Source organism: Callithrix jacchus, chromosome 2 (genome assembly GCF_049354715.1).
Source record: "Callithrix jacchus isolate 240 chromosome 2, calJac240_pri, whole genome shotgun sequence".
Taxonomy (NCBI): domain Eukaryota; kingdom Metazoa; phylum Chordata; class Mammalia; order Primates; family Cebidae; genus Callithrix; species Callithrix jacchus.
In genome coordinates, this window is record NC_133503.1 from 194,816,056 (window position 1) to 195,104,413 (window position 288,358).

At 46.6% G+C, this 288,358-nt stretch overlaps 3 protein-coding genes, 2 long non-coding RNA genes and 2 pseudogenes across 5 annotated transcripts; 4 read left to right on the forward strand and 3 right to left on the reverse strand.

The window, feature by feature from the left end:
- Positions 1–16,882: 16,882 nt before the first annotated feature.
- Positions 16,883–17,918, forward strand: LOC100407635 (very-long-chain 3-oxoacyl-CoA reductase pseudogene; annotated as a pseudogene).
- Positions 17,919–52,659: 34,741 nt separating this feature from the next.
- Positions 52,660–53,966, reverse strand: LOC144581661 (uncharacterized). Its single transcript, XM_078365995.1, has 3 exons — positions 53,899–53,966; positions 53,669–53,824; positions 52,660–53,479 (listed from the first exon to the last, which is right to left on the reverse strand). Exons 1-3 carry the CDS (start codon positions 53,964–53,966, stop codon positions 53,188–53,190), a joined length of 516 nt encoding a protein of 171 aa, XP_078222121.1. The 3' UTR covers positions 52,660–53,187.
- DAP (death associated protein) lies at positions 53,812–134,958 on the forward strand. Its single transcript, XM_002745116.7, has 4 exons — positions 53,812–54,019; positions 67,742–67,838; positions 131,484–131,526; positions 132,734–134,958. Exons 1-4 carry the CDS (start codon positions 53,965–53,967, stop codon positions 132,845–132,847), a joined length of 309 nt encoding a protein of 102 aa, XP_002745162.1. The 5' UTR covers positions 53,812–53,964; the 3' UTR covers positions 132,848–134,958.
- On the forward strand, positions 83,034–86,266 carry LOC144581484 (uncharacterized). The gene is made up of 2 exons (XR_013532360.1): positions 83,034–83,307; positions 84,358–86,266. It is a non-coding gene; the product is annotated as an uncharacterized LOC144581484 (long non-coding RNA).
- A 23,468-nt stretch (positions 134,959–158,426) lies between the features above and the next one.
- Positions 158,427–253,070, reverse strand: ANKRD33B (ankyrin repeat domain 33B). Its single transcript, XM_035291771.3, has 4 exons — positions 252,579–253,070; positions 197,659–197,788; positions 176,221–176,361; positions 158,427–166,897 (listed from the first exon to the last, which is right to left on the reverse strand). Exons 1-4 carry the CDS (start codon positions 252,930–252,932, stop codon positions 166,053–166,055), a joined length of 1,470 nt encoding a protein of 489 aa, XP_035147662.1. The 5' UTR covers positions 252,933–253,070; the 3' UTR covers positions 158,427–166,052.
- On the reverse strand, positions 215,914–228,264 carry LOC128931404 (uncharacterized). The gene is made up of 2 exons (XR_008479758.2): positions 225,607–228,264; positions 215,914–220,848 (listed from the first exon to the last, which is right to left on the reverse strand). It is a non-coding gene; the product is annotated as an uncharacterized LOC128931404 (long non-coding RNA).
- Positions 253,071–277,626: 24,556 nt separating the features above from the next.
- On the forward strand, positions 277,627–278,092 carry LOC100412213 (protein S100-A10 pseudogene; annotated as a pseudogene).
- Positions 278,093–288,358: the final 10,266 nt, after the last annotated feature.

Sequence of the window (288,358 nt, forward strand, 5' to 3'; positions counted from 1 at the left end):
CAGCAATAAGTGCCCACACGAGAAAAGTGGAGAGATCCAAAATTGACACCCTATCATCAAAATTGAAAGAGCTAGAGGAGCAAGATCAAAAAAACTCAAAACCTAGCAGAAGACAAGAAATAACTAAGATCAGAGCAGAACTGAAGGAGATAGAGACACGAAAAACCCTTCAAAAAATCAATAAATCCAAGAGCTGGTTTTTCAAAAAGATCAACAAAATAGACAGACCACTAACCAGATTAATAAAAAAGAAAAGAGAGAATAACCAAATAGCTGCAATCAAAAACGATCAAGGGGAAATCACCACAGATTCCACAGAAATTCAAACCATCATCAGAGAATATTACTAACAACTCTATGCATATAAATTCTATGCATATAAACTAGTAAACCTGGAAGAAATGGATAAATTCCTGGACACTTGTGTCCTCCCAAGCCTAAACAAGGAAGAAGTCGAAACTATGAATAGAACAATAACAAAATCTGAAGTTGAGGCAGCAGTTAAGAGCCTACCACACAAAAAAAGCCCAGGTCCAGATGGGTTCACAGCCAAATTCTACCAGACACACAAAGAGAAACTGTTACCATTCCTTCTGAAACTATTCCAAATAATCCAAAAAGAGGGAATCCTTCCCAAATCATTTTATGAAACCCGCATCATCCTGATACCAAAACCTGGCAGAGACTCAACAAGAAAAGAAAACTTCAGGCCAATATCCATGATGAACATAGATGCAAAAATCTTCAATAAAATACTGGCAAGCCAATTGCAACAGCACATCAAAAAGCTTATCCACCATGATCAAGTAGGATTCATCCCGGGGATGCAAGGCTGGTTCAACATACGCAAGTCTATAAACATAATTCACCATATAAACAGAACCAAAAACAAAAACCACATGATTATCTCAATTGATGCAGAGAAGGCCTTTGACACAATTCAACAGCCCTTTATGCTAAAAACCCTCAATAAACTCGGTATTGATGGAATGTATCTCAAAATAATAAAAGCTATTTACAACAAACCAACAGCCAATATTATATTGAATGGGCAAAAACTGGAAGCATTCCCTTTGAAAAGCTATTTATTTACAACAAACCAACAGCCAATATCATACTAAATGGGCAAAAACTGGAAGCATTCCCTTTGAAATCTGGCACTAGACAAGGATGTGCCAGATTTCAAAGGGAATGCTTCCAGTCACTAGACAAGGATGTCTAGTGCCAGATTTCAAAGGGAATGCACTCACCACTCCTATTCAGTATAGTACTGGAAGTTCTAGCCAGAGCAATCAGGCAAGAAAAAGAAATAAAGGGTATTTAAATAGGAAAGGAGGAAGCCAAATTGTCTCTATTTGCAGATGACATGATAGTGTATCTAGAAGACCCCGTCGTCTCAGCCCAAAAACTCCTGAAACTGATAAGCATCTTCAGCAAAGTCTCAGGATACAAAATCAATGTGCAAAAATCACAAGCATTCCTATACACCAATAACAGACTTAAAGAGAGCCAAATCAAGAACAAACTGCCATTCACAATTGCTACAAAAAGAATAAAATACCTAGGAATACAACTAACAAGGAACATAAAGGACCTCTTCAAGGAGAACTACAAACCACTGCTCAATGAAATAAGAGAGGACACAAACAGATGGAGAAATATTCCATGTTCATGGTTAGGAAGAATCAATATCGTGAAAATGGCCATACTGCCCAAAGTAATTTATAGATTCAACGCTATCCCCATCAAGCTACCAATGACCTTCTTCACAGAACTGGAAAAAAACATGTTAAACTTTATATGGAACCAAAAGAGAGCCCACATAGCCAAGTCAATTCTAAGTAAAAAGAACACAGCGGGAGGCATCACACTACCAGACTTCAACCTATACTACAAGGCTACAGTAATCAAAACAGCATGGTACTCATACCAACACAGAGATATAGACCAATGGAACAGAAAAGAAGCATTGGAGGCAACACAACATATCTACAACCATACAATCTTGGATAAACCTGACAAAAACAAGCAATGGGGAAAGGATTCCCTGTTAAATAAATGGCATTGGGAAAACTGGCTAGTCATGTGCAGAAAGCAGAAACTGGACCCCTTCCTGACACCTCACACTAAAATTAACTCCAGATGGATTAAAGACTTAAACATAAGACCTAACACCATAAAAATCCTAGAAGGAAATCTAGGCAAAACTATTCAGGACATAGGAGTAGGCAAGGACTTCATGAACAAAACACCAAAAGCATTGGCAACAAAAGCCAAAATAGACAAATGGGACCTAATCAAACTCCACAGCTTCTGCACCACAAAAGAAACAGTCATTAGAGTGAATCAGCAACCAACAGAATGGGAAAAAATTTTTGCAGTTTCCCCATCTGACAAAGGGCTGATATCCAGAATTTACAAAGAACTAAAACAGATTTACAAGAAAAAAACAAACAAGCCCATTCAAAAGTGGGCAAAGGATATGAACAGACACTTTACAAAAGAAGACATATATGAGGCCAACAAACATATGAAAAAATGTTCATCATTACTGGTCATCAGAGAAATGCAAATCAAAATCACATTGAGATACCATCTCACGCCAGTTAGAATGGCGATCGTTCAAAAATCTGGAGACAACAGATGCTGGAGAGGACGTGGAGAAATAGAAACACTTTTACACTACTGGTGGGAGTGTAATTTAGTTCAAGCATTGTGGAAGACAGTGTGGCGATTCCTCAAGGACCTAGAAGTAGAAATTCCATTTGACGCAGCAATCCGATTACTGGGTATATATCCAAAGGACTATAAATTGTTCTACTATAAGGACACATGCACACGAATGTTCATTGCAGCACTGTTTACAATAGCAAAGACCTGGAACCAACCCAAATGCCCATTGATGATAGAATGGACTGGCAAAATGTGGCGCATATACACCATGGAATATTATGCAGCCATCAAAAATGATGAGTTCGTGTCCTTTGTAGGGACATAGATGAACCTGGAGAACATCATTCTCAGCAAACTGACACAAGAACAGAAAATGAAATACTGCATGTTCTCACTTATAGGCAGGTGATGAACAATGAGAACACGTGGACACAGGGAGGGGAGCACTACACTCTGGGGTCTATTGGGGAGAATAGGGGAGGGACAGTGGAGGGGGGGAGTTGGGGAGAGATAGCATGGGTAGAAATGCCAGATGTGGGTGAAGGGGAGGAAGGCAGCAAATCACACTGCCATGTGTGTACCCATGCAACTATCTTGCATGTTCTTCACATGTACCCCAAAACTTAAAATGCAATAAAAAATAAAAAATAATTTTAAAAATTTAAAAAAAAAAGAAAGAGGTCCTTAGGGAGTGGCTGATGGGTTTGCTCTGCAATTCTTTCTTAGGCTTCCAAATTCATCACCCTTCCCACTCTGATGCCCCTTTAGGTACCCTCTATGAAGAGCTTAGGCAGTAAGATAACCCACAGTTTTCATTTCACCTTTGGGGACATTGGTAACATGTTACAATTAAAAAAAAAAAAAAAAAAAAAAAAAAAAAAACAGGACTGCAAATCAGGGGACCTGGTCCTAGACCCACCTCTGCAATTGACCACCTTGATGATCCTTAGCAAGGTACTAACCTCACTGTCCTAATGTTCTATAAAAGGTACTAACCTGAGACAGGGGCACACTGTCCTCACTTGTGAAATGATGGGATTGAACTAGCTGACATTTAAGGTTGCTTTTTGCTTGACCTTCAATAAATCAAACCTGATGAAGAGAAAATAGTTACGTCCCTAGGTTTAACCAAGATCTCTGGAATCTCTAGCTTTTCTTTTCCCCTCTTTTTGTCTTGACAGTTTCTTTATTTTTATAAAACAGGGTAGAATCTGATTCCATCATGTGTACTTTAGTGGAAAGCCTTTTATAGCAACCTGCTCTGTCACACTGCATTTATACGGCAACCCTTGAAGTCTACACTTATCCTGATGAATGGAGTTTCAGCCAGAGCTAAGAGTAGGCACGTGATGTATGGCAGGGGAGGCACAAGAACTACCTTTTAGCTCTTGCCAAGACTTATCCTGTGGGTACCCTGGCTGAGATCATTTCAGAAAGTCTGTGGGGCTAGGTCAAAAGAGGAAGTGTGGAGGGAAGGATTGCCTCCTCTCATTCCCTGACCTCTCTCTTGTCTACTAACCCCCTTCCTTCTGAAAGAGAGGCCGAAAGGAGAGGATGTGTGGGCAGAGTTCTGGGAACCAGGATGTGAGAAGAATCTTCTTGCCATTGGAGCCTGAGCCTGCAAAGTATATCATCCTTGATACCCACCCATCTAGGGGACTGTGCCTTTTTGAAACGCAGGAGCTAGGCTAGGGGAGAATGCATTATTAGAGGGCAAAATTAATTTTTGCAATGTAATTCTGACGTACAATACTGAAGGATGATTCTGGCTTCACATGGGTCACCAAGGCATCTTTGCAGAAGAAAGATGGTTCACAGACCAGGTGCACAGACCAGATCAAGGTAAATTCATCTGTAGGAAAAGCATGAAGTCAGAATCAGGTTGTGCTCATTTCTTGGCTTCCCACTTTGCTAGTGCCCTGGTTTCTTCAGTGTACACTTTGCCTGCTCTTTTGCATGATTTAATTCTGGTATCTCACTCACCCGCACTTCTAATCTGCAAACGCTCAGGGAATTTAACGCCATGCTGTAGGAGTTCCCTACTCTTGGAAGTCTGCTACTCAGGCAGGCTCCATGAGATTTTCCAGGTACTTCCCTGGACTGCCAAGTCCTCCATCTCACATACCCAAGTCCCCAGAACTCTGACCACACATCTTTCCTGTTAATCCTCTTACCTGAAGACTGAAGAGTTGGGTGCTCCACCACCAGCACAGTGACTGTGGGTTTTGACCAATAAGTAAACGAAAAGGAAATAATGAAACCCAAGGGAGTGAGAGAAGGGAAGATCCTAAACCTTTGGAATTCAGAGTGTTTATCTTCTCTGGTTTTTCCAAGACTATCATACTTATCCTCGTTTTATTTTATATCTTTCATTTTTCTTTGGCAAACAATGGCTGAAAGTTAACTGAAGAAAGTGTAGTGGTTCACTCCTGTAATCCCAACATTTTGGGAGAGAGAGGTGGGTGGATCACCTGAGGTCAGGAGTTTGAGACCAGCCTGGCCAACATGGTGAAACCCCATCTCTACAAAAAATACAAAAATCAGCTGGCTGTGGTCGCACGCACCTGTAATCCCAGTACTCAGGAGGCTGAGACAGGAGAATCATCTGAACCCAGGAGGCGGAGGTTGCAGTGAGCTGCGATTGTGCCACTGCACTCCAGTCTGGGCAACAGAGCGAGACTCCATCTCAAAAAACAATAATAATAATAAAAAGAAAAAGAAAGAAAATCTGCAAATCAAAAACACATAAATAAGTATCAAGAGCATGCAGCTGAGGCTCCATCTCTAGAATATGATGATTCCCTTGAAAACTGTTCCTAGCAGATGTTTTTTAGCTGCAGTGCTTGGCCGGAACTTGGCATTTAAAGCACCTCTCTTTGTGCATGAAATGTCCATCCACACGGGTCAGCAAGGCATCTTTGCAGAACAGAGGCACAAGTTCACAGACCAGATCAAGGTAAATTCATGTGTAGGAAAACTACAAAGTCAGAAAAAAGGAAACGAAGCTAAAATTTCAGGAAGAGGTTTCTTCACTAAGGAGGTAAGTCACCGAGTCTAGAAGTCCATTGTTCTGTATCATTTTGAGACGTGCAATGATGAATATGTCTAAGGATTCTTCAGGTTATGATCGGGAAAAGTGTTTGAATAAACAGCAAACAGGACTTCCTCTTGCTAGAGATAGAATATTCAGTGTATCCACTCTTATGTCAGGAGTGAAAGGAAAAAAAGAGAAAAGAGAGGTAGAAAAAGTAAATATCCAAGAAACACAGCCACATGCTGTGATGCTTTAAAGCAAAAATATTGACTCTGTGTAACAATCAACCGGAGGGGCAGCCACTTATGTTTGTGTATGCCATGGCTGCTGCGCTTTGAAAAGCAGGAGTGGGAAGGAAGTGTCACTTTAGATAACTGCAATTTAAGCAAAACAACAGCTTAATAAAGTGTCAGCAGCTCCCTCACAGCTTAAAAACAGATGGGCTTTGCTACCCAGGAAGAAGGAGGATTGTTAGACCTGCTGCAATTTGGAGAGACTGTCCTCACCCTTTACTGAATCATTAAAACTCTGAAAAGCATAAATAATGATCAGGTCCAGAAACTTCAGTGCTGTGTGTCCCATTTGGTCAACAGTACAAAACTACCGACAGTTTTAAATTATAATACAGATTTTTATAGATGGGCAAACTTTGAACAAAGGTTTAGCTGAAGTGCTTTTGCAATCTTTTCATGATAGAGTTCCATGAGGCGAACAAGGTGGCTAACATTTTAAGGTCAGACTATGAAATGTATATACATGTTTTAACCTATCTCTTTTAAATAGAGATATCTCAAGTATTTTTATCTTAATGTTGTGTACTTCTTTCCAATAAAATGTGATTGCTATGGCAACACAGCATTTATTTAAAAAGTAAGCTCTCATCATACCAATGCAGAAATAATGAGATAATAAACCAACATTGTGTCCATTGCAGCTAATTAACGAAGCTGCAGATCCTAACACACCAAAGCTGTGCTTCAAATGGAAAGAACAAATCCATCTCCCTTATCTCCACATTTTTACTCTGGAAGGTGCTGCCAGCAAAGCCCAATTCTTTATATGCTCACACCCATTTTGTCAAAGGAAGAGTAGGTCAGTAAAAATTAATTAAAAGAGTTACTTAAGCAGAAAAGAGAAATTTACCAAGCAATTTCCCACTGCTTGGAGGAAAACCTCATCTCAGGCCATAGTGTCTCCTGAACAAGTGGCTCTATTTTGTGATTTAACAGTAGGGTATTTCTTAGCTTACCCCATCTGCATCCATTTTCACAATGACTGAACAAATGCAATTAGCTTGCAGTGAGCCAAGTAATGGTTTTCTTAAAGGATTGGGAACACTTTCTTAGACTCTAATGTGTACAGATGTCTGCTGCAGCTTCTTCCTGCCAGGCTCTCAAAAGGAGCAGGCACATGACTTTTTCCAGAGTACCAAAGCAAAAGTCTTGCCACAAGAAAACAGTACCATGGGATTGAGGAGCCAGTTGAGAGTGTCGATGGGGAGAAGCTGGTTTCCCTGTTATTTTCAGCTTGGAAATTCTATCTGGTACAAAGAAACTAACACCCATGGCACACCTGCTGACCGGTGAGCATTGCGCTGGTGTGTTTGCACACACTATGGCAACACTCTAGGACTACACTTCCACCAGAACAGAGTCCTCACCTGTCTTGTTCACCACTGTATCCCAACGCCCATGAGAGGCACTCAAAAGGTGAGGGTTGATTTTTTGGGGGAAGGCTAACTGAAAACCCCTAGGAGTCATCCCCATCCTGGGTAGACTCCCAGGGATCTTCTCACTGTCAGTTGATCCCAGAAATCAGCTGACTTCTCAGGAATCGTCACACCTGGGAATGCTCCGAAAGCCCAAAAGCAATACCTCCAAGACTTTCAGATTGAAGGGAACTGGGAGACATTTTAATGGGTATATTTAATTCACTGACCAAAGCAGAGGCCATAAGTTGATAACACAGAAATGTATTCAAAGTGTTGAAATGAGACCATTAACCTAACCTAGACCAACAGCCCTCCATTCTAACTAATTAAATTGGCTAACACTATTCTCTAAAGTTACTAATAATCCAGTATTATTCATTTTTATTTCATCAGTATTTGCCTTCAGTGACAAATATTTGAGAATCTACTATGTGTGTGTAGGCAATGTACTAGAGATGGTGGAGATTCCAAGCTGAAACAGGCATCATCACAGTTAACCAATCAGCCAGCATTAAGATTTTTACTTTCCAGCCCACTGGTAACTATATTTCATCAGCTCTAAGACATGTCCTGTGAATTGTAAGATACATTCTGATTTCAGATGTGGTAGAAAGTGAATTATGCTACAGACATCCCTCAGAGATACTGTGGGTTCAGTTTCAGACCACGACAATACAGTGAAGATTGCAATAAACCAGGTTACATGAAAAGATTTCGTTTCCCAGCAAATATCAAAGTTATAATTACACTGCACCGTGGTCTATTACGTGTATAATAGTATTATGTCTTTTAAAAATGCACATACCTTAATTTAAAAATACTGTATTGCTAAAAGTCCTAATGATCATTTCAGCCTTCAGCAAATCAGAATTGTTTTGCTGGTACAGGGCTTTACTTCAATGTTGATGGCTGCTGACTGATCAAGGTGATGGCTTCTGAAGGTTCACGCGCTGGTGGCAATTTCTGAAAATAAGACAACAATCAAGTTTTCTGCATGAAAGTTTTCATGAAAGACTTTCCTGTAGCATGCAGTTTACCCGCAGTAGAACTTTCAAAATTGGAGTCGACTGTCTCAAATTCCTGCTTTATCAACTAAGTGTGTTTAGTAGTCCAAATGCTTTGTTGTCATTTCCACAGTACCAGAGGCCTCTCCACCAGGCATAGCATCCATCTCAAGAGAACACTTTCTTTGCTAATCCATACGAAGCAGCTCCACATCCATTCAGGTTTTATCAGGAGATTGCAGCAATTCAATCTCATCTTCAGGCTCCACTTCTAATTCTAGTTCTCTTGCTATTTCCACCATATCTGCCGTTTCTTCCTCCACTGCAGTCTTGAACCCCTCCAAGTCATCCCTGAGGGTTGGAATCAACTTCCTCCAAACTCCCATTAATGTTGATACTTGGACCACCTCCCATAAATCACGAATGCTCCTAATGGCATCCAGAAGGTGAAACCTTTCCAGGTTTTCAATTTACTTTGCCCAGATCCGTAAGTAGAATCACTATTCATATCACTTATAATTTTATGAAATGTATTTCTTAAAATAATAATACTCAAAAGGCAAAGTTACTTCTTGATCCATGGGCTGGAGAATGAATATTGTCTTCACAGGCATGAAAACAACATTAATCTTCTTCTTCATCTCCATCAGAGCTCTTGGGTAACCAGGTGCATTGTAAATCTGCAGTAACATTTTGAAAAGAATCTTTGTTTCTGAGAAGTAAGTCTCGAGAGTGGGCATAAAATATTCAGTAAACCATGCTGTAAACAGATGTGCTGTCATCCAAGCTTTGTTGTTCCATTCATGAAGCACAGGCAGAATAGGTTTAGCATAATTCTTAAGGGCCCTACAACATTCCAAATGGTAAATAAACATTGGCTTCAACCCAAAGTTACCAGCTGCATTAGCCCTAACAATAAAGTAGGCCTGTTCTTTGAAACTTTGAAACCAGGCATTGACTTCTCCAGCTGTAAAAGTCCAAGAGGGCATCTTCCTCCAACAGGAGGCTATTCCGTCTATGTTGAAAGCCCATTGTTTAATGCAACCACCTCACCAATTGTCTCAGCTAGATCTTCTGGATAACTTGCTGCAGCTGTTCAGCACTTCCTGTTTCATCGTGCATGTTTATGTTTTGGTTTCTTTCCTTAAGCCTCAGAAGCCAATCTCTGCCACCTTTCAACTTTTGTTCTGCGGCTTCCTCATCTATCTCAGCCTTCATCGAATTGAAGAGAGTTAGGGCCTTGCTCTGGGTTAGACTTTGGCCTAAGGGAACATTGCGGCTGCTTGGATTTTCCACCCAGACTGCTCAAACTTTCTCCGTATCAGCAACAAGGCTGTTTCATTTTCCTGACGTTCATGTGCTCACTGGAGCAGCACTTTAAATTTCCTCCAAGAACTCTTCCTTTGCATTCACAACTTGGCTATTTGGTGCAAGAGGCCCAGTTTTCAGCCTGTGGTGAGGAAGGAGACCCAGGCATCTGGGATCAACTCCCCTTCGACTTCCACACTGCATTTCAATAGAAGAAAAGTCTGGCCAACTGGTGCCTCCTGAATCACCTTCCTGTAAATAACAGGCTTGGTATTAAGGAAACTTTCCGGAAGACTCTGTTTTTACTTAAACAAGATCAAACCTCCATCTGGAGACCAGAACCTTTTCACGTGTGATTCCTAAAACTGTAAACCCCAAACCCTTTCACATGTGATTCCTAAAGCTGTAAAGCCAAAACCCTTTCACTGGTGATTTCTAAGGCTGTAAACCTAAGATTCTTTCATGTGTAATATCTAGAGTGTAAGCCCACATAAAGGCAAAACCTTCCCTTGTTAGACGAGCTGGGTTAAATCATCGCCTGCTTCCTGGCCATAATAAGCCTCTTCCTTCCCATTTGGTGTTCGAGAGCTCTGTTTCTTGTGGCCGCTCCTGCTACAGTCTGAGTTTCTGGCATGCCTTCCTCACTAAGTTTAATCGTTACTGGCTTTTGATGAAAGTGACAGACATGCAACTCTTCCTTCATTTGAACACTTATAGGCTGTTGTAGAGTTATTAATTGGCCTAATTTTAATATTTTTGTGTCTTAGGGAATAGAAAGGCTCAAGGAAAGGGAGAGAGATGGGAACAGCTGGTCAGTGGAGCAGTCAGAACACTTAAGACTTACTGATTAAGTTAACTCTTGTATGGGTATGGTTTATGGTGACCCAACACAATTACAATAGTGGCATCAAAAGTCAATGATGACAGATCACTGTAACAGGTACCATAGTAATGAAAAAGCTGGGAATACTAGAAGAATGACCAAAATGTGATACAGAGACAGAAAGAATAAGTGTGCCTGTACTGTTAACGCTCCCTGCATTCAGTTCTGCTCTGCTCTTACTTCCATCATCACTTCCCTGCTGCTGAGCCACACACAGAAAAGAAAGGAATCCGAAAGTGCATGATGGCTTAGAAGTGGGACTGTTTTCATCAGAAGAAAAGTGGTAATCTAAATTCCCATTAAACTTTTCATCCCAAGCCTCAGTATCCCTCTACTACCACAATATGCTGTCTCACCTTCATTTGTATATACACACATGCACAATTTTTAATTTAAATGGGAATTGACTAAAAACACATTTTTAATGACGAAGTGAAATGATATGAGGATTGAAAACTAAATGTTTATGCTTGTATGTGATTTTGCAGATGCATAAGTAAACCCATTTGCTACACATGAAAAAGAATGACGCTTTTCTCATAGTCAGTGCCAAACGATTGACAGGCCAAGCTCCGCATGCTTCAGGCGCATTGCATTCTAGGTAGACAGCCTCAGTTCTACTTCAAAATGGGTATCACTAACATGTATGATTTTGTAGCTCAGAGGAACTTGTCCAAACAACTTATTTTTTTTTAAAAGAAATTAAAAGTCATCTTTCTTTAACTCATTTCTCTCTTTTTTGGTACTTTGGGGATAGAAAAAAAGTTCACCATTGCTAAGTAGATTTTTCCGTACAAATAAATGAAGAATTTGCAATAACTTCTAATGCTGAATCTTGGAGAATTTTCAAAGTATAGAAATTTGATCAGTAAAAATGAGAAAAAAATTATAGTTCTCTGAAAGTCTTCCGTTTTTGTAAAGGTATCACAGAAAACTTACTCAAATAGGAATGGATACTCAAATAGGCATTATAGGTTTATATATGTGCCTCTTCCTGTGGTACTCAAATAGGAATAGTATCTATTCCTATTTGAGTATCTATATCCAGATAGGAAAGATACCCAAATAGACACATACATACACCCCAGAGCCATCAGCCTCCCAAGAGAGGCAGGGTGGATGCTGGGTTTCATAGCACCTGGCATGTAATCAGCTCTTAATAAACATATAAATTGAATTAATGAACGAATAAGTGACCTGCACAGCCATGTAAGAAGAAGCCACGGATAACAGTCATAAGCACAGGATAACAAGTCCAGGTTACAGAATGTTAATAGAAGCTATACAAAACCACTGCCTAGCCCTAATTATACACCAATGTTCCTACCCAAAAAAAAAAAAAAAAAAAAATGAATGCGTATGAAGACATAAAATCAAAGAGGCTCAAAAGGATGAATTAGCTGAGGACAAACTGGCTAAGATGAAAGTTGTGTATTTCTGGTAAGGGTGGTGGGCGGGTTTCTTGTAACATATAGAACCAGAGAGAGTTTGAATGTCCACACAGAAAAGGGAGGCAAACTTAAGCAGAATCCAAATGGGCTTTCTCATGTGGGAAATTTCAGAGCGAAGGCCAGGTATGACTCTGTTGGCCTTCCCTTGGGGATTCTGCAAGATGCAAACCAAGCTCATGTGGGGTACAGGGACTTAGAGATCCTCAGGGTGCACTCCTTGCAGCGTGTGCAGTCCACGGGCAGATTGTGCCAGAGGCGATCTCAAGTCCACGTGTCCTGAATCACATCCAGGGCTGCTGTCCTACAATGTGTTGTTTGCCTGGGTCTTCTGCAGGAAAACCAAGGGCACGACTGTGCGACTCAAATCCTGAAAATAATTGAAATAGTGGCTGAAGGCAAACAGAATAGTCTTCGGATCGAGACGTGCCATTTAGCCTTGTCACAACTGCTCATCAAAATGAGAGGAGCAGATTCAGATACTGAATATTCTTGCCCGCTGCAGCAGAAGCTGGCCCCCAGTGAGGGGTGGGAGGGAGGACAGGCGGCTGAGGAATCCTTGCTGTGACTAATGCAGTGCCACAGTGGCTGGGCTGCTGCAGAACTGCTGAGCTGGGTTTTACTCTGCCTCAGGTGTCACTGACAACATTGTCAATTAGGTAGAGATTGCTGAATCTTTATTCCTGGCAATGAAGCGAAAAATAGAAAGTGCACAGCTGGATTTTCTGATCACAGGTTGGGTTTGTGAGGCTTAGGGCTGGGGAGGGAGGGAGTCATCTTTTAATGTGCTAAATGAACAGTCAAGCTGGAAGTCAATATCTATAAAATTGTAAAGGGAATTCTATATTTTGTCTGCTGCCAGTTCTCAGAGCTGTTCTTTAAAAAGAAATAGCAATTTTCTTTTAGGGAATTATATGAAACAAGCAAGACCCCCCCCAAATGGAAAATCATCAGACTTAAATAATTTAAATACAAATTCTGTCTTCTCTTTACAACTAGTCTATATATTTCTTGGGAGAAGGGACCCTGTCCACCTTTTTATTCGCTGTGTGTATATGATGCACACAGCAGGGAATAAATGCATATTTTTGGAATGAATGAAGGAATACAGACCTAACACCACTCAACTGTCCATCAAGCGGGAATGTACAGGCCCAAAAAGGAAGCATAAAATCAATATATAAATTTATAAATGAATAAAAAGTTTGCAGCCAATGTATTAGAAAGGAAATGCCCCTACTAGATAGAGCAAGGACTTTAGAGCAAGAGGACCTGGGTTCAAATCCTGACTTCACCACCTCTATGTGATCATCAGGAAATTATTTCAATTCATAAGCCTGAATTACTAACTTTCCAGGGTTGTCATGGTTCTACAAAAGCCCGAGTCAGATCGTGTCACTCCTGTGCTCCAACACCTCCCTTCAATGGCTTCCAGTTCATGCGAAGTAAAAAGGAATGTCTTTGCAAGAACTTAGAAGGTTCCACAGGACCTGTCCACTCCCCACCCCCACTTACCTCTCTGACTTCATCTGTTGTGTCTCTCCCTCCTGAGGACTGTCAGCCACATTAGGGCAGAAGCCAGCACATTCCGCTCACCTTGACTTCACCTTCTCTCTTTCTCTTGATAAGCACCCTACTTCTGCTGAGTCACCCATTTACCAATAGACTTGGGTCAGGTGTGGCTTTCCAGTAGACCACCAGGGGTCCAGAAGGTACATCTGGAAATGTGAGGAAGTTACTTCTGCATAGCGTAGCCTTTCATCAACGCAAAAGAGAAGATGGGAGGGAACTAGGCTGATAAACTCCTGCCTTTTGTGAATATGCTGAGATGCAGTTTCTCCTTGCCATCCTTCCCTAGAACTCTGACAAGCCAAAGAAGATGCAACCTGCTGTACTTCTTGGCAGCTCTTGATGCTGCAGCCAACTCAATATACATCACATGGCTTCACAACTCTCTCTCTTTTTTTCTTTTTTTTTTAGATGGAGTCTTGCTCTGTTGTCCAGGCTGGAGTGCAGTAGTGCAATCTTGGCTCACTGCAATCTCCACCTCCCAGGTTCAAGTGATTCTCCTGCCTCAGCCTCCTAGCTTCACATCTGTTATCTCTCTCTTCTTCTTTCTATATTCTCCAAATCCAGCCTTGCACCTCCCAAATTCTTGCTTCAACCTCTGCCTCCTTGAAGAGTAGAGCGAGCATTATCATATCTTGTTGATTTATAATATTTCATTATTTTATGTCTTCTTCTTAGAATGTAAGTTCAATGAGGGTAGAGATTTCATCTATTTTATCCACAGCAGACTGAATAGTGCCTGGACCTCAATCAGCATTTATAGAATGAATAGATGAGTTTTTAGTACCGTATCCAGCATTGTATCTGGCACTTAGGAATTGCCAACTAAATGGAGATTTTCACCATTATTCTTATTATCTACAATCTTTAGGATAAGCTGTACTGTGTACTATGTGTATTACACAAAAATAACTTTTTATAGGAACAATATTAAAAACACATATAGTGTAATATTTTATAATAATAATATTTCAAGACATTTTCTGGATTTGACCTTCTTTTTTTGCTTAATACTAATAATACTCCAGTAACCTCACCAATGGGAAATGAACAAACACATATGACAAAAAATAGGGGAATAAAAGAAATAGGAGATACAGGCAAAAGAGCAAGGAGGAGCTAAAAGAAGAAGCTAAGAAGGTAGAAAGATGTAGGATTGGTGAGGGAAGAACATTCCTGGATGCTGTGGCAAGATATAAACAATGATAGAAAGAAGGCGGGGCTGTCAGAGAAAGGGGCGCGAGACAAAGACAATTCATTATATACTTTTGCAATGTTGTCTCCAACCTTATACCTTTGAGATTGCAGTTAGAATACTTAAAAAGCTATATTTTCTTTCCTTGCATATATTTTTTCCTAGCATGTTGCCAACAAGCTGGTGGCAACTGCTTTGACTTCATTCATTCCCATTCATTCCCATGGTTCATAAGAGATACTTTCTCAGAGAGTCATATTTCCAACATTCCCTTGGAGTTTTTAATATACAAAATTTTCACTTTATGATTACATATCTGAAAAATTCAAAAGAATCAAAGGAAAATATACTATAACACTGAGAGAATTTAGTAAGGGAGCAATTTTTAGAATTAACAAAGAAAAGGAGCAGGCATGGTGACTCACACCTGTAATCCCAACACTTTGGAAAGACAAAGCAGGTGGATCATGAGGTCAGGAGTTTGAGACCAGCCTGATCAACATAGCAAAACCCCATCTCTACTAAAAATACAAAAATTAGCTGGGCATGGTGGCATGTGCCTGTAATCCAAGCTACTCAGGGGACTAAGGCAGGAGAATAGCTTGAACCCGGGAGGCAGAGGTTGCAGTGAGCCAAGATCGCACCACTGCACTCCAGCCTGGGCAACAGAACAAGACTCCATCTCAGAAAAAAAAAAAAAAAAAAAGAATTAACAAAGAAAAATACTCATTATATATTGTAAACAAAAACCAATAAGAAGATAGACGAGAAGATCACATTTGTGGTAGCAAAAATGAGAAATACCTAAGTATAAATCTTACAAAGAACTGCCCAAAACCTACATGAAGAAAATCATAAAACATTTACGAGAGAGGCACAAAAGTGGTCTTAAACAAAATGAAAGACACTCCACGTCCTTAGATAGGAAGATCCAGCACTTTATATATATATATACACACACACACACAGACACACACACACACACATAAGCACTCACTAAGCTGATATATAAATTTAATGTAATACAAAGTTGGAAAATTCCCAGATTTCTGACCTTGACCAGACAGGCTAATTACATAGAATTTATTTGGATGAACATACAATTAGGTGAAGCACCTTAAGAAGGGAGGGAAATGGCAAGGAGGGTGGTGGAAAGACTTCTCAGATATTAAAACATCCTATGAAGCCACCATCATTTCAAAAGCTTTATATTGGTGCTTAAAATAGGTAGACATGATCCAGAATATAAAATCCAGAAACAAACTTATATGATTCAAAAAATTTAATGTACAATAAAGTCAACTCTTCAGCAGTAGGGAAAAGATGGACTCTTTCACAGGGGGTGTTAGGATAACTGGATCACCATACGGAAGAAAATAAAATGGAATCTTTACTCGTGCTGTATGCCAGGATAAATTTCAAATGGGATGTATCTAAATACATAAAAATAAACAAAATCAAACCATAGGTACTATAAGAAAATGTGGCTGAATTCCTCTTTATCCCAGGAATGAAGAAAACTTGCCTAATTATGACTTGAAATCTGAAGCAATAAGTATAACATTTGATTAAGAAAAAGCCTTTTTTAGTAAAACACACACACACACACAAGCAAAGCAAAAAAGGGAAATGATAAAATAAGGAAAACTACATATATCAGAAGTGAATACACAATATCAAAGTGATTCTAAATGAAAAAAAAAAGGCTCACAGCTTGACCAACATTAGTCTAGAATTATGAACAGATAGTTTATGAAAAAATTAAAGTGATGGACTCTTAGGCAAATTAAATGATGCTCAATCTCACTTATAATAAAGGAAATGTTAATTAATATTATACTAAGATACCACTGGATTTAAACACATCAAATATGATTGAATTTATAAGTTTATAATGATACATACAGGCAAAAATCCTTCCTTGATCGCTTCTGGACGTTGCCTGAGAACCAATTCATCGTTACAAAAATCAGTAAGTAAAAGGATGAATTGATCATTTGTTCTGCCCTTCCCAAATGCACTGTTCCTCAGTGTAGTTAAAGAGGTGGCACGAAGGTAGTGAGGCCTACTGGAAAGCCATGGAGAGCACTCTCCCTGTCGCCGGCTTCCTGTACTGGGTGGGCGCGGGCACCGTGGCCTATGTAGCCCTGTGCATCTCATACTCACTCTTCACGGCCTTCCGGGTCTGGGGAGTGGGGAATGAGGCGGGGGTCGGCCTGGGGCTCAGAGAATGGGCAGTTGTCACAGGTAGTACTGATGGAATTGGAAAATCATATGCAGAAGAGTTAGCAAAGCGTGGAATGAAGGTTGTCCTTATCAGCAGACCACAGGATAAACTTGACCAGGTTTCCAGTGAAATAAAAGAAAAATTCAAAGTGGAGACAAGAACCATTGCTGTTGACTTTGCGTCAGAAGACATTTATGATAAAATTGAAACAGGCTTGGCTGGTCTTGAAATTGGCGTCTTAGTGAACAACATGGGAATGGCATATGAGTATCCTGAACACTTTTTGGACATTCCTGACTTGGAAAATGTGATCAAGAAAATGATAAATATTAATATTCTTTCTGTTTGTAAGATGACACAATTGGTGCTGCCTGGCATGACAGAAAGATCTAAAGGGGCGATTCTGAACATCTCATTTGCCAATGGCTCGCACCCTGTCCCAATGAGGACCATCTGTTCTGCAACCAAGACTTTTGTAGATTTCTTGTCTCGGTGCCTCCACGAGGAGTATAGGAGCAAGGGCATCTTTGTGCAGAGTGCTCTGCCATACTTTGTAGCTACAAAACTGGCTAAGATCTGAAAGCCAACTTTGGATAAGCCCTCTTCGGAGACGTTTGTGAAGTCTGCAATTAAAACAGTAGGCCTGCAGTCCCGAACCAATGGATACCTGATCCATGCTCTTATGGGCTCGATCATCTCAGTCCTGCCTTCTTGGATTTATTTTAAATTAACCATAGATATGAACAAGTCTACAAGGGCTTGCTATCTGAAGAAAATCAAGAAGAACTAAGCATTGATAACTCCACTCTAACTTGGCCAGATGCTCCAGCGTGTGCATGTTCACTGCAAGGCACCCTACTGGTCTTGAAAATCTAAAGTTGTTGTTTGAGTAGTTATTAAAATGACTAAATGTTATCTTAAGAAGAAAACAGGAGTTACTTTTAGGGGTTCTGACATATATTCTGGATACTACCAGAGGTAATTTTGAAGTTTAATATAAATGCTCATATCAAATGAATGGAGAACTAATATTGTCAAGAACAGCTAATCGGAAAGAATCCTCTCATAGCAAACCACAGCATGATAGACTCAATCCCAAAACTCAGCAGCTTTATCTGCTGCAAAATGCCATTGATCATTATTTCTATATTTTCTCTGAAGCTAATTATAAAAAGTAATGCACACAATGGAACCTAAGACACAGTACGATAACAGTATTAAGAGGCTGGCCTTCGGGAGGTGATTAGATCTTGAGGGCTCTGCCCTCAGAAATGGGATTACAGCCCTTCTGAAAGGGCTCTGGGAAACTAGCCAGGCCTTTTGCCCTTCCATCTCTCCTGCCACATGAGGATACAGTATCAGTCTCCTCTGGCAACAAGGCTCTACCTTGGAAGCAGAAAACAGGCCCTCATCAAACATTAAAACTGCTGGTGCCTTGATCTTGGGCTTCCAGCCTCCAAAACTGTGAGAAATGATTGTTCTTAATCAATCCCCCAGTCTCAGGTGTTTTGTTAGAGCAGCCTGGAATGGGCTAATACAGTAAATAAAAAGAAAAATCCAAGCATTTTTTCTGCCTTTCCTAAATGAACTGTCCCTGAGGGTATTAAATAGGTGACTGGGGAAACATTTTCTTTATAGAAATAATTCAGCTAATGAATGAAGCGTAAAGAGTTAGGTGTCATCATCACTTGGCAATGCCTTACAAATTAATGCATTTAGTCAATCAGGGGTTGATTTGATTTCCGTGTGGATCTCAGGCCAACAATGGAGTTTCTATTTTTAAAAAGTGGTGAAACAAAACAAAAAAGAATATGAGACAGAGACCACAGGCGGTGTCTAGTCCATTCTCACACTGCTATAAGAACTGCCCGAGACTGGGCAATTTATAAAGAAAAAAAGTTTAATTGACTCACAGTTCTGCATGGCCCGGGAGGCCTTGGGAAACTTACAATCATGGTGGAAGGCAAAGGGGAAGCAAGGCACCTTCTCCCAAGGTGGCAGGAAGGAGAATGCCGAGTGAAGCAGGGAAGAACCTCTTACGAAACCATTAGCTCTCGTGAGAACTCACTATCACGGAACAGTATGGGGGAAACCACCTCATGAATCAATTACCTCCACCTGGCCTCTTCCTGAACACATGGGAATTGTGGCAATTACAATTCAAGATGAGATTTGAGGAGGACACAAAGCCTAACTATCTCAGGTGGCCTGAAAAGCCAGGACATCTACTATCTGGCTCTGTACCGAAGCATCCTCCTGCCACCTTCAGTGCTCATCCGCCAGGTCCAACCCCACAAAGAGACGTGAGGCATCTTAGTGACTTTCGGTGAAAGGAAGTGCAGGCCAGCATGGAGCTATCTTGTCAGTCACCCCATACCATCACCACGGCTGGTGTTCAAAGATGCAAAAGACTAGTGTCTTCACCTCAGGATGGACCCATAGTGTGGCAGGTGTGGCAGGATTCCTGCCGCAGAGCCGCCATGGGATCCAGCAGAGGCTGGTCTTCAACAGAGACCATGTCCCCACCTCAACCCTAGCCTTCCACTGTGTCCCTTCCTGATCCCTTCTCCTCCTGAGGGTTCTGCCTTCATAAACCCCTTGGGTAGTCTTCCCTGGCTCCAGTTCTGCTTCTGGGGAACGAAACTTAAGGCCCTTGGCGTCAGAGTGTGAGGGCTCAGTGGTGGGGAGACCTATTGGTGCCCATGGCTTCTTCACAGGCTGGAGGTATCTGCCAAATTCCACCAGCACAGCAGGTCCTGATTTCACCTGTCTCAGACTCTTCAGCTTGACTTCCCTCCTCCCAGAAGTCCCTTCACGGCTTTGACATCAGGGACACGGGGGCAGCCCCAGGAGTGAAGCAGAAGAACTGGCAACACTGTCAGGCAGGCTCCGGGTGACATGACTGCACCTACCTTCCCCACAGACCACCGGCAGCAACACGGATTCCAGAGGGGCTCCGACGCCTCTTATTCCCACTGGATTTCTATCCGACTGCACTTCTCCATCCATCTCAATGTGCACCATGTCTGGGGATGCCTGGGCTCATTATAGACCCTACTCAAGTCGTTGTCAGCAAACCTGTCTAATGTGGCAGAGGGGAGGAAAAAGAAAGGAAAAAAATGGAAAAAGTTATTACTGCTTTAATTATTACTACGTTTCCCCACTAGATTTCACATGGCTAACAGTTTTAGCTCTCATTTTTCTCTTGCAGAAATGGAAGAAAAAGCGTTTCTTTTTTTCCTGATTTTGTGAGTCTGGAGGGAAAGGCAACATTTTGTGTTGTCATTTGTACGTTTTGCTCCACATGGGTTCCTTGCCACACTGATGCCTGCAGAGCCGTCAGTGGTGGGAGAGAGCGCAAACCACTTTCCCTTTGATCATTCTGCAGCAGATCTGGGCGAAATGACGCTTGCAATGTCTTGATTTCTGCATGTTTGCAGAGCAAATCGTTTTTAAGGGTATATGTACACTGTTGGAGGTCTGCTCCCTGCTCAACACGGCTGCTCAAGTTCCACAAGGCACCTCAGATTCCCGAGGTAAAAGACCTCACAAAACCCCTCTGTCCAACCAGCTTTCCAAGATGAAGCTTCCGTCGAGTCGCCTCCAGGGATCAAATGTCTTTAAGAAGACATTTCAGAGTATTCAACCAGGTTTCTATCCTAAGTAGACGCAGAATGTATTTTCCAATAGAGCTTCAGTGTCGGGGAGCAGCGTTCTCTCCCCCACCCAGGGTTTCAACTTCCTGCAGGTCGTCCTAGGGTGGACACGATCTGGGACACGTTTCCTATTTCTTATTTTCTATGGATACAGTTTTCCTTTTTTGACCTGCTTTTTATCCTATTTTCCAATCTGGCCTGTCATGTTCATTCCACTCCTGTTGTGAAAAGGTGCTTCTTGTCTAGTCCTCCGAGATGACCCAGTGAAAGGCAAGCAAGTCAAATAGGAAGGCAACTGAGTGCACAGAACATGGGAGGGTCTGATCCCAGCACGAGGCTTTTACAAAGGGGTTATGTGGTTACTGAGGGAAGTGCTCTCTTTCTGGGTCCACAAGGGGGCGTAGTTTTAAGGGCAAGAACTTCTGCCGTGATGTTCCCCTCCCATCTCTCTCCATCTGGGAAATGTAATGGTTTATGCTTGAATTTCGCAGGCTCGGGAAGAAAGTAGAAGTCAATCATTCCAGCAGAAGTTCTAAGGAACTCTTTTCATTGGCCTGGGGTCTTAGAGAAGGTGGGGGTTCCTCCCAGGTTAAAAGTCCCCTTCTTCCACACCCCTTCAGACTCCATGTTTGGGTCCCCTTCCATCAACACTCCCTTGGTGGAAACTGTTTTTCTCTCTCCTGGATTTCCCCTCTGGGGTCCCCTTTCACACTCTCTCGAGGAAGTCTGTCTTCCCCTCCTAAACTCCATCCCTCTCTAGTCCTTTCCACTCAGTGTGGAAGCTGCTTTCCTCTCCTGGATTCCATCTTTCTGGATTCTCTCACTCAGTGTGAGAGTTAGCTGTTTCTTTCTCTCTCCTTCTCCTGTTTCTCTCTCTCTTTAAATAAATCACTTTCTACAGACACTTCTGAGTCCAGCATTTATTGCACACTGCACCATGGTCTCCTCTCTCATTCTTGAGAGAGCAGGAGACCAAGAACCTGGACAAGGAGAGGCAATAAACAAGTACAATTTCCTGGTAGCCAAGCCCATGTGTTTCACACTGAATTCTTCCCAAGTTGAGCCCTCTCTTCTATACTGACTGCATTGCTTTCGCTTTTCCTTCAACGTTTTCAACATCCCGGTGCTTATGTTTCGAAACACCAGTGCAGAATTCCAACTGTGGGCTCATCGGCTTTCTCCAGACTATTTTATTTGTGTTTGCCAGGATTCTTTTCTGAGATGAATCAGAATGCTTTTTCTACTGATAAAGAAGCAAGGCAGCCTCACTGCCCCACACCCTGGGCTGTCCGCCATTCTTCTTCGATCCAGTCTCCCCCAGTGAACTTGAAATAGTAGCAATCGTAACAATGCCTTCACTGCATTACATGGTTCTCAATAGTTTACAAAGCATTTTCACACATGCCATCTAATTTACTCCTTGCAACAATGGATGAGATAAGTAGAGCAGACGTAATTGTTTGTATTTTACAGAAGAAGAAGCACAGTTAAAGAGGAAGGCTGGTTTGGCCAAGGTCAGATGGCAGATAGCTGGCCCAGGTAGAAATCAAGTCCAGAGTTAACCAGAGTTTCTCCCCATCTAGTCCAATTCCACTCCGCACACACTTAACCAGCCTTCCCTTTGTGTTCGGTACTTTGGGGCTTCCCTGGGACAACTGTGAGGGTGAGGATTCATGTTCATGTCCCTGCTTAAAAGAAATAGAAGGAGCCAGGCGCAGTGGCTCATGCCTGTAATACCAGCACTTTGGGAGGCCAAAGTGGGCAGATCGCAAGATCAAGAGATCGAGCCCATCCTGGCCAACATGGTGAAACTCTACTAAAATACAAAAAATTAGCCAGGCATGGTGGCACGCACCTTTAGTCCCAGCTACTCGGGAGGCTGAGACAGGGGAATCACTTGAACCCTGGAAGTGGAGGTTGCAGTGAGCCGAGATCGCGCCACTGCTCTCCAGCCTGGTGACAGAGCAAGACTCCATCTCAAAAAAAAAAAAGAAAAAAAGAGATAGAAGGAAGTCAAACTGACATCAAACAGCAGTGGCTGGAATCAAGGAGCCTCTCGCCTTGCATTTGTTGTGTGAATTTAATGTGGTTCCAGGAATTTATATATTCTATGCTTTCTTCTATTTGGAAAAATCGCTTTGGGTTTGTTTGTTCTCGAACTGTGTGTCAGGAATGAAAAGCAGGATGCAGAGGATGTTCAGTGCCTATAAAGCTGAGCGACGCCTGTGATTAACATGGACAGCAGAGGCCAGCAGGGACTAGCAAAGACAGTCACGCAGAGAAGGGTGGAGGCTCACCATGGAGAAACCAGTACTTACATGGGGAGCTGAATAAAAAAACGAAAGATACTAGCTACATTTACCGAATGTTTATTGTGCTCCAGGTGTTTCAATTAGCTATCAATGAGCAACAGAATACCCGCAAATTTAGTGCCTTAAAACCAGCCGGCTTGGTGCGGTGGCCCACACCTGTTAGACCAGCACTTTGAGAGGCTGAGGTGGGTGGATCACCTGAGGTCAGGAGTTCAAGACCAGCCTGGCCAACATGGCGAAACCCCGTCTCTACTAAAAATAAAATAATTAGCCGAGTGTGGTGGCGAGCACCTGTAATTCCAGCTACTCGGGAGGCTAAAGCAGGAGAATTGCTTGAACCTGGGAGGCAGTGGTTGCAATGAGCCGAGATCGTGCCACTGCACTCTAGCCTGGACGACAGAGTGAGACTCTGGAAAAAAAAACCACAATACTACTACGTGTCAGCGTGTCATTTCTGAGTTCACTGAGGAGGCCCTGCTGACTTGGGCTAGGCTCAGCGTTCTCATCTTGGCTCACTCATGTGTCTGCTGTCCACTGGCAGGATGGCTGGGCACAGGCTGGTCTCAGATGCCAGTGGCTGGGACAGCGCGGCTGGACTGCACAGTGTGTCCCCCTGCAACAGGCTAGCCCACGGCAGTTTTCAGGGCAAAGCAGAGGCGCACAAGTGTGAGCAGAAGTTTGCGGTGACTCCGCAGGCCCAGGCTCACACCGGCCACAGGATCACATCTGCTGCACTCTTGGAGACAGTACAGGTCACAAGGCTGGCCCACACGCAGGGGAGGGAGGTCAATCCCACCTTCTGATGCCCACCGTGTTCAGACATAGTGCAAGCTCGCCACGCAGAGAGGACTTTCCACACTGTCATGGATAATCCCCACAACACCTAGAGCTAAGGAATAGTCTCTGATTTGTTATTTTTACTCAGCATACTTTTGAGAACTTTGATGGAGCGAACAGATTTCATTTTCATCTGAGATGTATTTTAAGAACACCTCTTGCCCAGAAGTTAAAAAAAAACTTCCTTCATAATTTGTGTTACACAAAAGGAACGTCATTAGCTCTAACCACGCCCCTCAGAGCTGCAGAGTATTTTAAGACTTCTAGTCAAAGCTAAAACAAACTGTCAGAAAGAATGTAATGTCTTACCATGGCACATGTATACCTGTGTAATAAACCTGCGTGTTCTGCACATGTAACCCAGAACTTTAAGTACAATAAAAAATAATATCTGAAATATATCCTTCTGAATATCTTTTTGTAAATGTCTAATCACAAATGGTCATTTTTTAATGGGGCACTAAAGGCCAGACTTGATCTAACACCAACAACAGTAAGCAAGTGGGAGAAACACAAACATCTCTCCACGAAGCCACTCGTGTGACAATCCTTGTTTACTACGAAGAGTGGTTTTCTGATGATTAAATAAGAACTTCTACATTCCACCATGCCCTGTGTGTGAGGAATGAAGAGCGGGACACAGAGGATGTTCAGTGCCTATGAAGCTGAGCACACAGAAGTGGAACTTCTATGTTCCACCACGCCCTGGAATGGTTCTAAGACACACTTCTGTGCTTGCTGCCACTCCTCCCAGTGGCTGTCCCCTGTCTAGGGGCTCCCATGCACTCTCCACCCCCAGCAGAGTCCAGTGTGCACCCTCAGGTGGACAGAGGAATACAAGATGGGTCTGAGCCGGGCTAGTTGAGCTGAATCTCCAGCTCTCTCAGTGTTCGATTCCCCTAGGGTAGAGCAAGGAGCTGTGTTAAGAGTTGGATGGATGGCTCCTCCAGCTTTTACCTGCTAAGTCTGCACAGGGAGCCATCTCCTAGGTGCAGCCAAGTCAGGGCATGGAGCGGAGCAAGAGTTAGAGGCCCCATAGCAGGAGCAGGCTCCATGCCAAGATCCTCAGCTTAGCCTGGGAAGGTTGGATTTCTGTGGTTACATTTAAGACACAAAACGTATTGAAGACAGATTCACATTAGCGATTACAGAAACTAGCAAATAAATGGAAACATTTCTTCTGGCCCTTGAGCTGCAGATTAGAGATTTAGCTGGGAACCCGGAATTTTGGCTTTCAGTTCTGCTTCTGCCACTTGCTGGCTGTAAAATCTGGGGCAAGTTACTGCACCTATTCAGAACTCAGTCTCCCCAAGAGTGAAATGGGAATATGAGGGGCCTGCCTCAGTGGGTTCTTGTTTAAAGAAGCTATTATGTTTAAAGACTATGGAACAATACCGGCAAACTGTGAGCACACGTCAGGCTGGTGCAGCACAGCATCAGGGCACAAAGAGAAGGCCAGGGCTCCTGCCCTCACCTCTAACTCTGAGTGGTGACTCAGGCTGCTGCCCCTAATGGCCTAAACAGTAGGTGCAGAGGCCTGACAAAACCCAAGAGCTATACAAAGTCTCAGGTCCTGGAGATCAGTCTAATTTTCACTGTCAAGCAGGGAGAGGCCCTTCAGAAGCTCCTAGGGAAGCCCCCAGGCTCTGACAGCCACAGCCAGTCCAAAAACTCTCTACCACTGCTGGGCAAACAGGTAGCAGTGGCTCTCCCTCCTTCCTCACTCCCACCAGCCTCCCAGTCCAGGCATCTTTTTCTCTTTAAAGATTCCCAAATGTGAATTTGAAAGGTAAGGAGGGAGAAGCAGACAAGAAAAGGGAAAGGATGTGGTAGGAGCTGCTTCTAATCCTCACAGCGTTCTAGAAAGAACCATTCCTCAGGCTCCCACTGTGTGCAAGGCTCTGCGCAGCTGATTGCCCAGGCTACAGAGGCTGCTTCAGACAACTGTTTGCAGGAGCTACAAGGCACGCATGCACACACATAGGCGTACACATGCACATATAGGTACACACATGCACACACGTAGGCATACACACGCACATATATAGGTACACACATGCACACACATAGGCATACACAAACACATATAGGTACACACATGCACACACGTAGGTGTACACATGCATATATATAGGTACACACATGCAGACACACGCACATGTATAGGTACACACATGCACACACGTAGGCATACACAAACACATATAGGTACACACATGCACACACGTAGGCGTACACATGCACATACATAGGTACACACATGCACACATGTAGGTGTGCACATGCACATGTATAGGTACACACCTGCACACACATAGGTGTACACATGCACACGTGCATGCACACAGTCACATGTGTGAATGCACACATAAACACAGGCACACACACACAGGCCTTCCACATACATAACTATACACATGTATACACACTCTCAGGCGGAGCTACTTCCAGCTGCATGATGGCAGAGGCAGTGACAGGAATGTCCAGCTTACTGATCTGCTGGTGAAGACCCAGATTAGTTTCCTGGGTGGTGACTTTCTGTCCAATACTTGTGCCCTGTCTTCTAGAATTTGAGGCATTGAGAATTGACAGCCATGAGCACTGGAGGTCTGTAAACATTTAGCAATCAGCCCTTTGGGGGTTGGGGGTACGTTTGCCAATTTCTGGGTGTAAACACTCCACTCATGGATGATTTCAGGCTACCAAAATGATGTCACTGAGAGCAGTGTTGGTAAGAGACGCCAGCAGTCAGCTCTTGTAAACAATACAGCTGGCTTAAGTACTAAGGAATCCCAGTTTGGGTAAAATGAAGGAATGGTTTTCCAGATCAAAAGACCACCGTGGAACCAAACACCAACAAGAGACAGAACTGACACATCATCTCATCTACTGGCCAAAATCTACTTATTCAATTGACAACAAGTGCTCCAGTCAACCAAAACAGTGGAGAAATCGTAGGAAGAAAACACTCCCTTTTGATTTATGACACAAAGCATAGTTAACAACTGTAGAATCTTTTTCTGTCCAGAAACTGCAAAATGATAAGTATTACTGTATAAGCTCTGCTGGACATCTACTCTGATGAGATTTTCAGTTGTCTTGTTTTGGTTTTGTTTATAATAACTTTGAAAGCTCTTTATCACACTGAATTTGGGGAAAAAGAGAATTTAGTAGAAATGCACCCAAAGTGAGGCCAGTGTGGAAGGATATGCCACCTCACATCTGTAGGACAGTTTGCAAGAGGGATTAATGGTCAACTGAATCCTCAGAAATGACTGACAGGAGTGGGCAGAAGCAAACTCCCCCTTCCTGAGAAATCGCTGAGTCCTTCTGCAAGCGACAGCCTTGTAGCAACCTGCAGAATCCTCATCAAACAACTTCTTTCATTCCTCTGCTTCCGCCCGGTTGTTTGAGGCTCAAATTTTTATTATGTTTTCTGGATGTAAACTTGAGATGGCTCCCAATGCAAACAGAGAAAGCTCCTGTTACAGTCCATTTAAAAAACTGCCCACTCGAATATGGGAAGAGAAAACACATTCTGTATTTATTCGAAAGCAATGGAGCCTCAAACAATAAGTTAAGATTACAATATTCCTGAGGGAGGCAAAATTTTCAGTTTCGATATAAACTATACAACTGGTTATCTCTATACCATTCAGAAACTATCACGGCCAAATGAGTGAAATATGCTCTGGACGACCAAGATCCTTTACAGAATAGCAATCAGAAAAAAAGGGGAAAAAAGATTAAAAAAAAAATAGAACATCTCCCCTTGACACTAACCCCCAAGCAGAAAGCTGTAAACCTATCAGAAGTGTAGATTTCACATCTGATCCTTCAGGAATGTATTAATGAAGCTATAAGATGATCAGAGCCTGAATTTATGAAGCATCAACTTCTTTCCAACTCTAGATAAACATTAAACTCCGGTTTATAAGAGGAAAGGAGTTGATGAGTCTGGGTGTGATCACTTTAAGTAAATGTAATATCCAAAGTCTCAAAAACAAACAACTTGAAAAACAAGCAAATAAATAGAAAAAGGGCAGCAAACAGCTGGTTACTTTACATGTCATCTGGTCGAGTTTCACACACCTCCACCTGCAAGCTCCCGAGGGAGGAAACCAGGATTCACAAAGGTAATCCTCTACTCACGTTCTCACAGCTGGTCAGTGGAAGAGACAGGATCAAAAACAAGGCTCTTCTGCCTTTGCCATGAAAATAGCATACAAGTCCAAAGAAGATAAGAAATTATTAGGGCAGGAAAAGAGGCACCCAGCACTTGCCTCCTCCACAAAGAAGGACCAAAACAGCAAATAGATAACCACACTTCGAATAGTGCATCTAAGATAATATACTGGAATTCAGCAGGGAAGTGGCAGGGACTCTTTGAGGCATGGAGCAGGGGAAAGCGAAGCAGCTGGCCTGCCTGAGATCAGCACAAAGCCAGAAGGAACTTTCCATTGTGGGGAAAACATAGGCAAGAGATTCCTAACAGTCCACATTCCCACCACAGACCCCTGTAATACTGGCCACCAGAGATCCCCTTGGCCTTCACAGGCCCTGAGCCTAATACAGGAAGCTGCCTGGAGTATGCATGGATGCATTGTCCTGGAGAGGAAATGCAGGGTCCTTCTCATCCCCCAAGACCCAGGCTGCTACAGCATGGCACCATTTTGAGAGCCCAGCCTCCACCAGCCTCCACTGCCCTGGAGCCCAATATCCCCTGCATCTCCACATCCATGGACGCCCCCTGAACTGCCCCCATGTCCACCCAGAGGTCTTTAGCATCACAACACCATCTGGACCCAGTGGTTTGGCTAGACCCTCCACACTCTAGCCCATGCAATGTCCTATGCCCACGCAGAGAACAGGCAGTGCAGCACACCAGGAAGGCTACCCTCAGAACAGAGGGAGCCCAAGTGCATGCTCAAGAAATTTACAAGAAAATAGATATCAAAAAAAAAAAAAAAAGAACAGAATAGAAATCCTAGAACTAAAGAATTCAGTGAACAAAACAAAAATTACAATGGAGGCTTTAACAATATGCTAGATCATACAGAAGAAAGAATTTTTGAACTTGAAATAACTCAGTCAGACAAAAAGAGAGAAAAAAGAGAATGAAGAAAGCCTACGTGACATGTGAGACACCATAAAACAAACAAATATTTGAATTTTCACAGTTCTAGAAAAATAAAAGAGATGGGAAAAGGCATAGAAAACTTATTTAATGAAATAATAGCTAAAAACTTCCCAAGTCTTTCAAGAAACATAGACACACAAATATGGGACACTCAAAAATTTCCAGATTGATTCAATCCAAAAAAGTCCTTTCCAAAGCACCTTGTAGTTGAACTATCATTAGAAAAACAGAGAATCCTAAAAACATTAAAAGAAAAATGTCAAGTCACATATGAGGGAATCCCCACCAAACCAACAGGAGATGTCTCAGAACAAACCTTACAGGCCAGAAATGAACAAGGTGATATAGTAAAAGTGATTAAAGGGAAAAAAAAAACCCAGCAACTGTCAGCCAAGAATGCTATTTCCAGCAAAGCTAGCCTTCAAAAATAAAGGAGAAATAAAGTTTTGCCAGAGAAGTAATAACTGGGGGAATTCATCCCCACTACTTGACCCTACAAGATAAAAGAGAGCCCATTTATATGGAAGAAACAGGACAATATCTACCATTATAAATACAAATGAAAGTGTAAAATTCACTGGTAGAGCAGACACACAAATGAGAAAGAGAAAGGAAACAAATGTTATTGCTACAGAAAACCACCAAATCATAGAGGTAAGCAATAAAAAAAAAAAAAACAGAGAAAAGGAACAAAGGATATACAAGGCAATCAGAAAACAATTAACAAAACGACGGAAGTCCTAACTTCTCAATAACAACCTTGAATCTAATGTGCCAGTTAAAAGATATAGACTGGCTAAACGGATTTTTTTTTAACTTTAAGTTCTGGGATACATGTGCAAAACGTGCAGGTTTGTTACATAGGTATACATGTGCCATGGTGGTTTGCTGCACCCATCAACCCATCATCTAGGTTTTAAGCCCCACATGCATTAGGCATTTGTCCTAATGCTCTCCCTCCCCTTGCCCCTCAATCCACAAAAGGCCCTGGTGTGTGATATTCCCCTCCCTATGCCCATGTGTTCTCACTGTTCAACTCCTACTTATGGGTGAGAACATGCAGTGTTTGGTTTTCTGTTCCCATGTTAGATCATACAGACAATGATGGTTTCCAGCTTCATCCAAGTCTCTGCAAAGGACATGAACTCAGTTCTTTATGGCTGCATAGTATTCCATGATCTATATGTGCCACATTTTCTTTTTCCAATCTATCATTGATGGCCATTTGGGTTGGTTCCAAGTCTTTGCTATTGTAAATAGTGCTGCAATAAACATGAGTGTGCATGTGTCTTTATAGTAGAATGATTTAATCCTTTGGGTATATACCCAGTAGTGGGATTGCTGGGTCAAATGGTATTTCTATTTCTGGATACTTGAGGAATCACCACACTGTGTTCCACAATGGTTGAACTAATTTACATTGGTGAAAGTGTTCCTATTTCTCCACAACCTCACCAGCAACTGTTGTTTCCTCACTTTTTAATAATTACCATTCTAACTGGTGTGAGATGATATCTCTTGTGGTTTTGATTTGCATTTCTCTAATGACGAGTGATGATGAACTTTTTTAAAAAATATGTTTCTTGGCCACATAAAGGTTTTCTTCTGAGAAGTGTCTGTTCATATCCTTCACCTTCTTTTTGATGGAGTTGCTTTTCTCTTATAAATTAGTTTAAGTTCCTTGTACATTCTGGATATTAGACCTTTGCCAGATGGGTGGGTTGCAAAATTTTCCTCCCATTCTATCGGTTGCCTGTTCACTCTGATGATAGTTTCTTTTGCTGTACAGAAGCTCTTTAGTTTGATTAAATCCCATTTGTCAATTTTGGCTTTTGCTGCATTGCTTTTGATGTTTCAGTCAGGAAGTCTTTGTTCATGCCTACATTCTGGATGGTATTGCCTAGGTTTTCTTCTAGGGTTTTTACAGTTTTGGGTTTTACATTTAAGTCTTTAATCCATCTTTTGTCAATTTTTGCATAAGGTATAAAGAAGGAGTCCAGTTTCTGCTTTCTGCCAGTTTTCCCAGCAACATTTATTAAATAGGAAATCCTTTCCCCATTGCTTGTTTTGTCAGGTTTGTTGAAGATCAGATGGTTGTAGACATGTGATGTTATTTCTGAGGTCTCTGTTCTGTTCCATTGGTCTATATATCTGTTTTGGTACCAGTATAGTGCTGTTTTGTTTACTGCAGCCTTGTAGTATAGTCTGAAGTCGGGTAGCGTGATGCCTTCAGCTTTGTTCTTTTTGCTTAGGATTGTCTTGGCTATGCAGGCTCTTTTTTGGTTCAATATGAAATTTTAAATTCTTTTTTCTAATTCTGCAATGAAAGTCTATGATAGCTTGATGGGAATGCTTTTGAATCTATAGATTACTTTGGGCAGTATGGCCATTTTCTTGATATTGATTCTTCCAATCCATTAGCATAGAATGTTTTTCCATCTGTTTGTATCTTCTCTTATTCCTTGAGTAGTAGTTTACAGTTCACCTTAAAGAGGCCCTTCACTTCTTCAAGGTGTAAGTTGTATTCCTAGGTATTTTATTCTCTTTGTAGCAATTGTGAATGGGAGTTCACTCATGATTTGGCTCTCTGCCTGTCTATTGTTGGTGTATAGAAAGGCTTGCGGTTTCTGCACATTGTTTTTGTATCCTGAGACTTTGCTGAAGTTGCTTATCAAGTTAAGGAGTTTTTGGCTGAGACAATGGGATTTTCTAAATATACAATCATGTCACCTGCAGAGACCATTTGACTTCCTCTCTTCCTATTTGAATACCCTTTTATTTCTTTCTCTTGCCTAATTGCCCTAGGCAGAACTTCCAATGCTATGTTAAATAGGAGGGGTGAGAGAGGGCATCCTTGTCTTGTGCCAGTTTTCAAAGGGAATTCTTCCAGCTTTTGCCCATTCAGTATGACACTGGCTATGGGTTTGTCATAAATAGCTCTTACTCTTTTGGTATATGTTCCATTAATACCTACAATGTTGAGAGTTTTTAGCATAAAGGGATGTTGAATTTTATCAAAGGCCTTTTCTACATCTATTGAGATAATCATGTGGTTTTTGTCATTGGTTCTGTTTATGTGATGGATTATGTTTGTTGATTTGCTTATGTTGAACCAACATAAGCAACCAACCACAAGCCTTTCTATACTTGTATCCCAGGGATGAAGTTCAACTTGGTGGTGGTGGATAAGCTTTTTGATGTGCTGCTGGATTTGGTTTGATAGTATTTTATTGAGGATTTTCACATCGATGTTCATCAAGGACATTGGCCTGAAATTTTCTTTTTCTGTTTTGCTTCTGCAAGGTTTTCATAACAGGATGATGCTGGCCTTGTAAAATGAGTTAGGGAAAGTCCCTCTTTTTCTACTGTTTGGAATAGTTTCAGAAGGAATGGTGCCAGCTCCTCTTTGTTCCTCTGGTAGAATTCAGCTGTGAATCCATCTGGTCCTAGGCTTTTTCTGGTTAGCAGGCTATTAATTACTGCCTCAATTCCAGAACTTGTTATTGGTCTATTCAGGGATTTGACTTCTTCCTGGTTTAGTCTTGGGAGGGTGTATGTGTCCAGGAATTTATTTCTTTCTTCTAGATTTTCTAGTTTATTTGTGTAAAGGTGTTTACAGTAATCTCTCATGGTAGTTTGTATTTTTGTGGGATCAGTGTTAATATCCCCTTTATTATTTTTTATTGTGTCTACTTGATTCTTTTTTCTTTTCTTCAGTGTGGAAATATCAAAAAACCAAGAATAGAACTACCATATAATCTAGCAATGCTACTACTGGGTATTTATTCTAAAGGAAAAAAATTGCTTTGGCCTAGGAGGTTGAGGTGACAGTGAGTCATCTTCATGCCACTGCACTCCAGCCTGTGTGACAGTGGAGATCAGGTCTTAAACACACACATACACACAAGAGGAAATTCGTATATCAAAGGGATAACTGCATCCCCATGTTTACTGCAGCACTATTTTCAATAGCAAAGATATGGAATCAACCTAAGTGACCATCAACAGACAAATCGATAAAGAAAATTTGTATCCATGGAATACTATGCAGCCATAAAAAAGGATGAGTTGATATCCTTCTCAGGAACGTGGATGAAACTGGAAACCATCATTCTCAGCAAACTAACACAAGAACAGAAAACCAAACACTGCATGTTCTCACTCATAAGTGGGAGTCGAACAATGAGAACACATGGACATAGAGAGGGGAACATCACACACCAGGGCCTCTTGGGGGGTGGGGTTAAGAGTGGAATAGCATTAGGAGAAATACTTAATGTAGATGATGAGGTGATAGACGTAACAAACCACCATGGCACACGTATAACTATGTAACTAACCTGTGCATTCTGCACATGTACCCCAGAACCTAAAGTATAACTAAAAAAGGAAAAGAAAATGTGTATATCTACACAATGGAATATTATCCAGCCATTTAAAAAAAATAAAATATTGTAATTCATGGTCAATGGATGAGCTTGGAGAGCATAATGTTAAATGAAATGTCGGGCACAGGAAGGTATGCACCACACGTTCTCACTGATATGTGGGAGTTAATAAAAAGTGTAGGTTCATGCAAGTGGAGAGTAGAATTGTGAGTATCAGGGGTTGGGTACGGTAATGAGGAGTGGGAGATAAGGAGGGTCTGGTTAATGGGTACAAAATTCCAGCTAGAGAAAGTTCTAGGGTTCTATATTGCTGTAGGGTGACTACGGTTAACAAAAATTTATTGTATCTTTTCGAATAGGTAGAAGAAAGGAATTTGAAAGTTCATGATACAAATAAATGATAAATGTTTGAGATGATGGATATGCTAATTACCCTGATTTGATCCTTACACACTGTGTACACGTATTGAAATATTTTTCTGTATCCTATAAATGTGTACAATTATTATGTATAAAATTGAAAAAGAATCAAACCCAAGCTTTCCTGGTTCAAGATTATTTATCTTTTCAGCATGTCAGGAGGGTGCCCTATTATCAAAAGCATTATTTATATAACAACTCTTTAAAAAAAATAACTTCTCCCTCATCAATTTAAAAGATATAAGCATTTCATTTTATACACTTTCTAGGAATTTGTACCTTAAAAGCACTGGGGTGAAGTTTATTTTCTGGGTGACAGGGGAAATGGATAGAACAGAGGTAGAGAAAGACATAACCTTGTGTTCGCCAGGAAGCTGAGACATGAGGATCCTGAGGTCTTCATATTGAGTCCTTCTTCTAAAATTTTGGAGCTGTGCAATCTTCAGCAAGTTAGTAAACCTCTCTGAATCTCAGCTGTCCTCCTTTGTAAACTGGAGTTAATAATAGATATTCACCGCGTGTAATACACATCACTGTTCAAAGTGCTTGATTAGATAAATTAGGTCTTGCTTGGCACATAGAGAAGCAAGCACACTGTGATTTTCAGCCATTATCTCTGTATTCATCAATCGTAAGATGTATTTTTTTCACATTTTAACATTTCTTCAGTGCATCTGACTGCCTATGGCATCTGTGTCAAATTTTAATGTGTCATTGTGTCAAATTTTAATGATGCATCTTACAATCAGTGAAGTCTTGATTTGATGGATTGTGGTCTTGTAATTATCAGTACTATTATTACCAAAGAGATCTGGCCATAAAATAATAATGAGACTGCTTCCACAAGCTGTAGACAATAAGCACCTTATTATTCTATAATAGCATGGCACAAATTTCCTGCTGGAAGACTCTCCTGGGGGCCTCCACGATATGGCTAAGATGGATGAATATTGCTGTCTGGTAGTAATGGACTTTCTGTAGATCTGTCTTATGTTAAGCAAGCTCAAGATGTAAAAATCCAGATTTCTGTTTTAAAAATTAATTAGAAGGTGATACTTTAAAATAGAAGAGCTTCACAAAAGTACCCATTTGGAGCAGTATTTCTCAATATTTCTTTCCTCATTCCCTCCCTCCCCAATAACAACGTTTTCTAGACATTTGTGCCCTAATCACTCCCCCAATGAAATTTTAATATTGAAGACATACTGTACACCTATTTGTGTTTTGTTTGTATATTTTTCTTGATACATGAAATGACATATAAAAGATGTATATAAGAGTACCATTTGTTGCACACACCCTCTCCTTCAAATTTTCACCCCGTTGAGTTCAATATCTCCTCTTTGAAGCTGCATACATTAGAAACAAGATCTTAAAGGACATTTAAAATAGTATATGACTTTGGAAATTTTTATTTGCACTCAATTTTCCTAGGACACATCAACTACAGATAGGAAGGCATACAAGTATCAGATAAAATGTCACCGTGGGGTGTCCACTCCATGTTGATTACAAGCTTATGTCTGTCTGGTTGTTTTTTAGACCATGCTACCATGGTCTAAAAAGAAGGAACATTTATAATTTCTATAATGGGAGAAAACTAGTCTCAAAGTTAAGTTGACTTTTAAAAATGCGCCTAAGTGTTATTCGATCACAGCATTTCATTTATTAACATTATTTCTACAATGGCTCCCCAATATTTGTTCTTTTCTCACATTGTTATTTCTTTAATACTAGAAATCAACATCCTGATCAACAGTTTCCACAAATATTCTCTACAGTTGAAACCCAAAGGAAGGATTCTCCATATCCCACATCTTAAGGACCACGGCCAGAAGAAAGTTCTCTGGCCCTCAACCTGCCTCCAGGCCCTGGGCCTTAGAGGAAGGACTCTCAAAGCAGCACAAAAAGCTGCTTCCTGTTTCCCACTTGCCACTTCCTGCTTCTGGCTTCCCACTTCCTGCTTTCTGCTTCTGGCTTTGGCTGAGCATCCGAAGGAGCAAGAATGATGGGTTCCTAGGCTGCATGCCTCTGCCTCAGAGTGGATGGGGGAAAACCCAGCAGGGGCTCGGTCCAGAAGATGAGCAGAGGTACTCAGGGTGCCAAGCTCACAGCAGCATCCCCACCCTACCCCACTGCTCAGGAGATAGGCAGTTTAGTTTGATGTTTGAAATATCATTTAAAGAGGCCTTCCACTCCACTATAGGGTAAATAGCCTAAAATGTTAAAAATAAAACAAACATCTTTTTTTTTTTTTTGAGAATTTTCACATGAGTTTTAGCTTAGTACAAGGACTCTGGAAGACTCTGGAGCATTCACCATAGCTATCATCTGTGTCTTTTAAAGCCTTAGAAAAAACAAGGGACCTGCTTAGAGCCTTTTCTCCTTTCTGGGGCTTGAGGGCCTTGTGTCACCCATGGAAGGACTATTCTACTGTGACCATGTTTACTGTGTTATGTACCTCAAACCTGGCTACCTCCATGCCTCACTGAAGCAAGCAGGGCCAGGGCTGTCCTTGACAATCCTTTTTCCTCGTGCAATGCTGTGCTGGGCTCTCTGACTTGCGAGAAGATTGGCCAACTTCAAGGTTCCCAAGGATGCAAACTGTTGAGGCTCCAGAAAAATGTGCCATCTTTATTCCTTGCTAGAGGGTCCTCAGCCTGGAACTCCAATCCTGATTTTCTTTCTAACCATAATAAATGATAGCAGCTCTTTTCTCATTTTGGTAAGTAAAGAAGAGCCAAGATAAAGAGAGCTGAAGTGGGAGAAAGGGCATTGGCGAGGAGATGAAAGAGCAAAGAAAGAGAAACCAAGGCCATCTTGCTCAACTGCACAACTTCTCCAGGGCTCTGCTTTGCTCCTGTTGACTCTCACAAACAGAGATGGTGGCAAGGAGATCATTTCATATCAGATGTCCAGAATCATGCATGGTTCAGGGAGAACACTGGCAAAAAGTGCTTGTAATTTTAAGTTGGTTGATTGTGTATTTAATACTTTTAATGCACAATTGGGGTAAACTCAAAATCTACTTTGCAAAATCTCACCTTGCAAATGAAGGGAGATGATGCTGGTAACCTGGTACTGATGTCGAGGTGTGTCAGGGAACAGCCACTGCTCATGAAATATAAAGCAGAAGACGGAGTGTTTAGCACTAGAAGTCTAGCAGGAAGGAGGCATGCACACGCACACACATGCACACGCACACGTACACACATCCCTCATCCTGTTTTATTTCTATCCTTGCAGCTATCATAACATGAATGTACTTCAATGATTTATTGATTGATTGATTTGTCTGTCACCTGTTGACTCACCATCAGAATGTCCCTGAGTGCAGGAACCTTGTCTGTCATGTTAAACTCCAGGGGCTCCAGGACCTAGAGCAATGCCTGAAACCAGCACTCCATCCCTATTTGTGATGAAGGGAAGGAGAGTTCTGTAGCCCGGCTCTTATCCCATAACAGATGCAAAGACTACCCAGGCCATTCTGGCAGTGCATCTTTTTGGCAGATGTCGATCTCCTCAAAAGTTTAGCAGGCCAAGTGTAAAACCAAGGATTTGAGAAAACAATCATCTCTTCAATTCTAAAATAATGGAAAGAACAACTATAAAAACTACAGTAAGGCAGCAAAATGCAGAAGAGAAAGGTCCTTCCTGGCTTCAGATTTCAGATACACTAGAGACTGGCAAAGTCACCGAAGGGAGGAACAAAACACACACACCAACACCAAGACCCTGCCGCTGAAGGGGCAGGTGTGCACGCTTGCCGTAAGAAACTAAATAAGGAGCACTTTGGTGTTGACACACCCAGGAAAGCTGACAGCTCTGGAAGGGTCCCAACAGTAGGCCTTCACTCTTTTTGGAACTCCAGGATTTACTCATCTCAGCTGATAACTTTGCCTTGCTTAATAGTGGGAATGTGTTCTTCAAGTTGAAACCAACGGTGCATAGAGTCCCAGCATACCGTGTTTCATTAGCTTGTATTCCGATCTACTTCAGTGGAAGAAGCAAGAAACTGTGTGTGACCTGGTTTCGTAGGACACCATGCACACAAGCTGCTGGAGCTTTGTTTACTAGCATGAACTATTCCAGTACATTTGCAGCAGGGTGGTGTTCAACCCCAGTCCCCGCCTGCACTGAGGACAACACCCTAAGAGTCTCATCAGTCAACTGTAGGGCTTCCAGAGGAGGGGCCACCATGGTCAGAGGACTCGGGAGATGTCTCCTGAGGACAGGACAGGGATGTGTTCTCTGGAAAAATGAAGTTTTCAAAGAGCCTGGGAACCCTCTACAAGCATCTGTTGCGAGGAAGGAATGTAGTCACTGTCTTAAAAAGGACAAAAAAGTTAGACCAATACCACAGGGCAGGAAATATAATGCAAAGGGGACTCGTGTAGCAAGTGGCCTGCTCTGACAGTTGAAATGCACAGCAGTGAAAAGCAGGGTTTCTGGAATAATCCTGACCCGGACTGTAGCCCCACCCTGGTAGGTGAAGGTTTTGTTAGGTGAAGAAGGCCTGTCATATGGGTTGAATTGTATCCCCCTCCTCAAAAACATATGTGTTATAGTCCTGACTCCCAGCTGATTTGGAAATGGGAGACACACCTTCCTTTCTCACGCCTTGCTCCGTGTGAAATGGACGTAATCAAACGTAAAATTGGTCATTGAAGAGGGAGCCCCATCCAATAGGACTGGTGTCTTTATTTAAAAAGGAAATTTGGACACAGATATGCATCTAGGGACAAGACTATGAATAGACACAGGAAGAAGATGGCCATCTACAAGCCAAGAAGAGAGGTCTGGAGCACCCCTCAGAAGGAAGCACTCCTGCCAAGGCCTTGACCTGGGCCTTCCAAACTCCAGGACTGCGGGGCAATCCATTTCTGCTGCTTAAGCTACCCGGTCTTGCTGCTGAGTTACGGCAGCCACAGCAACCAGCACAGGTCCCACTCGCCAAACACGTGGTGCCTCTTGCAAGGGGTGGAGCTCATCTGGGTGATTCTAAGGGCAACTCAGTACTAAACTAGAATCTTTCAAAACTGGATTCCTGCTCCCAGTCAGCAGAGACTCTTACTGAGTTAGGTACAGCAAGGGAAGAGTTGGCTTAGTGCTGCTGGATGGGCATACCTAGAAGCCTTTCCTAGTTCTGCATGCTGTCTACATGGAGCAAGGCATGAGAAAGGAAGGCATGTGCAGGTGTGTCCCTGCATGTTGGTGTGTTGTTCTAAGCATTTTCCCATGTTTAGAAAATGTAGTCATGTTTGGCCGGGCACGGTGTGGGGAGGCCAAGGTGGGTGGATCACGGGGTCAGAAGATCAAGACCATCCTGGCCAGCATGGTGAAACCCCGTCTCTACTAAAATACAAAAAATTAGCTGGGCTTGGTGGCACATGCCTACAGTCCCAGGTACTCAGCAGGCTGAGGTAGGGGAATCGCTGGAACCTGGGAGGCGGAGGTTGCAGTGAGCTGAGATTGTGCCACTGCACTCCAGCCTGGTGACAGAGTAAGACTCTGTCTCAAAAAAAAAAAAAAATGTACAGTCATGTCAATATTCAATGTAGGTAAATGAGAGAAGAGAGATCATGAATATATGTTGGATTTATTTGTCTTTATCAAAACTGGCCTGCAGCTGGACTCAGGCAGGAACACTGACAGCCAAGTCCTGCCTCCCTCTGTCCCTGCAACTCTAGCCGATCCCACAGAGTATCCCTGCCTCAGCTGGCCACCCACGCAGGGCCTGAAGGGCAGCAGGAGCCAGCAGGATCCCAGCTGGGCCAATGTTGGCACAGCTGCCGCTGGTTCAGCACCCAGCTCCTCACGGCCCCTGGGCCAGTCTGCTACCAGCATTAGCAGCTGCTGGAGCATGAGGGTCGCTCTACAGACTGAAAAAGTCTTGTTTCAGGCCACGGGCTGACAGCTCCCAGGACTTGCCCTTCCATTCCTTCCTTTACACTGCATCTCAGATGTCCCAAAACTGGAACTTAACCTGGGCTGTGTTCTGCATGCAGGTCTTTTCCTCTTTAAGGAAAAAGAGAGTAACAGTGGGCAAGAGGCAGCAGCCTCTGGTGGCAGCATCACAACTGAGCCCAGCCAAGAAGGACACAACGACATTCATGCTTTTCTAGTGCCTTTCAGCAGAATCCGTAAATCAGACCCATTCACGGCCACCTGGGAAAACACCGGGAGCTGTTTGTAATCACAGCACACGAACGCAACGCCATCAGTCAATGTCTTCCCCTCAACTGTGATCAAAAGCTAATTTAAAGAGATTTAACTTTAAAAAGGAACATTGATGCCATTTTCATAAATCAATGAGCTAAATATTAGTCCTCATAAGTGTTATAAAATCAGTTAATGATCCTTTCTGCTGTAAGCACAATTCTTAATCATTAGCGCCATTACATACAGCTTCTCTTGAAATGCCTCAACCAATACATCACAAGACACAGCACTCACTTTCTAAGCAATCACATGAAAGAATAAGGAGATATCAGTAATTCAAAACTGCTGTAGGCTTCTGACTTCCTAGTAGGCAATCGTCCCCTAGAAACTATAGATCATGTGATGTTCTATAGCATGCATTAGAATCACCAGGAGGGCTTATTAAAACACGGATTGCTGGGGCCTAGCCCAGAGTTTCAGATTTAGTAGATCTATGGTAGGGTAAGAACTTGGATTTCTTTATAACCTTTCAGTGCTGCAGATGCAGCTGCTCCAGGGACGACACTGAGAACCCCTGTTCAAGAGAAGGGGCCTGCAAGGGTCAAATTAATACTCTGCTTTCCAGCCCACGCCACCTCTGTTGCAACTACTCGGTTCTGCTCCTGTAGCACAAAAGCAGCCACAGACAATACTTAGGTGAGTGACGGGGCTGTGTTCCAGCAGAACATTATTTACAAAACTCGGCGGCGGACTGGACTTGTCCTTTAGCTACAGTTTACTGACACCTGCTAGAGAGAATGAAGGACTGTATTCAAAAGACTTGCCCTGCCTCTCTGGCACGAGTAACTGAAAGGGATAAAGCGTATGCAAGCCAGCCTCTCCCTACCCCACATTTCTTCCTGAAGGACCTTGCCTGCACATGACATAAAGTACAAACGCCATGGCGCCTGACTTTAAAATGTGTTCCAAGAAACTCTCCAGAAACAACACAGCATATTAATATTGGAAAGCTTTAGAAGCTGAGGCATTATTCCGCGTTTCAGTCTGTTTTAGAGGATACCAAAAACCTACCTCTGTCACTGGTCACCATGTACTGTGTCAGTCTGCACTGGACTAGAGTATAAGCTCTGAGAGAGCTGAAACTTTATGTTCACTTTCTAGAAAAGTGCCTGGCAAAAGGAAGGTGATTGAAAATACTTTGCTGAATACAAGAAAGTCTATGAAAGCAACAAATCCCTTCCTGGACTTGAGATTTCTAGATTTACCTTCAGAGCCCGGTAGCCAACTGTGCCTCCCTCCTCTCCATCCCTACAACCCTTGGACTGCAGGAACAGAAAAGAGACTCCAGAAGAGAGGCTCAGGGTCAAGGTATGTCTACCAGGACCACCGCATGTGGGCTGATGATAAGGACAGAGTTCCTTTCAGTCTCTCAGCTCCTGTACTTTGCTGCTTGGAACCTCCAGGACCACTCAGCTCTCCAGACACCTAAGTAAAAGTTGGAAGTGGAGACAAACACCAGGGAACTGAGATCAAACAAAGCAGAAAGCATAGGGCTGTTGAAGGAAAGAACTGGCTCCATGGGGCAGACAGACTTTAGCATCAGAATGGCCAGCGAGGTAGGTGGGAGTGAAAGGAGGTAGAAAGCAAGACTTGCCGTTGTGTAATGAATTCATTAGAGTGGAAGCAACCTGTGTCCACGACAGAGGAATAAAGAAAATGTGACATATGTGCACAATGGAATACTATTCAGCCAAATGTTGCATGACTCCACTTACATGAGCAAGCCAAGATACTCAAGCTCACAGAAACAGAGTAACACGGTGCTTTTCAAAGGCTGGGGGAGGGGAAGACATAGCTCTTGATATATCTTATGATTTGCGAGGTGAATACATTCTAGAGTTCCACTACATAGCATCGTGCCTGTAGTTAGCAATACGGTATTATTCACTTAAAGATTTGTTAAGACGGTAGATGTCACATTAAGTGTTCTTGCCACAACAATAAAGAAAAAGCCATTAGAGGCTCTGCTTTTTATTTACGTGCAGTTTGCAAGTTAGAAAGGAGAAAAACTAGAACTGAGGTCTGAAACTCTGATTAGCAAGAGAATTTATGTAAGATCTAATCTGTGGTGATGAACTTAATTAGTACAAGGTCATTTTGCAGCTTAAGTCTTTAATAGTATGCACAATTTATGAGCACTGTTCCCTATAAGCGGAAGGTTTACGAACAGATGCAATTCTCTTACATGTGCTTTGCAACTTAGCGTTACACAAGGTATGAGGTTAAGGGGTTACATTCCCAACGGGTAAAGATGGGCTCTGGGGTAAAACACCGGATAATAGGAGTGCCCTCATCTCTTGAAATCAAGTTTCAGAAAAACCTGGCAGGAGGATCAGTAACTTATGATAGATAACAGAGCATACTCAAATGTGATATGCTGTGAGACCATCCCTCCTGCTTGTCAGTGGACAGGGCTGCTTGGTCAGCTCACTAAGGTGTAAATGTTCTCTCCACGTCCTCTTACACTCAGGAAGGTCACGTACAGCGTAGCACCTGAATCAAAGTAGGTTCTGGCCCAAGAATATTGCATGCTCTCTGCATCAGGTCTGGAATGGAGATCCAGGAGAGAAAAAAGTCATAGCTGAGCATGGCAGTCAGGGTGCTCCAGAGAAACAGAACCAATATGGTATGGGGTGTGTGTGTGTGTGTGTGTGTGTGTGTGTGTGACAGAGAGACAGAGAGAGAGAGAGAGAGAGGGCACCTGATTGGACGAGGCTCACCCACATTATAACGAGTGCTCTACTTTACTCAAAGTTCACCGATTTCAATGTCAATTTCATCTTTAAAAAGACTTCACAGATACATCTAGGATAATGTTTGACCCAAATACCTGTGCCCTGTAGCCCATCCAAGCTGACACATGAAATGAATCATCACGTTGAGTCACCCCCCAGCAGCATCCTGGAGAGAGATCATTTATTGGTGTTTCCAGAGCTTCCCTAGTTTTCTTTCTTTCTGAGGCTGCCAGCGTCCTCTCCTTAATTCTGTGAGCCCTTCCAGTATCCTGTAAATATCCCAATAAGAACTCTGAGTTGGTTTCTTATTCTGAAACAGTAAGTGAAGGGAAAAGAAAAGGAGAATAACAACATTCTTAAGGGTCAGAGGAACCGTAAATAGCCAAACCCAAACTAAGCCTGACCCAGCACGTGATTCCCCAATATTTGTGCTGAGCGATGTCATGTCAACCTATACCTGTGCCACAACCTTGCCTGGAATGCTAAGTGTAGCTTTTCTTTACCCAAATGCCCTGTGGTTCTTTGTTAAGGCCATGAATAGTCATGTTGTAAGTCTCCAGCGAGCTACTGAAATTGTATATTTTCTTTTATTTTTTCCAGGGCCAAGGGCAGTTTATTAATTTGTGTCAGTGAAAAGCTTGTGAATGGTGCCCCAGAGGGTCTCTCCAAGCCTGAAGGATGGCTTTGGGATTTGTTCTTATCTGGATTAATACCAATCATATTTCCCAAGCTCGGACCTTTTCTAAAATTGAGCAAGAACAGAACTGGCTTTTCTGCAAACACACTGAGGACGAGGATCCGACAGAAGTCATTATTTACAACCCTCTCCAGCCTGCAAAGTCACACACAGATACTTCACCCCAAATGGAATCATTAATCAATTACAGGAAATCACTTGCTGGGAAGAAAGATGGTCTAAAAAGAAAACCAAGTAATTTCAGCAGAAAAAATAGGCTCTAAATTTCTTAAGGAAATTACTTGCCATCTCTAACCCCAGAACAGTGAGAGCGAATAAAGCTGAGATGGCAAGAGCCCAGAGGGATCTTCCAGGCTCAGGCCCGGGCATAGGCTTGTTAATATAGACTCTTGGCAATTATTGGGAAACTTTAAGGTTATCACACCAAAACTTTAGCCCACATTCATATTGAGTCCTATTATAGAGCTGAACTCACCAATAAATTAACTTAAATCTAATAAAATGGCCACACTTAAAAACCCTTTCTATCACGAGGTGATCAGGTTAACCTCTTCAATGATTAGTCATATTAATAACATGTACCCTTAACATAATGTGATTTTTAAAAAAAAAGTCGCTATGGTCTTTCTTCCAAAAACCTGTAAATTCTGGTTTTAACTATGAGAAAAACATTCAACACAAATTAACGGACAATTTATAAAATAAGATAGTTAAAAAGAACCCTTGTCTATTTTTGTCTGGAAGCCTGGAGGGACATACGATAGAATGTTACAAGTGGTCAACTCTACATGCGCATATGATTGTTAAGAAGTGGTGACTTGCTTTTTCCTTTGGATGTTAATCTGTTATACAGGTTTTCCGAAGTGGATTATTATTATTTTGAGATGGAGTCTTGCTTTGTCACCAGCTGGAGTGCAGTAGTGCGATCTCGGCTCACTGCCACCTTCTACCACCTCAGCCTCCTGAGTAGCTGGGGTTACCGGCACATGCCACCACGCCCAGCTAATTTTTTGTATTTTAGTAGAGACATGGTTTCACTATGTTGGCCAGGATGGTCTTGACCTTCTGACCTTGTGATTCACCCTCCTCCACCTTCCAAAGTGCTGGGTTTACAGGCGTGAGACACTGCACCCAGTCTATTTTTGTATTTTTTTAAAAATATATATATTCATAAAAAGTAATTCTTGAATGTAGTCAAAACATCCATATGGCCAGTGAGAGAAGATACAACACGCTCCTTTGGAGGAAAAAAACCCAGGCCAACAGCCTTTACTTTGAGACCTTTTGCCAATCTTCACTTCAAAAGCTGTGAAAACAACCCTTCTGAAAAATGGTGTCACTAATGCTACCAAAACTCTGAGATTGCCAAAACCACCTTCAGGAGGCAAATGGTACAGCACAAAGGCTGAGTGGTTTCCAGACACTGGGGGCTGCTGCTGTCCCTGGGGAGGACAATGCCCATGCATTCCTCCCATCTGAAGGGGCAGGCCCCACACCCATGAGTCTGTCTGGAAGAGGGGAGCCAAGAGTCCACCCAGTGACCAGGCCCCTGCAGGGGTGACACCTACTCGCCTTGCAGCCCCTGCCTATTGCAAAGCTGACATCCCCACTACCTGCAGGGTGGAGGTGGTTTTCTTAGTTCAAGTCCTTTTTTATTCTTCATCTTAAATTAATAAGCGTCTAAGGAATGAACTAGCATGGCAGTTTTCAAAGTGTAGTCTGGGGACTCCTGGAAGTTCTGTAGATGCATTCGGGGTGTTTGGGAGGTCTAAACTGTTTATGGTCATACTAAAATGTTCTTTGCTGTGTCCCACGCTCATTCTCTCCCCAGTGTACAGTGGAGTTTTTCAGGACCTACAGGAAGGGCAACAGATTGCAGAAGCAAAGCTGGAAGTGCCACTGCCTTCTGTCAGTCAGTCTTAAGGCAGCACCTCCAGACCCTCCGTTGCCTTTCCACATGCCTGACTGCGAGTCAGCCTGGAAGAACTGGGATTTGGAAACTGTGGGCCACTGTCCCTCTTGTCTTCTCTAGTCCTCCCTGTGGAGGCCCACCTCTTGCTGCCTGTCAGCTGGAAGCCTGCCGTCCACACTCCCTATCCACGAGACCTGCCCATTGTCATCTACAAACAAGTGGGAATCTAGATTGTTCTAGAACATTCATCATGTTCTGCTTTGTAATATATGTCTACTTTGCTGTTTCTCTAAAATTGCTGACAAGTTATGTGCTTTGAAGAGATCTGTGTTTAGAGCTTTAAAGTTTACAAAGCATTCTCAACAGGTCATCACAGGTACTTCTTATAAGCCTTCCAGAGAGACACACTGTTGTGCTCCTTCTAGGAGAAGGATGCTGAGACTCTGAGAGGTTGGAGATTTCCCATAAGGTAACTTAGGTAATGTGTGGTCAGGCTGGGGCAAACCTAGGTCTCCAGACTTAGAAGTTCAGTCATTTATAGATTGTACTTCCTCAACTGATCCCACACGAAAAGTCTGAGCAGAGCCTCATGGGCCTGAAAAGGCAGAGGTGACCCCCCTTACCACACTTCTGCTATTTGTTGTCTCACTTAAGATGACATTCTCGCACCTGAAGAGCTTTTTGAAAGGTTTTCATGTATTTCTAAGAGTAACAGGGTAAAACAATTTCCTAGTACCACTAAATTCTGTATAGTTTCTTTTTCAAAGAAAGGTAAAAAAAGTTGCTCTTCAAGTCAAATTTCAAGCTCCCTTGAGATTATTTTATCTTGCTGAAAGCCTCTTTATTCTTGATGTCTTGTCATGTTTATTTTTTATACTTAGAGCAATTCATATAGCTTTGTAAAAAATTTTATACAAGAAGATAAATGCTAAGACACAATATTGAATCCTCAAGTAAGATAGGTGTTATGGCCTCCAATATGGAAATACAATTACAGAATGTGTAAGTAGCTTGCACAAGGTCAAATAATGACTGAGCTCAAGAGTTACACATAAAATTATCCTTACCAGTCCTCATTTCTCCGCTAAAACACGTTTTTCATAAATAACTTACAAAGCATTTGAAATTCCCTAGAAATCAGTATTCAGGGTTGTATTACCCTCATCTTTTTTTGGAGTTTCTGTTTTCTAACTTTTAAATAAAAGTAAGAGGACTGTTATGCCAAGGTTCAGACTGGGTATTGTTTTCTTCGAATACTGTTAACTAAAGTATAACCTCATACGTGACTAAAATTGATCTCCATGCTCTTTACTAGCTGTTGAGTTACTTTTGAAAAATGCCTGAAAGTGTCATTTCATAATAAAATGACACCCACTGAAATCCCAAAAATCCCTCACTTGTGTGTGTGTGAGAGACTGTGTGTTTGCGTGCACGTGTGCACGTGCCTGTGTGTGTCTGTAAAATATATTCTACCATTTTTATTTGACTTTGAGATATGCATATCCTCTTCAAGTATTGTGTGTGTACGTATGTCAAATAAATTACATTAAAATTAATTTAAAGTCGACACTACATAGTATAATAAGAAATATCCCGGATGTTCCCAAGCAACATCCAGGAGGCCAAAGTCAAGGCCCCACATCTGGTGAAGGCCTTGTTGGTTTGCCATCCCATGGTGGACGGTGGAAGGGCAAGAGAACACATGAAAGAAGAGAAAGGAGAGCTGAATTCATCCTTGTGTCAGGAGCCCACCCCTGCGATAGCAGCATAAATCCATTCAGGAGAACGGGGCCCTCACGAGCCAGTCACTTATTAAAGGTTCCACTTCTCAACACCATAGCACTGGGGATTCAGTTTCCAACACACGACTTTTGGGGGCATATTCTAGCCATAGAAGTAGTAAATAAGAATATAAAACTTCTCATCTCTCAGACAACGGCACAAGAAGACAAAAAGTAGAAACCAGCCTGGAATAAGAAAGCAGTATTCATCGAAGTGATTGATATGTGGGATTATTTTAATATGCACTGGGACAATTCGTGTATTTCATGAATGCTGATAAAAAGAAATTCCCTTTGCAGTAATAACAGTGCATTCTCTAGTATATTATGGCTTACAAAACACTTTTAAATGTACAACCGATAAGATAGCAAGAGCTGCATTCTCTTGGGTCTCCTCACTTGGTACTAGCTACCAATGCTCGTACCAAGCTTAGAAAATCCAGCTTCAGATCCAATTTCTCCACCAAAAGGGCAGAGAACTCCCTGACTCAGGATCACGTGGGAGTAAACGGGATGAGAGCTGTACGAGCGTAATCATGTTTAGTCAAAGCCCTGCATTCTCACAGCCTGACTGCAAGAGGCATTAGTGATCACGTCTCTGACTGGCAGATAAGGAAACTGAGGCTCAGAAAGTTTTGGTGAGGTAGCCATGGACACAAAATACATACCCGTTGAAGAGATCGACATTTTCTGTTTCTTCTTCAGATACTTTTTCCAGTGCTTACAGCATTCATATTAAGTGAATTCACCACAATGTGGGATTAGAAAACAGCCTATTTACGGGCAGGTCATCTGAGCTCAAGAGTTCAAGACCAGCTTGGGTAACATGGCCAAACCCCATCTCTATCAGAAATACAAACAATTAGCTGGGTGTGGTGGCATGGGCCTGTAGTCCCAGCTACTTGGGAGGCTGAGGTGGGAAGATCACTTGAGCCTGGAAGGCAGAGGTTGCAGTGAACTGGGATTGTGCCACTGCACTCCAGCCTGGGTGACAAAGTGAGACCCCATCTGAAAAAAAAAAGAGAGAGACAAACACAACAGCCTATTTAGAGAAGAAAAGAAAATGGTTCCCAAAACCCTATTTAGAAGTCAGACAACAGTTGGTGAGGGGAATGGAACTGGGGCTTAGAAAATCCAGCTTTGGTCCCAGGTCATACCCACCAGGGTTGCATCCCACATAAGTCCAACAATCCTTCTCTCCTCCATTGTTTGTTTTTGTTTTGCTTGGTAAATGGGTTAACCTGCCTTACTCCTAGTGTTATTGTGAGATTCAAATAAGATTATTCATCTAACAATTCTCATCCTATCTACTGAGTATGTACGTCTACATAGAAAGCTTCCAGTGGATAATGACTGACATTTATTCTCAGCATCTAGGCCCGGAGGGGCTGGACACTCCCATGCGTGCTTGCACACACGCATGCACACAAGTGTACACACAAAGTATTTACAAGATAAAGCAAATGTCAGAACGATTAGTGGCCATGTGCTATCTACATGCTACATATATTTTTCATCCTCTGTTTAGTCATAACTGGCTACTCTTCATTTAGGTAGCAGTTGTGAGAAATTAAATGTACCTATGTTCTAGAATTATGGGGAGAAAATACCTGTTGAATGCTTCTTCTGTGCCCACCTTGGTTTTAGGTGCCAGGAATACCTAGTGGGCAAGATGGAATAGGTTTCTCCCTTCAGGGAGCTGATGTTCTAGTCAGTGAGGGAAACAATAAGCCAGCAGACAGATAAATGAGGAATTTCAGATGAGGATGAAGTGCTACGAAGACAGTAAAACAACGCGGTATGAGTGGAGTGCCCAGCTTCTTCAGATTTGATGGTCACAGCAGGCCGCATTGAAAAGCTAACTCCAGAATGAGAAGCCAGCCATGCAGGGATCGGGACAGACGGTTCTTGGCGGTGGTGCTGTAAGACTTTCTCCTTACAGGGTCCTTGCCACTTAACCATGAAAGATTAGGCTCACAGACACTTTGAAGGGTGAGGAAAATGGAATTTATTAAGGAAAACCAAGACTCTCAGCAAAGCAAGAGTCCTGCTAGCCAGTTTTCCTCCTCACAGATTGAATCCCAGTTTCCACCCCGGAACAGGAGAGGTCAGGCTCCTCTGCCCTGCAAAGGGCTGGAACTTCTGTAGTTCCACCCCATTCTTCCAGTGTGCAGGCAGCCAGAGTTTCTCTGGGGACCCCTTTATGCGTGGCTGTCTCAGTGGGAGTGGCTAATGCAAAGGCTCAAGGGGAAGAACTGGCTTCTCCCGCTAGAGGAACCTCAGAAAGGCCATTGTGGCCAGAAGAGCCAAGAGGGATGAGCTCACCATTTGGCCGGACCCCCATCATGCAGGGTCTGGTAGGCCATGTGTGCTAGGGGTTGGCTGCCCATGAAGACACCACCCACAGGGCCTTCATTCCATAGAAATCTGTTTTCCACACAACAAAAAAGTCTGGAGGAGTCCACAGCTCTGAAGAGCTTCCATGGACCCTTAAATTACCACATGCCTTTGGCCTTTCTGCTCTGTCACCTTTAGCATGTGATTTTCACACCTTTGATTGCCTCACAGTTGTGACATGATTGTTCTACCCTTCGCCTTCTGTCTGAATTCAAGGTGGTACAACAACGAAGTCACCAGGAGGAAGGGGTGTCCCCGTATTAAGAATGCAAATTTCCCCCAAAATCCCCCCAGCAGATTTCTATGATCGGAGTCACTTGGCCACCCCTAACTACAAGGGAAGCTGAAAAATATGTTTGTTTTTTTCTGCAAAGTTCACTACCTTCTTAACAGTATTTCCTTCAGTAGGAATGCTACCGGGTAGATGGATTATTCCACACTGTAGTGAGTAGCTTGTATTCTATTCTAGAGGGGAAGCTATTTTGTGGGTAGGTGGGAGAATCAAGAGTTCTTTGAACATGTGAAATTAGACTTGGCTGTCAGGCTGTCAGGAGCAGACTGTGTCTGAGTCACGTAGCACCCAAGTATAATATGTTAGTGGCGGTGTATCTGTACAGGTCTGCAGCAACCTCTGTTCTTGCCTCTTCAGAAGAAAGAATTCAACTGAGGGGTGTAAGGCAGAAAGAGAAACCGAGGCAAGCCTTAAAGGAGGAGTGAAAGTTTATTAAAAAGCTTTAGATCAGGAGCAAAAGGAAAGTACAATTGGGAGATGGCCAAGCAGATGACTTTAGCAATCAATGCACGGGTTGACCTCTGACTTAGGGTTTTATATGTTTTGTGTCCCTTGTCCCCTGATTCTTCCCTTGGGGTGGGCTATCCACATGTGCAGTAACTTGCCAGCACTTGGAGCAGTGTGTTTACTGGAGTTGTATACGTGCTCACTTGAGGCTATCTTCCCTTACCAGAATGTTCCTAGAAGGTCATATATCAGTTAAGCTCTCCCATGTTGCCTCTTAGTGTGTGGCAAAGAGATCTTATCAGGAAGCTGCTGATCACTACTTTCAGGATTTTTCTATCTACTGGGAGACTGCCTTTTCCTGGCGCTGACTGCAACATATTATTATTTTAGAGAAACAGTGTAACAACGTCCTGACCATCACCTGATGGTCATAGGACACTCATGGTGGGGGTGGGGAGGGGGAGAGTCCTCTCCTGCCTGTTCAGGCGGACTAGCTACCTACTGTAACAACACCAGTTTCCCACTCAGTACATCCCTGGAGAACAGGTCACAGGAAAGGTACATGTCCCGTCAGGCCTCAAGGCAGTGCAGGGGCCACCAGGCCCCTCTGTAGCTCTGCTCCTTCCTATTGTTGGGGTTCAGGGGAGCCCTTAGCCCCCCTGAGAGGACGTTTCTCCAAGGTTCTTGGCCTCCTGCTCTCTCAAGAATGAGAGAGGGGACCAGGTGCGCTCGCACAGTAAATACGGACCCCAAACAGTGTTGCAGAAAAGTGATTTTGTTTAGGTAGAGAAAGAGAAAAAAAGAAGAGGAAGAGAGAGAACTTCCTGTGGGGGGGGATCCAAACATGGAGTCCAAAGTGGTGTGGAAGAAGGGGTCTTTTAACCTGGGAAGAACCCCCACCTTCTCTAAGTCCCCAGGTCAATGAAAGGAATTCCTTAGAACTTCCGATGGAGTGATTGACTTTTGACCTTCCCACACCCACGAAAATTTAAACAGACAGTTAAATCTCCCCTATGGAGAGAGATGGGAGTGGGGGCATGACGCTGGGAAGTTCTTGCCCTTAAAACTGCGCCCCCTTGTGGACCCGGAAAGAGAACACATTCCGTCACTATGAAGGCCTTTTTTTTAAAAAAATCCCAGGGTTCCTTACTAATAGCATTTGTTATGGAGTCTACGATGCTGTCGCTCATAACTTGCAACTTCGTTTAGGTACCACTAAGGGTAAAAACTGCCAATTAAATGAAAGATACAATGAGTTCTTTCATTTTATACTTCCAAGAAGTAGTTCTTTAGGCTTAAGACATGAGTTTGTAACTATATAGCCCGTTTGCACATACATACAAGGGAAATTAATCAGTTAGGTATTCTTAAACCTTCAAGAATGTGAGTGATGTGGTGTCTCTTCAAAGAGTACCACAGTATTAATTTCAGGAGTCTCTTCTAAACTGCTGGCACCCACTTGCAAGTTTTGATGTGAATGCAAGACAATGACAAGCATATCATGGCTGCTGCCTGGCCAACAGTTATCCTATCAGTTATTCTGAAATGCTGAAATTCGGAGTGGGGAATGCAAGAACAACGTATTGTATCGGCATTTCCACGTGTGCCCTGACGCACAAGGAGTTGGGTAGTACTGAGTTAGACAATAAATAGGTAAGCCAAGGTGGTGGTGATGAATCTGGAGTCAGTGGAGGGGCAGAAATAGAGAGATGGGTTTGCAGATTCCACACCCAGAAGCATCTGCATGATAGTTGTCCACATTGGGCTGCATGTGACTCTCTATGGGAAGTCCGGATAGAGAAGAAGGCCAAAGCTGAGCCTTGGGATGCTCAAATGATTATAAATCTAAATGAGGGAGAACCGCAAAGCTGACAGAGTGCCCAGCCAGGGTGGCCAGAGAACTGGAGGGGCAGGCAGTGAGTGATGTGGGACCTTTGGAGCAAAGGAGGAGGGGGACGCCAGCTGCATCAAGTGCTGCTAAGAGCTCAAGGGGAACGAAAGTGGAAAATGACCGTCGGATCTGGCAGCACAGAGATTACAAGTGACTTCCACAAAAGGACTTCCGGCAGTTGAGGGCAGCGCAGCAGAGCTTGATGAACACCAGACAAACTGAACTGGAGCGGGCGATAAGGGATGAGGAGCCCAACCTCCCTGAACAGTTTTGTTGTCAAAGGGAAAAGTACAGCCAAGAGACGGGTGGCGTTTCCTTCGCTACAGCGATGAAGCCTGTCTGAATGCGAATTCGGCACGTGCGGAAGTTAACCGCAGTTGCAAAGCACCGAGGAAGGCGAGAAGATCCAAGACACAAGAGTGAAAGATCGGCCATGGCAACAGGAAGAGGAAGGCGAAAAACAAAAGCGTCCGAGGCCGGTCTCAATCAATTTAGGAAGTTTATTTTGCCAAGGTTAAGGACACGGCCTTCGGAAGTTCCGATGAGATGACATGTGCCCAGGGTGGCCAGCGTACATCTTGCTTTTATATATTTGAGGGAAGCATGAGACATCGATCAATACATAAGATGTAGGTAGCTCTTTGGGAGGTAAAACGTGAAGTGGGGGCATCCAGGCCATAGGTACATTTAAAGGTTTTCTGATTGGCAGTAGGTTGAGAGTTATCATCTAAAGACCTGGACTCAAGAGAAGGAGATGTCCGGGTTGCATCGAGGGGTTGTGGAGACCAAGGTGTCACGTAGATGAAGCCTGGGAATACACTGCAAATGTTTACAGACTTAAAGAGTCGGTCTATTAGTCTTGGGTCTCTGTGCCGATGTCTGTGAGGCCTCGTTTGACTTCCACTTCCCGTCATAGGCCTGAACTAGTTTTTCAGGATTAACTTAGAAGGCCACCGGCGGAGGGGAGGGCCCATCCCTTGTCTGCGGGCTTAGAATTTTATTTTTGGTTTATAACGGCGGAGGGCAGGGCACAGAAGCCACCCTCGCTGTTCCCCAGCGCTGCCCCGCACGCACTCCGAAAGCAGGCTCTCCCTTCGCACGTCTTTCAACAAGTTCCTGCTCTCTCGGTCCCGGTCGCTGCCGACTCTCCTCTCCGCGCTTCATTAGGCGCTGCGGCGGCAGGGACGGAGGGCCTCGGAGGACCGTCGCCTCCCCACCGGACGCCTCGGGCCCGGCCCGCACTGTGGGCGCCGCCACCCCGCCGCCGCCGCGTAACCGGGGGCCTGGCTGAGCGCGTTCACTGCAGGAGCAATCCTCACGCTGGACCCTATTTAACCTCCCGCGACTCCCGGGCCCGCAGCCAGCTGAGCCCTGCCTCCCTCCCCCTCCCTTCTCCTCCCTCCCCACTTTCTCTACCCCCTTCCTCCTCCAACCTCCCTCCCTCCCCCCTCCTCCTCCCCCGCCTCCGCCCTCGGCCTCCGCAGCCTACGTGGCGCGGCCGGCTGCGCATGCTCCGTACGCGTGGCTCGAGGCCCAGAGGGGCGAGGCCCGCAGGGACGTCAGCGCGCGCGCCGCGGGTGGGCTTGGCCGCGCCACGTCAGCTCCCGGCGGCCACGCCCCCTCCCCAGCGGTGTCTGTAACTGTGCTGGCGCGGCCCCGGCGCTTCACGCGCACGCGTTGCTCTCCCGCCGGCTCCCCAGCGCACACACCCGCGCTCACTCGCGCACTCCCGTCTGGCCGGAGAACCGCGCCGCCGCCTCGGCCCCGCGGAAGCCCCACCGCGCCATGTCTTCGCCTCCCGAAGGAAAACTAGAGACTAAAGCTGGACACCCGCCCGCCGGTACTGACTCGTTTCCCCTTTCTCTCGACGCGTGGGTGCCGGGGGCGGGCTCGAACCCAGGGACGCCGGGCGGGGGCTCCGCGGGAAGGGCCCCGGTGGGCGCTGACACGGGGTCCCGGCCCCGATGCCCTCTCGAGGGGCGCGGGCCGCGGAGAGCTCGGGCGCCGAGGTCCGGGACGTGCCTGCCTGAGGCGCGCGGGCCGCCGCGTACCAGAGCGACAGCGCGCAGGCTCCGGTGCCGTGGGCGAGCCCAGTTGCACAACGTATAAAAAAGTTTGGGCGGGTAATATTTACTTACATGGTACAGATGTCTAGAAGGAAAATAACAGAAACAGTGAAAAGTCCGTGGTGTTAATATCATGATGATTAATTAGAGGCTGCCAGTGTTTCGTACCGACTCAGGAACCCAGGAGCGGAAATAATTTTTACCATTAATCACTCAATATGACTTTCACCGCCAGTTTCTTCCACATCCCGAATTTTTTTTCCCCAGAGGTGCTTTTTCTTTTTCTTTTTCTTTTTTTTTTTTTTTTTTTTTTTGAGCAAATTCTAAACTTCTGAGCCAAGGCAGTTAAAGCAAGGAAAGAGTGGTGTTTCTTAGAACATAGGGACCTAAACAGCCTTCAGGCTCGTGCCACCTCCTCCCCTCTCTGGGCACAGTTCCTGTTTGCACTTTGGACTCTGTCCAGAGGGGTCTGTTTCCACGTCTGCTCTCCTTTCCAGTGGCAGTCGGCCCATATGGAGGGGCGCTGGTGAGAAGATCAAAGGCCTTGAGTCTCAAGCCAAGTCACCTCGATGTGTGGATGTGCGGGGTTCTTTTAGGGTCTTAACTGTACGCCTTAGGGTAATACAGTCTTCTAGGAACAGAAGCCCTTGAGAAACATGGCTTCTTGTGGTGGCACATTTGTACCATTTTCTTGTACAATAAAGATTGCCGACCAGGTGAAGGAGGCTCACGCCGGTAATCCCAACACTTTGGGAGGCCAAGGAGGGTGAATCACCTGAGGTCAGGAGTTCAAGACCAGCCTGGCTACATGGCGAAACCCCTTCTCTACTAAAAGTACAAAAATTAACTGGGCGTGGTGGCGGATGCCTATAATCCCAGCTACTCCGGAGGCTAAGGCAGGAGAATGGTTTGAACCTGAGGCAGAGGTTGTAGTGAGCCGAGATTGAGCCAAAGCCCTCCACCCTGGGCAGCAAAGCGAAACTCCATCTCAGAAAAAAAAAAAAAAAAAAAAAGATGATTCCCGTTATTCTCCTCTGCTGTCCTCCATTATAGGGCCGGAATTCTCTGCCCCAGCACGATGAATAGGAGCGTTCTTTAAATATGTTGCAGTTCAGAGTAGGCAATGTTTTTCATTGGTGATGGAGGCTCTCAACAACGAAACTAACTGGCACTAGGGAAGAAAAATGTCTGATGCCAGAGGACTTAAGAGGCATGGGGTTGTAGAAAATCATTCCACTGTAATGGAAAATAGACTTTGGGGGAATTTGTGTTGCATTGGTTTTAAGAGGGGAAAAATGTATCTCAAAGGGAGATTTTTTTTTTCCTTTCTTTCTTTTCTTTCTTTCTTTCTTTCTTTCTTTCTTTCTTTCTTTCTTTCTTTTCTTTCTTTCTTTCTTTCTTTCTTTCTTTCTTTCTTTCTTTCTTTCTTTCTGTGTGATTTCCTTTCAGGATAACTGACTTCCATTCTACCACAGCGGGTCCCTGTCTACCGTGGGGAGGAACACCTTGATTTCCACCTGGGGTGGGCTGTCTCCAGGAGCTGCAGCAGCTGCCTGCCCTGGCCCTCCACTACCCAGGACAGGTGCAGCATTAAAGCATATCTGTTGGAATGATACAGAACCAAAGTACAGTAATTAAGTTGCATACAGAGACATACCCATATGGAGGTTTTTTGTTTTGTTTTGAAACAGAGTCTCACTCTTGTCACCTAGGCTGGAGTGCAGTGGTGCAATCTTGGCCCACTGCAACTTCCACCTCCATGGTTCAAGTGATTCTCCTGCCTCAGCGTCTCGAGTACCTGGGTTTACAGGTGCCTGCCACCACACCTGGCTAATTTTTGTATTTTTAGTAGAGACGGGGTTTCGCAGTGTTGGCCGGGCTGGTCTAGAACTCCTGACCACAGGTGATCTGCCGGTCTTGGCCTCCCAAAGTGCCCATATGGAGATGTGCAAGATCAGAGGTATAAACTGTGATACTAACTCCCTGGAAGAAATTTTTTGCTGGACTCTGATTTTCTTTGAATTGCAGAGTAAATTCACAAATGCTTTGTGAATTACAGAGTAAGTAGTTTATTTACCCCTGAAGAGGGACAAGGCAGCCTATTTGTGCTAGTGTAGCAGTGAGCTTGGGTTCTAAGTTTGAAGAAATCACTTCACACTTCACTGGGCTCAGTTTTCCTCCTTTATGAAATTTGAGGTTTGGGCCTGAGTCAAGTTGCAGGGTGGGGCTGCCTTTGCTTCAGTGACTCTCCTGTCATTCTGCAGCATCAAGGCACCAGCGCTGTTCATCCCACAAGTAAACTCCTCTGGTGACTTTGGGGCAGCTCCTTTAGATTTATGGGTGAGCTCTTGAGAGTGGCTGTCACCATCTGTCATGTATCTCCAAGGCCATAGTTAGAGGAGTGGCCTGAGAGCAGCACCCCTCAAATGCACTCTCCTAGGTGTGACAGAGGACCCTGTGTGAACCTTTTTCAGCTGGAAGCTCCGCGTGTTTAGTCTGGCGTTGCCAGAGTAGGCAGCTCTGCAGGGTAGATAGTTTTAAAAAAAGGCAGCCCACGACAATAAAGTATAATCATCAAGGATAGCCAAGAGCATAGTTCATAAATCAAAATAACTGCCTGAAAAATGTCAAGAAGGCTTTCATTAAGTGCTAAAATTGGATAACAGACTTGTGCCTAAATCGTCAATCGGAAATAATAAAATTCTCTTACAGTGACTATCTTAATGTTCTTTTGTGTCTTCTCTTTATTGCTGTCTGGCCCATATCCCCTCCTGTACATCCCTGCAATCCCCTTGTTTTCCTTCGCGCACCAGCGTTTCCCTCTCTGCGTATCTTCTTGCTTCCAGAGCTGGGTCTTCTCCATCTCTTTATTCCCAGGGGGCAGCACAAAATACTCAATAAGCACTCCTGAGTTTCCCCTCATCTCACTCCTCACTGTTACCCATAGTATAGCGGGCCCACACCTTACCCCACTCTGAGCTCTCTCCAGTATACACAGGGATGCAGGTGGCCCTTTCCATGCTTCGGGCAGCAGAATTACTGGAAACACAAATGAAGTTTTTTGAGTGTCACAATGTGCTGACACACTTCTAAGCACTTCACACATTTAACTCATTAAATTAGCAGCCATCTTACTTTTGAAATACTGAGGACAGTACCATTTAAAAACCTGACGCAGGGCTGGGTGCAGTGGCTCACACCTATAATCCCAGTACTTAGGGAGGCCAAGGCAGGCGGAGCACCTGAGGTCAGGAGTTTGAGACTAGCCTGGCCAACATGGTGAAACCTATATAAAATTAGTCGGGCATGGTGGTGCATGCCTGTAATCCCAGCTACTAGGGAGGCTGAGGCTAAGGCAGGAGAATCACTTGAACCTGGGAGGCAGAGGTGGCAGTGAGCCGGGATCACGCCACTGTGATCCAGCCTGGGCAACAAGAGTGAAAACTTGGTCAATATATATATATATATATATATATATATATATATATATATATATATATATATTCTGACCCAACCATTTGTAGTGTCTGTTGCCAACATCTCTAAGCCAGTCAATGGGAGCAGCCAGAAAGGCTGTTGCCTATTGGAATCTCAGCAGCCCGACAGAGGATTCCATCACTGGCCAGGTGCCTCTTCTGAAGGTGGGTGATTAATGAAGCAGTTTGTAAAGGCTTCTGAAGAGTGTTAGGGAAAGGTGCTGTGCAAATACCAGTATTGTTATTTATGCGTGATGAATGGCACTGCACATGTTCCAGCAAATGTGCTGTCGTCTGCAGTCCTCTGTAAAAGTAGTCCAGTCTTAGTGATTGGAGACCTCACCACTGCTCTTGACTGCAAAGTATTTACAGAGAAATGGGGTGAGACTGCTTGTTTGATGAGTTATTGCAAATGCAGATTAGCAAAGTTAGAACTAGTGAGATTCTTTCTGTTTCATCTAACAGCGGTCATAGCATTTCACAGCAGAAAAGACCTAATTATAATCCATGCTATTACTCCTTTCTGCAAGTCTTTATGAGTCTATGGCAGGGACATGAGTAAAATCTTTTTGTTAAATACATTTTGCTGGCCCCTTTTCCGTTTCCCTCCATTTCCCAGTGGAGCCTAAACCCTGTGTCAGCAGAGCTCCCACAAATCTGATACATGATAGCTTTGAATGTTACTAATCTTACATATGGTTTTCTTTGAAAAGCAGACTCTACATCCCCTCTCAAAGTGAATCAAATGGGAATAGAAACACCATTGTATTTGTTTCAAGTAAAATGGAAAATAAACCATGTTACTTTTTTTAGTAACTTCAAAGTAATTTAGTTCTCTCTTATGCTAACTGGTCAGACCTGAGTTAAGGATGCCTGTCAAAAGTTGAGTGTAATTCTCCCTGAATTATCTCCCTGCAGAAAGGTTTTCAGAATCGATTGCTAGAAACAGAAGACTAATTTGTCTCCTATTAACCATACAGTCACAGATGTGCTAAGCATAGTCCCAGTGTCAGCCAGTCAGGACCAAAGATTGAAGGTCCAGATAAGAGGTCTGCTCTTGTTCCCAACATGCCAACGAAAACAAGACCCTTTAGTTACTACATTTTTTTTTTTCCCCAGAAGCTTCCTGTCAAGGCAGCCGTGGCATTTCACCTTTTCTGTAGCCTTTTCTTTTTTTTCCAGACAAGGTCTCACTCAGGCTTGAGTGCAGTGGCATGACCTTGGCTCGCTGTGACCTTGGCTCACTGCAACCTTGGCCTTCTGGACTCAAGAGATCCTCGCCTCAGTGTGCTGAGCAGCTGGGACCTCAGGTGTGCACCACCATATCCAGTTAATTTGTGTATTTTGTGTAGACACAAGATTTTGCCATGTTGCCCAGTCTGGTCTCAGACTCCTGGGCTCAAGCAATCCGTGCACCTTGGCCTCCCAACTTGCTGGGACTATAGCCATGAGCCACCGCACCCAGCCTTCCCTAGCCATTTTTGGTTATCTGTGGCCTCTAACGTCTTTGGTGAGTGTTCTTTTCATTTCGGCCCATGCTGTGTGCATTCTTACTTGATTTTGTGACTGCTTTCCACTTCTCAGCTTCAGAAATCTTTTTTGTTTCTATGGAGAATAGTCACTTTTGTATAAAGTATTAGATTAGTTATAGAGAACAGCCTAAATTCTCAGTGGCCAAACCAATTAAGTTTCATTTCTCTCCTGGGGGGGTGGTCTTCTTACAAGGAACAATTCAGAGGCCCAAACATCCGCTGGCGCATAGCACTAGCTTTTCAATGTGTGGCTGCTGCAGAGGGGACGAGTGTAGGTCACCATGCTGGGGTCTGTATGATGTGACCCGCAAGTGGTATGTATTATCACATCAGTTTCCTATGGCTGCTGCACCCAATCACAACAAACTGAGTGGTTTTAAACAACACAGTTTTATTGTTTTTTTAACCGAAACAAATTTTATTTTGGATATTTAAAGTAGAATCCTGATTACTTTTCTATATTGAAAATACTTTTCTTAATTATAGCATGAATACAGAATCAAGAAATTCCCAAAGTGGAAAATCCTGTAGGTTCTTCAACAAATAAACTGTTAGGAAGAGAAAGGGGCCCTTAGAAAGACAGACTCAAAAGGGTGGATGATGGAGGAAGAGGGGGCCACAGGGATTATGGTGTACAGAAATGCACATCTGGGTGATAAAACTGTAAGTAAAGTGCTTACTATAAAATCAGGATTGAGGTTACTTTTGGCGAGAGAACACCAATCTACGTAGATGTAAAACTAGGTTGTAAAAATAACGCTCCTTACGGGGTTTCTTTTGAGGATGATAATGTTCTGGAACCAGATGTGAGTGATGGTTACACAAATATACTGAAAAACCACTGAATTACATACTTTGAAAGGGTGAATTTTATAGTATTAGAATTATATCTCAATAAAAATGCTTTTGTTTATAACAAGCTAAGTTATTTAGATAGAAAAATCAATCAAAAATAAAAGAGTGTCTATATAAAAAAAACATATGCATTAGATAGCCTAGAGCAGGGGTCCCCAACTGAGCCACACAGCAGCAGGCGAGCAGTGGGCAGGCAAGCAGCGGGCAGGCGAGCGAGTATCACCCCCGGAGCTCCACCTCCTGTCAGATCAGCAGCTATATTAGATTCTCACAGGGGCATGAACCCTGTTGAACGACACAGATTTATTATCTTTTCCAGCTTCTAGAGGCTGCCCACTTTTCTTGACTCATGGCCCTTTCCTCCAAAAGCCAAGGAAAGCTTCTTCAAAGGCAGCAGTGACCTGTCACATCTTCATACCTTACACTCAGCACCCTGACTCTTCTGCCTCCCTCTTTCACATTTGGAGATCCTTGAGATTACATGGGCCCACCTGGATAATCCAGAATAATCTTCTCATCTTTACCGTCTATGATCCTAAGCACAGAATAGCAGTTTCCTTTCTTTCTTCCTCAGCTTAAGGTCAGCTGATGAGCAACCTTAATTCCGTCTACAAACTTCATTTCCCCTGGCCATGTAGCCCAGCGCACACATGTTCCAGGGTCGGGGGACATGATGACATGATGCTGACCACCAAAGTCACTTTTCCCCATCCTGTTGGCCAGGACCCAGTTTGATGGACCCAATCCAACTACGGGGAAGCTGGGAGTGAGATTGGCGAACACATGGCTGGTCCTTGCCTCAACCAAGTAATGCCAGCTGTTCCAAAGCACCTCTAGGCAGCAGATCCTACTTTCCCCTGAAGGTTTTAAAGTCAGCCTCCCTACACTCGAGGATATACATGTAGCTGTTCCATGTACGTCCCAGCTTGAAAGGGGCCCAGTCAGCTATCTGGCAGGGTGCCCTCCTGGCCCAGTCAGTACTCAGTTTGTCCTTTGGGTCAAAACCATGTCATGGATGGAACTCGCACTGCTGTGGACGACAGAGTCAGTCGTTACTAGTTCAGAGTCAAAGCTTCGTGGCCCGGAGAGTCCCACTATGTCTCTGAACTTTGTTCTTGAATGGGGTTGCACCCTGTAATTTAAGAGCCTTCTCACCTTCACAGTCTGTGATTCTGAGCACAGAATAGCAGTTTGCCTTCTTTCTTTGTCAGCCTCTTTAGAGATGAAGCCAACAAGAGTGCAAATTCAGGAATGTACCTGGGACTCTGGCTCATTTTTTAGCACAAACCATTACTTCCACCTTATGTGTGCACACTTGAAAGCCCCTGTAAGGGCTCCACTCGGTCTGGAGCAAGGTTCTCATTGGGGTCTTCCATAACTCATGTCCGTTGTTGGGCCAGACTGTCGGTACCCACTTTTTGCACACGTTCTTGACACCTGTCACCTTTTATCCTCTCCACTTTTTAGGATTCCCACCTTCAGGTGCATGTGCTTCCATATGTCTCCACTTGCCAGTGATTCTCCTCTCTCCTGGTGGTGTCATTTCTCTTAACTAAGATAGACCACGGTCCCTTGCCCTGTTCATATCAGGAAGTTCTGCCCACCTAATCTCACCAACCCCTTTGCTTACCTGCCTGCACTGCTATACCTGAGATCCTTTGGTTTAATCATGACCTGCAGCACTGGTTGTTTTCTGTTTTGGTTTGGTTTTTTATGTGTTTTCTTTCCACCAGAACAGTCCTCAGAACCTTTTGTCACTTCCTTTTCAATAACGTTTCAATAGCTCTTCTCAGGTGGGAAGGTAGCATAGACTTGCGAGTCATGAGGCAGTACCTTCAGTGAATGCTTTTGGGACCTTTGTGTGAATTCACAGCCCTTCCAAACTCCGCTGGAAGCCGCTCCCTGGTTCATCTGACTCTTAACAGTATTTCCCCTTTCTTCCTGCTGCAACAGCATTTTCTAGTGTGCTACTAAGCACTAGCAGATAGCAAGCCACCAGTGACTTCGTTTTACAGCTAGGCATCCTGACACTTGAGGATGGATACTTGGGCCAGGGTGTAGGTAGTCACTTGCTTCCTTGCTGTTTGCTTACCTCCCAGATGTGATCATAGGTAAAGCTTCCTCCATTCCCTTTCCTGTTTGGGCAGGCAGCTGCTCTGTAGAGAGCTTTTCATTTCAAATTCACTTTCTGCCCTTATCTAGGTAGTGTAATAACCTGGCCCTATCTGTAGGCCATTCCTTTGAGTTATTCTCAAAAGCCATACGTAACGCTCTGTTTCCTGGAAGGAGTCCGAGGAAGGAAAGGCTTAACTATGATTAAGGGTGGAATCCAGTCTGCTGCTCGCCAGTAGTGCAATTTGGGGCCGCTGGCTTCCCCTTCTCCCTGCCTCAGGATCTACTCCATGGGGCTACTATACAATGGAAAGATGTGTGGACCCCTCAGGGTTAGAGCAGTGCCCAGCACAGAGTGGTGATGAAGAGCAGAAGTTGGATCTGTGATTCTCCAGAAGCTTCCTTAGGTGGTGATGTCATGATGAAGGTCCCGGCGGTGGTCAGCACCACGGTCGGTGGGCAGGCACTTTACAGGGCATGGCCTTCATTCCCCAGCAACCCACAGGGCAGTGGTCTTGAAGGAACTACGGTGAAGAGCTGGAAAAGCACCAGCAATTTGGACTCTAGAGGCCTCTCTAAGTACTAAATGTTAAATTAAAACCCCATTTAATAAGACTAGCTAACAGTTGAGCACATCCCATGTGCCAGGCCCTGTTGGAGGCATTTGATGTGTGCTAACTCATTAATCCTCAGCTGCCCTAAGAGAGGGGAACGTTGTCACTCTTTCTTCACAGATGGAAGACCCTGAGGCACAGAGAGCTTCAGCAACTTGCCCAGACACAGCCCCACACACACACAGAAGCACATACACATGCACACATGTGCACACACTTATGCACAGGCACACACACACACAGGGAGAGCTGGGATTTGAACCCAAGGTTCTGGCTCCAGCGTCTGTGTTCTTAGCCTCTGCACAGTACTTGTGCTAAGAGGAAGCTAAACATTCTTTAAATTTGAAGCTCTCATTTGAATAACAACCACCACAACAAAAATCTAAGGTTTCTTTGTTTCTCCTAAAAATACTGATTTGCAAGTAATTCTGCAAAGATTTCTGCAAAAGTAATTCTGCCTTTGTAGTTTTACAGATGAAGAGTTCTAGACAGTGATACAACAATCACAACAAATATGTGCTGTCATATTTTTTGTCAGTTTTGCAAGTCAAAACGAATCTGCCTCAGCCTCGAGTTATTATTATTATTATCGCCACTTTTTATTGCGCCATTAATCACCAGACATACTGAGAGGGATTAACGAAGCTAATTGTTTTAGAAACTAAATTAAATGCGTGTGCTAACGCTGGGTGACCCAGCTCTGACATTGTGTGCTGGATTCAGCAGAGGAGTGGACAGGCTGAATGTCACCTTTAGATGTCACCTTGACATTCAGCATCTGTTTTCTTTGTAGTTACTTGTGCAGCTATTTTTACTTTTACTTTTTGAACACATCTGTGAGCTATAGTTTAAAAGTTTTATGTGTACCAAATTGAAAAGATTGAGAGATCACTTTTAAATGGGCATCTGTATTATTTGTTTGGCCTGCCTTACCAAAATAGCACAGATTGGGTGGCTTAAACCACAGACATTGATTTCTCCCAGTTTGGGAGGCTGAAGTCCAAGGTCAAGGCGCTGCAGCTCCGCTCCCTCCTGAGGCCTCTCTCCTGGGCCGGCAGACGGTGCTTTCTTGCTGTTTCCTCGCAGGCCATGTCTTTGTGTGCACATCCCCACTGTCTCCTCTTAGACACCATTTCTCTTATATTAGGGCCCTACCCCAATTTCCTCATTTTACCTTAATTATCGTTTGAAGTCCCTCTCTCCAAATACAGTTACAATTTAAGGGTATGTCGATTAGGACTTCAACCTGTGAATTTTGGGGGACACTGTACAGTCCATGATAGCATCTTTCATCAGTTTCTGATGAGCATGGAAAAGAGGCAGGATGGAGGGGGGAGGGAAATTAATTTTTAAAACACATTTAGTGAGACAGTTCTTCTAGGCTCTTCCTTGGGCCAAAAACATTCATAACTCTCAGTGTTTCAAGAGAGTGGAAAATGACCCTAAGGTTTATATAATTGTATTTTCAGTCTCCATTTCTGACTGGGAGGCCAACTACGTAGGCTGGGAAATCTTAGATTTAAAAACTGCCTGCAAATGGTGGGACTTCTCTGTTTTGTCTTTGCCTTTTGCTTTAAAAAAAAAACAATGGACCTCGAAGTGAAAGGAATTCCTGGAAACCCAAAACAGAAGGAACTCAAATTCAGACCTTTAGCACAAGAGGTGGGCCCAGAGGAGGTGGGGAGAGATGAAGGCTGGATGCTTAGAGGCCACGCCCCTGGGGAAAGGGTGGAAGAGGGAAACCTGCCCAATGGTCCTGGGAGGGCCAGGAAGGGGGGCTGTGTCAGCCTGGGCTCCAAATGGAGACCGAAGTCTCCTTGAGAATTTGTAAACGAAGGCCTGCATTTACAAGAGTTCAGTTCATATTTGCACTGTCTGGCAATTTGTCTTCTGAGAAATCTGCCTTGAAAAGGATTTTCAGGCACCTCTTCTCCAGGCCTGACAGAAACATGTGGGCAACATCTCCCCAGAGGGTTGCTGTCCGCATCACAGGCCCCATAAGATCCTTACTGGTAAAGCCCAGTGAAGACAGAGTCCTCATCCACAATCTCCCAGGATAGGAGCAAGAATCCACAGACAAAAACAAACAGCAGGATTAGACTCCAGAGGGGCCGGGCCCGGTGGCTCAAGCCTGTAATCCCAGCACTTTGGGAGGCCGAGGCGGGTGGATCACGAGGTCAAGAGATCGAGACCATCCTGGTCAACATGGCGAAACCCCATCTCTATTAAAAATACAAAAAATTAAGCTGGGCATGGTGGCACGTGCCTGTAGTCCCAGCTGCTCAGGAGGCTGAGGCAGGAGAATTGCCTGAGCCTGGGAGGCAGAGGTTGTGGTGAGCCGAGATCGCGCCATTGCACTCCAGCCTGGGTGACAAGAGCGAAACTCCGTTTCAAAAAAAAAAAAAAGACTCCAGAGGACTTCAGAAAATCAAATAATTGGATATACAACTATAAGGCAAGTACACCTAAAATGATTAAATATGTAAAGGAATTGAAATTACAAGGAAACAGTAGACCCCATCAAATACAGACCTGGTGAATTTGAGACAAAAAAATGTATGCTCTACAAATGAAAAATAAAATGATTAGAAATCAATTGATGGGATAGAGAGCAGATTTTTGAGAGGATTACTGAACGGGATTCTGTTTGTCTCTTCCCCAAGTAGAATGTCCCCTCCATTGAGAAGTTGTGTGGGCAGCAGGGAGATTTAAGTTGCAAACCCAGGTCAGCAGAAGAACGTTTAAACACAGTCCTTCATTTTCTGTGCTCTCTTTTGCCATTTTCTAACTGCCGGCTGCAGAGGCATTGCTGGTCCTGGGAGCAGACGTCACTATCTCCTCCAGTTAGGGGCTGCTGCTGGCAAGGTCTCCCAGGGAAGTTGAAGACCAATAAACCTGAAGCACGTCAGCCCCAGGCTGCCTCTCCCATTCTCCTTACCATTCATCAGCCTCATAAAGAAACTTGGCCTGGACTTTTGTGACTCAGCAGGATGCACCCAAATTTACAACGCCAGAGGACATGGCGTGGCAAGTTGACTGTGTCATGTTAGCCAGCTTGTGGCAGAGACACTAAGGGGGAAGCTGGATAAGGCCTACAGCCGGAGCCTGAAGGACCAATGACTGCAAGGAAAACAGCTCTGCTTTCTAGCCAGCACTCCGCTCTCCGGAACACCTCTCTCCTCTTAACAGCTCAGTCTGTGGAGGTCTATCCCCTTTCTGCAGGGAATCTTTGAGAATATGTGTAACTAGTTGGAGGCCACATAGCTGAAGGCGTAGAGGAACGTGCTGATCCCAAAACACGTGCTGGTGACTACCACGCGAGGCTGGCTTTTTGGATTTAGGACCAGCCAGCATTTCTAAACTCCATTCCATGGAGCACTGTAGTCCTGATGGAGAATAACTGGTATTATAGCCCCCCCGCCTCAAAAAAAGTTCTACAGTCAGATAGGCTGGGGAGAGCTGGCATGCGCTATGCCTCTCAGAAGTCTTCCCATGCAGGGTGGCACGCTAAGGCCAAGAAGGTCTCTCTTAGGGAAACCTTTTTAATGTTGTTCAACCTGGTATTTCCCAGCATCTTGTTAGATTCTAAATCACCTGACCCCTTACAATACAGTTTTAACATATTAGCCGTGAGGGAACTGCAAATCAAACCGCAGTAAGAAACTACTTCACACCCACTGGGATGGCTGTCATTAAAAAGACGCACAGTAGTAAGTGTCGGGAACATGTGGAGAACGGGAACCCACATGCTGGTGGGAACGTGAAATAGTGCAGAGGGTTTGGAAGATAGTTTGGTGGTTCTTCAGAAGGACAAACTCAGAGTTACCATGTGGCCTAGCAGTTCCAATTCTCGGTATATACTCGAGGAAATGAAAACATACGTCCTTACAAAAACTTATGTATAAGTTCTCCATAGCTGCATTGTTCCTAATAGCCAAAAAAGTGGAAACAATGCAAATGTCTAACTGATGAATGGAGAGATAGGATGTGAATTATTCATGCAATGGAATATTATTTGGCAGTAAGAGGAATGAGATACTTACATGTGCTACAACATGGAGGAACCCTGAAAACACACTAAGGACAAGGAGCCAGTCACCAAAGGCCACATATTTTATAATTCCACTTCCATCAAATGTCCGGAATAAGCAAGTCCATGTGGCTGGCTGCAAGCAGCTGGGAGGGCTGGTATGGAGGGTGACAGTTCATGTGTGTGGGGTTTCTGTTTGGGGTGATAAAAAATATCCTAAAATTGATTATGGCAATAGTTGTACAATTCTGAATGCCCTCAAAACCATCAAATTATACAGTTTAAGTGACTGAATTATATTCTACATGAATTACATATTAATAAAGCTGTTTTTAAAACTAAGTTAACATCTGCCCCTGGTAAGGTTTCACAGCATAGTTTGGGCAAAGCTGCAGAAGTCTTCGTTGCCACTTCCCTGGGCTCCTTGAAGACACAGGAGCTGTCCCATGCCACCCATCACCATATCACCCCATCAAAAGCATCTTCGATATTTGGGAAAGTGAATTTCACAGAAGAGGGTTGAAGTGAGCCCTTGTGTCAAGACAGTGTGGAGAACCGAAAGCAGCAGCCACTCTCTTGGTTATATAGTTTGTGCCCCGGTTATGCTGCTGCTTTTACAAAATACGTGAAAAGTGAACAAATAGAAAAAACAAGGGCCTTGGAAAGTTTCTGAGTGGCTCTTTAGTAAGAGATTGCGTGAGTGCTGGATCATATTGAATTTCCCCTGACAACTCTGACCTTCCTGAGTTAATCATTGTCACTGCCAGATTCTCCAGAGTAACCTGTGGCCATTGGGCAACCAGAACCTTTGCAGCTCTCCCTGATCCACAGGCAGCCCCGTTTCCACATTAATCCCACTCTCTCTGTTTCATTTCAGTGAAAGCTGGTGGAATGAGAATTGTGCAGAAGCACCCACATACTGGAGACACCAAAGAAGAGAAAGACAAGGATGACCAGGAATGGGAAAGCCCCAGGTGGGACGATACTGGCAACTCTTGAGCATGTTTCCCAAAAACCCCTTTAGGTTAAACATTAACGTTTGTTCTCTATAATATGATTCTGATAACTCTTGGGCTACTTGGGGCCCTGTTCTGTGTATTTTTCCCTTCCCAATCAGGGAGGAGGGGGCTCTGTTCTCAGACAGAGGAGAAATAGAGCCCCTAGAGGTCCTCTTCCCTGACCAGTTCCGAAGAGCCCACCCTGCTCCCCACCCCACACCCAGGGCTGGTGCCCTGTCTGTCTGCACAGTTAGAGATACCTCCACCTGCCCAGGTGCGTGGGTTTAGCCAGCGTGACTCCTTCCTGGATGACAGGGCCTTGTGTAGTGCAGGAGCAGTCTCCTGTGGCCCCTTGGTTTTCTTTCTTTTCTTTTCTTTTCTTTCTTTTCTTTCTTTTCTTTTCTTTCTTTTTTGAGACGGAATCTCACACTGTTGCCCAGGCTGGAGTACAGTGGTACAATCATGGCTCACTGCAACCTCCGCCTCCTGGGTTCAAGTGATTCTCCTTCGTCAGCCTCCCGAGTAGCTGGGACTACAGGCACATGCCAACACACCTGGCTAATTTTTGTATTTTTAGTAGAGAAGGGGTTTCACCGTGTTGGCCAGGCTGGTCTTGAACTCCTAACTTCAGGTGGTCCACCCGGCTAGGCCTCCCAAAGTACTGGATTACAGGCATGAGCCACTGCGCCCAGCTGTAATTTTTTTTCTGGCCCCTTGGTTTTCTGATGATAGACACAGCTGCCAGCCACCCTTTCCCCGAGGCTGGACTACCAGAGTAGACAAAGTAGGCAGGTTTTTGTACCTACAAGTCTTTGTACTCCTGGACAACAGTTTCTGGGCAGTAGTTCGCAACTTAGGCTTCCATACTGAAATCACAGGGAGACCTGTGAGAATTGCCACACTAAGTGAACCTCAGGGGTGGGCCTGGCTGTCTGTGTAGCTGGGGTGAGAACTTCTGATTTAAGAAAGGTTAAAGCATTTCCTACGTTGGATTGTCAGCCAGATCTAGAATAACAAGGCTACACCCTTATGAGCAACTGGGTGTCCTTAAATGATACCTCTGCTCCCAGTTCTCCTGGGGCCTGCACAGGGGTCTCCTTGTAGACCCCTTGCCCTACTGAACACCTATTTTCCTTGGAGGTTCAGATTTCCAGTTGTGTTCAAGGAGCTTGATAGGAATCCATTTCCCTCGACTTTGCAATACACAAACAGGCACCACTAGCACACATGCAGGAGCTCGTCCATGTAGAAGAAAGCACTGAGCTCTCTACTTACAGCCTGCCTCCAGACAATGTCTTGGCCAGAGGAGGAGAGGGTGTGGAAAGGGAAAGAGGCTGTGGAAAGAAGCTAACCTTGATTCCTGTGGATTCGGTACATGCTTTCACTTCATTTCATTCCAGCAGTCCTGAATAATAGGTGATATTCTCCCCAGTTTGCACACAGGAAACAGAACCCCACAGAGGATATCAGCCTGTCCATAATACCATGCACCTTGCTAGGTAATGAAGCAGAAATTTAAACCCAGTTCTCATGGAGTGCTCAGCAGGCTGCGCTTCCAAAAAAAGTCGTTGCCAGGAGCAGGCGCCCACATGACGGGGTGGTGCATGTTCTTGGTAACCTCACCTGTCTGCTGGTAAGTGGCCTTCTCCACTGGGTATCGTCTGTAAAACCTCATACACTAAGTTATGGAGCAGCCACTTGAGGGAAGGAAGGGTGAAGTGTCTGAGTGATTATTAGTGATTATTGTCCATTTTAAATCATGAGATTGGCAGTGTAAAGATTCAGTCCCAGTTCTGGTTTTTAAAGAAGGCAGTTTAAAGAACATGCTAGAATTGGCATGGCATTGTGGCTCATGCCTGTAATCCCAGCACTGTGGGAGGCTGAGGCAGGCTGATCACTTGAGGTCAGGAGTGTGAGAATATGGGGAGACCCTGTCTGTACTAAAAATACAAAATCAGCCGTGTGTGGTGGCACACGCCTCCCAGCTATTCGGGAGGCTGAGGCAGAAGAATCTCCTGAACTCGGGAGGTGGAGGTTGCAGTGAGCCAAGATTACACCATTGCATTGCAGCATGGGAGACAGAGCAAGACTCCGACTCAAAAACAAACAAACAAAAATGCTAGAATTATTTTTCTCACTGACTATATTCACAAAGCTGTGTCTGGAACATTACAGCATCAGTAACTCTCTTATAAGTTGACAGTTGTATATCTAAAGGACTTGGGGTCTGACCTATTTTGGAATTGAGAAATTTCGGAGTTTAGGAGAATAATACTGCCTTGAGGAGAATAAAACCTTGCGTGTACCACATGGCACCCCCAGTGTGATCTCAAGCAGCATACTGAAATCTGTATGTGATGTTCAAACTGAATTAGATACATTTTTTAAATTTAGGGGCTTGTGTCACTTCAGGTTAAGTCTTGTTTCCATAGAAGTTATAAGGTAACCTTCTATTTTCCTAGCATTCTGGAGTTTGGAATTGAGGCTAAGAGTATGTAGGCCTATAGTCATTTCCCTCTAGAAAAACCTGAGGTGTCACTGCCCTTCTTCATAACTACCTGTTTCCCTTGGAAGAAAGGACAAGAGAGAAAGCCTTGGCTAAAGAAACGTCCTGGAAAGTTCATGAAACACATAGTTTTCTTGGTGAGTTTAAGTGGAGTAAGGTACCAATAGCAATTTCTCCACCTAACACAGTGTCAGTACAATGAGAGATGGCAATTTCTTAGCATGTTTAGAAGTAAGGACAGAACAGCCCAAATCTATTGATTTTTTTCATGAGTTGAAATGCAGCATTTATAGAAGATGAGCAATTTAAATAAATATGCCAGAAAATGAACAGATGAAGAGGAAAGATCGAGCACCCCAGCGCTGTAGATGGTAGTGTCTTATTTACCTTAAAGATTTGTTCTCTATCTCTGGAGAACCAGGTATTTTGAAGCAGGCTGACTGCAGGGTATGGTTTGCGAAGCACAGGAGCAAGGGTTTTGTTGTTGTTCCCCGAGGCCAAATTGCTATGCGACATCCCAGATGAGTGTGTTAGCACTTGTCCTCTTGACTTTGGCTTGGCTGTTTACTGCTATGGGTTAAACAACTTGACACAGCATTTACAGAACGGGGTAAGCCTGTGTACACTCTTCAGCTCTTGATGTAAGTTTCCAAAACAGCTCTTTCCAACACCCTGTACCAGGCCTGGTACTCTGTGTAATAGTTTACTTTTACCACCATGCACTCCCCCTCCTTATTTCTCTGGTGGGCTGATTGAATAATCATCATTAATAATAATAATCACTCATTCTTACAGAGTGCAGTGAGCTTGGCCCTGTTCTACCTCTGCTCTGTTCATAATAATTCATTTGATCTGTGCTACTACTCAGTTTGTCATCATCCCCGTCTCAGAGCTGGTTATTATTGGCTGTTCCTCCCATTCTGAATTACTGCTCCCTCTTCAATAGCTCTGAGGGTAAAGTGACTTTTCCAAGGGCACATGGTGGATAAGTGACAGCACCAGCATTCCAGTGCTGGTGGCAGTTTCCGGATTCCTTACTCTCTTTCACGAGGCTTTACTTACCCACTGAGCTGGGCACTTGTTTTGTGCTGGGCACTTGCTAAGTGCTTCACACTGGATTTAATGCTCTCCGCACCTATAAGTTGGTATTACTGTGCCCATTATAGAGATGAAGAAAGCAAGGTTAACAGAGGTTTTCAACCCAATGATACGTAGTCATTGGCCTGGCCAGGATTCAGCCTTGGATCTGTCTTGATTTGGAAGCCCATGCCCCTGATATGTTACAGAAGTCTCTGGATCCACCTAGACTGTAATCCTGATCTCTCTAAGTGAAACTTGTTGATTCTGGGGTTGCCCATAACCTTGTCTATAATCCAACCCATAATCCTACCCATCTGCAGCCTCACCATGGGTAGATGGTCTAATTATCACTTTACAGCAAGGTTTCAGGGAACTGGGCTGGTTTTACTTTAGGTATGGAAAAGCCTGCTTACTCGCAGAATGTATAAAACACTTAATTATCCTCTTGGACATGTCTTATGGCATGTGACTTTCCTATCCACATTACCCCATCCGAAAGTTTTATATTTTTTTATGTTGATCCCGATGTTCAGATGTAAAAGTGAATGCCTAACACCAAATGCCAGTTTCTTCCTTAGCCATAAATGTGCATTTGCAAAACTCTTTCCTTTCCTTACTAGACGTTTAAGACTGTTTTTAAATTTACTGACTCATCTGGTGGCTTCCTTCCCCATTCATTGGAAAATCAAGTACTGATTCAGAGAAAAGGGATAACTGGAAGAGTAAAGATGTTATTGTATGACAGGGAGAAAAAAAACCCTGCAACTTTTACTAGTAATTATTTTTCTTGCAATTGTTTATGCAACTCTTATTCCCTTTAATCTTGTAGTTTTCCACAGACTTAAACATAATTTCTTATGCTGCCAAGTTGCTTTGAGATGCTGTGTTTAAAAAAAAAAAATAGCCAAAATGTGAAAATGCTTTCAAAGAATTTCCATCACCTGAGTTTGAGTTACTGGTGGCTCTTCATGTCCGGGAAGAGTAATAGTCTTCATTATTATTAGCTAATACTTTCCTGTGTGGCTGCTTGATTCCATCTCAGAGCCAACCCAGTTAAGGAAAGTGGTGATTTTAAAGCCTTTTGTTGAGTGTCATGAGATGAAGTAGCCAGTTTCATTATGTAAAGGAGAGACTGCAGACTTAGAATGAACCTCAGGAGTCAGGGTTCACCACAGTAAACAGTTTAATGACAAACATTCACTGACATTCTGCCATGAACTGGGCTTGGTTCAAGATATTAAAAAGGAATGGGTAACAGGAGGGGTAAACCAGGAAAGAACAGGTTTGGTCACTGATGAGTGGTGGATGGGAAAGGGGTAGAACAAAGGAAGAACAGGAATGGGGAATAAGGAGGGGGAACAGGTCTTCCCTGAGCTTGGCTTTTTGCATAGTTCTGACTTAGAACCATGGTATGCTTCACATTCCTGACAAGTAAGCCAGCAATTCACATCAACCAAGAGTTGAGAGGGACCCAAAAGGGCATTCAGATTGAAGGGAGTGGGAAGTACAATTGCTTGATAAAACCACATTGAAGGGAGTAGGGAGTTACTTAAATAACTCTGGAAAACAACATTTTTAAGAGAAAACGATAAGGCTAAAGGCAATAAAGAACTGTGCATAAATGGTCTACTTCAGTTAGTGAACAGGCTTCTTAAAGGGTATGTGTTAGCAATTCTGCAATTGCCTTATGTGAATACTAGGATTCAACAAATAGGTAAATATGTCGTAGATCACAAGAGCCAGGTTCCTCACTGTCAGAGAAAGAGGTTACAGATAGGAAAGTGGGACGATTGAAATGAACTTGGTGCTTTTGGATGGGAACTGGAAGTATCTGTATGAACATATGGTTTTGAATAGATGGATGGGTGGATGATAGATACAAATACCTATACATACATACATACAAAAATGAATATGGATGAGAGGGTTAGTGTCATACCCGTATTTCCTAGCTTTGTTCACTGGGAGGACCTAAAGAACTGGCACCCATGTTGCCATAAGCATCCCTAGGGCCCAGACTGTGGTGTCTAAGCACCATTCCCCAGTCAGAGGAACCAGGGTTCCTTAGAGAAGTGGTTGATTCCAGGCTAGGACAGGAGAAATCCTAGATGAGCCTGGAATAATTATAGTGCCAGAACATAAGGAAGTTCTCCAGAAAGGCTTAGGGCAGGGCAGAATGTTATAGAAGCCCAGCTAAAGGATCTCCTTATGGCCTTAGCTGGAATAATTTGCAATAAAGTAATAGTATTAGATTTTAACCCATACAGTAAAATAAATACCTGTGAGTCCATACAGATATAAACAATCCAATTAATAAACCAGAAGAATGGATGGCTCTTTTTTATAGAAGAACTCCGGTTACTTAGTATATAAGAAAGGAGGGAACTAGAATATCACCAGGAGGCAAACAGCACAGTGATTGTTATAGACAAGATCCACTGATGGGTGTCAGGATTAATGGGTAAAAGTTTGAGGAGAAACAGATATTTACGTAGTCAACAGGATATTTGCATAGTCTCAAAGTATCTTCCCCAATATATGTATTAATTACAAAACAAAATGAAAAGAGTGTCTTTATCATGGAAGCCATGAGAAGGACATTGTGTACAGTATGAAAATGGAAACAAGGCAGAGTGCCACCTTCAGCCTCAGCTGGGAAAATGCAGGTTTATTGACACAAAAAAATACTACAGAAAGCCTTCGCTGCTCTGCCTGTGTCTGTGAATGACCGTGAAGGTGCCATGTGTGTTGATTTTGGGGTTACAAGTAAATTTTAGCAAGTGGGCAAGTTTACAAAAATGGAATACGTAAATAGTAATGATGGACTGAACTTATTATCTGGCCCTTTATAGAAAAGCCTTGCCAACCCTCGTTTTAACTTAGTCTTCCCTCAAAAACTATTCTACTACTTCATAAACAACGTAAGAAACTTACAGCAGTGTACTTCTAATTTCCACTCTACCCACTTTGTGTTTTCTCATATACTTCTACCAATACTATAAAAAATAATGTGCTGGTGATTACTTAACTCCTGGCCCTCCAAGAAAAAAAAATTTTAAAGCCCTGATTTGTAGCATTTGCTATTTTTATGGTGTGAATACTCTTATCACAGCCCCCTGCTTTTTTTGGGACAGGGTCTCACTCTGCCACTCAGGCTGAATTGCAGTGACATGATCCTGGCTCACTGCAGCCTCAGCCTCGTGGGCTTAAGCAATTCTTCCACTTCAGCCTCCTGAATAGCTAGGACTAGAGGTATGCACCACCATGCTTAGCTAATTTTGAAAATTTTTTTGTAGAGACCAGGTCTCACCACATTGCCCAGGCTGATCTCAAACTCTTGGGCTCAAACAATTCTCCCACCTCAGCCTCCTGAAGTGCTGGGATTATAGGCATGGACCACTGTGTCCAGCTACACCAATTTTAAACTAAGAACATGACATTACTAAACAGACTTGTGAAGACATGTGAACAGTCAGCTCTCCCATGCCAGTATAAGTCAGCTCCAACACACCACTGGCTACAATTTCCGTTTACATTGTTATTATTTTAATAGTAGCCTTTTAAAGGTATTTAAAGAAACACAGATATGAAATATCTTTTAAAGATTCATTATGCACATCTAATGTTCATTCTGTCTGGTGTCCTTTATTTCCCCCCACTAGGTTTCTATCTGTTTTATTGTCTTACTGAGTGATAGTGAATGTCTGCTGAAGATGAATTAGGTTTTGTCTTTCTGAAAATATCTTTGTTTTGCTTTTACTTTTGAAAGATGTTTTCACTATATATTGAATTTCTAGTTAAAAGTTTTTTCTTTTAATGTGTTAAACATGGCATTCCATTTTTTCCTGGCTTCCATTGTGTAAAGTTAGAAGTCAGCTGTAATTCTTGTCATTTTTCTCTTTGGTTCTGGTCATGTTTCTGTTTACTTATGGTTACTTTCAAGATTTTCTCTTTATTTTTGTTTTTCAACAGTGTGTTTGTGATGCACCAAGTTTGGTTTTCTTTGTATTTATCTTACTTGGGGTTTACTGAGTGTCTTTGATCTATGGTTTGGTGTCATCAGCTTGGAAAAATTGTTTTTTTTCTTTTCAAAAATTTCTTTGCTTCATTTTCTCTTCTTCTTTTGAGACTCCAGTTATCATATTAAACCATTTGACAGGGTCACAGGCCATGGATGCTGCTTTTCTCCCCTCCACCGCCGACTCTTTTTCCTCTTTTATTTCAGCGTAGATGGTTTCTTTTAAATCGATCCCTTTCTGTTGTGCCCAGTGTTTGGGCACAAGACATCCTGTTTTCCATTTCCACCTCCATTTGGCTTTTAAAAATGTATAGCTTCCATTTCTCTGCTGAAATTTCCTGGTTTTTTCACACATATTTGTCAGTTATTTTAAATCTTCATCGGATGAGTCCAGTATCCAGGCTTGATTCCTCGCTCTGTTAACTGTTTGTTTCTTTGCAATGGGTCACATCACTTCTTCAAGCATCTTTTAATTTTTAATTAAAGTAAAACCTAGTGTGTAAAAGAATGATAGAGACAGAAATGGCACTAGAAGCTGAAGTAAATTTACATCAGTCGAGAAAACAGCATGTCTTTTCTGTTTGAACCCATTTGTGTGTGTGTGTGTGTGTGTGTGTGTGTGTGTGTGTGTGTAGGAGTTAATTTAGTATTTATAGTTGAACTGGGCCTGGGATGTGTCATTGCTTTAGTTAAATTCAAGACTTAACAAACATCAAAATAATTTAAGGTAGGATTATGACTTTCCACTTGTAGTGGCTTAGGATATGAATGCCTCAAAGGTGTGTCTACTTTCCTGCTCTGCCCTTGGACTTCAGCAGGCTCTGTGTGTATGCTGAGCCTTGTGGGTGAGAGCATTTCAACTCTCCCATCCCTTTGCAACCAAGGTTGGCCACTGCTTGGTCCTGGGAAAGGCCTAGAGTGCCAGTGGGAATCATAATATTTGCCTCATGTGATTATAATTCATTGGTCAATTAGACAATATATAAAAACACCTGAACCATCTCAGGCACATATTAAATGATAGCTGTTATTACATCTGTGGTGATTTTTAAAACTTTATTTTGAAATAATTTCAGACATACAGAAGAGTTGCAAAAAACAAAAAAGTACCTAAAAATCCCATCTACCCCTCACCATGTTCCCCATATGGTAACATTTTACCACATTTGCTTCTCCCATTTCTTACCCTTACATATATCTAAATCTACATCTGTCTGTTTATATGAACTTTCTTCTGAAGGGCCCTTTTACTCTGGAATACTTCAGTGTGTGTTTACTAAAAGCAAGTACTGTGTAATTATCGATATCAGGAAACTGACATTGAAACGGTACTGTTGTCTAATCTACAGACTCTTCAGACTTGACCAGTTTTCCCACTGCTGCCACAAATTTCAGTCCAGAATAATACCTTCATTTAGTGACATATCTTTAGTTATCTTTAACCTAGAACAGTTATTCAGCTTTTTAAAATCTTTAATGACCTCGACATGTTTAAAGGGTATAGGTCATTTATTTTGTAGGATGTCCCTCAGTTCAGTTTTTCTGATGTGCCTCCACGATTGGATTCAGGTCCTGCTTTCAGCTCAGGGACCACACAGAAGCGAGATCTCGTCTTCTTGGTGCATCAGATGAGGAGGCACATGACACTCCCCATCCCATGGATGGCAATGCCAGTTTTCATCTCCTGGTTAAGATGTCATCTACCAAGTTTCTCCACTATCAATTTACTATTTTACCCTTTGTAATTCATACATATCTCATGGGGGAATACTTTGAGACTCTATGAATATTGTGTTTCCCATCAAACTTTCGCCTGCTACTTTGAGCATTCACTGATGATGCTTGCCTGAAGCAGTGACTACTATAGAGATACTGTATTCATTTCCCAGGGCTACCTTCACAAAATACCCCAACCTGGCAGCTTAAAATAACATGTTTGTCATCTCGGTTCTGGAGGCCAGAAGGCTGAAAGCAAGGTATGGGCAGGTTGGTTGCTTCTGGGAGCTGTGGGAAGCATTTGTTCTGCGCTGCTCCCCTAGCTTCTGGAGGTTTCTGGCAATCTCTGGCATCCCCTGGCTAGTAAATGCATCGCTCCAGTTCTCTGCCTTACGTGGTTTCTTTCTGTGTCTCTTTACATCGTCTTTCCTCTCTGCGTGTCTTTGCGTCCAAATTTCCCCTTTTTATAAGGACACTGGTCATATTGGATTAGGACCCATCCTGATGAATTTATTATAACTGGATTACCTCCATAAAGATCCCATTTCCAAATAAGCTCACATTCTGAAGAACTGAGAGTTAGGATTTCAACATGCCATTTTTGGAAGACTCAAGTCAGCCCACCCTTAACAGATGCCAAATGGTGATCTATGGCAATTTTTAATGGTTCTCTCAGTCAAGTTCATTGTTAAGATAATAAATAAAAAATTTTAAACTTCAGTTAAAAGATGGCCCAGCCATGTGCCAGCTTAAATCTCAGGCCTGTATCCCTGGGAATTTTTATCTTTGAGCCATGATCTGCATGTTTGAACTTTAAGCTGTTTGGTGAAGCAATGTCAACATCACCCTTAAATTCCAGTGTCGCCTTTTCTATCCAGGCTAGTTGCAAGCTGCCTTTTAAAAGGAGCGTGTCCCTTTGCTCTGTGATGGGCATGGAGATTTCAACAGACCAGGGATGCTGAGCATTGTCCAGCTCTCAGACCCTTTTTTTTTTTTTTCCAAGACTGAGACTTTCTCTGTCACCCAGGCTGGAGTACAGTGGTGCGATCTCAGCTCACTGCAACCTCCACCTCCTGGGTTCAAATGATTCTCCTGCCTCAGCCTCCTAACTGGGATTATAGGCCACATGCCACCATGCCCAGCTAGTTTTTGTATTTTTAGTAGAGATGGAGTTTCACCATGTTGGCCAGGCTTGTCTCAAACTCCTGACCTCAGATGATCGCCTACCTCGGCCTCCCAAAGTGCTGTGATTACAGGTATGAGCCACCGCACCTGGCTCAGCTCCAACACTGAGTGCCCTGTGCTGGCAGGCAGAGCCCACCACCTGGCAGCAACAGCTGACCCAGGTGCTGGAGTGCACTGGCCACAGAGCCTTGCCCTGGCCAAAGGCAGAGCCGCAGCCTGGCCAGGGCCCTGAGTGACATGGAATGTCCCTGTGAGGGGCTGACTGGCACAGAAGGCATAGCAAGACCCTCAGAATAAAAAGCAAACCCGATTTCATGGCAGCATGTAAAATAGTAGCAAAGAACCAGTCTACCCTGGAAAGGAGAATCAGGAAGATTCCCATTGCTGTTGGGCATCTCTTCCTGTCAGGTTTGTAGGATTGAGACTCAGAGACCAAGTCTGTAGGCAAAATGGGGCATTGCCTAAGTGTTACAGTTTATGGGCCAGCAAGGCAGTGGTGAAAGGAAGTGTTTGCCTGTGGCAACTTGGGCAACAGAAAGTTGACAGAGCAAGCACAAGCCTCCTCAAGCCCCCTGATGGCAGCCGAGTCAGCTGGCAGGACCCACTGTGTGCAAAGGCCATGCAGGATGGCATCTGCGCAAGGGAGGCTGCCCAGGGAGGGTTGGCATCTGCCTCTCCAGAGGCTGCAGCCTATCCTGATCACAGCATCGAGGTCTGCCATTATGTATCGTCTCACAGTTGTGGAGGCCAGAAGCTTGAGATCAAGGTGTCGGCAGGAACACATTCCCTCTGCAGGTGCTGGGGAAGGTCTGTCGCAGGCCTTTCAGGTTCTTGTAGTTCTTGGCTGGTGGCAGCCTCACTCTGCTACCTTTGGATGATATTCTCCCTGTATGCCTGTGTGTGACCAAACTTCCCCTTTTACAGACACCAGTCCTATTGGATTAGGGGCCTCCCCTTCTCCAGTAAGACCTCTTTTTAATTAAGTACATCTGCAGCAACGCTGTTTCCACATAAGGTCATTCTCTTAAGTCTGGAGCCTAGGAGCTCAACATATGTTTCTTGGGGAAACGTAAATTCAACCCAGCACAAGCAAGCAGCACCTCGTGCCACTAGGCATCAGTTGGCAATACCCGGCTCTGTTGGCATCCCAACAGCAATGACAGCATGATAATTTACTAACTGGGAGGCTTCCATGGCAAATGATTCTCTCTTCCCCTGTGCCAGCATTTACTGTTGCCCAGGCTGAGCACTGCAGCAGCCCGCTTTCCTGATCAGGGGCATGCTGTATACAGGGGTGTGGCCCCAAATTTGGTCATACACTGCATCAGTTAAGAAAAATGTTTTCTACATGCATCTCCCATGTATGTATGTTCATTTTAAAAGTACACATGTGTACTATTCTACCATGACATCAGTTATGAAACGTGGACAAGGTGGATGGTAAGGTATTTGAGAAAGATGAAATAAGCAGTATTTTAAGTGTCTTGCTATTTCTAGTGACTTTGTACTATCATTAACTAATCTCAAGGTCCAGATACCCTTGAGATGGGATTTCTCGTTAATGATTCAGGATGTAAATCTAAATTTCTAATGGGCTTCCAGGCAATTTCAGATTTTGTGGGGGAGAACTGCTGCTTGTCAGATGTGATTAGGTTGTTGTTATTTGTAACATGGAAACCAATGACGACAGGCTTATGCTCACTTGTGCTCGTATTGGGATTAACTTCAGCCTCTAGAGGTTATTTTTTCAGGAATTTCTAAGCCACTTTTCCATTTTGTAAAAGTTGGCTTAAATTCACTCTAAATACAACATCTGAGCACAGTTTGAGGCACTTGGGGATATACTGAGGATAAAACTAGAGAATTGAACTCATTACCCCGTTAACCAGATGGAGTCATGGGTGTGTTGCAGGACACTGAAAGCAAGGGAAGGGCACGGAGGCTTGTGGGCAGCCACCCCCCTGCTTCCTCAGGAGCTCTGAGGACCAGAAGGCTGGGTGAGGGGCAGTTTGCCTGGGGGGCACAGCGTAAATAGTGGCAAAGCTTAATTCATTTTGTTTCTTTAGATAAAAAATAAATGTAAATAGAATATACCTTCATGTTTAGCTAATTTTCCCAACGAAATAATTGCCTTCTTAAGCGCAAGGGACTGCCTTAATCATGGATTAATTTATCATGGCCAATACCACTTCTGTTGTTGTGTATAGTGGAAATTAAACATTTCGCCCAATGCCTGTGGATATGTATATTTTAGCACGTTCAGTAAAAAATGACACTATGAGCATTTTAAACAGTTTTGCCATCGCCCTATGAACACAGAGTAATAGCACTGTCAGGATTCCTAGTGAATCCAGCCTGATTCCTTCTCTCTTGGAGGTGGGACCAGAGAAAGGCCTGAGGCTGGCAGGCAGTGAATCAAAGCCTCGCCACAGAGGGACGGAGCATATGGGTACCCATATGTCATGAGATCCTGGCCAAACTCTTCAGATCAGGGGATGAGAAAGAAAGTGAAGGGGGCCAGGTTTTCCTCCAGGGCCAGTTGCAGCTGGTAATAGGCTTTAAGACAGTGTTTGTACAACATCTGGCGGCATAACGGATGTGGAAACCAGGTGTGATTTATGAGCTTCCAAATGGCCTCTTCCTGCTCCCTCCCCCTCCACACGTCCCAGCCTCCTTCTAAGATTGTCACATTCCCATCTTGCCCCGCCAGGGCTCTTTTTATCTTATGGAAGGAGGGAAGAGAGGAAATGGGGCCATCAGTTCTGCCTTCCAGACTCTGCTCTGTGCATCTGCACTGGAGTCAGCCTCTCGGAACGGACCGGCTCTTTTGTTTTTATGGTGACTCAAAAGGTTGCACTATTTATCAGGAGTGTTTTCTTATTACATAAACATATGAACTGAATTTAAATCAGCTCTCCAGTGCTTGGATTTTATAGAATGAAATATGTAATAATAACCACATCAAACTGAGAGCCCTTTATTATTAGGTTAAAATCACTAGGCCTGAAGTTTGTAAGTCCTCTTTATCTAAATAAACCCTGTTGACTTCAAAATTGTCTCGGAAGGCATAGCACTCAGAAAATACTTGCTGAATCAGTCATAGTTTCTTGGACTTTGATATACTCAAATAAAATAGTTAATTAACTTGGTTACTTCTTATTTTCCAGTTGGTGAAAAAGGTGAATTGGTAATAGCTGTGTTGGGGAAGAAAATTCTTTATCCTCACGTGTTCTGTTGGGCCTTCAGTTCTTTCTAGGAAGGATGTTTACTTGGATTTTGGATTTTTGATTGTGTACCTCCGCTAAGGCAGGACTGTAGTCATTTGTAATTAATATGGGCAGGAGTATCAAGGGTGGTGTTCTACTCAAGAGATTCTCATAGAACGCAGATTTAGAGCTGGATACAACCCGAGGATCACTTAATCCAGGTGCTCCTAAGAGGAGCCCTTGAGAGGTAAGATGTCAGACTTTGCTAAAGATCCAGAAGGATCTAGATACCAAAAGTGAAGCAAATATCAGGTAGCGCCCCACTAAGTTTTCTGTGTTAAAAATTAGCTCTCATCCCCTCCTGGACATATACCCAAGAGAACTGAGAACAGCAGGGTCACCAAGAGATGTCTGTGCTCTCACGTTCACAGCAGCATTGCTCACAGAGCCCAAGAGGTGGAAGCAACTCATGTGCCCATAAGCAGATGAATGGATAAACAAAATATAGTGTGTGCACGCACACACACACACACACAGGAATAGCATTCAACTTTAAAAAAGGGGGAAATCCTGTCAAATGCCACAGCATAGGGGAACCTGGAGGTCATTATGTTGAGTGAAAGAAACCAGCTACCAAAGGATAATTACTGCGCGATTCTCTGTATATGCGGCATCTAAAGTAGTCAGACTCATAGATACAGAAAGTTAGAATGGTGGTTACCAGGGACTGGGGGAAAGCGGAATGTGAATTAGTATTTAATGTGTACTAAGTATCAGATTTGCAGGATGAAGAAGTTCTGGAGATCTGTTTCACAACAATGTAAATATACTTAACACTACTAACCTATACACTTAAAATGGTTAAGATGATAAATTTTGTAATGTTTGTTTTTTGACCATAATAAGAATATTTCTAAAACAAATAACAAGGCCCTTGATGCTATGGTAAGCAGTTTGGTGGACACTTAAAAAACTGAACAGCATTTCCATGGGACCTGGCAATTCTCTTCCTAGGTATATACTCAAGAGAACTGGAAACAAGTGCTCAAACAGAAACTTGGACGTAAATGTTCATCCCATCATTATTCCCAATAGCCCAGACATTGATCAGCTGATGAATGGAGACACAAAACATGGTATATTCATACAAGGAACGAAGGGCTGATTTATGGTACAGTCAGGGAGGAACTTTGAAAACGTTATGCTACGTAAAAGAAACGAGACACCAGGCCACATATTGAACAACTCCATTTATATGAAATCTCCAGAATAAGCAAATGCATAGAGACAGACAGCAGATGACGGATTGCCAGGGGCTGAGGAGAAAAGGGGGAAGGGTGAGTGGCTGCTGAATGGGTATCGGTTACCTTTGAGGATGAGGAAAGTTCTAGAATTAGATGGTGATGCTGGTTGTATAACATAGCAAATGTATTAAAAGCCACTAAATTATACAATTTCAGGTAGTTAAAATGGTGGATTTTATGTTCTATGAATGTTACCTCAATATAAAGGAAGTCCTTCTGCATGAAAATTGGGAACCGTGGCACCTTGTCATCGCTGAGGAAGCGGAAGCTCACTGTGGTGAAAGGACTTTCAGGAGGACCATGACTGAACTCATCAGGGACGTCAGGACCGTTCCGGGGTTGAGAGAGGCATCTCCTGCAGCCAGGCTCAGGCAGCAAGGACACATTGACTCCTTAAAGAAATCCCAGGATGAGGTTGACGACAGGAGAGGTGGGTCCCTTGGGCTCTTCCAGGGCCACCTCTCTGCCCTCCTCCTGGAGCAGCTGCCTCTGCAGGCTGGCACAGGGTTAGCCATAGCGTATCCATGCTTTATACCCAGACAAGTGGCATTGAGAGAAAGAAACAGGCATCTCTTTCACCTCTTTTTAGGAGCAAGTAAAGCTTCACCGGAAGTCCCCTAGCACACTCATTGGCCAGAATTGGGTGACTTGACTCTCCGTAAGTCAGACATTGCTAAGATTGCCTTAGATGTGCAGTTTGCAATGCCACCGAGGTTGGGAAGTCAGGTACTGAGACCAGTACCATAGGCATTGTGGCCTGGCAGAAGCCAGGCTAGGGAGGTCTCCTGGAGCAGTGGGGGTGAGCAGTTGGCCCAGTTCTGTACAGAGAAGGAATGAAGTGCAGGGAGCACTGCTGAGCCACATGTTAGGACCTGGAGCCTGGGGAATGAGGTTCAGGAGCCCTTGCACAGGGCTCAGGATCCAAAGCCAATATGGCTGGTGGCTAGAGGTCAGAATCCAGGTCCAGATTCTGAGGTACAACTGGTACCAGCCAAAGCCTTGGAGAGATTCCTCCCTTCGCCCATGGGCTCTTTATAGAGAAAGATTCTCCCCTCCAGGGCTCCCCATAGTGCCCCGTCTTAAGGCCAGGCCTGGTCTACAGTGGGTGTGTGTTTGAACCCAGAAACAGACATAAATAGCAACTGCACTTTAGAACAAAGACACTGATTGGTTTATAAGTAAGGCCAAATCTTTTTAAAGATTATCCCTACAGGATCCATCAGAACTAACCAGAGACCACTGGTTAAATTACTAGAAGTTTACCATCTCCCACTCTTGTAACAGATTTGTACAGGAAGGGTTCGTGTCCTAATAATTTTTCCAGCAGCAGCCCTTAGCTGTTTTCCCTGGCATGCACATCCGAGTATCCACTCCCTGTACATTATTCCCCTGATGTCCGTGTAAGTGCCTCGTCTGTGCCAGGTATTCTCTACACAGCGAGGACACATTAGTGAGCAAAACAAAATCCCTCTTCTCACAGGGCTGGCATACCACTGGGAGCAACAGACGAAGAGCACACGGACAGCTAAACGTGCTCTGGTGAGTAGACCTAGCAGGGCTGCAAAGGAAGCACAGAAGGCAAGGGACGGCAAGGGGTCTTTATCTCCTGAGAAAGCTGTCGGTGACGAGAGCCTAATTGAATTTCGTAACCACCATAATTGGTAGCCCAGGCCCTCTGCAGAACGCATGTGGAAAGAGAAAATGAAGACAGATGCTAGGGTGGCTGCCCCAGGACACAGCTGTGCAGGCAGACTCCGGCAGCACCTGGATGTCCGAGCACGTCTGCTCCACTGTTAACTTGGGGTCACCATAAAGATGAATATTCTGCTAAGGGGACCCAGAGTAGCATCTCTATGGACGTGGCTTCAAGCTGTATGGGCAAGCCTGAGGCTAAGGATTTTGCAAACTAGGCATGATCAAGAGTGTTTGGTGTGCTAGTCAGAATGTGGTTGGCTGTAGTTGCCCTGGCATTATAGGAAGGAATACCCAAGAGAGAACACTGAAGGAAAGGGGACGTCTTTGGTATTCTAAGAATTTGACAAAACCACTAACTAGATCACTTTGGATTTGTGTAAGTCAGGAATAAAGATTATAAATGACATCCGTTAAGCATTCCTTTGTAGCAGTTTCATAGTGATGATAATGGAATTTAGGGCAATTTTGGCCAATCTAAATTAAGAGATGTAATTGCTGTTTACCTTTCTGGGTGGCATCGTGGGAGGTAGAAAATGAAGGGGAGGGAGGCTAAGATGGTGGAGTAGAAGTGTGCCTGTTCTGATACAGGTGCCCATTTTCAAAGTTGGTTGGGTATAAAGTCTGTTTGACTTTAAGAGCACAAATTCATTGCATTTATCTAACGTTCCTGCCTACAGAACAGCACAGCATGGCCTGTGTAGCTAAGGTTAACTTTCAGCTACACTTGCCTCAGTAGAAACTGGACATGAGGGAATTGTTTTGACATTTTTGAAACCTACACTCTTTATAGGAAAAGAGTTGTTGATATCCTACAATGTTAAATAAGTTCTGTAGGTTGAGAAGAAAACTAGGACAATTAACAACGTGAATGTTGTCAGTTAACATGCTGTTTAATTTACATGAGGAAGTTGATACTATTTGAACCTGAAAGAGCACATAGAATTTCAATAGGCGGAAATATGGCAAATCTGTACTGGTTGGGGAGACAGCATCAACGTTCATTTTTAAAAAAGCAGAAAAAATGATGTCACTGATGCTGGGGATGGGGCTGGCTGGCCCTCTCCCCCTGCCTCTTTTCCTCCGCCTCTCTCCTCTTCCCCTCCGCCTCTCTCCCCACCATTCACTCACATTTTGACATAAGGGTGCTAGACGGGGGTATCTCTCCAGACCTTCTTCATGGGTTAGCCCCGCAGCCCCTGCCTAGTGCTGTGGTCATGATCAAAAGTCGTATCTAAAGGCAAGACATGTTTCTGCTCGTTTGTGATTAATTTGAACCCAGGAGTTGATTACGTCTGTTTACTTGGACTTACTGGAAGGCCAAGTTTTCTCAAGAACATTAACAAATCAGTAAAATTCTAAATTTATTGCTTTAATTTCTTAAACTCAGAATCAGCTTCTCCATATATCTGTTTATATTTAATTTCCCAGAAGGTCTGAAAAATAGGGCAAAAGAACGTAGTCTCTGTCCATCAGAGGTCTTCTTTGTTGTCTTTTTGGCCTATCTTTTGGGCTCAGTCTAAATCTTTCCCCCTGGCAAGTAACTTCACACTTAAGGCTTCTAAAAAGTAGCAGTGATAGTTAAAAACCTAATACAGGCTGAAAATGAATGGAAAGCTCATATAAATCAATAATAAACACATCAAATTCCCAACGGATTAAAAAGAAAATGAACAAATAATTCTCAAAAGAATAAATATTTGAGGCTGAGCATGGTGGCTCACAGCTGTAATCCCAGCACTTTGGGAGGCCAAGGCGGGTGGATCACAAGGTCAGGAGTTTGAGACCAGCCTGGTCAAGATGGTGAAACTCCGTCTCTACTAAAAACATAAAAATGAGCCAGGCGCGATGGCAGGCACCTGTAATCCCAGCTACTCAGGAAGCTGAGGCAGGAGAATCACTTGAACCCAGGGGGCAGAGGTTGCAGTGAGCCAAGATCGCACCACTGCACTCCAGCCTGAGTGACGTAGTGAGACTCCATCTCAAAAATAAATAAATAGATCTGTAAACAAATATTATTAGTAAATAGAAACAAAAAATAAAATTTCACTTTCTGATATCCAAAAAAAAAAAAAAAAAGTTACAACTGCCTTCATGTTCTTTTCTTTGTCTATTAATCATAGAGAGTCAGTCTTCTGTATCTGTGGGTTCCACATCCAAGGATTCGGCCCACGGCAGTCAACCAACCGTGAACTGAAAATATTCAGGAAAAAAATGGATTATTGCATCTGTACTGAACATGTACAGCCTGTTTTTTTCTTGGCACTCTTCCCTAAACAATACAGGGTAACAGCTATTTACATAGCATTTACATCATATTAGGAATTATAAGTAACAGGAGATGATTTGAAGTATATGAGAGGATGTATGGAGGTTATACGCAAATGCTACACTATTTTATATCAGGGACGTGAGCATCTGCGGGATTGTGATATCCACAGGGGTCCTAGAACCACTCTCCCACTGCTGCCCAGGGATGACTGTATAGATAGGATATCCCAATTTATATTTCCAGAAACACAGCGAATTGTCTCTAAACAGCATGCCATGTTCTTCCTTCAAACTCTGCTCCCCTTTCCATCTTGTTACTAGGCTCTGATAACTTGGATACTGAGTTTTCCCAGCCAGAATCATCAACATGTATTTCTCCTTCTCCCCAGGCTCCCACATCCAAACCCTCATAATGAAGCCAGGCCCTTTAGCCTCAGGAACAAGGCAGCAGGCCCCATCCCTACCACCCTCTCATGGCCGACTATCAGGGCTCCCTGCCTAGAACTCAGAAGCAGCCAATCTAAACATCAAGTCTCAGCTTGGAATTCAGCCCAGGAACTGTTTTCTGCCAGGCCCACCTTCATCAAGGCGTGCTGACCCCCTGTGTGGTCCCCCAGGTACCTGGGACTTCCCTGCTCATGACACTGGTTTCATTTCAGGTGCTTCTCAGACTACAGGCTCCCCTGGGGCAATGGCCACGTACTGTTACCTGCTGTGTGTCAGCCACCCATTCTTCTGACGCATGGGCACGTTGAGAGACAGTTCACACAGACATCTATGTTTCTGCACAGTCCAGGTCCTCTGAGCAAAGACATTTACATTCAAGTTAATAATGTTTATACAAGGAGACGTTTTAGGACAATAGAGCTTGCAGAAGTCTCCCTTCTGCTCCCCTAAGATGGTTGCTTACATTCCAGGATGAAGCTAGGTCTCGTTCTCTCTCTCTCTCTCTCTCTCTCTCTCTCTCTCTCTCTCTCTCTCTCTCTGTCTCTCCCTCTCTCTGAATAATGGAGAGAGAAGGTCACCAGCAGCCCTGTACAAGGTCAGAGGTCCCTAATTCTGGGATATCTCCTCAATGATGATTCCACTACATGCATAGGTGACACTTGGCCCTCACTCTGTCACATCACCATGGGGATTGGCACTTAGCAAACTAGTGCTAAGATGTGGTTCTTGCTACTCTCTCTGACTCAGAGGTCTTGCACCTTCTGTTGTGAATACACATACGCATGCACACACGGAAACACACACATCGTTCCACAAACATGCACACACAGTGGCAGGCGAACTTGTTAGCTGACAAGTAGGATAAAACCTCAGGCCCTTGACAGTTTTGTATGTAACGAGGGTAAGCATGATAAGACTTGCCCATTGTCCTCAGCTAAGCTGCAGTTGCAGGGGCTGAAGAGAAACCATCAGAACCCGGCCCAGCCTTCTGGGCTGGGGCCAGCACCTTTACCATCACATGCCTGCCTCCTCTGCAAGACTGCAGAGCCTCCCGAACTTTAATGTGCTTGCAGATCACCTGGGAATCTGATCAGAATGCAGATTCTGCCTCAGCAGGGCTGGGCTGGGCCTGAGACTGCATTTCTCATGAGCAGAGTGAGAGGTGCTGCCCGTTCCCCCCCACGCTGTGAGCAGCATTTACCTGAGACACGCACCATCCCAGTCTCTGCAACACATGTGAAGCCTACACATGTTCCAGAAATGTATCAACACTGTGTTAAAGGAAGAAATGTTCATCAACAGTTTCTTCTTTCACTGTGGGTAATGATAACTTCCTAGTTGACCACCATATTTATAAGGTCTCCAGAGGGGAAGCAGAAGAGAGTATACATGACAACTGTCCAACAGGCAGAATTGAACGTTTTTTTCCCATGGGACTTGAATCTATTTTGAAAGCATCTGTCATGTGGCCTGTTGAGTTTATGATTATGGCTCATCTTAATTGGGCCTTGGGGAATAAGACATTTAAAAGATTGTCCCTGGTATGACTTAAGCAGTTCAGTAGCATTCAGGAAGTCTAACAGCCAAATAACAGCAAACCTTTAGACCAGGTGCTTTGCATACTTAGTCTTACTTAGTCTTCACATCCTACGAGGCAAGGGGACTCTCCTTTATGGCCAAGGAGATCTACTAAGAAAGACTAATGACATGGCTAAGGTCATTCCCAAAGTAACTGAACAATAAGATGTAAATCCAAATGCGTATGACTCCAAAGACTCCCAGTCTCCTGCCCACCATTTCTGCTCTGTTAACTAGTCATTTTTCCCAGAGAGTTGTGGGGAAATTATTGAGAAGAAAGCCTAAAATCCTACATCAAATGTTTATGTTCAGAGACATCTTTCCAGCACGAGGATTGTATTATTAGGTGCTGGTTTCCATCAAGCTCATTTAAGTCAGAAGAATTTCAGTGATTTTCCTTCTAACCCAATTGTCAACTCAAGCTCTGTGGCTTTACAAGACACCATGGCACTGTGAGAGCAGCTCTGCAGGGTACCGGCTTCTGCAGAGGCTCCCTGCCTCCACTTGAAGGTCAGCTGCTGCCCTGGTGAGTCTTCAGGTCTCGGGGGCAAGAACCTCAGAACCAGGAACACCACCAACCACTCAGAAAGCCCCGGCCCTGCATGCAGGAGCCCATGCACCTCAGGACTGGAGATAGCCCAAGCTTGGGACCCGGCATAACCATGTCAGAGGCCAGCGATTGGAGGCTTTGGGACCCGGAATATCCACATCAGAGGCCAACCGTTGGAGGCTCCCAAGGCAGCTGCAAAGAAAGGAAATGAGACTGGAAAAGTAAAAACAAGAGGAAGCTGGAGCCAGGGTAAAAACCATGACTCACCTCTGCCAAATTCATGATGACTGTAAGTGGAAAAAAAATAAGCCTGAAATGGGAAGGGTGGTGCCCAATGGGCCCAAAACAAACACTGCTGAAGAATGGAAGGTTTGTTTTCACTTTGCCAGAGATACCAAATGTGATCAGAGATAGAAACAGATGCAGCCCTTTCCCAGCCTTAGTGAGACCAAGTCCATGGGGTGTTGGGTCAGAGGGAAGCATGAAGGGGAGATGGGAAGCAAGAAGCTCAGGTCAGCACGCAGAGGCAGAACCCCCACCTTCTCCTCCTGACAGGAGGAGGGAGCTACACCCGCTTGCGGTTTTTGGGTTTTTCAGAGCTTGACTTTGTCCAGATGGCTGCATCCCCTGTGAAAGGCCCTGGGGAGCACTAGCACTCTGCCCTCCAAGTCACTGGAGCCCTCATCCCTTAGGGACACAGAACCAGAAAGGAGGAATGTGTCCCCTGCAGCTTTAGTATGACTCTACCCAGGCTAAGCCTTTGGTCTGTTAGTTCATGTGCTGGTTCTTTTTGAAAGTGTTGGACCACATGTATGACTGCTAAATCAAGCAATTTAGGTACACATAGTCCATAAGAGCCAGCCTCCCCTGGCCTACCTGAAATGGCCTGTAAAGCATTTTGTCTAGGAAAGCCCTAAGCTGATGGGCCCTGGGGTGCTGGCCCCTTGCTCCTGGGTGGCCCCTGGTAAATCACGAACCTTTGGTGACTGTTTCCTCATCTGTAGCACAAGAATTTATTCATGTGTCTTTTTCTCTTATGGGACTTTTACAGAGAAAAGAAAATAAGAGAAAAATGTGAATATCTGTAAGCTTTGAAAAGAACTAAAAGCACAGCATGAATTAATAGCAGTCTCATATTCATGGGTTTCCTGTTACAGAGGTGGAAACTTGCTAGACTCTGGAGAAAATAAGAAAATATAAGTCAGTCCTCAAGAACCTTCCAGAGATTGATTAATTCTCACTGAGGCCATCTGCATTCCTTTGCTGGCAGAGTAGTTCCTGGATAGGTACTTATAAATCATTTCAGGCCTGAACAGGATTAGAGGTGCTGTGCTTTTAAACCGTTTTAATTTAGAGTTTAACCAGAAATTATTGTATAACATTTGGAGGGTAGCACAAGGAAATGGAATGTTTTTGCTGTATGGTGCCTTGAACACATCCCACAGGTTTACTTTTTTGCTGTATGCTTTTTTCTTCACCAAAACAATACACCATTTGTATTTTGGCACTTCAGTAATCTTCCAGATAGACACCTGACAAGTACACTTGGATAACAAACAGTCCCCTAAGATGCAGAGCAAGACCTACAAGTCTCCTTCTGTATTCTTAGGAGCTCTGTCAACATAGAAGGTGTCACAACTCAGCATTGTAATGAGGATGAAGATAATGGCATGTAATAAAATGTCGGGTGACTCCGACCAGAGACCTTTAATGAGGTAGGAGCTTAGGTTCACACATTCTTTTGCTTTAGTGTCTAGCCTGGAGCCTACAATAGAATCTCTCTTCAGAAAGGGCTATGTGTTAATTAGTGGCTGTAGCATGCTGCCTTTTTCTTTATTATGCTCAATAATTGTTTTGTTTTATTTCTTGCCTGGGTCTTCTTAATGATTGTTTCTGTATGTGCCTCCATCCCTTCTGTTATTTCTTCCTCCAAAGTCCCAATGAAATGAGCTTAACAAGAGTAGTTTTTCTCAGATGACCTAAAGGAGCTAAGTACTATTTCCAAGGTTTTGTAACCACTGAATTGTTCTTACAAGGCATCATCCTGCAACTCAAGGACCAGCCTGGAAGACCGGAGCTGACCAGCTGCACTAATAGGCAGCTGAGTGGCCCTGTGCAAATCAAATTATATTCACAGGATAGACTACATATAGGGAGTTGAATTAATTGCCATGGTTTGTATCACTCTTATCTTCTATTTTTTTTTGACCTGATGGGCTATGAATACAGTATCTTCCCTCTTCTATCGGTGTGAGTTTGTTATTGTAAGTACTGTTTACAATAACAGGACTAAACATTTAGCCTTTCTTTTTTAATTGCTTACTCTTAGAGGAGACTGTGATGGCAAGAGGGAGGAGGCATGGCCAAATACATAAGGTGTATCTGTCTATATTTCTTCGACATTGACATTTCATCAAGGGACACGACTCTGAAAGATGGCTGTCCCTTCTAATGGCTAGACTTTGCGGCTGCAGTGGCCAGAAGCATAAAGATGTGTAAAGAGGATTTTTCGGTACATCGAACACTGAATGTCTTGCTATGCAGCTTCTGTGATTGATATTCATTCAGTTCTGTGGGCTCCTTCCTTCCAAAGTGCAGTCTGTAAAGGATGGTGGGGAATAGTAATTTGAAGAAAGATTTGGCATGAGCGTCAGTCGTCGGGTGGTGGGTGTGAGAAGGGCACTGCTGTTGGTGGGTAAAGTGTTGTTACTTAGATGTTGTCATTTTACCCCAGATAGCTTTCATTAAGGTGACAATCCTGTGGCATCTGGGCCCAGGTGAGTGGGGTATAGAAGCCAGTTTCTGACCACCTGTAGTTGTGAACAAGTTCAGAGTTAGTATATTTGTCAGGGTTCTCTAGAGGGAGAGAACTAACAGGATATATGTGTGTGTGTATGTATATTTATATGTATATATAATATATAACTGATAGGATAATATATATGGGGGGGAGAGAGAGGTTTATTAAGTATTAACTTACACAATGACAGAGTCCCACAGTAGGCTGCCTGCAAGCTTGAGGAGCAAGAAAGCTGGGTCCAAGTCGCAAAACTGAAGAACTTGGGAGTCTGATGTTCAAGGGGAGGAAGCATCCAGCACAGGAGAAAGATGTAGACTGTGAGGCTAGGCCAGTCTCTTGCTTCACGTTTTTCTGCCTGCTTAATATTTTCTGACGGCTGATTAGATGGTGCCCACCTGATTAAGGATGGGTCTGCCTTCCCCAGCCCACTGTCTTAAATATGAATCTCCCTTACAGATGCCCCCAGGACCAATATTGCATCCTTCAGTCCAATCAAGTTGACACTCAGTATTAACCACCGCAAGTCCACCCCTTGTCAACTTGAACCCATACACATCTCCTGAGATCATATATAATCTCAAATAAAGACAATAATAGGGTCACAATTATGCCTAACATAGTACAACTATTCTTTGTACAACCAGAAATGCACCCATCCCCAACCCAAATACATCACATTAGGTTAACGATACTTAAACGTTAACGATGCTAATATGAAGTCAATAAATCTGACATCACATGATGTCAGGAAAAGGAAATAAAGATATTTTCTTAGTATAAGTTTATAAGTGTACAAACATATTTTTAGCAAAAGAAGGAGGAAATACTCATGACAATTACAGTCCCCATTTCTGTAGCTGGTCACATGGTCGTAGCTGGTATTGATGACTACCTTCTTCCACCTATTCTGTATTCCCTTTGTCTTCAGTACAAGCACCTCAGCAGGTCATCGTTTTTTCCCTGGTGGAGTGAACCAAACCTTCATTCTCATTCTTGAGGGATCTGGCCCATTGGTAGTCCTGCCTGAATTGGGCTGTTGTAGTTTCCCATTGACCTTAAGCACAGGCCATGGTAATACTAAGAGATGCCCTAATGCATCTTCTATATTCCACGCATACTCTTCCTTACCTCTGTTGTGGAGTAGTAGACCGATTTTATCTTGATGGTCTGGGACAATCACCCCAGCCAACACTGTTAACTCCCTTCTTGGCCTGTTGACTTAAAAGTAGGAGGAGCGAAAGTGTCCAGGTGGCAATCTTAACTTCCAGTTTAACGGGATCAGTGTTGTGCCTCCTAGTAGGAGCGTTTCTCGCTCTGTAACTAAGACCTCTAGGCCAGAAGAACATAATGTTGTGGGAACAGGAAGCAAAAATTTTGCCAGTGGATCACTAGGGGTAATGGTGTATGGTGCCACTTTCACTTCTACCTCTTGATTCCTAGTCCTGGCTATGGGAGAAACAGTATCATACCTTGTACGCTGATTTGGAGCATACATAGCCCTCTGGAGAACTCTGCCCCAGCCCTGCAAAGTATTTTCATCTAGTTGGTGTTGTAGTTGTGGCTTCAAAAGGACATTCCACGGTTTTATTAATCCAGCTGCTTCAGGATGATGGAGAACTTGGTAAGACCAGGGAATTCCATGAGCATGAGCCCATTGCCACACTCCTTTAGTTGTAAAATAGTGCCTTGGTCAGAGGCAATGCCGTGTAGAATATCATGATGGTGGATAAGGCATTCTATGGGTCCGCGTATGGTAGTCTCGGCAGAAGCATTGTGTGCTAGATAGGCAAACCCATATTTGGAGTAAGTGTCTCTTCCAGTGAGGAGGACAAACCTCTGCCCTTTCCATGATGGAAGAGGTTCAATATAATCAACCTGTCACCAGGTAGCTGGCTGATCACCCAAGGAATGGTGCCATATCAAGGGCTCACTGTTGGTTTCTGCTGCTGGCAAATTGGGCACTCAGCAGTGGCCATAGCCATGTCAGCCTTGGTGAGTGGAAGTCCATGTTGCTGCGCCCATGTGTAACCTTCATCCCTGCCACCATGCCCACTTTGTTCATCGGTCCACTGGGCCATGACGGGGGTGGCTGGGGAAAGAGGCTGAGTGGTGTCCACAGAACAGGTCATCCTGTTCAATTGATTATTCAGATCCTCCTCTGCTGAGGTCACCCGTTGGTGAATACTCATAGGGAATACAAATATCTTCAGTTTTTGACCACTCAGAGAGATCCATCCACATACCTCTTTCCCAGATTGCTTTGTCACCAATTTTCCAATCATGTTTCTTCTAAGTCCCTGACCATCCAGCCAAAACCATTGGCTACAGCCCATGAATCAGTATATAATCATACATCCTGCCATTTCTCCTTCCATACAACCAGGTGGACTGCTGGAAGTTCTGCCTACTGGTAAGATTTCCCTTCACCACTGTTCTTCAGGGATGTCCTAGGAAGGGCTATGGTGCTGCAGCTGTCCACTTTCAGTGGTGCCTGCGTACTGTGCAGAACCGTCTGTGAACCAGGCCCTCGTCTTCTCTTCCTCTGCCAACTGATCATAGAGAACTCCCCATGAGGCCATTGGTTCAGGCTCAAGGAGAGAAGGGAGGATAGCAGGAGTGCAGCTTATAAGGGTAAGTTACATGAAGAAGTGGCTCAAATGCCCATAAGAGGGGTTTACGAAGGTCAGATAACTTACTTGTGCCTTCAGGACCTGCTCAAGCCCAGTCACATTCATACCACTTCCATTTGACGATGGAATGCTGCTGTGCATGACCCACTTTATGGCCAGATGGGTCAGAAAGCACCCAGCTCATGATGGACTGACAGACAGTTCAGGTAACATGGTGACTTGATGACCCATAGTCAAAAGTCCAGTTTCCACCAAAGCCCAGTAACAGGCCAAAAGCTGTCTCTCAAAAGAAGAGTAGTTACCCGCAGAAGATGGCAAGGCCTGGCTCAAAAATCCTAGAGGCCTATGCTGTGTTTCACCGATGGGATCCTGCTGAAGGCTCTAAACAGCACCCCTATCTGCCACTGACAACTCTGGCACCATTGGATCTGCTGGGTCATATGGCCCACGTGTCAGAGCAGCTTGCATAGCAACATGGACTATTGTGGAGACTTCTCCTGTTCTGGACCCCACTCAAAACTGGCAGCCTTTTGGGTCACTGAATAAATGGGCTGGAGTAACATAACCAAAAGAGAAATGTGTTGTCTCCAAAATCCAAATAGACCCACTAGGCATTGTGCCTCTTTCTTGGTTGTAGGAGGGGCCAAATGCAGCAACTTATCCTTCACCTTAGAAGGAATATCTCCACAGGCCCCACACCACTGGACCCTTAGAAATTTTACTGAGGTGGAAGTTCCCTGAATTTTAGTTGGGTTTATTTCCCATCCTCTGGCATGCAAATGTTTCACCAGTAAGTCCAGTGTGTTTGCTACTTCTTGCTCTCTGGATCCAGTCAGCATAATGTCATCAATGTAATGGACCAGTGTGATATTTTGTGGAAGCAAAAAGTGATCAAGGTCTCTCCAAATAATATGCCACAAAGCTGGAGAGTTGCTATACCCCTGAGGTAGGACAGTAAAGGTGTATTGCTGGTCTTGCCAGCTAAAGGCAAATTACTTATGGTGGCCTTATGGACAGAAATGGAGAAAAAAGGCATTCGCCAAGTCAGTGGCTGCACACCAGATACCAGGAGATGTGTTCATTTGCTCACGCAATGAAACCACATCTGGTACAACAGCTGCAATTAGAGTCACCACTTGGTTGAGCTTACGGTAATCCACTGTCATTCTTTAAGGTCCATCTGTCTTCTGCACAGGTTAAATAGGAGGATTGAATGGGGATGTGGTGGGAATCACCACCCCTGCTCTTTCAAGTCCTTTATGGTGGCACTAATCTCTGCAATCCTTCCAAGGATGTGATACTGTTTTTGATTTACTATTTTTCTAGTAGTAAATAGCAGCCTTTCTAGAGGCTGCTCTAATGGCTTCCATTTGGCCTTTCCTACCATAATAGCCATCACCCTCCCACTCAGGGAGCCAATGGGGGGTTCTGCCAGCTGCTAAGTATGTCTATGCCAATTATGCATTCTGGCACTGGGGAAATGACCCCAGGATGAGTCCAGGGACCCACTGCAAGTCAGACCTGAGTTAAAACTTCATTAATTACCTGACCTCGATAAGCCCCTACTTTAACTGGAGGACCACAATGACATTTTGGGTCTCCTAGAATCAACATCAGCTCATAGCCAGAGTCCAGAAGTCCCCAAAATGTCTGATCATTTCCCTTTCCCCAATGCACAGTTACTCTGGTAAAAGACCAGAGATCTCCTTGGGGAAAGATGGGAGAAAGATTTGCTGCATAAATTTTTGGTTACATAGTGGGGTTCTTCCTCAAGAGGACCCAGACTCTTCTTCATTCAATGGTGTTGGGTCTGTAAACTGGCTCAAGTCTGGAAATTGATTGAGAGGCTGTGATTCTCTGTTTCTATAATTCAAATTAGTCTTTTGTCCTTTGACCTAGAAGTTTTCTGCTTGTATAAATTAAGGAGTGCAGTAAGCTTCCTATCAGTTCCACTTCTAGGAACATTGTGATTAATTAGGCAATGCCATAGCTCTACACAAGTCCAGACTATTCTGACTGCCTCATTGCCTCTGCTGTTCATTATGGTAGCTGTGTCCACCTTGCCGTTGATGGTTGAGTGATGCCACTCGGCCCCTGCCACCTCAGTATCTATTCCCATTGTATTTAAATTTTTTAGTTGAGTGACTGTGGGTTCCACCATTAGATCTGACATGCAGAGAAGAGCAATTACAGGGCTCTTCAAAGATGCAGGTGCTACCTTCACAGATCTATTTCACAAGGCATTAATCAGGTTATATCTTTTGGACCCTCCCAGCTGGGATGAGTATGTCTAAAGTGATTAATTTATCCCACCATCCCAGGCTCCCTAAGCCTTTGGATCCCTTCCTGTACATTAAACCAAGGAAGATCAGGCATTTCCAGCTCACTCACAGTGGGCCATCTTTTAGTCCATATTTCAGCTAATCAAGCAAATAAACTATTAGAACCTTTTTTAACTCTCTGAGCTGTAACATTCAATGTAGAGTCCCTACTTAGTAGCACCAAATCAATAAATTCAGCCTGATCCAACTCCTTCCACTCTTATCCAATACCCTTAATATCCATTCCCATGCCTGTTCTCTAGTTTTCTGTTTATGTAAATTAGAGAACTGAAGCAATGTTTTTCTAGTGTAGTGCACCTCCTCATGGGTCACACTCTCAACCTCATCTCTAGGGGCCCACTGGGATGTTAGTCTAGTTATAGGTCTAGAAGCCAGCGGGGGTGTTTGGGGTGGCTTCTGGAGAAAATCAACATTATCTTGCCTGGCAACTGCCACAGGGGAGGCCAACACTGTTGCCTCAGGCAGCACAGAGTTTATCTTCTGAAACAAAAGTAGAAAGGCTGGTGGGAGCATGGGTCAGGGAGGGGATGCTCATCAAAGTTTACAAACTCAGTGTCCCCACCTTCATCAGGGCCCTCCCACATGTCCCCATTCCAAGTTGCAGGGTCCCATTCTTTCCCAATCAATGCACTCACTTTAACAGTAGACATCTGAAGAGGCTGTACCTGCACCTTTCATTGCAGGTCAGCCACTCACATGATAAGACCTTGTGTCTGTTTTTCCACAATTTCCGCTCTTTCTCTGTGGGAGATGAGACTCTCACTCAGGGCACTCTTAGCAGATTTGAGGCTCAGTATCTGCTTCTGAAGGTGGGGAGACATCCCTGAGTTCGTAATTCTCTTTCATCACTCTGTCCTCTGAACTTAGAAGCAACCACCAGCTTCATTATGTTCCTTGGTTTTCCATATATAGTCAGAGGTATTATATATAAAGTCAATAAACTCCTTGCCTCTCAGAAGTGGTGAATCAGGAGTGTCAGATGGATTTATTTTTGCAGAACTCTCTAAACAGTTCTGCCTAGGACTATCAGTATTCTCCATACTATTAGAAGTAGAGTCCTTAGCATTTTGGGGTCTAATCATATTAAGTAGCCAACTCCAGAAACCCCAAAACTAGTGGAAGAACTCCACCCTTAATATTTTGTTCCTTTAGAACCACACCTGGTACCAAAATCTGTATTCTTCAGGGTTCCCTAGAGGGACAGAACTAATAGGATAGGTATGTACATATAAAGGGGAATTTGTTAAGTATTAACTTACAGGATCACAAGGTCCCACAGTAGGCTGTCTGCAGCTTGAGGAGCAAGGAGAGCCAGTCCAAGTCTCAAAACTGAAGAACTTGGAGTCCAACGTTCGAGGGCAGGAAGCGTCCACCATGGGAGAAAGATGTAGACTGGGAGGCTAAGTTAGTCTGTTGCTTCACGTTTTTCTACCTGCTTTAGATTTGCTGATGGCTGATTAGATGGTGCCCACCCAATTAAGGGTGAGTCTGCCTTCCCCGGCGCACTGACTCAAATGTTAATCTTCTTTGGCAACACCCTCACAGACCGACACACCAGGATCAATATTGCTTCCTTCAGGCCAATCAAATTGACACTCAATATTAATCATCACAGTTAGTACAGGGGTGGAGGCAGAGAAAAAATATTATTTTTTCTTGCTACCTAAAGATGTCTAGACTTCAAAGGAGTTTACTTTGCACGATAGATTGTTCCTGAAAAGTTCATTGTAAATCACAATTTCTCTTAGTCGCGTTTTATCTTCTTACTGACAGTTTCAGGGCTTATCCAGCCTCATTCTGCCTACTGTTTCTTCACCAATGGGGCTCAATTTCTGTGTCCCCTGTCACGTTCTTATCACTTTGGAAATGGGAAATGATTGGCAGGCAACCCTAGGACACCACACTTATAAAATTGGCCACAGCTATCAGCTAAAGGGAGCAATGCCAATATGAGGTGGGCCCATGTTGAGTGAAATGGAAATCAGTGAAAGCAGCCCTGGGTTGATACTCACATCCTCTGCTGGAGAAATTAACAGCCGTGTTTATCTCTGCTAAATCTAGGCATGGTGTATCATCAGGAGGCTTCCTGTCAGGTCCAATTTGGGATCATCAAATTAATTGTTACATGTGACAAGCTGATATGCAAATAAAGCGGTAAATACCTCAGTGCTGTCTCCTTGTTGGAATTCTATGCTGAGTTCCCAGGGCCAGGGGGCACAGATGATAAACAAGGCTGACGGCCTTCCTGCCTACAGCAGCCTGCCCATTCTCTCTATGGCATCAGAAAACTCACCTCTGTTTTCCTTGAGACCTTAGTTAACTCACTCACTTCCTAAAAATTGTGTTAATTCTTCTTCGCATTTTTCTTTTCCTTCTGAGAGGTGCTATATACCTAGAAATGACCCAACAGCTTCTTCAAAAGTACCTTTGTTGGGTCCTCAGGAACTGCCTGGTAACTGACCTACAAGGCACTGCCAGTTTGCCTGCGTTTCTCAAGGTCAGAAGATATTGCTGTGGGAACCCACAGGCAGCTCAGGCTCCTACTCTGTGTCCCCAAGATGGAGTGGTGCAAGGTATGGCCAGGTGCTGTTTAGACCTGGCTGCCTGAGTGAGTGGCACCTGGAGGTGGGTGGGCGGGCCATCAGCCTGATGGGCTGGGACAGCTCCAGTTGCTGTCCTGGGACCTCTAATCTGGCTGCCATTCCTATTCACAAATACCCCCTAGAGCAAATTATTGCAGCATCCTTCCAAGGACCAAACCGAAGGGATATCAGGCTATTGTGTCTTTAACCTCTCCAGCATTTTACATTTGGGGCCTCCTCCTCTCCTCCAAAAATAGGAACTCAGCAACTGTCCATATAACTCCCTGCACTTTGGGCACAAGCAAGTTAAAGTCACATTTGAGACACAACTCTGGGAGACACAGAGACCCTTATGGCCTGCACATCTGTATATTCCTATGTATTAGTCCTAATGCTATAGCAGTGCAAATATTGGAGAGATACCCGAGACTGAATAATTTATAAGAAAAGAGGTAATTGAATTGGCTCATGATGCTGCAGGCTGAACAGGAGGCATGGCAGCTTGTGCTTCTGGGGAAGCCTCAGGGAGCTCTCAGTCATGGCAGAAGGCAAAGGGGGAGCAGGCGTCTCACAACGTGAGAGCAGGAGCAAGAGAGAGCAAGCGGGGAGGAATTACACACCTTTAAACAATCAGATCTCACAAGGACTCACAACCACGGGAACAGTACCAGGGGATGTTGCTAAAGCATTCATGAGAAATCCACCCCCATGATCCAGTCACCTCACCAGGCCCAGACGCCAGCGTTAGGGATTACAGTTCAACGCGAGATTTGGTGGGGGTGCAGATCCAAATCATATCACCGTACATCTGCATATCTGTGCTTCCTCAGTTTTCAAATCCTTTTGAATCATTTTCTTTGTATTTTTACTGCTTTTGTTTATTCGTAATACCTGTTTTCTTGCCATAAGAAGTATGACGTACAGTGATCAAAATATTACTTTAGATTATTATTTTTTTAAGAGTTAGTACCAAGGTCTGACAGGTCTGATCACTGGCATCGCTCTGCAGTAGTGGTGAATGTCAGCAGTATTTCTGGGTGTCGGCAACAACAGGATGTGATATGAAACCATTAACATCTGTGACTTCTATTGGTGGAAAAGTCACAGGCGCTGCTGCTACTGCTGAGTTCACCCGAGAGGGCATGCTACTTCGTCTCAAAAAAAAAAAGCTGTAGGGCAAATTGGTCGGTTGGCTGCCTGGTTTCCTCCAGCCTAGCTCACAGGTGCGTGTGTCATATGGAGGCCTGCACTAATGAGTAATGCCTTGGGTCCGCCTCAGGCTTCTCCCTCCCCAGCTTCAAGAGGAGCCCCACCTAGATATTTGATATCTTGGGGTTCCATTCAGATTTGATGTTTTGAAACAGGATCTACTGCTCCAGCGGGAGAAGTTGATAACTACTGAAAGACTTCAGTGTTGCCATTCTGCAGTTGAATAACAGAAGCCTGAGAAGCTAAGGGCATTCCCTCCGACTTCAGAGCTAATTTATAGACCCACAGGGCTTGCCTTGCCCTGGCCCAGAACTCTCTCCCCTGTGCCATGTTGGTCTTCTGGGATCCTGCTCTTCTTTACTCATCATGTAAGGCCCTGCCCAGTCTCCCCCAACTCTATCCAGCCCTCCTCATAGACATCACTGCCTATCTTCCATGAATCAGGACCTGAGAGACCAGAATCTACACAGCAGAATACATAGTGCTCAGTCTTTCTCCGCACCTCTGCTGCCCTTCCTATGTGGAGGGGTCTCCAATCCCCCCAAATCCCGAATTACACCAGTCCTTCCATGCCCCACTGAAGCTGCTTTTTCAACATCTTCCCTTATGACCCCAGTCCCTGGGAACTTCCCCGTCTAAATTCTTTCTGCACATGCTGTGTGTGCCACTCGTTAGTTTGCTGGGGTTGCTTTAACAAAGTGCCAGACTGGGTGGATGAAGCGGCATGGGTTTGCTGTCTCACAGTTCTGCAGGCTGGAAGCCCAAGATCAAGGTGTCAGCAGAGTTGGCTCCTTCTGAGGCCCCTCTTCTTGGCCTGAAGATGGCCCTCTTTTCCTTGTGTCCTCAAATGGTCTTCCCTCTGTGCCTGTCTGTGTCCAGCTCTCCACTTATAGAGATGCCAGTCGTACTGGATGAGGGTCCACCCTAATGACCTCTTTTAACTTAATCTCCTCTTTAAAGGCCCTCTCCCCAAGTAGAGCCACACTCAGAGGTTCTGGGAGTTAGGACTTCAACATAGGAGTGTGTTACTGGGAAGGGCAGGGGTGAAGTTCAGCCAAGCCTCTTGCTTGGTGCATAGTGGTTGCCGGCCTCAAGTCCTTCCTGCCCTGCCTGGTCCTGTGTTTGAGAAAGGATTATGTACTATATTACTTTGTGCCCATGCAGTGCTTGCAAATGCTAGACACACATCATTTTTCAGTGAAAACCTAACTTGGTCTTGAGTCCCAAACTTGGGATTAACAAAGCCAGCGAACCAGTGAATCTGTTTACTCCTGAGAAAGAGTAAACAGACGTACTGCCCAGAGTGAGGTGGCCGAGGTCTAATCAGGAAGATGGGGACAGATGGTTGGAGGGCAGGGTGGTGAGAAACACCAACTCCAGGAAGTAGAGGAAGTGCTGTCAGAGTTCAGAGGATTTTTAATGGCCAAAGAGTAAGAGGGCCTAGAAGTCATGGCTGTCACAGAACAGAAACGCTGGAGGAGACAGGTGCACGTGTGTCCTCAGTGGACCAGTGTGGGGGACAGTTCTTAGGAGAACCTGTAAACACTGCTCCTTCCTCAAACCAGGGCAGTTAGGCCCCAGTGAGACCACCTATGTCTCTGGTCCCACCCTCTCCGAGGCTGGGCTTCGTAAAGGGTGAATGCAGACCTGGATCGCTTGGCGTCAGGGCAAAGTTCGAGTGAAATTCTGATGAAGGTAAAAGCCTCAGGCCACCCCAGGTGGGCAGACTTCAGCTGCCAGCTGGGAGCCATGCGCTGCTCCTGGCCCTGCTGATCCCAAAGTCTGCTCCACTCACCTTCCCCTTGCCGTGTACAGAAGAGCAAAACCCTTTTCTTTCCCCTTATTTCAAAACATGGAAGTGTGGACCCCATGGCCAGATTTATTTCATGTTTGACAGCTTCAGATGTTTCAAGAGTTCAAGTCTTAGATTCACTGATGTTTAATTAAAGCCCTCAGTTGTTATTTATTAGCTGCACTGCCTTTTCTCTCTGTCCTCTTTGTCTTCACACAACGCGCTCCAGGGTAAATTCATTTCAGCCACAGTTTTTCACACCGTGCATCTGCAGACAACCCTCAGCCCTCACCACTTCCCCTGGCTCAGCTTGCTGTTGCTAACTGGGCAGCTTGATGCAGATGCCCACGATTCAGTTGCCCCAAACAATTCCATTTGCCCCTCCCTTTCATACTTGCTTCTCACTCACTCCACGGTGTCCCTGATGCCCCATGACTGGAACTCAGGCACAGGTACAGGGCTGAAGGACACTCCCAGCCTGCTTGCTGTGTTGCCCGTAGAAGCCAGGGCATGTCCTGTAGTTAAGGCGCCTTCTCCGGCCACCCTCCCTGGCGCTGTGCTTCTCACCAGCCCCTCCATCAGTGTGGGCTCCCATCCCTTCCTCTGCACCCTCCAGAGCACACCCATCATCCCACCATGCTTCCAGACCCGATGCCAGAGGCCTCCTGACCTCACTCAGCGCCCTCTGTGGCCCATAAACCCCATGAAAGGCTTCTGTGGTCCCTCATGGTTTTATCTGTGTTGGAGCTGTGGACACATTTCCCAGGAGGCCTCTCAGTGCGGTGGGGGAGCCCAGGGAGGACAGGAGTAAACCGTCCTCTGCCAGGGCCCTTCTGTGGCTTGGGTCAGATCACTGCCACTCCCTGAGCCTCAGCTTCTCATCTCAGAGGTGGGCCTGTGATACCCATTTATAGGACTTTCCAGGGGATTTGGTGTGATCGAGGCTGTGAAGGCTTCCGTGTGGCCTGGTGGCCAAGAGCAGGCCCTCAGAAGGGCCCCAGCCAGCATGCCTGTCCCTGAGGATTTGGGGCTGGATTGTTTCGGAGCTGAGGGAAGGGGAGGGGTTGTTTCCTGAGGAAGTGATTTTTCCCTGATTTGTTTCTGAAAGTGGAGGTGACGGAACCTCCCAGGCAGCCCTTCATGTGGGCACTGCCCGGTCATGACAGAGCCTGGCCGTCAGCCTCGAGCGGCACTAGCAGCACCTGGGGCCGGTAACACACAGATCGCTGGGCTCCTGTGTTTGAGGAAGGCTTATGTAGTATATAGAAATGTGCATTCTGACCAGTCCCAGGTGAATCCATGCTGATGCCCCGGGTCCTGGGACCCCATTTGGACCCATTGCCCTAAAGAATACAAGAGAAACATTGAGAAATTTGGGGCAGCATTGCCCACCACTCTTCCCTTGGAGGGTATCCCCAGGACGTGTTACAGGTGGGTAAATGTCAGCCTCCGATCCATTCCCCACATTTTCAGTGCCCTTCCCTTGCGGAGGGTGGGAGCAGCACTGTGCAGCCTAGTCCAAGCCTGCTCGTGGCTTCCCATCATGTGGTCAGAGGCAAGCAGCCTCCAGGATTCTCTCCTGGAATTTCACTGTGCACCTTAGCTTGTGACCTGGTGGGGAGGCCCTGCCTCAGAGAAAGCCACTCAGCCTGTTGTAACCAGACACCTGACGACGAGGCACCTCTTGGGCAGTGCAGTGGGATGTTTTGAACACACCTAAGCAATGAGGTTGGACTTGAAAATCCTTTCCAATCTCTCCCCAGTGTGGGGTTGATGTAGTGGGCTCTGGGAGTGTCCTGCGTCTAGCTCTGGCACACCACACCGCATGGTGAGGTCAGTGAGCTCCACGGCTGCAGCATCACACAGACTTTCATTCATCTTTCTTTGTTTTTGAGATGGAGTTTCACTCTTGTTGGCCAGGCTGGTTTTGAACTCCTGATCTCAGGCAATCTGCCTGCCTTGACCTCCCAAAGTGCTGGGATTACAGGTGTGAGCCACCATACCTGACCTATTCATCTTCTTTCCCCAGTAATTCGCCTGGGTTTTTTTTTTTTTTTTTTTTTTTTTTTGAGACAGAGTTTCGCTCTTGTTACCCAGGCTGGAGTGCAATGGCGCAATCTCGGCTCACCGCAACCTCCGCCTCCTGGGTTCAGGCAGTTCTCCTGCCTCAGCCTCCTGAGTAGCTGGGATTACAGGCATGCGCCACCGTGCCCAGCTAATTTTTTGTATTTTTAGTAGAGATGGGGTTTCACCATTTGACCAGGATGGTCTTGATCTCTTGACCTCGTGATCCACCCGCCTCGGCCTCCCAAAGTGCTGGGATTACAGGCGTGATCGCCTGGGTTTTTATTGAAACGCATGTACATATCCTGAATAGCAAACCTAAAAACATTTATAATGCATACCTCATGTAGTAGGACTTCAGTTATTCGTGTTAATTATAGTGAATGGTAGATGTGCATTTTTTAAAATATGTGGTGGTGTTACTTTCATGATCAAGCTGTAGTGTATGCTTGTCTACTCCAGAGGTGCCACGTGAATTGTCGTAGAGGAGACGTGACTGAAGGCACATAGGGGGATTACTTGTAATAAACATCAATTATTTGTAGATTTAGGGTTTTTCGGTTTTAATATTCTTCCTACTTTCTTATTTGCCCATAACCTTTTACCCAGTGAACATGAACTTCAAATTAGTGAATCCAACTAAATAAGGTTTTACTCTGTCAGAAAAATCACTCACCCAACAACAGGCACAGCTGTGCTCCTGTGCTTGTGTGCCCTGGTTAGAGGTGCTGAGAACATTTCACAGTGTCCAGAGCCTTACACCCATCCCCATATAGGCCTGCAGTGTAGGAGTCCACCTGCACAACCACACAAGGACTTTCCCCCATTGCTTACGACAACAGAGAAAAGTGAAAGCGCAGGGAACTGTTATCATTAGTAGGGTGATTTCAGATTCTCCATGCTTTTCACACTGTAGGCTGTAGCCCATTGGTTTGTCATGAAGTCGGCTTAGTGGATGGAGATCAGCATTTTTAAACAATGAGATGGGACCATGCAGAAAATATTAGTGTATCCCAGGATACAAGGGCAGAATTGTTTAGGGGTGTGTGTGTGTGTGTGTGTGTGTGTGTGTAATGTGTGCATGCATGTGTGCGTCTGCATATGTGTGTGTTTGCATGTGTGTGTATATATGTGGGTCTGCGTGTCTCTGTGTGTGTCTGTGTATGTGTATCTCTTATGTGTGTTTGCACATTTGTGTCAGTATTTGTGTATGTGTGTGTGTCTGAGTGTGTGTGTATGGGTTTATCTGCCTGTGTGTGTGTGTATGTATGTATGTGTGTGTATATGTGTGCGTGTGTGTCTGTGTTCATGTACACTTGTGCCCAGTGCATCACAATGTAAAATAATCCAGGTTTTAATTGTAGGTCATGCTGACAATGTAGTAAAGCCATTGACAGAAAATCTTTTAAGCAATTCCAGAGTAGATAAGAATTAATAATTTAGTTTTAAAAGTTTCCTCCTCAAAGTGATCATTTGACTTTATATACTCCCAAGTTATTTCTCTGCTTTGACAGCATCTGCCCTTTATAATCTGCCTGTTAGTATATCTGCCTGGAGTTGCAGCAATGTTCGAGTTTCTATTGCCCGCGGAATTGCTTTGTACTTAATATTAAAGGATGATTCAACTCTTCAAAGTAGCATCCCACTCTTAAGAATTTCAAGCCTAAATAAGAATTAGAGCCACTTGGAGGTAGTGATGGCATGGGTGAGGCACCAAATTAATGTGACCCACGGAGAATTTAATCTAAAAGAGAACTGGATGATGAGCAGAGCCGATGCTCCTCCAGTGCCACATATCTGTCACAGCACCCTTGCACCATAGCATCTGTGCATCACATCACTTCTGTGCCATGCCACCTGTGTGCCATACCCACACACCACACCACCTGTGCATCACACCACCTGTGCACCACACTGTCTACGCACCACACTGCTTGCAAATCCACCACCCATGCGTCACAGCACCCATGCATCACACCACCTATACATCACACAGCTCTCAGATCACACCACCCATGCATCACAGCACCTGTGCATCACACTGTCCATGTACCACACAGCTCTCAGATCATGCATCACAGCACCTGTGCATTGCACTGTCCATGCACCACACAGCTCTCAGATCATGCATCACAGCACCTGTGCATCGCACTGTCCATGCACCACACAGCTCTCAGATCATGCATCACAGCACCTGTGCATCGCACTGTCCATGCACCACACAGCTCTCAGATCATGCATCACAGCACCTGTGCATCGCACTGTCCATGCACCACACAGCTCTCAGATCATGCATCACAGCACCCGTGCATCACACCACCTGTACATCACACTGCCTTTGCACCACATAGTTTATGCACCACATCACCCATGCATCTCAGCTTTCCTGTCCTCAGCTCAGTGCTGGAGCCACATTGTTAAGGGGTTTTGAACATGAGTCTTTAAATTACTCAAGTTTGTGCTGCTGTTGAGAAAAAGCAGAATCTACCCCTGGGCATTTCTCCCATTCCCGGGACATGTCTGCCTCTCAACACTTGCTCAGCTGTCTAAGCTACACTTCAGGTATCAGCTGAAATCTCACTGGCCCTCCAAACCAGTTTAAACCCCTGCTCTGTGCTCCTGTAGCCCCTTGGCCTTCCCCTCCATAGCTCTTTGCTTAAATGGAAACGTCCAGTTGATTTTTCATTATTCATTTGACATTGAGCCCCAGCCACCTCAGACATTGCAAACTGGCCAGCTTACTTGGGGACAGGCCCATGGCTTCTTTTTAAGGCCAGTCCCCTGTGACTTCTCCATGCAGGTATTGAACTTAGCCTACCATCCTTCCCTCTTACAGTTGTGGGAATTCAGACCAAGAAAGGAGGAAGCACGTGACCAGGTTACCTAATTAGGGGAGGACACAGGAGGCTCGCGTTGTTCATAAAGACGGACCTGAAGCATGCAGTGTGCATCGGGTTTTCTGGGCTTTTCTGGAACGCCAAGCCCTTTTCTCCAGGCCAGTGCACCCACCTACAGCATAGGATTTAGGTGCGCACATTGGCCTCTTCATTAGGTACAATGTAATGTATTAAGTTTGGATACCATTTCTAGGTTAGTAAAAGTGTGGCCTTATCAAATCCCATCATCATTTTTGTCTCATAAACGAGACAAGAAATTCTTCCAGATATCCCAACTGCCTCGTCAGTGATTAGTAAAGTGACTTTGTCTTAACAAGTCCGTCTCTGATTTTCTTACAAATCAGGTAACATTTGAATAAATTCTCAATATTGCACCTAAGCCACATAAGGCGTTAAGGCATTTGAGGCTTGGATTTGAAAACATCAGCTGCAGTTAGGAGCCCAGGCTTTGGTGTCACGCTTGTGAGTTTGGTTCCTAGCTCCTCCTCTTACTAGTTGTGTAGTCTTAGGCAGGCTGTTCAGCCTCTCTGTGCATGCATCTTATCTGTAGATTGTGATTATTAATGATACTTACCTAAGCTGACTGTTGTGAAGATTACATGAGTTAGTGTGTCTCCAGTGCATACAGCAGCTCTGGGCCCAGAGTCAGAAACAAATGCTAGCTATTATTAGTAGTATGTTCATTAGTACTCGGTGTATCTCCATCATTTATAGCCAAGCACCCAGAACTAAAGGTCATCCTAACACCCTGTGAGTGGATGGCTCTGGTTAATATAGAATATTTAGGCAAAATGTGTTTATGAGGACACTTCTGCCTGTTGTTGTTATGTAAGGCTTTCCATGTTGTACTGTTGGATGCAAATGCCAACACGAGCTAAGCTCTTCGCTGTCCAGAGGGTAGAGGTGACTGGCTTCTTTCTCATCTGCCTAAAATGATGCACGTTTGAGAAATGCTGTGTTTCTAGGGCTCGTACATGATTCAGGGCAGTACATCCCCAAAGGATTGGCACTTTTTTACGGCTCCTGGGACTAATGTCTCACCAAGCACACTTGGTCCAGCGCACCGACCTAACCAAGGGTTTCATAATTTCTGGAATTTCCCAACACATAGATACATCAAATCCTAAGAAGAGAAAATTGGCACTCAAAGGTATGACTCCACCTTACATTTAAATCTGCTCCTCTCTCCATGAAAGATTATACTGAGTAGGAAAGGAAAACTGCGGGACAGAGGGCATCTTCGACCAAACTTGAGTTCTCCTTTCTTCATGAAAAATGCCTGTTATCTGCCTGATTTTGCCCAGACAGTGCATACCATGAGGGCATGTGGTCCTACATGGAACTTCTTCTGTTTTATCACAAATGACAAGGCAGCTGAAATGCTGGGGCCGAATGCACAGCCTTCTTCTTGGACAGCAGTGGAGTGAGCCCAGGCTTCAGCTACACAGACTTGTCATTCCAGTGGCCAAATAGCACATGGCCCAGTGGTGGAGAAAAAGACAGAGGATGGAGAAATTGATTCCCTGGACCAGGACCTCCTGCTCGATCACTGTGGTTGCTCTTTAGCCTTTGAGGTACAACTCTTTCCAAAATGTATAAGCCACCTTCACCTCTACATAAAATACGGAACACAGTTGAAACTCTGCCTTTAGTACATGTCTTATGGCCCTCTGTAGCATGGGCCACAGTGGTTGATGCTAATGGAAGCTCTGCCCAAAAGGCTTCCTTATTCAAATGCATTCAGGAAATGGGTGAAATGAAGTTAATCTGGTTTCCTTAAGACAGCTCAGAGCCCCAGTACATTAAGGGGCATTTCAGTCTTTGAGAGGAGGATACAGGAAGCAGTGTTTCCATAATTTAGTTGACCACAGGTTACTCAAATTGCATTGCAGGACGAAAGCCAGGCAGAATGTATTTTGGGCCACAGTTCTGTGGTTTGTGCATGCAATGTGTGGGAAAACCGGAGCTTGCCAGAGAATTTAAGGACCCAGGTGCTTGTCCTGGCTCCACTTCCTCCCAGTCCTGTGACCATGGCACTGTCTGTCTCTAAGCTGCATCCTCACCTGTGTGAAAAGGAGGTCAGTGTGGCTTGTGGGCTCTCAGCCCCATACACTGCGCAGGAAGGACTAAGGGACCACAGGCAGTGGGCTCTGAAATTAGTGAAAGGCCACACAAATGGAAGACAGTTGTTGGTGCTCAGTTCTATTAACCCAGAAAAGGCCAAGATACAATTTGGGGGAAATTCCCTAATTGCATTTGTTCTATTCTGCTTTGCCAAGGGTTTCACTTAATTGAATGAATCCAATTTTACTCTATACAAATAGATGTATAGAGCTCACCACGGCAGCTCCATGTAATCCAGGAGTAATCTTTTTACCTCCCGACAGTTTTACTGTCTTGTCTGTTTCTAATCCATTTCCCTTTTTTGGCAGCAGACTGGGAGGCAGCACAGAGACGCGTAGCAAGCTATGGGCGGAAAGTGCCCGTCGCCACGGCAAGCAAATACACATTCCAGAGCCCTTGGAAAACTGCAGAGGGCTTCATGTTTTCACACTGAAACTCGTGGCAAAAAGTGACTTGATGTGAGGCTATTTATAGTCCCTAAATCCTACTTAGTGTAATATCCATACATTTTGCTATAGAAGACTTAATGGGTTTGGATATGGGGTGGCGCCCAAGCCCCTACGGAGTTGTTCACCATGTATGATTCTTATAACATGGTGCCTTTATAAAACTTGAAAAATCCTGAGTTCTGAAACCTATATAGCACCAAGGGTTCCAGGTAGAAGAGATAAGCGACTATAAAGGAAACTCTGGGGTACAGAGGCGCCTGTGAAGATGAAGGTCACCAGGCTGGCCTGGTATTTGACAGGCAGAACACCCTGTTCCCGGGTTCAGGCAAGAGGTTGCCCGACCCTTGTGATGCTCCTCTCCAGCATGGCGCAGTGCTGTGAGTTCTCCCCCGACCCGCGTTACCACTATTGCATTTTTTGTGAAGCCACAGAGACAAGCCAGTGTCTGGTCTCCAGCCAGGCTGGAGAGGCCGTGAAGGTACATCGCCACAGACAGGACCTGTGCTCTCTACACGGGGTCCCTGTGCAGCCAGCCAGAGAGAAGGCTCCCTCTGCCCCCCACGCCCAGCTGCTGTGTAAAGAAGCGATTGGCATGCACCCCAGGACGCTAGCTGCCGCCAAAGCCAGCAGTATTTTATGAGCCTTAAAAAATCTTGTTGTACCAGTCCATTATGAATTATTAAATTAACACTGCATATTTATAGCAACTTCTTAATAGTTTAATAATTTATTCATCCCTGTGGGTCCTTTGGTGTATTTCTTTTAATTGTTAGAGAAAAGAGTTTTTTTAGAGCTGGCTTCACTGGACTACTTCCTCAGTGATGCTTCCAGAATACTAAAATAGAATCCCGCACGGTTGTTCCTAAGCTTAAAGTACCTGATCCGCAGCAAATAGACCCGCCCACACGGGAGCCGGAGACACCCCCGGCCTGTGCTCAGGGCTGCAGCTGCTCTGGAGACGCCCACAGCCAGCCAGGCCCAGCTCTCAGCCCTGCGGCCCAGCACACCAGCATTTTATAGCCTATGCTTAGATTACGTGTCTTCTGAGACAGTTGAGGGACCTAAGCATCATCCATATTGTTTCTACAAGAAAAAAATCTTTCTGTGTCCAACAAGTAAGCTCCCTATTTTGGAAGTACCCCTGCTTTGTAAGGCGTGGCCGACTGCTCAGTGAGTCATTCCTCACCGAGCCCTGAGGCTGGTTCCTGCTCCTAGGTGCTTGGGGATAAGGGGAAATCAGGAAACAGGCTGTTTCCCAATGCTCACCTGCAGATAACTACACCCAGAAGTGGTGGGGTAGCGTTAGGTAAGGAGACCAAAGTTGAGAACTTAAGACCCGGATCCTTCAGGCACTTGAGACTCGAGCTGAGGACCAGGGCACGCCAGGCCATCTGTGCTCATGGTAAGGCTACACGTCTGTCTGCGCCAGGGCTCCTGAGAAAGCGCCTTGCATGTTACTGTCCCTTTGGCACGAGTTGTTTTGGTCATGAGTGGCATCACACTTTATAAAAAAGACTTGTTTTCTTTATAGGATGAGCTACCTTTGATCCTTAGTCTTCCTCTGGTTTAGGCAGGAGTCCTGCAAAGCCGTTCAGCTGTTGTTGGCAGCTGCCAGGAGTTGCCGTAAAGAAGGCAGAAGAGGTTTTTTCTGTTAAATTGGTTAATTCAAGCTCTTGAATGTGGTCTTTCATAAGACACACCCCATCCCTCTTTTCCTTACCGCCTCTAGCTAACTGTGCTCATCATTTAAGCTTCGATTCATGGTTCCCTCACCATTCTCAAGTTCGACTTAAAGATCTGAAGAAGTACCCTATTAACCTGAGTTCCCTCTAAAGAGGGAGAAAAGATAATCTTCCAGATCAGTCTGGCAAAAGCTAGAGGAAGAGCCCGTCTGCTTGGCCACTCCAGGTATCACCCCATGGCAGACAGATCCAGCTCAGCCAGACTGTTGGGTCACAAAAAAAATAAATCCACTATGTCTAATCACCCTTTTGCAAGCCTTTGAGGCTAGCAAGGCATGAAAGTTAAATAAGAAATGAGCAACAAACAGCTCCAGCTAAGCACCCTGGTTAATTCACTCCCTGGCCACTGCCGCAAATTGTGCTAAGCTGAGGGTCGCTGATCAGTGATGTCATTTGGTGCTCACAGTGTTTGTTGAGTACGTGTATGTACCAGACCATATGCCAGGCGCTGGGCACACAACAAATTCCACCATGGCCCTTGGCCTTGAAGGGGAGTCATGCGTGCAAAAGCTTAAAGCCGTGTTGTGATACATGGGAAGTTCTTGTGGGAACACAGCTGGGAAAGTATAGGCCCTGCCCTTGGGGAGGGGCGGGAAAGTGATGGAAAGAGAACGTGAGCCAGCCTTGAAGGTGCTATTTATCAGCTGGCTCAAGTATCAAGGTCTAACCAATCGCAGGCAATCTGAGCATTTCTTCCATGAGAAATGAAAGTCAAGAGCCCCGGAAAAGTTGAGGATCATACCACAATTCCGTGTCTCAGCTTGGAGTGACCCTACAGCAGATTTAGTCTGACAGGCTTTAAAAGTGAAAGAAGGCACTTCTAGTAATAACACCAGGACAGATGCCTGAACCCAGACTGTCCCAGGGAATCAGGAACATGGTCACCACCCTGGGGATAACTTGAGGCCTACTTTGCTGCCATGAATGAAGTTCATTCTCCCTCTACTGGTCAGAGAGGAGACCGCAGGGGATGGGTTGCACCCTCGACTTTTTTCTTTTTTTAAGAAAATGATAGAAGACAAATAAATACAGTGTCATCTGACATTGCAATCATTATTGGAAACTACAGTGCACGGTATGCTTGCACTTATATCCTTGAAAACCGTTTTAGGGCTCACTCTCAGCCCTGTTACTGAACCATAAAGATACTGCATTTAAAAATACTCAGATTGGTTCTTTACTGAGGTAAATGCTGAGGAAAAGCAGCAGACTGCATCTTGAGCTTAAAAAGAACTCTTCTTTACCTTGTGTTCTCTGTGATACAGCTGACTTCTTTTAAATCAGCCTTCTGAGTTAGTGCTGCCATTCCATCTTCACCTGCCTTTATGAAACAAGCAGCCCAGAGGCAGATGCCTTTTCTCTGGGTGCTTTGTGCATGAGTCTCACTTTAAACACTGCATTCTTTGTTTCCGTGGGAAATAAACCCTCATAGACAATGGTTGCTTCAGGTCTTGACCAAGTGCCCACATGCCCCAGCCAGATGCTATGGTTTCCTCCTGGGTGTTCGCCTCTCTGTGGGCTTCTTCCCTCTGGTTTCTAAGGTGACAGTTTGCTCGTCAGATGCATGGGACAGCACAGGCATTTCACACCCGGCCATTCAGAGCAGGGACCACTTGTCCAGACCTTCTGGGATAGCTCTGGTTTCACACATTCTCTCTTGTCCACACAAAGACTTCTACTGGTCAGGCAGTATTCTGGTTTGAGATAACAAAATGGAAAAGAGTAGGGCTCTCTTACCTACAGCACGTGACCCAGAGAAACAAGGGCCCTGCAAAGCAGGTCAAGTCAGCCTTGAGTCCCATTACCCTGTAGAGAGGCTGGCCCCTTCTGGGTGGTCGCCGCTGGGCAGGCACCGGGTGGTTGCTCAGTGAATATTTACCTGATAGAAGCGCCCAGGCACGGTGCAAGCACAGATCCGCGCATGCTGACCACCATGCCCCAGGCATCCACACTGCCCCTGGGGCCCCACAGTGCCAGTGAGAGCCCCCCCACTAGAACCTGTGCCTCAACTGAAAATGTCCTCCCCTTCTCCCATGCCTAATAAGATCCCCCCTCCTGCAGGTCCTAACAGGTAGGAAAAGGAGAATCAAGAGCCTCCGGTTCCTCCTTTGTCCCCAACCTTAGTTTGCATTCTGCTTCATTAATTAGAATTCATTAATGCAGGGTGGTTTGCAGCTGTCCTTAGAGATGATGGTGGCAGTTCTCCTGAAATGCACCTGTGTTGTTCTTGCACTTTCTGTCACTTCGCAGTGGGCCTCAAAAGTCAGATGGGTGGACTTCCACCTGCCCAGCCACGTGGAAGAAGGAAGGCTGTCATGTAGATGGCTACTCACACATACCACCTCAAAGTAAGGGTTAGACACTACAAATAAATTCCCTCTGATGTCTTAAATGGAACGTTTCCACTGAGCTCTATGCTCCCTAGAAGCATGTCATGTCCTGCCTGCAGAGGGACCCACCCAGGTCCCCATTCTAGTTACCCTGTTCTTGCTCGTGGCCATGGGCCACCCCTCCAGGTGCATCTCAGCTCGCAGAGAAGTGCTGCTGGTCACAGCTTGCTCTGTCCATCATCCAGCATCTGCCTTCTCACTTTGTGAATGACAAGGCACACAGATGGCTTCACTGGTGAGATTTGCTGGTGGTAAAGCATGTTATCTGGCTGTTCTCATGGAAAGCAAAAGAAGCTGCCTCAAGGCAGGGGACAACCCAGGGAACCATTGGAAGAAGCAGGTGAGAGTGAGAGCCATGGGCCTGGGGCCTAGTGCAGCACACACTGGGCATTTCCCCTCTGTCCTGCTCCTGCCCTTTCATTCCTCTCTAGAAAGGCTCATTTGCCAAGTTCACAGATATTTGTGCTTCCCTGCCTGTCCTCAGGAACAGCTCTGGGGGCAGTCGTGTCCCTGATGGAGGATCAGGCTTGTGGAAGTCCTTTCTGTCAATAAGAACATACTTAGTTCTCATGTGGTTGCCACAGAAACTGGCCACATCAAAATAGAGACAGCCCATGTTTCCAGAAAACCATGGTGACCCACTTTCACATTAGCCTCTGGTAAACCTCACAGCTGTGGCCTGTTGTCCTCTTGATATTGAAAGGGCCCTCTAGGACCAGTCTTCACCTCAGTCCCTAACCCAGCATCCTATACAGTGTGTGAATACAAATGCCTGTTAGTGGAGAGGAGGAAGAAGGTGACAGTGATGAGAAGTGGAGACAAGCTCCTATGTCCCTCTAGCAACTGTACAGGCTGGAAAAGGTAGGCGGTGCTCTAGAGATTGTACAAACGCTTCCTTATTTGCAGGCATGCTTGGCACTTACAAACACCAGAGACACACAGATAGGTAGGTAAGGAGGTAGGTAGGTAAGTAGATAGGTAGGTAGGTGGGTAGATGTGGATAAATGGGAAACTGAAGGAGCCAGTCTTCCAATGTAGATCCTTAGTGGCTCACTGGATCCAGATTTTAAATAGAGCCAAGTGGCTATTTGCTGACTAGGGTCATACAGGTACTCTGAGTTCCCCTGCAAACTGGTACCTTTTTATCTTTGGGACTTTTAGAGCTCACCTGAACCAATCAATCAGGGTTCAGCTATATCAGCCAATCAGAACTAAGCAAATTTTATTATTTTATTTGAATAAACAGATCTAATTGGGAACCTGGGTGGGCACTTTGGCTTTAAAACCCAAGCCTTCCTTTGTTCTTTGGAACATACCTTCATTTTAGATTGGAGGCTGTGTCTCCCTGGTTTGCAGACTGTTCACTGGAAAAGTCTCTTTACTCCAAATTCCTTTTTTAGAGAACTTTTGTTGACAGGTAGACAGATGATAGATAGATAGATAGATAGATAGATAGATAGATAGATAGATAGATAGAGATAGAATGATACTCTACATATATATGTATAGTATGTGTGTGAATAAATGAATGAAACCAACTAATAAATAAACCACAATAAACCTTAGAGCCCTGAATATTAATTTACCCAGGAGACACCCAGTCACTAGAGATCAGGACATCATGAATAGTCAGTATCAGGGAGTGAGTGAAGACTTTATTAGTGGCTCACAGTGCATTTCTCGAAACCCAAACTTTAGGGGACTTTGATGCTGGTCTATACCACAGCCTACCCTGCTGTGCTCCCATGCTATTCCAACACTCTGCAGTGTTTGCTATAAACGTGGGTGAAGGTAGGACTGCTGGGTTGAATATGAGTTATCCTGACTCACTAGCTGGTTTTGAAAAGTAAGCAGAATTAGTTGTGAGTTTAGTTTTCTGCCTACTTGACCCTGCTCTCTTTTTTCTGCTAAGTCTGGAAAAAGCCCAAGTGCTTGGTATGATCTGAGGAGTGGCCTTAGGAGGGTTCCCAGAGCTGGCATTTCCAATCAGGCAGCCGTTGAATTTGCAGATCCAGAGACCCCTGAGGACACTTATGGCATCATCCTGGCTGGCTGACTGGCTGGCGAGTAGCTGTGCACTCTGCTCGCCAACTCCCTCCCTTGCTCCATGTAGGAAGGGTGGATTGAGGACGTAATTACTGGTGAATCCAGTCACGGGAATCAGAAAGCGCGTGTCCATCCTGCAGCGTACCTGACTTGAGCCTACCCTCTGCATGGTTCCAACAGGCCATGCTTTGATTCTTGCTAGATGCATAGCTCCCTGACTAACAGATGCATGGCTGAGAGAATCCTCAGTGCAAGTAGACTCTGGCATCTCTCTAGTTCTGTTGCTGGGTTCTACACCAAAACATCCTAGACACAGCTGGTTCCATTTAAGGTCAGCCACCTGTGCTTCCGCAGATGGAAGTAGACTCAGACCACATGAGTTTTTTGGTGTCTGTATTGGATTAGTGTGTACTTCTTTCTAATAGGAATTCCACTAATAGTTGTCTTATTGGATTTTTTTCTACTTACAGGATCATTTTCCTTTTTAGAGCCATCATAGTTTTATCCTATTTAAAATACATACGTTGGACTTTGAACCATGGACACTCTCCTCCCAAAAATTACACCATTTTAATACATGACCCATGAGCCTGAAGATTGTATTTCAAAATATAGACAATAAATAGAGTGGTTTTTAAAGCAACTGTCTAATCAGCATTAAGCAGTCACCAACACGTCCCCATAATTGAAATTCAAAAGAATGACTCTAAAGCGTGGACATGTTCAGAATCAAAGATGGAACCTTTTTAAGGGTAAATGTTACATACTGAAATCAAGCAACAAGTAAACTTTTTAATAAATAATCATTATGCAGACTAATAATCATACCAGTTGTCCTCAGGCCGGGCTGGAAGGCCGCACAGCTCTCTGTGGTAACGAGCTAATGCTGTATAATAAAGTACTGTGAGCAGGCACTTCCTAGGGCAGTGTCAGGAGCCCTTGTGAATACTGCAAAGGACTGTGTCCCCCGCCTGAGCTAGCTTCTTTACAGGTGGCCCATCTACAGCCAAGGTCTCCCCACGATACAGCTTTGGAGCTAAGCCTAGGCAGGCTTGCCCCCAGTGTCTTCTACACTGTCATGAAGTAAAACACGCACACTTTTTTTTTTAATGTGTCCCTTGCCTTTAATGATAACCTACATTCTTCCTAAAAGTTATATTCTGTGAAACATTTCATTAAGTAAAGGAAGCAGTCCTTTCTGCTGCTTTATACTCTTTGAATTGTTCACGCTGCTGGGAGCAGAGGTGGACAGGGATTCCCAGTCTTTGGTGCCGGGGGAGCCTTTTCCCATGGTCATGCCCTCAAACCCTGCGCTATGGCATGATGCAGTGCTCAGAAAAAAGGAGTGAGGAAATGCAAGGTGGGCACGCTGGCATTCTCCAAGGAAGCCCTGAGAAACTCTGAAAGTCCCCATTCCTGAAAGAAATGAGAGAGAGAGAGAGAGAATAGAAGTCTTATGTTATGCTTTAGAAGACAAAAAGCAACGTCTAGACTCTTCCCATAGGAAACTAATTCATTACTTATCGCCACTAACCATGAGCTTGTCAGTGGAGGCGTATTCCAAGAGCAGTGAATATCTTATTTAAACTCCCTATCCACAAAAGAGGAATCATTCCCATCTTATAGATGGACACTGAGCCTTTGAGAGGCTGCTCATCTGAATGGAGATTTCACCCCAGAACCATCTGTTTCCTAAGCCCAAGCCTCAGACGTGCCATGACACTGCTTTTGTCTGTGGTTGTGAATCATCTCTGACTCCTGTAGAGATGGCAGTGGAATGGCTGGGATTTCTGCACCAGGCTGAGTCCCCCACACCCCGTACTCCCTGGCTCATGTCAGGAAGCACTGCCTGAGCTGTGCCTCACATGTGGTTGCTTCTATATATGTGATGAATTTTGAGACTCTCAGTGGCCCAGGACCATCACTTCATATGAAATCCCTAAGATATAAGAAGGGTAATTAACACTTCCTGTCATTATTTCCCCTTCTTTGCATCCAGGGAAAGAGGTAGAATAAGCAAAAGCAGGAAGAGGGGAGGGAAGAGCCACACGCTAGATACTGAGATGGTCTGGGATGGGAAGAGTGCTGGGTGCACAGGAGCTTTCTGGGGCTGTGTCTACAGAGAAAATGAAGGTTCCCACCTCTTTCAACCAGTCTCCCAGTCTGTGGCTCTCACACTGCATGTGGAGTGTGTGGAACACGCCATCTACTGATGAGCCCTGTTCACCCCACACACTCAGAACTTGGGGTTTTAGCCTTTCCTAACTAAGAAAAATATCTCTGTGAAGTTTTGACGTCTGGATCAACAACTAACCAAATACCTGTGGGTGGAGTGCTACCTGGAGAGGAATATTTCAGAACCATCAAACAAGAGCATCCTTCCCACACAGACCCAGACCTGGCCCAGCCCCAGAAGAACAGATTGGGGTGAGGTTTTGTCCTGAAGTCACAGTGCCTGGGAAGCAGCAGGTCTGAGGAGGAGGCAGAGCAGTTACTGCTGTCCCAGCCTCTTCACTGCAGGATTTGAAGACTCTTGATCCCAGTCGTATGATTCCATCTCACTGCAAAGAAGGTGCTGTTAGAGCGGCGTGAACACGAGCTCAAGCATTCTCTCTAGAAAGAACCTCTGGTTGTGCCCTTCTGAAAAATATGAATTTCATATATTGAATTTAGAAGGAATTAGGTTCCAGGTTATTTTCTCTTGGGTTTAGATTTGTATGTACAGCACTGGAGCTGAGTTTTATATATCTTTAATCAAACTCACGTGACAATTAGCCACTCCTGGGGAATAGGGGCACCCTCGTTCCCAGGTGCCAGTAGCCCTCAGCCACAGTGGCCAGCCAGCTTCCAGTTCTGGTGGTGGCTGAGCTGGCTGGAGCCTTCTCGGGCTGAGAGGACCGCCAGTGCCATCTTGTGGGAATGTTCTCAGTGCTGAAGCCAGGCTGAAGGAGGAGACAGCCTGGACTGTCAAACTCCAAAGAATGACGTTACCCCGAAATGTCTGGGTGCAGTCGAGGGAGACGCTTCCCTCTGCTCACCAGTTGTGCTAATTATTATTTTGGTGTCCAGAAAATTAATATCCCAAATAAATTAAGACCAAGCCAAGAAGATATTTCAAGAGCTACAAATGGCAGAAAAGGATTTGTTTTCCATGGACTTACTAGGAAATGTTTAAAAAGTCACCCCAGGAATGTGTTTCCCATAAAATCTGGAAGCCCAAAGCTACAGATTCTGAGCAGAGTGAAAGCAAGAGCTTTGGAATTTGCTTCCAGGCTGCCCTGCGGACTCTGTGCTTTCCTGAGGAGAGTGGACAGGAGACCACTTTTCCTGGGCAATGAGCATGTGTGCTGAGCTGCGCCCTAAGTCACCCCCTTCATCGGTGCCCGAGAAGAGCGCCCGGGCCTATTCACTTTGTACAGGCAGAAGCTGATCGAGGGTGGCCCGTCCTCCCACTGTCCTCTCTGTTACACACATGCTGAGTGCACACTGTGACTACTTTCCACCAGCACACAGTGGGGGAGGTCCAGGGGCCTCTTCTCCTGCACTGACAGAGGGTTTGATTTGAGGTGCACCCCAGTTCACAAGGTCATTACCCTGGAAAAGCAGTCTCTTTGCCTCTTTCCCTCCTCAGGAAGGCACAGAGCCCGCAGGCAGCCAAATTCCAAAACTATTTCAACCCTGTTTAGAATCTGTTGCTTTCTGCTTTGTATGTGTGTGTGCACACACGTGTGTGTATGTGTACACATATATACAGTCACCTAAGAAGGTAGGGTCTGTTGCTATCCAGTTTTACAGATGAGGAAACTAAGCCTCAGAAAAGTCAAACACCAGCTCACCAGCTGGTCCCTGGCAGAGTCAGGATTTGAACCTGGACCGTTTGACACCGAGCCCACACTCCTGGTGTCCATTTGCCATGCTTCCTCCTGTCTGTAGTTCTGAATCGTCTCTGGGCCTGTCCGCTGCCTCTGGATCTGATGGATGGTTTGAAGCCTCCCCTGCATTTTGTTCCCAAGACCCAGGAACAGAGTCATCTGAGATGGTGGAGACCTCAGACAACCCAACCGAAGAGCACAGCCCAAGAGCTTCTTCCTGGGTGTCATCCCCAGAACCCCAAGCAAGGTTCCAGCCTCTCTGAAGCACCATTTCTTCCTCCATAAAATAGAACATCACCGGCCAAAGGAACTCAGATGAGCTCATGATTTATGTGGAAGTGCTTCGTATGCTAGTTATATGCTAGAGACATAAATGATCGTTGTTCAGGAAAAAAAAATCCACTATCAAGTCAGAAAGTAAATCTTTAGGTAGATTTGAATATGTTGTACTGTCTGGTTGAATAAAGGACTCTCAGGTTACATTTAGAGTGCTTACCTTAAAACTGCATCTGTAAATCATTTATAGGAGACAGGCTAAACCTTGAGGCTGCTAAGCCCTTTAAAATGAGGGGAGTGGGCTTGGGGCCAAAGTTACGCACCTTATTTGGCCCTTATTCCAAGTCTGGTTCCCTGCACTTATCACTGTGCAACCCTCGGGCAAATGACCAGCCATCTCTCTGATTTACCATTCTAATCTGTAAAATGAACAGCTCCTGCCTCACAGGACCAAGAGAGTTAGATAGAGCAATTCTAAGGGAAGCACCTAATTCAGCACCTGGCCCATAGTGCACAGTGGTGATTGGTAAACAGTAGCTTTCATCACCTGAGATCATTTCTATCCTTTAGGGAAAATAGAGAACCAATGGCTCGTTAAAGGCCGTATGCCCCTGCCCTGTGTCTACACGCTTCCCACTGATAGAGTACATTTACATGAAGGGGAGACAGCATTTGTGGAGGATAACTTGAGTAGACTTCCATGAACCCAGGTCAAAACTAACATGAAAATGATTCTGTTGCATATAACTCTCCAGTAATGCCTTTGCTGCCATTTTGACTACTTTCAGTAGGATCAGGGACTTGACCAGATTCTTCCCAGTCTTGCTGACTACCGTGTGTGTGTGTGTGTGTGTGTGTGCGCGCGCGCGTGCGTGCACATGCATGTTTCTCCCCATCCCAGAATGCATCTGTGTGATAACTTAAGCTGACCCTAATTTCTACCAGGATGCTTGGGAAGGATGAGGCTGACCAGTCAGATGCACATAGGACCCCTCCCTGCTGCACAGAATCCTATTCTGGGAGAAGAAGGGCACTGCATTTTTCTAGAAATGCAGAAGCTCCCCCAGAGTGAAGGGAAGAAGAGGAAAGACCCCACATAACTGGCTGTGGTGAGCCAGGCTGGAACAGGGCAACAGATACAAATTAGTTTGTCCACAAGTTGCCTATCAGTAGCAATCCTCTTTGAAGATTATTAGCAATCGATCCTTTGGGGAGCCTGGATTCATTTCCTGGCTGATCTGGAGAAAATATCGTGACAATATCGGTGCCCTGTAGGGACTGAGTAGGTACATGTGGGGTGTCATGTACAGTTCTAGGCAAAATAGAAACCACACTGGAATGCAGTCGGGAGAACAGCTGAGAGACGGAAGGAATTTGAAATCATGGCTTTGAGCCTGGGAAAGGGATGTCCCAGAGGCCAGCGGTAGCCTTCCAATACTGAAGGGCCTTCCTATGGAAGAGGCGTTAGACTAGGGATGGGCGCTGGACCAAGTACAGGGAGGCAGAATCTGGGCCACCTGAGAGACACCCCAGCTGCCCCCACTGTGGGCCCTCAAGCACTCATCTGTGAAAGGATGAAGGTGTAGGTTGCAGCAGCGTCTGCATGGGAGGGAACCTCCTGTCCAGCCCTAACTCACAGCCTGCCTCACTTTACACCCCTCAGGTCTGGGGCAGAAAGCATATTGTCAGAGCCCCACGATGATAAGGGAGGGCGTCAAGCCTTAGAACACAAAATAATGCTAAGTCTTCTCAGTTTTTATATTAATTACATGTTGGGATGGCAGTAATTTGAATATATTGAGTTAAATAATTGCTGTTTTAGAGTTTAGGGAAGTTTTAAAACTATGAATTTGGGCTTCTCAGCCCATTCCACTTGCTCTTAAAAATGAGACCATCAAACGTAGTCTTGGTTGATACCTGCATTCCACAGGGTCACTCACCCACCGAGTGTTTCTGGCATTTTATCCTGCCTGTCTGCAGTTTCCACAGAGTGCCAGTAAGGTATAAATCATCTTCAAAATTAAGAAAATTTAGGCCGGGTGCAGTGGCTCACGCCTGTAATCCCAGCACTCTAGGAGGCCAAGGCGGGCAGATCACCTGAGGTCGGGAGTTTGAGACCAGCCTGACCAACATGGAGAAAGCTCATCTCTACTAAAAATACAAAATTAGCCAGGCATGGTGGTGCATGCCTGTAACCCCAGCTACTCGGGAGGCTGAGGCAGGAGAATCACTTGAACCTGGGAGGCAGAGGTTGCGGTGAGCAGAGATTGTGCCATTGCACTCCAGCCTGGACAAGAAGAACGCAACTCCATCTCAAAAAAAAAAAAAAAGAAAAGAAAATTTAGGAAATAATTAATAGTGAACTTTTGTTAAGGACAGAGGGTCCTTTTAAGAGTCTGATATGGTCCTTACCAGAGGGACAGTAGAGACCCACGTGCACGAACATCTGCTGGCTGCTTAGTCTGGGTGTGGAAAAGCTGCAGTTGCCACTAGTGGATACGAAGTGTTACCTGCATTCTAACCCTGGCTATTCTGCCTGGCTCACGGTTCCTTTAAATTTAAATAAGTGTGGTTTTTAACTTCTGGAAAGGCCTGAGGATACGGGGAGGGCAGGGATGTTAGTTTTCACTGTCTCTGTTTCCTGAGAGGAAATAATGTTGCATCTTCAAAACAGCATCTGTCAGAATGATTTTCATCAGATTAAATAAATCCTCAAAGCAGCCATCATACTTTATAGACTTCAGAAATGTAGGTTAGACTTGGCGTGGAAGCCTAATGGAATTTCAAATAGGTGTGTTTCTGCATGTACAGCCTTGCACCCAGACTCGAATGGGGTTTCTCATTTGTGAAATTTTCTTCAAGCTACCATATCTCAAAGAGTTTAGTAAGTGTTTTTACTGAATAAATGTAACAAATAATTATTTACCAATCTAAGTTACTCTTAATTATGGTTGGAAAAAAGGATTGCGCCAAACTTGATGAAAACCTGCAACACAACATACGCGTCAAGGGGCAAGTTACATGAAAATACATATCGCTGGGCCAGGTGCGTGGCTCACACCTGTAATCCCAGCACTTTGAGAGGCTGAGGTGGGCAGATCACCTGAGGTCAGGAGTTCATGACCAGCCTGGCCAACATGGCAAAACCCCGTCTCTACTAAAAATACAAAAACTAGCTGGGTGTGGTGGCGCATGCCTATAATCCCATGCTACTTGGGAGGCTGGGGCAGGAGAACAGCTTGAGCCTGGGAGGCGGAGGTTGCAGTGAGCAGAGATTGTGCCACTGCACTCCGTCCTGGGATACAGAACGAGCCTCCATCTCAAAAAAGAAAAAAATACATATTGCTGTTAGACATTTTGGAAGAGGCCTGCCTTTTGCCATCTTTTCACGGGCAGCTGCCATATGTCCTTAGAGCCAATTATGGCCTTTCAGTTTTAGAGGAGGAAAACTTTTGGAGGAGACTTTTGGTTCATAAAGACCTTTAATGAATGATCAATACAGAGTGATATTTATAATTTTGCAGCAGAAAATCTTATTCTTAAAATGAGTTGCTAAATCTAAATGACTAAGATACCTCTTCACACCCGTTAGATCAGAGCCTTTATCCAAAAGAACAAAGTAAAACAGAAAACAAGTGTTGGCAGGGATATGGAGAAATGGGAACCCGTGTGCATTGCTGGTGGAAACCTGAAACGGTACACGCTGTGGAAAACAGGTTGGTGATTCCTCAAAAAGTTAAACACAGAATGACCATATGACCCAGCAATTCCACTTCTGAGTTATACCCAAAATCATTGAAAGCAGAAACTCGAGCAGATATTTACTCCCCCGCATCTATAGCTGCACTACTCACAGCAGTCCAGGCGTCCATGAGCAGATGAATGGATAAGAATGTGGTCTGTCCTTACAGTGGAATATTATAGCCTCAAAACAGAATTCTCACACATGCTGCAACACAAATGAACCTTGACGATACTATGCTAGAAAGAATAAGCCAGACACAAAAAGACAAGTACTGTACGATTCCACTTACGTGAGATCCCTGGGGTAGTTAAGCTCGTGGAAACAGAGTGGAATGGTGATGGCCGGGGCTGGAGGAGGAGAGAATGGGAGCCAGTGCTTACCAGGGACAGACTTTCTGTTAGAAATGATGAAAAAGTTCTAGAAATAGATAAAGGTGATGAAAGCATAATATTACGAATATACTTAATGCCACTGAACTGTATACTTAAAAATGGCTAAAATGGTGAATAATGTTTTTGTAATTAGTTGCTGAGCTGGCTGGAGTTTCAAAGCAAAGTTAGAAGGGAGGGACAGTTTGGACTCTGTCTTTAGGAAGAATATTTCCCTGGAGCTGACCGGAGCTAAAGGACATCCTCTGTCTGGTGTCCTGTCACTTCCCACCAGGTTGCCTCTTGCAGCTCAATAAGACTTTCTCACACAACACAATTCTTGACTATTGTGTAAAAAGTGCACTCATAAAGCAAGGACCTCACCTATGGAAGTGCTGGATATACAGGGTTATTTCCTTCAGTGCCTTATTTCTTACCGGTCTCAGACAGATGGCGGCGCTGGAGAGCAGCAGGACAGGATGAAGTCTCTGAGGTCTTCATGTTGCTCTTCCCCAAGGTAACCGGGTAGAATGGACACTGTTTTGGCTGCTCCCCAAAAGACTGCTCTGACCTAAGCTCGCCACTGAGTCACATTCGCTGTCCTGCTCCTCAGCTCAGAGTCAGCCTCAGGGTGTGCACAGGGGCAAGTTCACAGCCTTTCCGTCCTTAGTCCCTTTGACTGCAGCGCCAGGCCCTCAGTCTCGCAGTCACTCAGCCAAGTCGTCAGCACCACATCAGCAGAATGACTAGCCACTCTGTATAGGATGTAGCACAGAGCATACCAGCGCCTGGCTCATCACCGTGCCCGGGGGCCTGACCTTATCCCCCACCACCCATGGTTGGCAGAGGCACATTTCTTACACCTTGCCCAGCATGCGTTCCATTGACATGCTCTGCCCTCATGACAACAATCCAGCAAGCCACTAAAGCTCAGCAGATTCAGTCATGACTCCCCAGAAAGGAGAGATCTCTGTGAGATGAGGGGTTTCACAAGGACAGCCCCATCTGTGAATGCCTCCCAGGGACTGAGAATCTGCAGCCTGCAGCTATGGCCCTGGACACTCCTGGAATGAGCTGGGACTAGGGGGAGAGTCATTTTTACTGGGTCTCCACGGTCATTCAGCAATTGCGATGGGACAGTGTCCTTGAGCAGCCCGCTTGGGAGTGAGGTGCTAAATGTGGGTTTAGGAAAGGAACCAGCATGCCCTGGGAGTCTGAGGCTGGGTTCTAGGCCTCTGCTTCCTAGTGTGTATTTCAGGATTCAGGCTAGAGCAGAGCTGTCATGACCTCATATCATCAGCGTTCACACACATTGCCCCTGGGACATACTCGAGGCAAAGAACCCCACCCTCTCGTGATCAGTGCAGGAGACACCCAGAGGACATGGGGCAACGGAGATAGCTGGCGTGTGAGTATCACCTTCAAGGACCGCTGAGGGCAGGGAGGAAGGGCAGGATTGTGGCAGGCCCCTGGGGTCCAGACAGTGGTCCTCGGTGCACACAGGGAGCAGTGCTGGAGACAGACTCTGGATAGCCAGGTTCCCAGGAGCCTCGCCTGGTAGCTGCTACTGAGTGGGGCTGGGCTCAACTAAGGAGCCTGTCAGGAGTACCCAACACAGAGGCCTCTCCGGGCTGGTGCCGTGCTGCTGGACGGCGCCTCTGTGTCCTGGAGTTCCACTCCATCTCTGCAAAGGGAAGCCTACTCACAGCGTAGACCCTCATTGCTGGGATCTACTCACCACGTAGACCACCCTCATTGCTAGGATCTCCTTTAGCCCCAAGAGCCTCCATGGCCAGTCAGCAGTTGTGATGGGATGATGGTTCTCTGCGTGCATCAATCTTTGTAAGTACACACATGCAGTAATATGCAATTACAAGTGATTTTAATTTTTTTTGCTTGTCAGCTTTCAATAATGAATATGTACAGGCAGACCTCAGAGATATTGCCGGGTCTGCTCCAGACCACCATAATAAAGCAAATATTCTGATAAAGTGAGTCCCACAAACTTTTTGGTTTCCCATTTTATATAAAAGTTATGTTTATACTCCACTCTGGCCTATTAAGTGTACGTAGCATTATGTCTAGAAAAAAAGCCAATGTGCATACCTTAATATAAAATTTTTTATTGCATTTTTTATATTGCTAAAAAAATGTTAATGATAATCTGAGCCTTCAGTGAGTTCTAATCTTTTTACTGGTGGACAGTCTTGCCTCAGTGTTGATGGGCACTGGCTGATTGGGGTGGTGGTTGCTGAAGATTGGAATGGCTGTGGCAGTTTCTTAAAATAAGACAACGGACCAGGTGTGGTGGCTCATGCCTGCAATCCCAGCACTTCGGGAGGATCACTTGAGGCCAGGAGGTCAAGACCAGCCTGGCAAACATGGTGAAACCCCATCTCTACTAAAAATACAAAAATTAGCCAGGCATGATGGTGTGTGCCTATAATCCCAGCTACTCTGGAGGCTGAGGCATGAGAATTCCTTGAACCTGAGAGGTGGAGTTTGCAGTGAGCAGATTATACCACTGCACTCCAGCTTGGGCAACAGAGTGAGACCCTCTCTCTCAAAAAAAAAAGACAACAATGAAGTTTGCCACATAGATCAACTCTTCCTTTCAGGAATGATTTCTCTGCAGTACATGGTGCTGCTTGATAGAATTTACCCATGGTAGAACTTCTTTCAAAGTGGAGTCAGTCATCTCAAACCCTGCCACTGCTTTATCAACTAGTTTATGTAATATTCTATATCCTTTGTTGTTATTTCAACTGTGTGGACAGCATCTTCACCAGGTGTAGATTCCAGCTCAAGAAACTACTTTCTTTGCTCATCCTTGAGAATCAACCCCTCATCTCTAATGAATTTGATCACCAGATTACAGCCATTCAGTTCTATCTTTAGGCTCCACTGCTAATCCTAGTTCTCTTGCTACTTCCACATCTGCAGTTACTTCCTCCAGTGAAGTCTTGAACTCCTTCAAAATCACCCATGAGGGTTGGAATCAGCTTCTTCCAAACTCCTGTTAATATTGATACGTTGACCTCCTCCCATGAAATGAACGTCCTTAGTGGTATCTGTAATGGTGAATTCTTTCCAGAAGGTTTTTGCCCAAATCCACCCAGTGGAATTACTTATTTCGTAAATATTAAGACTGGAAAGTCTAAATTACTCCTCGATCCATGGGTTGCAGAATGAGTGTTGTCTTAACAGATATGAAAACAACGTTAATCTCCTTGTATACTTGGTGTTGGGTGACCAGGAGCCTTATAAATCAGCAGTAATATTTTGAAAGCAATATTCTTTTTCTAAGCAGTAGGTCTCAACAGTGGGCTTAAATAATCAGTAAACCTTGCTATAAATTAATGTATAGTCATCCAGCCTCTGTCATTTGATTTATAGAGCACAGACGGAGTAGATATTACATAATTCCTAAGGGCCCTAGGATGTTTGGAATGGTAAATGAGCCTTGGCTTCAAATTAAAGTCATCAGCTGCCTTAGTCCCTGATAAGAATCAGCCTGTCCTTGGAAGCTTTGAAAACAGTCATTGACTTCTCCTCTCTAACTGTGAAAATCCTAGATGACATCTTTTTCCAGTAAAAGGCTGTTCGGTCAACATTGAAAGTCTGTTGCTTAGTGTAGCCACTAACCTAGATCTTGAACTGAGCTAGATCTTCTGCAGAACTTGCTGTAGCTTCTCCATCAGCAGTTGCTGCTTCGCCTTGCACTTCTGTGTTCTGGAGATGGCTTCTTTCCTTAAACCTCATGAACCAACCTCTGCTAGTTTCCAGCTTTTCTTCTGCAGCCTCCTCACCTCTCTTAGCCTTCATAGAACTAAAGAGAGTTAGGTCCTTGCTCTTGATTAGACTTTGGCTTAAGGGAGTGTTGTGGCTTGTTTGGTCTTCTATCAGACCACTCAGAGTTTCTCCATATCAACCACAATGCTCTTTTACTTCCTTGTCACTCACTCCAGTGCTCACCGGAGTAGCATTTTTAATTTCTTCCGAGAACTCTTCCTTTGCATTCACAACCTGGCTATTTGGTGCAAGAGGCCAGCCTGTCTGAGCTTCCAAGACATGTCTGTCTTCCTCATCAAACTTAGTCATTTCTAGCTTTTGATTGAAAGTGAGAGACATGCTACTCTTCCTTTCATTTCAACACTTATAGGCCATTGTAGAGTTGCTGATTGCCCTAATTTCAATATTGCTGTGCCTCGGGGAATAGAGAGCCCTGAAGGAGAGAGACAGGGAATGGCTGGTCAGTAGAACTGTCAGAACACATACAACAACTACTGATTAAGTTTACCATCTTATGGGCACGCCTCATGGTGCCCCAAAACAATTACAATCGCAGCCTCAAAGATCAGTGACCACGCATCACCATAACATAACAATAGTGAAGATGGGCGTCCATAGACTTGTTTATGCACAGTTGCCAAAAGCCTTCAATTCCTAAAGAAACACGCTACCTGTGAAATGCATATCTATATATGCATATAATTATTCAAGCTTCCTCAGCCACCTTTTAGGGCTCACTTCTGTGGGGGAGCTAATTCCCTTCATTATGCATCTGTTCTTACTAGATTGACTCTCTGTGGCTGACATTCTTATCAGGCTTCTGGACTAGGGGGATCTCCTGTAGCTCTGCCTTTCAGAGTCTCGACATAGGTTACGATGGAAACCACTGTGTGCTCCCGATACAGAAAGACGACTGTGCTTTGTTGGAGGATGATACGATATGATTTGTTACCAGAGTGGGGCCATCCCTGCCTCAGGCTGTTCCTAGATGTTTAAAAGAACATTCCAAAGGACTTTAAGAAACTTCGTGCGACCATTTCTGTATTCCTTTCCACATCTTTTATAAAATGTTAGAATTCAGACCACACTTCCTGAGCTTTGGAGGCAGACCCCTTGGCCCTGAATCCCTGGAAGTTCTCACCTGTGGGTGGTATCAGGCATCACAGCAGGATGTGCTTTAAGAATCCAAATGAATTCAGTCAAACCACATTGGGCAGGGGCTTAAACTTGAGTTGAATTTACTCATCTCTGGCCAGCTATTAATCCTATAGCTAAATCATATACATAAAGGAAGGGGAAAAATCCAACCCAACTAACCACACAACAAACACTAACTAAAACCAAGGTAACGTATGGTCCATCTCTGTGCTGCTTAGTAAAACTCAAAATTTCTTAATCTCATGAAGTGACAGAAATTACCTGGGGGAATTTCAGGTGTTTTTGGTAAACTCTTTGGGGAAGTAAATAGTCAGCAAACTTCCTGAATGCTGGGACTTTTGCCTGCAGCAAAACAAAGCTAAGACAAGTGGATTTCTTAAAAAGACCACCGACAGCAGAGGAGTAGCCAGGCTTGGAAGAAGCAGGCTGGGGAGCCCAGGGGATAAATTCCACCCCATCTGCTCAGCAGACCTGGCCTTAAGCAAAACTGAGCCAAGAGGGAGATGCTTGCTCTCTACCCACTTCCCTGAGTGTCCCCGCTGGGCTGACCTTGTATTCATCTCCTGTTCTTGGGTGTCTGTACCTCTTGGTGGAGGCATTTTGGAAGTAAACACACCTTGTCCACCACCTCAAACTGTGTCCTGATGTTTTTAAATTATGGTACATGTAGCTATCAAAAATAAATGCACAGAAGAGTATATAAGAACATGGAGAGATGCTTACCATACTCTTAGTTCAGAAGGCAGATGACCATTTTTGTAAGAAAAAAATTAATAAGAAGACAAGCACGTACATCTATGCATAGAAGGAAAGCCTGGAGGGAGAGCCCATGATAGCAACTCGTATTTGCAGGTGGTAGCCCTGCCAGCGATTTGAGCCTGTTTTTTCACACTGAGCTGTATTGCTTTGGTACTGTGTGCATTTCCTCAATACTCCAGTTTGGATGAGCTCAATGTGAGTTAACATGTCAAGAGGTGACAGGTTTCCCAAGGACCTTATGTCTGTAATGCTCGGGGATTGATGGGGCCAGGAGGTTTGTGTTATAATCTCCCCTGTGAGGATGTCGGACGGGGAAGCCCAGGGCTGAGGAGGCAGTGAGAGCATCTCCAAGTCCACACCATGTAAAGCTACTTCTTCCCTGCTTCAGGGAAGTGCCTGTTTCACAATCTCATTAAATCAAAAGTCGGGCTTGCCCATAGTTAAAGTGTGTTCATTTAACCAAAAAACAAAAATAGGCTGGGTATGATGGCTCATGCCTGTAACCCTAGCACTGTGGGAGGCCAAGGTGGAAGGATAGCTGGGGCCAAGAGTTTGAGACTAGGCTGAGCAACACAGCAAGACCCTGTCTCTACAAAGATTACAAAATTAGCCAGGTATGGTGATGCATGCCTGTTGTCCCAACTACTTGGGAGACTGAGGCAGGAGGGTCACTTGAGTCCAGGAAGTAGAGGCTGCTGTGAGATAAGATCATGCCACTGCACTCCAGCCTGGGACAGAAACCCTGTCTTTTAAAACACACACACACACAGACAGAAAGTGCTTGTAGGCAATTCACTTGCAGTTGACTGTAGTCTCTCTCTCTCATACTTGGGGCTGAACTAGCCTCAGGAGAAGGAAACTCCCAAGCCCAGTAGTGTGGTCATTGCAACAGATAACACAGAGGAAGAGGTTCGCTCCAATCCCGCCTCCACGCCTGCCAGCCTGGCTCATCCACGTGCACATTGTCTTCCACAGTGTCTCCTTTTGTGGGCTGTTTTGTGAAATCTGCCTTTTCCCTTCTTGTTTTCCAGTCCCCCTAAACCAACTGTGTTCATCTCTGGGGTCATTGCCCGGGTAAGTCTGGGGCTGTCTGGGGTGGGCTTGAGGCCTTTGGATGGCAGCATGGGTTCCTTGTATTTTTGTTAAACTCTACCTAGAGTAACCCAGCAGCGCTGCTCCTCTCATCTGTGGCCATGACTCTTCATTGCCGTATTTCCCGAAGGGTGCTCCTGCAGACCCCAGGCCGGACTCACGGCTTCAGTCACATCCTTTACCTTTCCAGAGCTGCCCTCTGGTGAGACCCAACGATGTGACTTGAGTGCAGACCTCCCGCCAGTGGCCCGCGCAGTATCGCCATCCACAGGGTCACTGCATCTCAGGATGTTCACTGAGATGATGAATTTATCAGAGGATGCCTGAAGAAAGTGCCAGTGTTGGGGACAGCCCACTGCTGGCATAGCTGGTGGAGCTGTGACCATAGCCAGCCAACCTGTCAGCCAGGGAAGTGTGGCTCCAGCCTGCCCATGCGGGGCTCACTCTGGTCACACCCATGTTGGCACAGAAGCCCATTGGTCCCTCTGGAAAATAGCAGGTCCCTCCTGAGACTGGGCAGGCAGAAACTGGTTGTATCTCAAAGCCGCCCTGTGCGTTTCCTTCCCGGCCAGTGACCTAGGCCTGGCTCACAGCTGCAGCAGCACATCTGAATTTAAGATCCTGGATTTAGTTCTGTCCTTCCCCCTATTTAAACAGTCTCAAGTACAGATCTAGCAGAAGAAAGCCCCCAGAACCCAAGTCAGATCTGAGAGAGGCACGTGTTCCTGTGTCTCATGGCATGGGGCAGAGCCAGTGATTGTTCTTGCCGCCTTGCTGGTGTGTGGGCCTCAGTGCCAACTGCCATTCCCTGGTTCTGATGGCCCAGGACCCCCACCACCCACAGGGAACAGGCTTCTACCTTTACCCATTCACAGTCCCCAGCCATCCTGCAAGGACACTGGTGGGCACTGGCCTTCGGCTTCCTCATGCGCAAAACCCATGCTCCCTGCGGGGTTGCTGGTGGGCGCTGGCCTGGGGCTTCTTCACCCACGAACCCTGTGCTTCCTGCAGGGACGCTGGCCTGGGCCCTCCTCATGCACGAACCCTGTGCTTCCTGCAGGGACGCTGGCCTGGGCCCTCCTCATGCACGAACCCTGTGCTTCCTGCAGGGACGCTGGCCTGGGCCCTCCTCATTCACAAACCCCATACTTCCTGTTGATCAGCCTGTGCTTTCCGTGTATCCTGACAGGGTGACAAAGACTTTCCCCCGGCGGCTGCGCAGGTGGCTCACCAGAAGCCGCATGCCTCCATGGACAAGCATCCTTCCCCGAGAACCCAGCACATCCAGCAGCCACGCAAGTGAGCCTGGACCCCACCAGCCTCCCCCGCAGCCCCAGCTCTGCTGCACCTGGCATTTCCCCGAAAGAGAGAACCAGCACTTTCTCCCAAATTCCCCTCTACTCGGAAATCTAAGGCAAAATGAGGTGCTCTGTCCTTTGCCTTATATTTCCATATTTAAAGCTAGAGACGGCTCCAGCCCAAACCTTGTTTAAGGGGAGTCTGGTTGGATGTCATTTGAGGATTATTGTGCCCCCAGAGGTGCCATTAGCAGAACTTGCCAAGATCTGAGGAAAACTGTAGCTTTAGTTCTATTTCAGCAGTCACCTGACAGCCTTGTCTGTGGTCTTCAAAACAAGAAGGCACAAATTTGAGAGGATCAGATTAAGGTTAAGAGAAAAGGTCAGTCATTGCATGCTTTTAGTATTAGGACGATAAAATCTCAGCACCTACAGGAGAGGAAGAAATAAGGGAATTCATTTGGGTGGTCCCTCGGGCCCTTAGAGGCAGGGAACAATGCCAAATTTCCCTCCCTTGAGATGGGGGATCCTATGCAGGCTGATAAGGTACACACAAGAAAAGCCAAAAACATACATCTTAGAAATAGCCCCTCAATTCCAGGAGGCAGCATGCCAAAAAATGAGGCTGGAGGCAGGTGGCTCCAAGGGAGGCCTTCTGGAATGAGGTCTCGGCGTGGCAGGCCCAGCATCGCCTCAGTCCAGATGGGCTCCACCAGGAGTTGAAGCAAGACTGGCCTTTCGGGAATCACCTCCTGAGCCACTTCAGAGTTCTGCAAGTGCCCATGGCCCAGGGTCAAGGAATAGACCTCTAGCTCATTCTGGAACATGTGAGCCAGAGAGTCGGAAGCTTGGAAAGACCAGTTGAAAAACCTGCCCTTTGTCTCCCAAGGGACATGGAATACCACATTCCATTTGTGCTAGAAAAACCTATTCACTGGTGAGTCTAACTGCCCCAAATGCCTCCCGCCCGTGCACACAGCTGCCCGGGCCCATCGTCACTTGGGCACGTCAGGTGGTCCTCTAGTTTTTGTTTTTTTTTTTTTTTTTTTTTTTTTGAGGCGGGGTTTTGCTCTTGTTTCCCAGGCTGGAGTGCAATGGCGCAATCTCGGCTCACCGCAACCTCCGCCTCCTGGGTTCAGGCAATTCTCCTGCCTCAGCCTCCTGAGTAGCTGGGATTACAGGCACGCGCCACCATGCCCAGCTAAATTTTTGTATCTTTAGTAGAGACGGGGTTTCACCATGTTGACCTGGATGGTCTCGATCTCTTGACCTCGTGATCCACCCGCCTCGGCCTCCCAAAGTGCTGGGATTACAGGCTTGAGCCACCGCGCCCGGCCTCGGTCCTCTAGTTTTTAGATGAATTTCCTGTCTAGAGGTGTCCTAGTCTGCTCACTGGCTGGTAGCAGTAGCATCTCCAAAAAGCAAGAGGGCTCACTTAGACAAAACTGCAGTGCTTGTGGAGGGCCCGACTATCCTGCTCACCCTCAGGACTGCTGCAGGTCAGCAACTGTGCCGTGGCCAACCAGCAGCCTTTCTGGTACTGTTCTCCAGTTCACGTCTGCCAGCTGGTGAGGGCAGAGGCAGACCTGGTCAGAACCAGCAGCCCCTCCTCCGTGAGGGGGCATGGCATGGCCTCACACTTGAAAGGCAGTGTTTGGTTTCCCATCTCATCTTCTTAAGGGAAGCCGGTGCATACCCTTCAAGGCCCTGTCACCACCGATTTCCTCATCAGTTGGCATATACTGAGGGTGGCTTTTAGAGACTCAGGCTTGGTCGGCAGCACTGCTGTGGAACACCCCAGCAGGCACCTTCTACCTGCCTTTCGGAGCCAGCACCCAGGAGGGATGCCACACTCCCGCAACACCAGGTCAGCCCCTGCGGACCCCTGCCCCTGCCACTGCAGAAATTCAGAAGTGCCCTTAGTGCTTCTCAGGCTTCAGCGGAAGGGAGGGCTGTTCTTTCCAGAGGTGCATTTCTTTATGTACTGTTAGCTGGATCTGGCATGCATCCGTGGGCTTTAGATCATTACATCCAAATTATTTGCCTAAATGAGTTTATCAATTGTTAACTTGAAGAATATTAATTGTTTCTAATAAAGCTCCTGCATTTCTCTCCAGCTTTGTTCTTTCTTATAGATCAGAGATTCCCTTTTACATTTTACCAGGGTTGTCAGATGGTTTCAGTAGAAATACAAACATGTGTACATGATGGATATTTTCGAAACTCATTTTCAGACACAAAAGTCAAACTCTTGGACACCTGCTTACTCAAGTCTAATTATCTAGTTGAAATGTCATAAAATGGAAAAGCTTAATTACCATTTATTAAAACGCATTACCTGGACCCAGCAGCTGGCCTGTGCCAGGTAGGCCCTTTGGGAACAGATTTAAGAGAGAATGATTAATAGTAAGCCCAGGGGTGACAGTGAACAGCCTCTGATGTACAAGATGTTTGCCTTAATTAGAAGGTCTCCTGTAACCCTAATGAGAAAATAATCACAACTGTTACTCTGGCGGTCCAGAATCAAGTTGGAATTTGAATGGGAGGGGCCCGAGGTTTTCTCACCCAGGGCCGTATTCGTCAGGGAGCACCAGGGGCCGCACTCACAGGCCAAGCTTGAGTGTGGCTGGAGTCTACACCTCCAACTCTGACCTGGCCTAGTGCTGTCTCTGAAGCTGCTGCTTGTATTCCTGCCTCCTGTCTCCCATGCTAAGCTGAGGACAGGAACCAGGCCCTTACTCATTTTCTGTCATTGAGCAGAGTCCATTCTCCGATACATGGTGGTGGCCAGAAATGCCAAGTATCCAACAAGCACGGAACAGAACCACCCCCAGGCTCTCCACATCATTATCAACATCATTGTCCTGTGCCGGTTTTCCATGGCTGCCTTAACAAAGTCACAAATTAAGCCACAAACTGGGTGGCTTCATACAGCCGGAATGTATTCTCTGGCAGTTCTGGAGAGGTTTGAAATCGTATTGGCCCGGCCACGCTCCCTCCACAGGCTCAGTGCTCCTGGTGGCTGTGGCCGTCCTTGGCATTCCTTGGCTTGTGGGAAGCCTCACTCTGGTCTCTCTGACTCTGCTGTCACGTAGCCATCCCTGTCTGTGCATCTGTGTCTGACTCTCCCTCGTTTTCTGAGGACACCAGCCATTAGATGAGCATCCACCTATTCCAATATGACTCGTCTTCACAGCTACCTCTGCAGAGACTCTGTTTCCAAATAAGAACACATTCACAGGCACTGGGATTTAGGACTTCAACATATCTTTTTTTTTTTTTTTTGAGATGGAGTTTCTCTCTTGTTACCCAGGCTGGAGTGCAATGGTGCGATCTCGGCTCACCGCAACCTCCGCCTCCTGGGTTCAAGCAATTCTCCTGCCTCGGCCTCCTGAGTAGCTGGGACTACAGGCATGCACCACCATGCCCAGCTAATTTTTTGTATTTTTAGTAGAGATGGGGTTTCACCTCGTTGACCAGGATGGTCTCGATCTCTTGACCTCGTGATCCACCTGCCTCGGCCTCCCAAAGTGCTGGGATTACAGGCTTGAGCCACCACGCCCGGCCCAGGACTTCAACATATCTTTTGGGGGAGCATCAACCATGTGCTGAAAAGCCAGAAACCTCACTCCCAGCTCACACCACTTGAAGAACAGTTCATTTAGTACATCACTTTTCTGCAAAAACTTTGCTGGGAGGATCCTTCACCTGCTGCAGGTTTCATGGCTCAGCATCTCTGGCCACACAGCAGCCCAAGCCTGGCTGCAGCAAGTACAGAGAAAAGACTGGAAGCAGAGACCTGAAGGGGCGGGGTCCCAGCTGCGGAGGCTGTCTGCCCTGGGTCCACTGGCTGAGGGGCCACTAGCAGTCACATGTGTCCTTGGCCCAGAGAGCCATGGTGTTGCCACTATGCTGCACGGATGGTGGCTGTACCACTTTACAGGAGGAACAACTGAAGTTCAGGTCCAGTGCAAAGCCACTTTTAGCAAGGAAGATAGATGGCCAGTAACCCCAACAAAAGATGCTCAATGTCTCTAGTCACCAGGGAGCTGCAGGTCAAAGCCACAGTGAAATACCACTTCACCAAGATGGCTAGATCCAAAAAGTCAGTGACACAAGGGTGTTGACAGGGATGCAGAGAAACTGGAACTCGTACAGTGCTGTTGGGAGTGTAAAATGGTGCTGCTACTTGGGAAAACAGTTGGGTGTTCCTCAAACGATTAAACAGGGTTAGCATACGACCCAGCAATCCACTCCTAGGTATGTACACCCAAGAAAAGTGAAATAGGTCCACGCAAAAACTTGTAAACAAATGATACAGCAGCATTATTCATAATAGCCAAAAAGAGGAAACAACACAAGTCCATCCACTGAAGAATGGATGAACAAAATGTGTAGCCACACAGTGGAGTACTATTCAGCCATAAAAAGGAATGAAGGACTGACACACACTACAACATGGATGAGCTTTGAAAACATCATGCTAAGTGAAAGAAGCCAGTCACCAAAGATCACGTGTGTGATGCCATTCATAGGAGATGTTCAGAACAGAGAAATCTGGAGAGACACTGCTTGCTTAGGGCTGACGGGGGCCTGGGGGATAGAAAGGTGATGGCTAAAGGGCACAGAGTCTCTTGTTGAGGTGATTAAAGATTCTAAAATCAACCGTGTGAATACTTGCATATACCCACGAACATGCTTTTTAAAAGCCATTGAATGGTACACTTTAGACAAATTGTTGGTATGGGAAATATATCTCCATAGAGATGTTTCCTTTAAAAGTCGCTGTTAGCAAATCGCAGAGCTGAGGCTTGAATCCAGGTCATTCTGATCCCACAGTACATCACGCCTCACCCCATCATGGTCTTGGGACTAAATAACAGAAAACACAGACTGTGGTTTGATATGAAGTGCAAGGGGGCCAAGGCGGGCAAGAGCATGCTTCGGTTTCAAGGATGGATGGCCAGGAAGTTGGGGAAGGTGTTAAGAAAAGCCAGCATGAATGGATCAGGAATTACTGTGGGAATCAAGAGACTATTGCGGGCAGAGTCCAGTGTGCCCACATGGCCTCCAAGCAGAGCTACTGTGTAGGGCTTTGATAAGGTGGGACTGAAGCTTGGAGGGATGCCAGGGCTGAAGAGCCTTCTGGGATCCATCTGCATGGTGCTGCTGATAGAGGCCAGGAGTCGGTGACAGAGAGGCCGTGGAGACCTAGCCCTTGGGAAACACACCAGAGGCGTGAGTGCAGAGGTGCCGGGTGAGGGAGGGTTGGAGAGGCACGCCGGCACGTGCAAGGTCATGAGTGCCAGGGAGCTCTGGCAGATGGGACACAGGGAGCGACAGACAGGTGCCTGGATTCCATCACCTGAGGCCCTAAAGCAGGGGCCTCTGGTAAGTGGAGAGGTGGAAGCCAGATTGTACAAAATTAGGAATGGAAACGTTTGCCTAGAACAGGACGCTTAGGTAAGACCCTCACTGGGAGAGGAAGGTAGGTTTGAACAAGAAAGGTTGTTTTTAGCCAGAGCTAAAGGCAGGCTTGAACGTGATTCTGGGGAAAGGCCCCAGTGACTAAAGGCCTGAGAAAGGAGCAGCTGCACGATGCTCATTGACACCAGAGGTTCCAGGCGGCAGGAGGGTGAGTTCATAAGCCAGAGCAGGAAGGTCACTTTCGAGGGGAGGTGAGAGGGACAGAAGTCAGTGTGGACGCGGGAAAGTCACACTGAGGTTGGGAAGAGCACAGCAGAGAGTGCCCACTGAAGATGCACAGTCAGCCTTCTCAGCAAACCCGTGAGAAACTTTCTGCAGAGTAGGGCTCTGAGAAGATCGGGATGCTGGAGGCGTGAGGCCACTAACAGATGATTCAAAAGATTGCTGAGCCTGGAAAGACTGAGCTGAGACAGAGGGGCGTGGATCTGAGGTGCAATTGATGCACCCAGTGTTAGGACTTTCTCTCGCCATGACCAGGGGAGCTTGGAAGAGGTAGACGCTGCCTGAAGTGAAGCATGGGAATCAGCGTCGGGGCCAGAGCACAGCCATGGATGGGAGGACCAAGAGTGCTTCTCACAGTGCCCGGAATCACCAAGCCCAGGGCCCAGCCCAGGGGAAGGGGATGGCTGACTCACACCAGGTGCTCCTGTGCCAGGCGTGCGTTACTGTGCCAAGCCATGGACGTGCACCACCTACCCCAGGAGGTGGATCTCCATATCCTCATACCTGTTTACAAGATGAGGAAACTGAGGTTTGGAAGACTTGGGACTTGAATGCAGACAGTATCACTATAAAGGCTCAATTATCAAACAAACCTTATCACCCGCCATCCCAGAAGGGACAGATACCATGGAGAGGGCAGCTCGGGGGTCTGAGGGAGGCAAGAAAGACTGACAGTCAGAGAAACTCCAGGGAGCTAGTCAGGATGGCAAGGAACCATCTGAGGAAAGTGAAGGAACTGAGAAGAGCTGGAAGGCTTAGTGTGGGGCTGAGACCCCAGGGACTATGAACCTGGTGCTGAACTCCTCCGGGAAGCAGCGCATCCAGGGGTGATTAGATGATAGCTGCCAGGACCAGGAAAAGGTGAGCTTAAGCAGAAAGCACAAAACATGGAGAAAGGGGACCTGCGAGGAGGACAAATGCCGACTTAAAACCCCCACGGGGAGCGAGAAGCTCTGCTTAGCTGCTGCCCCTGGATTAGGGACGACAGTTGGGGGACAAGCTGTCCTCTGCTGTGCAGAGCCGGGAAAGACAGGGCCTTGGGCACCTAGTGCCAGGTGGTGAATGGCAGGCTTGAGGAAGGGCAAGGGGGGATGGCACTGCACTGGGGCAAGCCCAGGCTCCGGAGTCACCCCTGCCCAGGCTCAAACCTCAGCCCTACTGGAAAGAGACTCCTCTCTCTGGACTCCAGTCTCCACCTACCCGATGGAGCCTCTGCACTCAGAATTTTGTGAGCATGAAAAGAAGTTACACTCGCTAACCTCCTGGTTAACGCAGACACTCATAAATGAGAGGTGTGACTGGGATCACAAGAACAAGGGTCCCAGCAGGGACAAAGGGTGCTAGAGAGGTACAGAGTTTTGCAGTTGGCACCAAGAGCAGATTCCAGAAAGGGATGGTTGGATCAATGCTGATCAAGATTGTGTTCAGGAACAACGAGGAGGTGGAGAGACGCCAGGCCCCAGGTGAGGGTTGGCGGAGCCAGGAAGGGCCAGAAGGTGCTGGGTTCTAAGGGCCCTCCAAGGGCCACCTGTGAGGTCAGTGGTGTGTGTCTGTGCCTCTGGCTCCCACATGCCGCCCACCGCAGTCTGGGCTCACATGGCCCCAGCACGAAGCATAACCTCTTGAATGTTTTCACTGAGAAATTCCTTCATAACATTTACAAGTGTTATTGGAATGATCCAAGGCTGGAGCGGTTCTCAAAGGGAGCATCCAGTGCCCCTGACTCATTCAGCTGCTGCCCATGGACCACAAGCCCTGAGCTCTCCCCTCCAATCACTGAGAAGCAAGCAGCCCCTCCCCACACCCACAATATGCCTCTGGGACATCCCTGTTGCCCGCCCTGACCCAGAGGCGGGTCCCTGGGGCCACTCCCTCTCTCAACAGGCCCCTCGTGGAGGGAGAGAATCCCTGGGACTTTTCCTTCCTGCGTCCAGGGAGGAAGGAGAACAGGGACCTTATTCAAATGTGTCCTGGAGTTCTGCCTACTCAACACCATTTCAAGAACCTCCTTCACTCCAGTTCCTCAAACTAGAACCAGCCCCTGATGGAGCTAGTGCCAGGACCGCAGAACCCAGAAGCTCAGGCAGAGCTCAGGTTCAGGTGCCGCCTGCCACTTACTCGGTGTGGGCACCAGGTGAACCCCCATGTGTGTGTCAGGAAGTGAAGTTACAGGGTGTGACATGCCTAGGCTTGGACAGGAACCACCAGCCAAGCAGAGGGCACCGCTAGGCCTGGATGAGCGCCACACAGGCAGCCTGAGAAACAGCAGGGATTGGGGGGCAAGAGAGCAGAGCCCCGGGGAGATACGGCCAGACCCAGCAGGTTTGTAATTCACTGGTTATTGTTGAGGCGCCTGCCTCTGTCTCAGCAGCGCGTACTATTCTGTTCTGCAGCTTTTCTTGTCTTCACAGCTGCAGTGCTGGTTAAATGCTTCTTTTTACAAACCCAAAAGTAAACTTCTTTTTCCCCAAGACTTGGCATCCTGCTGGCCTCTGCAGCATAAGAGCAAAAACAAAACAAAAAATGCATTTCATAACCCTCCCAGGAGGCTCCTGCAGCCATATGTGCCTGAAGAACAGGGAGGGAGGGAGTGGGTGGTGGTGGCAAATCATGAGGCTTTGAGAGCTTGAGACATCCTCATCACAGTTATATTAGCCACATCCTCCAGAGACATAGAACCAAGAGGGTGTGTGTGTGTGTGTGTGTGTGTGTGTGTGTGCACGCACACACGCACACACATGCACATGTTTATCCATGTATTCACACACACATATAGGAAGAGACTTATTTCAAGGAATTGGCTCATGAGATTATCAAGCCTGGCAAATCCCATGTCTGCAGGGACGGCAGCAAGCTGGAGACCCAGGAAGAACTGACGCTGTTCAAGTCCGATGGCCATCTGCTGGCAGAACTCCCTCTTGCCCAGGAAAGGTCAGTCTTCTCTTCTACTCAGGCCTTCAACTGATTGGATGTGGCCCACCCACATTATGGAGGACAATCTGCTGGACTCAAAAAGTCCCCAGATTTAAATGCTAATCTCATCCCAAAACACCCTATGGAAACATCGAGACTCATGTTTAACCACATTTCTAGGCATCATGACCCAGGCGAGTTGACACATAAAATTAGCCAATGTAAGGTTCTCTGCGGCTGATTTTTCTCTGGGTCTTCAGAGCGTCTTGGATGTGTTTTTACTGTGACCTGTCTGCACATCTTCACAACCTTCTGTCTAGCATTCACCTTGCTCTTCCAAACACAGTTCCTGAAATTCAATTAAGGGCATTCGTGACAAGAGAAAATTATTTTCCCTCATCCTCCCCTTTAATCCTAAATATTATTATAAATCCAACTGCCATGCTTTCGAAAAAACCTAATTTGTCAACTGGAAAAGCCTCAGCATGGTCTGCTATAATGAACTAATATAATCTGGAGGATTTGGAACTCTACCCAGAAGGCTGGAATGAGCTTTTGATTACATTTCAGCTTCCACATTCTGCACTGCCAAGGGGTCACTTAAAAGAAAGACTCCAACATTTTATAGCATAAGGACTCAGTTTCCTGTGCAAATCACCAGAAACCCACTTGTGTTATTCTTTAAATAGGGATGTATTGAGAACAAGGAATGTGTTGAGAGGACTGATAATGATCCTCATTATTTCTAGGGCAATGATTTTCACCTGGGGGGTGATACCCCCCCCCACCCCGCCCACCTGACAGCTGACAGTGTCTAGAGGTTGCTAGCGGCTGGAGGCCAGAGATGCCGCTAAAAGTCTATAATAATGCAATTCAACAATCAAAAGCAAATTTCCTTCAACCTGGAATCCTGAAAAAACAAAAAACAAACCAAAAAAACCATGTGTTTCCGTGACGGCAGCACATTTCGTGGAGGCAGCTAAAGTGGCTCAACTTGTTTGTGTTTTCCACTTCCTGGAGCAGAAAATAGTAAATTGCTATGATGCAGGTTTGCTCCTGGACGCAATGGAAAATTTTAGATAAAGCAAATCTTTGCCTTCAGGGAGAGCGTTCAGTGGCTCTACAGCATAACGGTTATTTTCTCACTCACTGATACAAAGAGGAGCCAAGATCAATGTCCCCGGTAGCTTCCAGGCACACTCACCTAGGGCAGGAAGGTCACACTGAGCCATTCCCACTGGCTTTTGGCTCAGCTATCTACATACTCTCAAAAAGAAGTCTAGAAACCTCTTTGTAAACAATTGCAGCCTGCTTTCCCAAAGGAACCGTGTGTACCTCAAGCTGATTAACCTCCCAGTTATCAGTGTGCATGGCAAAGGGATGAAGAGCTGAGAGGGAAATGTGTCTCCACAGAAGAGCAGCACGAAAAGAAACTCGTGTAGGTAAAGATCTCCTTCAGGGCAGGGACTTCGGCCTTGTCATGCGTCCCTGTCTGCTATCGCTGCCTATCACAGCCCCTCAACAAACCCCGTTGCTGCCACAGAAGTGAAGGCTACATATGAGCTCTGAGAGAAAGTGGTCGTTTCTTACCCCTGGCACTTACCCAAACCTTCAAATTAGCTGGATGATAGACTAGGAATGCTGGCACCCACCATTTCCGTCAGACTCTGAAAATGTTCAATTAGTTGGTTCCGCTTTTAGCTGCAACATGTGCAGCCAGATTACGTCACACGTATATAAAAGACAAATTTCAGAGCACTGGATAAAACAAAACTTTTCAAAAGATGAGAGCTTTATCACAAAATTCCCTACCTTCTATGGCAATGATGCCTCCATCCTCACCCAAAGGGACCAGTGACTAACGCAAGAAACCCACATGCTGAGACTTGCCCCATCACAGACAAGGCTGTGCCTAAGAAGGCAGACTGGAGTACAAACAGCTCTAAACAAAACAGCCGCAGCCATAATTAATACATGTGTAAAAACAACATCTACGAAACAGTGTTTGGGGTAATTATAAATCACGTTTCCATCATGCATACTAAGGAAATCATCTCAAATTTATTTGTAATGTCACATCACATGTATTTAACATGATGCTAAGGACTGCATATATGTATCATTTAGTTTCACAGCTAAAGTGTTTTTCCTGCCTTAATACTATTTTTTAACCTAATAATTATTCAGCTATCTTCATAGATGCTCTTAGCATAGCAAAGGATCCCAAAGAAAGTTATCCCAAGAAACAATAAAAAAGCAAAAGACTGTTCCTTTTCAGGTGCAGCACTGTTGCAGCGTCTGAGAGCGAGCTTAGATCACTGAACCAGCATTTTCCAGGACAGTTAAATAACCTGAACATAATAAGACAATGACAAATGGGCATTTATTCATTAATGCTTTGTTTAAACCATATAAATTTAGTCAGAATTATTTCTTTCATTAATCATTAAGTGTTAAGTAGATTTCCCACTAAAGGAGATTCTGTTCCTAAATCACCATCATCAAGACCTGTGTCACCACCATCACCATCGACATCACCAGCACCATCATCACCATTATCTCCATCATTGTCATTACCATTACCATAATTACCATCATCTCCACCATCATCACCATTACCACGATTACCATCATCTCCACCATCATCGCTATCATCATCACCATTACCGTAATTACCATGATGATGATCATTACCATTATCATCATCACTGTCACCATCATTACCACTGTCATCACCATTACTGTTGTTATCACCATCGTTACCACCACCATCATTTGTCAACACCATCACCACCACCACCATCATGATTATAACCATCGCCACCACCATCACTATCACCACTATCATCCTCCTCCTCCTCCTCTTCCTCCTCCTCACATTTATTGAACACTTACTATGTGCTAGATCCAACAATCCTACCTGGTAGACATTTTCATCATTGCTGTTTTACAGATAAGGAAACTGAGGCTTAGGGTGGTAAAATAACTTATGTAAATCACATAGCTAGTAGGTGGCAAAGCTAAGATCAATATGACAGCGATGATTTCTACCACCAACTTTTTTTTTTTTTTTAGAGACAGGGTCTCGCTATGTTGCCCAGGTGGGAGTGCAGTGGCTATTCACAGGTGCGATCCCACTACTGATCAGCACAGGAATTTTGACCTGCTCTGTTTCCAACCTGGGCCGGTTCACCCCTCCTTAGGCAACCTGGTGGTTCCCTGCTCCCGGGAGGTCACCATATTAATGCCGAACTTAGTGCGGACACCCGATCAGCATAGCGCACTACAGCCTAGAACTCCTGGGCTCAAGCAATCCTCCCACCTCAGCCTCCCGAGTAGCTGGGACTACAGGCACGCGCCACTGCGACCAGCTCTACTACCAAATTTTAAAGAGCAGGAAGCTCCACTGTCAATTTCACACATTTGATTGATTGAACCATCAATCATTCAGGTGAAAGTAGGACCCCAAGAGTTAGAGAACAGCGAGGTCCTCCAATTGTCAACCATCTAGGTCAATAATTGGGGCCTTACAGGTGTCTAAGTCCTGTTCCCAGGATGGTAACACTTCACGTCTGAAACCCATTCCTCTTGAAGAGATGCCATCACTGTCAGCGATAACAATGACAATGACAGAGGGCCATATCATGAAAAGGAGGAAATCCTTAAAGGCCAAACTTCAGTCCTGCTTTCGCTGTGCGGAGATCCAGCTCTACGCTCTAGACCCTGTCTCTCTCAGCACCAAGTAGGACCGCGTATGCTCACATGGCAGGGGCTGTCTTCAGGGGGCCTGAAACCGGACTGTAAGCCAAAGTCCTGTGGGGTGCGCAGGTCTAGAATGGTGAAGAACTTCAAAAATCAGACAGAGAGGAGGATGGGAATTCCTTCTTATTGCCCCCCAGGAGACGTTTCAGGGAAGAGAAGACAATTAAGAAACTTTCTTGGTTTTGCTGCCCAGTTGCTGCTTCCCAGTGTCTATTCTCTCCCTGCTTCTTTGGTCTGGAGCTTGTTATATACATGCCAGCAGTTGGCCCAGTTCTACTGCTGCATTTTCCAACCTGGCAAGTCAGTGCTGCTCCGGACTGAATTCTGGTGAAAAGGCTATGTAAGAGGATGCTATCTGAAAGGGAGCTGACTCATCCAGAAGATTTGCCCGTTTTTCCCCCCTCACTTCTTCCTTCTGCCTGGCAAACGGGTGTGATGGCTTGTCCTCAGCAGCTACTTTGGATCATGAGGCAATGAGAGAATGCCAGCTCCTTCGAAGGATGACTGAACAGAAGGAGCCCGGGTCCCTGATGACAGTGGCACCACCATGATTGCCCCAGTCTGCCTCTCTGGACTTTGCTTATGGAAAAACAAACCCTTAAGTATTTAAGCCACTATTTTCTTGGTTGTAACAGAAAAGTTCAGAGTGCAGATTTTGGAGCTGAACACCCTGGGTTATATTTCATTACTTTCACTCACTGGCACTAAGACATTGGATTCGACATTGGACATAAGGTGCGTCAGTGTGCATGGCAAAGGGATGAAAAGCTGAGAGGGAAGTGTGTGTCTCCACAGAAGAGCAGCATGAAAAGATCTCCTTCAGGGCAGGGACTTTGGCCTTGTCCTGTGTCCCTGTCTACTAGCCTAATCCCTACCTATCACAGCCCCTCAACAAATCCGTTTCGATCACAGAAAGAGTGAAGGCTAGATGTGAATGGAGGCTAGATGTGCAATCACTAACGTTGGACATAGTTTACTTGAATTCTCTGTATCTGTTTCCCCATCTGTAAAAGGAGCATGAAATGGTCTCTATGTTGTAGCATCATTGCATGCCTGGCATGTAGCATGCGTAGTAGGCACTTTTATATGTATAGGCCATGATCATGATGACGATGACAATGACAGTGACAATGATGGTTACTGGGTTTTCTGTTATATGAAGGTAAACCTAAGCTGGTACATGTGTTCACAATGGCCAAGCCAGAATGGGTTTTCTCTTGAACAAAGGAAGAGACTTTACTCCTCAATACCTTTCAGTAGCTCTGCTGGGAAGCCATGAGCTCAGAAGCACAGAGGCCAGCCAGGCATGGTGGCTCGTGCCTGTAATCCTAGCACTTTGGGAGGCCAAGGTGGGACGATCAGTTGAACTCAGATGTTCAAGACCAGCCTGAGAAACATGGTTAAACACCAACTCTACATAAAATACGTAAACTAGCCAGGCATGGTGGCACACACCTACAGGTGGCTTGAGCCTGGGAAGTTGAGACTGCAGTGAGCCAAGATCCCACCACTGCACTCCAGCCTGAGTGACAGAGCCAGACCCTGTCTCCAGAAAAACAGAGCAGAGACCACTTTCAAGACAGAGCACACTGGAGCAAGAGAAAATAACCCACTTAGCCAACCACTGGTCCACTGGTTCAGTTGTGCTAAGTCAGCATTCAAATTGTGGACAATAAAAAAGACTCTTCAAGGATGCGTGGGGAAAGGAGGGAAGAAAACAGAGACTGAAACTCCAGGCTGAGGCCCCAGAGGAGTGCGGGTGCCCAGCAGGGGGGAGGTGAGGTTGTCCCCTGGGTGGGGCCTGTCGGGACTTCACCTCCTCTTAAGCTTTGGTTCACTAAGCTCTGCATCATTGGCTGTGGAAGCCAGGATCCTGATTCTCTTTGAAGTTCTGCCGTCTTCTCTGTGTCTGTTCTCATGGCATGACAGTGGGATGCAGTCAGGCCCAGTATCAAGCATGTCTGCTGGGCATCAGGGGCCCTCATGGGATTTGTTACCAGTGTAGCCCAGAGCCAGGTACTTAGGAAAAAATGTGGCCGTGTCCACAAAGGGGTCTGGCCATTTCCTTTAGCTCTAGGAGGTGACTGATGGCACACCTGATAGGCACGCCTTTGTTGATGCCAAAGGCTGGCTATATGTAACGTTAGCATAGGGCCAGCCACATCTGACAGTCTCAGGATAAGAGCTGGCCATGCGAAAGACCAACCATGGTGGCTTTGAGTTACACATCAGTGGCCCTGGTGCCTGATTTCAACCATGCATGTGATTGATCAGCCCAATCATTCGTTCATGCTTAAGTAGTGAGGCCCCAGTAAAAATTCTGCACACTGAAGCTCTGGAAAGCTTCTTTGGTTGACAACACTCCATGTATTTGTCACACATCAATGGCAGGAGGGCGATGCATGCTTAGGACAGTGGAAGTTTCACATTTCAGACCCTCCCCGACTGCCGCATGCTTCCCTGCCTTTGGCTCATTTCTTTTGGTGCCCTTGCCCTGTATTCAACAAGTATAATACCTTTCACTGAGCTCTGTGAATCCTTTTGCAAACTCTTAAAGTGGGAAGTAGTTTAGGGAACCCTCCAAGCTTGAGGTTGTTCTCAGAAGTGAGGGCAGTCTTAGAACCTGCGTCCTGAAACCTCACAGTCTGGGTGCCTGGTGCACCCATAATCTTTTTGGGAAACAGATGCAGACATGGGCATCAAATGACTCCGTGCCACCCCAGCCCCATTTCTTTATGCAGCTGCCTCTGGCCAAGGCCCTTCCCTCTGGGGAGCAGTTGCTGCCCGAGGGTCAGGAGGACGCCCCTCTCTGTGCTTGGTCTGGGCAGGGAGTTTCAAATAAGACCCCCTTGGAAAGATTTGGGCTTAGATGGTCTGGGATGCTGTTGCTTGTACTGAGGACACCACAGGGTCTTCCAGACGGTGATGACAGTGTGGCCCTCGCCTCGGGGCAAGGAGTGGGGTCTCCTCACCCGCTGAAAGGCCACCCACAGTGGAGAACAACGCACCAGAGCCAGGGCTCACACAAGGCCTGGGGCAAACCCCTGGGGCCTGATTCTCCTGGAGGAAGACCTTTCATGGATGGCATGAGAATGCAGGAGGATTTTCAAACAGCAGGCTCTCGCCAGCCTTTTTGGCACCAGGAACTGGTTTCATGAAAGACAATGTTTTCACTTACTGGGGGTGGGAGTGGTGGGGGGAGAGGGAGCAGTGGATCGTTTGAGAATGAAACTATTCCCTCTCAGATAGGCGGGTACTAGATTATCATAAGGAGTGTATGACCTGGATCCCTCAAAGGCACAGTTCACAGGAACTCCCCCAGGGCCTTCCCCCAGGGTTCACGCTCCCGAGAGAATCAAATGCCACTGCTGATCTGACAGGAGGCAGAGCCTGGGCGATAATGCCCATTCACCAGCCGCTCGCCTCCTGCTGTGTGGCTGTGGCCAGGACCAGGCCTTGGCCCGGGGGTTGGGGCCTCTGCTTTAAAACATACCCAGCCGTGCACAGTGGCTCACACCTGTAATCCCAGGACTTTGGGAGGCCAAGTTGGGTGGATCACAAGGTCAGGATATCGAGACCATCCTGGCCAACATGGTGAAACCTTGTCTTTACTAAAAATACCAAAAAATTAGCTAAGTGTGGTGGCATGCGCCTCTAGTCCAGCTACTTGGGAGGCTGATGGCAGGGGAATCTCTTGAACCTGGGAGGTGGAGGCTGCAGTGATCCGAGATCACACCACTGCATTTCAGCCTGGTGACAGAACAAGACTCTAGAAAAAAAAACAAAACAAAACACCACCCGCTGCGGGCTATATTACGCGATCTACCCTCCATCAGGAATTGCTGGGGGGTGGGGAGGTCTCTAGAGGTGTTCCCAATCACTGGGATGGTGTGGAGGCAGGAAAGAGGTGGAGAGCCCCTGAGGACTGTCAGTCGAGGTGATGGCCACAGAGAGCATCGCTCTATCCAGGACTGCCCAGGCAGAGTATACGGTGAAATCAGAAAGTCGCTCTTCTCTAGGACATAACAAACACTGTCAGAGTCATACACAGAGTATGCATGCAGGCTGGAGAAACTGTAGCCAGGGCTGGAAACCTGTCTCTGCCTCTGAAGCCCCCTACTCGCACAGCCTAGAATGTGTGGACTGCTGCTGGGTTTCATTAAGCTGGCCCAGTGCCTTCGGTGCCTTCGTCCCGTCTGCTTTTCTGGAAGGAGCACCAGCTGAGCCTCACGGAGCAGGTACTTTCCGAGTTGCTGTGTCCTGCAGGGCTGATTTCACTGGTTTCCACTGTCATTTAATATGCCCCTAGTCAAACAACGCCCTCATTGAAGGAGCCTAATCAGCATTGTCCCATAGCATGTGGGAGGACAGCCACCCACACACGTCCATAGGTGGCTGCTGCTGGCAGGCCACTTTTCTGACCCCTGGGCACATGGGGTGAGGAGGTGGACTGCTGCCCCAAGCCTCACTCCCAGCTTCCTCCAGCTTCTGTTCACCTACCAGGAAGGCAGCTGTGTCCCTGGGAACAAGTCACCCCCAGAGATGCAGAGGGGAGCAGGTGCCAATGGAGGGTGGGGGGGAGCCGGAAACCCGGGCTGGGTCCTCAAGGTCACCTGTGGCTCTGGACCCTGGAGTGCGGAGTGACTGGGGGCCCTCTCTCTGCTTCTGCCTCTCTATGGGGTGCAGGAGGCTTTCATCTGGGGTCACTGGGTAAATTTACTGCAGGTTCCAGCTGTGAACATTCTTTTAGTCTCAGGAATGGAAAAGCCCATGCAGCCACAGGTGTGGCCCCTGGACAGTCAAGAAGCTTTTAGAGCTGATGGAAAGTGAGCGGGTGGGTGTGGGAGACAAGGGTTGGGGGAGAAGTGAAATTCACCTGTAGTGTCACTGATTGGCCCTCAGGAGGATGTCCCTGGGTGGTCCTGGTTTTGTGGCTGTCTGTTATTCAGTTTGAAGCGGGACGGAGGAAATCCACCTTTTGGTGGCCTCCCACTCTGCCTTGTCAAAGATGTGAGCAGAATTTCTGCATTTAATTCAATTGGTATGCAAACCCTACAATCCCCACTCTGAGAATGAGGGTGCGGGGCATCGGAAGTTAAATAGCATGCCCACGCCCTGCAGCCAAGGCAGGCAGAGTGGACCCACAGGCCACGCCATGACTCCAAGGCCCAGGCTGCTGCCGGGGTGGAGAGCCGAACTCTGCTCATGGCCCCGCTCATTCGCCAGGCCCAGACTGGTGGTCAAACAGTGGCCCCGGCCCTCCTCTCTTTCAACCACAGGAGGCTGAAATACCAGGGAGCAACTCCTGTGGGCCAAGCCGGGTTCAAATGCTAGGATGGACACTTTGTGGGGAATGGATGCCAGGCAAAAAAGTATGAAAAATGCCACCAAGGAAAGGGGAGAGTGAGGGGGGCAGTGTGCCCCAAGGGGAGCTTTAGCTGGAGCCTGACAGGGACCTGAGCAGTGACACTGGGCTGAAGGCTGAGCAGGGAAGGCAGGAAGAGGAAGGGCAGGGTAGAAGCCGCTCATCTCAGCCACGGATGTCACAGACACAGGAAAGCAAGCAGGGCTGGACCCCACGGGCCTCCAGGCCACGGGACGGGGTGGGTCCAAAGTACAACCAAAGGCTGTGACAGGTCTTGAGCAGGACAGTGGCAGGATCGCATCCATACTCTCCATAGATACTTCTGCCCACTGGGGAAAGGATGGATTTGGGGGAACGAACGTGGAATGAGGCAGTCATTGGGAGGTGTAATGGTAGCCCAGGCTAGGCTGTGGCCGAGAACCGGTGAAGGATTTGAGGTCTACTTTACAAATAATACAATATAAAGCCTGAAATTAAAATTCAAGATGTTTTGCTCCTGACACGATGAACCCAGGAGAGAACGGAGTGGTCCAGCCAAGCGCTATGCTCCCTGCTCTGCTGTGGCGGATCCATCCCAGCCAGCCCGCCCTCCTGTGGCAGGACCAGGCCCAGCCCTCTTGCCTCTGCCGAGCAGCTTACGTGGCCTGGCAGCCCCTGCAGGCTCCTAACAAGCCAATTGCATCTTCCTGTGGAGATGGGTTGGGGGCACCCCGCCTTCTCGAGACCATGAAGCCCGCCTCCTCCAGGTCCTGGCTGTCCATGCTGTTCTCCCGTGGCCTGTGTGGCAGGCAGTGGCTTCCTCCCAGGTGGTGAGTGTTTGTGATGAATACACCACTGTTGATAGCATCTGTATGGTGTTGGGTGTGCAGCCGTCCAATGCTCCAGGGGTGGAAATCTCTCCCTATCGCAGACGGAGAAGTTGCAGTCAGATTTGCAGGTGGCTGGGGTGGTGGGATGAGGGCCTCTTCCAGGCTCCTGGCATCTCTGATTCCACAGTCTGCGGTAGTGGCGTGAGTCTGTGTCCCCTCCACCAAAATATGTTCAAGTTCTAACCCCGTGTCCCTGTGAATGTGACCTTATTTGGAAATAGGATTTCTGTACTTACAAGCAAGTTAAGACGAGGTTGCACTGGATGAGGGTAGCAATGAGCCAATGGCTGGTGGTCTTACAGAAACAGGAGCATCTGGACACACACATAGAAGATGGTCGTGTGATGACAGAGACAGAGGCTGGAGTGTTGCTATCACAAGCCAAGGAACACCAAGGGTCACTAGCAGCCTCCAGAGGCTGGAGGAAGTGGGAAGGAATTCCCCCAGGGCATTTAAGGGGAGCACAAGCCTGGCCAACATCGAGTGACCTTGAACTTCTGGCCTCCAGGACTTTGAGAGAATACATTTCTGTTGTTTCAGGCTCCCACGTTGGTGGTAATTGGCTCAGGCAACTCGAAGAAAGGCATATAGATGGGGCTGGAGAATGTGGCTTTCTGACAGTTTTCCTGGTGGTGCTGATGTTACCAGTCTGGGGCCAGCCCTCGTAGAGCCATGGTGCAGGTAACTGCGGTTCATCGCCGAGAACATGAGAGTTGTCACAACATCTCAAGGTCACATGTCCCTGAGTCTATGGTGAGGACCAGCGTGTGGAGTTAGAGGAACACAGCCTGGGGCTGAACATGTGGAGGAGATGCTCGGGGTGGTACCTGCAAAGCAGAGGGAGAAAGGGCAGGTGGCGCTGGCTCTCCCACCCCTATCTGCCCCCTTCACCCTCCAGCAGACCTCGTGGGCTTAGATCAAGGCAAGAGAAGCCCATGTGCACTGGGGAGACCCTTTCAGATGGAGCCTGTGAGGCAGGACTTCTCATCTGCATCTTCAAACGATCACCCTGGACTGTGAGAAGTCAGGGCCCCCGATGGAGTGCAGGAGCATTGGGGTGCTCAGGGTGGACACCAGGGCAGGCCCCCTTTGCAGGACACAGACTGGCATCTTCAGCCCAGGCTGGAGGGGGGCTTCCCCAAGGCCCCCCCTTGTCCCGGGAGCAAGGACATTCCACAGCCTTTTTCAGTACAGGGCACCTACTTCCCTCGGAGTTTGTGCACCTGACCCCTCCTGTCTCCCTCGGCCCAGAGAGGAGCCTAGCTTCTCATCTAGGCTGTGGCCATGAATAAGGCTTCTTTCTTAAATAACAGCAAATAAAAAGGTGAAGTCTTTTCCTTGCAGCTGACCGATTTCTTGATTTTTTTTTTTTTTTTTTTGAGAATGAGTTTCGTTCTTATTGTCCAGGCTGGAGTGCAATTGCACGATCTCAGCTCACTGCAAACTCTGCCTCCCAGGTTCAAGTGATTCTCCTTCCTCAACCTCTCGAGTGCTGTGATTACAGGCATGTGCCACCACACCCTGCTAATTTTGTATTTTTAGTAGAGACGAAGTTTCTCCATGTTGGTCACGCTGGTCTCCCGACCTCAGGTGATCTGCCTGCCTGGGCCTCCTAAAGCGCTGGGATTACAGGTGTGAGCCACCATGCCCAGTCCATTTTCTTGTGTTTTATTTTATTTTATTTTTTAGCAGAAATATAATGCAAGCCATAGATGTAATTCTGAATTTTTTCTTTGTTTTTTTTTTTTTTTGGAAAGAAAGGAAAAAAAAGGAATGAAGGGGAGGAAGAAAGAGGAAGAAAAAGAGGGAGAGAGAATGGGAATGTAGCTGTATTCTAAAAAATGGGTATTAATAATGGCCGATCAATATTTTGTGTATTTAAAATGGAGAGCTCTATAAATATTTATTGAGTTTACTTGTTCTGGATCTGAGTTCAAGTCCTGGATATCCTTATTAATTTTCTGTCTCGTTGATTCTAAATCTCTTTATGGGTCTTATATATCTGGGTGTTAGGATCATTAGCTCTTATTGTTGCATTGATCCTTTTACCACTATATCTTTGTTGCTTTGAAATCTATTTTATCAGATGCGAGAATTTCAACTCCTGCTTTTTATTTATTTATTTATTTATTTTTGCTCTCCATTTGGTTGGTAAATCTTTCTCCATCCCTTTGTTTTGAGTCTGTGTATCTTTGGATGTGAAATGGGTCTGGATGCAGCATACCATTAGGTTTTGGCTGTATCTTTTGATTGGGGGATTTAGTTGACTTAAATTTAGGATTACTGCCATTTGATGTTAACTGGCTATTTTATCCATTCGTTGATGTAAATTCTTCTTTATGTTGATGCTCTTTACTTTTTGGTATATTTTTAGAAAGGCTAATACTGGTTGTTCCTTTCTATATATAATGCTTCTTTCAGAAGTTCTTGTAAAGCAGGCCTGGTGGTAATAAAATCTCTGAGTACTTGCTTGTTCATAAAAGATTTTATTTTTCCTTCAATTGTGAAGCTTAGTTTGGCTGGATATGAAATTCTGGGCTGAAAGTTCTGTTCTTTAAGGATGCTGAATATCGGCCCCCACTCTCTTCTGGCTTGTAGGGTTTCTGCTGAGAGATCTGCTGTAAGTCTAATAGGCTTCCCTTTGTGGGTAACCTGACCTTTCTCTCTGGTTGCCCTTAGTATTTTCTCCTTTGTTTCAACCCTGGTGAATCTAACGATTATGTGCCTTGGAGTTGCTCTTCTTGAGGAATATCTTTGTGGTGTTCTCTGTACTACCTGGGGTTGAATATTGTCCTGCTTTGCTAAATTGGGAAAGTTTTCCTGAATAATATCCTGAAGAGTATTTTCCAGCTTGGATTCATTCTCTTCGTCGTATTCAGGTACACCTATCAAACGTAAATTAGGTCTTTTCACATAGTCCCATATTTCTTGGAGACTTTGCTCATTCCTTTTTATCCTTTTTCTCTATTCTTGTCTTCTCATTTTATTTCATTAAGTAGGTCTTCGACCTCTGATATGCTTTCTTCTGCTTGATCAATTCAGCTATTCAAACTTGTGCATATTTTGCTAAGTTTTCGTGTTGTGTTTTTCAACTCCATTAGTTCATTTTTATTCCTCTCTATATTGTCTATTCTTGTTAGCATTTAGTCAAACCTTTTTTCAAAGTTCTTTGTTTCTTTACATTGGGTTAGAACAAGTTCTTTTAACTCCCAGAAGTTTCTTATCATCCACCTTCTGAAGCCTACTTCTGTTAATGGAACACAGTCCTTCTCCATCAGGGCTTGTTCTGTTGCTGATGAAGAACTGTTATCCCCTGTAGAGGAAGGGGGGTTCTGATTTTGGGTATTCTCAGCCTTTTTAGGCTGGTTTCTTCCCTTTGTTATAAATTTATCCATCTGTCATCTTTACGATTACGCCTTTCTAGTTGGGTTTCTGAGTGGACGTCCAGTTTATTGATTCCCAGAGCTGGAATCCGAGCAACCCACTGCACCGGCCAAAACAGCAGTGATAAGACTGATGGTGCTCTTCTGCCCGGGAATCTCCTCCTGTTTACTCTGCACGAAGAGCTGCCATGCCGAGTTGCCGGCAAAACTGCTGCGCCGGCCACAAGAGTCGTGCTGGTGACCCGTGGGGCTCCTCCATTGGGAATCTTATTGTCCGTGAGCGACGAAAATTCGTCTGAAAGTGTGGCGTCCTCTTGTTCTCTGCACTTTCACTGGGAGCTACAATCCTGAGCTGTTAGTGATCAGCCATCTTGGATCTTGTGTTTTAAATACTGCTTTTGGACTATCCAGGTGCTTTTGAGTTGATGTATTTTAATTATTTTTAGCCAAAAGAACCTATTAACCTTTTGCTGCATTTCAGTTGGTTTTTTAAAGGAGAGCAGTAAAGGGCTTGGGCAGCCTGAGGCTGGAAGTGCAGGCAATGTGAGCCAGTGACAGGGATGGTTGCCCTGCCCGGGGCTGTCACCCCTTCTCCATGCCTGCCCAGGCTACCTTGCTGGGGGAACAGTGACCCTTCAGGATGGGGAAGCCCCTGGCTGGCAAGCTGACAATTTCTGCCTGAGCAATTTGCACATCAAAGTTGTCAGCAGACTGCAAGCTTCCCGGCCATCTTTCATGTCCCTGGATGGAAACCAGCCTGCTCATCAGCAAAGAAAATGGCAGGCACGACCTCCTGGGAGCAAAGACCACCTGAAGGGCCTTGGTGAAGGAGAAGCACAAGAGGCTGTGTGCAAAATCCTCAGCAGAGGTTCTCCACCACCCAGCCCAGTGCAGGCAGGCACAGCATGGAGGCAGCTGGACTGGGCAAGCTCCGTGGAAGGTGCTCCCGTCTTCCATGAGAGGGAATGTAGCGCACCGTGCCCCCAGCACCTCCAGTCAGGAAGATGGAGACAAGACCACCCTTCTCCCAGCCCTCCCCAACCCCACTTCCCTTTTCCCACCCCAGTTCTCGGGATTTCTTATGGTGATCCTCCCTGGTGTGTTACCTTCCTTTTCAATATTTCACCCAGCACACACGCATCATAACAATCTTGCCCTAGGACAAAGTTTCATATAAAATTTTATTCCCTACTTAGTCCCTTAGTGATCACATAGGATTATAATATTTATGATTTAGACTTCAGATTTCCTATGTTCAGAATGGAGCTTCCCAAATAAATCGGGGCTGGTTATTTTCAGTTTCATCAAATATAACCTAAACCTGTTGTGTATACATGTACATGTCTTTCAGCTAAAAGGAAAAACACAAGGTACCTATAAGTCATTAGAAGAAAATATAGAAGAAAATGATTGTTCATTTGGGGTCGGAAAGGCCTTCTTAAAAAAAAAAACCACAGAATGCAAATATCAAAAAAAAAAGAGAAAAGTTTGACAGATTTGGCTAAGTCATAATTTAAATATTCTACACCACAGAAGATACCTTAATAAGTGACGAAACAAGAGAAACTGCATGCCACATGAATGAAATATGATCCCAAATACATATCAGCCTCCACGAAAAGTGACACCAAAAAGCAAAACAAAAACCAGCCAAGAGGCGGGTGTGGTGGTTCACACCTGTAATCCAGGCACTTTGGGAGGCAAGGCAGGTGGATCAATTGAGGTCAGGGGTTTGAGGCAAACCTCGACAACATGACAAAACTCCTGTCTCCACTAAAACTACACAAATTAGCCCTGTAATCCCAACTACTCTGGAGGCTGCGGCAGGAGAATCACTTGAACCTGGGAGAAGGTTGAAATAAGCCAAGATCTCGCCCCTGCACTGCAGCCTGAGTTTCAGAGCACGACTGTTTAAAAAATTTTGAAAATAAAATTCCAACCCCCCACTGCCATCCTTAAGAAAAAAAACCAAACGAGACATGGATATAAATAAGAAATGTATAAAAACAGGAAATTTGCTGGGCAAGGTGGCTCACACCTGTAATCCCAGCACTTTGGGAGGCCGAGGCGGGTGGATCACGAGGTCAAGAGATCAAGTCCATCCTGGTCAACATGGTGAAACCCCACCTCTACTAAAAATACAAAAAGTTAGCTGGGCATGGTGGCTCGTGCCTGTAATCCCAGCTACTCGGGAGGCTGAGGCAGGAGAATTGCCTGATCCCAGGAGGCGGAGGTTGCGGTGAGCCGAGATCGCGCCATTGCACTCCAGCCTGGTAACAAGAGCGAAACTCCGTCTCAAAAAAAAAAAAAAAAAAAAAAAACAGGAAATTAAAATGGTTGAGAAACGTGAAAAGATGCTCAGCCTCAAAACAACTGGGAAAATGATAATTAAAACAAGATACAATTTTCTATGGGGAAGGGCCTCTCTCGCCCCCAGCTGGTGGTTGGGCACATGCAGAACTTTGAAAAGGGCGCAATAAAACACACATTCTCTTAAATCCGGCAGATCTCATTTCTGCACTCCTATATTAAAAGACATCCATTTGTGTATACAATTCGGTAGGTACAAGGATCATCATTACTGGCAAATCGTAAAAACTGAGACCATCTGAATATTTAGTCCATGAAAAAATGGTTAAATGAACCATGGTACACTTCTGCTGAGGAATACTACACAGCAATGAAAAAGAACAAAGCAGGTGCCAACAGCTCTCCCAAAAACACAATGAATGAGTGAATGGGACTCTGTGTCCCATGGGGTCCTGTGCAAACAGGAAGGAAGAACATATTAAAAAGATATTTCTATGTCAGGCGTGGTGGCTCACGCCTATAATCCCGCACTCTGGGAGGCCAAGGCAGGTGGATCACCTGAGGTTCGGAGTTCGAGACCAGCCTGACCAACATGAAGAAACCCTGTCTCTACTAAAACATATAAAATCAGCTGAGTGTGATGGCACATGCCTATAACCCCAGCTATTCAGGAGGCTGAGGCAGGAGAATCACTTGAACCCAGGAGGTGGAGGTTGCAGTGAACCAAGATCATGCCATTGCACTCCAGCCTGGGCAACAAAAGTAAACCTCTGTCTCAAAAAATAAATAAATAAAAGATATTTCTAGAAGGATGTACAAGTAGCTGGTCTGAGGGACTGTCCTCGGCAAAGGTAAAGTCACTTTTCCTCTGAGAGCTTTCTACAATGTTTAAATTTTCCCCCCCATTTGTGTATTACTTTTATAGCTGTCAAAAGAAAATAAAACTAATATTTAAATTCTTTAAAAAGCTCTCTAGGGACATATTTTAAGTAAAGAAACTGACGGACCACCTGTACAAGGCACCGTTTAGGTAAAAGAACACACAGAAACTATATTCTTGTTTTTATGTACGTACGTAAATTCATGGCCACACCCCTGCCATGAAGGATGCCCACCTGCCAATGGGTTCTTCTGGAAAGAAGCGAATTGTAAAGAGATCATGTGACAGACTACTCATGGGGAACTCATAAGTTTTAAATCTTACCTTTGAAAAATAAAGTGAAAGTTTGTTACAATAAGAGAGTGCACATCTATTGCAATGAAAAGAAGGAAGTGACATGAAAAATCCTGGCATATTTTATTGTTTCATTCTCTACTTTATATGCACTTAGGTTTATTCAAATATCATACTTTTGGACCATAGGAATGTGTTTTATTTAGCAAGTGATTTTTTTATTCTTTAGCCACAATTCTCCCACATTTTTACATAATCACAATTTTTCCATATTTTTTAAACATTAGATACACAATTCGTTAGAAGTTAAAAGGGAAAAATTCTTTTTGCTGAATAATATCACATTATGTTTAATTTAAAGATTAACTTTTTGAATATCAAAAATTGAAGCTGCTGGGAATCACATTTATTTGTAGGTCCCAAAATGGCCCTGAGGTCTGAATAGGAAAATATCTTTTATAAACTCTAACAAAACTCTCACCTCAAAATAAAACACTATGAGATTTACACAGTTGTATCTGTTCTCAGCATCTTTACAATATCCAGAAACCTACTGGACTTTTAGAAGTGACAATGCAAATGGGTTTACATTCAGAGGAGAGCTTATCCTAAGAGGACCTAACGTGAAACCTGGCACCCTGCGCAGGAATCTGTTCGATCCTTAGAATGGTCATGAAGTCATCTTTGTTAAAAGCACAGGTCCTTGGACACCCCCAAACGCCCGGCAGAATGAAGCGAGTTCCAGCACATGGGCTTTTCCTGTTCATCTGAAGGGGTATAATTGCTGGTCATGTTTCTGGGCCTGTCACCACCTTTTGCAGTTGTCAACGGGTGTATCTATAGCTGTGCAGTTCTAAAACAGCTTCTAGAACTTTTGCTTAAAAACTGCTGTTAAGGTGCCTCCACACCTATGTCCCAAAACTTCCATAAAGCATCAGGCCAATGTGGACCATTGCTTTACCTGATGGATAGCTTCGTTTGTTCTCCTTTTTATTAAAAACAGAAGGATGTAATATTATGACAAAAGTATTTCCCTCAAAAACCAAACTGTGTTAGCACTGATTCGAGTATCTGATATGTGGGCAGACCTGGGAAAATACCAGGGCTTCCTCAGGGAGATGTTGATTCTGAGGGTAACCCGCAGCCACATGCCGAGGGCTGAATGCCTGGGGAGCTCTTTCAGAGGGGAAAGAACCCTCCTGGGTCTGGGGCCCTTGGATCTGAGTGCCTCCATGCGGCCAAGGCATTCTAGATGAGCCTCCTGGGTCAACACCGCCTTTTAAAAAAGACCTGTGTTATGACAACTCCAGCTGTGTTCTGTGCCACGGTGGGCAGGGTGCTCACAGTGGGTCCTGGGACCTTGCAAGACCCCACAAGTCCACTGAACAGCACGCCATCAAAGCAGGTCCCATCTGCCCCTGCCCGGGGCCCACAGCCAAGCCACGGCAGCATCATCACCTTTGCCAGCACGAAGCCCGAGTGTCCTTTCAGTTCATTGCACACGTGGGCTTGCCTGCGCACACACTCACACCTTAGTGTAGGCATCCACATTGGCACTGCCTGCTGCCGAGGGCTGTGCCTTTTATCAAGTCTTATTTTGGGCTGGGTCAGCATGAGGAAACCGTGCATGCAACACCGGCCTTCAAGCGAGTCACTTGAAAATTAGTCACAACAACCCAGGTAGTGTGTGTATCTTTCTTTATCCCGTTTTTTTCAAAAACAGCCTCCAGAGGAGTTTTTTTAGCCACTTATTTAAAATGTTAATGAAGGAACCCGTGAGTGCAAGGGCACAGAAAGCAGCTGACTCGAGTCACACTGACGCAGAAGCAAGTCCCAAATGTGCACTGGGAGGCACGGGGGTGGGGGGAGACACAAGCCACGCCGTGGCAGGAACCGCTCTTGTCAGCTCTCGGCAGGCAGCTCCTGGCACGCCTGCTGCACTGGCATCCGCCCCACTGCAGCTGTCGTCCTCCATGTGACTTTGTTGTTTCAGACGGATCTGTCGTGTCTGGGGTCCTCCCTGTCCTTCCCCAGACTGTGGCCCTCCAGGCAGGTGCCGACAGAAAGGGGCTGCAGTAGAAGCCAAGAACCAGGCCGAAAGAAACAGGCCCCCCGGTGGCTTCCGAGGGGGACTACCGACTGCCAGGTGCAGAATCTACGCAGCTACCCACCGTGGGAGGCGGAGGGACCTGTGCAAATCCCCCGGGAGTATGTTAGAATTTCCCCAAATACTGTGAAAGGGAAAAAGTGCTTGCGCTGTAGCATGTGAAAGACCAGTGGTGTCTGGGAGCTGACACAGCACAGGGGGACTGACGACTGCAGGAACAGCGAGCTGTGTGAGCAGGCCTGAGTCTCTGGGTGCATCTGGGGAGAGAGTAACACAGGGCGCACATCAGGGCTGCGACTCACTCCGCAAAGCAGGCGTGGCTCCCCAGGGTAAGGATGGACAGACAGCCTTCCTGCGTCATGTAGTGTGGACGGTGGGCTGGGGGCAGTGTAGTGTTCTTGCAGGAGGGCTACCAGGAGCATGTTAGGCCCACTTCTTAAGGCCCATTCATTTTCTCTCTGGGATGCATTTCATCATAATTGCTTGGTACCCACGATTCTTCCCAACAGCCTTGAAAGCAGCAGGCTTTGCATCCTTTTCAGGCCTGAGGTCTGGCCCTACCCCCGGGGCTTCTCTTTCACTCACAGCAGCCTCTTCTCCACTCCAGAAACCTGGTCACTGCAGACAGCAGGGAGAGAAGTGGGCAGAGGGGCCCAGCACAGACCCTCTTCCTGCATCCATAAATCCTGTTTTCCAATTGACATCACGAACTTCCTCTCTCCTACTCCCAGGAGGAGCCTCTTGTCTCAGGAGTGGCCATGCTGAGATGACGAAGCCACTGCAATTCTGATCTCCATAGTCCTGAGGTCCCCAGTACTGCCAGGAGTCTGGAGCTTGAGGAAGAAAGAAGCCCACGACATTTCCCACTGCGTTTTCCAAGCGCAGCCAAGGGACAGCCTCTGAACACCAAGGTAATTCCAGATGAGCGGCTCCACACCATGCCCTCCTCCCTTCTGGTGAGTTCAGTGCTGGGCTGACTGTAGAACACTTTATTCACAGAAGCAAGTAGAAAAAAATGGTCACTGTTAGTTCACGTGCTCCAACGTCAGACCGGAGCGGCCAGTTCTGGAGGGAAGAGTGAGAAGTGGCCCGTCTGTTCTCATCAGCCGCCTCCACACACATGGAGGTGGATTTCACTGTTGACACATACGTTCCATCCACAAGAGGCAACTCAGAGGGAATGAAGCGACTTCACGCCCACCCCAAAGCCATTTCCGCTGCCAGAGTCCCAGATCTCTAGTTACCAAGGAAGTCTCCCTCAAGGGGTGAGCTCCAGGCATCTCAGTTGTAATCAGCAGCATAGACATTGTCTGAGAAATATTTCTTCTGTCTAGTTAAAGTATAATTTACTCAAACACTAAAAAGTAGTAAAATAGACTTCAACTTTTCCTCTAACTACATTTATATATAAATCCCTGAGAAGGTACCTGTCAACTTGAAATTCACTATCTACAGTTAATAAACATCAGGGAGCCCCATCCCTGTGCGCAGCAGGGTATGGGCTGACTCTCCCTTCCCAGCAAAGAGGAGGGGCTGTGTAGTAATTCTAAGCCATCAGCACAGACACTGGCTGGCCGGCCGTTCATTCACTCTGGGGTCAAGGAGGTCCCACCATGGTAACCCCACAGGGACACCACACTGCCTCACAGAGGTCCTGGCGTTTCTGTCCTTGGTAGACCTCAGGGTAGGTGGTGCCAGGGACGATCAAGAACTTAACCAACTGGGAGAAGAAAACAGGCAAAGGAAGGAAAAGCGAATAAGGAAGAAGAGACGAGATGACGGGGGCGGGAGAATGTGGTGACAGTGCCAGAGGGGGCCCTGCGGTGGCCACTGACAGGAGAGGAGAAGAGGTCAGTGCCCATAGGTCCCCTCCTTCCTGAACCACATGGTGGGTGCAGGGAGGACGAGTCCTCAGTGAGCGAATGCAGCTGTTCAAAGCGCTGAAAATAGACACACAGGAAAAATGTTCTCCAAGGACACCAGGTTTTTGGAGTGGCCACTGGGAGGCCCCTGACTGCCAGATGCCGATGGTGCTGAGTGGGGAAGGGACGAGAAGCCTGTACCCTCCAGCCCCATCTACATCCTAAGACTGAGGGGCCCATGTTACCAGTACCTAGAGCTAGAAGAAAGGGCTTCCAAATGGCTCAGGAAGATGAGGGGGCGTTTCTCTCCACCTCTGGGACCAGATGACCACACCTCCCGTGAGGAATCCCTTACCCAAAAGAAGTGAACATAATAATGTTGCTTAAGTATAAACTGGCCCATCAGATCACCCTGACACTGACCCCACAACACCCCTTCAAGGTGGCTCCGTTTCCCCATCGTCTGAGCTTCCCTCCATGGCCTCCTGTACTCCCTGAGCCTGACTGGGGGCCCGCTTGTCCCCTCTGATGCTTACTCCAAAGAGAATGAGGAAACAAGAGCAGAAGCCCCCCACCCCCACAGGTGGAGGAAAGAGGCTTGGTGACATGTTCCTTGACTTGGAAAATTCCTTTCCTAGCAAATCAGCTTCTACATGGCAAAAAGGAGGAGTGCTGGGCCAGCAGCCACGAGCACAGCCACAGAAGCTGCCTGGACTTGCCTCATGCGCCAGAGGGAAGGGCTGACCACAGACAGAGCATGGCTAGAACGAGTCTAGGGAGAGGGACCCGGGAGTCTCCAACTCATTCAGGAATGACCCTTCTTTCAGTTGGGTCTGGTGGGTTTTCAAAATCCAATCTTCCCACTGAGGCCACACCAAAGCTGCCTGGGAGGTGAGGCTTCCCAGTCCCACCAGAGCCCCCCACAAAGCTGTCATATTCCCTTGAGTTGCAAACACTGGCCAGGTAACAGCAGCTTCCCCTCACCAGGCGAGTGGCCAGCTCGCCTTCAGATTTGCCAAAAGAATCCATGTCCTGCCCCACGCTTGCTGGCTCGGGAGGGTTTTCAAAATGCAGGTATCTCTAGAGCTGTTTTGTGGACGCCAAGATCATGACCGGACAAGCCCTGTGCTGGCCCCAGGGTCTCCTGTGCACCTGGACCAGGCTGGAACACACCAGGGACAGGGCCGCAACATGTCCACTCCAGAACAGCGTGGGACCTAGGGAAATTGCCAGTTGACTGCTGTCCCTGGAGACTCTGAGCATGGGTTGTGGTGAGGTAGCTGGGCAGGACCAGAAATGTCCATTTTTGATGTGGAAGCAGCAGACACCCAGGCTTAGGGTAGAAGTGGGGGCTCCATACCGTTCCCAGTGCCAACTTCCCACGGTGGAAATGGGCAGGATGCCTGGCAACCCTGCAAGGGTCAGACGCCACATCAGTCCACACAGAAGCTGCCTGACCCTGGCTGTTCCCATGACAATGAGACATTCTTGGGAAGGCGAAGCCCTTTGTGGGAGCTCGGGATGGGTGTCCTCCCCTCACAATCACAGTGTTAGCACTGCAGTTCTCCATGCAGGCTGAGTGCAATCTGCAGAGCTTCGGGACAGGCCCAGGGCTCAGCTCCCCTAACCAATGCTTTGAGAACTTTCACAGCAGGGGTAGCTGGTGTCGAGAAGCGTGCCTGGGAGACCACATGGTCCTGCCTGGTGGGGTCCTCAGTTGACAGAGGTAAGGGTGGGGCTCCTCGTGACTTGGTAATGCTGTGAATTATGTACATGTGGCAGGAAGGTGCCACAATGCCAGAGGATTCAGCAAAGACAACCCCCAAAGATAACCGGCGTCAGTCACAGTCCCCACCTGCTCGGAGGGGACATGGCCAATCCCAACTCCTTGGCCACAAGGGTGACCCACAATCAGCTAATATCTGCAGTTCTCAAAGAGGGTCTGGTCCCCTGTGCATTAATCACAGTGCCTTTTGGGATCATGCAAGAAATCTGATCTTAAACACTGTATCATCATCATACCAATCTCCCATTAGCCTGGGTGCAGCCTGCAGTCCTATTCAGTGGAGCTTTTGGAGGGGCCAGTTTAAGATTCCTGGTTGCTCGATGCCTGATGGTGCCTGGAGGAAGGGAGCCTGGAGAAGCCTGCGCCAGCCCTGGCTGTGTCCTGAGACAGAAACCCCGTATCACGACATACCTAGAGTTATTAGGTGTCATAGTACAGAGACTCCAAACAGGCCTGTGAGCGTGTGCGCCCAAGTATTTAAATTAATACTGAAATAAAGTGCATATGTGACAGACACTCTACAACCCACATGGTGAGAGTCATTACAATTAGAAACTCCTGCCTGAGCTTCCAGCTTTCATACCCTGTCCTGCCAAATTAGAATGCTGCAAATCTGATAATGATTAAAAATACAAAATTATGCAGAAAACACGCTTTGATAAATTCTAATTGGATCACTGAGAAAAGTGATCTCCATGTCACTTTGGAGATAAAAGTGTGGACATAAAACTCTCATCGCGGCCCAAGGCAAATCACACCAATGTCCTGCCCTGCCCAAGGCTCCATGTCTTGGAAATTCTATGAGGTTAGCACGAGGATGAACTAAATACCAAGTGCAGTTCTCAAAGGAAAAATAAAAGAAATAACCACACGAGGGACTCTTCGGAACTGAGTCTGGAGGGGCTCCCCAGTCCACTCCAGGAGAATTTGCGGAAAACAAGTTTACTTCCTATTCCATTCATACCGCCTGTTTAAAAACCACCTCCTCCCCATTCCTGTAATTTGCATCGCTCTGGGCTCCTGACTCTGTTGCATCTTTCTTACATTCTAAGGATATCTGGATTCGATTTACTTAAGAGCACATATGGCTTAATTTTGTATTTCTGATCATCATTTACTAAATTTGCCCCCATTTTATCAAATGATGGTTTTTTCTCCTATTTTTAATAAGTTAAAGCTTTTTTTTTATCCAGCTTATCTAAAATCCCTAGCTTAAAATGAGTTTAATTCTAGCAATAAATACATGTTTATCTCTGAATTCTTTTATAATTTGACAATATATGCTTTTCCCCAATATATTACTGTATTAAGAGTTTTTAAAAGGTACAATAACATCTGATCTCTCTGTTTCACTGGATCATGCCCGAATGAGTCAATGCCTCCATCAAACAGAATATCTGGTATCACTTCATCTAATTAAAAAGAACATTCAGTGTGCACATGCACCCATGATGAGAAGAAAACACCAAAGCAAACGGCCAAAAAAAAGGAGAATCCCAGGATTTCTGTGTGAACCCATACAGATACCATAAATATTTATCGCTAGAAACAGTATTTCAAACAAAAGGTCTTCGGGCAAGTATTAAAACTGCCTTGGATACAAGGGGCCCTATCACTTGTAAAACGCTGCAAATTTGATAAATAATGATTAAAAATACAAAATTACGCAGAAAATGCCCTTTGATAAATTGATCTTTAAAAAAAAATCTTAATTGAGGTTCTCTAAAAGGAGCCTTCTAGGCAACATGCCCGCTAGGTGTACTGATTGCTGGGGGGCTGGTGACAGGCGAATCGATGTGGCTCCCTCAGCCCCCTCCTGGGAGCAGCCTGGACAGACAGCCTGGAAACGTGCGCGGCCCCGTGGTCCTGGTAACAGCAGTGGCACGACACGCAGCGGAGCCGCCTCCTCCTCCGCACCCAGCCCCGCGGCCTCGCCGTGGCCCTGGACCCCGCGCCAGGCACACAGGCCCTCACGTCCTCTTCTTCCAGGGCGGCGGGCGCTTCTCCTTCTGTGCATCGGCCTGGCGCTTCTTCTCGGCCTCCTCTGCCTTGCGCTTCTCCTCCTTGGCCTCCTTGTACCGCCACTTGGGGATCTGCAGGTGGCCGCTGTCCTTGGTGCTGCCCTTCCGCGCCGGCCTCTCGGGCTGAAAGGTGGGCGCGGGTGCCTTGGAGACGCGTACCCGGGGCACCACCACGCCGGGCCGCACGCTGCTCCGCCGCAGGCGCTGCAAGGGCAGGAGGCTGGACTTCCGCGGGGCGGGCGCGGCGGGGCCCCGGGTCCCAGGTGGCGGGGCGGGCGGGAGGCTGGCTCTCGGGGAGCCCTCCTGGGAGCCTGCGTCTGCCGGGCAGGTCCGCCCGCGCTGCCCCGTACCCCCCGCCGCCTCCGCCTCATGCGCCCGGGGCCCCCGCGCCGCCAGGATCTCCTGCACCGCCAGCCGCCGCTTCCCCACACAAGGGGGGCTCTCGGGACACACGGTCTGGCACACGATGGCTACGGCGGGGCTGTAGAGGCTGGTGGTCATCCTCACCATGTGGTCCAGGGCACCCCCGTCCTCCGGGCCCCGCACAGAGCGGGGCGTGAGCGCGGACAGGACGCAGTCCGTGAGCCTCTGCAGGCAGTTCTTGGAGCCCGCCGGCTTCCTCGCAGCCTCAGGGGGCGGCGGCAGCTCCGGCCGGTACTTTTCCCCAAACTGCTCCGGGCAGGGGCGCTCCAGCAACCTCTGCATGAGGCGAACGGCATCCACGCGGCCCGTGTAAGTGGCCCATTCTTGCGGTGACATTCCACGGCGGGGGTCCCTCGCGTGGACATCCGCCCCTGCAAAACACAAAACACAAACAGGAGTGGGTGGCGGCAACCAGTACTCTTCCCCCTCAAGGCAGAGCCTGGGGCAAAGGCAAAACTGTCCCCACACCTCCTAACAGACTCCACCCTAGACCCAGCCACTCCGTGAACCCCGTGTACATCTGAGCGCCCGAAGATGGGCCTGGAGTGCAGTGGTGGGAACACAGCCCACTGCAGGCTCGACCTCCCGGGCTCAAGCGATCCTCCCAAGTCAGCCTCCCGAGTAGCTGGGACTACACCACCACCCAGCCAATTTTCTGTAGAGATGGGGTCTTGCTATGTTGCCCAGGCTGGTTTCGAACTCCTGGGCTCGAGCAATCTTCCCGCCTCCACCTCCCAAAGTGCTGGGATTACAGGCATGAGCCACCATGCCCCGCCCAACCTGCCTTTTAAGTGCTCCGTTTCATTATCTGTCCTGAATAAAACCCCACCTGAATTCAGCACGTAAACTGCAGAATGTTTGAAGAAATAAGACCCTATAGCCGTCCGTCAATGGAGAGATGACTGGACAACAAAGGGGCCTTGGATACTTGAATGCTGCGCCTAGAATGTTCTAAAACTACGACCAGTAACAGTCACTCGCAAAGTGGTCGGCGCCCCAGTTGTGGCCTCACTCTGAGGACTGCCATGGGTTCTGGACTGTGGGAAATGGGTGTCCTTTGCTTCTCCCACTGAGGCCTAGCTGGCCCGGTTCTGTCCACGTCTAGCAGATGGTGGCTTTTCCGGGACAGAAAAATTCATTTTTGTTTGCCCAATACATCTCATGCTGGTCGGTAGGGGGCGTGAATTTTTAAAACACTTGTTGCAAAATGAATGGCAGTCACAGTGGCTATGGGACCTGCCTGGGACCACCAAGCTGGTAACAGAGAGAGGGTCTAAGACTTGGGGTTTCCTGATCTCAGTCTAAAGGACTTCCTACCACCTGCTGGCAGGGCTGCTGTGATGGTTAGTTTTAGTTTTCTATGTCGACTTGGCTAGGCTAGAATACCAGTGATTTAATCAAACATGGATCTAGGTGTTGCCCCAAAGGTATTGTGCAGCTGTGGTTAACATCTATAATCAGTTGACTACGTCAAGGAGATTATCCTTCATAATGTGGGTGGGCCTCACCCAATCAATTGAGGGCCTTCAGAACAAAGAGCGAGGTTTCCTGTAGAAAAAGAAATTCCGCCTCAAGACTGTAGCATCTACTTACTCCTGCCTGAGTTTCCAGCTCTCACGCCTACCGCACCAACTTCAGACTCACCAACCCCCACAATCATACAAGCCAATTCCTTAAAATAAATCTCTTGATATCCACATCCTATTGGTTGACTAACATGCCCCTTACACAGTCTCCCCAGTCACTCTCTTAATAAATCTCCCCAGACCACCCACTGCCCCCAAATATTGCAAAATTAAACTTGAACTCAACTTGATGAAATTGCGTAAATTTCAACATTGCAGTATGGAAATTAATCTGGAATTGCTGTTCAATTAACCTTGGTCTAATCTCAGTCCCACATACTGTTAAAAATCATTGAGGGGCCGGGTGCGGTGGCTAACACTTGTAATTCCAGCACTTTGGGAGGCCGAGGTGGGCAGATCACCTGAGGTCAGGAGTTCAAGACGAGCCTAGCCAAGATGGTGAAACCCCATCTCTACTAAAAACACAAAAAAATTAGCTGGGTGTGGTGGTGGGTGCCTGTAATCCCAACTACTCAGGAGGCTGAGACAGGAGAACTGCTTGAACCCAGGAGGCGGAGGTTGCAGTGAGCTGAGATTGTGCCACTGCACTCCAGCCTGGGTGACAGAGTGAAACTCCATCTCAAAAAAAAAAAAAAAAAAATCATTGATGATTTCAAGTCCCATTAGTCAGATCTCCACAGGCAAAGCAACATGGAGAACTAGGGCAGTTAGCTGGTCTGAGTCTCTCCAGGCCTGACGGGTGCTTCTTCATTTACATCCCACACTCCCACACAGACCCAGGTGTCTGACAAGAGATGGCTATCAATATGTGCCGAAGTGAGGGGTCCCCAGCCGCTGCCCTGCCCTGCCGCCTGCAGTGGTATCACGGCTCTGGCAGACCTAGCTCACCTGAGCTTGTCTGGTAAGGATCTTAACTCCGTGACACATTAAAGAATAGCTGTATTAGAAGAGTGGTAATTATTTGGAACTGGAGATCAGGATGGAACTCATTAGCTAGAGTACAATTTATAAACTGACTAAAATGAAAAGGGGGCAGTAAAAGTGTCATTGCAAAAAATAGATGACACATTAAACCTTAATTAATTGCATGTCACTTAAAAAAGGAACAAACTGCAAAATTAAAATCTTAATGAACAGTGCCTGAAAGAGACATTTTTCAAATTAATGGAAAACTAGAGGGAAAGCTATCCAAAGTTTTGTACTCTTCGTCCTGATGTTCACCTACCTTTTCTGATCTCAGAAAATACAAACACTCTAAGGAACAAAGGCCATTGAGCCCTAGAATCTGAGTTATGCTATAAATTGGGGATCTGCTGCCTTGGAAATGAGTGTGAAGGGGCACATGAATGACCTGAAGACAGTGGTTAAACTACAAAAGACAAGTACTGATGATGAGCATTATACAAACACCTTCCAGAGAACACAGAGGATTTCTGAAACACCACTGTATCCATCTTCTCCCCAGGAGAGCCCCAGCATTCTCACCTACCACCCGTTGTTGTTTGCTCAGGTGGACATGAGTGGGGCTGCTGACCACGGGTCCATTTGCTGCATTGCTGCGTGCTCTAAGTCTACACAAAATCCTCTGTTTCACTTGAGGCAGCAACATTCCCGGTTCTTAGCAATGCATCACGATCAGTCTAACCCAGGACTTCTGGACCTCAGCACTACTGACATATTGGGCCAGGTGATCATTTGGTGTGGGCTGTCCTGCGCACTGGAGAATGTTTAACAGCATCCCTGATCCCTACCTTCTTCTAGATGCCAGTGGCACTCTGCCAGTTCTGACAACCAAAAATGTCTCCAGATACACGTCTCCAAATGTCCCCTGGGGCAGCATTACCTCCAGCTGAGAATCACTAGTCGATTCCAATGGCTGCAATCCTGTACCCCATTTTCCCAGCCTCCCTTAGGACTAAAAGTAGCCAAGCAACCCAGCACTGGTCACTGAGACCTAAAGAGGGTTTTGCCTTGTGATGAAAGGGGCTAGCGTGGTTGGTGCTGCTGCAGCTTCCTGTCTGAAACAAGGGTCGGGTGATTCTCACGGAATCAAGTGGTGACAGATCAACAGGCTAAGGGGAGCCGAATGGACAGGAGGAAGCCACTGGGATCTGTTGTCCTCATGGAGTCTAGGGCCAGCTCTGAGGGTGACTGCCAACCTCAGAGGTCTAGGGAGCTGAGAAATGCAGCCTGTTTTCTTTAAGCCACAGCTAGTCAGGATTTCTGTTACTTGCAGTCAAAAGCATTCCAAACAGATGTTAATGAGAAAAAAATGGATACTGTCCATCACTCATTCTCAGGAATGCTTTCCCCAGGGGGGCCATGGCCAGACCCAGGACTAGCAGGAGGTGGGTGGAGTGTGAAGCTCTGAATGTGTCACTTCCTTTCCTGTTTCTCCACCAGCCCCCACCCAGCCCCTTGTTATCCACCCTACAAACCCCAGCTTAGTTCTCCCTCTTGCCAGGGGGCCTTTCCTGGCCACAGGGGAACACTGTAGACCAGCCCTCACTGCCTCCTCTTGTGTCACCTCCAGCCTGTATCTTGGGCACTGTGGATATAATTGGGATGACAAATCTGGATGCAGGGTCCCAAGAAATAGCTTGTGCTCCAGCCCAGCAGTGAGGACAGCCAACCCCGCCACACAGCTGGTGGGAAGTGTGCTCGAAGTTCTCATCTCCCCTCAAAGAGGGACTGGAGCTGGAGGATAAACTTCCCAGCATCTCTGCAATATCTTTTCCTCATATTGGAGGGTCCAGGGGCTCTGAGTTTCCAGCTGCCGGCACAGGAAACCTGCTCATTGGTGCAAATTTCTCAGCTTCCATTCTTCCCAATCTCACCTCCCAACCCCTCACTCTACTTCCTGGGGCCTCCTTCCCGCAAAACTACTTGCCCCCAAGTCCTTGTCTCAGGGTTTGCTTTTCGGGTGACACAGAATGCTTGACTTTTTATCCTTTCCTGGCTAATGACTTCAAACAATTCTACATGACAAATTCACACTTAAAAGGAACTCTGTTTTCCTCACAAATAGAAAGAAACCTCTATCTGGTTGGAAATCATCTGGCTTTCCAGAAGGAGATATCGGGGTTTGCCTAAGACAAAAGCAACCCTCCCCTCCAGTGGGAGCACCTCTGATCTCTGTTCCTGGCTGTCCTTTAAATCCACTTCGCTCCTTAAAATCACTGCAGGATTTGAGGTTACTGCTGCTTGATTTTGCTCCCTGAAGGCTGCAGCAGTTACCAGGCGAGCTCTCTTAAGCAAGCCTGGAACCTGCCAACCTCCACAAATTCTGCCTCTCTTCAGAAAAAAAAATAATATCCTCAATATGCTTCTTAGAGCCACCTATTTAAATAGACCTGTCACTGTGGGGCATTCATATTTCAATGAATTGACAAGATTCTGCAGTTCCCCTCATGATGCTCTTCAGCAGAGCCTGTGTTATTTCTTACAAAGCCAAAACCAGAGATGCAATCAATCAGCTTCTCATAACCTGGTTATACTTTTTATCAAAATCTGAAGTGCCAATCTAAAAGAAGGCTCGGGCTATTAGTTTCTTTAAATGGTTTAATTTTTCTTAATAGCAGACATTTAAATGGAAAGTATAAGAGTTAACATATTTGTGCGAATTTAAAAAATATGTCAAGAGCTGTCCTTGCTGCTGTCCACTAATCCCAGGGAAGCAATTCGACACTTTTTTTTAATACTCATACACCTACTTTAAAAGGAAAATAAAACCCACTTTTCCTGGGAGAACTATAAACTCACCTAGTACTAAGAGTAGAAGATGAAACTATTCTAGAAGTTAAACACTACAACCAAAGCCTAAGTGGGCAGCTCAAAAGCTCCCTAAAAAAAAAGTCCCTTTTTTGTTTTTGAGACAGAGTCTTACTCTGTTGCCCAGGCTGGAGTGCAGTGGCGCCATCTCGGCTCACTGCAACCTCTGCCTCCCAGGTTCAAGCAATTCTCTTGCCTCAGCCTCCCAAATAGCTACAGGTGTGTGCTACTATGCCCAGCTAAATGTTTTGTATTTTTAGTAGAAATGGGGCTTCAACATGCTGGCCAGGCTGGTCTCAAACTCCTGTCTTCAGGTGATCCACCCACTTCAACCTCCCAAAGTGCTGGGATTACAGGTGTGAGCCACTGTGCCTGGCCAAGATGTCACATTTTATTTGAGGGAGGAATACAGAGCAAGCAAGGAAGAATACACAGAGGGGAAAATGCCTCTTCTCTCTCTGTCCATCCTTTCCCATTTAAATTAGTTATGTCAGCGGTTCTCAATGGGAAGCAATTTTCCCCCCAACTTGGGAGACTTTTAGCAACATCTAGAGACGTTTTTGGTTGTCACAACTGGGAAGGTGCTACAGTCATCTTGTGGATAGAGACCAGGGAAGCCACTGAAAATCCTACAATTTGAGGCCAGGTGCCATGGCCCACGCCTGTAATCCTAATACTTTAGGAAGCCGAGGCGGGCGGATCACAAGGTCAGGAGATCAAGACCAGCCTGGCCAACATGGTGAAACCCTGTCTCTACTAAAAATACAAAAATTAGCCAGGCGTGGTGGCATGCCAGCTGTAATCCCAGCTACTTGGGAGGCTGAGGCAGGAGAATCACTTGAACCCGGGAGTCAGAGGCTGCAGTGAGCTGAGATTGTGCCACTGCGCTCCAGCCTGGCGACAGAGTGAGATTCTTGTCTCCAAAGGAAAAAAAATCCTACAATTTGAAAGCCCCACAACAAAGAATTAATTATCTAGCCTTGCATGTCAGCAGCGCTGAAATTAAGAAACCCCGGAGGTAGGGGCTTACTACCCTCATTAAGAAAGCTTAAGTATCTCATTCACAAGATATTTTTCAAAGGGAAAAATAAACCGCATTTTTTCATTCATTTAATGGATAACTGTTGAACACATAAACTCATCAATAATGATAACAATAATCACAACCAACACGGTGGGAAGGCTTCTCCAAGCCCAGTCTGCACCTGGGGTGGGGCTGTTCCGATGTGGCCTTGCTCAGTCCCCATCCCCACTTCCTGTGTAGGTGCTATCATTAGACTCACTTTATAGAAGAGGAACCGGAGGCCCAGTGAGGTGAGTGACCGGCTGCAGGTGCAGAGACGGAAAGTGGAGAAGATGGATTTGAAGCTGGGTCCTGGCTGCTGGGTTGTACTTCGTACAGGACAGGGAGAGACTCACTAGATGCAGACAATAATCTGTGGATTGTTCCAGACTGTGTTGGGGGATAGGGCTTGCAAATCGGGGAATAGGCAAGGGAGAGTATAAAATCAAATGCCAAGTTTGTATCCAAATAACTTATGGGAGAAAAGCAATGTCAGCAGCAAACCCACCGCCCTCTCAAGCAGGCTCATTGTTCTAAGAGATGTGTTAAGGTGTTTCTGGAATCCTCTAAATGCTGTCACACATACCTGAAACCCCCAGGAGACCCAGGGAAGAAAGCACAGCAGTCAAGCAGAGAGATTAGAGGGCAACTGACCAAAAAAGGTTTGTAGTTAACTCAAATTAACTCAATGGCAAAGTGCACTGATGTCACTGACATCATAAATGTTCAGTTGAAAAAGTAAATTACTAAAGGTCTACACTCAATTATAACTAGATCCAGAAATAGTAAAAGTGTCTGAAGCTCCCGCCAAACACAAAGCACCACCGCATAATCACCATTTAATTAGAAGGAACCAATTTCTCATTGATAAGGACAGGCAGGGCCGAAACTCTGTTGAAACTGATAATCTCCTTCTATAAAAATGAAACTATCATCTCTGAATCAAAAGTACAATTGATGGGACTCATTTTAATTATAATTTTTTTATTTCCAAGAAAGTTTCCATCTTTGAAGCCTCTATTCTCACTCACTGAACTTATTTTTTTATAGCATCCCCTAAGACTAAAGAATCCCCTAAGGTTAAACCAGAAGGGAAATAAATCTGAAGCAGCTGTGAATCCTCCAACTCCAGATTAATCTCGAGAAAATCAACAGATGGGCTCAGACCGGGCAGCACTGCACACTGGCTGGGATAAGACTGTCCCATCATGAACGACAGGTTATGACAGAAACTTCAGACCAAAGAAGACTGGGGGCAGGGTGCGGGGCCTGTAATCCCAACACTCAGGGAGGCTGAAGCGGGCGGATCACCTGAGGTCAGGAGTTTGAGTCTAGCCTGGCCAACATGATGAAACCCTATCTTTACTAAAAGTACAAAAATTAGCTGTGTGTGGTGGTGTGCGCCTGTGATCTCAGCTACTTGAGAGGGTGAGGCAGGCGAATTGCTTGATCCCAGGAGGTGGAGGTCGCAGTGAGCTGAGATCATGCCACTGCATGCCAGCCTGGGTGACAGAGTAAAACAGTGTCAAAATAAAAAAGAAGACTGGGACAACTAAGGAGAGGACAAATAAAATGTGGGAGCCCAGTAGGGGTCCCGGAACAGAAAAGGGACATTAGTGGAAGCACCGATGCTTGGGAAAACTCTGATGCCACCCTCAGGATAACCAAGGGCAGGGGGTGTGGGTTGCTGTGGTCTGAATGTTGACTGAATGCTGACGATCCTCCAAAATTCCTATGCTGGAACTTCAGACCCACTGGGATGGTATTAAGAGGTGAGGCCTTTAGGAGGTGATTGGATTGTGGGGCTCTGCCCTCCTGAATCATACTAGTGCCTTATGAGAGAGGCCTTGAGGGTGCCTCAGTGTCCCCTCTTCCATGAGAGGAGACAGCAAGAAGGAATGGGCGTCACCAGACACTGAACCTGCTGGCACCTTGATCCTGGATGACTCAGCGTCCTCAGATACAAGCAGTAAATTTCTACAGTTTACAAATTACCCAAGCGAGGTATTTTGTTATAGCAGCAGAACAACTAAGAGAGGAAATCCACTTCTTCAGGAACTTGCTGAGCCAAGCAGGACTGGCTGAACTCAGTGCCACGAAGAAAAATATATATAAAATAACAGAATTAAGGAACGGTGAAAGCAGTATCACACATTCACTGGGATGTAAGCTGCTAATTAAATCTAACACAACGTGTGCTTGACACACATTTTCTCATTTAATTCTCAACCCGATGAGGTTGCATGAAGGGTGATCATCGATTCTCTTTCAGAGAGAAGAAAAGAATGAAAGCTATTAGTTGTGTATCATTTAGTGCAGCAGCTCATTGAAGCTGGAGAGCCCTTAGGAGTGTATAAAGTATTGTCATATTTCGGCCTCAGGGAGGTGAAAGAGAAGAAAGAGGTCATTACTCCCATTTCACAGATGTGGACAGGAAAGTGCTTTCTCCAAGATGGTACAAAAGACGAAGGGGGGGTTGACCCAAGTTGACAGCCTGAGAACTTTCCACTCTATTATACAACAGAGAAAAAGGAAATTGCCACACTCATCACCAGAAATACCACATCACCTCCTAAAATCACCAAGCAACTCCATGTCACCTCCTAACGTCACCACGCAACGCCATGTCACCCCCTAACATCACCACGCAACCCCACGTCACCTCCCAACGTCACCACGCCACCTCCCAGCGTCACCACGCAACCCCACGTCACCTCCCAACGTCACCACGCAACCCCGTCACCTCCCAACGTCACCACGCAACTTCACGTCACCTAACGTCACCATGCAATTCCACGTCACCTCTAACTGTTACTATGCAATGCCACCTGCCAGCAAGCAGGGAGCTTGGACTGCCTGGGCCATTCCCACAGTCCCTATGCCCCCGTTCAGCAGCACAGTATTGCCATTTACAGCCAACACATCACCCCTTTCTGAGGAGGAACACGACAGGGCTTGGAGAGTAGAATGGGTGGGCAGGAGGAAAATAGGGGGTGACGGCAGACGCCATCCACTGCCAAGCTCAGCAGGGAGCGGAAAGGGACATCCTGACAGGAACCAATGCAGTGACTTCTCTCTGTGATCCTGAAAGCACTTGCTTTTGGCTCTTTTTAAAACTCAGATAATGACAGCAGTGCGCCTCAGTGACGAACCTATTGCTTAGTGCAACAACTAGGCTTTGTTTCTATGAGTGATTACTCTCAAAACATATTCTGTAAAGGAGCAGCCCTGGCGCTCTGGGGCCCCCGCAGGCTGCACGGGACGGGGGACCTACCTGCCAGCATCAGGGCTCGGATGCAGTCGGTTCGACCCTGCATGGCGGCTTTCATCAGGGCGGTGAACCCGAACGCGTTCCTCCTTTCAAGGTCAAGACCGGGGAAATAGTTCAACAAGTAGTTGGTGATGATCGCGTGCCCTGTAAAGAGAAGCGTACATGTGTTTTGGTTCCCACTTCCACAAAACGTGCCGATCCAGCCAGGCCTTCCTAGAAAGAGAAAGAGACGCCAAGTCGGCCCTGGACCAGCCGGTCTGCTGTGTGAGTTTTCCTGGGACTCCAAGATAGAATTCTCTTGGAGCCCAGGAAACGGAGGAAAGCAGAGGGCGCTGCCCTGGCTGCAGCACTGCTGTTTGGGGTTCATGTGAGTCCCCTTCAGCAAAGAACTCGGGGGAGGAGCTGCCCCATCACAGTGCCAGGGTGGATGTGGGGCGCAGGAAGGTTGCCGGCAGGTTGGGAGCGCAGCCCCACGCACCAAATGCAGGCAGGAAGCCTCAACTGCCAGCAGGAGACGCCCATGCAAACAGATGGGAAAGCTGCAAATGAGCTTCAGAACCACTTCCAAGTGCTCTGGAGCTGCAGGGAGGAAAAAGTCATCGTCATAGCAATAGGACAGCGCCAGTTCCCACCCAGAAGCAGGAGTCTCTCTCTCTACCTGTGACCCGCTCCCGCCTGCAGTCTCTCTCTCTCTCTCTCTCTCTCTTCCCCTACCCCCACACACATCCCACAGAGTGTCGCAAACAAGGCCCTTGGCTATAAAGCAAAGTGGGTAAGGAGATTTCTTAGAGAACAAGATTTCTCCCCTTTGTCAACTTGTACTTCCAAAAAGGATCTGACTTTCTGCTCATTCATGGTGCTCTCGGTGAATGGTGAATAAGGAGAACATCAGAGCAACAGTGCTGTTTCCAGGATTCACCATGCAAAGCCAAAATGGTCTGGGAGAGCATCCCTTTGGGTCAACTGTCCATGCTGCCCGGCGCCAGCTAGCCCCTAAGTCCTTGTGTGAGTACACCCCACTCTCCCCCACTTCAGCGCCCTGGAGCAGGGTCCCAGCCTCAGCACAGTCGGCACGGTCAGCATCGGGGCGGTGCCTGACTCTTGGTTGTGGGGACTGCCCTGTGCACTGCAGGGCCGATCCCTGCTCTCTACCCATCAGATGCCAGTAGCAACCATCCCCACTCCTGCACAGGTTGTGACAATTAAAACTGTGTCCAGACACTGCCAGATCGCCATTGGTGGTGCAAGAACACCCCAGCTGAGAACCACTATCTCAGAGTGAAATCTGAGATTTCACTCCTCATGACCAACCACACCTGGTGGAAAGAGCGTCTCCCTTCCGCTGCACCCTCCCCTTAGCGGTCACCTCTGGCAGACCCCTGCTGATGAGTCTGAAGCCCTTGGGAATGTGAGCTGTCTGCCAGAGTCTCTCTCCCTGAATCCCAGGGGAGGTACAGGGTACCCAGTTCCCACCCTTTTTGTTTGAGAGATGGAGTCTCTCTCTGTCACCCAGACTGGAGTGCAGGAGCACGATCAGAGCTCACTGTAGTGTGGACCTCCTGGGTCAAGAGATCCTCCCTCCTGAGCCTCCCAAGTGGCTGGGCTCACAGTCAAGCACCATCACACCCAGCTAGTTCTTTTAAAAAAATTTTGTAGAGATGGGACCTCCCAGTGTTACCAAGGCTGGTCTCAAACTCCTCCATTCAAGCAGTCCTCCTGCCTCAGCCTCCCAAAGTGCTGGGATTACAGGTGTGAGCCACTGTGCTTAGACACAGGCCCCATTCTTAAGCACCGATGATGCAAAGCTCAGAAATCCCCATTCATTCATTCTGACTCAAGTATGTTCCTTCCAGCCCCAACTGTCAGGGCTTCGGGGGCCTCGTGGCCATTCCTATGCACTCCCTCCTTAACTTGGTATTACCTCCCCGCAGGAATCCCTGAATCATTGAGAATCTGGGCCCAGGGGCCCAGAATCCCCACTGGCATCTGGTTTGCATGGGAACTTCCAATGGGTGGCACTGCCTGAGATTTGGGGTGGGAGAGAGGCTGCAAGGACATAGCTCTGGTGTCGGGCAGCCATGAGACCTGAGTTGCCTCCCCAGCCCAGCCCACCTCCGCAGACTGAGAATACCAAGCCAGCCTGAGGCTGCAGCAGCTTCCAGAATTCCCCGCTGCGGCTCAGATCTCCAGCAGGCAGGGCTGGGCGCCCTTGGCCTCTGCTTCCCCAGCCCCTTCAGTTCAGTAAATCCAATATGAAACCCTCCAATCCATCAGGCGGCTCTGTCTCCCCAGCCACCCTCCGAGGGATAACACTGCTGGGGCTGGAACCCAGCTTCCTCCGTTGAGAGCCGCTTGCAGCTGCTGCCCCACCCATGTGATTTGCTGTGAATTTGTTCTTCATCAATCCAAGTGAGGAACCAACAGACAGCCACAATCAGGGGTGAACCCTCCTGCAGAGCATGGCGGCACCTTACCACTGACCTCAGCCCATCTCCTGAGCTCACCACACAGGTGAAAAGGGGAACATGTATCTTTTTGAAACAGAAGCCCTGATGAATATAACAGCATTAGGACCTTAACGAGCAGGAAACAAAGGGAGCGACCCCCTGGCTGTGCGACTCACAGACAGCCTCCGATGCTTTTCTGACTGGTTTACACCACATCGCCCTCCATCATCTTTTATAGGACGGGGGAGGGGTAAGGCCAGCAGTCAGGCACCCAGAGCTGCTGAATGACTCTCACCTGGGTGGTGCGGGAAGGTGGCAGCATCCTTTGATCTCAGTTTGCTTTAAGGTCCAGTTAAATGATTGACCGCACCTGTCAGTTAGATTTAGCCAGGGTCATAGTGAAACCAACTGCAATTCGTCTGGTCCCATTTTTTTAAACTATGAAATAGCGTGTCGGTCACAGTCTTCAGCAGGATGATCCTTTGCACTGATATATCCTAAGCACTTTGAACAGGTGGAAAGAAGAAAAACTGAAAGTCCACAAGGCAAACCGCCCATTATACACACCTGTTCTGCATGTTATGTTGAGATCACAAAGACCAACATGCAGCCCACTTGTTCTGACTCTTAGCCTGAGCTTCTGATGATCCCAGAAATCACACCCTGCTTCCCCCGGGGCTTTCCCAGGATGGCAGAATGATACCTCTTATCACACAGATGACCCCATTCAATGGAAATCGAAGGTGGACCCAATACTTCTAAGAATATATAAATATTAACCTTTCTTCTTTAAAAACCATGATGACTAACCAAAGGGAATTTTCCTTAAATATATAAAAGGAAAACTTTTATATATTTGGTTACTCATCATGGCTTTTAAAGAAGAAAGGTTATATATATATATGAGATACACAGCCTTCCATGCACAAGGAAACCCAAACACGAGCCATATTGAAATCTGGTGTGAGGCCGCTCAACCACGGTGGCTCACTCCTGTAATCGCAGCACTTTGGGAGGCTGAGGCAGGCAGATCACTTGAGGCCACCAGCCTGGTCAACATGGTGAAACCCTGTCTCTACTAAAAATACAAAAATTAGCTGGGTATGATGGTGCATGCCTGTATTCCCAGCTACTCAGGAGGTTGAGGTGGGAGAATTGCCTGAACCTGGGAGGTGGAGGTTGCAGTGAGCCGAGATCACGCCACTGTACCCCAGCCTGAGTGACAGAGTGAGACCCTGTTTAGTTTGAGCCCAGTCCAAGTTGGACATTATGAATCAGGCTTGGTTTCTGAAATCCTCAGAGAAGCCCTTTTAAAGGGTAGGCTCACCTAGAGAACCCCGGGACACCCCCTCACCCACAATGAGCCCTACCCTGCTTAAGAGAGGATCACAAGTGCCCCAGGGAGGAAGTGCATTTGAATGAAATCGTGTCACTGGGACGCAGTGTAGACAATGAGCTCAGTAATGAAGAGAGCCAGCTCTGGGAACAGCCAGGTTCCAGGCCCAGGCCTGCCACTCAGAATCTGGGTGGCTTTTGGAAGTCAACTTTTCCACATCTGTAAGATGAGAGATAGTATCAACCTCCCAATTGTGAAAATTGCAGGAGATAATGTGTGTAAAACATGCCCAGCAGAATGGAAAAATCTCCTAGAAGAAAAATTCCAAGTAATCTAGCAGGCATTCCACTGTCAAGGAGCTAGAACATAGTTCCCCTCTCCTTAACCCGCGGGCTGTGGGCAATGACTTCCCGTCAAAGAGTATTACATGGAAACGGGAGGAGAGAGGCCTTCACAGTGGAGAAACCTACTAACATGACCTCATCCAGGTGACCAGGGCCAGCGTCATCAATGATGGGCAGCTTGGTAGCAGGTCTCCTGGTGCCACGTGCTGGGAATAGCCCTTTACACCAGGATCATCTTCCAAAAACTCGGAACTCCAGTCTCATCACAAGAAAAGCATCAGACACACCCAAATTAAGGAACATTCTACAATGTACCCAACCAGTCCTCCTCAAAACTGTCAAGGTCATGAAAAAGAAGAGAAGTCTGACACTCACAGACAGCCACGGGGAGCCTGAGGAGCCATGAGGGCTACATGCCACGCGCAATCCTGCCACAGAAGAAGGAAATCTGGGAAACGCTGAGGAAATCTGAATAAAGACTGGACTTCAGTTAACAGTGGTGCATTGATAGCGGTCCATTCACTGTGTCCAGCACATCACAAATGTCAGATCTTAACAACAGAGGGAGCTGGTGCAAGGCACACAGGATTCTCTGCACAGTGTTTGCGGTTTCTCTGTAAGTATAAACTGTTCTCAAATCAAAAGTTTATTTTAAAAAAGAGGAGAACTGGCTGGGTGTGATGGCTTACGCCTATAATCCCAGCACTTTAAGAGGCTGAGGCGGGCAGATCAGGAGGTCAGGAGTTTAAGACCAGCCTGGCCAACATGGGGAAACCCCATCTCTACTGCAAAACCAAAAATTAGCAGGCACCTGTAATCCCAGCTACTCGGGAGGCTGAGGCAGGAGAATCACTTGGACCCAGGAGGCAGAGGTTGCAGTGAGCCAAGATCATGCCATTGTACTCCAGCCTGGGTAACAGAGAGAGACTCCACCTCAAAATAAACAAACAAAAATTAAAATTAAAATTAAAAAGGGGATAACTAGCACAGAGCCATTCAAAACGAGTGCAAGATTGGGACGATGATTCACAGCTGGCTGTTCGGCCTGGTGTGGGGCCTCTCCACCCCAGGCCCAAGGCTCTCCCAGTGGTGGGGACCACACCAGGAAGCCAGGGGAGTGTTCAGGAGGCAGAGACGGAGCCTGGCCCCCCACCCCGTGCTGGCAGGAGGAGGGAGAGGAGTGCTTGGATGGACAGGTCTGGGGCATGCGAAAGAGGAAAGCCAGCCATGCTGCCTGGCCCCCCACACCCTGGCTCTGCCCTGCAGGGCGCCTTGGTCGAGAGACACGTGGAGGCAGACACCCCCCACCAAACACACACACACACACACACACACACACACACACACACACACACACCGGTCTGGCCCAACAGTGCTCCTGCAGTTCCGGGCTGACGCTTCCCCAGGCCCTACAGGGAAAATGTTAAACTTTTCACATGGAAGTCACCTCCCTCACACAAACCCCTCCTGGGTGACTCACCATCGTGCTCACAGAGGGAACAGAAACCACCAGAAGGGAAGCCCCTCAGCTTTCCCCCGTCCCCCCACATACCACCCACATTTGCAGGCCCCTGAGAAGGAAAAGTGAAACCTTGAGCCCTCCAACTGACTGAACCGACCCCCTCCTAGCCAAGGGGACCCCAGAGAACCCTTGAAAACTGGGTCCCGGCTCCGACAGGATGGAAGGGAGAGGCACCGCCTTACACCCTTTCCTTGCTAACCACCGTGGGGCTCAATTTCCTAAGGCTGAACAGAAAGCAGCCCGTCCTATAGACTCCACCACTGATATCAACCAACCGCCTGATGCTGCCCCACCCTTCTGCGATTTGGACAAAACAACCGATGCGCATTCCTTCCTCATGAGAGACACCCGCCATGGCTTCGGGTGGGGCCAGCAGGTCCACAGAGGCTGCACAGGGCGGGCTTCCACGTCCCCTGCTTCACCTTTTGACGTCCGAGGCCTGCAAACTCCACCCTTCCAGATGGTGCTAATGCTGTTGCTTTTTGGACACAGGTCCCAGGGACAGGCACGGAGCTCCATTGCACACGTGTGTTTTTCTCATCTCATCAATATTCCATGCTTCCCCCACAGAACATGTGTATTGGGCCACCTTGTCCAGCATACATTTCTGTCTTGTTCTTTCACCCTGCAAGGCTCTGTTTCTGGCTTCTGGCCAGTGGCTCTGCTTCCCAGCCTGTCACAGTGGCCGCCCGGCAGGCTGCACCCCTTTATGAGGAGAAAGCTTCTTTCCAAGTTTATGAACCTCATCATTCCTCAATCGACATTTTCTATTGAAAAGGCAGGGAATGGCTGAGCATGGTGGGTCACACCTGTAATCTCAACGCTTTGGGAGGCCGAGGTGGGCATATCGTGAAGTCAGGAGTTCAAGACCAGCCTAACAAACATGGTGAAACCTTATCTCTACTAAAAATACAAAACTTACCCCAGCATGGTGGTGTGCACTTGTAATCCCAGCTACTCGGGAGGCTGAGGCAGGAGAATCATTTGAACCCAGGAGGCAGAGGGTTGCAGTGAGCAGAGATTGAGCCACTGTAGGCCAGCCTGGGCGATCTCTGCTCACTGTCTCAAAAAAAAAAAAAAAAAAAAAAAAAAGAAGAAGGAAAAAAAAAGAAAAAGGAAAATGCAGGGGATTCTCCTCTTGCTGAAAGAGGCTTGTCCCTGCTCCTCCCTCCTGTGCTGACAGCCGCTCCCTGCCCACTTGTAGGGAATGTTTCTGTATCATATCCCTCCTGCTTCTCTTCAGCTCTCCCTCCTGGAAGACACACTCCCCTCAGAATGCTGTGGTGGCTCAGAAAATAAAACCCCACAATGAAGGCCTCTGAAGCAAAGGTGTCTCTCCACCCTCCTGTCTCTTAGTTCCTTCTCCCCTGCAGCCAGCCATGGAAACTGGAATCCCTCTTCCCCAAGGCAGATCTTTGGAACCAGGCTCTCTTTCCTCTAAAGTCAGCCATAAAACCTACAAACACTGCTCTAACATATGGATCTGCCTTGTCTGACTGCAGGTCCCAACATCCCCTCTACAGGAAGGGTCATTCCCAGAAGGAAGGATGCTGAGAGGAAACTGGAAGCATCTAGACAGGTGGGCCTGCGGTTTCCCCACTCCATCTATTAGCATTAGAGTTCTTCTTTTTTTTTCTTTTTTGAGATGGAGTCTCACTCTGTACCCCAGGTTGGAGTGCAGTGGCATGATCTCGGTTCACTGCAACCCCCGCCTCCTGGGCTCAAGCAATTCTCCTGCCTCAGCCTCCCAAGTAGCTGGGACAATTGGCATGTTCACCATGTCCGGCTAATTTTTTTGTATTTTTAGTAGAAATGGGGTTTCACCATATTGGCCAAGTTAGTCTTGAACTCCTGACCTCATGATCCGCCAACCTCAGCCTCCCAGAGACTACAGGCATGCACCACCACGCTCAGCTAATTTTTGTATTTTTAGTAGAGACGAGGTTTTACCATGTTGGTCAGGCTCGTCTCCAACTCCTGACCTCGAATGATCCAGCCGAGGGGCCCACCTTGGCCTCCCAAAGTGCTGGGATTCCAGGCATGAGCCACCATGCCCAGCATGTCCAACTGTATTTCTACATGACTATCCACACTTTGTTGAACCTAAGTAGAAAAATGGAAAATTTCTCCGCTATCTTTGTGTCTTCATTCCAAAGGCGCCCATGTCCGCATGTTAAATACATTTGTATGCCTCTTCTCTTATTCACCTGCCTTTTGCAAGTTGATTTATCGGTGAACCCTCAGAAGGCTCTTGGTTCCTACAATGCACGAGTGGCCCACATTCTTCACATTGCCCTTTGCTAAGTGACTTCCCAGCTTTTCTGTATAGCAGACCACTGGCCGATGGGATGTTTGCAGGCCTGATAGAAGCAGAAGGTTGAAATGTTCTTACCCAGACTTTCATGCATGTTTGTGCCTCAGCTGTCTCCCTAAGAAGAACACGCCCAGGCTGGCTCGCTGCTCCCGGGAAGAGGATGAGTAACGCATGCAGCAGAGCTGCCCCAGCCAAAGTGCCCAAGAACAGGTCCCCGGCTTGTCCACAGACGTGAGCAAGGACACTTTAGATCAACGGACCCCCAGCCCACCCACAGATGCAGGAGCAAGAAAAATACCCCAGAGTGTGGGATTGTTACACAGCAGCAACTAGCTGACATGCATGCCTGCTCAAGGGTCTCTCACCTTAAAAGCATATGTGACTCACAGATGCCCCTGTGGGCCTGTCTTCCTGTTCCCGTCACCCTCCATCAATCATTTGACTCCTCTTCAGTCCACCTCCAGAGCCATCTACTCACTCTAGCTACCGACACTCTCTGGTTTTCCTGAAAGCACCCCCAGCAGTCCCCAGTGACCTTCTTACAATGAGACACCAGGGTGACTTGTCAGTTCCCATCACGTGCGACATCTCCACAGTGTTTCCCACTCAGTCCTCTTTCATCCTTTCTGAAGCATGCTCTTGGCTGGGCGCAGTGGCTCACGCCTGTAATCCCAGCACTTTGGGAGGCCAAGGTGGGTGGATCATGAGGTCAGAAGTTCAAGACCAGCCTGGCAATCATGGTGAAACCCCATCTCTACTAAAAACACAAAAATTAGCTGGGCTTGGTGGCGGGAGCCTGTAATCCCAGCTATTCAGGAGGCTGAGGCAGAGGTTGCAGTGAGCTGAGATTGCGCCACTGCACTCCAGTCTGGGCAACAGAGAGGGACTCTGCTCAAAAAAAAAAAAAAAAAGAAAGAAACACACTCTTTCCTTGGACACGTGGATGCTCACTCTGCTTATTTTCCGCCTTCTCAACTTGCTTTCTGAGCTCCTGTTCTCTCCTTCCTGAAACGCTGCTGTTCCTCAGCTGCCTGCTAAGCCTCCTCCTCCTCTCATTCACTCTCCTTTGGTGATCCTTACACTCCCATGGACCCAAGTTTCAGCTCTAAAGCTTCCATATCAACTCTCTCCAATCCTATCTCTTCTCTTGAGTTTTTTGCCCGAGAATCTGTCTACTGAGTATTTCATCACGAGTTTCCTACAAGCAGACCAAACTCAATGCATCAAACCCAAAACATCTTTCCTCCGAAGCTGCTCCTAGCCCACACCCCTTATTCAGTGATGAATGCCAGCAGTCTCCCCATCACCCAAGCCAGACATCTGGGCTCAGTCCCAAGCCCTCCACATCTCACCCACCCACCCAAGCAATCACCACATTCTGCCAACTGCACCTCCAACATCACTTGAGCCTGGGAGTTTGAGACTAGCCAGGGCAGCATGGTGAGACCCCATCTCTACAAAACAATTTAACATTTCCCAAAGCTGTCCTTGTTTCTCCACTGCTGACCTGGGCCACACATCCCCACAGGGCCATAGCTCCCCTCATAACTAGCCTCCCTGGTCCCACTTCTGCACCCATCCATTCTCCAACCGGCAGCACGGTGACACCAGGAAGGGCCACTGACCATCCCACTACTCATCTAAAACTCTCCATGGGTTCTGCTCTTTAGATGAGGTCCCAACTCTTCAATGAGCTGGTTTTTACCTCTTCTCCGCCAGCTCCTGCCGCCAGTGCCTCCCCAGTCCACTTCGAGCTCACACAGCCAGTTCTCCGTGTGATTCATCCAAGAGACATGCTTCCTCTAATCTACTGGCCTCTGCACAAGGAGTCCCTCTACCTGGATTATTCTGCCTCCTCTTTTTACCTGGTGACCTGATGAGCCATTCCTTCCAACGCCAGGTCTTCCCTAGTGCCCCTGACCGCACCATGTCTCATTGTCCACATTCCCATGCACATGTGGGTTCCCACGGCTGCCACAGCCCTTGTTACCCAGCTCACAAGCCTGCAACTTCCAACTGACTGCACGCTCTGGGCTGCTCAATAAATATGCATTAGATGAAAAGGCTGAAACATTCCTAATTCTCCTTTGGGAAAAGTTTATTTATTTAAAGCGTCAGAGTGGGCAAGGTGGCTCACACTTGTAATCCCAGCAGAGAGGCCGAGGCCAGAAGAGGCCAGGGAGGCTGAGGCTAGAGGATCACTTGAGCCTAAGAGTTCAATACAACCCTGGGCAACATGGCAGAATCTCATCTCAAAAGTAAATAAATAAATAAACAATTAAAAATTAGCTGGGCTGGCCAGACATGGTGGCTCACGCTTGTAATTCCAGCACTTTGGGAGGCTGAGGTGGGTGTATCACCTGAGGTCAGGAGTTCGAGACCAGCCTGGCTGACATGGTGAAACCCCATCTCTACTAAAAATACAAAAAATTATCTGGGCATGGTGATGAGCACCTGTAGTTCCAGCTACTTGGGACTGATATGGGAGGATTGCTTGAGCCTGGGATGCAGAGGTTACAGTGAGCCGAGATCACGGCCCTGCTCTCCAGCCTGGGTAACAGAGTGGGACAATATCTCAAAAAAAAAACTATTTTTTTAATTTAAAAGGACAGGCGCGATGGCTCACTCCTATAATCCTTGCACTTTGGGAGGCCGAAGCGGGTGGATTACAAGGTCAAGAGATCAAGACCAACATCGTGAAACCCCACCTCTACTAAAAGTATAAAGATTAGCTGGGCATGGTAGCGGGTGCCTCGAATCCCAACGATTTGGGAAGCTGAGGCAGAAGAACCACTTGAACCCAGGAGGCGAAGTTTGCAGTGAGCCAAGATCGCGCCACTGCACTACAGCCTGGGCAACAAGAACGAAACTCTGTCAAAAAAATGGCAATAAACATAAGCTGCTCCAAAATGGGAAAGTGTCACAGAATTATGTTGTCTGGGACTTGACTGACTGTAGACTCTCAACGCAGTTCTCCAGACCAGGCCAGTAGAGGGGGCTGCGGGCTTTGGAAATACGACATCACACCAGCCACAGGGCTTGAACAGACTCCAGGAATTCTCAGCATAAGGCATTTAGCATGCAGGTGGAGGTGCAGGCTTAGTAGGGGAGGGCTGCTCTTTGCAGGGCAGGCTGGGGTCTGATGAAGGAACCTGGCAAGCTCCAAGCTGGCTGAGGGGCCCTCCCACCTGGCCAGCGGGCAGGGTGTGGCACTGCCATGGCCAATCAGAAGACCTCAGAAAAGCTCAAGGGAAAAGATAAGACAGTGTTAGGAAACTGAGACTCACCAAGTTTGAATCTCTTATTTGAAAAGGCACAAATTGAGAAAAACGAAAGCACTTCAAAACAACATGGACATCACAAAGAGGTCACACTAAGATCGTGATCATGTACACGGCTAATAAGATAAATAACACGAACAGGCATTGTTCCGTGGATCTGACCAAGTCCTAAATTCTCCTCTGAACTGGGCCTCTGCTTCATTCAGCTCAGGAGCCAGGCCTCCCCCGCAGCCCAAACCCACTGCCACCCCTCAGAATCTCGGCTGATCTGTCCCCGACCCAGGCACCATGCAACGGCAATCCTGCCAGGCTGGCTGTCGGCACATAGCCCTCAGAAATTTACCAGTAAATGTAAGAAATACCATCAGGGGTTCCTTATATCCAAAACAAGCTCCACGGGCTCTATTCCATCACCAGCTCAAGGAGACCCCTGGCGTCTCCTCACTTCACCACGTTCATGCTGTTCTGTTAAGGCACAACAAGGAAACAAAAAAACACACAGCTCCATCCATGGGACTTCCTATTCGTGTCTTTGGTTATTTTATTTTTGTTAGAGGGGAGGTGGTAAAAGTTGAAATGACTAGCTAAAAGAGATTTAGGGATTACACGAGGATTTATTTTCATACATTCTCTCCATTTACAGACCTAGTACAGATTTGGCTGTATTTTCATTATGCGTTAAATAGCAGAGGAAATTAGACTTTTTAGAGAACACTCGAAAGGCAGATGAAGGCACTTGCATCCGAATTTGTACTCACAAATGCTGCGTCCTTTAGAAAGCCAGAGCTACCAACTCTGAAACCAACCCAGTTGCCATAGCGAATCACATAAACATATGGTTGCTTTAAGATGCTGCTTCTCAATGCTGGTTCTGCTTAGCATGACTGCTGTCTGCACAAGCCATTCTCCATCACTGTTTTGGCTCGGGCTTGTGACGCAACCCTGGTTGCTGAGACGGCAATGACACTCTGCTGGGGCCTTCTGGAAATGTTTTGCTGTCTTATAAAAGGAAACGCTGACAGGGAGTTGCCCCCTTCCTTGCCGTCTGAGTGTTACAACGTGAATTTCCGTGGCGCTCCTAGCGGCTGGGGCCACCTTGGGACCACGAGGGAAAGGTGAGAGTATTTCTGAGAAGCGGCTCTAGGTCCTAGCATCACCCAGATACTCAGTGTGGCAACTCTGCAGCTGTCGCCTGCAGCATCTTGTGTTGCAAGAGAAGGCAGTGTCCTCACTGTTGAAGCCAGAAGCATCCTAACAGGTACTGGGCTCAAACGAGAGTTGGGGAAGTACAGCCAAAAACCAGAGTTTTGGTTCATTTTGAGGAAATCCTGAAAAGATTGATCTCAGCCAGGGCTGGCAAGAACACTCTTGGACACTTGGGGGAAAGGAGAAATTGCTACAGCTTTCTAAGGCCACTTGGCAGCTGTGTACCCTTAAAACAGGCATGCCCCCTGCTGAAGCAATTCTGTTCTGAGAGTCTGTCTGCACACTGCTTCCCTTCATTGCCCTGCTTTCGGCCTAGGAAGTTGACCTGCACCAACTTCGCCTGCCTGGCTTCCGGCCCACTGAAGTTTCTGGGTTGGCTCGGCACGGGACAGGGGTAGAGGAGCAGGGTTTCCAGCCCTGCCCCCCATTCCAGCCCCTGGCTGGGGCTCTAGGCTGAGACTGCCTCTCAGGTTCCAGCTTCTTGGCCTGGGTCACTGTCTGCAGAGCCCCTCCCCTTAATCCTTTCAATGTTGGTTCCCTTAACTCCACCCCTGCCCCTGTAATTGACAGGCCCTCATCAATTCCTCTGTTCAGCCTTCTGAGCATATCTGTCACTTGACATGCTTCCTGCCAGGACCCTAAACATGCCATCCTCAGAGCTGCACCCCAGACGAAAAGGACTTCACGACAGCCTTGCTGCAATCGGGTAATTCAAAATCCACCTGTCCGATAACTGGGCCAGTTAAGTAAGTATACCATGGTTCATGCATTTTACACAATATCCTCTTTTCAAACAAATATTTAGGAAGCAAGTACTTCATGTCCAAGGACTGGCCTAAGAGCCAGATCCACCGCAGTGAGCGAAAGCACTCATAACTCGAAGTCTTGATCAGAAACCAGGCCTGAGCCACACATCCCGTGCAGGAAGGCGGGGCTCCAAGCATCAGGCAGCACTCAGGGGCACTAAAGCAGCAGGAGTTCCTGGATTCATTACTACGCGAACAAAACCACTGAAAACACAGTCTGAACAGAGCTAGCCTAGTCATGTGAATAGAAAGCACACGTACTTATGCCTGTATTTGGAAAGGACTGAATGAGGTCTGAAAGGTGACTCCGGAGTTCTGATAAGGGACCTGGAATGTGTGGGAGATTGAAAAGGAACCTTTTTCTTCCTTCCTGGTAATACTTTTGTAGTCATTTTTTGCTGTAGGCACATATACACAGACAACTTATGGAATTAAATCATCAAATAGATAAAACTGGTTATGAAATTGATTAAAGTGGGCCATCACCTGATTGGGCCTGAACAGCCTCTTTGGCAAAATAGCACAGGAAAGTCATGAATGGGGCTCAGCTGCTTTCTTCATGTTCATTTTAGTTCCATGATGCCTCTGTGTCTGTCTGACAACATCTCTCCTGGAGTTCGTGACTCTGTTGGTCTTCAGCACCCACAGAGAGGGGTCCTTCACCATCATCAGGCATGAAAACTTCAAAGCCCTCCGTCCTCAACATGGTGTCCCTGGGCCAGCAGCCTCAGCATCACCGGGAAACCTGTTGATCTGCTCAGTCTGGAACACCACCCCAGGCCTGTTCAAAGACTCCAGGGGCAGGGGCTGGCAGTCTGTGTTTACACCAGATCTGTGTTAAAGCTCGCTGACTCCAGAGGCGCAAGGTTGAGAGCCAGTGTCTAAGGCAACAGTGTCTGTGGGGACACGGGCACCCTGGAGGTTCAGAAAGAAATGAGGGAAAAATCTCTTCCTCACACTGAGGTAATTAAGACACACAAAGAAGCGTTTTAATCTGTGTTTGTTTGTTTAAATGATGTAAAGTCCCTCCCCCCTCCATCTCCCTATGCAAACTCAACTCAGTCCCAAAGCCTCAGGCAGTGGCCTAGGCTGGGTGTCCAGGGGTCAGAGCCCAGGCCAGAGGGTGGGTGCACACGGAGGTGGCCACTGATTGGCTTAAGCAAATCGTGGAAGTAGGGGAAGATCACAAAAGCCAGTAATAAAGGGAAAAAAGGCTGGGTTCGGTGGCCCACGCCTGTAATCCCAGCACTGTGGGAGGTCAAGGTGGGTGGATCATTTGAGGTCAGGAGTTTGAGACCAGTCTGGCCAACATAGTGAAACCCATCTCTACTGAAAATACAAAAATTAGCTGGGCATGGTGACTGGAGCCTCTAATTCCAGCTACTCAGGAGGCTGAGGCAGGAGAATCACTTGAACCCGGGAAGGGAAAGTTGCAGTGAGCTGAGATCGCGCCACCGCAACCCCCAACCTGGGTGATAGAGCAAGAATCAGTCTCAAAAAAAAAAGAAGAAAAAATACATTATGATAATAATTTCATGTAAATTTAAAAGGCAGAGCAAACCCATCTAGGCATCAGATCATTAACAACAGTTATCTCCAGAGAGCAGAACTAGAGAGAGGGCTGAGAGTGAGGTGGAAGAGATTCACCCATAATTTCCTTGCTCATGTGGGGTTGTTTTCCCCCAGACACTGTGTATTGTATTTTTAAATCAGCCTCCAAGAACATCAGCCAGGCCAAGTAGAGGAAGCAGGAAGACCGCTGAGGCCTCTGCCTGCCTCCTCCTGCCCACCCAGGCAGGTTCCCAGCTGTGACACTGACCTCAGGACAGCCCAGACCCTTGTACAAACCCAGGCATCTGACCCTGCTACCTGACTTGGACTCCGGCTCTGTCTGGCAGGCGGCTCCCCCGGGGCGGGCCAGCTCCCAGGACAGCTGAGAACGCAGGAATCTTCACGCCTGTCCCAGCGTTCCACCTGCCACAGTCCGAATGCTTTTGTTCTCCAAAATTCCTGTGTGGAAAATCCTACCCCCAAGGTGACGCTACAGGGGGTGGTTTTGGGAGGTGATTAGGTCCTGAGGGAAGGGTCCTAGTGATGGGATTAGTGCCCTCACAAAGGAGGCCCCAGAGAGCTCTGGATTTCCTGAGCAGATAAAGACACCATCTGTGACCAAAGGCAACAGGGAGAGGCCAGGAGTGTGACGAGAACCATCGAGGGACACCACCCAATTTCTGTTCCTTAAGGAAGATGGCAGAGGCCGCTGCTGATGGGGAGGACTGGGGTATTACACCTAATTCCATGAACCCTGCAAAATTCCAGCAACGCCCACAGATAAAAGGGCAGAAAAGGAGAAGTGGTCTATGGGGAGACCCACCGATGCCATTTTGAGACCCACTGATGCCATTTTTCAACACCCCAAACACATGAGGCCAGGTAGGGCACTAGGCTCCCGATGCCACCTTCCCGAGGTGCCACCAGGCAAAGGGTGGGGGCTCCTCCTTGGTTGTTACAGGCTGCCCTGCCACATTCAACTTGGAAGTAAAACTACACAAGCAGAGATGGCTGCACCTGGCCCCAAATTCTTCCCACCACTCCCCAGGCTGCTGGATGCTAAGCCTGGAAAGCAGATGAAGCCCATTCCTCCTCCCTTTGCCGGAGCGCCCTCCAGTCTCCAAGAGGACCTGTGTCATCCTTGACTTAAAATAAACCAGAGCAGGATGAGCACAGTCTCCGCAGAAGGATGAGCAAGCCATAAAAAAAAAAAAAAGGAAAAAAAATCAGTGTAAAGACAGTGAGATTCAAAAGGAAGGGGGCTGGGCTAGAGGACCAGGCCAGCATCTTCATCTGAAATAGATTTATTGCTCCCTGGTTGTCTGGTGCCTAGGAAACAATTTAAAAAATGAAATTGGTTTACTGCAAGAAGCGAAAGAAAATGTTTCAAATTTTAACAATCCATATTCTTAGAAAAATTCGATAGGTCACTGACTCAGTGATATAAGTAAGCATTTGTGGAAAGGGAAGTGGTTTGAAACCTGGAGAGACTGCATAAAGTTAAAAAAAAACCTAACTGTGTTTTTGAAGATGGTGGTATAAGACAAATAACTTTTGGTAGAATATGCTTCAAGAAAACGACCACAAAGAAATGCGGGCTTTTACTTAGGTCTGATGCTGTAGCCGCTTGGTATTCTAATTCCTGGCTCTTTGGTTAAAAACGAACAAAACAAAAGAAACACTGTCCACAGCTGAAAACAGGACTAATGAGGTGACTGGGTCTCTTTTCACTCCAGGTAAGTGCTGGTGCTGGGTGCTGGGTGCTGGGTGCCGGGTGCCGGGTGCTGTCCAGGGGGTGCTCTGGGAGTACTTAGTTCCTAGGCTGCTCTACAACTCTACAGGGTAGAAGTTCAGCTGTGAAACTGACTATCTGCAGCAAGGCAAGTGCATTGTATCTAGTAGAGATGTCTGGTAGAGATTCTTTTTTTTTTTTTTTTTTAGTAGCAATAGTTTCTTTTTTTAATTTTAATATACTTTAGGAAACAATATACAAAGCTGTGCTTTCCTGCTGTTTCCAGATAACAGCAGGAAGTTTCCATTACACAAATTGAGCGTTTTGTGATGGCTTAGAACAGCAGTCAGCAGCAGACTTGAACAGTGAGCTACAACGCAAACCTCCAAATGAAATGTCGTAAGAGCAAGACAGGTAAACAAGGGTTTACCAAATGACAACCACCTGGGAAGTGACTTAATCATTCTTGTTGAATTTCTTATTTCATTAAATTTATACACAATTTCCTGTTAGTACGCCTTAAACAAAACCTCCCTTAAGAAATTATTTCAATTAAGTATAAATATTCAACAAGAATAGTTGAATATTAGATATCAATATCAACTGCGTCATATCTGGTAGAGGGATGTCTGGCTCACTTCCTGTTATAGCTCAGGCTGCTGTAACAAAATACCACAAACTGGGTGGCTTACACAGCAGACATTTATTTCTCACAGTTCTGGAGGCTGTGAAGTCCAAGAACAAGACACCGACAGATTCCACAGCTGATGAGGATCCTGCTGCTGCTTTGCAGGCAGCTGTCTTCTCACTGTGTCCTCACATGGTGGGGAAGGAGTGAGCTCTGGTCTCTTCCTCTTCCTAAGGACACTAATCCCATCCCAGTGGCCCTACCCTCATGATCTCATCTAAACGTAATTACTTCCCCAGATCCCCACCTCGTAATGCCATCATATTGGGGGTTGGGGCTTCAACACATGAATGTGATGGGGAGGACATAAACATTAAGTCCACAACTTCACCTTATAGAAAAGATAACCCACAACATTATATTCTATTGCCTTATAGGATATTAACCAGTTTTGCATCTATTAGCAGATGTATTTCAGCATTTGTGATTGCTTCTTTCTATGTCTGTTCTTCAAATTTCCTTTGAGCTGGCCTTAACTAATTACTAGCTCATCACTAATGAATGAGTTTTCACTTTATATCCACCTAAGGGTCAAATATTTTAGCTTCTGAAAATTATCCTTTAGTATCACGGCTTTGTGCACATTTGTTGTCGGAAAGGAAAATGGGTGAATACACTGTGATTGCTGGAACCGGGTTTCTGCTGACAAAGAATGGGGAGAAGCATATGGAAAGGGTGAAGACTATGGTGTTGCATTTGGATTGGAGGTATCCTTATTTAAAAAAATTTTTTTCTAACTCTGATCACTGAAACACCTAAAAGCAATAACATCTAGTGCCAATGGGCACAGCTAGAGCCCAGATTTTGAATTCTAAATACCATTACTCGCTAAAGAAAGAACTATCATTCCTTGAAGATATTATTGTACCAGAGTGAGCACAGAAAGTCAACACCAGGACAAAAATAGGCCAGATTGCAGCCACAGAGCACTCACATCTCACTAATGTTTATCTTGACTTCGGTGAACCACTTAAGGAACAATCAGAATGTCCGAAGCCCCTCACCCTCACCCCTGCCCAGGAGGTGGTTTACAGTCATAAAAGGTCCTCTGTGGCTGCCGGCAACAAAGACCCTGCAATTTGGCATACTTTTGTCTTGGTGTTGACTTTCTATGCTCGCTCTGGTACAACATGATGGCTGGTGGCAGATGAGACTAGGAAAGTCCAGGGAGAATGTGAAACACTCTGCTGTGCCATAAAACAGGAAAGTACTGAAAACTGACAGAAATATGACAAAAGGACCCTGGAGCCATCTTCGGGGTTTCCCACTGGCTGGGTTTGGGATAACTTCAGCATTGAAAAGAACAAAGGCATTGTTGAAGTAGAACACACAAAATTTAAAAAAATGAGTAACGGTACTGAAAAAAAAGGGCAGAGCTAAAGGAAAGCTCTTCTTTATAGAAAAATATCAGAAAATAAGTGTATAATAAATGATCCAGACAAGGATTATCAATGGCAAAAATTGGTGGAGAAACAGGGTAATCATACAATCTCCCTGTATCAACATGCAGATTACTTATTAATTGCAGAGGGGAAATATCTGCCTTTAAAATGGAGAAATGTGGTGATTATCACTGTGAGCAGTTCGTTAAATTTAGCATCGCCCACACCAGGACAAACTGGCAGTATGTGCTCCTGATAGGACCAGCCAACGCCACATCATGGCCAATGCCGTGTTCTTGCCAAAAATATACAATGTGCACCTAACTCTGAAGAAATAATCATGAGTGAATACAAAATCAACACAACACACAAGGAACTCTGGCAGATCAATAAGAAAAGAAATCCCTTCTTATCGGACATTCTCATACCATCATGGCCTAATCTATGTCCCAGCTGTCACCAGCAATACCTGTCCCCATCTGTATTTCCAGCAGGGACCAGATTTTGGAACTCCATTCTCTTCTCGTCTTGCCATGGAGACCTCTTTACTTAGAGGTCTCAGAGCATTTCAGTCATTACAGCCAGCCCAGAACCAATGTTCCTCCCATTTTTCTTTTTTTTGTTTTGAGATAAAGACTCCCTCTTTTGCCCATGCTGGAGTGCAGTGGCGCAATATCGGCTCACTGCAACCTCCGCCTCCTGGGTTCAAATGATTTTCCTGCCTCAGCCTCCCAAGTAGCTGGGACTACAGGCACACGCCACCAGGCCTGGCTAGTGTTTTTCGTTTTTGTTTTTGTTTTTAAGCAGAGACAGGATTTCGCCATATTGGCCAGGCTTGTCTCAAACTCCTGCCCTCATGATCTGCCCGCCTCAGCCTCCCAAAGTACTGGGATTTCGGGTGTGAGCCATCGTGCCCGGCCCTTCTTCTTTGACTTACATGCCCTTTGCAGTTGGTGTTATCCCCTGTCCCAAAGCCCAAAGCCATCCTAGATGCCAGCTGTCCTCCATGTCCCACATCACCACCACCACCACCTGTGCTTCTAGCCACAGAGCTCCTGGCCTTTCTGTGCTCTGAGCCCTCTGCTAAGCCCCCAGGATCCTCTCACCCCTGTCACCACTCATGCAGCCTCATGCTACTGAAATGCATTTTCTTCCATTGTGCTTACACCCTTAATGACCTGGTCCCCATCCTCCCCTCATCTCTCCTAGACACACGCCATCCTACAGCCATGTCCACATACACTGTCCCTAAGACTCGCCATTTCTGAGAACTGCCTGGCTCCCTCTCAGCCCATGGCCTTGCGATGCATTGCCTGAAGTGGTCTGTCTCAGACTTTTCCAGCTGACACTTCCTACCTGCAAGACCTCATCAACTTCAGGCTAGATGGAGTACTCCTGTCCCACAGCACCGAGCTTTGGCAGACAGGTGATGCTGGGCGTCGTGTCTGTTTCTCTGGCCCGTGAGCTGCAGAATTACTCAAGGATAGGGCTGCCATGCACTTCTGTATCCTTGGTCCCTGATATGGCAGCTGGCCCATGAGAGGAAATGAATGATGAGACATGATCACTGAATGTCTTACAAAGCCCTTTCACACTCTTGCTGGGGTTTCAAAGCCTGGAATCCTCCATGGAGGTGATGCCTCATGCTCTGAAACCTGAGGAGGTGAAAACATGTCAGCACAGCCCATGGCCCTTTCTAAGTTCGGAGAGCTCTCCACTCTATTCATCTTGACTGAAAAGTGGGGTGCACGGACCATTCCCACCATGGGGGATGAAACTGCCAGACTGTTTTTTCCAGCTTCCCTGGCCCCTCGCCCATCAGATCCACCCAGGCTGGCTTTGAAGGGACAAGGAGGTCTCACTTTGGTAACAGCAACAGCCATTTCCCAACCAGAAGCAACGTACAGTGTGGCCTGGAGCATTTCCTCCAGCTTCCAGGCCCTGAGTGGAATTCTCAACAACCCCTGACAATCGTGGGAGCTTCCCCTCCTTCCCTCAACACACAAGTGCCTGTTCTTCCTGGCTCGGCTGCAGGCAGCTTCTTTGCTTGCAACTGAGAACTTGACTGATGAAACAGATAGAATCTTTGGAGGCCAAGAAATCAAAAAGCGGTCAGTGCTAAACCTGGCCAAGGCCACAGTTCCAAATGAATTGTGATTATGAAGAGGCAAGCATAGTTTTCATGTCTGTCCTTTAAAAAATGTCCAAAGGAGGAGAGTCACAATGTACTTGCCAATGTTGACATAGGTGCTGTCCTTTCGATGACTATGATGGGCTGAAGGCCACATGCTCGGACACCCGCTCACAAGATGCTCCCACTAATTTAGTCTCACCTTGTTACACGGATACTCTAACAGCTCTCAGAAACACTTCCTGGCGTTTCTTTAACCGTACAGGTAAAGTGCAAGGTCATCTTCTATGTGTGTCTACGTTCATGATTAACTATCAGTGAGACACAGGATTGTGTCTCTTCCACTGGTGGGTCTGCCAGCCTCGTGCCACCCCCAGTCTTCGGGAGCAGGATGGAGTGTGAGGCTTCAGGCAAAGCAATGACAAGGGTGGCTTTCTGGTGCAGATTCGTATTCAAAACCTTCGGCTAGCATCAGAGTTTGATCTACCTGTACCGAATTCTGAACGAGTGGGTAAATGCATCGAGTGTCCCAAATGCATAGCATGTGCCCTCACAGCGATCAGCCCTTCCCTGGCACCCCTTGGTAGCAGGACATGGTTTCTGATCATTTCAATACTGATGCATCGCACCGGGAGCACGGGCTGCCTGGCGGCGGTGCTCTGGCCACGGCTCTGGGAGGGAAGGGGAAAGCCCACTCTTACCTGCCTGTGCAGCTGTGATTAGGGCTGTGTTCCCCTCGCTGTCCTGCCAGTTGACGTCAACGTGGGGGCACTCTGCTAAGGCCACCACAGTATCCACAAAGCCGTGGTAGCAGGCGACAATAAGGCCGGTCTAGAAATGAAGAGGGGAAGCGGGTCAGAGGGGCAGAGCCGGAGCATGGTGGTCAGCAACCAGGGACCTCGAGGGGCACCCACTACCCTCCAGGGAGCTAGACAGGCAGTGACAGGGACCCAGAGTCCTAAATCTCAGAGATAGTTTACAGCGAGCCAGGCACTCGTTCCTTCTCAAATGTGTGTTGGGGACTGACTCGAGTGAGGGCCTAGGCATGGAAACTTTGGTGGACTATCAAGATTTCAGCCCTCCAGGGGCGTGCTTTCCCCAGAGAGGGAAACGCACCAACTACAGGGCTCATAGGGAAATAAACGTAGAGAAAGGTGCGTGGGTGATGTGGGGCAGCTCTCAAGGGAATAGGGTGGTCAGACTGGGCTTGCCAGAGGTGACACTGGGGCCCATATGTGAAAGAGGCAAGGCAATGGGCCACAGGGATAGAGAGAGAGGGAAACGCCCCAGTGGATGAAACAGCTCGAGCAAAGGCCCCAAGTCAGGACCGTGCCTGCTCCATCCAGGGAGTAGCCCAGCAGCCAGTGGGGTTAGAGCAGAGTGAGAAGAGGAGTGACCTGGGTCCAGGAGGCAACAGGGAACCTCAGAAGCCGTGGACAGGGCCCTGGGGACCCCGTGAGTAGGGGGAACACCCTAAGCGGTCCGCTGCCAATCATCTATATCCACTCCGGGTGCTGGGCGGGAAACAGGCTCTGGAAGAAGAGGGTGGAGATCGGGGGCTGGTGGGAGGCCACCGTGGGGCCAGGCAGATGACAATGGTGTCACATCAGGGTAGGGGCAGCAGTGGGGAGGCGAATTTGGATTCTGGAAAGGAAGATTTGCTGTTAGAATGGAGGTGAGATTGGATAGAAAGAGTCCAGGATAACCCCAAAGTTTTAGCCGTAGCAGCTGAGAGGATGCATTTCCTTCAAATGAGAGGGGCAGGACGTGGGCAGAGCCGGCGTGGGGACAGATGGCATGCAGACCTCAGTGCACTGTGTGAGACTGTCCTGGACAACCTGATGGAGACATCAGGTAGAGGCAGATAGCAGGTGAAGTCATGGAGAGAGAAGCAAGCTAGATACATACACTTGAGGGTTGACTTTGGAGATCTAGTAATGACACTTGGTCTTAGCCAAAAGGCCGAGAAGCGATGGAGATCTAGTAATTAACCGTCACCAAATGTTAACATCCTAGCTCCCAGTGGGGTGGTGCCAGGAAGTGGGGCTTTGGTGGGGTGATTAGATCACAAGGATGGAGCCCCCATAAATGGAATCAGTGTCCCATAAAAGGGACCTCAAGAGCGCTCTTGTGCCTTTTTCCTCCATGTGAGGACACACAGAGAAGTCTGAAGTCTGCACCCTGGAAGAAGACCCGGGCCGAATCCCACCGTGCTGGCACCCTGATCTTGGGCTTCCAGCCCCCAGAACTGTGAGAGATAAATTTCCATTCTGTGGAAATTTCCTTCCCAAACTGTGAGGAATCAAGTTCCATTCTGAGTAAGCGCCCAGTCTGTGGTTTCATTGCAGCAGCCTGAGCTGATGAAGAGACCTCGTAGCAAAGGAAAACAGCGTAGCCTCAGGTTCACCGCCTCACACGCGCAGATACAGTGAGATGCTAAAATCAACCCAGGCTAGGAGCTAATCAATTTTCACTCGGCACTGCCAGCAACACCACCACTGCATGCGGGGCACAGAGTTTACATTGAGAGCAACTCCACAGCAGCTCAGCCCAATTCCTACCAGATTTTTTGTTTGTTTGTTTTTGAGATGGAGTTTCGCTCTTGTTGCCCAGACTGGAGTGCAGTGATGTGATCTCAGCTCACTGCAACCTCCGCTTCCTGGGTTCAAGCGATTCTCTCACCTCAGTCTCTCAAGTAGCTGGGATTACAGGCATGCGCCACCATGCCCGGCTAATTTGTATTTTTAGTAGAGACAGAGTTTCATCATGTTGGTCAGACTGTTTTCAAACTCCTAACCTCAGGTGATCCACCCACCTCGGTCTCCCAAAGTGCTGGGATTACAGGCGTGAGCCACCACATCAGCCAATTTTTAATAAGAATATAATTTTTCATGGAACAATGAGAGGACTGAAGTAGCCCTGCCCACTTGATAAGGCTGCTAATTGCCCCCTAGAGGACTATTAAATCACAAATGTTAACGTTTTTAAAGTTCTACAGAATACCATTGATTTTCTAACCCTGACATCCACACCACGGCATAATCAATTCAGTAACTGGGGACTACGGTAAAGGCTCTTTAACATACTCTAGCTTACGCATCCTTTGAAATAGGTCATTCCAGCTATACAGTGAAATGTTTCACAATAATCTAATTTTAAAGAGAAAAGAGTAGGCTGCTGGAGGCTCTACTCAGAAGCCGCTGAGGTTTTCAGCTTCTCTGGGAATGGAGAGTTTGCTGCCACCTCCAGCCTCCCAGCTAACCTATCCCCCTGCTTTCGCATCAGTGCGCCGGAAAACTTGTAAATCCACCCAGGGAGCGCCCCAAAATCATTTTTAACTTCTTTGGATGGAGATATTGCTCTAGTATTCTACAGTTTCCTGACTTATGAATAAAATACATTGAGCATAATGTAACATCTTCCTTTGCATATAATTACACAAGTAGCTCATATTTATGGCAGAAAAAGATCCAAAAATCAAAGAAAAAAATGTTATAGACCAGACACACACACGCACACATTTTTCTTTAAATGAAAACAGGACCATTTCTATATAGTCTTAGGAATGTATCACCAATATCTTCACATCCATAAGAGTAACTCTGTGTGAAAATTTCTGGTAGATACCGAGTATTCTATTCGATGTGGGGTAGAATTGCTATTTAACAAATCCCTATTCTTGGACACTCAGATGATCTGTTTCTCACTTTTCCTTCTTACGTGTAAAACTGGCAATGAAAACCCCTAGAGCTAAGGCTTTGTGTATTTTGTTTCTTGTTTTCTCAGGAGACATTGTAAGAAGCAGTGTTTCTGGATTAAAGGAAATAGGTATTTTGAAAGCTTTTAGCATAGATTGCAAACCTGCGCTTCAGGAAGGTCCCAGATGGCACCTGCCTTTGCCAGCCCTGACATCCAACCTGCACTTAAAGGGCTCGGGTTAAAAGGAATGTCTTCCCTCGGTAGGTACAGGAGGGACGCTCTCAGTGCTCCGGAAGTATCTTCCTCCTGAATTAGGCCTCTTTCAGGAATACCCACCCCTCCCCTCCCCTCACCCCAACCGGTGAAGGATTCTGCTCTGGACACATAGCCCCTCCTTCTCACCCCCACACTCCTCCAGCTTCCTAAGGTAAAACTTCCCAAAATGTGCAGCAGGCACCTGCTGGCAGCAACCTCAGGAAGGCTGATACAATATTAGAACATCACTTTTTCTTTTTTTTGAGACAGAGTTTTGCTCTGTTGCCCAGGCTGGTGTGCTGTGCTGCCATCTTGGCTCACTGCAACTTCCACCTCCCAGGTTCAAGAGATTCACCTGCCTCAGCCTCCCGAGTAGCTAGGACTACAGGCACCCCCTCTACCAAGGTCAGCTAATTTTTGTATTTTTACTAGAGGCAGGGTTTCACCATGTTGGCCAGGCTGATCTCAAACTCCTGACCTCGAATAATACACCCACCTCAGCCTCACAAAGTGCTGGGATTATAGGTGTGAGCCATGGCACCTGGCCAGAACATCACTTAATATTCTAACAAATTAAATGAGGGAGGTAGGTCCGGTGTGGTGTTTTACGTCTAACTCCAGTACTTTGGGAGGCCAAGATGGGAGGACCACTTGAGGCCAGGAGTTTGAGAACAGCTTGAGCAAGACAGTGAGACCCCCGTCTCTACAAAAAAAAATATTTTTTTTAATTAGCCAGACATGGTAGCACATATCTGTAGTCCCAGCCACTCAGCAGGCTGAGATGGAAAGATTGTTCGTGCCTGGGACGTCAAGGCTGCAGTGAGCCGAGATCATGCCACTGAACTCCAGTCTGGGTGACAAAGCAAGATCCTGTCTCAAAAAAAAAGTTGGGGGAAGGTCATCATTATCTAAGTGCATTAAAGCTCTCGACACATACACATGCACACACAGGAAACTGCATAGAAAACATCTAGAAAAACCACACCAAAGTGTTAAGAACAGAAGGAAGATGAATGGGAGGCGTGTGATGATTAATTTCATGTATCAACTTGGCTAGGCCACAGTACCTAGATATTTGGTTAAACATTATTCCAGATATTTCCGTGAAGGTATTCTTTAAATGAAACTGATATTTAAACCAACAGACTTTGAGTAGAGTAGATGCCCTCTGTCATGTGAGTGGGCCTCATCCAATCAGCTGAAGACCTTGAGAAAAAAGGCTGGCCTCCCCACACCCTGGAAAGAAGACACTTGACCAGCGCCGCTGCCTTCAGAGTCAAACTGCAACTCTTCCCCAGATCTCCAGGTTTGGAACGTGCCAGCCCCTACAATCATGCAGGCCAACTCATTAAAACAAGTCTCTCCCTTTTTCTACATATACGTACACACACACACACACACACACACACACACACACACACACTCTTTCTCTAGAGACCCCTGACTAATCCAGGGTGGATGGAGTGGGGAAGGAACACTTTGGAAGAACCACATTCATTCATTCATTCATTCATTCATTTTGAGACGGAGTTTTGCTCTTGTCACCCAGGCTGGAGTTCGATGGTGAGATCTTCGCTTACTGTAACCTCTGCCTCCCAGGTTCAAGCCATTCTCCTGCCTCAGCCTCCCAAGTAGCTGGGATTATAGGCATGCACCAGCTCACCCAGCTAATTTTGTATTTTTAGTAGAGACAGTTTTCTCCATGTTGGTTAGGCTGGTCTCCAACTCCCGACCTCAGGTGATCTGCCTACCTCGGCCACCCAAAGTACTGGGATTACAGGCGTGAGCCCCCGTGCCTGCCCACTACTACTTTCACTCTTTACCCCACATGATTCTGTGCAGTTAGAATTCTTTTTTCAAAGGAATCTGTATTCATGAGGAAATTATATCATTTCAATTAACATTGAAAAAAGTAAGCAAACACAATGTTTTCATTAATAACATCCTCATTAAGAAATAGTTTTACAATAACCACTGTAAACAAATGAAAACAAGAGCGGCCTGTGAAGGAAAAAGGAGTGAGATGCTGCATGAGGCCCAGCACAGTCTGCGGCAGAAGAAACAGGAGCTGATAAGAGCCAGGGGAGAGACTGAGGCACCAGAGCCCCAGGGAGCCCCAGAGCCACAGTAGGGGGGGCCATCATCCTGATGACCCAGGAGAAAAAGGACATAACCAAGCTCCAGTGTAAGAAAAAAAATCCAAGAACCAAGAGATTACAGCTCAGATGCTTAAAAATCGATTTCTGTAAAACCCCAGAATAACACCACCAATAGGTCGGGGGAGATGTCTGTGAGGCTTTTTGAAAGAATGCAAGAATTCTGGCCTCTAATGAGTGACTATATTTCTAAAAGGCGGCCATGAGCCCCTGCTGACACATGTGTGAGTTGTTGGGTAAACTATTTTAGGCAAGTTTCAATTATCTCAGGATGTGTGAAGACAATGCGGATTAAAATCATCAAGGCTCTAAGAAAAGAATCTTGTGAATTGTGTGCTGGGGACAGGGTTGGGCATCTGGGATAAACATAAATGATAGCATTTGATCGCAGCAGCTGCGATGCCACAAGAGAGATGAATTCCCTGTGAGGGGCTGACTTCTGGGTTCAGTTATACGGGTAACGCAGGAATCCTCGGGCAGCGGGAAGGGAAGACTGGCTCAAATGTTCCGTTCTGAATGTCTTCTGGAGACAGAGCCTTACCATCTGCCATGGACTGAACGTTTCTGTCCCTTCAAAATTCACATGTTGAAATCCCAGCCCTCACGGAGATGGTATTAGGGGATGGGACCGCTGGGAGGTAGCCAGGTCATAAGGGCAGAGCCCTCACAAATGGGATTGGTGCCCTTATACAAGAAGATCCAGAGAGCCGGCTTGCCCTCTCCACCCTGTGAGGACCCAGTGAGAAGGTGTGATCTAGGAACCAGAAAGCAGGCCCTTCATCTTGGACATCCCACCTGCAGAACGCTGAGAAGTAAATTTCCGTTGTTTATGAGCCACCTAGTTTATCATATTTCACTCTAGCAGCCTGAATGGACTAACATATCATCTAATTAAGCTATCTACCAAACAAAGTTCCAGGGGAAAGGATACTTCATACAAGTCTTTAAAATTCTAAGATCCAGCTGGAAGCTATGGCTCACACCTGTAATCCCAGCACTTTGGGAGGCTGAGGCGGGTGGATCACGAGGTCAAGAGATCGGGACCATCCTGGCCAACATGGTGAAACTCCGTCTCTACTAAAAAAAAAAAAAATACAAAAATTAGCTGGGCGTGGTAGTGCATGCCTGTAGTCACAGCTACTCAGGAGGCTCAGGTAGGATAATCGCTTGAACCTGGGAGGCGGAGGTTGCAGTGAGCCGAGACCATGCTACTGCACTCCAGCTTAGCAACAGAGAGAGACTCTGTCTCAAAAACAAAAAATTATAAGATCCCACAACAGCAGTCCATTGCTTCAATATATCATAATAAAACGGTGAGTACTGTAGCCTCTAGCCCAGTGCCACAGCCAGGAAGCCTTTCCTTGGGCCTAAAAGGAATGAAAGAGCATGAGAGGGAGACCCCAGGAAGGCAGGGACTCTTCAACACATGCAGCTTGTGGAGAAGACGAGTGTGCACATCAGCCGCCGTAAATTCTACACTACACGATGCATCCAAGGCAAACCCTTCCCGATCAAGTCTCAAGTCTGTCAAATGCACTCAGCTGCAAAGCCCAGGCAGCAGACTTTTTTTCTGAAGGGTCTCCCCAGGAATTCAGATTTGTTTGCAATTTATATGATATGACATCTATTTTCCTTTAAATACCCTCCCTAAGTGTGAGTTTTAGTATCTGAAACCAGATACTTTCTGGGATGTGTCATTAGAAGTTTGGAGGGTAAAGGTCAGGTCCAGGTCTAGTGCAGAGGGTGGCAAGTGGCCAGGGGAGAGGACTACCTGGGTGGGAGGCAGCACCCAAGGTCAGTCTCCACAGGTGTGGCCCCAGCACCGCAGGTCAGACACCACCTCCTCACTCACTGCCTCTCCAAAGCCAGCTCAGAATAACAAATCCCATGGAACATTCCATGTACCAAACTCTTAACCTGGATCAGTGTTGGGTAAAGCAGGCGAACCACAGAGAAACAGGGACAACCCCCAGTGAGCTGCTTGGACTCAGGCAGCCCGTTTCAAGGGCCCTTTGGTATGCACGTATGAGTGTTTATTATGAAAAAAAATTCCAAATAGAGAGAAAAGTAAAATAGAAAGACAATCACCCATGTCTTCATCGGTTGTAGTGACAACGGTCAACGTTTTGTCATAACTGCTTCACACTTCTTTTTTGAGATGGAGTTTTGCTCTTGTCGCCCGGGTTGGAATGCAGTGGCAAGATCTCAGCTGATTGCAACCTCCACCTCCCCTGTTCAAGTGGTTCTCCTGCCTCAGTGTCCTGAGTAGCTGGGATTGCAGGCATGTGCTACCACGCCTGGCTAATTTTGTATTTTTAGTACAGACTGGGTTTCTCCATGTTGGCCAGGCTGGTCTTGAACTCTCGACCTCAGGTGATCCACCCACCTTGGCCTCCCAAAGTGCTGGGATTACAGACATGAGCCACCATGCCTGGTCAACTGCTTCAAACTTCTTAAAGGAATCAACATTACAGAAAAAGTTGAACTGCCTTGTTGTACTGTCCTCCCCATCCCTGCCAGAGGCAATCACTATTTGGTGCTGCTGTGCATGCTCTGACTTTGCTTTTGAATTTTTATTATATATGCATGTATCCACAAGCAATGTATTTATATTTATTTATTTATTTATGCAACCGAGTTGTGCTCCTCCGCCCAGGCTGGAGTGCAGTGGCACAATCTCAGTTCACTGCAACCTCTGCCCCTCAGGTTCAAATGATTCTCCTGCCTCAGCCTCCCAGATAGCTGGGATTACAGGCTCCCGCCACCATGTCCAGCTAATTATTGTATTTTTAGTAGAGATGGGGTTTTTGGCCAGGCTGGTCTTAAACTCCTGACCTCAGGTGACCCACCCGCATTGGCCTCCCAAAGTGCCAGGATTACAGATGTGTGCCACCGTGCACAGCCCAAAAGCAATATGTTTAATAGACAGCATTATTCCTATTTCAAATGTTTACGCAAAATGCTCTCCATGTACATATGAGCCCAAAACTTGGCTGATTCACGCAGTGCTGGACGTGAGCTAGCCAAATCACTGGCAAATGCATCGTGACTACTATAGCGTCTCTGCATGTTCATCCGCGCCCCTAAAATTAGAACCTTGACTTGCATCTCATGATGCACCCGAACTGGAAATTACTTGGAATCCTCGTCTGTGTCATATCTCAAAAAGAGCACTATTGACACGTGGGGCCAGATAACTCTTTATTCTGGAGGGGGGCTGTCCCCTGCACTATACAATCCCTGGCCTGTATCCATTAGATGTCAGGAGCATCTTCTACCCTCATTTATGATAACCCAAAATGCCTCCAGACATTGCCAAATACACCCTGGGAAGCAAAATTGCCCCCAGGAGAGAACCAGTGCTCTAAGTGGACAAGCTGGGGGTAGAACATGAACCAAAGCCCTCTCCAAAGTGGCTGCCACAGCTGCAACTCCACCACCCTTGGGTGAAAGTAACCGCTTCTCTCCATTCTCGCCAACTGCCAATACCTTTTCATTCTCAGCAATCTGATGAGTAAACACTGTTACTGTGCTTCTACTTCGCATTCCCGATCGCCAGTAAGACCGACCGTCTTTCCATGTATCTATTGGCCATCTGGATTTCCTCTTTGGTAAATGATTTAATTATGTCTTTTGTCCATTTCCCATTGGCTTCTTTGTCTTTTCCTCATTGATCAGTTTGAATTCTCTCTTTTTTTTTTGAGACGGAGTCTCACTCTGTCACCCAAGCTGGAGAGCAACGGCATGATCTCAGCTCACTGCAGCCTCCATCTCCCAGGTCCAAGCGATTCTCCCACCTCAGCCTCCCAAGTAGCTGGGATTAGAGGTACCTGCCACCATGCCCAGCTAATTTTTGTATTTTTAGTAGAGATAGGGTTTTACCATGTCGGACAGACTGGTCTTGAACCCCTGACTCCAAATGATCCACCTGCCTCGGCCTCCCAACGTACTGGGATTACAGGAGTGAGCACAGTGCCCAGTCCAGTTTGAATTCTTTATAATACTTGAGGTCAGTGCTGTCCAATGGAGATATAGGGGGCAGCACAAATATAATTTAGAAATTTTGGGGGGAGACAGGGTCTTGGTCTGTCATCTGCTGAAGTGCATCACGGCTCACTGCAGCCTTCACCTCCCAGGCTCAAACAATCCTCCCCCAGCAGCCTCCCTAGTAGCTGGGACTATGGATGAGCACCACCACATCCAGCTAATGTTTGTATTTTTGTAGAGATGGGGCTTTGCCATGTTACCCAGGGCTCAAGCAATCTGCTCACTTCTGCCTCAGAAGTGATTACAGGCATGAGCTACTGCACCTGGCTGATAATTTTTAATTTTCTGGTGGCCAAATTAATAAAAGACAAAAGAAATCCTAATAAATACATTGTATTTAAGTCAACATATCCAAAATATTACCATTTCAAAATGTAATCGATAGGAAAACGTGAATGAGCCATTTTACTTTTTTTGGATGAATTTAGTGCATATTTTACACTTACAGCAACCTCAGTGCCACCGGGTTCAACAGCCACTTGGAGCTACCAGCCACACTACTGGGCACCACAACCCTAGACACTAAAGCTGGCTCTAGGATGGCACTGGCACCCAAGGCTGGCACTAAGATGCGGCAAAGGAGGCTCTGGAGCACCAAATTTAAAGAGGCAGTCCCTCTCAGGCCCCACAGAGAGCAGTGGCTCTGTAAATGCTGCCCCTGGACCTGAGGCTCTGTCAAGGGTGTTGCGAATGTTTTCTCTACACTACTTGCTTTTCATTTACCATCCATTTTACATTTCGATGCAGTCATATTATTTGTGTTTTCCTTTATGGTAATGCTCTTTGTCATGTGTTCAAGTAATCCATCCTATTCAGAAACCATAAAGATATTCCTCTGTATTTAATTCCAAAAGTTTCAAAGTGTATTTTTTTCACAGTGAGGTCTTAAGTCCACCATGGTTTTTATTATAGAAATTATATGAACACATCCATTCTTTCCCATTGGTAGTCACACCACGCTGGGGCACGTCCCACCTCCCCAGAGACACATGAACGCATCTGAGAGTTGCTTCCATTGGTCTAGCAATCTGCCTTGGCCCCAAGGCAGCCCTGATTCCTACTGAAACCCTGTGTTTTGCAGGGAAGAAACCTTCCTTGCTCTTCCCCTTCAGAACTGCTGTGGCTATTTTTTTTTTTTTTGAGGTGGAGTCTTGCTCTGTCACCAGGCTGGAGTACAGTGGCACAAGCTCGGCTCACTGCAACCTCTGCCTCCTCGGTTTAAGTGATTCTCCTGCCTCAGCCTCCTGAGTATCTGGGACTGCAGGCAAGCACCACCACGCCCAGCTAATTTTTTTTTTTTTTTTGTATTTTTTTTTTTAGTAGTGACGGGGTTTCGCCATGTTGGTCAGGCTGGTCTCAAACTTCTGGCCTAAAATGATCCGCCCACCACACCCTCCCAAAGTCCTGGGATTATAGGCATGAGCCACGACACTCAGCCTGCCGTGGCTATTCTTAATTACCAAGCTTCGTTTTAAAAATCAAATTCAGTTCTCAATCCTCCTAGAAGGAGTGGTAAAGAAGATTGTGCAAAACACCAGACCACAGGTCATCAGAGGACGCCTAAGACGATATTCTCAGGCTGCCAAGAGCAGGCATTTGCTGCTCATCCGAGAGAGGGCTAAAGGAATTCGCTGCTGGGGGGCCCTCAGCAACAAGCAAGCAGCTATAAATAAGAAGAACTCACAGAGAGTCCGGCAGGAAAACAAGCAGCTGGAAGCTCATCGTCCAGCGTGTTTCACTGTCCAAAGTAGACCCTAGTATTCCCCCAAAATGTCCCTGACAACACTCTCCCTTCTCTTCCACTCATAAGTAGCACATCCAGGAGGAAGATTCATTCAACTATGGGCAACGGTCTGTGAAGAAGCTGGTAAAAGTCACACACACAAAGTGTTTTCTAGTTGTTTGAACCAGGACAGCTCAGTTGCACCGGATTCACCTGCAGTCTTCACTGGCGTTCTTCCACTACCTGTTTCCGCCTGCCTTTTGGTAAACTGCATTTCCCCACCCTTTCTGAATTCTGACTTGACCAAATGGCTTGCTTTGGGTAATGAAATGTAAGTGAAATAGCAGGTATCACTTCCAGGAGGAAGTTTTGAGAGACAGTGTACAATGTGCCACTTTTCTCTGCCCTGACTGCCCTTGGAGCTCAGAGACAGATGACTCTCAGCCTGGGCCTTTGAGGTGAGGGCAGAGAGAGCAGAGCCCTGCCCCTCCAGCTGGAGCACAAGCGCCTGTGTGAGCAAGAGGCAAACCTTTGTTACCTTAAACCACTGAGACTTCAGGTGGTTTGTTGTCAGAGAACAGAGTCTATTCTGGGTGACTGTGTGTGTGTGTGTGTATGTGTGTGTGTGTGTGTAACAGTAGTGTACATCTATTCATGTGTCAATGGCTGCCTACTGTTTTTTTTTTTTTCCATTGGGAAGAACTGTCCTTTATTTTAAGATGATGTCTTTGCTACTTAATTAGGCACAAAATGTACTCATAAAATGGCTGGGTGCGGTGGCTCACACCTGTAACCCCAGCATTTTGGGAGGCCAAGGTGGGCGAATCACTCGAGGTCAGGAGTTCAAGACCAGCCTGGCCAACATGATGAAATCCTGTCTCTATCAAAAATAAAAAAAATTTTTAAAGGGCCAGGTGTGGTGTCACACACCTGTAATCCCAGCTACTCAGGAGGCTAAAGGCCAGAGAATCGATTGAACCCAGGAGGCGGAGGTTGCAGTGAGCATAGATCATGCCCTGAACTCCAGCCTGGGCAACAGAGTGAGACCCTGTCTCAAAAATAAATAAATAAATAAATGATGGGGCCATGAGTTTATGGCTTTTTATTTCTTAGTTTGCAAAAGAAATATCTGGCAGTTATGTCATGCCACCTATTCCAAAACCATTTTATACCAGGTGAACCCAGCAGCCTGGACGCTGCTGAGCACCTATGCGCCGCACCTACTGGTTCTCAACTCCCTCGTGGCCATGCCAGCTCCCGGTGGCTTGGGTTCTCCCTTGTGCGTGCTGCATGTTTTCAGGCCTCCAATCCTTTGCAGGTGCAGTGGCCTTTGCCTGGGATGCCCTTCCTCCCTTCCCCAGCCCCATCACTGAGTCAGCCTGCACATTTCTGAGTCTCCTGCCAGTATGGCTCAAGCCTTCTGATGCCCATTTCCTCACACTATCACGGGACTGCCGTTCACACACCAGCTCACACTCAACAATAAGCTCCAAGGGGCAGCAGATTGTGTCTTTTTAATTTTGTTTCCCAAGTACCTGACGTCTACAAGGTACTCAATAAGCATTTCCTGAATGAAGGCACACGCCCTGCAGTAATACCCAGCTTACTCTAAACTGAGGACCGACACACAGTGATGTGGGCTTGTGTTTCCTCTACAGTCAAGAAGGGAAATGACTTCACGTCCCAAGGGACCTCAAAGAAGCAGCTGTCCTTCAGCATGGTGTCACTCTCGGTAGGCACCCCCAGATTTGCGGGTGAACAATGTACATCTGAAAGCAATAGCCAAACTCAAAAGAAAACGAAAGCGGCCAAAGAACTCCACTTGCAGGGGTTCACTGCAGAGACCAACGGTATGCCAAGAGCTGGGTGCGGTGGCTCACACCTGTAACCTCAGCACTTTGGGAGGCCAAGGCGGGGAAGATTGCTTTAGCCTAGGAGTTCAAAGGCAGCCTGGACAACATAGTAAGACTTATCTCTATAAAAAAATTTAAAAACTAGGCAGCTGCAATGGTGCACACGTGTACTCCCAGCAATTTGGGAGGCTAAAGCGGGAGGATCCCTTGAGCCCAGGAGTTGGGAGCTGCAGTGAGCTGTGATCATGCCACTGCATTCCAGCCTGGGCAACAGGCCCTGTCACCCTGTCTCAAAAAAAGGGAGGTCAAGAGATCTATATCCATATAAAGATCTATAACTACAAAGCCTAAAAACCACCCAAATATAAAATGTATATCAAGAGATGTCTGGCTAATGAAATGCATGTTATGGAGGCCAGGCGCAGGGACTCTCACCTGTAATCCCAACAATTTCGGAGGCTCACACAGGCAGATTATCTGAGGTTGGGAGTTGAGACCAGCCTGGTCAACATAACATGTTGGATTTATGACTTTAGATCAGTAATGTATGAAACTACTACTTTGTTCGACTGTATTCCCTCTGCCAAGTTCATGTATATACCTAATCTATTTCTATCTCAGAGGCCCGTCTAACCTTCGAAACACTGGGAGTGGTTTCCATGCAGTGATCTAACAAGCATTCTGTGACGAAAGAAAACTATGCCTGTTAACAGTTGACCTGAAGGCAGTGACTGTCAGTAACAATGACATGTTCTTCTGACCGTTGATTCATTTAATCTTTTTGAAATTAAGGTTCGATTTTTTTTTTACAATGAATGTACAAAACTCAGCAGAGAACTTAAAGGAAGCAGCAAGGCTAGAAGAGCCTCACTCGGCCAGGCACGGTGGTTCATGCCTGTAATCCCAGCACTTTGGGAGGCCAAGGTGGGTGGATCACCTGAGGTCAGGAGTTTGGGACCAGCCTGGCCAACATGGTGAAACCCTGTCGCTACTAATAATACACAAATTAGCTAGGCATTGTGGTGGGTGCCTATAATGCCAGCTACGTGGGAGGCTGAGGCAGGAGAATCATTTGAACCCAGAAGGTGGAGGTTGCGGTGAGCCAAAATCTTGCCACTGCCCTCCAGCCTGGGCGACAAGAGCGAAACTCCATCTCAAAAAAGAAAAAAAGAAAGTCACTCAATGAGAAAGAGCTCATGCAGGGGATAAATTACAACAGCAAAAAGCACAGACCCTTTCCTTGTACCATGTATGTCTGCCATGAGTACACTTTTCTTATTCATTCCACACCCTGTACTTTTAATATTCACGAACACAATTGTGCTAGCCAGCCTCCTGGATGGCCCCAGTGATCTTTGCTGCCTCCCGGTATTCACACACTTGATGATCACCTCCCACGCTGAATCAGGGCTGGCCCCATATGGCAGGAGTAACGGTGTGTGCCTTCCAAGGCCAGATCCTAAGGGATCCTGCAGCTTTCACCCTGTCTCCTGGATTGCAGGCTCTTGAGGAAGCCGGCCACCATGCCCTGTGGACACTCGAGCAGCCCTGTGGAGAGACCCACAGAGAGAGGAACCGAGGCCCCCAGCCAAATACCAGCACCAATATGCCAGCCATGAGAAGGAGCCACTTTGAAAGGCGACCCTCTGGCCTCAGTCAAGCCTTCAGACAACTACAGGCACAGCCAGCATCCCACTGCAACTCACGAGAAACCCTCAGTCAGAACTGCCCAGCCAGGTTCCCACATTCCTGAGCCATTCCCATATTCCCGAGCCATTCCCACATTCCCGAGCCATTCCCACATTCCCGAGCCATTCCCACATTCCCGAGCCAGTCCCACATTCCTGAGCTATGGACACTGTGAGGGAAAATACGTGATTATTATTATTTTAAGCCACCATGTTTTGGGGTGATGATTTAGATAATACAAATATCAACAAGTCATAAGGATAGAATAATGACAAATTCCAGTTACAATCTTCCAAAGCCTGTCATATTAACACATAATTCTGTTTCTGTCTTGAGAACTGGATCATTCATTCAAGTTGAATATATGTTTACACAAGAAAATATATAATATAGCATATTACTATTTTATAGCCATTGAGATCTACTATATGTTATGTTAGGTGCAGCTAGATTAAGATATAATTAATGCCACAAATCAGCTAAGAAAATTCCTCTCTGGCTTCACTATATTCCCGGAAGACATCATGAGAGTGCTACATTTTTCTCAGAAATGTTCTCTTTTGGCCGGGCACAATGACTCACACCTGGAATCCCAGAACTTTGGAAGGCTGATGTGAGCAGATCGCTTGAGGTCAGGGGTTTGAAGCCAGCCTGGTCAACAGAGTGAAACCCCATCTCTACCAAAAAATACAAAAATTAGCCAGGTATGGTGGTGCATGCTGTAGTCCCAGCTACTTGGGAGGCCGAGGCAGGAGAATCACTTGAACCCAGGAAGTAGAGGTTGCAGTGAGCTGAGATTGTACCACTGCATTCCAGCCTGGGCAGCAGAGAAAGGCTGTGTCTGAAAAACAAAAATAAAAAAATAAAGCCAGTTGCAGTGGCTCATATCTGTAATCCCAGCACTTTGGGAGGCTGAGGTGGGTGGATCATGAGGTCAGAAGTTTGAGACCTGCCTGGCCAACATGGCGAAACCCCGTCTCTACTAAAAATACAAAATTAGCCAGGTGTGGTGGGGCGCACCTGCAGTCCCAGTGACTCTAAAGGCTGAGGCAGGAGGATCGCTTGAGTTTGGGAGGTCAAGGCTGCAGTGAGCTGTGATCACGCCACTGCACTCCAACCTGGGTGACAGACTGAAACACTGTCAAAAAAAAAAAAAAAATGACAAGCAATCAATGAAAAGCAAATTGGGCCTTTCAGGATCTATAGACTATGATCAGCTTTATAAGTTCCTTGCCAAACGTTGCATGAAATTTCAAAAAAGGAGTCTAAATTGTTCACTCATTTAAGACTCAAAGATTCGAAACCCTTTTTTCTGTCTAGCGGTTCCCGCTCTGGAGGCTCCCAGCCCGCTGCTCTGCGTCAGGCTCTCAGGCGACAGCATGGTCTACTCAGGAGAAATAAAACTCTCCAACCGTTTTCGAGGCAATGTTTTCCAAATATGGGGCCTGTCATGCACAAATACTACTCCTGCCTCACAAAAATCTGGCACAATTTAGTACAACCCAACCCGATGGATGCAGAATTAACAACCTGGCTAATGATTGAGCCGAACCACCTGTTTACCATTTTCTGCTGGGCGCAGGTTTGACTCTAGCCCCACATAGTACAGACCCAGGACCGACGGCATCAGTATCACCTGGGAACGTGTTAGAAATGCAGAATCTCAGGCCTCAGCCCGGGCTCCTGGCTGGGAGCCAGCAATTACTTTTGTCTGTAGGACGTAAAGTGTGAGCACGCTATGCTGACGCTCCAGGATGGGCAGTGATGGTGTGACCTCTACACGCAGACGCCCAGGCTGCTCAGTCACCATTTAGGAACACAGGACACAGAGCTCAGCTTGTGTTCTTGTTCATTTTTATTTGATTGGCTTTCTTTCAGAGGGGAAATGCACCCTCCTTCTTGCCCCACCCAGTCTCTGCTATACACAAATCCAAACAAATTCTTCCCTAGTTCTGGCCTCAGTGCCTACAGCACTTCCCCATGCGTCCCCTAACTGGTCTTGTTCTCATCTGCACCAGCTCTGGGTGCTCCACCCAAGAATCATCCCTGGCCCCATGGGGGGCACATGGCAGCTCCTTGCCATACATAGGCTGAGGTGGAGTGACCAAAAGGAGAAGGACAGATCTCTAGATACTGTGGCTTGTACTTTGTCTTACAGATTTAGGCATATATAGGTGTGGTCACACTTAAAATGTGTGACTAAACCAGCACATCCACGGAGAGCATGCCCCGCAGGGAGGAGGGCTGCACAGCCTTCAGCTGGCTGTCATCAGCACCCATGAGCACTTACTTATTCACCATCCAGCAGGCTTACTGGCCCCTGGCTGGGTGCTGAAAATACAAAGATCCGCTGAAATGTGAGTTCCTCCGCTCAGGACATTCAGTCTGGGGAAGGAGGTGGAGATGTAAACAATGACAATGCCAGGCTCGGCCCAGGGGACAGTGAGAGCACAGACGACTGGCAGCTGGCCCAGGCTGGGAGGAGTTGGCACCCAGCCAGGCTGAGCCTCATAGCCAAACAGCAGGAGGTCCACAGTGCCAGGGAGGGTGGGGACCGTGTCCCAAGCGGGGAGGCAAGCGTGTGCAAAGGCGTGGAGCTGACAAGTGGGGAATTCTGGGTCATGACGGGTTCCTACAGAGGGCTGAGCAGGCTGAACGGCATCCAAAGCTGGTGGGAACCATGCAGGGTCTTAGAAAGCATCATGATCAGATTTTCCTGCTAAATATCTGGCTCTCAGGTGGGAGCTGGTGTGGGAGGAGAGAGCCTTGCCATTTCCTTCTATTTTCAAAACATTCTTTAAATATATATATGCCCCCGACCCTGTTCTTTTTAAACTGAGTTGGCAGCCCATTTGTGATTGAAGATGTAACTGAAACTGACATCTGTCTGTCTGACTCATAGCTGTCAAGGCGGTGGCTTCCACATGACATTCTGGGCTTTGGGACGTCTATTTCGCAGGTGTTCATTCATGTCTTCTAACTTGATATTTTTTTTATGTACAAAATTTAAATTGTAACCTTTTCCAAAAGTGAAAGAGCTCGACATCATTAGTCACAGAAAAATGCAAATTAAACGCACAATGAGATACCACCATACACCCACCAGAATGGCTAAAATTAAAAAGCCTGACAATACCAAATGTTGGCAAGGGTGTGGAACTCTCATGTTCCCAGCAGGTGGGAGTGTAAAATGGAAGAACCACATTGGGGAACTGGTGGTTTCTATTAAAGTTTAACACATGTCTACCTTATAACACAGCAATTCCATTCACAGACACACTCTCAAAATACGTTCAAGTCTATATGCACATTAAGACGTGTACAAGAATGTTCAGGACAGCTTTATCCGTAACATCCAAAAATTGCAAACAACCCAAATATTCATCAAGAGACTAGCTAAGCAAAGTCTGCTATAATCAACCCTGGGATACCACAGAGCAACAAAAGAAGGACAAAACTCTGATACTGGCAGCAATACTAGTGAATCTCACACATATGACACTGAACAAAATATCCCAAACACCAAGAAGTGCGTGCTGTTTGAGTCCATTTAATGAAATCCAAGGACAGGCAAGATTAATACTGTATATGGTAATAAAAAATAGTGAAGAGGGTTATAGAAAGTGGCACAAGAGAACTTTCTGGAGTAATGGAATGATATCTTAACCTGAGTGATATTTACATGTGCATATTCGTTTGTGAAAATTCATTGAACTATGCCCTTACGAGTTGTACATTTCACTGTATGCAGTCTCTCAATGAAGTAACGATAGCAGAAAAAGCAACTTTGCCAATGCAGATCTACAAATGGTAAATAAAGCTATGAAAAAATGCTCAACATCATTAGTCACTGAGTCACGAAAAATGCTCATCTAAACCAGAGTAAGAAACCACTTCACCCCTGTGGTGGTGATGAAAACACACTTCACCCCATTCAGATGGCTGCAATTTACAACACACCAATATACAGAAAATAACAAGTGTTTGGTAAGGATGTGAAGACACTGAAACCCTTGTAAATTGCTGGTCAGAGTCGAATGTGGTGCAGCCACTGTGGAAAATAGTTTGGTTGTTCCTCAGAAAGCTAAACGTAGAATTGCCATATGATCCAGTAATTCCACTCCCAGGTATATTCCCAAATGAGTTTAAAGCAGAGGCTGGAACAGAGATTTGTACACTCATGTTCATAACAACATTATTCACAATGGTGAAAATAGGGAACACCCAAATGTCCATCAACAGATAAAAGAATTAGCAAAATGTGGTATATACATATGATGGCACATTATTCAACCTTTAAAGAAAAAGGAAAATGCTGTACATTTTATAACATAGATGAACACTGAGAACATTATGCTAAGTGATATGACCCAGATACAAAAAGATTCTATTTATGCAAATATCTAGAATAGGCAAATTCATAAAGACAGAAGGTAGGTTAGAGGTTGCCAGGGGCTGAGGGAAAAAGGGAAGGAGGAGGAAGAGGAACTGCAGGGAGAGGGATGATAAAAACATTTTGGAAATAGTGGTAACATTTGCACAACATTGCAAATGCCACTGAATTGTACACTGGTTACAATGGTTAAAATGAACAGTTTTATGTTATATATATTTCATCACAAGTTTTAAACTTAATAATGGAATGTGCCTCAAACTATCAAGTTCTATACTTTAATGGATGAATGGTCAATAAAGCTGTTAAATATGGAAAGAAACAAAAGCAACCTAGAGGTACGCACCACATGGCTAAATCCCAAAACCTTTATGTTGAGTGAAAGGATCCAGGCTCCAGAGCACACGCTGTGTGATTCCACTGAAGTTTCAATACCAGCTAAACTAATCCATGGTGACAGAAATCTGAACAGGTATTTGCCTCTCACAGGACAGGGACTGAGTAGAAAGGGGCAAGGGGAAATTTACTGTAGTGATGGAAATGCTCTATGTCTTGAGTAGGGGGATGACTGCACAGGTGCATATATTTGTCAAAATCAAACAGCCTGTCATTTAGAATTTGTGTACTTTATCACATGTCAACTATACCTCGAAAAAGTATTTTTTTCTTTTCCTTTTCTTTAAGACAGGATTTTAAAGTATATTTTTCTTTTCCTTTTCTTTAAGACAGTATTTCTCCAGGTTGGTCAGGCTGTTCTCACACTTCTGGACTCCGCAGCGATTCACCCACCTCAGGCTCTCAAAGTGTTGAGATTATGGGCATGAGCCACCACACCTGGCTAACCAAGTATCATTAACACGAAATATGATTGGTCAGGTGTAGTGGCTCATGCCTGTAATCCCAGAACTTTGAGAGGCTGAGGGGGGAGGATTGTTAGAGCCCAGGAGTTCCGAGACCAGTCTGTGCAACACAGTCGGACTCTGTCTCTGAACATTTAAAAATTTTTTTTAGTTGAAAAAAAAAAAACCTGGCCAGATGCATTGGCTCATGGCTATAATCCCAGCACTTTGGGAGGCTGAGCTGGGTTGATCACCTGAGGTCAGGTGTTCAAGACCAGACTGCTCAACATGTGAAACCCCATCTCTACTAAAAATACAAAAATTAGCCAGGTGTGGCAATGCATGCCTGTAATCCCAGCTACTTGGGAGGCTGAGGCAAAAGAATCGCTTGAACCTGAAGACAGGCAGAGGTTGCAGTGAGCCAAGATTGTGCCTCCTGACTCCAGCCTGGGCAACAGAGCAAGACTCCACCTCAAAAACAAAACAAAGCCTTGTAAAATATGGTTAAAATAACAAGGCACTGAGAGTGCCAGAAGGGGCAGGCTAGAAGCCAGAAAGTCCTCAGAAGCCTCCTAGGAGTCACCAGGTACAGATGACACCACTAACTGGGGTGGCTGCATCCAGGTGCCGAGAGTAGAAAGCAGACTTAGAAGAGATGGAAGCTGGAGAACAGACACCTGGATTGGGGCGGGGGATGGGAGGAAAAAGTAGTGGTGATTGGCTTCTGACTTGGGCCCCTCAAAAGGATATCAAAGTCATATGCCAAGAAAAGGGGCACAGCAAGAAGTCTAGTACTGGTACACAAGGCAAGACCCAGAATCCAAAACGAAAACAAGAATCACATATACATACAAGATACAATCAACTTGCATTAGAAGTTCATTTTTCTTTTTTTTTTTTTTTTTTTTGAGACGGAGTTTCACTCTTGTTACCCAGGCGGGAGTGCAATGGCGCGATCTCGGCTCACCGCAACCTCCACCTCCTGGGTTCAGGTAATTCTCCTGCCTCAGCCTCCTGAGTAGCTGGGATTACAGGCACGCACCACCATGCCCAGCTAATTTTTTGTATTTTGAGTAGAGACGGGGTTTCACCATGTTGACCAGGATGGTCTCGATCTCTTGACCTCGTGATCCACCCGCCTCGGCCTCCCAAAGTGCTGGGATTACAGGCTTGAGCCACCATGCCTGGCCTAGAAGTTCATATTACAAAGCATAATTAGATTGTGTTGTTGTCTGAGAGACTGTTATGATTTCAGTTCTTTTGCATTTGCTGAGGAGTGTTTTACTCCTGATTATGTGATCAATTTTAGAGTAAGTGCCATGTGGTGATGAGAAAAATGTACATTCTGTAGTTTTGGGGTGGAGCATTCTGTAGGTATCTATCAGGTCTGCTTGATCCAGAGCTGGATTCAGGTCCTGAATATTCGTTAATTTTCTGTCTTGATGATCTAATATTGTCAGTGGGGTGTTACAGTCTCGCACTCCCATTGTGTGGGAGTCTAAGTCTCTTAGTAGGTCTCTAAGAACTTGCTTTATGAATCTGGGTGTTCTGTGTTGGATGCATATGTATTTAGGATAGTTAGGTCTTCTTATTGAATTGAATCCTTTACCATTATGTAATGTCCTTCTTCGTCTTTTTTGATCTTTGTTGGTTTAAAGCCTGTTTTGTCAGAAACTAGAATTGCAGCTCCAGCTTTTTTCTGTTTTTCAGTTGCTTGGTAAATTTTCCTCCATCCCTTTATTTTCAGCCTATGTGCATCTGTGCAAGTGAGGTGGGTCTCTTGAAGTAAGCGTACTGATGGTCTTGACTTCTGTGTCTTTTAACTGGGGCACTCAGCCCATTTACGTTTAAGGTTAATATTGCTATGTGTGAGTTTGATCCTGTCGTCAGGATGCTAGCTGGTTATCTGCAGACTCGTTTATGTTGCTGCTTCATAGTGTCACTTGTCTGTAGACTTCAGTGTGTTTCTGCAGTGGCTGCTGATGGTTTTTCCTTTCCATAAGAGCTACCTTCAGGAGCTCTTGCAATCCAGGCCTGATGTGACAAATTCCCTCCACATTTGCTTGTCTGAAAAGGATCTTATTTCTCCCTCACTCATGAATCCTTAGTTTGGGTGGATATGAAACTGACTTGGAATTTTTTCTCTTTAGGAATGTTGAATATTGTCCCCCAATCTCTTCTGGCTTGTGGTGTTTCTGCTTAGAGATCCACTTTTAGTCTAATGGGCTTCCCTTTGTAAATAACCTTGCCTTTCTCTCTGGCTGCCCTTAACGTTTTTTCTTTCATTTCAGCCTGGGAGAATCCGATAATGATGTGTCTCGGGGTTGACTGTCTCATGGGACATCTTACTGGTTCTCTCTGCATTTCCTGATTTTGAACACTGGCCTGTCTTGCTAGGCTGGGGAAGTTCTCACAGATGGTTTCCTTAAGAATGTTTTCCAGATTGGTTCCATGCTTCCCATGTCTTTCAGGTACCCCAATCAGTTATAGGTTCAATCTCTACATAATCCTATATACCATGGATACTATGAAGCCATAAAAAGGAACAAGATCATGTCCTTTGCAGGAACATGGATGGCGCTGGAAGTCATTATCCTCAGTAAACTAATGCAGGAACAAAAAAACAAACACTCCATGTTCTCACTTACAAGTGGGAACTGAATGATGACAACACATGGACACAGAGTGGGGGAAGAATGCACATAGGAGCATGTCAGGGGTCGGGGAGGGAGAGCATCAGGAAGAACGGCTCAGCAATGCTGGGCTTAATACCTAGGTGATGGGTTGATCTGTGCAGCAAACCACCATGGCATTGGCACACCGCCTATGGAACAAACCTGCACATGCTGCACGTGCCTCAGAACTTTAAAGTTGAGGAAATAAAATGAAAGCAAGCACGATTAATTTAAAGGGTGCTGGTACATAATGAAGTCATGCTGTTGTTTTGGTTTGGCTTAGTTTTTTCTGAACTGGAACAATCTGTTTGGTTTATGCCAAAGACTAAGATCCCCCAGGCACAGGCGAAACATGATCTTTTCAAACTTTTCCATGAGTCAGCGAAGGCAATTTCACTTGAGTCCTGGGACACGCAATTCCAGGAAGCGCTTCGCTTGCCCTGGTACACTCAGCCTTCTCCCTCTCCAGTTTCAAGGCATCACACGTGCTCCTTCACAGAGGAGGCGAAAAATGGATGATGGACAGAGATTTCCAGAGTCATGATCATCCAGATGACGGCCACTAGAAAAGACGGAGAAAATGTCCAGGGTTGGAGTGCAGGGATGAGCCCAGGAAGGTGGCATCACAAGCAACGACTGAACCTCTGAAGATTCATTTAGTCTCTTAAGGGGTGTCCAGGTCTCTCCTCTGCACATCGGGCCCCACTCGAGGATTCCAAGCCCCACTCCTTCAGTTACCCAGTAACTGCCTGTAGTAGGTTGAACTGAATCCCCTAGAAAAGATATGTCCACATCCCAACCCCGGTCCCTGTGAATGAGACTCTGTTGGGGAACAGCGTCTTTACAGATCATAATTAAGGATGTGAAGATGAGATCACCCTGGAGATGAGACACAGATGTGCAGAGAGGACAGATGAGGACAGAGGCAGGGATTGGAGCAATGCTGCCACACACCACAGAATCCCCAGCTCCAGCAGAGGGAGCGAGGCCCTGCTGTCACCTGGACTTCAGACATCTGGCCCCCAGAATTGCATGAGACTCCATTTCTGATGTTTAAGCCATCTACTTTGTGGTTGTCTGTCATGGCAGCCTTAGGAAAAAATTCCATTGCCTATCTAGCCCCACATCACCCATGTCTGGCAAGCCACTCCTCCACCCAGCCTCCTCCCTCCTCTCCTGCTCAGGATGTCACCCTCGGGGCTGGCCCCCACCAGGCACCTGCCTCTGGCCTGACTCCCCTCCACCCTCCATACCCACAGGGCACACTCTCTAGACAGGGACCCATGTTTGATGTTTTCTTTCTGCTTAAAAACATCCATTCCTGCAACTCTTGAGTGACTTGCCATAGGAAAAGTCCAGGACTGGCCCTGCTGGGTCCCACCGATCACCTGGGGAGTGAAATCCCATCTGCTCAGCCCAGCTTCTTCAACTCTATTTGTAGTTCGTCCATCCTCTACCAAGACCACCACCACTCCTGCTGCCCATACCTGGAATGCACTCTCCTATCCCCCCACATGCAGTCAAATCCTACTTTCCCCTAAGGCCCCCACACCAGGTTTCCCAATGCAAAACCCCACCCATGTGTCAGGCAGCTCTGGGTTTCTGGCATGTATCCTGTTACCTCATTCGCCAAGGAGTCATTCGTCTTAGGTTCCCATCTTACCCCACCTAATGGGTCAAATACCCTCTGAGGGCTTCAATTTTGAGGCCATGAACCTCTTGTGGCTCCCAGGGCCTTCCAGAACACGTGCCCTTGGTAGCATAGGGATGAGTGCACGCACGAAGGGAACAGTAGAAAGAAGGATGTGTGTTTTTAAAACGCATATTTTCTGCAGCATTGGAGATCAATCAATCAATAAATACATGATATCTTAGTGAGACATCCCCCCTGAATAAGTGAGAAAAACCTTTAAATACAGAATAGATCTGTGACAATGATGAGAATTCCTGCCCCTGGAGAGGAGAAAAATCCCCATGAGCCTACAGCTCCCACGCGTGGTTGCTGCTAACTGTTGAGTCTCTGGGCTTTGCTCCCTGCAGAGACTCCAGAGCAGGTTCTGCCTTGTTCCAGGACCACAATTTGGCTCAGAGCCAGCACAGGCCTTGGGTCTGAAAAAACTGTAGCTCAACAGGCCACGAGTAATGTTGTAGCAGAAGAGATGAACTCTCCTTACATGGGAGAGGTTCATGGGAGGTGAGGGTGAGTGACTTGGGAGGGGCTGTGTTGGGAGGGGTGGGGGTTTGTGCTGGAATGGGGGTCCAGGTGAGCCAGAGTCAGGGGAGTTGAGCCAGGGTGAGGGGCTTCGGGAGTAAGTGGGGCATTGAGTCAGGGTCTCATGTGAGCCCCCGTACCCGGGAGGTGGTGACTTGGAGCGGGGCTGGAGAGGGACTCAGGACTCTGGAGGTGAGCTAGGGTTGAGGAAGTTGCGCTGGAGTCGTGAGGAGCAGAAGGCTGAGCCAGGGTGGGTCTGGGATGAGCAGTGTCGGGTGTGGACTGAGATAGGGAGGAGGTACACAGGTGCAAGGGACGTTAAGGCACTAAACGGTCAACGTCATACAACAAATGTGCAGATGAGCCCTGCGAGGAGCTCTCCACGCACACTCGGTGTCTAAAGGGAAAGAAAGTATCCGCTCATTCATTGCAGATGGGCTAGTACCTTCACTGATGCTACAGGTTTTTGCTTTATCTTGTTTTTTCTTAAAAGAGTTAATAGTTAATGCTTTAAAAACAAAAGTAAACACAGAATAAAATACGTTATCTGCTCTAATAATTTAAACTATGTTATTGCACAGAAAGAAAAGGTAGTCCTAGCGTGCCAGGTGACTGTTCAAATAATAGCAGTTGTTGTGATACGACAATGTAAGTGTCACTTGGTTTCTGCTTTTAGAATCAAACTATAGATAAAGTTGAAATAACTAAGATCGTAATTAAGATCCCAGAAAATGTTAGCCTCGTAACTGGAAGGCTAGTGAAGACAGTATGAGGGGTGGATATGGGGCAGTGGGAAAAGGTGAGGAAGCTCCTCATCTAACAGAGAAGTCAGGAAATACCAGCTGGAATTGATAGAAAAGGAACTGGGGTTGAAATAAAATATATAAGACCCGGGCACAGTGGCTCACACCTATAATCCCAGCACTTTGGGAGGCCAAAGCGGGCAGATCACCTGAGGTCGCGAGTTTGAGACCAGCCTGACCAACATGGCGAAACTCCGTCTCTATTAAAAATACAAAATTAGCTGGGCATGGTGGCACATGCCTGTAATCCCAGCTACTCAGGAGGGTGAGGCAGGAGAATTGCTCGAAACAGGGAGGCAGAGGTTGTGGTGAGCCAAGATCACACCACTGCACTCCAGCCTGGGCAAAGAGTGAAACTCCATCTCAAAAAAGAAAAAAAAAAAAAAATACACACACACACACACACACGAAACTAGAAGAATACATATAAAGAATTATGGGTGGATGGGTCTGATAAGAGGGGTGAAAAGGGTGGGTCAGCAAAAATCTCTACCTGCCATGGGACAGGATCATCCCCACTGCCTCAAATGGACAAATCAAGACTAGCCAGACGATCAGGTGGCAGTTAGCAGGGAGGGGACTGCCAGACAAAACGAGAGCAGGAACGGTGGCAAGTGACGGCAGTGAGAAGCAGACGGGTGGCCAGGAGGCCTGGGGTCTCTCACTTCAAGCTCATCTGCAGGATTCTATCTTCTTTTCTTTTCTTTTTTTTGTCACCCAGTCTGGAGTGCAGTGGTGCAATCTTGGCTCATTGCAATGTCCACCTCCCAGGTTCAAGCCATTCTCATGCTCCGCCTCCCAAGTAGCTGGGATTACAGGCGCCCGCCACCACGCCCAGCTTATTATTTTATTTTATTTTATTTTTTGTATTTTTCGTAGAGATGGGGTTTCGCCACGTTGGCGAGGCTGGTCTTGAACTCCTGACCTCATGAGATCCGCCTGCCTTGGCCTCCCAAAGTGCTGGGATTACAGGCATTAGCCACCTTGCCCGGCCAGGATTCTATTTTCTATCACATACATGCTCTGTTTAACAAAAATGAGAGACAAGAAAAGTGGAATACTAACAAGAATAAAGTTTTACCACAAATTAGTGAGAAAAAAAATAAAGCAGATGGCCCAAAATAAGACCCTGTCTTTAAGGAGAACATGTTACAGAAGCAATCTGGGCACTGACGGGTGACTCACCAACACTGGAGGAAAAGTTGATGACTGAGCAGTAAGCACACACACCATAAATCAAGAGATAATACGAAAGGACTAAAATGTTAAGGGCAAACCTAAATCTGTACATACATACTTACATACATCCATACTTACATACATACTTACATACAAACTTATATACATACATATATACTTACATGCATACATATATACTTACATACATACATACATACATACTTACATGCATACATACATACATACTTACATACATATATACTTACTTACATACATACATACATACATACATACATACATACACTTACTTCCTAAAATAGTTTACTGGTCGAGATAAGAGATTCAAAAGCTAAAAATCATGAATAAGATAACAATAAATATGTAAATGTACTTTACTACATAAATACAATATTCCCTTATATTGAAATCATAAGTAAAATTGAAAGAAAAAGGAAAAAGAGCAATTAAGATGAATGACATTCGCAGGATGATTTAAATATCAACAGAAATATTGTATTAAATATCAGCAGAAATGCACCAACAGTACAATTTTCAAGGGTAAAAAATGAGTATAAAAACCAAAACATACAGGCTTATGCCTGTAATCCCAGCACTCCGGGAGGCTGAGGCTGGCAGATCATGAGGTCAGGAGTTCAAGACTAACCTGGCCAATATGGTGAAACCCCCATCTCTACTAAAAATACAGAAAAAAAGAACAGAGTATGGTGGTGGGCACATGTAATCCCAGCTATTCAGGAGGCTGAGGCAGGAGAATCACTTGAACCTGGGAGGCAGAGGTTGCAGTGAGCCGAGATTGCGCCACTGCACTCCAGCCTGGGCAACAGAGCAAGACTCCGTCTCAAAAAAAAAAAAAAAACACTAAAAAAATTTTACATGGCTATTTCTAGAAACTTGGCTTAGAAACAGCATTTTAAAGCAATATAGCAAGGCCAGAAACCATAAAGAAATAGATACATCTAGGCCGGGCGCGGTGGCTCAAGCCTGTAATCCCAGCACTTTGGGAGGCCAAGGCAGTGGATCACGAGGTCAAGAGATCGAGACCATCCTGGTGAAAGCCCATCTCCACTAAAAATACGAAAAATTAGCTGGGCATGGTGGCACACACCTGTAATCCCAGCTACTCAGGAGGCTGAGGCAGGAGAATTCCCTGAACCCGGGAGGCAGAGGTTGCGGTGAGCCGAGATCGCGCCATTGCACTCCAGCCTGGGTAACAAGAGTGAAACTCCATCTCAAAAAAAAAAAAGAAATAGATACATGTGACTACACAAAAATTTAAAACTTCTCTTCAAAACAACAGTGTAATCCAAGTAAAAAGGCAAACGACAGGGACCCTCACTTCAGCTCTGAGAAACTGGCTTCAGTCAGAGGTACCATCCCCCCGAGAACAACTGAATACTTTTTTCCCCTAGATATCCGTTTGGAGGCATCCAGTTTCCAAGACAACCGGGACTTGCCAACCTGACTGTATCCTGGGAAGAAGGCGGAAGTCCTGAGATGAGCTTTCCCTAAGGGCATGTCCCCAGTCCGAAGACTGGGTGTTGAGGAACCAAGCACTGAGCACTAGTGAAAAGTAAGAAGAATTAAGCAGAGTCTGTTAGGCTCTCAAAGGGTTTGCAGGGACGGGTATCCAACCTTTTGGCTTCCCTGGGCCACAGTGGAAGAACTGTCTTGGGCTACACATACAATATACTAATATTAACAATGGCTGAGGAGCTAAAACACACACACACACACACCTCACAATATTTTAAGAAAGTTTATGAATTTGTGTTGGGCTGCATTCAAAGCCATCTTGGGCCTCCTGCAGCCCGAGGGCCACAGGAATGAGCCTGGCTTAAGGACACAAAAGTGACATTCATAGTCTGCCCAGGGCATGTTTCTATAAGAAGCCGAAAGGGCTATCCCCTACAAGACAGGCCAGAAAGACACCAGATCTTATAAAAACTACAGCCTAGACTGTAATCTTCTGTCCCACTCTGTCTGCCAGAAGCAAATGAAATACTCCCTGGACAAGATAACACAATCTAGTGGTACTTCAATTTTCATACACAAGGTCTAGCTTTCCAAAACTGACCAGATGTATCAGGAGACAGGGCCAAGAGAAAAACAGGCAACAGAAAACATCCCCAGAGGAGCCAGACATTACAATTATCAGACTTTAAAATAACTAATATGTGAAAGTAAATAATAACAAACGAAGAAATTTATCAGAGAACTAGAATCAAACAAAAATTTTAGAAATACAACATAATTGAAATTAAGAATGTAAAAAGCAATTAAACAGTAGATTAGGATAAAGATACAATTAGTGAATCAAAAGATAAGTTTAATCTGGCTGGGTGCAGTGGCTCACACCTGTAATCCCAGCACTTTGGGAGGCTGAGGCGGGTGGATCACGACGTCAAGAGATCGATACCATCCTGGTCAACATGGTGAAATCTCATCTCTACTAAAAAAATACAAAAAATTAGCTGGGCATGGTGGCGTGTGCCTGTAGTCCCAGCTACTCAGGAGGCTGAGGCAGGAGAATTGCCTGAACCCAGGAGGCGGAGGTTGCGGTGAGCCGAGATCGTGCCATTGCACTCCAGCCTGGGTAACAAGAGCGAAACTCTGTCTCAAAAAAAAAAAGATAAGTTTAATCAAAAGTGCCCAGAAAAATTTCTTTTAATATTTAAAAGACAGGAAGAAAAGCATAAAATATGCAGGCAGCATGGTGTAAAAGGTCTGGTGTGTGTGAATTTGGTGTCATAGAATAGGACGAAAAAGGAACTGGAACAAAACAGTATTTGACAAGATAATGGCAAAGAATTTTCAAAACTGACAACAGATATCGAGCCACATATTCAGGAAATTCTATAAACCTTGAACAGGATTTTTTTTAAATGACAGATTGGTAAAAGAAGGCAGAGGCCAGGCGCAGTGGATCATGCCTGTTAATCCCGATTTTGGGAGGCCGAGGTGGGAGACTCACCTGAGGTCAGGAGTTTGAGACCAGGCTGACCAACATGGTGAAACCCTGTCTCTACTGAAAATACAAAAATTAGCCAGTTGTGGTGGCGTGCGCCTGTAATCTCAGCTACCTGGGAGGCTGAGGCAGGAGAATCGCTTGAACCTGGGAGGTGGAGGTTGCAGTGAGCCAAGATCTCGCCATTGCACTCTAGCCTGGGCAACAAGAGTGAAACTCTGTCTCGGAAGAAAGGAAAAGAAAAGAGAAAAAGAGAGAGAGAGAGAAAGGAAAAGAAAGAAAAGAAGAAGGAACGAAAGGGCCGAATATAGTAACTTTAGCATATGTAAAAAAAAAATCCTCAGACCTCAAGAAGACAAGACAGATTAATCAAAAACTTGACAAAGGAATTGGCAAAGCAGTTCAAAGAAAGAAATACAAAGGGCTAGTAAACATGTGATACGAAACATGTCTCAGCCTTGCTAATCAACAAAAATACACAAATAAAGGTGAAGTATCATTTCTTGACAAGTTGGAAAAGAGTAAAGAGAGTCAAATTAATTGGTGTTGGCAAGAGCATGGAGGGAAATGTACTCCCCTACCTCGCTAGGAAGCTGAAGTGTTACCATCTGTTAAGTGAGGTGGTGAGGCTTGATGTAGTCAGGTGCAGCACAGTGCGGGACACTTAGACTAGAAAATGAAACAGTGAAGTCTACTACTCACAGGTCTGGAAAGAAGAGGCCAGCACCCTTGGCAGGCCCAAAGAGAAGAGGGGAGGACCCATCCAGGACCTGCTCCCTCCATCAGCAGGTGGGGAACAAGAGAGAAACGGACGGGCCTGTGGGTGGGACCTTCTAGGTTACCTAGTTGGGTTTCCCACAGTGCAGTTGGATTAGCTAATTTGAAGGGAGCATGAGACTCACCACAGGAACTTGGGGGTTACCCTATCGGGTTCCCCAGGCTTAAAGCAGAAGTCATGTGGTCAAGCAGCTCAGGGTACGGGGCCTTATCTTCCTAGAACATGAAAACAGGAACTGGGGTGAAGACTGCCTCAGAATATGCTAGTCAAGGGTGACAAGCCAGGGACAGGACAAGAGATGGACATCGATATTCAAATGCCCGAGTGGTGACCATAAGCAGGTTCACTCTCTAGGGGGCCACTGGCAAATGTGCATTTGGTGGGTCAGGGTAAGTTAGGCTGTGCAGCAGAACAAGCAATCCCCACATCCCAGTGGCACGTGACGAACGTCTGCTTCCTGCACATGCCACATGGTTGGCATGCAGGTCTTTCCCACATTGTTTGCCCTTCCAGGACTCAGGCTGATGGGGGAGACTCTACCTGGAAAATTGCGGGTTGCCTGGAAGAGGGGGAAAAGGGTAAGGCAAATCATATGCTGGATTTCCAAACTTCTGGCCAAAAGTTACACAAGTCACTTCTCACTGACTTGGCCAGAGCACGAGACATGGTCAAGTATGATGTTATAGGGAGGGAAGTCTAATCCTACCCCAGGGAAAGGCAGATTGACTTTCAAAAATAAGAGAACCTACTACACAGATCCAAACAAAATCTAACAATTTCCTAAGAGTCAGTAGGTTGTTGTACGAAGATGTGCAAATCTCTGTGTAAATTGCAAACTAGAAATAACCTCAATGTCCACTAGGAAGTCATAGGTTAAAGAAATGAACATATCCGCTGGGCGCAGTGGCTCACGCCTGTAAGCCCAGCACTTTGGGAAGCGGAGGCAGGCAGATCACTTGAGGTCAGGAGTTCAAGACCAAGCTGGCCAACATGCTGAAACTCCATCCCTACTAAAAGCACAAAAATTAGCCAGACATGGTGGCAGGCATCTGTACTCAGCTACTTGCGAGGCTGAGGAGTAAGAATTCCTTGAACCCAGGAGGCAGAGGTTGCAGTGAGCCAAGATCACACCACTGCACCCGAGCTTGGGTGACAGAGCAAGATTCCATCTCAAATAAATAAATAAATAAAATGAAATCACTAAAATCTCCCACAATGAAAACTTCACATGCCACCAACTTCATTGCTTTTTTAAATTCAGTAGGCAAAAGATTCTCCCAGCTTCTTAGCTAAGCAAAGACTGCTGCTGAGTTAAAAGGCAGGAAACACACGAACGATGCCCCGGTATATGTGAATGTATTGGGAAAGGCCCATATTTGCAGTGCCGTTAAGTTAAAAGCCAGGAAACAAATGAGCAACATCCTGGGATATGTAAATGTATTGGAAAAGGCCGTGTTTGCACTGGAAAGATCCTTCTGCCATTATATTGACTACAAGATACCAATAGCAATTTCCTAAATTATGCATTAAGAGGCCACACAGCAAAACCTGTTCAGCACTAAAAGACTGCAGATGAGAACTGTTGGTTGGTCTAAATGTCTCTTATAAACTGTATGGAAAATAAAGAGAAGAAAGCAGTACACACACACACACACACACACGCAGAGTTACAAGAACCCCAATGCATGTCGTATTCTTATAGTCCATCAGGTCTACACAAGGATTTCCAATCAAGTGAAGAGCCACGGGCTGTGGCACTAACACCAGCGCTTTCTTTCTTCTTCGTACAGGGCTGCGTTACAGTTGACCCTTAAACAACCCTGGAACTGTCAGAGTCCACTTGTAGATTTTTTTCAACCAAATCTTGGGAAGTGAAATCCACCTATGGAGGACCGATGCTTTGTCTGCAGGGACTCCACAAAGCGGATGTGCAACTTGAGTATATGCAGATTTGGGTATAGACTATAGACGGGGGAGTTCGGGAACAAATTCCTCACGTGTCCTAAACAATGACTCTATTTCTCAGTGTTACATAACAGAAGAAAGAAATGCTATGCAATTGGCATCAAGCAGCGAGACAACAGAGAAACTCTCAAGACCCACAAGAACCTAAAATTCAGGGTCTTCACCAGAGCCTGCGTTGCCCTTGCTGGGTCTTTGAGGATAGAGCCCGGTGGCTTGTTCTTATCTTGGCCTCCAGTCTGTGGAAAGCACAGCATGGAGAAGCCATCACCAAAACTCTGGGATGGGCGAAGGACTGATGGATGCATCTGTTTCAGGTGAGGACAGAGGAGGTGCCCTGCAGTGAGTCCTGTCTGTTGGACCCTAGGCCCACAGCTCTGCTTTACACAGGCCTGTTGGCACAGCACCCTCACCCAGCATAGCAACCCATTGAACACCTGAGCCCAGGGTCTCATCTCTCATACAGGTGCCCGACAAGGCAACAACCCAGATGTCGCCAGCACACCTATTAGCCAGCCACACAGGCCTTGGGGCAGCCTCGTCTCAGGGGCCCATAGAAGAAGTCACAAACACCCAAGAAGTGCTTTCCAATCCAGGCGTTTCTCAGTGCGTTTCTTTTCACCTGAACAAGCAAAGCCACACGCTCAACAGACCCCATATAATCACAAGCTTAAACTCCTTCGACCAATGGAAATGACCACCAAGACTCAAAGTCAGACTTAAAACCCCTAAGCTAAGGAAGGACCACAGATCAGCATCCCAAATATGGAGTTGTCCATCAAGGACAATGTTTAGGAGACCTCAGGTTCCAGCTCTGCATGAATCCAGGAAAACACTTGTTGATTCAGTTAAACAAACTTTGAGAAAGGCATTGATCTAATTAAGCACAATGTAAGAGGCAAGCTCAGCACAACCAGTGCCTAAGAAGACTGCCCTGGAAGACTTCGTCCACTCGAAAGAGGACCAAACTTCAAAAGGACGCTAGCAAAGCTCTCACTTACGCCTGGAGTTGGGTTTTCTTCCTCCCCCTCCAGCTCTCTTTACCGGAGTCTGCCCTTCTCTTTGTGAGTTAAGCATCAGTTGATTCTGACCTCATCTCCTGCCCTCTCCCCACGTTGCTCTGCTTTAGCCCCTCTGGCCTCCTGGCTCTTCTAGAACATTCCAGGCTCTACCACCTGCTCCACCAGCCTGGAAGGCTCTTTCCTAGACCTCCAAATGGCAAGACTTTCACTTCCTTCCAGGTCTTTCCTCGAAGGTTCCTTCCCTGGCAAGGAGAGACGTTTTCAGCATCAGCCCAGTGCTGCAAAGCCCTTTCCCTGCCTGCCTTATCGCATCTTCTGAGCGCTTGCTCCCTCCCCTGAGTAGGGGGTGCATGTATTTGAGCTTGTCATTGTTTCTCTCCCCCAAAGTCACGAAAGCTCTATTTCAGCAGCAATCTCCATTTCTGTCCCCTAGAACAGCGCCTAGCACAGGTACGCATGTCCAGTGAATATTTGCTAAATAAACACATACATTAAACTGAAAAAGAGGCAACTCCATACTGAATCGAGGTATATTTAATCCAAATTGTTTTGTGACGTTTCTTTTTACTTTATTTTTATTTTTTTATTTTTCTGAGACAGGGTCTTGCTCTGTCTCCCAGGCTGGGTGCAGTGGCATGATCATGGCTCACGGCAGCTTCAACTCTCCAGCTCAAATGATCCTCCTGACACAGCCTCCAAAGTCGCTGGAACTATAGGCATCCACCACCACATCTGGCTAATTTTTGCATGTTTTGTAGAGACAAGGGTCTCACCATATTGCCCAGACTGGTCTCTAACTTCCAAGCTCAAGTGATCAGCCTGCCTCAGACTCCCAAAGTGCTTGAGCCACCACCCCCAGCTGAGAGTTCTTTTTAAAGGGAGAATTCCAACATAGAAAGTGCCTACTTGAAGTGTTATTAGTTCATAAAAATCACTTTGAAAATCAAAGCCAAGTGCATGGTTTCTTGGTAAAACATGTGTCACGTGGTTCTGTTAGGCATAAAACAGTTGTCTCTGCCCCTCATTAACTTCCTGTCAATTACATTTTCACCAGGCAGGTGGCAGTGGCCTCACTTGTCCTTTAGACTGCTCACACTGGGCACTGGATAAACGTGATGGGATGTCCTCGAAAGACCGACCGTGAACTTCGGAGGGATGTTTTGTGCCTCCTGGGGCTAATCTCCTCGGATTACACTTTTAAAATCTCCCTTGTCCTATTACAACTCCAAGAGGAAAATCCAGTCAAATGCTAAGATTCAAACAACAACAGAGCCGGGAACTCTAATTATGGTATTTTCCATTTTACAGAATAGGAGTGCATGGTGGAGGAGCTGGTAAATACAATTTTCCTAACAAAGTAGGTAAATTCTTTTTTCTTTTTTTTTGAGATGGAGTCTCACTCCGTTGCCCAGGCTGCAGTGCAGTGGCACAATCTCAGCTCACTGCAACCTCCACATCCTAGGTTCAAATAGTTCTCCTGCCTCAGCCTTCCAAGTAGCTGGAATTACAGGTTTGTGCTACCACGCCCAGCTAATTGTTTTGTATTTTTAGTAGAGAGTGAATTTCACCATATTGGCCAGGTGGGTTTCGAACCCCTGACCTCAAGTGATCCGCCCACCTTGGCCTCCCAAAGTTCTGGGATTACAGGCATGAGCCACCACATCTGGCCCCAAAGCACATAAATTCTTTAACTGTGAAAAACACCTGAAAAAACTCTTGGTGAGAAAGAGCCAGGAGAGAGCAGCGAAGAGTGCCAAATACTGCAGATTCTTCCAGGCAAGAAGGCACCCAGGTTTATAACTCCAACAATCTTACTCCTTTCCATCTCTATTCCAGTGATTTCAACCAGGGGTGACTGTGCCCCCCAGGGGAAACTTTGGCCATCACAGAGGGGAAGGCACTGGTGCTGGCATCCAGCAGGCAGGGGCCAGGGATGCTACTAAGCACCTTGCCATGCACAGCAAAGGGTTACTGGAACCGAAACCCGTCCACAGTGCTGAGATCTGCCCTATTTTTAAGAATTTCCAAAATAACGTAGATAACTGTCAACAGGGCATGGTACCCGAATCATATTCAAAAAGCAGGGACAGGCCGGATGTGGTGGCTTGAACCTGTAATCCCAGCACTTTGGGAGCCCGAAGCGGACAGATCACCTGAGGTCAGAAGTTCAAGACCAGCCTGGCCAACATGGGGAAACACCGTCTCTACTAAAAATACCAAAAAATTAGCCGGGCGTGGTAGCGCACACCTGTAGTTGCAGCTACTCAGGTGGCTGAGGCAGGAGAATCGCTTGAACCCTGGAGGTGGAGGTTGCAGTGAGCTGAGATTGCGCCACTGCACGCTAGCCTAAACAACAAGAGCAAAACTCTGTCTCAGAAAAAAAGAAAGAAAGAAAAGAAAAAAGCCACACACATGAAGATAAATCTAGAAGCGGCAGCAGAATAGTCTGGTGAGAGTCTTGGTGGGGGGTGAGGTACAGCACTTGTTTAAGTGAGACCCCAGTGAAGTGTGGGAGACCATCGTGGTGGACTTCCCCCTGCTTGGAAAGTGACTGGATACAGAAGATGAGGAAGGCCAGGCTGACCGTAGGATTGTAAACATGGGCAGCCAGAAACGCAGGGGCAGCCAGGACGGGCTCTGTACTTTGGATCCCCAGTGCAATATGAAAATGCAGGCTCGGTTTCAAAACCATTAAGAATTTCAAAACAGTAACAGCACAGCGTTTCACCAGACATGGGCCCCTTTTAAGCATAGGCCTGTGGACTGCACAGGCTGGATGCCCAGGAAGCTGGCCCTGGAGGCAGCAGGAACACGTTAAGAAGGAGAAGCTGGGAGAAGCCTGGCAGGAGGAAGTCTGCACGTGAGCCTGAATGCACACGTGACTCTCAGGAAAGTGGTGCAGGGCTGAGAGCTGGCACCAGCTGCACGAGCCTGGGGAGGCTCTGCCAGCAGACAGTGTTCCTAGTGGAATGCATTAGTCAAGGCTCTCCAGAGAGACAGAACCAAGAGGAGACTCAGATATAAAGAGATTTATTTTAAGGAACTGGCTCACGGATTGTGCGGGCTGGCAAGTCCAAAGTGACAGGGCAGCAGGGAGCCTGGAAACTCAGGCCGGAGCTGAGGCTACGGCTTTGAGGCAGAATGTCTTCTCCTCCGGAAACCTCTGTTTTTCTTCAGTTGATTGGATGAGGTCCACCCAAATTATAGAGGGTAATCTCCTTGACTTAAAGTCAACTAATTTTAGATGTTAGCCATAGCCACAAAATACCTGCACAGAAACGCCTGGACCAGTGCTGGATGGAATACCTGGGTGCTGCGGCCTAGCCCAGCTGACTCGTGAAACTAACCGTGACAGGGAGTAAAGAGGCCAGCCCATGAGAAGGGCCTCACGGAGCAAAGGAAGGGACACCAGACCGTCTCCCCTAACTGCAGGGGAGACCAACAAATGAGCAGTGTAAAGAAGCAGAAAGAGGCTCCCGGGTCCAGGGTGCAGGCTGTCATGGGAGGATCCCAGGCGCAGAGCAGTTCCTGGGAGCCACAGTGTTGGAGACCCCAGAGGCCAGGCTACCATGCGCCTCAAACAAGCTGTGCACACCCAGCACACCTGGCCGAGAGGCACGGGGCGGAGGGAATCTGAGACTCTGCCCTCGAATCCCGGCCCCCGAGGCAGGTTTGCCGTCATGTTCCAATTCTGACAAGAGTGCCCAAAGCTCTGGGGGAGGAGGCGGCAGCCTTGCCGGGGTCATGAGAAGTTTCAGTGGGTGGGATGAGGACTCCAGAGATAGGGCCAGGCCCCTGGCACGGATGCTTTCATGATGCCCACCGATAAAGCACACACTGAGGACAAGCAGCCTAGAAGGCAGGAGCCCTGGGCTGGCAAGGGCAGAAGCAGCCACTCCAAGGCTGGAGGCAGGATGAGGACATGGGACCCACCGGCTGGCAGCCTTTGGCCTTGGGAAGCAGAAGACTTTGAGGACCTGCCGGAGCCCAACCCACTGGCAAGTGAGTTTGGGGTTTTGGGTTGTTTTTGTTTTTATGACAGGAGGATCTAAATATGTTCATGAAAAGAAGGGAAAGAGGGAGGAGGCAGCAAAGAGGGAAGGACGGAGGAAGCAGTGGGAGGAGACCACTGACAAGACCTGGTCCAGGGCGAGTCCGGACTAAAGCCACTGGCAGAAGCAGATGTCCGTCAGCATCTGTCCATTCCCGAGCCCCTCCCAAGCCCCCGGACACCCCACCAAGGGCAAAGACAACTAGCCTACTCTCCGCAGAGCTGCTCCCCCCAGATCCCACCGAGGCAGGAGCAAGAAAAGAGAGGGAGGGAGCAGACAAGACCACCGAGAGAAACCCACTGCAACCTTCCCTTCAGAAGAGAATGCAGGACGAGCTGAAGTGGAAAGCAAAAACCTGGTGGGGTGGCGGGCGGTGGGTGTAAGAAACTTCAAAACAGACAATGTCCTAAAAGCAGCCCATCCACTGTGCTCAAAGGTGAGCAGACAACAGAAGCCACTGGAGGGTTTGCTGAACACGGAGTGCTGATGCTGCCCCAGCGCCTGGGATCCAAGGGGCGTAGGGTGAGGTCCCAGGTCACACTGGGTGGGGACCACACTCTGAGGACCTCTGCAGCGACAGGGAGAGGACAGTGCGGCCCAACGCTCAACATGGAATGAGTCAGACTTAGAGCTTTGCACCCTTTAAAATCCCAGCCCCTCATCCTCCACTGTAATTGACACGTAATTTATGGTGAGAGTCTTGCAGACAAAGCCTACATATGTCTTGTATGTGGCAGCCAGGAACTCCTGGTTGGGGGGTGAATGCCCTACTCACTCACTGAGGAAATTGTCAAGATAGGGTGACATAAAGTTACAAGGATCTAGTTCTTTCATAAAAATCCTCCTGCATGTTTTCACTCATAGGCGGGTGTTGAACAATGAGAACACATGGACACAGGGCGGGGAGCACTACACACTGGGTTCTGTTGGGGGAAATAGGGGAGGGACAGTGGGGGGTGGGGAGTTGGGGAGAGATAGCATGGGGAGAAATGCCAGATATAGGTGAAGGGGAGGAAGGCAGCACATCACACTGCCGCGTGTGTACCTATGCAACTATCTTGCATGTTCTTCACATGTACCCCAAAACCTAAAATGCAATAAAAAAAAAAAAAGAAAAAAAATCCTCCCATAAATCATGTAAATAGGCACACAGAGTAGACTAATGGTTGCTTAGGTCTACAGCAGGTGGGGACTAGAGGGTAAAAGCTGAAAGGTACACAGTTCTTTTTGAATTGATGAAAACGTTCTGAAATTAACCGTGGGGATAATTGCACAAATCTGTGAAGATACTAAAAACTACTGATTTGTAGACATTAAACAGTTGAATCGTCCAGGATGTGAATTCTATATCAATACAGCTGCTATTTAAAAGGTTCCTTTTCCTTCACTTTCCCTTGCAAATGACTTCTTTTTCTGCTTTTTGGGGATTTCCCACTACTTTGACGTTCTTCTTTAGGTTTCTTTAAAAAAGAATCTCTGTTCCTAGTAATCCCATGACTACTGTATTTTAATCATTTAATTCTACTCATTTAATTTTGTAAAATCACAAGATAGAATTCCATCAATTTTTAGCGCTGGAAATTATTTATAGGTGCATCAATTAATTTTCCAGGTAAAGACCCTGGGATTTTTTGAGTGAAAGTGACTTTTTCAAAGTTATGCCCAAGTAGTTCCATTCAGAAATTTTAAAAAACTCCATACCTCTTCTGTAAGTGGAAAAATACAGAATCTCAAAATTATCCCTTCAGCACCCGATACTGTGTTTTAATAAAGTTCAGGAAAATCTACTCTTTTCCAGAAAAATACATTATTTAACAGGCTTGTTGGGTGCTACTATAGGAAACACAGCCTTGCTGTCTGTGTTAGAATTCACACACCCAAACCAATCCGTAAGAATCATATGAGCATTTAAGTATTTTCTTTTTTTTTTTAATTTTTTAAATTTTTATTTTTTTAAAGACGGGTTTCACCATGTTGGTCAGGCTGGTCTTGAACTCCTGACCTCAGGTGATCTGCCCGCCTTGGCCTCCAAAGTGCTTGGATTACAGGCATAAACCACCGCGCCCAGCCACATTTAAGTATTTTCAAGGTCCCTCTACCAGATTAAAATTATTGAATAAAAAAAAAAACTGAGACTTTTTTTTTGGAAACACTATCACTTCCCTCGCCCAGACTAGAGTACAATGGGTCACTGCAGCCTGGACTTCCCGGGCTCAGGTGACTCTGCAATGTCAGCCTCCTGTGTGGCTGGAATTACAGGTGCATGCCACTATGACCAGCAAATGTTTGTATTTTTTTATAGAGATGGGGTTTTGTTATCTTGCCCAGGCCGGTTTTGAACTCCTGGGCTCAGGCAATCCACCCACCTCAGCACCCTAAAGCGCTGAGGGATTGCAGGCATGAGCCACTGCGCCCAGCCAAGAGTATCTTAATTATTCTTAGACCCAATACAATTATTAGTAGAATCACTGTAAGTCACTAACTCTAACAAATGAGATAGGTTTGGGGTTTTGAAAAATTAACTTGGCCGGGCTCAGTGGCTCACGCCTGTAATCCCAGCACTTTGGGAGGCCGAGGCGGGTGGATCACGTGAGGTCAGGAGTTCAAGACCAGCCTGACATCAATGGGTAAAACCCCCATCTCTTAAAAAAAAAAGAAAGAAAGAAAAAGAAAAGAAAAGAAAAATTAACTCAATACACTTGTGCCTCACAAATGGACCCAGTGGTTCAGATTTGTTTACACTTGAGAAAATTTAAAAATGATTATTTCTATTAAAAAGAAATTGGCCATAGCTTCCCTAGTGTATTTTAAGTAAGTGAATTTTTTCAAGAAATGTATTTGATCTACTTTTCCCCAACTCCAATCCACCCCACAGGCCCTCTCTGGTCAGTGGCTCTCCTATCTCCCAGAATCCCCCCAAGAAGATCTATCTGTCCTGTGTCCCCGTGCGGGCCCTACCCCTGGCTGGGTGATGGCCTTCTTGTGTGATAAAAGAACCCAGTAGAAGGGGCTAAGCTTAGTCCAGTGCTTCCTTCCAGATAATGCAACTTAGCACCCTGCTTTCCTCCAAAGTCAGGGGCCAGATAGTGCTAAAAGAGAAATTCTGCGGTTGGTGGGTCCTTGAGCTTCTCTTAGGCAACACTCTGCATGCAGCCTCAACCTAAGGGGGCCTTGTTCATAGGTCGGGTGACTAACCATCCCAGTTTGCTGGGGACAGAGGGGTTTCCCAGGATGCAGGATTTTCAGTGCTGAAATCAAAAAACTGGAAAGTCCCAGGCAAACCAGAATGAGCTGATCGCCTGTAGGGCCTGTACTTCCAGCTGAAAGTGTCCTTCCCCGCATCACGGTGTGAGAATGACCTCAGAGATGGCCTGGTGCAGTTCGCTCTTCAACAAAGGACATACAGGTGACAAGGCACTGCCCCTTCCCCCCGCTCCTCAGGGGCCATCACAGCCCGTGCCAGCTTCCTCAAACACAACTCTTATGTACCTAGGGCCTTTGTGCTTCCAAGGAAGCACGTCCCCCAAAGACCTGGACCCTCCAAAGCGTGGAGGTCAGCTGGGAGATGACTAAAGGACCCCGAAGTTCAGTAAGCCGGGCTCAAGGTCTCCAGTGAGGTCAACTGAACCTTGCTCTACTGTACATGGAATTCATTATCTAGAAACCTGCCCCTTATCTAACACCAGAGACAAAAGCTGAATTCCCAGTGCCAGCAAAACTGACTGCAGAGCTATGTCACTGCTGCTATTTTTAGGAGATGACTATTGTCCCTCGAGTTTTAAAATACAAAAGCTGCAAAGTCTAGAAGGAAATGATACAGACTGACCCTCCCGCTACAAGGGGAGCAGGCGAGGACCTTTGGATGGCTGCCTTGTCAGAGTTAAAGGGAAGCAGCTCTGGGGAGAACCTGGGAATCCACCACGGCTGCCTACGCACAGCCCAACACTGGACACAATCAGTCGCTCCAAGACCCAGGATAGGCCCCGACTCCAGGGGTCTCTGCAGTAACTGGTATTCAAGGGAAACGCTGAAGAAAAGAGAAAAGGCGGCCGGCCAGGTGGCTCATGCCTGTAATCCCAGCACTTTGGGAGGCCGAGCAAATCGCCAGAGGTCAGGAGTTCGAGACCAGCGTGGCCAACATGGTGAAACCATTCTCTACTAAAAATACAAAAATTAGCCAGGCGTGGTGGTGGGCGCCTATAATCCCAGCACTTTGGGAGGCCGAGGTAGGTGGTTCACTTCAAGTCAGGAGTTCGAGACAAGCCCGGCCAACATGGTGAAACCCTTTCTCTACTAAAAATACAAAAATTAGTGTGGTGGCAAGTGCCTATATTCCCAGCTACTGGGAAGGCTGAGGCAGGAGAATCACCTGAGCCCAGGAGGCAGAGGTCGCCAAGACTGCACCACTGTACCCCAGTGAGCTGAGACTGCAGTGAGCCAAGACTGCACCACTGTACCCCAGTGAGCTGAGACTGCAGTGAGCCAAGACTGCACCATTGTACTCCAGCCTGGGCGACAGAGCACGATTCCATTTCAAAAAAAAGGAAAGGGAAAGGTTTGTGACCATCCCTGGCACAACGAGCTTCCTCCTGTCCTTGAAACATTCTCCTTATGCCGCTTCTGATTCTCCTCCCACCTGCAATAGGTTTCTGTTCCACTTCCACCCTCGCGTCATCAGAGGTGCCCACAAGACGCACCAGAAGCCCCAGCACCCTCCTCTGCCCCCTTCTGGGCTTCTCCCTACCACACCAGCTGTCACTTTTAACAGTTAAAAAAGAGGCCTCACCATGTGGACGTGCTGTTTTCTTAGCTACTCCTCTTTGGTCAAACATTCACTTTGCTTCCACTTTCCCCTTGACTAAAATGGAACTAGCAGTACTGGAAAACCATCTGGAGATTCATTCGCCCGTAGAAACAACAGCTCTGTTTACCAAGTGTCTATTATGGCACACACACTTTCTATGTAACTTAGCGTTAATTCTGCCTAGAACCTCTATGAGGTGTTATCGTCTTCATAATAAGCCTCCCGTTTTCTAGACGGGGATCTAAAGGAAACTGAAGATCGAAAGATCATGGGACTTGTCCAGGATCAGGTAAGCAACCTAAGCCTGCATCTTTGACCACCAAACTGAATTTCTACTCTAAGAAAAGTTCCAGAGCTCCTGAAACCTAAATGCACATGCAAATCATCTCAGGACCTTAAAATGCAGATTCTCAGGGGCCTGAGATCCTGCATTTGGGAGAAGCTCCCAGGCGATGCCAATGCTGCTGGCCCATGAACCACAGTTAAGGTAGCCAGGTTCTGGGCCGGGCGCAGTGGCTCACGCCTGTAATCCCAGCACTTTGGGAGGTTGAGGCACGTGGATCATGAGGTTAGGAAATCAAGACCATCCTGGCCAACATGGTAAAACCCCGTCTCTACCAAAAATATGAGAAAAAAAAAATTAGCTGGGTGTTGTGGCACGTACCTGCAGTCCCAGCTACTCAGGAGGCTGAGGCAGGGGAATCACTTGATCACTGGAGGCGGAGATGCAGTTAACTGAGATGGCGCCACTGCACTCCAGCCTGGTGACAGAGCAAGACTCCATCTCAAAATAAAAGTAGCCAGGTTCTGATGCCCAATATTTCTGGTTAGTCCTCTTTCTACCTATAAATAACTAGGTCTGAGCCTGCTTTCATGTCCAAAATTCGATCGATTCAAGCAAGTAAGGTTATAGAAAAAAGGTCATCGGTGCAGACTTTCACATTCATTCAACTTTTTTTTTTTTTTTTTGAGACAGAGTCTTGTTCTGTTGCCCAGGCTGGAATACAGTGGTACCATCTGAGCTCACTGCTACCTTCTGCTACCTGGTTCAAGAGATTCTCCTGCCTCAGCCTCCCAAGTAGCTGGGACAACAGGCACACGCCACCATGCCCAGCTAATTTTTTGTATTTTTAGTAGAGACAGGGTTTCACCACATTAGCCAGGATGGTTTCGATCTCCTGACCTCATGATCCACTTGCCTCGGCCTCCCAAAGTGCTGGGACTACAGGCGTGAGCCACCATGCCTGGCCTCGTTCAACTTTTTATTTTGAAATAGCTACAGACCCACAAAAACTCATACCCTTCGCCTGTCCTCCCCAAAGGTGGCATCTTGCACAATTACCATACAAAAACAATTCTATAAACTTGACATTGCTGTAATCCACGGAGCTTATTCAGATTGCACCTGTGTGTGTGTGTGTGTGTGTGTATGCGCACACGCGTACGTCTATGCAATTTTAACCCCCAGGTAGCTTCCTGTAACCACCACCATCAAGGTGCAGAATGGTTCCAGCACTGAAAGGCGCCCTCCAGCTACCCTTTAGAGTAACCCTTTCCTCTCCCCACCCCGGCCCCACCCACCTCTAATCAACTCCAAAACTGCATTATTGCAAGCCTGTGACGTCAATGGAACCATACAGCATATCACCTTCCGAGACTGGCTTTTTTACTCAGTGTCATTCCCTTTATTTTTAAATCCGCAAGGGTTAGTCAGTGTCCCTGTGAAGGGAAGCAGAGTGGCCTGGAAGTGCTTGGATGAGCAGCGGAAGGGCTCTGGACGTGGTGTTGTCTACTCTGGGAACCTACAGGAAGGGGACTCTGCCCACCGCATTTACCCTTAGCTCTCGCTCTAAAGGACAGAAAACTGGTTCCGTTTGCCAGGCCCTGTTTACTTATTCATAAAGGTAAGGCCCAACGATGGCATAGAATTAGGACTATGGGGAAGGAATGATAAATCCAGCGAGACTCTTAAGTGGGAATTGGTTGTTTTGCTTTTGCTTTGGAAACAGGGTTCCATTGTGTCATCCAGGCTGAGTGCAGTGGCACCACCCTAGCTCATTGCAGCCTTGAATCCCTGGGCTCAAGTGATCCTCCCACCTCAGCCTTCCCAGTAGCTGAGACTACAGGCATGTGCCACCACACCCGACTAAGTTTTAATTTTTTTTTTCTTTGTAGAGACAGTCTTGCTATGTTGCCCAGACTAGTCTTGAGCTGCTGGCCTTAAGCAAGCCTCTGGATTCAGCTTCCCAAAGTGCTGGGATTACAGGCATGAGCCACTGTACCTGGCCAGTTTTAAGATCTTATAGGATGACATTCTTAAAGGGATCTCTTTTTAATCTATGCTATAATTGTGCTATAACCTGCTAGCCTGTATTTTCAAATTTGTGCTATTTCTCTTTTTTTATGACTACTGTAGTCAAAAATACCTATTTTATTATTTTCAAAGAATCAGTTTCTGTCCTGGGTCTATAATCTCCATCGCTTCAACCACTTCTGCTTTTCATTTTATTATTTCCTTTCTCGAGTTTTATTTTACCTATAATTTTCCTTCAAGATGCCACTTTTGCTTTTCCCCACACATTTTGATATGTAGTATTTTTATTACTTTTCAGTTCTAATTTACATTATGATTTCCCTTTTATGGAGTTATTTAGAATTGCGTTAAATTTTAAAATATATTTATAACCTGTATTTAGAAAAAAGGGAACCAAGTTCAGAGAACATGCTGTTTATGACACCACTTTTTTTAACTTTCTTGAACTTGACTTTATGGCCTACTGGGCCAATAATTCTAAATCATAACCATGTGACATTATTTCTCCGAATGAAGTCAAGACAATTCCATCTGTAAAAGAATACACAAATCCTTTTAATTAAAAGAAATACGAATGTAGAGAAGTTGTTAAAATATGTGAACAAAGAAAATGTTTCATTCACAAAAGTTGGAAAAGAAATCTTTTAGACAGCCAGTGGGATGGTGTGTGTGTGTGTGTGTGTACACATGTGCACGCATGTTTGTGCATGTGTAAAAAAGCTCATGGGCAAGGAGGGGGTTGATGGCAGCCACACAGACCCGAACAGTATGACGGAGAAGATGCCCCTTTTAGCTGTGATGAGGAATGGAGGTGTATGATGGTGGTACCTGTTTGTAGATCTGATGGTACCAGATTTTAAGATGAAGTAGGTCTCAGGAATCCTTGAGTCATTAAGTATGTGATATGGTTTGCCTCTGTGTCCCCACGCAAATCCCATCTTGAACTGTAATCCCCACGTATCAGAGGAGGGGCCTGGTGGGAGCCAATTGGCTCAGGGAGTTGGGTTTCCCCCTTGCTGTTCTCATGATAGTGAGAAGCATCTCATAAGAGCTGATGGTTTTAATGTGGCACATCCCCTCTCGTGCTCTCTCGCTCTCTCGCTCTCTCGCTCTCTCTCTCTCTCTCTCTCCCCTGCTGCCATGTAAGACTTGTTTCCCTTTCACCTTTTGCCATGATTGTAAACTTCCTGAGGCCTCCCAGCCATGTGGAACTGTGAGCCAATTATACCTCTTTTCTTATAAATTACCCAGTCCCAGGCGGTTCTTTATAACAGTGTGAAAACAGACTAATACAGTATGTGTGTCTATAAAAGAAATGGAAGAGATTATTTTTCCATGATGTGTCTGAATTTAAAGAACAGCTGGCCAGGTGTGGTGGCTCATGCCTGTAATCCTAGCGCTTTCGGAGGCCAAGCAAGAGGGTCACTTGAGATCTGGAGTTCAAGACCAGCCTGGCCAACCTGGTGAAACCCCGTCTCTACTAAAAATACAAAAATTAGCCAGGCATGGTGGCAGGCATCTGTAATCTCAGTACTTGGGAGGCTGAGGCAAGAGAATTGCTTGAACCCAGGAGGCGGATGTTGCAGTGAGCCGAGATTGTAACACCGCACTCCAGCCTGGGCAACAGATTGACACTCCATCCCAAAAAAGTAATAAAATATAAAGGACAGTTGAAGGTGGATTTTACTTATTTCTACTCGTCAAAGATATAGAAATTGAGGTGGAAGTGAAATCCCACGTCAGAGTTGGCTGAGTGGCAACTGACTGGATTGGAGTGTGGTATTTGAGAGCAATTTCAAAGAAACAGAGAAACTACAACATATGCTTTCAGAGGCATGTTTGTGTCGGGTCTGAAGACACTCAGATCAGAAGTAGGCATCTGATGGGATGGGATTGAAGAATGAAGCCTTTCTCTCTGGCCTCTGTTTCTGGGATGCTTATCTGGTTCTTGAATTAGGACCCACACCTCTGGCAAGGGACATTCCAGCTGGGACAGGCATAGGCAGGGAAGCCCAGGAAGAGGCAGGCGTAACCACGTCGGCCTGTGCTCAACAGAGGTGCCAGTGAAGGGTGTTAAACGCATTCATAGTGGCACACTTTTTACGAGACAAGGAAAGACAAAAGTCTCATTCCAGTGTCCACGTGGGGAACAGGCCCAGACGGGGCTGCCTGATGCAAACGCTGTGGCCTGGGCAGTGGGTGAAGCCATGTGTTGTGGTAAGTTTCAGCCTCAGACTGCACTGGAACTACCTCCTGGCTCCGCCAAGGGAGCACCTATGGCACCTCCCTGAACCTGTGACTTCATCCACTAACCCCAGACACCCAGACGCACATCACAGGGCTCCAAGTTTCGAATGAGATGCTCCGAGCTAAGGCTTCTCAAAGCCTCCATCGCCTCCAAAGCCCCTGGCAGTTTTGCTGAAAAGGAGGCCCTGACTCGGCAGGTGTGGTGGGGGGAGGGCTGGCATTCTGCATTCCTAACAAGTTCCCCAGCGGGAACCCCCTGCTCCAGGTCTGAGGACCCCACTCTGAGTTCAAGAGTCTGCACCAGTGGTTGTCAATATTGGCTGCACATTGGAATGACTCTGGGAGCTTTAGACCATACTGATGCTTTATCTCACCCTCAGATTCTCACTTAATTCTAAGATATGGCCTGGGTACTTAGATTTTTATAGAGCTTTCCAGATGGTTCTAATGTACAGTCCAAGCTGGGAACCAGCGTCTTTGGGAGACTACCTGGTGCAAAACACCTCAGAAATCTGGACTCACATTTTTTTCAAACTTTGTCATTGTTGTTTAAATTCATCCAAATTTTGTTTTTTTAATTTGTTTCAGAAAACTATTAACCCCCTGAAGAGATGGATATTTCCTTAATCTAAAAAATCAGAGCTGGAGATCAGGACTAGGAAACAAAAGCACACTTGGGTCCAGGCACAAGCCCCAGTGTGGACATCTGTTGGCTCAAATAAATAAGAGGCTCATGCCTGTAATTCCAGCACTTTGGGAGGCAAAGGCGGGCAGATCACCTGAGGTCAGGAGTTTGAGACCAGCCTGGTCAACTTGGTGAAACCCTGTCTCTACTCAAAATTCAAAATTTAGCTGGGCATCATGGTGCATGCCTGTAGTCCCAGCTACTCAGGAGGCTGACGCAGGAGAATCGTTTGAACCTGGGAGGTGGAAGTTGCAGTGGACTGAGATCACACCACTGCACTCCAGCCTGGGCAATAGAGTGAGATCTGTCTCAAAAAAATAAATAAGGCCAGGAACAGTGGTTCATGCCTGTAATCCCAGCACTTTGGGAGGCCCAGGCAGTCAGATAACAAGGTCAGGAGTTAGAGACCAGCCTGGCCAACATGGTGAAATCCCATCTCCACTAAAAATACAAAAATTAGCCAGGTAGGGTGGCAGACACCTGTAATCCCAGCTACTCAGGAGGCTGAGGCAGAAGAATTTCTTGAACCCAGGAGGCGGAGGTTACAGTGAGCCAAGATCATACCATTGCACTCCAGCCTGGGTGACACACAGCAAGACTCCGTCTCAAAAAATTAAATTAAATTAAATTTAAAAATAAAAATAAAATAAATAAACAAATAAAATTTTTAAATAAATACTCAAGAAACCAAAACACAGCAGAGCCCCCTTCTCCATTTCAGACTAAATATCGGGGCGAAGTCACAGCCTATGGGGGAAACCAGCACTGTAGTTCAGCTTGAAGTGGATTATTCTACCTGCTCTGTTTGTTTTCATGTTGGCAGCTGACCAATAATAATAATTATTATAATATTAGAAACACAAACACACTTATATCAAGGATTTTTTTAAAACTCAATGCCTGTTTTCTCTTCTTTAATGAATCCTGACCAAAAAAAAAAGATGGTTGAGTCACGTTGTTAAAGAATCTCATTAAAATGAATAAAGGAGGCCAGGCATGGTAGCTCACGCCTAAAATCCCAGCACCTTGGGAGGCCGAGGCAGGAAGACTGCTTGAGGCCAGGAGTTTGAGACCAGCCTGGGCAACATAACAAGATCCTATCTCTACAAAAAATAAATAAAAATTGGACTGGTGTGGTGGTATGCACCTGTAGTCCCAGCTACTCAGGAGGCTGAGGTGGGAGGATTATTTGTGCCCAGGAGGTCAAGGCGGCAGGATTGTGCCACTGCACTCCAGCCTGGGCAACAGAGTGAGACCCTATCTCAAAATAGTATAAAATAAAATAAAGAAGCAATACCTGACTAAGCAGCCATATTGCATCAGCCACAAAACTCCTGCAAACCTCAAGCTCCTTCAGACCTCAAGCTCTTCTCCAGGGGCTCCCCAGCTCCCCAGCTCCAGCTCAAAAGCCCTAAGCACACTGCAGTCCAAATGTTCAGCTAGAGATGCCCCAGGGGAGAGCTCATCAGGAAATTCCTATCAAAGTCTCATTCTTATTCTGGCAGATGGACTGCAAAAATGGCCACAGTTCTTCCCCTCCCTTCCTCTATCCACACCTCTTGTTATGTGACTTTGCATTGAGAGGAGTCTATTTTCCTGCCCCTTGAATCTGCGCTTGGCTACAGCAGAAGTGATGCTGAACCTCAGCCAAGCTGAAGCATCATGAGGCCCTATTTGCTCAGCCTGCTTTCCTGGAACCCTGCCCCTGCCATGGAAAACAAGCCCGGTCAGCCTGCTGGAGGATGAGAGACCAAATGGAGCAGCAATGAGTCATCGCAGTTAAGACCGTTTTGCTCCAGCCATTCGCAGCTGACCACAAGCTGAATGCAAATGAACGAGCAAACCCAGCCTCAATCAGCTGAGCCAGGCCAGCCCAGCAAAACATTTACAGTTGCAAACACCCGTGAGGTTTTGTAGTTATTTGTTAGGCAGCATGATTGTGGCCACAGATGACTGAGGCCACACTTACATCAAAAACACATGGGGACCAGGCACAGGGGCTCATGCCTGTAATCCCAGCACTTTGGGAGGCCAAGGTGGATGGATCACTGGAACTAAAAATTAGCCGGGCATGGTAGCATGTGCTTGTAGTCCCAGCTACTCAGGAGGCTGAGACAGGAGAATCGCTCGAACCTGGGAGGTGGTGGCTGCAGTGAGCTGAGACTTCACCACTGTACTCCAGCCTGGGTGACAGAGCGAGACTCCATCTCAAAACAAAACAAACAAAAAACACATGGTTCTCTCTACTGCTGCTAGACCCAGAGTGCCCCGACCATGGTGAGTAGAAGAGGAAGAGGCAGATATCTGCCAGCCTGCCCGCTGCCAAGCCCACTTCAGCTGACTCCTCCTCTGACTCCAGTCCCTCCAACTCCCGGTCCAGCATTCTGCTCAGTTCACCCTTCTAACCCCTTTCCCACAGTTCAGAATTCAGAGATGAAACTGAAACAGTAACATACATAATTTTGTTTATTTATTTGCAAACACAGGCCTCATTCTGTCACCCAGCTGGAGTCTGGTGGCATGATCTTAGCTCACTACAGTATCTACCTCTCGGGCTTAAGCAATTCTCCTGCCTCAGCCTCCCTAGTAGCTGGGACTACAGGCATCCACCACCATGCCCAGCTATTTTTTGTATTTTTTGTAGAGACAGGGTTTTACCGTGTTGCCCAGGCTGTTCTCAAACACCTAGACTCAAGTGATCTGCGTTGCCTCGGCCTCCCAAAGTGCTGAGATTACAGACGTGAGCCACCGTGTCCGGCCTAACAGACATTTCTAAGAAGCAAAGCAAACCTCAGGCCCTCCACAAGCACACAGAGGCCTGAGGCCAGAATTCACTTTCTATAGTAACTAACAAGAAGAAGAGAAGTCGCTTTCTATGCTAATCAGTCCATTTTTTTGTGCACACAAAACCCAGTAAAGATGGAGGGCTGTTTCAATTACTTAATTCTCATTTTAGGGTAAAAGTAATTCTGAAGTTTAGAAATCCTTCTGAACCATTTAAAAAAATAAACAAAAAAACCCACAAAATGTTCTCAAGTACATTTCACGATAAAGTCCTGATATACGGCCAGGCTCGGTGGCTCACACCAGTAATCCCAGCACTTTGGGAGGCCAAGGAGATAGAGACCATCCTGGACAACATGGTGAAACCCCATCTCTACTAAAAATACAAAAAATAACCAGGCGTGGTGGTGTGTACCTGTAGTCCCAGCTACTCAGGAGGCTGAGGCAGGAGAATCACTTGAACCCGGGAGGCGAAGGTTGCAGTGAGCAGAGTTCTCGCAGCTGCATTCCAGCCTGGCGACAGAGCAAAACTCAATCTCAAAAAAAAAAAAAACCCCAAAGCAGCAAACGTAAACAGGCAGAAGCAGAATCCCATCAAGATAGGAGTACGGTACTTTAAATGCAGCACATATTTGGGCCTCATTTAGTCCAAGAGCTGCCTGACATTTAAACCACCTTCTTCGACAATTAAAACAGCAGAAACACTTTGTTTTCACTGTCCTCTCAAGAGCCACCAAGGCCATAAAGGTGAACTTCAGGTGACAACGAGTGCAAGAGAAGAATTAAGAAAAAGAATTATGGTCGCTTTCACTGCCTCAAGTCAGAGAGAACAAAGCAACCACAGATCCAGCAGACACCAGGAGCACCCTCTGAATATTATAGAGCAATTATTTGACAAATATTTACATATTGCACATTAAATCACACAATGCTCTTAGAGCAATAAATATTTGAGAAGGAAAATGGTGTGCTGAGCCACATCCAACATTCTACCAATCTCATGAGGCAGGAGAGAATGTCTTTTCTTAAACAAAACACATCTGACCCTTAGTTACCCAGACCAAATGGAAAGCCTGTTAGCTCAGGCGAAGCTCCCTTCTTAAATGCCCAGAGATGAACAGCTCAACAAGCATGTCCCAGAAAAGTTTAGACTTCTTTAGAGATATTTTCCTCCTGGAAAGCCGGCTGTGGGTGTACCCGTGAGCTGGCATTCTGTCATTAATGCAATCACCCCTCCACTGCACCAAAGCTCTCGGGCCTTCTTTAAGGTCTGCACTGTCACTAATCATGACAAGGTTGGAGACCAGGCTCCAGTGAGGTTTCCGCCCCACTGCGTGGTCTTCGCCACGCAGTTGCTTCTAACTGCCGTTTACCCCAGATACCTTCTCTGCTCAGATGTCACCTGCTCTCTAAATGACCATCCTACTTATAATTTCAGCCCTCAATATCTGAATGCCTGCATTCTCCTTGCTCAGCTCCAGGTTCTATAGGCTTGGACAAGGGGAGTAGAAGCTTCCCAGGGAAGGTGCCCTTAAAACAGGATCCTGCAGGCCGTGAGAGGGTAGCCTGCTGCCATCGAGAAGGCTGGACACCGTCCTGTGGAAAGCAGTCTGCTTCCCAATTTCCTAGGTCTCACGCCTGTAAACACAGGACTTTGGGAGGCCGAGGTGTGTGAATCATGAGGTCAGGAGATTGAGACCATCCTGGCTAACATGGTGAAACTCCGACTCTACTAAAAATACACAAAAAATCCTCCAGGCATCGTGGCACACGCCTATAGTCTCAGCTGAAGCAGGAGAATCACCTGAATCCAGGAAACGGAAGTTGCAGTGAGCCAAGATCGTGCCATTGCACTCCAGCCTGGTCAACAGAAAGACTCAATCTCAAAAAAAAAAAGAAAGAAAGAAAGAAAAAAAAAAAATGCTAGGATTCTCAAAAGCAGGGACTGCTGGATTCAGCTTTGAGTCTGCTAAAGTACCTAGCAGGAGCACAGTAGGTCTGCAGTAAACACTTTGGCAATGAGTCCCTCCATTTACCACAGAGCAGGGCATTTGGGCTTTGCCACACTTGATCCTTTCAGCTGTTTTTCAGGAAGATAGAGGCTGTTTGATCAACAGCCTTGAGAAGCTGGTGAAAAGAATGGAGGCTCCTGCCTCGCTCCCCGCTCTGGCCCCCCGGAGAATAGAACACAGGCCGTGCTCAGTCTGATCCTAAGATGAAAGAATCCAGGGGTCTTGAAGTTAGCAGGCTATGCCCGGGCTACATCATTATTTCATCCAACACTGAGAAACAAAAAAGTCTTCATTTATGCTGTAATCAAGGGGGAAGGAAAGCAGAGAGAGAAAAAGCCTTGCCTGACAGAAGACAAAAGAAAACAAAGCTAAAAGTGGAAGGTGCTCTCTTCTAAGCCAAGAGAAGGCAGGTGAATGAGAAACGAGACAAGACGGTACAGGCAGGCCTGGGCCAGGCCTTCTCAGAGCCGTGTGTGCACTAAGCCAGTTTACGCTCACATCCTAGGAGGCAGCAGCTGCTGTTATTCCTATGTTCCAGACCACGCACCCGAGGCAGAAAGCTGCTGAGAGGCTGGAGCTAGCCTCCCGTGCCACGGCCTCCCTCTGCCTCTCTGCTGTTTTCAAACATTTATGTTTTGCCCCTAAAGGAAACATACAAAGCTGAGCCCAGGGGTGCCCTAGAGTGGGGATTGGGCAAAGCCAGGCCCTTCCTGTGCCCATTCCAGTCCACTGGAGAACACCAGGCTACCCAGGACAGGGGGAGAGACCTACCCCACCTATCCCTTTATGAACTTGAACTTGGTGGGGGTTCCTTTAAAGCTGGCCCCAGTACCAGCTTTCAGAAAGCAAGGTTTCTGATACACACATCTGGGCCTGAAAACTCACAGTTCAACCGAATGTAGGACTCAAGAAACAGCCCCTAGGACCTCGGGAGGGGCTCCAAGCCCTAATCACATGCCAGCCAGAGCATCTGTCACCTGGGCTGGGGAAGGGGGTACTGCAAGAAGAAGGGCTCCAGGTGATGCTACCCATGGGGACCCCACCTCAGGTCTCACTGCCTAATGTGTGACAAGCACAGACCCTTCCTCCAAGTTCACATGCTATGTGATATGGCTTGGCTGTGTCTCCACCCAAATCTCATCTTGAATTCCCACGTGTTCTGAGAGGGACCCGGTGGGAGGTAACTGAATCACAGGGGCAAGGTAGTACAAGAGGAAAGTGACATTCGAGGGCTTCCCATTCATCTAAGTGCAGCCCAGACCATAGTCGGGGCAAACCACCTGCCCCACCCACTACAGGATAAGCCAAAGTCACAAGGTCACCCGGTCCCCAAGTCAAAGCATATGTCTCTGTCAGCTGCAGGCTCCTGAGCAAAGCATTTGCTTTTGTGCTAACCTGCCTCTGCAGATACCACGGACCTTGGAGAGTACAAAAAGCACGTGAGAACGCTGCCATTTGCCCACTGAGCACAGACTAGTGGGAACTTGGCCCCCGTGGACACTCTGCAGTTTCCACTCGAAGCGCTTTGCTTGGTGGGGTGTGTTCCACCAGCCAGTCCTTCTCAAGCCTTCTTAGGCCAACTTTTTCTTTCCTTTTCTAAACGTCTCTTGCTTTCTCTGAGTCTTGTCATAACCGATGGTTAACCTGTGCCTCCCTCCACGAGGCCTGTCCTACCCGGCTAGATGCCTGCGGCTCTGCTGCTCTCCCAGGCCCTGCCTCTGGGGAGCCCTGGCTGGCACTGGCTCGCGGAGGTGACCGTGCAGACAGAAGAGCCAGAGATCGGGTTGGCTGGTCGCAGCGCGCGGGCCGCAAGGCTCAGTGCAGGTGGGCAGGGGACCAAGCAGTCGCGGAGAGGGAGGAAACTTGCTTCCAAATCATCGCGGCTGGAGGAGCCCATCTGTGCCCTGGCGTGTTAGGGCAAGGGCGGCGCGGGGGGCCCAGAGGACAAATGGGGAGCTGGCAGGAGGGGTTGTCGCCTGCAGGCCAGGAGGAATGCTCCCTTGCCAGGGGCCCGGGGAAAGGTAACAGCCAGGAGGGGACAGGGTTGAAGAGACCCCACAAGAAGCCAATCCTGAATTGCAGCGGGAGCCGCCAGCGCGAATTCTGAGTCAGGAGGTCCCTGGGGGCCAGTAAACGAGGAGGGGACGCGGTGAGGATGCCGGACTGGCAGCGTTTCCTGCCGCGCTGCCACATCGGGCATTTTAAACTGCCCCCTCCCCGCACCGCGTCCTCCAGCCTGGGACCAGGAGGACCCCCAGCCTGGGACGGAGAGGCTACCCAGGGCTCCCTGTGCACCGCGCTCCCAAAGATCCAGGAAAAGGCGCTCCGGGGCGCGGCAGAGTGACCGAGGGACCAGTCCAGAGCCAGGACCTGCGAGGATGTGGGGATGTGGTGGGGAGGAGGGGAGCAGGGGCAGTGGGGGGACTCAGATCCTGCGGGGCCGTCCGCTTACCCGGCCGTTGCGGTCTGTCTCTTGCGCCTCCTCGACGCTCACCCCGCGCCGCACCAGTGCCCGCAGCAGCCCCACGTCGTTGGCGCAGGCGGCGCGCAGGAGGCTCGCCGCCTCCGGGACGCCCTCCGGGAGGCTCTCCGCGTTCTCGACGCCTTGCTCCTCCTCGTCCTCGAAAGGGTAGAAGGAGTCGTCCGAGGCGATGCTGCGAGTGTCGGGCAGACTCGAGAAGTCCTCGAACTCTTCGTAGTCAGTGGGGTCCTCCTCGATCTGCGCGCCCCGGGGTGGGGACGGCGGTGGCGGGGTCATGCAGCGCGCCCCGCCGCCCTCCGGCCCGGTCCCGGCCAGCAGCACCATGCCGGCTGCCGGGGCGCGGGCCGGGGGCCGGGGCGCGGGCCGGGAGAGCCGGGCGCGGGGCGCGCGCCGAGGTCCCCACTTCTCGCTGTTGCGTCCCCAGAGAAGCCGTGGCCCGCGCGCTCCAGCCCGGCGGAAACCGGCGCCAGGCGGCTGCGCTCAGCGAAAAAAGTCAGCGGAGGCTGAGCGAGTCCCTGGGGTGGGCGGGACCGCGGGGGCTTTCCGAGGCAGCGCGGGGAGGGGCGGGGCGCGGCGACACGCCCTCTCCCGGGGCCTCCGACACGCCCTCCCCCGGGGCTTTCTCCTGGGGGGCCTGTTCCTGGCCAGAGTTGAGAGCCAGGCAGGCGAAGTCCGCTCTCCCGAGCGCCAGCATGGGGCACCTGGCAGCGTTACCCCAGAGCTGGGGACAGCTCGCGCAGGAGAAGCAGAAGCAAAATCTCTAAAGAAGCCGAACCCGAGTCGCGGGTGGCAAGCGGCCCAGCACCCCCACTTCGCCAACCCGCTGGATGGGGGCGGATGTGGCGGCGGGGGAGCGCCGGGGCGGAGCCGGCCTCCAGCTTCGGGAACCTGGGACCCCTGGAGCCGACCCCCGCCGAGGGCGTCAGGCCGGGATGGGGCCAGTTTCTCCCGCCGCTACGGAGGCGCCCAGCGGGTTTTCTCACCTCGGGGGGATCAAAGGCTCTGGAGCGGACTCCACCCGGCCGCCGCCGATTTGAGGCCGGGGAGTCCCCGCAGCGATCGCTCGGCGGGCGGAGGAGGCGGACGCGGGAGTGGATCCTTTCACCTGGGACCCGGGCCAGGGAGCGCTGCGGGGCTGTCCGCTGCCGTGGGGAAGTCCCAGCCCGGAGGAGAGGACGATTTTCAGAGTCCCCGGACAAGCGGAACCCGGGCCCGCTGTGGCTTGCGGGTTGATGGGACCCTGGGCTTGGGATTAGGGTGTCCCGGAACCTCAGGGAGAGCCTCTGGCTGGAAACGAACCGCTGAAGCCCCAGCGGCGAGGAGCTCCCCACGTCCACGCCCGGCCTGTGTCTCGTGCTGGGATCTGCGGATTCACCCCCTGAGTTTGCGACTGGGCGTCGACCCGGCGGCTGGCTGCCTAAAAGAGTAGGGCCGCGGGCGACAGCCGCAGCTCAGGCCCAGCGCCCCTCCATCCCGGCCTTGTGCTCTCCGCATCTGTCCAGGCGCCGCGGACTGGCGGAGAGGAGGAGAGCGTGCGGGGATTTGCCACCGGGAGCCCTTGACTTCGGGGTAGGATGTGTCGTGAGCCAATCTTTGGGGAAAGTCTGTGCGCAAAGGTTCGGTGGTGAGCGCGCGCCCGTCGCAGGTCAGAGGATGCGGAGGCCACGAGCTCTGTGTCCCTCTAGCCTCCTTCCTGCCTTCCTTTCCCCGATCTTGACAGCGCGTCCACCCGGTGCCAGCCAGTGGTAGGCCTTCGCGGCCCCAAGGTGAACACAGCTAGGCGGGCGCGGCCACTAGGGACAAGGCTTGAGGCCCACGTGCCGCTGGGCAAGCTGAGGGGCAGGAGAGCACCGCATCCAAAACAGCGGTGGGAGGTGTGGGCTGCGTACAGGTGTAAACTGCGAAGGCGCTCCAGCCCCAAAGTCACACCGCACTGGCCTGACCCGCTGTCCTGGTCGCCTGGTGCTCCAGTGACTCCAGCAGGATCGGAAGGGCCTGGTGCCGGCCCAGCACCCTCCCAGGACCTAGGCGTCTGCGCGCCCGGGAGGGTTGGGCGCCTGAGAACAGCGATTCCCGGTAATGACGCCCTCGCACCTGAGCGGCTCTGAGCTAGCAGCGAACTGAGCCTCGCTGGCCTCCTCCTCTACTCAGGGGATTCTTTCTGAAAGCAAGAATAGCCGCAAGATTATGGTTTACCCTCAACCTTTTTGTGTAACTGAGTACAGTTTGCATCAATTCCCACTGGGAATTTCCCCTTTCAAAGTTGAGAGTTGTTTCCAAAGGTCTGGGGTATTTACAAGTCCAAGTGCCCCCTGAGGGCTGAAGTGGGTTTGCTGAACCCACTGTCCTCCCTGGGAGAGCACCGCCTCACTTTACAGCAAGAGCCCCGGTCTGCGCCTCGCCAGGGCCCAGCTTGACAGACAGGCGGGAGCCCTGAGAGGGGAGCACCAGGAAGCCTTTTCTGGCCCCCTGCAGGCAATCGGTACTGGTCGATCTCGTCACTCAGCAAGGGAATTGAGGCTATCTTCAGAGTCTACCAGTTCCTTCTTTTCTTTCTTAGAAATTTGAGTCCAAATAGCATTTGAATGTGTTTCCCCTTAAATATAAGCTAAAATGTCATCGTCTGCTCCAAAGAACTATCGTTTATAAGTGGTCCAATTCAGGATGCAAGCTGATCATTTTCCTGTCTTTTAAAAATAAACCGCTAAGAAGAAACAATAAATTAAAAATAAAATATACTACTTTTACAACAAAGACAGTGGAGTCTGGACATTTCTGTAAGATGGGCTGAAAGAAACAAAACCAGGCATAGGCATTTTTAGTAGAGCCAACTTTATTATGTGCACAAAATCTGCATAGGAAGGAGAAAGAAGCTTATCAAAACTGCCGACTGGCTCAGGATAACTTTTAAGTCAGTAACATCCTGAGGCCAGGTGTGGTGGCTCACGCCTGTAATTCCAACACTTCGGGAGGTTGAGTCTAGCGGATCCCTTGAGCCCCAGGAGTTCAAGACCAGCCTGGGCAACGTGGTGAAACCCCATGTCTGCAAAAAGTACAGCATGGTGGTATGCGCCTGCAGTCCCAGCTAATTGGGAGGCTGAAGTGGGAGGATCACCTGAGCCTGAGAGGTCAAGACTGCAGTGAGCCCTACCTCAAAACAAAAAGAAAAATTCTGAGAAACTGCATTTTATCCAACTGTCGAGTTTCAATAAATTATTTTGTTGTGATTTTGAAAGATACACATAGCAATTATACAATTTGTTCATTTAGTTGAATAATTTGTCTTTGGACCATTAAAAAAATTCAGCACTAGCTCAGTTTTATTTCTGTAACATGCCTTTCAAAATTACAAGCAGTGTGTTTATCTTGAAGACAGAGAAACGACATGCACTGATAGTGCCCGCCCCACCTTGGTTTGGAAGGAGGGAAGCGGGGGAAACCTAATGGTGGAGCACACAAGTGCACCACAGTCTTCATAAAATAACCAGCTCCAGCACTTTGGGAGGCTGAGGTGGGCAGATCACCTGAGATCAGGAGTTTGAGACCAGCCTGGCCAACATGGTGAAACCCCGTCTCTACTAAAAATACAAAAATTAGCCAGGTGTGGTGGTGCACACCTGTAATCACTGCTACTAGGGAGGCTGAGGCAAGAGAATTGCTTGAACCTGGCAGGCGGAGGTTGCAGTGAGCTGAGATTGCACCACTGCACTCAGCAAAAAATAAAATAACCAGCTCCTACTTCCCAAGGCTAAATGGAGGACTGACCCAGAGAGTGGTTTAACGCCTTCCCACATTGGAGTTTAGCAACAGTGTTAATTTTTTTGAGTATGAAAATCAAAGTATCCATTCACCTTGATGTAAATTATTCTGTAGGAGCTGCTTTCTCCAGATTCGTTGCCTTATTTGCAGAGAGAACTGGCCCAGGTGAAGTGAATGAGAAATGTGTGTAGAAGGCTGCACACGGTTGCTCATGCCTGTAATCCCAGCACTTTGGGAGGTCGAAGCAGGTGGATCATCTGAGGTCAGGAGTTCAGGACCAGCCTGACTAACAGAGAAACCCCATCTCTACTAAAAATACAAAATTGGCCATGCATGGTGGCACATGCCTATAATCCCAGCTACTTGGGAGGCTGAGGCAGGAGAGTTGCTTAAAGCTGGGAGGTGGAGGTTTCAGTGAGCCAAGATCGCACCATTGCACTCCTGCCTAAGCAACAAGAGCAAAACGCTGACTCAAAAAAAAAAAAAAAAAAATATATATATATATATATATATATATATATATGTGTATATATTCATGTATGCATATAGAAGACAGCAGTGGCCAGGTGCGGTGGCTCATGCCTGTAATCCCAGCACTTTGGGAGGCCAAGGCAGGTGGATCCCAAGGTCAGGGGTTCAAGATCAGTCTGGCCAACATAGTGAAAACCTGTTGCTACTAAAAATACAAAAAAAAAAAAAAAAATAGCTGGGTGTGGTGGTGTGTGCCTGTAATCCCAGGTACTCGGGAGACTGAGGCAGGAAAATCACATGAACCCAGGAGGCAGAGGTTGCAGTGAGCCAATATCAAGTCATTTGCACTCCAGCCCAAGGCGACAGTGTAAGACTCCGTTTCAAAAAAAAAAAAAGACAGCAGCTTGAGGTAAAGATCAGATAGTGATATCACACAGGCTGGCTTCCAATTATGGCCTTGCCACTGATAAGTTATGATGATGCGGTTCTAGATTTTGAATGTCTGTAACTGTGAGGGTACCAATCTCCTATTCTTGCTGTTTAGGGTATTTCCAGCATTTTCCTTAGCGTACACAAATGTGTACACTTGTCCAGGTATTTCATCAGGAAAACCATCCCACCTTAAGTGGCTTGAGCTTTTTAAACCCCAGTATAACGTGTAAAAATTGTTCTCAATGAGAGAGACTTGGAATGCAACACCTTGATCTCAGATGGGAAGACTCGGGGCTGTAAAGATCCTTCTCATCTCATACTGTTCTAGAAAGGACATGACCAAATTCCTGAGTGAATTCTTGGAGGGGAGCAAGACAACACTAATCTAAAGTAGATCTCATGAGGTAACAACCGTCTGATCTTTTCGTTTGCTGCTGTCGTTTTCATTGTCATTGACTAAAGCTTTCCACAGTTGGTTTCTGTTATTAGCAACTTAAACTCAATTCAGCAAAACAGCGTATTAAGAAAAAAAGCTTGTCTGGGCGTGGTGGCTCATGCCTGTAATACCAGCACCCAAAAAAGAAAGAAAAAAAGCTAATTGGGGGAAAACATTAATTGCAGGGAAAAAAAACATTAATTGTGCCACTTGTGACAAGTGGTAGGATGATAGCCAAAATGCAGAGAGAACTCACAAATCAAGAAGGAAAAGCTGAGCATATTTATTAATTTGTTTAGCCCCTGTTGTTCCATAGTGAGAGAAACACAGCTCATTACAATGAAAAAGACTCATTTGCTTCCCTTGGGTGGTGGAGGGGAAACTGTGCCAGGGAGGCATGGACCATGCGCTCTTGGGGCAGTGGGCTGAGTGGTAGCTATAGTTAAAGGGAATTGGGCCGATCCTTGGAGTTGGACGCCAGAGAAGAAAACGAGGGTCTGGGGCCCGCCCGGGCTGGAGAGGTCATTTTGAGGCTTGGCATCACAAAGGCTGGATGCTTTGCTTTCTCGATACCACCTTCCTGTCAATCATCTTCTCAAAAGACCGAGCTGGGAGATGCTCACAAGCTGAGGTTTGTAACAGGCTCCTCCAGCTCTCCCACTGCCTACGAGAGTAGAAGTGAGTGGGGAACAAGACATCCCTTAGTCACTCATTTTTTAGAAACAGTTTTAAAACACTCAGGTTTTTAAAAACCAAAATGATTTGTTTTGGAGTTTTTGCACATTTCCCTAAGTTGATTCCCACTCTTGTGGGAGCAGCCTAGAGTGTCCTGAAGTCAATCTGTGGAATCGCTGAGCCAGATTACCCTTCTGATCAGCTTAGGAATGTACAGAAAGGTCTCTGTGTATTTCTGAATCTCTCTATTAAGGAGATTAGTTACTGTTTGGGCCTGGCTCCATTCCATTGACAGCAATTAGATCTTTCCTGTTATAATCTCAATTCGTGTAACCATTTCAGAACTTTAGCTTTTAAGGACGTTCTTTACCTTTGTGGCTGAAAACATGTTAAACAAGAGAAGGCGATGCCTGCTAGACCTGGCTCTGCTGCATTTTGGAGCCTTCTGAAGGTACACAAGGTCAGCACAGAGCCGCTCATCCCCAGGAACCTGAGCTTTCTTTAGCCTCTTACACTTCAAAGCCTTTGTATCTTCAGGATTTTTTTTAAAAAACCTCCTGCCACAGGTAAGTAGATGTGGGACCCAGGGGGATATTCAGATTCTGTGTCTGTTTCTGAGGATCAGCAGCCCTCTGTAAAGCTGGATTCGTGGCTGAGCACATGTAACTGCCAGACTCAGACTTCACGGGCACGGAGCAAAGGGGCTGGTGCTGATAGAGGCAGCACTTTGTGAACCAGCAGTGATGGGAGCATCCCGTGGCTCTCAGCTGGGACCAGTGTGCAGGAGGGATGGGGTGTCACACCTGGCTCTCAACTGGGGACGGTGTGCCTAATGCCAGGCCTACAAGTTGCCACCCCATCCTCTCCCTAACAGAGAATAAATTCAGTCCGCAGTGCAAAGCCTAAATCAGGATCTTAAACGACCATGGTGAGTCACACAGTTTAGCTTACCCTTGTCACTCAGCTTATTCTCTCTTGGATCAGTTTCAGGTCAAAATATGCACCTGAAAATATGCACCTATTTTTCAGGTCAAAATATGGGGACAAAGCTAGAGGCAGGGAGAATTCAGGCTGAGCAGGGACAGCATGGCGGGAAGCACAGCCATCTGCATCCCTGACCTCCGCATTCTTATCTCTGGTAACACAGAAGGGGCCCCTCCCCTGCAGCTAAACCCTGAGCCATCCTTCCCAGGGACTCTGGATCCCCCCACCCTTCCTGAGGTCCTCCTGTCATGGTGTGGCACCTGCTTCTGCATCCACAGCCCACTCAGATCTCTAACCTACAGCAGACTCTATGCCACCGCATGCTCCCGCGCCCCACCACCAGCTCAGCTCGCAGCTGAACCTTCTGCAAGACAGATCTGCACAAGCTGCACTTTCCATCTTCCATTTCTTCATTTAACATATGTATATACATATCATTGAAAATTACAAAAGCAATCCGTGCTTCTTGGGAAAACCCCCAAACATCATACTCTACACAGTAAGAAGGCAGTGTCAGCCGGGCATGGGGGCTGCACCTGTCATCCAGCTACTTGGAAGGCTGAGGCAGGAGGATCGCTTGAACCTGAGAGGTCGAGGCTATAGTGAACTATGATCACACTGCTGCACTCCAACCTGGGTAACAGAGCAACACCCTGTCTCAAAAAAATAAAATAAAATATTTTAAAAGAAGGTAATATCTTTACTTTCATCTCCTCTTGTTGCTCTTTGAATTGCTGACATCTGCTCCTGTCCCACCCACCCCCACCGTCCCTGGCTTCCCCAAGGATCCCACAAGGGTTTCTTTCCTATGAAATTCAGTGGACATTTCCAGCCCTGAACCATATTTGATGAAGACATGAGCCCCATACTTTGCCTGAACAGTGATCATCTCCAGAAAATACAGACACGGCCCTCTGGGTTGCCTTCAGCTGTCCATACTGTGGTCACCCTAGCACTGCCAACAGAGCTGGAAAATAGGGGTCCCCATACTCCTTGCCCCTGGCAGTCCTGAGGCCACAGGAAGTGGGAAGAGCCTGGAGTTCTGCTCACAGTCTTGCAAACGGGGACTTCTCCAGAACAGAGACTGTTCCCTGTGATATCCTAAAGCAGCTCGAGGCCCTAAGTGCCTGGGAAACATGTCCAATAACTAAGTGAAGGAGGGATGGCTGAGCCAGCCCTGTGACCCTAAACCTAAAACCACCCACTCCGCTTACCTACCACGGAAGCAACGTGCTTAGCAGTGCCAAAGCTCAGCTCAACCCTGGCACAAAGTGTGTGGAAACTAAATCCATGCTCCTAACATGTGGACTGTGGTGGAGCTGATGGTTACTACTTTTCTTTTTTTTTTTTTTGGAGATGGAATCTTGTTTTGTCTCCCAGGCTGGAATGTAGTGGCACCATCTCAGCTCACTGCAACCTCCGTCTCCTTGGTTCAAGTGCTTCCCCTGCCTCAGCTTCCCAAGTAGCTGGGATTACAGGCGTGCACCACCACACCCTGCTAATTTTTGTATTTTTAGTAGAGACGGTTTTCACCATGTTGGCAGGGCTGGTCTCAAACTCCTGACCTCAGGTGATCTGCCCACTTCGGTCTCCCAAAGTGCTGGGATTGCAGGTGTGAGCCACCCTGCCTGGCCTTTTCTCTCTCTCTCTCTCTCTCTCTCTCTCTCTCTCTGTCTTTTAATTGAGACAGAGTCTCGCTCAGTTACCAGGCACTAGTATGGAGTGCAATGGCGCGATCTCGGCTCACTGCAACCTCCGCCTCCTGGGTTCAAGTAATTCTCCTGCCTCAGCCTCCGGAGTAGCTGGTACTACAGGGGTGCACCACCACACCCAGCTAATTTTTGTGTTTTTAGTAGAGACAGGATTTCACCGTGTTGGCCAGGATGGTCTCGATCTCTTGACCTTTGATCCACCCGCTTCGGCCTCCCAGAGTGCTGGGATTACTGTCGTGAGCCACCATGCCCGGCCTTCTCTCTCTTTCTTTCTTTCCTTCTTTCTTTCTTTCTTTCTTTCAGGGTCTTGTTCTATCGCCCAGACTGGGATGCAGTGATACAGTTATAACTCACTGCAGCCTCCAACTCCTGGACTCAAGCAATTCTCCCACCTCAGCCTCCCAAGTAGCTAGGACCACAGGCACGCATCATCATACTCGGCTAATTTTTTATTTTTTGTAGAGATAGCATCTCTTTATGTTGCCTAGGCTGGTTTCGAATTCCTGGGCTCAAGGGATCCTCCTGTTTGGCCTCCCAAAGTGCTGGGATTACAGGTGCAAGCCACTGTACCTGTGGCTTGTTACTATTTTTCACTAGCATGCTTTTTTTTTTTTGCCCTTAAATACAACTGCCTCTGGTTCCATGGCTGGATATGCATGGGGTATAGATTTTCTCAAACAATTCACCAGAACATTTTGGTATTTTATTTTTAGAACCAAAACTATCTCAAGTTTATAATGATAAAAATTCCCAAATTCGATTCTCTCTCCTAATCTGGAGTGATTCAGTCAACTGGCTTCTGAGTGTGGCAGATGCACACTCCGCTTCTCAATATGCACATTTTGTCACGGATTTCCTCCTCAGAGCCCCCACCCCCATGACTCATGTGCACGTTCCCTGTGTCAGCAGCCAGGACCTGCCAGAATGCCCTCCTCAGGGCTTGGCTCCCTTTGAGACCTGCCTTCTGGTCTCCGTTGGCATAGACCTCTTCCCTTCCCAGCCCTTGCAAACGTTTTCCTCAATAGTATCTACTAAGTATTGATTTATCACTTTCATATGTAGTGCAGACAGCACTGCAGGCATTGAGAGGGAGAGAAGAGGAGCTGGCGCGGTCCTGGTTCCGGTTATTCATACTGATGAGATGCCTGTGTGTGCAGCCTGTTCACAGGGTACACAGCTACAGAGCGCTCCAACTGCAAGGGTGGGAAGGGGTTGCTGAAGAGGTGGATGGCACCAAAAAGAACAGGAGCAGAAAGCATAGTCAGTCTGTTGAGGGGAGGAGACCAGACCTGAGTCTTCAGGACCCAAACGCAAAGCAGCTTGGGTGGACAAAGGCTAACTCTTGCTGACTGGTTGAATTAGATAGCAATACAACAGAAAGAGCATATAAAAGTCATTTCCTCCACCCGTTGCAGCCTTCTTTAGAGCCCAACAATGTGTGTGTGCGCGTGTCGGGATGATGGGGGTGGGGCACAGGGGAAGCTGGCTGTTGGCATTCTGACAGTGGCTGTTGCATAGGGGCTAGTGGGGTTTCCCTCCCCACCCCACACAGGTCCTCCCAACAGAAGTGCTTCAGTGTGGGACTTGCAGGAAAACGACACGCTCGTGTACACACACACACACACACGAACACCTCAGAGGACTGAGCAACACAGCCAGGTTTGACTTCATATAAGGATTCTTTCTGGCTAGGCATGGTGGCTTACTCCTGTAATCCCAGCCTCTTGGGAGTCTGAGGCGGGTGGATCACGAGGTCAAAAGATCAAGACCATCCTGGCCAATGTGGTAAAACCCCATCGCTACTAAAATACAAAAACTAGCCTGGCATGGGGGCGCACACCTATAGTCCCAGCTACTTGGGATGCCGAGGCAGAAGAATCACCTGAACCCGGGAGGCAGAGGTTGCAGTGAGCAGAGATTGTGTCACTGCACTCCAGCCTAGCGACAGAGCGAGACCCCATCTTAAAAAAAAAAAAAATTCTCTCTCTCTCTCTCTCTCTCTCGTTTTTCACAGATTTTTGCTCTTATTGACCAGGCTGGAGTGCAGTGGCACAATCTCGGTTCACGGCAACCTCTGCCTCTGGGTTCAAGCGATTCTTCTGCCTCAGCCTCCCAAGTAGCTGTGATTACAGGCGCCCACTACCACACCCAGCTAACTTTTGCGTTTATAGTAGAGACAGCATTTCACCATGTTGACCAGCTGGTCTTAAACTCCTGACCTCAAGTGATCTCCTCGGCCTCCCAAAGTGTAGGGAATACAGGCGTGAGCCCGCGCCCAGCCTCTTTCTCTCTCTTACATATGGGTTTTCACTGCACCTCAACTCAATCTCTACTCTCTCTCTTTAAGTTCCAGATACTGGGGCCCAAATTGCCCTTCTGCACGTTGTCAGAGGAATGGAACCAAATCTCACCTATCCCTTAGGTTCAGATCATCCAGGCTTTGAGAAGGTGTCTGACTCTCTCAGTGTATTTTTTTAAGTCTTTCTTCCCTAAGCTCTGAAGATATCTTCAACTGAACTCCCTTCCTCTTCCCCACTCCAGCACTCCAGCGACCCTTGCTTTGGGCACTCTGTGGGGGCCCTTTCCTCCACTTCCCTCACGCTGCCTCCAACACCTGGCAGCTCCTTCCCACTGCTTCTTCCTCTTGCACCTTCCCACCAACCCAGCCTCTCATCCATCCATCCAGTTCCCTCCACCCTGACTTGATTCTCAGACTTCCCAGCCATCACTGCACAATGAGAGGGCCACGGGGGGGCCACTGTCCATCACGCACATGTTAATTCCACCCTGTGAACTGGGATCACTCTCACCCACGGTGGGTAGGAGGCTTTCCAGGGGGTAGTGATGCCAGACTCAGTAGCTAGAAATAGAAAATGTTGGCCAGGTACGGTGGCTCACGCCTGTAATCCCAGCACTTTGGGAGGCTGAGGAGGGGGGATCACGAGGTGAGGCGATCGAGACCATGCTGGCCAACATGGTGAAACCCGTCTCAACTAAAAGTACAAAAATTAGCTGGGCGTGCGTGATGGTGTGCACCTGTAGTCCCAGCTACACAGGAGGCTGAGGCAGGAGAATCGCTTGAAACAGTGAGCCCAGATTGCACCACTGCACTCGAGCCTGGCAACAGAGTGAGACTCCTTCTCAAAAAAAAAAGAAAAAGAAAAACCCAAATACCCATCAATGATAGACTGGACAAAGAAAATGTGGTACATATACACCATGAAATACTATGCAGCCATAAAAAACGATGAGTTCTCCCAGTACTTTGGGAAGCCAAGGCGGGTGGATCACGAGGTCAAGAGATCGAGACCATCCTGGTCAACATGGTGAAACCCCGTCTCTACTAAAAATACAAAAAATTAACTGGGCATGGTGGCACATGCCTGTAATCCCAGCTACTCAGAAGGCTGAGGCAGGAGAATTGCCTGAACCCAGGAGGCGGAGATTGCGGTGAGCCGAGATCGCGCCATTGCACTCCAGCCTGGGTAACAAGAGCGAAACTCCGTCTCAAAAAAGAAAACAACGATGAGTTCCCGTCCTTTGCAGGGACTTGGATGAATCTGGAAACCGTCATTCTCAGCAAAGTGACACAAGAACAGAAAACCAAACACCACATGTTCTCACTCAGGTGAGTGTTGAACAATGAGAACACATGGACTCAGGGAAAGGACCATCACATACTGGGGGCAGTTGGAGGGGGTAGGGGAGAGACAGCAGGGGGTGGGAAGGGAGGGGAGGATGGGGAGGGATAACCTGGGGAGAAATGCCATTTTTAAAAAAAAATGTAAAAAAAAAAAAGAAGTCATCCCATTGTCAATTTTATCTCCTGAAGATTTACTTGCTCAACTAAAAAAGAATTAAATCAGGCCGGGTATGGTGGCTCATGCCTGTAATCCAAGCACTTTGGAGGCCAAGGCAGGCAGATCACCTGAGGTCGGGAGTTCAAGACCAGCCTGACCAACATGATGAAACCCTGTCTTAAAAAAAAAAAGAAAGAAAGAAAGAAAAAGAATAAAATCATAACTTTTGCAGAAACATGGATGAAACTGAAGGCCATTGTCCTAAGTAAAAAAAAGAAAAGAAAAGAAAAAAAGCAAGAGAGGAAACAAATGTTCCCCGACAATAGGTTGGATAGAGCAGTTGTGGTACGATGCAGCACGGTACAGCAGTGAGAGCAGGTGAGCTGCTGGCAACAACGCACAGGAATGTCGCCCACATAGGGTTGACCAAAAGGAACCAAACACGGAAGAGAACATTCTGTACCTCCAATTGATAGAAAGCCTAGAAGTCAGGCTAAACTAATAGCCAGTGTTGGAAATCAGGGTAGTGTCTACCTTTGGGGCGAAAGAGGGGGTAGTGATTGGGAAGGGGACAGTGTTGAAACGCACACTCTGAATGAAGAGACCCCCCCAAACAGGCTTTGTGTGAGCAACATGGCTGTTTATTCACCAGTGTGTAGGTGGGCTGAATCCAAAAAGAGAGTCAGCAGAGGACAGTGGGATGGGAGTCATTTTGATAGGTTTGGGGTAGGCAGTGGAAAGTTACAGAGGTTACAGTTCAGGGCGGCAGGGCCTGGAGTCACGAGGTTGACCAAGGTCAGTTACAAAGTCCGGTTGCCTTATCAGTTGAGGCAAGAATAAAGAACAACAGAAGAATGTCTCAAAGTTAATTAGCCGTGCAGGGGTTGATCCTTTCTTCTCTTCTCTTTTTGTGGTCTTCCAGTTACTTCAGACTTTCTAGTTCTAGGAACTCATCTGGAGTGTATGTGCAGGTCACAGAGGTCACCATGCCATTGATGGTGCAGTCAGGTGGCCTAAAAGATCTTACCGACAAGAGAGGTTTGGGAGGCACTAGGAATGTCCTATCTGTTGTCCTGATGAAGTCACATTAACATAGTTTCATCAATCTAGACACTTAAGATTTTTCCAAATGTTTGCAACCCTTCAATAATTTTTTTTTTTTTTTTTTTTTTTTTTTTTGTTAGGGAGTCCTGCCTGGACCTCCCAAAGTGCTGGGATAATAGCCATGAGCCACCATGCCCTGTCCCTTTTTTTTTTTTTTTTTAATTTTTTATTGGATTTTAGGTTTTGGGGTACATGAGCAGAGCGTGCAAGACAGTTGCGTAGGTACGCACATGGCAGTGTGCTTTGCTTTGTTTCTCCCCTTCACCCACATTTGGCATTTCTCCCCAGGCTATCCCTCCACACCTCCCCCTCCCACTGGCCCTCCCCTTTTCCCCCCAATAGATCCCAGTGTTTAGTACTCCCCTTTCTGTGTCCATGTGTTCTCATTTTTCATCACCCGCCTATGAGTGAGAATATGCGGTGTTTCATTTTCTGTTCTTGTGAATCAACCCAAATGCCCATTGACGATAGACTGGATTGGAAAAATGTGGCACATATACACCATGGAATATTATGCAGCAATCAGAAATGATGAGTTCGTGTCGTTTGTAGGGATATGGATGAATCTGGAGAACATCATCCTCAGCCCTGTCCTTTTTTTAAAAAAAACTCAGCTCTTTTTAGGTTGGGTAAGTTATTTGTCCCTCTTCAGGAATACCACACCTGCCTCAAAAGGTTGTGATGGAAGACAGAGGAAAGCAATGAATGAGAAACATCTAGTGTGGAGCCTGTAACTGAGCAAGCACCCAATTACTAAATTAGCTATTGTTATTAATTAGCACTTAGTAAATATGGAAGGAAGGTAAACCCACCGCCCCAGCTCTCTACCTATCCCAGAAATGCCCTGGATTCCAGTAGCCCCTCCCCTGTAAGAAGCTCCTGGGAACCACCTCTGTGCTAGTGCCCCGGGCCCTCCAGCCTCCCACTGAGAATGGAATTCCTAGCGCTGCTCCCTGGGGGGAAGGCCTTGTCCCAGTTCCAGGCCCCCTCAGGGAAGGGATTCCAAGCGGCCCATTGGACTTCAGGATCAGATCGTTTGTAGTACTACTCACAGTTTAGGCATTTCTTGTTGGCGCTTGAGCTTGACTATGATTCATATCATTGTTTACCCCAAATTCCCTAGGGCCAGATCACTGGTTAGGAACGCCCACCCCATGTGTCCTCAGACCTACTGCTGCACGTTTCAGCCCAGAGAGTGCCGCTGATGACGAAGAAGGTGTTCATTAGCTCCCAGACCACAAGATCAGAAATAAACACTGGTCTCATGGCTCACACCTGTAATCCCAGCACTTTGGGAGGCTGAGGCAGGTAGGTCAGGAGTTTGAGACCAATCTAACTAAAATGGTGAAGCCTTATTTATCTCTATAAAAATACGAAAATTAGCTGGGCATGGTGGCACACACCTGTAATCCCAGCTATTTGGGAGGCTGAGGCAGGAGAATCACTTGAATCCAGGAGGCAGAGGTTGCGGTGAGCAGAGATCATGCACTTCAGCCTGGGTGACAAGAGTGAAGCTCTGTCTCAAACAAACAAAAGCAGTGGCCTTCAGATGGGAGTCAGTATGACACCCCAGGCTCAGGAAATGCATGAGCTTCTCTTGGCACGTAGAATAGTCTTTCAGCTACTGTCTAACCTCTTTATGCTTCATGCTGAAGCTATACACTTAAGATTTTTCTGAATGTTTGCAACCCTTCAATAAAGGGTTATTTTCCTAACCATAAAGCTGGGAGTGAGAATAGATCCACTCTCAGAGTTTTTTTGTGAGGATTAAATAAGCTAATTTATGTAAAATTCTTAAAACAGTGCCTGGCATATAAGAAGCATTGCGTAAGCATCAGGACTGGCCTTCCTGCTGTCGTGGGTAGAGCACAGCTCATCGCGTCTCCAGCTCAACTGTCCTGGGGCTGTGCGGGGTCCTCCCAGCTCCAAGCAGCCTCCAATCGTACCAGAGTCCAGAAGACACACTGGAGAAGCCAAGGGCAGCTTGGCAAGGGTACCAGCCACTTGAGAGCTGAGTGCAATACCGGAAGATTAAAAATGGCAGCAGAGAAAGATGGTGAAGGGCTCAGGCAGAGAGGTCATCATTGTCATGTCCACACCTCCAATGCCCCAGGTGCCAAAAAGTGAGGCACTGCAGAATCAGCTTGGGGCCACCCCTCTGAGACCAGGGCCTCTGTCCAGCCTCTCAGCAGCTGCGGGGACCTTTTCCTCCGGCACTTCCTCCTTCCTCAGCCACGCCTGAGCCCTTCTCTAGCTGCGTAGTAGGACACAGTCACCTCCACTCTGACTGCCTTCTTCCTTGTGGCCCAGGACAGGAGCACAAAAATAACAAGCGTGGAAGCATTTCCAGAGCCTTAGAGATTTCTGCAACCACAGGCCTGGTCTGGAGCTGCCAGCTCCTTTCACCATAACACCTGGAAAACCCATTGACTTCTCCCTTTTCTGGAAGGTTTCTCCATTTCCTGCCAGCCTCTCCTATGGGAGGGGCTAATCTTTCCCACCAGAGTGGCTGCTTCCCAGCCCCGAAGTTAGAAAGCAAGCAACGACCGGAGCAAGGCGGGTCATGGTGGCTCACACCTGTAATCCCAGCACTTTGGGAGGCCAAGGCAGGTGGATCACCTGAGGTCAGGAGTTCAAGAGCAGCTTGACCAACATGGGGAAAGACCAAATCTACTAAAAATACAAAACTATTTTTAGGTGACAGTTTTTTATTTTCCTTTTTGCCAATTTGTACATTAGTGTCCCTCCTGGTCAACATGGTGAAACCCCATCTCTACTAAAAATACAAAAAATTAGCTGGGCATGGTGGCACATGCCTGTAATCCCAGCTATTCAGGAGGCTGAGGCAGGAGAATTGCCTGAACCCAGGAGGCGAAGGTTGCAGTGAGCCGAGATCGCGCCATTGCACTGGGTAACAAGAGCGACACTCCATCTCAAAAAAAAAAAAAAAAAATTCCTTAAAACACTAATACTGATTAAAAATGTCTGTTTGGCTTGTTCAGAGCTCCAGGTGCTTTCAGGATCCAAGTCACATTCTTGTCCTTTAAGCCAACAACATTTTAAAAGCCTGTAATGGCTGTATCTTATTGAAGCAAACAATAATAACTTTCTACAGGGCTATGTTCTTTCATAAGGTAAACAACTAAAGTTTGTAAATATGAAAAAACAATCCAGATCCATAGAAATATTTATAAGTATATATTTTTTAAAAATGCTTCAGTCCTATTAGTCTCTGTATCATTTTATTTTATTTATTTATTTATTTTTTGGAAGGGAGGAAGGCAGGAAGGGAGGAAAGGAGGAAGGGAGGGAGGGAGGAGGGAGGGAGGGAGAGAGAGAAGGGAAGGAAGGAATTCGAGCAATGAGAGAGACATTGCCGACCTGTATCTAGATTTCTACAAGTTGATTTCTTTTTTTTCTTATTTTGAGAGAAGGAAAGAAAAAAAAGGAGTGAAGGAGAGGAAGAAAGAGGAAGAAAAAGAGGGAGAGAGAAGGGAAATGTTGCTTTATTCTAAAAAAAAAAAATGGGTATTAATAATGGCCAATCAATGTTTCATTTAAACCTATGAGTAGGTGTGATGTGGTATTGACAAGAATGTGTATTTTGTATATTTAAAGTGGAGAGCTCTATAGATATTTATTAAGTTTACTTGTTCCGGATCTGAGTTTGAGTCCTTGATATCCTTATTAATTTTCTGTCTAATTGAGTCTAAGTCTCTTTATAGGTCTTGTGTATCTGGGTGTTAGAATCATTAGCTCTTATTGTTGCATTGATTCTTTTACCACTGTATCTTTGTTGCTTTAAGATCTATTTTATCAGATACGAGAATTGCAACTCCTGCTTTTTATTTATTCATTTATTTTTGCTCTCCATTTGGTTGGTAAATCTTTCTCCATCCCTTTGTTTTGAGTCTTTGTGTATCCTTGCAAGTGAAATGAGTCTGGATGTAACATGCTGTTGGGTTTTGGCTGTATCTTTTAATTGGGGGATTTAGTCGATTTAAATTTAGGGTTACTGCCATTTGATGTTAACTGGCTGTTTTATCCATTCGTTGATGTAAATTCTTCTTTATGTTGATGCTCTTTACTTTTTGGTATCTTTTTAGAAAGGCTAATATTGGTTGTTTCTTTCTGTGTGTAATGCCTCTTTCAGAAGCTCTTGTAAAGCAGGCCTGGTGGTAATAAAATCTCTGAGTACTTGCTTGTTCATAAAAGATTTTATTTTTCCTTCAGTTGTGAAGCTTAGTTTGGCTGGATATGAAATTCTGGGCTGAAAGTTCTGTTCTTTAAGGATGTTGAATATTGGCTCCCACTGTCTTCTGGCTTGTAGAGTTTCTGCTGAGAGATCTGCTGTAAGTCTGATAGGCTTCCCTTTGTAATTAACCTGACCTTTCTCTCTGGCTGCCCTTAGTAATTTCTCCTTCGTTTCAACCCTGGTGAATCTAACGATTATGTGCCTTGGGGTTGCTCTTCTTGAGGAATATCTTTGTGGTGTTCTCTGTATTACCTGGGGTTGAATATTGTCCTGCTTTGCTAGTTTAGGAAAATTTTCCTGAATAATATTCTGAAAAATATTTTCCAACTTGGATTCATTCTCTCCGTCACATTCAGGTACACCTATCAAACGTAAATTTGGTCTTTTCACGTAGTCCCACATTTCTTGGAGACTTTGCTCATTCCTTTTTATCCTTTTTTCTCTAATCTTGTTTTCTCGTTTTATTTCATTAAGTTGGACTTCTACCTCTGATATCCTTTCTTCTGCTTGAACAATTCGAGTGTTTAAACCTGTGCATACTTCTCAGAGTTCCTGTATTGTATTCTTCACTTCCATTAATTCACTTATATTCCTCTCTAAGTTGTCTATTCTCATTAGGATTTAGTCAAACCTTTTTTCAAAGTTCTTAGTTTCTTTACATTGGACTACAACATGTTCTTTTAACTCACAGAAGTTTCTTATTATCCATCTTTGGAAGCCTGATTCTGTTAATGGGATGCGCTCATTCTCCATCAAGTCTTGTTCCCTTGTTGATGAGGAACTGTGATCCTCTTTAGAGGGAGAGGCGTTCTGATTTTGAGTATTCTCAGCCTTTTTACGCTGGTTTCTTCCCATCATTGTAAATTTATCCACCTGTCGTCTTTGTAATTACCACCTTTCAAATTAGGTCTCTGAGTGGACGTCCAAGTTGTTAATTCCCAGGGCTGAAATATGAGCAACCCACTGCGCCGGCCAAAACAGCGGCATTGAGACTGATGGTGCTTTTCTGCCCGGGAATCTCCAGTCTGGCTTCCTTCTTCAGTCCGTAATAGGCGACTCTGCCTTCCCGGAGCTCCAAACCTCGGTCAGAAGGGGAACCAGTCCCGTTTACTCTGCACCTAGAGCTGCTGCGCCAAGATGCCAGCAAAACCGCTGCGCCAGCCACAAGAGTCCCGCTGGTGACCTGTGGAGCTCCTCCACTGGGAATCTTCTGCTCCGTGAGTGACCAAAATTTGTCTGAAAGTGTGGCATCCTCTCGTTGTCTGAGCTTTCACTGGGAGCTGCAATCCTGAGATGTTAGCAACTGGCCATCTTGGATCGTCGTATCATTTTAATACATTGGTAAAATGCATAGCACTTTGTTCTTTTTGTCAAAACTCTTTTTCAGAACTTATGGCATTTCTTGTACCTAGTAAAGATTCCTGATAAGCCATTTCTTGTGGACTACTAAATTCTTGTTTGGTAAGCATTAAAAATAAATAAATAAAAATAAAATAAATAAAAAATAAAAATACAAAACCAGCCTGGCGTGGTGATGGGGGCCTGTAATCCCAGCTACTTGGGAGACTGAGGCAGGAGAATCGCTTGAAACTGGGAGGCAGAAGTTGCAGTGAGCAGAGATTGTGCCATTGCACTCCAGCCTGGGCAACAAGAATGAAACTCTGTCAGAAGAAGAAGAGAAGAAGGAGAAGGAGAAGAAGGAGGAGGAGGAGGTGGATGAGAGAGACACACAGAGAGAAGGCTGTGTGAACATGTGAAGACGCAGGCAGAGGTTGATGTGATGCCGCTTGAAGCTAATGAACACCAAGGATTGCCGAGAGCTGCCAGAGGCTGGAAGAGGTAGGAAGGAGTCTCCCCTACATTGCCCTGCAGATGCCTTGATTACAAACTTCTAGCCTTTAGGGCAGTGAGACTGCTCATTTCTATTGTTTTAAGATACCTGGTTTCCGAGACTTTGTTATGGCAGCCCTAGCAAACCAACACACAAGCTAACAATACACATGCTAACAACACACTAACAACGCACGTGCCGACACATGCTGGTGCACAGTTAACACACATGCTAACACATACTGGCACACATGCCAACAACACACATGCTAGCACACACTAACAACACACATGATAGTGCATGCTGGCACAGATGCTAACAACACATGTTAACACATACATTCTAACACATGCTGACAACATGTTAACAACACACATGCTAACCCACATGGCAACACATGGTAACAACACACATGGTAACACACATAACAACACACATGCTAACACACACATCTGCAGACTTTTTTTTTTTTTTTTGAGACAGAGTCTTGCTCTGTCGCCCAGGCCGGAGTGCAATGGTTCGATCTTGGCTCACTGCAACCTCCGCCTCCTGGGTTCAAGCCATTCTTCTGCCTCAGCCTCCTCAGTAGCTGGGATTACAAGTGTGCACCACCATGCCCAGCTAATTTTTGTATTTTTAGTAGAAACCAGGTTTGACCATATTGGCCAGGCTGACTTTGAACTCCTGACCTCAGGATCCACCCGCCTCGGCCTCCCAAAGTGCTGGGATTCAGGTGTGAGCCGCTGCGCCCGGCCAGATCTGCAGCCTTCTTAATGGCTGTGTAGCACTGACTGGCATGGTCATGCCATCACTCATTTAAACAATCCAGTGCTGAGGAGCCTCTGGCTTATCTCCAGTGGTAACTGTTGTAAAAGTGCAATGCACAGCCTTGCGTATCTATCTTGGCTCAAGTGTCCTTTTTTTTTTTTTTTTTTTTTGAGACAGAATCTCGCTCTGTTGCCCAGGCTGGAGTGCAGTGATGCCATCTTGGCTCATTGCAACCTTCGCTTCCCGGGTTACAGCAATTCTCCCGCCTCAGCCTCCCAAGTATCTGGGAACTACAGGTGCATGCCACCACGCCCGGCTAATTTTTTGTATTTGTAGTAGAGACGGGGTTTCACCATGTTATCCAGGATGGTCTTGATCTCCTGACCTCGTGATCTGCCCATTTTTGCCTTCCAAAGTGCTGGGATTATAGGCATGAGCCACCACATCCGGCTTTCAACTGTCTTTTATATGCTTATAATTATTTATATGTAAGTAGAATTATTTGTATATTTTTCCAGCTTTATTGATGCATAATTGGTATATAAAAAACTGTACCTAATTAATATAAATAATTTGGTGAGTCTGGCCATATAAACATCCTCATGTTACCATAACCGAGGTGGTAAACACACCCGTCACCTCTAAGAGTTTTCTTGTATCTCTCTGTTGTTCCTGTACCTTGTGTTTGTTTGTTTGTTTTAGAGACTGGGTCTCATTATGTTGCCCAGGCTGGCCTCGAACTCCTGGGCTCAAGCAATCCTCTTGCCTCTGCCTCCTGAGTAGCTGGGACTGTGGGTACAAGACACCATACCTGGCTCCATATATCTTTGAAATACTTTTGAAAACTTAGGAAAAATCGCCTACTAAAGAGGCAAATAAGAGAAACTGTACAAATAAGACACATTTTAAACAAATAATTTGCCTATTTCAAAAAAAAAGTGATAAAAAAGACAAACAATGATATATCTGAAAACTTTTTCAATACAGAGCTTTCTAGCTAGCTGTATGTTGCTATGCCAGAGGAAGCAATTGTTTAAGAAAAAAGAAAGGTTTTAGCCAGGCATGGTGGCTCATGCCTGTAATCCCAGCACTTTGGGAGGCCGAAGCAGGTGGATCATCTGAGGTCAGGGGTTTGAAACCATCCTGGCCAACATGGCGAGACCCCATCTCAAAAAAGAGAAAAAAAAAAATAAGATTTCCATATCACGTGAGATCAGAGGCTACACGGGATGAAGCCAGGGAGGGAACACAGACGCAGAGTCTAATTATTATTCATTACTAGAAGTCACACTGAGCAGCGGTGAAATTGGGTCAGCAGCAGTGTGCTGGGGGAGTGTGGCAGAAAAAAAGGGTCAGACATCTCCCAACTGTGGCTCACAGAAGAGCCATGGGGACGGTGAGCATTTGGATGGTGGGTTTGATTCAGGAGAAAGTCTTTGACTCAGGCCCCAAGCGAGGACCCAAACCACTTGAGATGAAGGATGTAGAACCCAAGAAGATGAACTGGGAGATTAGAGCAGATTTGTTCATTTTGTGTGTGCGTGTGTGTGTGTGTGCACGCGCATGTGTGTGTGTGTGTGTGTGTTGGCCCAGGCTGAAGAACAGTGGCACAATCACAGCTCACTGCAGCCTCCACTTCCAGGGCTCAAGCGATTCTCCTGCATCAGCCTCTCAAGTAGCTGGGATTACAGGCATGCAGCACCATGCCTGGCTAATTTTTTATTTGTTGTAGAGAGGCGGTTTCACTGCATTGCCTAGGCTGGTATGGAACTCCTGGCCTCATGGGATCCTCCTGCCTTGACCTCCCAAAGCGCTGTGATGACACCACACCTAGCCTGGAGCAGGTATTGAGGAGGAGGTCAAGGTTGCTCAGGATACTCTCACCCTTCTGCCACACTTTGCTTAGGCCTGGCCCGGACCGTGATGAGGGAAGGGAATTCCCTTGTGCTTCCTGTTTCCTCCCCTTTTCACTGTTAAAAGATAATTGAAAAAAAAAAAGAAGGAAAATCATGACTCGCTTACAGAAACAAAAATGAATGCTTATTAAAGATTTTCTTTCATAAATGAAGGAAGCAGGCAGGTGTTCCATCCAATTTAAAGAGAATCCGAAGAGCAGATGTTTTTCTAGATCAGGAATATGGAAATGATTGTGCAAATTCAGGCAAAACTGGTTTTCCAAGGTGGCTGGGCAAGAAGTCAATTGAAGCTCTTCTGAATAGGACAGAATTTGCATATCTATAAACAAGAATTATTCCTCATTGCTCTCAGTTACTGTAGTAGGTTGAATGGCGTCCACTGATTACTCCTGTGTCCACCCAGAACCTGTGACTGTGACCTTATTTGGAGATTGGGTCTGCAGGTATCATAATGTTAAGTGAGGTCATCCCGGGGAAAAGTAGACCCTAAATCTAATATAGCTGGTATCTTTAGAAGAAGAGGGCAATTTGGACCCAGAGACGCAGACACACAGTGGAAGATGTGAAGATGCAGGCGGAAATTAGAATGATGGATCTACGAGCTAGGAAGCAGCAAGCATTGACAGCAACTGCCAGCAGCTGGGAGAGGGCGGGAAGGAAGCTCTCCTGGAGCAGTTAGGGAGGGCATTGGCTTTGCTCATATTTCACTTGCAGATTTCTAGCCTCTGGAGTTGTGAAGTGATCAATTTCTGTTGTTCTAAGTTACCTAATTTGTGGCACTGTGTTACAATAGCCCTAAGTAGCTAACGCAGTTACCTACAACTTACTGAAATATGAAATAGCTCAAAGACAATGAAAGGCTGAAATCAGATACCCTGGAGGTCTAGCTACTAAGAAAATGCACAATTTCCCGCTGAAGCAAATGTATTTCCTTCATCGTATTAGACTTTCCTGCTCCTAGCAACCAAACTTGAAGATGGGTTGGTTTTTCTCTATACAAGCCCATACAATATTGTCATTCTACAAGTGTGGGACCAAGTGTTTATGCTAAAACCTTTCGTTTTTGTATAGTTTTGTGTGGGGAGAGTTGAAGATGTCATCGACATTTTTGACAATGTTTGCTGTCATGTATGGATTCATGTAAGAGAATGGAGCATTTCTTTCAGCATGCTGCATTTCCAAAAATGTTGTGTAATTATGTCAGAAATTCTTGATTTAAATAATATTTTGGTCAAAATATTTTAAGAGGCATTTTTGTATGTTTACACATTTGTTTTTCCAGCAAGGGAGCATTTTCGGTAGCACAGAAGATTGGACAGAACAAGACCATACTCTCGGGAATTGACAAGGTGCTGTAGATTTCATGTGAATTAGCTGTTTCCATCATCAAGATTAAAACAACACGAACAACAACAAAAGCCCATCTTTCATGGCAGTGGAACTCGTGTGACAACTTGCTTTCTGACAGCTGTCAATGTTTTCTTTGGAGAATAATCTGACAGAATTTTTCAGATTGCTGTTTAAGCCAGTCCCATTTTTTAATTTAACAATGATCAGCTGAATTGGCTTAGGACATGAGACTTCAAGTTTTGCAAAAGATTGATATAACACCCCTCTTGTCCCTGTTACTTATGATAAACAAAGGAAATTGAGCATGATCATTTGTCTAGGCACAACGGCTCGAGATTCTGTTGGAAAAGAATTGTGGTTTCTGCGACCTTGGAGATCCTCATAAAACCTTACTCTCTTTCTCTCTCTCTCTCTCTCTCTCTCTCTCTCTCTCTCTCTCTCTCTCTAAATATATATATATGAGAGAGACAGAGGGACAGAGTCTCTCTCTGTTGCCCAGACTGGACTGCAGTGGCTCAATCTCATCTCCCTGCAACCTCCACCTCCTGGGTTCAATCAATTCTCATGCCTCAACCTCCCAAGTAGCTGGGACTACAGGCATGCACCACCATTCCTGGCTAGGTTTTTGTTGTTGTTGTTGTTATTGTATTTTAGTGTTTTTTTTTTGTATTTTTGCATTTTAGTAGACCCACCCGGGGTTTCACTGTGTTGCCCAGACTGATCTCAAACCCCTGAGCTCAGACAGTCCGCCAGTCTCAGCCTCCCAAAGTGCTATAATTACAGGCATGACCCACTGCACCAAGCCCCTTATATTTTTAACACTGTATGAAAATTCTTCCAGGTAAGTTTGCCAAATAGCAAAAAAAAAAAGTCTTAATGGGGTTTTGCCGTGGTAGTGCTCCAGATATGCTCGGGTTTGCAGATACTGAGTGAAAAATCAAAGGAAAGCACTCATTTCTGGTGTGTGCTGTGCCATGCACCATCAGCGGTATCTTTCGAAACTCTGCCCAGGCATGCATGATAAGGAAACTTCAACTAAAGATGATCAATGAAATGAAAAGCTGTGTGTCAACCCCCAGACAACGTGCTTTGCTCTGGATGGAGATCTGAGTGCCAATCAGAAAGCACTGCTCCACTGGGTGCTGGAGCTGGTTGGTTGTCAAAGGAAAATAAGCATTTTTACCTGCGGGTCGAGGTGGGTATCCTGTGTTTGGGATACTAGAGAAATGAAGCTCCTTCAAAGGTCTCCCAGCAAAGCTTACCATATTAGAAAACTATGTTCTAAAGATTGAATATGAACTTGCCCTTGTTAAAACATGTAGAGCTCAAATCAATTCACAGATGTCAGGAATCATTACTAAAATTGTCTATTTGTTTTGACATAAAACTTTCAAACACAATGTTCTTAAAGAATTTCCTGGGACTAAGGAAGGCTCACAGCCCGCTGCGCTGGCTTCGCCGCCCCGCGTCCAGCTAGCCCAGTGTCTGCCGCGCCTTGGCCAAGGCTTCAACAGACCACACCAAAATGCCATCTCAAATGGAAGATGCCATGGAAACCATGATGTTTACATGCCACAAATTTGCTTGGGATAAAGGCTACTTAACAAAGGAGGACCTGAGAGTACTCATGGAAAAGGAGTTCCCTGGATTTTTGGAAAATCAAAAAGACCCTCTGGCCGTGGATGAAATAATGAAGGGCCTGGACCAGTGCAGAGATGGCAAAGTGGGCTTCCAGAGCTGCTTTTCCCTAATTGCAGGCCTCACCATTGCATGCAATGACTATTTTGTAGTACATGTGAAGCAGAAGGGAAAGAAGTAGGCAGAAACGAGCAATTCCCCCGGCCCTGATAAGAGTTGTCCCAAAGGGCCACTTAAGGAATCTGCCCCACAGCTTCCCCCATATAAGGATTTCATGAGCAGATCAGGACCCTTAGCAAGTGTGCAAATAAAATCTAACTCCCATTTGACAAGCAGAGAAAGAAAAGTTAAATGCCAGACAAGCTTCTAATTTTTGTATTGCTTGCATTCCCTTTCCCTCAATAAATAAGTTCTCTTTTGGTTCTGGAAAAAAAAAAAAAAAGAATTTCCTGGAGAAATAAACTTTTACCTAGTGCGTGCTTAAGCTGAACTGGGGACTACTTTTTAGATGTCATGGCTGAAAAATCCTATTTCAGAGCTTATCAAGAAATCCTCTTTCCTCCTAATATTCTATCTGTACCAGGAAACACCACCAAGAAGAATTTCTTTTTTTTTTTTTTTGAGAACAAGTCTCATTCTGTCGCCCAGGCTAGAGTGCAGTAGCACGGTCTCTGCAGCTCACTGCAGTCTCCATCTTCCAGGTTCAAGTGATTCTCCTGCCTCAGCCTCCTAAATAGCTGGTATTATAGGTGTGCACCCATGCCAAGCTAATTTTTGTATTTTTAGTAGAGATGAGGTTTCATCATGTTGTTCTGCTGGTCTTGAACTCCTGACCTCAGGTGATCCACCCACCTCAGCCTCCCAAAGTGCTGGGATTACAGGCATGAGCCACTGTGCCTGGCTTGGCTTTGACATTTACAAGTCCATAAAGGAAATGGGTCTCTAGATAAAACTGTCTCTACTAAAGGAATAGAAAAAGGACAGACAGGCTTCCTAGATTACATAACTGAGTCATTGCATCAACCTGCCCGGAAATCTGCCCACCTCTGGGCTTCTATAATGGGAACCAATGAATCTCCTTTGTCGTTTAAGTCAGTTTAAGTTGGGTTTCTAATTACTTGCCACATAAAGAATCTTTGCTGAATCAGAATTTGGTGCCAGGAGGTAAATGTTGCAGATCATAAACACTAACAGGCTAAACTGCCCGGAGAACAGTGAGGATGCCTCTAGTCCAGTTTTGAAATGAGCAATTCTTATTACATGTTTGCAAAATGGTTAAATTGTCTTCAATTATATCTTAGGAAACAGGTCATTTATCTAGCATGACAGTTTTAGGAAACTTGGTAGGAAATGTTCTAGAATGTGTTAGCTAATTCTTGTGATCTTCTGTAAGGTTTTAGAAGAAAATATAAACATCTTGGGTCAAAGGTAGCCCAAGTAGAATCAGAGCTGATAACCCTGTTCATCATGACTGAGTCTTAATGATACAGATGCTTTGGAGAATTGCCCTCCTTAAAACGAGAGAAAGCATTCGTACCGTTTTTCTATTTTTACCCATCTATATTTGATTTTTCCTTCCTATGGACTTTGAAAACAAAACAGCACATTAGGTTAGATGTTGAAAGAGTCACGATGAGCTCTGTTCTCCCTCCTCTTCAGGAGATGCAAAAGCAAAAGCTTACTCATATATAAACTGACAAATGTTTTAAATGTATCTTTAAAGATGGCCGAGTACAGTGGCTTCATGCCTGTAAATTCCAGCACTTTGGGAGGCCGGGGCAGGAGAATCGCTTGAGCCCGGGAGTTTGAGACCAGCCTAGATAACCAGTGGAGACCACATCTCTATGAAAAACAAAAATCAATAAAACATTAGTTACTTATGGTGGTGCACACCTGTGGTCCCAGCTACTTAGGAGGCTGAGGCTGTGATTGTGCCACTGCCCTCCAGCCTGGGCAATAGAGCAAGACTCTGTCTCAAAAAATAAATAAATAAAATAAAAAATGTTAGAGATAAAGCTAATATTTTCTTCTATTCCTACCATTGTATTGGTTTAGTTTCGGTCACCATGTTGTTTTGAAATTTCAAGTAACGTTAAAAGAAAACATATGCTTTGTGTATTTTCTCAAAATGGAGATAGATTTGAAGTTGGAGAATATTCTACCAGAGAATCTGGAAGCAGAGAAACGAAAGCTGCTTCAATGCATCGTCAAAGGGAATCCAACCAAAAATAATTGAAAGATCATAGAACAGTAATGTTTGACAGAGAAAATGGAGAGGAATTTGATTTACAAAAAAAATTATTTTAACTTTTATAGAACTTGTCTATTTTGAAAGCTGTGAGTAATTGAACTGATTTCCACTTACATACGCCTTCCTGCCAAAGTTTTCAAAGCTTGTTTTTTTCTAACGATGATAATGCATGTTCCTTGTCTCTCAGCAGCTCCAGGGAGCTCAAAGCATTTTGCAGATATTATCTCATTAGTCCTGACTCTGTCCCCAGGTACCTTACACACATTATCCTGCCTTTTTTAAATGATCGCAGCTCAAAATGGAAAATGACACCAAATCTCCTGCAGCTCTCTGTTTTTTAAACACTGTGTGTAAATAACTGTATGCTTGTATCAGTCTGGATTCTTGGTTGCAGACAACAGAACTCTCACTGCAGCTAGTTTAAGCAAGAAAGAGATTTAAAATATGCTGAATAGCTCACTGAATTTCCTGGAGAGATGGAGATTCTGTTCACAGCCTGTCTATCCCAAAGCTCATTGCTGCAGGGTTTAAAAAAAAAGATGCTATTTTAAAAAATAGCTTTAGATTTACAGCCACATTAAGCATATAGCTCAGAGTTGCCATATGCCATGCCCCTATTATTAATATATAACATTAGTAATTTTGTTATAATTAATGAACCAATATTGATGTATTATTATTAATGAAAGTCACTAGATTATTTAGATTTCCTTAGTTTTTACATAGTATTCATTTTCTGTTCCAGAATCCCATCCAGGGTCCCACACGACATCTAGTCATCATGAGCCTTTAGACCCCTCTGGAGTGTGACAGTTCCTGACTTTCCTGGTTTGGGATGATATTGACAGTTTTCAGAAGGGCTGTCAGGGATACTGTAGGATGCTCCTCTATCAGAATTTGCCTAATTTTTTTCTCACGATGAGATAAGGGCTATGGATTTTACTCAGGAGAAGACCACAGAGGCACAGCTCTGTGTGTATCACATCGCAGCAAGGGCACACGTGGTCAAGACGGCTAACGCTTGACCTTGACCGTGTGACCAGGTCTTTCCATGGCAGTGCTGCTCTTTGCCCTCCCCGTGCCTATGCTGTGCTCGTTGGAGGGCAGTCACTATGCACTGCAGGGGTTAACTCCGTCTATTTCCAGAGTCTCCCACTGGAGGAATGTAACAGATAATTGCCTTAATCACTAACAGGGCCTTCTGGGACCTGCTGTCGGTCCTCCTCCCTGCTGGTTTCTTGATAATTCTTTCTGTGCTTCTCCTGACGGAAGGCTGGCATTGTGTCTCCATCAATCATGTGTCCTCCAGGGGACCCCACATGGTACCCTGCACACAGTAGGCCTTTAACAAATCTCTAAAAACTTTGAATAGAACTGGATGTCATCTAATAGTTAATGAAAATCATTCACAGGCGGCTGGTAGATGAGTGAGGGTGAGGGCCCCCGGGGCAGAGAGGGACATAGCTGGCTGAATACTCCAACCAGAGCAGTGGCCAGGCTGAGGGCTCTCATCTGGACCCTGTACCGTCTGCATTTTAAACACGTACTTGGAGCCAGATGTGGTGGCTCACCTCTGCAATTTTAGCACTTTGGGAGTCAAAGGTGGTATGATCACTTGAGGTCAGGCCTTTGAGATCAGCCTGGGCAACATAGCAAGACCCCATCTCTATTATTTAAAGAAGGAAAAAAGAAAAAGAAATTAAAAACCTACTTGGCAGAAGGTGGACTTACTTCACTGGGATCTTTTTTCTTTTCTTTTTCTTACTCTGTTGCCCAGGCTGGAGTGCAGTAGCACAATCTCAGCTCACTGCAACCTCCACCTCCTGGGTTCAAGTGATTCACCTGCCTCAATCTCTCCAGTAGCTGGGATTATAGACGCATGCCACCACGCCCAGCCAATTTTTAATTTTTTAATTTTTTTAGTAGAGTTGGGGTTTCACCACATTGGCCAGGCTGGTCTTCAACTCCTGACCTCAAGTGATCCACCCGCCTCAGCCTCCCAAAGTGCTAGGATTATAGGTGTAAACCACCGCCCCCAGCCTGGACTTTTCCTTTTTTTTCTCCCGAGGAACACAGACTCCCCCAAGACTTGAAAGTTAGAAGGTGGAGTTTACTGTCACAAGGGCAATAAATTAGGAGGTGACCAAACTTCCTAATGCCCAGAACCCTGACATGTGGTTGGGACAGGCCTTGGCAGCACTGGAACTGGGAATCCATGGGTGCAAAGCATGGTGGAATGAACTAGAGCGGTGGGTGCCACAGGCCAGGTCTTCCCCGTCCGCTGATATGATTGAATATTTGTTTCCCCACCAATTCCCATGTTGAAGCTCTAACCCGCAATGTGATGTATTAGGAGGTGGGGCTTCTGGGAGGTGATCAGCTCTAGATGAAGCCATGGGTTTGGGGCTCCCACGATAAAACAAGTGCCCCCTTAAGAAGAGACTCTAGAGCACTCTCTCTCTCTCCACCTTACGAGGACAGGGCAAGAAGGCCGTCACCTCCAAGCCAGGAAGACAGCTCTCATCAGGAACCAAATCAGCTGGACTCTCAATCCTGGAGTCCAGAAATAAACTCCTATTGTGTAAGCCGCCAGTCTGTGGTATTTTGCCATAGCAGCCCAGCTGACCAAGACAGCAGTGTTCTCTCTGGTCCTCCATTGCGCTGGCTTGGTGCTTTCTCTAACTCACTGAATTCTCCCACTCACACAAGTCTAAGGAGCCTGGGATCACTCGCGGCCTCTGATGGACCTGCTGACCATGTTGCAGCTTTAGCTTTTGTTCCAACCTGATGAGTTCTCAAAGCCAGGAAGCCGATCAGCCCAGTCCTTCCCTGGCTGTTCAGCACTCTCTGCGTCTGTGTGTTTCACATGTGGCTGTGTGAGTTTCTCTGGGGTTGGGAGCCCTTCCACTCTTGACCAACCCAGCTGAAGCCGAGAAGGGGGCCAGCAGGGCCTGGGAGTGGGCTTCGAGGTAGGGCTGTGGGCATTCCCAGTAGGTGGGCTTCCAGGTCAACCCAACATGCCCAGCAAGCTTTCAACATTAGTAGAGTAATTTTGTTATAATTAATGAACCAATATTGATGTGCTATTATTAACAGAAGTACCTAGATTATTCAGATTTCCTCAGCTTTTATGCAATATCCAGAATCCCATTCAGGGTCCCACATGACATCTAGTCATCATGTGTCTTTAGACCCCTCTTGGCTGTGACAGTTTCTGACTTTCCTGGTTTGGGATGATCTTGACAGTTTTCAAGAGGACCAATCAGGGGTATTGCAGGACGCTCCTCTATCAGAATTTGCCTGATTTTTTTCTCATGATGAGATGAGGGCTGTGGGTTTGACCGGGGAGAAGATCACAGAGGCAAAGTTCCATGTGTATCGCGTCGTAGCAAGGGCACAGGTTGTCAAGATGACACCTGGGGAAGTGGGGCTGGGACTCCAGCCGGTGGACCGGAGCATGAGGCAGCGTCGCCTGCAAATGCCTCAACTCCAGCCGTGTCTCCACTGGATTCTCCCTGTGGAAAGGGTCAACACAGTTGGACCTGTTTCACAAGAATACACTTCTATAAAACCAGCCTAAGCTGACTTTCACGGGTGTCCTCCTTCAGTCTGGATGCTATCAGCCTAATTTTCAAATGACTTACTGTACATGTTTGGGTGTGTTACAAGGGGAGGGGGAGCGGAGTCATCCTACAGCGAGTGTTTACAGTGACTCCTAGGAAGTAGCACAACAGAAGACATCCTGAAGAAGCACGTTAGTTAGCCTGCCGTGCAGTGGAGGTATGGGTCGGGCTGCTCCTGGCATCCGCGCTTCTGCCGCAGCGATCAGTCATCCCTTTCCCTGCCAGAGCCCCATGCATGTGGGAGGCGTGGGGAGGTTCTATTTGTTCCTTTTCCACCTTGCACAGCATGTTCTTCTAGCAAGGAATTTATTCCCAGCTTAGAATCAGTATCTCATACTGGGTGTGGCATGGAGTCAGGGCGCCCACCGCCCACTCTCTCTCCACACTGTCTGCCCTCCCCCCCACCGCAGATGGCTGCCCGCAGAGACCACACCAAGCCCAGGTTCGAAGGCTGCAGAGAGGACACCAAACCCAGGCTCACAGGCTGCAGCGAGGACACCAAGCCCAGCCTCATTGGCTGCAGAGAGCATGCCAAGCCCATGCTCAGAAGCCCAGAAAAGTGTCAGAAAGAAGGCTGATTCTTCCAGGTGGTGGTGGGGACAGCCAGAGATCCTGACCCCTGACCAAGGCACCAGGAGCCCCCCAGAACACACACAATTCATTCAGAAGTGTGGGTTCATGCCCACTCTGTGTTCACACACCCAGACTGACTCCCACACTCTCACACCCTCACCCTCACTCAGGCACACACTCGGTCTCTCTCATGCTCATCATGCAAACACTGCGACACAGTCACATCCAGTCTTTCTCATACTCTCTCTCCTACACGCACTCTCCGACACAAGGCCCAAGAGGGTCCCCTCCAGCGTCGCTCCAGCACTTTCCTGCGCAGGGCCCTGCAGGTGGCCACCAAGTCCAATTCGCTCCCTCATTCTCATGGCCACCATCTGGACGTCTAGGGTCTGGGCTTTTGCCTCAAAACTTCCACCTCCCGGAAGCATCACTCGGGTCACTGGATGATGGAGAGTAAAGGGAAAGGCCAGGACTCGGGGTGGACATGGTCCACACCCCGGCTCTCCTGAGTCACAGCACCTCACCTCACGGCGGGTTCCCCCCTCCACATTGGTGTGATGGGCAGAGAAACACAAACAGGATGCCCAGAATGTGGGCATCCTCACCATGAGGCAGCATCACAGAGCTGGAGAAGGGGTGACTTCCTCCCCACCCTCTCTCTGCCCACTGGCTTCATGACCCCTGGCATTGTACAGGCTCCCCTGGGACAGTCGGGGCTGTGTCCTCCTTAAAGTCATGGACTGGGATTCCCTCTGCAACTGGCTCCTCTCCCCAGAGCCTTTGAGGGTGGCAGGGATGGTGGCCTGGGATGCCTTGTGGGGCATGGAAGAGCCAGGGAGGGACTTTCATTCGCCTGAAGAGAGAACTTTCCTGCAGGGGCAGTTGTCCAACAGCTGCAGCAGATGGCAAATGCCAGTGTCCTTCTGTCGGACCCCCTGGGGAGCTGTCTGCACAGCAGGGGCCCAGAGCAACGCCCACCTCCGGGGGCTTCACCAGGACTTCATGAGTTAACGTGGGAAAGGCTTATCAGGACTGTCACAGAGTAAGTGAGGATTACATAAGCACTTGCTTCAAAAAAGAAAGGAGAGAAGCCACAGCAGAAGGGCGTGCAGGTTTTTGGGATCCAGTGTAGCATAACGCAGGAGCTCTTCCGTGAGCAGAAGTGGGAGAGCCCCTCAGGACATGTGGGTGTCACGCTCGGGTCTGACGGGCTCTTCTGGAAGGCAGGGGAGCCTGATAGGTGACAAGAATGGTTGTCAGGTGGAGGAGGAGAAGGCATAAGACGCTTCGAGAATTTTGCTGAGTGCAGTCTTCCCTAAATTTGGAAATGGACTTCCTCTGTGGGTTTCGTTTTTTATTGTAACAATACCAGTCCCTGGCAGGTTCTACGAAACACATTTCGGGAAGTGGAAATGAATGCGAAATTATTTAAGATCGTCACCTAGGTATGACAGATCGTCAAACACGGCAGTTCTCCCAGTTGAAAATGAGATAAGCTAAGAAGTATATTTTCAAATGTTATGGCTGGGTTTGCTTCCATTAAAGTCTGGAAAGTCAAATTATAATAGAGTCTGGTGTGAGAACCAATAACATACTTAAACCTGAAAAACAAACCAAAGCACAAGAGAGACAGGATCACGGAAAAGGCCACACCCTCCAGCTCCAGGGGCCCGGTACCGCAGAGAGGGGCCCGGTACCGCAGAGAGGGGCCAGGTACCGCAGAGAGGGGCCCGGTACCGCAGAGAGGGGCCCGGTACCGCAGAGAGGGGTCCGGTACCGCAGAGAGGGGCCAATTTCCACGGCCTTGTCCATCCGAGGAGCCAGGCCGAGGACATGACAGAGAACAGACCTGTGGCTGTAAGGGGCTGGGGTGGGGGTGGGGGTCCCTCCAAAGGAACATCATTTGGAAGGGATTTTTGGAGGTGTTGGATCTGTTCTCTATCTTGAGTGTAATAGTGATGACATGATTGTATAAATTAGTGAAAAATTATAGACTAGCATATCATGTAAACTATATAATATTATACATTATATTATACCACATAGATTATACTACCTCACTTTACAAAATAAATTATACTATGTATACACCTATAAATTGTACTATGTAATTATTGTTCCAAATTATATAATAGAATTATATAATACCATCAATTATATTATACTACATGAAGCAATAAATAAAATTATAGAATTTTCTTTCTTTTTTATTTTATTTTATATAAGTCTACATAGAATTATATAATACTATCAATTATATCATACTAAATAAATAAAATTACACTTCAATAAACAGACTTTTAAAAAAGATAAAAGATAAAATATCTTTTTTAGGCTGGGCTCAGTAGCTCCTGCCTGTAATTCCACCACTTTGGGAAACTGAGGTGGGCGGATCACTTCAGATCAGGAGTTTGAAAGCAGCGTGGCCAACATGGTGAAGCCCTATCTCTACTAAAAGTACAAAAAACTAGCCGGGCGTGGTAGCAGGAGCCTGTAATCCCAGCTACTCCAGAGGCTGAGGCAGGAAAATGGCTTGAACCCAGGGGCGGAAGTTACAGCGAGCCAAGATGGCGACACTGCACTCCACCCACAGAGTGCGACTTCGTCTCAATAATAATTTAAAAAAGACATTAGGGCTGGGTGAGGTGGCTCATGCCTGACACCCAGCACTTTGGGAAGCCAAGGCGGAACGATCGCTTGAGCTCATGAATTTGAGACTACCCTGAGCAACATAGGGAGACCTTGTGTCTACAAAAAGTAAAAAATTAGCTAGAATGGAGGTGCACGCCTGTAGTCCCAGCTACTCGGGAGGCTGAAGTGGGAGAATTGCTTAAGCCCGAAGACTTGAGGCCGCAGTGAGTTATGATTGCACCACTAAGCTCCAGCCTGGGTGGTGGAGCAAGACCCTGTCTCAAAACAAACAAACAAACATTTGGACAAAGGGACATTTGGAGGGTGGATTGTCATTGGTGGGCGCTTTTCTGGGAGCCAAACGTCTTGCCCTGCCTCCATCCCCCATATCCTTCCACCCCACCCACGAGAGCTGGATTAGGGCTGGATTTGCCGCTAGACAGCCTGACACCCTTTGTTTCCTGAGAAGGGTCGTCAAGGGACAAGGATGCCCCTCAAACATCTCCCTGTGCCATGCCCGGGCTGGGACATCCCTGGTTCTGTTACCTCCTGCCCTCCCACCCAGGCCTGTGTCCTGAGAGGCCAGGAGCAGCCTCGAGTCTCAAGCCTCGGGAGGATGGGGCAGGGCGGTATCCAGCCTGCCCCTCCCACCACACCAGGGTCCCCTTGCCCGGGGTTTCCTGAACCTAATTATGTGTGGCGCACAGTAATACGAATGGCAGGAGCTGCGGCGACCCTGCGGCTCTGCTGTTACCACTCTGCCTGGGGTGCCTCCTGCCCTGCAGGCTTTTCATCCTCCCTTTTGATAGTTCTGCAGCAGATGTTATGTCCCCAAACAAATGTGCTGGAATTCCTCTCCGAGAACATGAAGGCCTCTTACAGGGAGCGAGCTTTCGAGGGAGGACTTATCAAGTGGCTTATCAATGAAATGGCTTATGATGGGCAGAAAAAATACTTTGGGTGAATCTCAAAAAAAAAAAAAAAAAAAAAACCACTTTATGTATTTTCCACCAGGAGAGACGAATTTGGAGGGTTCACTCCAGGCTTCTGGATTCGACAGAACTTGCTCACCATGGAGCTGAGACAACCAGAAACTTTCTCTTAAGGGTGTGCGTGGGCACGTGCGTGCGCATATGTGTCTGGGTGCACGTGTGGGTCTACACAGCTGCTTTCCACAGCCACTGAGCTTGCTCCCTGGCTCCCTGATGGGAAAATGAGTAAAATGACATTTCCCAGCCGTCTTCGGCATTCTGGCTTTTTCAGCTCTGAGCTGCCCCCTCTGCAGCAGGGAAAGCGGTGCTGGTCCCCCCAGTAAGGTCTCGCTAACCCTGGCTTCAAGAGGCGCAGAAGTCTGTGTGTCCCTGGCAGGTATTATGGTGACTTCCACAGCATCTCCGGAAGGCCCCACCCAAAACAACCCCGCCCCCAGGCCTCTATGATTCCAACAGGAGAGACTCATTCCCTGGGATTCTTCTAGAAAGTTTTTCTTTTTTTCCTCTCTCTCTCTCTCTTTTCTTTTTAGACAGGATCTCGCTCTGTCC

Excerpts from the sequence above, each read along its gene's own strand:
- LOC144581661 (XM_078365995.1), bottom strand. The coding sequence starts at position 53,966 with ATGGCGCGGTGGGGCTTCCGCGGGGCCGAGGCGGCGGCGCGGTTCTCC. Across the intron at positions 53,825-53,898 it reads GGCCAGACGGGAGTGCGCGA|CACAGTTACAGACACCGCTG; the intron begins GTGAGCGCGGGT and ends GGGCCGCGCCAG. Across the intron at positions 53,480-53,668 it reads TGCGCAGCCGGCCGCGCCAC|TGAACGCGCTCAGCCAGGCC; the intron begins GTAGGCTGCGGA and ends TTGCTCCTGCAG.
- ANKRD33B (XM_035291771.3), bottom strand. The coding sequence starts at position 252,932 with ATGGTGCTGCTGGCCGGGACCGGGCCGGAGGGCGGCGGGGCGCGCTGC. Across the intron at positions 197,789-252,578 it reads AGACAGACCGCAACGGCCGG|ACCGGCCTTATTGTCGCCTG; the intron begins GTAAGCGGACGG and ends CTTCATTTCTAG. Across the intron at positions 176,362-197,658 it reads AATCACAGCTGCACAGGCAG|GGCACGCGATCATCACCAAC; the intron begins GTAAGAGTGGGC and ends TTCTCTTTACAG.
- DAP (XM_002745116.7), top strand. The coding sequence starts at position 53,965 with ATGTCTTCGCCTCCCGAAGGAAAACTAGAGACTAAAGCTGGACACCCG. Across the intron at positions 54,020-67,741 it reads AGCTGGACACCCGCCCGCCG|TGAAAGCTGGTGGAATGAGA; the intron begins GTACTGACTCGT and ends GTTTCATTTCAG. Across the intron at positions 131,527-132,733 it reads TCTCTGGGGTCATTGCCCGG|GGTGACAAAGACTTTCCCCC; the intron begins GTAAGTCTGGGG and ends GTATCCTGACAG.